We start from the raw sequence: 220,529 nt of genomic DNA, 5'->3' as shown, positions 1-220,529 counted from the left end.
TTCTCCTTCGTTTCAAGAGTCTGCTCCGTCTCTCTCTGAAGGACAAGGCAAATACAGCTCATTGGCACCCATCTGATTCTTTCTCCATCTGTGGAGATACAAGCAAACCCTCTCCCCCAAGCAATTAACCTATCTGGTCCCTTCCATTCACCACTTTCTGGGTCTCTCCACATCACCTGACAATTATCTAAAGGTAGTGGAGCTGCTTGCACTGAACACTGCCCTTCTAATGGGTTATAAAATCTGTCTGCCAGAGCCAGTGCATCTTTGTTAAAAATCAAGAAGTTAATAGTATAAAGAGCTAGATTTAAAAGTTCTCTAGGGTTACCTGTGGCTCCCCCTTTCTTTTGTTTTTGGAGGAGCATCTTAATGTTTCTATTTCTCCTCTCTACTATTGCCTGTCCTTGAGGATTAAAGGGTGTGCCAGTGATGTGTAAAATCTTATATTGTACACAAAAGTGTGTGAAATGTTTAGAAGTATATGCAAGTTTATTGTCTGTTTTTATTGCTTGTGGCACACCCATAATTGCAAATGCTTGTATAAGGAATTCAGTGACCACTTGGGCTGTCTCTTTTGCTGCTGGTATTGCAAAAGTGAATCCTGAAAAGGTATCTACCACAACATGGATAAAAGACAGATGACCAAAAAATTTATAATGGGTCACATCCATTTGCCAAATTTCATTAGGTCTCAAACCATGAAGGTTCTTCCCTGGAGGGAGGATAGGAGCATGGAAAGGAATGCAAGCTGGACAGGTTTTTACTATACTCCAAGCTTCCTCTCTTGTTATTCCAAATTGTAAATGTAAAGCTCAAGCAACCTGATGATATTTAAAATGGGATTCTTGAGCTTCCTGAAATAAAGGAGCATTGGCCAACATGATTAGAAGGCTATCTGCCTTTGAATTACCATCAAAAATAGGACCTGGAAGTCCACTATGAAAGTGGACATGCAAAATATAAATCTTACCTGGATGCTTTCTTACTTGCTCTTGAAGTTCCTTAAAGAGCTAATATATATTAGAGGCTACAAATTTTATTTGGCCTGTGGCAATTCTTTGTGCCACACCTACTGAATAGACCAAATCAGATATATTTTATATCTCCTGGATAATAAGTACAAGCTAGATTGATTGCATAAAATTCATTCTGTTGAGTGGACTGAAAAGGAGTTCTGATTACTCTCTTTATAGTTAGGTCACAAGAGTATATAGCACAAATATTATTTTTGGATGCATCTATAAAGATATTTGGTTTTTTAAGAGGAACTTTAGAAATCTTTCCTTCAAGAATCCATCACCAATCATGTAGTAGTTGGGTTATCTTTAATGGAGATCCATATGTAAAATTTGGAGATATGGCTAATAAAATTTGCCACTCTGGGATGGCTTCACAGCATACATTAATTTGTGCATTAGTATAAAAGGCGTATATCTTGTCATAGCTTATCCCAGATAATTGTATTGCTCGCTTAATGGCCTTTAATAAAATTCTACCAAGGTAAGGAGCTTAAAGCACATCTCCCCTTAGAATGTCATATAATAGTTGTCATTGATAGGTAGTCAAGCCTAACATTGGACACATCCATTGGATATCTCCTATCAATTTCTGAAAGTCATTTAGCTTCTCTGTTCTTAAGGAAAGTTTTTGTACTGTAAGCACCTTAGGGTATACTTCATATCCTAAATATTGAAAAGGAGCATGTCTTTGAATTTTTTCTGGAACTATGTGCAATTTGTAGTTCCTTAGCATTTCTATGGTCTTTCGTAGACATGCTTCTAACATTTGTTCCTCAGGTGCACATCACAATATATCATCCAAGTAATGTCATAACATTAATTTTGGAAAAGCTTTTCTTATTGGAGTAAGAGCAGTAGCAACAAACATTTGACACATAGTAGAGCCGTTTTTCAATCCCTGTGGCAAAACTATTCATTCACATCTTTTATGAGACTCAGCTAAGTTAATGCTGGGCACTGAAAAGGTAAATCTTTTCATATCTTCCTTATCTAGAGGGATAGAATAGAAAAAAAATCTTTAATGTCTATAACCCACAAAGGCCATTCTCTAAGCAATTGAATAGGAGATGGAAGTCCAGGCTGAAGAGTTCCCATAGTTTCCATCTGTTCATTTACCTTTATTAAATAAGTCAACATTCTCCAATTTCCAGATTTCTTTCTTACAATAAATACTGGGGAATTCCAAGGACTTAGAGAAGGTTGTAAGTGTCCTTGGTCAAGTTGCTCCTGTACTATATCTAATAAGGCCTGAATTTTATCACTGTCTAAGGGCCACAGTTCTATCCACACTGGTATATCAGTTTTCCATTGGATAGGAAGAGGTGAAAGTGGTGGCAGGCCTTCAACAGCAGCCCTGCCTAAAAAACCGAAGTACTCATTTTTAACCCTAACTGTTGTAAAATGTCTCTTCCCCACAGATTGATAGGGATTTTTTCAACTATAAAAGGAGTAAAAACTTCTCTTTCGCCTTCAAATGTCTATCTCAAAGGGGTAGCAGTAACTTCAGCTGCTATTGATCCTCCCAAGCCAGACATGTAGGTGTCTGCCTTAATCTTTGGCCAGTGACTGGGCCAGTTGGCACCTTTAATGACTGTGTGATCTGCACCAGTGTCTACCAATCCTTCTAACGGTATGCCATTTATATAGATAGTGAGCATAGATCGGTCAGCTGTCACAGCTGCTGTCCAGTATATTCCCGGATTTTGCTCCTTGGAGTCAGAATCTGGGCGACTATCACCAGATTGCCCATTATTTTTAAGGTCCTGGAGAAAAAGATATGATTGTAAATGAGAGACAATTTTAGAATACGACATCCTTCTGGTCATTTAGAACACAAAACTATTGATCTTGTGGTATATGGTGAGGTCAGTAGATTTTCGGCTATGGTTAAGACTGTTGGTTTGCCAGCAGCCAGGGCTGCCAAGATGACCTTGAATGGTGAGCAGAATTCATTGTATGATTGAATCAGATGTGACATATTTTTTCTTTTCTTTTTCTTTCTTTTCTTTTCTTTCTTTCTTTTTTTTCTTTTTACAGCTACTTTCTGTTACTCATTTCTTGAGCACATATCCATTATTTACCAGATAGAACACCAAACATTCAAATCACTGAGAAGTTTCAGGGCAGCCAAGAATTATAAGCTATTAGATGATTTTTTTTGTCATAGTTGCCTGCTTTATCAACTCTGGGGATTAGTGAATGAAAAAATCATAGCCATAGATATTAATATTTCATTTCCTTTCATTATGTTGGTTAGTTTTGCTGAACAGTTCCTTCCCTTTTTATTCCTTATTATAATGCATATTTTCATTTATTTTGATTTTAGAGAGAAGAGAAAATATGGTAGATAATAGAAAAACAAAAGATACTAATAACCACAAGATTCTAATTACCTTTTTACCCCACTCCCGTATAAGAGCATTCAACTAACTAAGCAATTGTGAATCAAATATCTATTGTATAATAAAAATGACTCATTTATATAATGCTTTAAGGTTTACAAAGAATTTTCTTCATGAACTACTTATAGATTAGACATCATATTGTTTATCTGGATTTGTTGTGAATTATTTTTTTGTAGATAAGGAAACTGAATCTTCAAACGTTTGAGTTATTTGCTCATGGATCTATAGCTAAGTAATATCAGAACCAAGCACAGGCCTTCTGATTCTGTGTTCTATGTTCATCCCACTATACCATACACCAAGAAAATTCTCTAAGTGGAGACCCAAGAAATTGAGTATATGTTCTTTCTCTCCCTTCAGGTTATGTCAGACTCCAGAAAAAATTATAAAGGAACACATCAACAAGTACATCACAGGATCATACCAGTTGTATAGATGACTGCTAACTGAATTGGGTAAAAATGTAATCAGGAATAGAGTCATCAAAGAAGTATTTATTAAGCTTAGCTAAAATAAAGTAAAAGTGATTGTTTTTTTTCCTCCAAGCTGAGTAGAGAATTACTTAATGATATATGGAGTCATTGAAAATTATTCTGAAAGGAACCAAAAGAATCAGACTGATTAACATAGTGCCTAACACATAGATACTTAATAAATGCTGTTTCCTTTTATCTCTCTCTCTCTCTTTTTTTTTTTTTTTTTCCTTTTTCTGTATGGATTATCCTAAGGAGTACTTGTGGTTGATCAAAGAGTGAGTGATACTTTCACTTGCTAACTTATCACTGCTCTGCCTAGTCATATGATTAGGTTCAGCCAAAAGTTCTATTGCCTGAAACAAATTTCCTGAAAGTCTTAGTATTTAATTTGCTACTATGGAATTTTCTTTAATCATCAGACATCCAATAGTTCAATTTAAGTTTTAGTAGAAATGTGCTTTGCTTATACAGTTTCTTGCCCTTGTTTTATTATTAATTATTACACATTTATTTTTTTCTTTCAGGTGAAATTAAAGCAAAAGGCTTGATAGGGCCTTTTATTAAAAGAGATCTATGGATCAATACTGGAGGGTATTAAAGCAGAAGGCATTATCTATACAACTCTAAAGCACCATTAAGCAGTAATTGGGAATAACCATGTAATTATATCTACCACACACCAAAATTTGCCAAAGGGCTCCAAACTTTTTTCTCTTTTAAATAGTATTTTTTCTCAATTAAATATCAAGACAATTTTTAGCATGTTCCTTTTATAAGATTTTAAGTTCCAAATTTTTGTCCTTTTCTTTGCTCCCCTCTTCCTAAAATGGTAGGCAATTTGATATAGATTATGCATGTGCTATCATGTAAAACATATTTCCATATTAGTCATAGTTGTAAAAGAAGAAATAGATCAAAAGGACAAAAAACACACAAAAATAATGTAAGAGAAAAAAAAGTATGCTTCTATCTGCATTCAGAGATCATCAATTCTTTATCTGGATGTAGATAGCATTTTCAAAGGATCCCAAACTTTTGAGCCATAATCACACTCCCTAATGTATTATTTTTTGATATAATGCACCATCACATATTTTTGATTGAGTGAAATGAATAATATTTGTGAAAATGTAATTCTATTTTTCATAATAATTCTTTGGTACATAAGTCTATTAATTGAAAAAGAATTTAATTTTTTAACCACATATTATTCCTGTGCATATATCAAAGTGAAGATAAATGGACTCTGTTAATTTATTGTACATTTTTTCTTAATATCTTAGGAATTCATTTCTCTAAGTATATGAACATAGATTTTTCCACTAGAATTTTTAGCCTGTTTGAAAGCATATTTATATATATATATATTTTTTTTTTCAAGTCTACAGAGTCGGTTTTAGATTGCTTTACATGTACCTATCAATGCAACTTTATCTATTAGATAATAGAAGTTAATCTTTCTTTTAACATTTTATATTCTCAATATGAAAAGAAAGGTACAGAGAAAGGTCAGGAGATTTCTCAAAGTCAAACAACCATTTAGTGGCAGAGTCATGCTACAATTCATGTTTTATAACTTCTAGTCCCTACTTTTTCCTTTCCTCCATTATGCCCACTTCTGAAATGTTTCACTTTGGGCAATTCTCTGTTCTAATGCAACTCTGAATATTTGCATGTTATTATTTGGCCATGGTACAGTAAAGACACAGTAAAGAGGGCATTCTAGGGCACAATTTCAGCCATCCAATAAACTGAAGTTTTCATTTTGTGGCTTTTCATCTCTCCATCCTTCTCAGTAATGGGACATCCTATTTTAATTGCTATTAACATACTTTTTTCCTTCTCTTAATGCTTTGCATTAATTTTAAGAAGAGGCTTTGGCCTAATTTTAAGCTCTGGATCAGGCTTATTTTTGTGGAGGGTGTGTAATTAGTTGCCAATTGGTTGTAACTTTCTTTACTTTTTTATCCTGTGGTGGAAGATTTCTTTGGACCTCTTATGTGATTTCATTCCTCATTAAAAAAGATTAGCACCTAAGTTTGCTTGGATGGAAAGCCAAAGATAAACATGGAGAAATAAATTAAATATAAGATAATTGAAAAAAGAATTATATGTTTAATAGGTATGTTTCTTATTTATGTACTTATCTGATTTAGATTTTAAAAGTAAAGTTATACTTTTGGATCATTAATTTTAATTTTCAGAATTTCTATGTTCATTTTAGTATTTAGTATAATTGCATTTTCAGTTTTTTTCTAGCTATATTTAGGTTAATAAGATATCATTATTGCTAAGGGAAATCATATCTTTCATTTTTTGGAATATTTAAAACCATATCCATCAATGAAACATATTTTTAAAATGAAGTTCAGTTCCTTTATTCTCAAATTCAAATACCTTATAAAGGATAGGATAGGGTGTGTGATGGCTTATTTTTTTCTTTTCCCCATAGGTAAAAATGTTAGTTTTCTCTTCTAAACTATAGGCATAAACACAACTTTATATCTGCTCACTCAAAACCCAACAAAAGTACTGATTTTAAAAAACTTTTTAGTTGATTATTTGAATTTGTTCCAGATAGAAAATGCTCTTTTAAAACAAAGTACTATTTGTTGATTTTGTCCAGCATTTGTTTTAAGAGACAATCTGCATGAATGAAACATGTAAAGATAATGATGAGACTGCTTTGCATGGAAAATAAATGTCTTTAAAATTTAATACATGCTTGATATCTCTTTTGTTTCTCAAAATTATTGATTGTTTGAGTAAAAGTTTCTAGGAGAGTTTTGATGGAAAATATTTGTTTGAATTATGATTGTTAAAGTATATACTAAGTGAAATAGCACAAAAAAGAAAAATTATTCATAAATGCAGCTCTTCATGTGAGCTGTGGAATACAGACATTTTAGTGGTTTGACAGCCTTAGTTGCTAATCCACTAAAACTTGCTGATTTCAAAAATTCTTCAGAATACTATTTTTCCAACCCAAGTTACATTGAGCAATGGTAAAATATGTTTATATCAGATTGATAAGAATTAAGAACCAGGGGGAACCATAATTATAAGGGAGGTGACTTAGTATATAGGTTTTAAAGAGAGAGGCCCTTAGGAAGTAAAATTTTACCATTGAGGTAGTTGGAAAACTGTTCTAGAACTAATTTGATCTTTCAAACTGTAAAAGAACTGCACTGAAAGCATACATAGTTTTAAAATTCTTGGGGAAAGATGATGTTACCTGTGTATTTGCACAGTGTTAAACACATTGCAGTGTTTAATAAAATTCAGCATTCCCTTTATAGCAAAGTCTTTGGGCCTTCCAAACTCTTTTAATATAATGCAATTTTGTTTTAATAAATACATTGCCAGAAACAGAGTGCCTAATCTAGCACATAACAGACAATTGAATACTTGTTAATTGATTGAAATGACATTTCTTAGTTTCATGACAGAATACTGCTGACTCCCAGCTGATGTAGAGCAAATTAGCAAGGGAAAAGAAAAGCTGTCATAGACACACTTTCACTACCACACTTGCTCTCTCCTAAGTATTTGTGTTATTATTTTATAAGCTCTCTTCTCTAGAACAAAATGAAGTAAATTTTCGTAGTTCCTTTAAAAGTTTTGTATGTCTTAGGCTCAATGAACCTTGTACCCCCTCTCAATATTTTTGCCACCATCACAGATGAAGTTAAAGTTCTGCAGAACTATTTTATATACATTCATTTCAGAGACTATTTGTGAGTGATTTGCAGCATATGTGGAGTTTTCTGTAGAGCAGATAAGAATGGCTATGATCTTGGAGGAAAGAGATAAATTGAAGGGTAAATTCTTAATATTAAGTCATGTCATATCTTGATGACTTTCATTTGCCTTAAAAGGCTTTATTATTGCTATTCTTGTTTTTAAACCTGAATTATCTATTTCCAAGATTGTTTTGGAGGAAATCTCTTTTTGTCTTTGTAGACCTTAAAGTACTATATAAATATACAATTTTAAATTTTAAGTCCTTAAACTTTATCCCCAACCTCTATTCTTTACCACCCAGATATTCTATAATGCCCTCCTAACTGTTCTACTGAAGTTTTTTTTGGGTTGCAATCATGTAATTGACAAATCTGCACCATCCCTTTCATACCCCCAGTTTTTATCCCTTTAGATCCCTGCATCATTCAACTTTTTGTCAACTATTTTGACATTTTCTCCTGTGCCTTCTATTATGTTAAACTATCCTCATTTTTACCCCAAACCCCTATCCTGAATTATTCTTCCTCCTTTGGAAGCTTTTATTCAGTCTGCCTACCTAGCCACTCACTCTTGATGTCCCCCAAAATTCTTTCCTTGAGTTTTTGCTTTTTTTCCCCATTTACTCTCAGTTGTCATTTCTGTGATCTGGCTTTGATGTTATGTGTATCTCTGGTATTAACCCCTCTTCCAAACTCCAGTCATACTTGTCAAACTTCTTCTAAGTTTATTTTTTTATTTTCTTTAACCATGCCTTTTTAAAATTATAGCTTTTTTATTTACAAGACATATGTGAAATACAAACATTTTAGTAGTTTGACAAATCTCAGTATGGAAATGATTATAATCTCAGATTGAAAAGCATAAAATCTTCACTTTCTTTATCTTAAAGCAATGTAGAAGTGACAAAATATAGCATTGATAAGATATAGTGTTTCACATCATATCTACAAGTTACAGTGTATCATCATATCAACTTTACCTTAGGAAAAGATATTTGTATGAATAAAAAGAACAGACATAATTATAACAACATCAATATTAGTCCACTAGTCCTAAGTCCAAGGAGCCAAAATGATTTAGCATATGTGTAAATAGATAAAGCACCTCAGATCCAAATGATTTAAAATGAGGTTAGAAAAAGCAGCCAAGTATATGACAGGATACCTCATCCAGACTCAATTATAACCAGGTGAAAAAATTCTTGGGTGGGGAGGGAACTAAGTCAGGAGATATTAATTTGGCCTTCTCCAATTCTCCCTTCCAACCATTTTCATGTGGACAGAGATCCACTGGCCTCACTCCCATTAAGCTGGACATTTTTCTTGAACCCATGAAACATTAGTTCAAGGACACACAAAAAAAATCTGAAAACAAAAATCAGACAACTTGATTATATTCCCCTGAGTTTATTTTGTCACATAGCAAATCTAACTCTTCATGGGTAGACTTGGATATAGTTATTATCAATTCTCTCATATCATTACAACAAATTAGCTAGCAAGTAAAAGTCATCAGACAAAAATTGCACAAAAGTCTTAACATACTTTTCTTCCTGTTTTGCCATTCTCACATTTCTGAAATCTCTTTGATTGCAATTAAAAGCAACATTGACAAAATGTGTGTGAAGCCACTTTTATGCTTCTTACCATTGCAACAGTTGAATGTATGTACTTTTCCCTACTTATGTTATATTCTGGTCCTTTAGCTCAAAGAAATCCAGAAGAACTATAGCCTAGGTTGTATCAAGTTTGGAGTAAGCTAATCTTTGAATATGAGAAAAAAATACAAGCAAAGGAAAGCAAAACAAAACAAAACAAAATACTTTCAGTCTTCTTTTATTGTTAGCTGATAATACTACTTTTCTGTAGATTTACAACAGAACATTTTATGGAGAAAAGCATGCTTAAAAGTGTTAAAATAGTTGAAGAAGGAAAATTGCATCTTAAGACTTGTATATTATTCCTTATTGAGGATCCAACCAGCTTCTTGTTACCTCAGACTCCCAAAACATCCTGAATCCAAAATGATTATGTTGAACTTTCACCGGTTCATCCATTCTTTTTAAGATTCCGCCTCATTCTTGTGCCTGTGAATCCACCAGCCTCTTATGTCAGCTATAAAGATAGAAACTGAGCTTTGGGTTCTCAATCTAGGTTTGCATTCTTGCAGAAGCCCACCCCATTATGTGTGCTTGTTCACTGAAAGACTACAGGGACTCACACTTGAGTATCCATTAGTGATAAACTGCCTTGACTTGTAATTCATTGAAGGCTTGTTTTCCTTTTCAGTACATTATTCACAACCTCCTCAGTTCAGTCTTCTTAAGGTTATGATGATCCATGGGTATTCATGAAGAAATTTATGAACACATTTTAACAGGATTAAAACACCCATAATTAAATAGACAAAAGTCAGGGCCAGAACAAAGGCTGCCCATTCTTCTTGTCTTTTTTTTTTTTTTTTTTTTCATGTTTCTACTACAAGCATATACATCTAGAATTCATAATTTAGGAGTCATAACTCATGGTCTTGAAGACAGAAACTATAGATGTTTCAGACACTGCCTGATAGTTAACCTGTTGCCTGCCGCCTGTCCCTTTTTTTCTTTATTTTCTCTGGAGAGTTCCTCAAAAATCAACTGCCTTATAAAAAACAGGCAAGACTTCAGTTTCCCCATCTGAGTACTTTTCTAACAACCACAAAAGAGTAAGAACAGTAATAATAATTGTATTTTATGTAGCATTAAGTATATGGCAAGCATTATTCTAAGTACTTTGCAAATATTTTCTCATTTGATGTGGTGTTAGTTTCTTTTATTTCCAAATTGGGAAGATGTTCTGAGGATCATATGACCAAAGCCCTGTCTGAGGTTTTTATATAAACCTCATCAAGGCAATTTCTGGCCTCAGATAACTACATTCTAATAAGGAATTCAAAACATAAAAAAAGGCCCTAGAAGAAGGAGTGGAGAGGGTGACCAATGTGAGCCAAACAGTTATGGAGAAAGTGAAAAAATCTAGAGAGTTAGGTTTGTTGATGAAGAAACTTGACTTCTATAGAAATGGTCACACAGGTCACAAATAACAGAAGAATTTGAACCTAGGTATTCTCATTGTAACAACACCTTAAACCTTCTCATCATGCTTTTATTATGAGATATCTCAGACAACCTTCTTTTAATAATTTTATAAAAAAGAAAAATGATATTCATATTTGTTGCCTCAGACAGGATCATGAAACTACTAAATTTCAGAGTTGGAATTAGTGCATAATGGTTCTAATTTCAAGAATCTTTGCATTGAAGATTTCTTCATAAAAAAAATTTGTCATTGTTGGATTGGATCTATTCTTCCCTTCTGCAACTACAATTCATCCCCTTAATTTTTTGTAGGTATTCAATAGTTTGTGTGTGTGTGTGTGTGTGTGTGTGTGTGTGTGTGCGCGCGCGCACATGTGTGTGTGAGAGAGAAAGAGATAGAGACAGAGAGAAACAGAGAAAAAGAGAGAGAGAAATAGAGAGAGAGAAAGAAGAGAGATAGAAATTGGAAGAGCTTTGAAAACATAAATTTGATAAGTTGTATGGACAGATGAGAATATAAAATATTTTAACAATGTTGTCTTTATGCAGGAAGTCATAATCAGTGACTAAACTAAAGAAATGGATACGAGAAAAGATGCTTTTTAGTTAAAATCCAGAACAAAGCTTCAAAATCCAGGCCAGATTAAACAAACAAAACAAAACAAAACAACACTCAGGGTGTCCTCAGCTGTTCTTCCTTATCTCCCTCCTCCAAGGATATTGTTTAAATTTCACATCCCTCTATTCTTGGTAACCCCGGAAAAGTTTCTCAAGTAGCTCTCAACTGTATTTTTAAAAATTATTTTAATTCATAGTCATTATTAATGAGTAATTTTTGATAGGTGTATCATCACCAATCAATAAAAATAGTAGCTGATATTTTCTACATGGAACAAATTTCAAGCCTTTGATGACACTCTTGAGATTCCATGAAGTGAACACTACTTGTCTTATTACTGAAAGTATAATCACATCTCTAAGGGAAGAGAGAATCTTGAATGTATAACTAATTTATGTCTTCCTCTTCTCATATCCATTCTCTGAGTAGCAAATCCCAGCTTTACAGCACAGCAGCAGAGTCCAGACTGGCGAGGGTTTTCCTCCTTATGATTCTTAATCAGGTCTTTAGGTAGAACTTCATCTCACTTCTTGGAAGTAAAAAGGGAGGCACAGAGAGATCAAAATCCTCTTTTTTGCTGCAAATAGGGAAGGCCGGCTGGTATTTTCCATCAGAATCCTAGCTAGGTAATGTCTGTGATCTGCTATTAGACCAAGTCCCCTTTGCTGCACATACGGGCTAGTGCAGTGTCCCCAGATTTAATCTTTTTGATTTAAGTAATCCTTATAGCCTTTGTGTGCATTTTTGTCAAACATCTTCCAAATCCCAGTCACCATTTTCATCACAAAATTTTTGTTTCATAAATTCATAGACTATAGGGTGAGGAAGGAATGTTTCTTGTATTTGTAATTCTTGTTGATTGATAGATATGAGAGATGTAAGTGACCTGAGGAGTCATCTGACTGAATCCTCAGAAGGAGGAAAGAAAAGCAATACAGGTGGTCTCAATCACTTCAGCAAAATGAAATGTAAAATCCTTTCTACTTTGCAGTTCTTGAGTAGATAGCACCTGCAACAAGTATGAAACTTTCTAAATGTTCAATTTTCCTTTTCTTTCCTTAAACAAAGATTATTGTATTTCTTGGAGTATTATTTTGCTTTCTGAGTACCAGATGGCTGTCTAAAACCTTTCCCCTGCTTTGGTTTTCTCTACTTTAAAAGATATTACTATTGGAATAGAATCTTTATATAATACTGCTCATTGGCTATGTATCCTTCTCTGAAAGGGCTGATTATTGGGGCCCAATTTCTACTTAAAGAAAGACACATTCTTCGATTGGAAAGTTGCCAAGGGACAGGTCAATTCTCTGAGAGCCTCCACTGCTGTGGATCATAGCATCTGAAGGAGTTGCAGGACAGCCTTTTCTGACACAGGTGCTGCAGATTGGGAACGAGATAAACTGGAGGCAGAGGGAGGAGGGGAGAGGTCCGACAAGGCAATGACCTCTCAGGAGAGAGGTCAGAGAACGGCAACTGCCTGTCAACCTCCTCGTATCATCCTCTCACAAGAGGAGATCCATTCTGGGTCGGATGTCCAGTAGCCACTATCGGGTGACTCCCGTGTATTCCAGAAGCTCTTCCGTGTAGTCCAACATATGGCATCTGAACGTGGGGCAAGAATTACAAGAAGAACCAGAGCTGTTCGTGAGAAGGACCCTTCCAGAGTCCCGGTAAGAATTTTTTATTTGGGGTAATTAAATGGGCCAACACATCAAAAGGCCGAGCCAGGAGACCGACGAGACACTTAAATGCTTGTTCTGACCACAGTTCTCTTCTCAGTTTGAAAATTTGCCTTCATGACATTTCACAAGATCAACACCTGCTACAACCATCCAGAAGTGATAGTGCCGCTTGCATTCTTCAGCGTGCAGACCATGCTGTGTGTGTTGGTGGGAGAACAACAGCAAAAAACCAAAAACCAGGGAATTGTTAAGGGACAGGTCAATTCCCCAAGAGCCTCCCCAGCTGTGGCTCATAGCATCTGAAGGAATTGCAGGGCAGCCTTTGCTGACACAGATGTTGGGGACTTCTAAAGAGATAAGTTGGAGGCAGAGGGGAGAGGAGGGAGGCGAGACAATGCAAGGGCCTCAGAGATGTCAGAGAACAGCAACTGTCTCGGTCTCCTTGTTTCATCCCTTCACAAGAGGAGATGCATTCTGGGTCGGATCTTCAACAGCCACTGTCCGGTGGCTCCCGTGTATTCCAACAGAAAGTCACTTCTTAGTGAGGGACACCCAAAGTAGTTTCAAATAAACGTGTGGTTTTCTTTTCAGTTACTTCTGAAATTATTCACTTCCAGTTAGGAGATTGAATTAATGGATGAGATTCTACCTTGTTTCTCCTGGAAATTAAAATTTCTCCAAAAATTAAGAAATGTGATGATGCAACTTTTCCCGAGGTCACAGAACAATGGAAACGAAACCAGCACATTGGAGTGGAATCACAAAGGTAAGGGTTTTTTTTTAATTCCTATCAGACTTCCCTGCTTTGGTCTGTGTGGAATAGAGAGGTAAGGTGTGTCTTTAAGATTTGGGATGGAAATTGTTAAATTGTGCAATTATTGCTGTTATGGATGTATGGGAACTTTATATGTGGGATGATTATTTGATGCTTTAGCTTAGAAATCCCTTATTCTGTTGGAATTGCTCTGGCAGACTGTTCTGTCTGTTTTTAGGAGATCTCCGAGATATAGACACCTGTCTGGGGACTGGCAGTCTCCAGCCCTGTAACCCCAGTTTCTTACTTGGTATCTCGGCCTTTTCAGAGGACACTGCAGTTTTGAGATGAAGCCTCTAAAGTTTGGGGTTTGCCTGTCTTCATGGTCTAACAGTGCATATTCTGCTCAGAAATCCTTTCTGGATCCTGGAAGCAGTTGCTGTCCTATCAGAGGGGACAGGTGGAACTACTCCAGGCTCCACTCTTTCCCTCCTTTGGCATCCCTGACAGACTTGCGGTGCTGTTCCTAGCATGGGGCTGTCTTGAGCACTGCTATACCCTATATAAGCAGAAGCTGAGTTAAGAGCACAAATGATTGCAGACCACCTAACACAGTGAACCGTCCATCTCAAACTGGATTCTCTGGCTGAGATGAGGGCCTTTGTACCGCTGATAACTCTGGGGTTGTCGGGAAGAGCATTCTCTTGCCAGAAGTTCTTGCATTTTCTAGTTTTATTTTTGATTTATTTGCTTCACGTTGGGTTGGCCAAAATTATAGTGCTGAGACCTCCCAGGTATCCAGGGGGAGGTAATTCAATAATTCAAATATTCAGCAGGAGAGTATTAATGTTGTGCCTCGGTTTCCCTAGATTGTTATCTTTGTATTTTTATGTCTGCCAAATGCCAATCTGTTCTGGGATAACTGTTTCCAAGACAGTTGGTGGAAGCAATGTTTATGGTATGGACTGATTGCAATCAGTGGTATTATGTTTACCCTATATAATTACATTAGTAACCGGAATAGTTCAATGGTCCCTATCAAAATACTGCATACAGAAGATGCTATTAAAATGATGATTTTTCAGAGAAAAGGCTGGAATGTATTAGAGGGGTATGATCTTGATGAACTTGATAAACAATGTATAGATATGTTAACTGATTTTTTTGAACAGTGTGTAAGTTCATAGAAATATTATAGATGAAATCATTTATATATTTCAGGGGGAAACTGTAGATAGAGACAAGGTGAAGAACTTAAAGGAATCTATGAATTCCTTTTCTGTATCTTGTTTTCATTATTTCTGTGTTTCCCCTATGACCTGTATAATATGTGCAGGCTCATATTTACTTGAGCTTTGGCCAACTATAACCATGTTTACTTAGCCTGAGCTGATGACATTTATGACTATTTGCCATTTATCAATATTTCGTCTATTAGCTTGACCACTATCTGAAGCCTGAAGGCCTGATTTTCTGTTTCCTAGAAATCAGGTGTTTTGGTTTTTTTTTTTTTTGTTTTTTGTTTTTTTGGTTTTTTTGTTTTTTGTTTTTTGTTTTTTGTTTTTTGTTTTTTGTTTTTTGTTTTTTGTTTTTTGTTTTTTGTTTTTTGTTTTTTGTTTTTTGTTTTTTGTTTTTTGTTTTTTGTTTTTTGTTTTTTGTTTTTTGTTTTTTGTTTTTTGTTTTTTGTTTTTTGTTTTTTGTTTTTTGTTTTTTGTTTTTTGTTTTTTGTTTTTTGTTTTTTGTTTTTTGTTTTTTGTTTTTTTTTTCGAAAACCTTCCATTCCAATCTCTCCAGATAGCAATAACCAATTAGATGCCTCCCCACCCCTTCTCAATGCTCTCTTCCTTGTGATGTAATCTCTTGTATAAGAGCTGTGTATCTTTACTACTTTTTTAGCTCTTCTACCACGAGCTTTCTCTTTCCCCTATCTTGTGATAGAAGCGCTCATTCTCTGGAGGGTTTTTATGATTTTTTTTATTATAGTTTTTATTTATCAGATATATGCATGGATAACTTTATAGCATTGACAATTGCCAAACCTTTTGTTCAATTTTTCCTCTCCCTTCTCCCCCCCCCCCCTCACAGATGGCAGGTTGACCAATACATGTTAAATATGTTAAAGTATAAGTTAAATACAATATATTTATACATCTCCAGTTGTTTTGCTGTACAAAAAGAATAGGACTTTGAGATAATGTACAATTGGACTGTGAAGGAAATAAAAAATGCAGGTGGACAAAAAATAGAGGGATTGGGAATTCTATGTGGCGGTTCATAGTCATCCCCCAGAGTTTTCACTGGGTGTAGCTGGTTCAGTTCATTACTGCTTTTTTGGAACTGATTTGGTTCCTCTCATTGAAGAGGGCCTTGTCCATCAGAATTGATATTCATATAGTATTGTTATTGAAGTATATAATGATCTCCTGGTCCTGCTCATTTCACTCAGCATCAGTTCATGTAAGTCTCTCCAGGCCTTTCTGAAATCATCCTGTTGGCCATTTCTTTCTTTCTTTTTTTTTTTTTTTAATTCATTTTTCCAAATTATCCCCTCTCTCCCTTCACTCCCTCCCCCTGATGACAGGTAATCCCATACATTTTACATGTGTTACAGTATAACCTAGATACAATATATGTGTGTAAATACCATTTTCTTGTTGCACATTAATTATTAGCTTCCGAAGGTATAAGTAACCTGGGTAGATAGACAGTAGTGCTAACAATTTACATTCACTTCCCAGTGTTCCTTCTCTGGGTGTAGTAATTTCTGTCCATCATTGATCAGCTGGAAGTGAGTTGGATCTTCTTTATGTTGAAGATTTCCACTTCCATCAGAATACATCCTCATACAGTATTGTTGAAGTGTACAGCGATCTTCTAGTTCTGCTCATTTCACTCGGCAACAGTTGATGTAAGTCTCTCCAAGCCTCTCTGTATTCCTCCTGCTGGTCATTTCTTACAGAGCAATAATATTCCATAACCTTCATATACCATAATTTACCCAACCATTCTCCAATTGATGGACATCCATTCAACTTCCAGTTTCGAGCTGCCACAAACATTTTGGCACATACAGGTCCCTTTCCGCTCTTTAGTATTTCTTTGGGATATAATCCCAATAACAGCAATGCTGGGTCAAAGGGTATGCACAGTTTGATAACTTTTTGGGTATAGTTCCAAATTGCTCTCCAGAATGGCTGGATTCTTTCACAACTCCTGTTGGCCATTTCTTATAGAACAATAATATTCCATAACATTCATATACCACAATTTATTCAGCCATTCTCCAATTGATGGGACATCCGCTCAGTTTCCAGTTTCTGGCCACTACAAAGAGGGCTGTCACAAACATTCTTGCACTTGGTCCCTTTCCCTTCTTTAAGATCTCTTTGGGATATAAGCCCAGTAGTAACACTGCTGGGTCAGAAGATATGCAGTTTGATAACTTTTTGAGCATAGTCTCTGGAGGTTTTAATAAACAGTCTTTCTGCTTTCTACTGAGTGATCTGAGTAGTCATTTTGGGTAAAGGTCTTGTACATCCCTCACAGGTTGATGCCTTATAGTCTTCTGGGGTAGTGTTATTTTCCTGTAAAATCTCTTGTGTGATGCTACTTTAAATTTTACAAACTCAAATTGTATCAAAAGTAAATGAGACAGAATTATAGAAATCTGCCCGTGTCATATAAGCAGTGATTATTGACTCATAAAATGACTTCCAGATTCCTGGGAGAAAGCTTGGTGATAAATTTTATTTTGAACTTTATTTATTAATGCTTTAAGGGAGTCCTATTTTGGTGGCTCCAGTCTATATCAAAGATAGATTAAATTAAGGTGAAAGTAACCATTGCAAAGAGACTCCGGTACAGTCTGAGGTTACATTAAGCCATGAGCAAGTAAAAGAGTAAGCTTATCCCTGAAAGTGCATTGACATTTTTACTGAAAAATTTTGTGGCCAGGAGTGCCATCTATAAATTAGTAATCTTTCATCCATTGCTTATAGTTTAACAATACTATGGATAACTTAATTTGATATTAGAACGGTGTGGGGTTATTGCAATGGGATAAATTGATCTATTTACAGGTTTATTTTTAAAAGAAAGACAGCTCCCAATCTGGAATTATGCCCAAAAAGTTATCAAACTGTGCATACCCTTTGACCCAGCAGCGCTACTACTGGGATTATATCCCAAAGAAATACTAAAGAGCGGAAAGAGACATATATGTGCCAAAATGTTTGTGGCAGCTCTTTTTGTTGTAGCTAGAAACTGGAAGATGAATGGATGTCCATCAGTTGGAGAATGGTTGGGTAAATTATGGTATATGAAGGTTATGGAATATTATTGCTCGGTAAGAAATGACCAGCAGGAGGAATACAGAGAGGCCTGGAGAGACTTAAATCAACTGATGCTGAGTGAAATGAGCAGAACCAGAAGATCACTGTACACTTCAACAACAATACTGTATGAGGATGTATTCTGATGGAAGTGGAAATCTTCAACATCAAGAAGATCCAACTCACTTCCAGTTGATCAATGATGGACAGGGGTAGCTGCACCCAGAGAAGAAACACTGGGAGGGGAATGAAAATTGTTAGCACTAATATCTGTCTGCCCAGGTTGCATGTACCTTCGGATTCTAATGTTTATTGTGCAACAAGAAAATGATATTCGCACACATGTATTGTACCTAGACTATATTGTAACACACGTAAAATGTATGGTATTGCCTATCGTCGGGGGGAGGGAATAGAGGGAGGGGGGGTAATTTGGAAAAATGAATACAAGGGATAATATTATAAAATATATATATATATATATATATATATAATAAAAAAAATTTAAATTAATAAAAAAAAAAAAAAAAAAAGACAGCTCCCTAAGGGAATTAGATGGTTCATTTAGAGACATCATTTATTTGAAGAAGCTTTGTTTGCTAAGTTCTCTTGGAAAGAAAGAGAATTCATCAGATGAAGGGTTGGAATATTTCAAGATATCTCTGAGTAAGTAGACTGTGATACACAAGAAGGATGTGATCCCATTTTTGTGAACCACCACCACCACCACCAAATGTAGACACTGTGTCCCAGGCCGGCAGCAGCGGCCTCGTTCGAGGCGGGGCTAGGCTGCCTGGGCCGTGGGCCCACCGCGTCCCAAAATTCCAGCTTTGGAAAATAATTTCTTGAGAGTTTGAGATGACGCAGTTTTGTTTCCCGTTATTTGTTATTATAAAAAATGCTTTTACAAATATTTTTCTGTGTATGTGGAACCTCTTTTTTTGTTATTGATCTCTTTCGGGTTAATCTACTTATTCAGCGTCATCCCAATCAAACTCTCAAGAAATTATTTTCCAGAGCTAGAAAACATAATAACACTGTTCATCTGGAAAAAGAAAAGGCCAAGAATTTCAAAGGAATTAATGGAAAAAAAGTGCAAATGAAGGTAGCCTAGCTGTCCCAGACCTAAAACTATATTATAAAGCATGACCATCAAAACCATTTGGTACTGGCTAAGAAATAGAGTGGTTGATCAATAGAATAGGTTGTGTTTCCAAGACACAATAGTTAATGACTATAGTAATCTAGTGTCTGATAAACCCAAAGATCCTATCTTCTGAGATAAGAACTCATTATTTGACAAAAATTGCTGGGAAAATTGGAAATTAATATGGCAGAAACTAAATATTGACCCATACATAACACCCTATACCAAGATAGGTTCATGATATAGACATTAGAGTGATACTATAAGCAAATTAAAAGAACAAAGGATAGTCTATCTCTTAAATCTGTGGAGAAGGAAGGAATTTGTGACCAAAGAGGAATTAGAGTACATGATTACAAAATGGGTAATTTTGATTACATTAAATTAAAAAGTTTTTGTACAAACTAAAACCAATGCACAAAAAATTAAAAGAGAAGCAGAAAACTGGGAAAAAAGTTTTACATCCAAGGGTTCTGACAAAGGCCACATTTCTAAAATAGCTAGAAAATTGACTCAAATTCATAAGAATACAGTCCATTCAGATGAAGAAATTAAAATCATTTCTAGTCATATGATAAGGTGCTCTAAATCACTACTGTTCAGAGAAATGCAAATTAAGACAGCTCTAAGATATCTCTCCAATTAACTAGATGAGAGGAAAAAAATAATAAGGAATGTTGGAGGGGATGTAGAAAAACTGGGACACTAATGCATTGTTGGTGGAACTGTGAAAGGATCCGACCATTCTGGAGAACAATTTGGAACTATGCCCAATAGTTATCAAACTGTGCATACCCTTTGATCCAGCAGTGTTTCTATTGGACCTGTATCCCAGAGATCTTAAAAGAGGGAAAGGAATCCACAGTGCAAAAAATGTGGCAGCCCTTTTTGTAGTGGCAAGAAACTGGAAACTGAGTGGATGCCCATTAATTGGAGAATGGCTGAATAAAATTGTAATATATGAATGTTATGGAATATTATTGTTTTGTAAGGAATGACCACAGGACGATTTCAGAGAGGCCTGGAGAGACTTACATGAACTGATGCTGAGTGAAATGAGCAGGACCAGAAGATCATTATATACTTCAACAACAATACTATATGATGATCAATTCTGATGGATGTGGCCATTTTCAATAATGAGATGAACCAAATCAGTTCCAAAAAAGCAGTAATGAACTCAACCAGCTACATCCAGCAAAAGAACTCTGGGAAATTATTATGAACCACTACATAAAATTCCCAATCCCTCTCTTTTTCTCTGCCTGCATTTCTGATTTCCTTCACAGGCTAATTGTACACTATTTCAAAGTCTGATTCTTTTTTCTACAGCAAAACAACTGTTTGGAAATGTGTACAATATTGTATTTAATTTATACTTTAACATATTTAACATGTATTGGTCAACCTGCTATCTGGGGGGGGGGGCGGAGAAGGGGAAAAATTAGAACAAAAGGTTTGGCAATAGTCAATGTTGTAAAAATTACCCATGCATATATCTGGTAAATAAAAACTATTAATAATAATAATAATAATAATAATAATTTTTAAAAAGAGCCATGTCCATCACAGTTGATCATCACATAATCTTGTTGCTGTGCACTGAAATCTCCCTTAATTAGAGTAAAGGTAGTACTCTTCCCTTTCCTATCTTTTGCATATTCTTTGAGTATCTTAGAGGTTGAGTCTTATCTATTTGCTTTTCCAACTTCCTTATATTAATTTCAGGTTTTTGCAAATGGCCTTAATGCTCAGATGAGTATCAAGAAAACTTTAAGAACACTTCAGAACTAGGGGCAAGAACGGTATCCCCCGAAAATATTTCTGCTGCCACAGCAAAGGTTTATGTTAGAATTCTGCATGTAAAATTTGCACATACAAAATGTTCACACATCAGTGAAAAGTCCCTATGGTAGTTATTTGGCCTAGATGACAAGTGCCATTGTCTACTACTGGCCCAAGAATTCCATATCTTGGAGCATTTTAGATAGCTAGGTGACACAACAGTAAGACCACTGATTTGGAGGCAAGGAGACTTGAGTTCAAATCTTGCTCCAGACACTTATTAGCTTGCCTGACCCTAAGCAAGATATAACCTCTCTTAATTAAAAACTGTAAAATGGGAATAATAATTGGACTGTCCTAGCCCTGTGATACTTTTCAAACCTTAAAGTGATATATCCAAATGAAATATACTTTGCAAATCTCAAAGTGCTATATAAATGCTAGCGACTATTATTCATAGTGTAAAATTTTATTGGACTGCCCATTGGGTCTTTGCTTCTGCTCTGAGGTCACCTTTCATTTTCAACTAATTTTTACTATTTAAAGAGGCTATTAAACCCCCCCCCCCACTGTTTTCCCAAAGAGTTAATAAAAAAAAACAGAAAAGGAGCCACATGTGCAAAAATATTAAAAAATAAGTTATGGTATATGAAGTTAATGGAATATTATTGTTCTATAAGAAATGATGAGTAGGCTGATTTGAACTGATGCTGAATGAAGTAGCCAGAATCAAGAGAACACTGTATACAATAATAACAAGATTATGTTATGATCAATGTGATGGGTTTAGCCCTTCTCAACAATGTGATGTTTCAAAACAATTCTGAGACATGGGATGAAAAATGTCATCTGTATGCAGAGAGAGAACTATGGAGACTGAAAGTGTATCAAAGCACAGTATTTTCATCTTTTTGTCTGTTTTCTTTTCTTTCTCATGGTTTTTTCCCCCCCTTTTGGTTTGATTTTTTTTCTTACATAGCATGACAAATATATAAATATGTTTAAAAGAATTGATATTTAACGTCATATTGTTTGCTGTCTTGGGGAGGGGGAGATGAGGGAGGGAGAAAAATTTAGAATACAAAGCTTTATAAAAACAAAGTTGAAAACTCCATGTATTTGGAAAAGCAAAATACTATTATAATTTTTAAAAATTGTGTTACAGAAGGAGGAAGTGGACTGGTCACATGGCAAAAGCAAGAGATGATTGACAGGTAAAGGACCAGACTGTTCCTTTGGTTTCTTAGATAGAGTGGTGGTGGAGAGGCTGATGGGCCTAGAGTAGGCAAGATCCGAGTTCAAATTTAACCTCAGATACATCCCAGCTGTATGACCCTGATCAAATCATTTAACTTCTGTTGGGGATCATAATAGTACTGACTTCACTGTGTTGTTGTGAGCATCAAGTGAGATATTTGTAAAGCTCTCAAGGTGCTGGGTCCACAGTAAGTGCTAGATACTTTTCCTTTCCTCTCCCTTCCCTTTGTGATTCATGAGAAAGCAAGGAAACTCTAGTACATTGTGTTTCCCTGGGTCCCTGCCCTTGACTAGGTGAGAACAGGAATAGAGATACAGGATGGGCAAGCATAGATACGGTGGTAACCTGCATCACTCAAGGGACCCCCTAAATCTATGAGACCACATGTCCATTTGAGCATCGGAGAGCAGAAATAATTGACAAATCCTAAACTTGATAATAAGGAAAGTCAGGTTTATAAGAGAAAAAACATTTGATACATGGAGTACTAGTGAACAATAATTTCCACCAACATTCTTTCACACCCAGTTTCTAGTGCCTTTCATTTCTAGTAAGCTGGGTCCCACCCATCTTCTTTATTTCTTTTCTGCCCCCCATTTCCCCTTCTGCTCCACCTCTACAGGCTTATAAATTAATATGGAAACAGAATCTTTTCTGGCTTGAAAACAATCAACTCTTCCTCTGAGGACTCTTAACCAAAATCTAGATTGGTTCTTCTTGCTTCCAACAATTGGTTGGTTTTTGGACCCTACCTGATTATCTGATTTTAGCTCAAGACAGTTTGACAGAAACATCCTTGCCAACTTAACCCAAATTAGACTCATATTAGTAAAATTAAGGCACTAGACCAATGGTACCAAATTCAAGTAGAAATGAATCCTCAGAGGCCTTTTATTGTCTTAGAAAACCACAAATTATATTATATTTTATTAAATATTTCTTAATTGTATATTTTTTCCTGGTAAATAATATTTTTTATTTCCCCAGTTGCATGTCAAGGACATTTTTAGCATTCATTTTTGTAAGATTTTGAATTACAACTTTTTCTCCTTCCTTCCTCCTCTCTCTTCTTCTGAAGATAGCAGTTTGATATAGTTTATAGATGTGCTATCATATAAAACATTTCCATATTAGTCACAGTCACAAGAAGAAATATTAAAAGGGAAAAAAATTGAGAGAATAAAGTAAGTGAAAAAACCCACAAAACTTGGGTGTGCATTCAGAATCCATCAGTTCTTTATCTGGATATGGATAAAATTTTCCTTCATGAATTCTTTGTACTTATTTTGGATTATTGTGTTGCTGAGACCAACCCAGTCATTCACAGTTGATCATTACACAATATTGCTACAATGATTTCTTGGTTTTGCTCATTTCACATTGCATCAGTTTATACAAATTTTTCCACATTTTTCTGAAATCTACCTGTTCATAATTTCTTATTGCTCAATAGTATTCCATTATATTCATACCCCATTGCTTGTTCAGCCATTCCCTATTTGATGGGCATCCTCTTAATTTCCAGTTTTTTGGCAATTTTTTTCTCTAGCTCATTTTGCAAATGAGGAAACAGTGGCAAACAGAGTTAAGTGACTTGCCTATGGTCATACCTCTATATCTGAGGTTAAATGAGCCTTCCTGATTCCCTGTAGGCACTCTATCAACTGTGCTGCCCCTTTCTGGAGTAGTGTAGCCCTAATATAGGTATTCAACGAATGGTTTTGTTGGATTGTACTAGATTTTGTGTGTGTCTCACATCTGCCATGGTGTTACGTGCAAGATACACATTTGCCGTAAACGATTTAATCTCAACTGATAAGCACAGCCATATGTTTCTCTACTCCTTCCTTCCAAGGAATAAATTCCACTGCAATAAACCCGGCTGCTAACAAAGTGGAAGAGGGGTGGGAAAAGGTAATGTATTCATTTCACAAGTCTGTGAGTGTCACCTAGTGGTAGAATAGCTTAATAACTTTCAAAAGACATTGGTTTTCCCCAAAGTGGAAAGAAATATGTCCATTGAAGAACAATAAATTTTTAAAAGTCTATTAATAAAGAATTTCAAAGGAGTTAAAAGTTTTAGATATTGCCACAAGCCTAGATATAATACAAGATTATAGTCAATCAATATTTGTGGTTCAAAAGGATAATCAAATTTCTTTGAGCCATAAACAGGTTTTTGCTATCCTTAAATCAATCTCCCCAAATGATCATGGCAACATTCACTTTAGTTCTATTTCTTCTTCTAACAGACATGATTGGCTATGCCATATTAGTAACTAGTTGTAAATGAGTTAAAATCAGACCACATGGTAAAAAAGTGCTGAACATGGATGTGAGTCTGAATTATACTTTTATGCTTACTGTCTGACCTGCAGCAGTCTGTGACATCTAAAGTCCTGTGTATCCTCAAAACCTAGTTCAACACCTTCTCCTTTATGAAGCCTTCCTTCACTGGGGGATTTTTGATGACAAATTCTTGGGGAGGGTATGGACAGCCCACCTCCAGAAGAATGGATGTCACAGATGGGGCTGCCCTTGGATGAGTTGATTGGCTTGCACTCTTGTGGATTATAAAAGGCAGCTGGCCCTTCATTCTGCCCGGTGGTCTTTTGGAGTTAGGAGAATTTGTGGGTGCTGAGGTGAGGGTAGGGACAGTCTTTAGTGACCCTCTTGGGGCATTTGGAGAGGGAGACCCTCTCAGCAAGTGCCTCTGAGTCTAAGACATGGCAGTGGGTAGGACAATGGTGCTTTCCTTACTAATACTCTCCACTAATCCAATAAATATTTATTAAGTCCCTACTATGTGCCGGACCCTGGGCTAAGCATGAGGGATACAATGAATAAAAAGAAAGACAACACTTGCCTTCAAGGAGCTTGCAATCTAATGGGAAGAAGGGGGAAGGCGGGAAAGAGAGGGAGAGGGAGGACTTGTGAAAATCACCAAGAAGGGAACAATTCCTGAACCCCAGTTTCTGGGAAGAGCTCCTCTCCTAGGACTGCCCCTCTAGCCATTCTAAGTTCAAGGGTTCCAGAATCTAGCTTTCTATTAGAGAAAGGTAAGTTCTCACTAGTGCCTGGGCAAGCCCAATCCTGCAGTCTAGCCTTCTTCTACGAGAAGGGTGATTTTTTTTTTTTTTTTTCAGGGCAATACCCACCTCAGGGGTTGCTCTCAGTAATATAAAACTTCTCCATTACATGAAGATGAGTTCTTGAAAGTGGGGGGAAAAAGAAAAAGCCTATTGTTGAGAGAGAGGAGCATTATACCTTTCTCTAAAACTGAAAAATTGCAAGAAGTCACTAATGTGGAAGCAAGGGACCCAGACTTCAGCACTTTACTTTTACTAAGAGTTTTTTGGATGGTGTATAGACACTAAGAACCAGGGTTGTCATTTAACCCCTTCTGTGGGGTGAGAATGGAACTCATCAAAATCGCCTTTTAGAAGATCCAAATTAATTTCCCTTTAAATTTTTAAAAAATGTAATCGTATTTTAATTTTTCCAATTACATGTCAAGATAATTTTTGATGTTGATTTTTAACAAGATTTTGAATTCCAAATTTGTTCCCTCTCCTTTTCCTTCCTTCTTCCTAAAACATTAAACAAATTGTGACATTATAATATATGTATCATGTAAAATATTCCCATAATAGTCATGTTGTGAAAAAAGAAACAGAACAAAAAGGGGAAAAAACTATGAAAAAAATAAAGTAAAAGTAGTATGCTTTGATCTGCAATCACACTCCATCAATTCTTTCTCAGGATGTGAATAATATTTGCTAATCATGAGTCTTTTGGATTTGTCTTGGATCATTTCCCTTTTAAACAAAATCCAACTTGCAGGGTTCATTTCTCAGTGTAGAAAGGGGGAATCCACTAGAACAGAATACAACTTTACTGGCAGCCCAAATTTATTTACTTCTTGAGAGGAGTCTGTACCCCAGAATGATGCTTTGAGTCCTTTGTGGAAAAATGGGACTTAAAGGAAAGGGAAGAATAATATGTTTGTTTTTTATTAATGAAATCTCCAAATTTTGATGCTTTTGTGATAGGTCATTAAGAACCCTTTTATGTTTAGCTTAAGTGCTTCTATGAGGGAAACCTTTTTTTTTTTTTTTTTTTTTTTTTTTTTTTTTTTTTGTCCATCCATAAGCTATATTTGAAGATTTTCCCAGAATAAATTCTAGATAGGAGCATAATTAGATAAACAGAACATGATATTCTTTAAGCATCTTCCAAGGTTGGATATGGTTCACATATGGTGGAGCTTTAGGGTGCTGACCCATGCATTAAATTGAGAAAAATCAATATTGAAATCAACAATCAAGACCACCAAGAACTGATAGCTTAGGGGTTGGCAAACTATGTATGCCATATGTAGTACATAGGATGATTTTGAACGGTGCTCAAAAAGTGGTAGAGAACCTTTTTTCTCTTTCTTTCAACTCCAATTTTTTTTTTTTTTTTTTGACAGAACCCTGAAGCTATTTCCCAGATACATGGTAGGAGGCAAAAATCATGGTATGATCAGGATCCAAAACTGTACAATCTTCTTGCACAATGGACAAGTGAGAAAATGCAGGAGAAAAAAGCTAAGTTTTGGATACGTGTATAACAAAGCAGTGGAGAGGAACAAGTTAAGTGAAAGAGAGCTCAGAACCTGGCTTTGCTGGCTACAGATAGGGCTACCCCTCTATAATTAAGGCAAGATTGTGGTTGGGCTGGTGGAGAATGGCAGGCTTTACATCAATCACTTTCCTGTCCTGTTTGCTTGCTGTTGTTGGTACCCTGTAAGTAGAACCTCCAGAGTCAATGCCCTAGAGGACCTAAACCACTTAGCCTTGGAACTCCAAGCTGTCTTGACTGATGAGATCCCATTATATGTAGCCAGAATCTCTTCTCCTATCCCCATTTTCCACTTCTTGATCAATGAGCAGTAATCAAATTAGCACTGCCGTTGTTTTTGGAAATATTGTGTCAAATGACTCCCCCATAGCTATATTCATCATCTCTGTAACTTCTCAGATCATAATACCCTTTTCTATAAAGGGAGAGATAATATCCGCTCATATTAGAACATTACCTCTTTGGAGGCAAAGATTACTCTCTTTTGTAATTGTATCTCCAGCATTTAACACTTTGTCTGAAACACAGCAAATATTTAATAAATTACTTTTCATGTATCATCTCACCCATTCATGTATTTCATTCATTCAAGATAGACTTTAATCCCTAGGCTCTTCCTTCCTTTCATCTCTCTCTCTCTCTCTCTCTCTCTCTCTCTCTCTCTCTCTCTCTCTCTCTCTATATATATATATATATATAGATATATATATATATATCTATATATAGATAGATATAGATAGATATAGATAGATATAGATAGATATAGATATAGATCTATAGATAGATATAGATATATATAGATAGATATAGATAGATATAGATATAGATCTATAGATAGATATAGATCTAGATCTATATCTATATCTATATCTCTCTCTCTCTCTCTCTCTTTTTCTTCCTCCCTTTCTCCCTTCCTCCTTCTCCTCCTTCTTCCTCCTTCTCTTCTTCTTCCTCCTCCTCCTCCTCTTCTTCTTCTGATGTGAGTTGTAGAGATGTTTGGATTGGTTGAGGAACTTGTTCTTGGCCTAAAGGGCTTATATAAAACCTACAATAGGTGGAATAAGGTACTTGAGCATCTGCCATTGGAGTGACCTTCATCTGTTGGGAATGGGAATGGGAATGGTACCTTGGCCTTGGTCTCAACCTCTAAGTCCTACATTGTCATCCTGGGGCTGAGGATAGTAACAGCTGCTATCACCTATCTATAGTAGGAGTTGAGGGTAAACTGGACTGGATGCAACGAGGAGGGACAAATCACAGGAACCTACAAGGAGCCCAGCAGACTTTTGGGAGGAATATTTTGTATTAACTTTGTCCCATAGACACTAATGTACTTTTGATTGTTTCAATCCCTTTGCTTGAATGATGTCCTAGGGCTAATAAAACTTTAGAGTAGAGGGTCTTGGGTTTGGGTTTGGAATGGATTGGGGTACTCCGAATTTGCGGTAGCCTCCTTTGAAGGAGCCCCCACGAAAGTTGGGGCGCAATGACGTAGTGGTCCGCGGTGCTCTAAAACCCCTCTCCACTTGTGCCTGGGAACCCAATCCAACGACTTCTGATGTTCCTGGAGCGCCGGGCCCGCAGAAGAAACAATTCATGTCTGTAGTCAATTGTGTATTCCCGTAGTCTCGGCATTGAGAGCGTGGTGACTTTTGCTCGCCTCGCATATGGGGAGTCTTGTAACAGTTGACAGGAGCCGGCTGCTGGGTTTAGATCCGAAATTAAATGACCGCGTGCAATCCTGGCAAGTCCGCAGACCGCAGACGTGAGCCCGCCAAGGCCGGGGCTGCTCGGGAATCCGCGAAGTCCGCTCCTACGCGGGAGGAGGAGGTACAAATGGAAGGCTCCGCCTCCCGGGTTCCTGCCCCTGCAGGGCTCCCGTCTGTTCCCGGAAGTCCTTTCACTACTTGCACGGTTTCAGTCGGTTTCCCGGCCTTTGATCTCCGAAGCCTTGCCGCCCCTGAGGGGTCCCGAGTAGCCCCGGCCGTGGGACACCGCCGGGGTCGGCACAGCCTCCCCGGGAGGCGCGCTTGCCCTTGGGACTGAGCCCCATTTTAACTCCGGAGCCTAGGAAGCATGCGGCCGGGGGCCGGCTGTCAGCCGGGCGAGAGGCACCCGCGTGGGAGGGAGAGCCCCGCGCCAGGCCCGGCACAGTCGTTCACAGAGTGAAGCGCTGGGGCGGCCGCCGACTGCCGGGCGGGTCTGGGGGAAGGGTAGGCTCCTGGATCTCCCGGCTGGGAGTCTACACCTGCTGGCCGCCCACGGGGTAGGGGAGGACGGACTCTGTGCGCTTGGCGCGGCCCCCGGGGAGGGGAGCAAGCAGGAATCCGTGCTTTTGCTGGGCGGGCGGGTGAACCGGCTTGCACAGCTGCAGGGAGAGCCGGCTCACTCTGACCTTTTTGTTCTGGTCCCCCAGACAGGAGACCCATGGCCAGTGGCTGTTCCTCGTAGCCCGAGGGAGTTGGCTGTCCGTGGCTTTTAGGAAGGAAAAGAACTGATGCGCTCACCTTTGCCTGCAGGGTCACCATGGCTTCCTGGCGACTCCCTGTCGCGGCCTACCTGGGCCACCGAGGGTGCTTCGAGGTGGGACGGAGAGCTTGTTTGCTTAGATGGAGCCCGAGGCAGGTCTTGTGCCCGCCCAAATCTGGGATCGGTTGGCTTCTCCTGGGCGCCATACCCAAACTCATTCTGACTTCGGGAGGGAGCGGGATGGTGTCCCCGGGGCACCTCGGAGCCTGTCTGAGCGCCTCGGAGGAGGTCAGGCTGGCGGGAGACATTTCCCAAACTGGGAACCGTGTTTGGCTGAACTTGGCCTTTGGCCTCCGAACAGGGTTCCGGGCCTGTGTCCTGCTGGTGAAGTTCACCCCTCTTCTTCTGCTCTACCCTTTCACCTACCTGGTTCCCAGCTTCTACCGGCTCTGGCTGAGGGGGCTCCTGCTGGCCATCGAGTCCTCGGGCCCCACCTACATCAAACTGGGCCAGTGGGCCAGCACCAGGCGCGATCTCTTCTCGGAGGAGTTCTGCACGCAGTTCTCGCGGCTGCACGTCCAGGTGGCCCCCCACACGTGGGCTCACACCCGGAGCCTGCTCCAAAAGGTCTTCGGGAAGGAGTGGGGGCAAGCCCTTATCTTTGAGAGTCGGGAGCCAGTGGGCTCAGGTTGTGTGGCCCAAGTGTATAAGGCCTATGTTGACACTGCCTTCCTTGACCATGCCTGCTTCCAGAAACTGGTGGAGGCTTCCAGGGGGACCTCCTCTTTTGAAGGCTGGGAGGCAGCAGGACTTGGGAGGCTCTTGGGGTATTTCTGGAAGGGGGAGAAGCCTAAAGCAGAACCTCCGGATCAGGCTTTTCCAGATCTGCTCCTGCCCATGGCCTACCTGACTGCTTCAAGACTGGCCACGCCCCTTCCTCCACCTGCTGACTGTACTCGGCCAAAACACCTCATCCCAGCAGCTATCAAAGTGAGTTCATAGTTCTGGTGTGTCAGATCCCCTGCCCAACTAGGGGCTTTCCTCCTCCAAAACTACTAGTTGCCCTCTCTGAAAAATTCCCAGATTAGCCCTACTTCCCAGGCAGTCTGACTCCTCCAATCCCCTCCACTCAACCATTTGTGTCAAGTGCCTTTGGCACCATAATGTATGCATTTAGTTTGGTTACTTAAACTTGTGGGACATTAGTGGTATAAGGGCCCACAGAAATCATCCATTCGAATCCTAATTTGAAACTGAAATTACTTGTCTAATAGGTCTCTCTCAGGTCTCTAGAGAAGACTGCACTGAAAATACTAGCTGAAGCTCCGGGGGTCTGGAACCCCCAGCCCTGCTCCAGTGTAGGCTGCAGGGTGAAGAACTGAGAGCAGGGAGATCCTCCTGTCAGAATGGCCTTGGTCTGATGCCAGTCCGGTTATATGACCCTTGGAAGCACACCATGTACCTGGGCTGGGGCGGCCTGCCCTGCGTCACTGATACCCCTTTTCCTTTGTAGGTGCTACATCCTGGGCTACTGGCTCAAGTTCAGGTGGATTTGGTCCTGATGAAGTTAGGCAGTCGGATCCTCGGGCTTATTCCGGGAGTCAAGTGGCTCAGCTTGACTGAGATTGTGGAAGAATTTGAGAAGCTCATGGTCCAACAGGTGAGCACATCTGGGGCCTCCCCTACTGTAGGACAATTATGAAAAGTGAAGTAGGATGGATGTCCCCTAGAGAATAATTAATGACTAGCATGTATAAGGACAGTAAAGGTCCACTATAGAATGGCTTCAAGACCAAACTCGGACCTGTGTGTAGCTCTTAAGCTTCCTCCAAGCTTTGGAGAACCTCTGGACAAGGTTGTCTGCTGCCCTTCTCTGTGTTTCATAGATCTCTTAGCTTCTGTCAGGGCAACTCTCAGGTTCAGTCTCTCATGAGGTCATTCCCAGTTTTTCTCTGAGTGGTCTTTCTTGTCTGGCACTTACAAGATAGTTAATAAATCTTTATTCATATGCTAATTTTTTGTTTTACTTACTGCCACCAGAGCTTATAATTTGAGTAGTAAAATGCAGGATAGCTAGATGGCTCATTGGATAGAGTGCTTGTCCTGGAATCAGACCTGAGTTCAAATCTGGCCTCAGATACTTAACTAGTAAGGGATGTCACATTGTCTCATCGGTAACATGAGCTGGAGAGAGACATGGCAAGCCATCCCTGTATCAAATGGGTATGAAGAGACAGACATGACTGAAATGCCCAAAGGTAGGTTGAAGGAATCAGGAAAGGCTTCTTGTAGGAAACAGTGCTTAAACAGCATCTTGGAGAGATGAGAGGGATGATGTGACGTAGAAAGGAGTGTCCATGGGGTACAGCTAGTGTAGAGAGACAGAGAAGGCCAATTTGGCTGCATGTGTATGTGTCTATGGGGGGAGTAATGGCTAATGAGATTAGAAGGGCAGATTCTAAATGGCTTCAGAAGCTAAACAAAGTACACCTTCTTCTGTTGTCTTTTCTTTTTGTACAGATTGACTTGCGTTATGAAGCCCGGAACCTAGAGTGTTTCCAACACAATTTCATGGATGTGAATTTTGTCAGGTTCCCAACACCTCTGCAGCCTTTTGTCACCAGAGATGTTCTAGTGGAAACATTTGAAGTAAGAATGAAAGGAAGTAATTATAGATATAAAATCCAAAGTGTGTGTGTATGTATGTGTGTGTGTGTGTCTATACACTAAGTGCTATAACTTACTTAGGATAGCTCTCTGTTCATCTCTTAAGAAATAAAGGCAATATATTGGATTTATATATATATTTACATATTTAACTTATATTGGATTAGTTGGCATCTAGGGGAGGGTGTGGGGGGAAGGAAGAGAAATTGGAATACAAGGTTTTGCAACATTCAATGGTGAGAAACTATCCTTGCATATGTTTTGAAAATAAAAAGTTTCAGTAAAAAAGAAAGAGAAATGACAAATAAGGAATTCAAGGAAGGAAGGAAGGAAGGAAGGAGGGAAGGAGGAAAGGAAGGAAGGAAGATAGGAAGATCCAGGAAAAAAAAAAAGACTACCCTTGTCAGTTTGAGTCCAGGCTATGACATTTATTATCTTGGTGATCATCAGCAAATAAAGCTTCAAAGATCCTTCTCTCTTACTTTCATATTAAAAAAAAAAAAGCCTTTCTAGTAATTGGAGCTATTCAGAAGTTGAATAGAATGCTTCAGAAGGTAGTAGATTTCCCTTTGTCAAAGCTCTTTAAGCAAAATCTGGATGGCTACACATTGGGAAGATATATGTCACTGAGAGTGTTCTTATTTGGATGTTAGACTTGTGCTAAGTGTTAGGTCTGTGATTCCTGTGGGGAATATCTAACTTGGGAGTGTGATGTAATTGGAGAGGGACAAGGAGGCCATAGAGACCAAGGTTTAACTTAAATCCCTAATACTAGCTGTCTGAAACAGACAAATCACTTGCTGAGCCTCAGTTTTGTTACCTGTAAAACTGGCATAATACCCATAGTATCTGCTTTGCAGGCTCATAGTTTTTTGTCATTATAAAAAATCAATGGCTATCATAATGTTTAGTGCTATCATTGGAAATGAGATGCCCAACATATGCCCTATGATGCCCCATAGAATGTAAACTGGACTGGATAGATCCAGGATTATTAATTCTAGCCCACTGTGACATAAGAGCATTATATCCCATGGTCTCTCTTTTCACACCTTCTTTGTAAATATAAGGACTGACCTAGCTGAGTGATTAATCCTTGATTAAGGATCTGCTGGGAAAGCAACCTTAATGTGTTAACAGAGAAGGAGAAGACCCTAAAAGGATCCCTCTCTCCCCCTCTGGGTGGGGAGTAGGCTTATCAAACTGACATGTTTCCTCTCTTTGCTTTAAGGAGAGTGTGCCTGTGTCCTGGTATCAGAAGTCAGAAATTCCTACGAAGTTGAAGGGGAAAATAGCAAAGCTGGGAATAGACATGCTTCTGAAGATGGTAAGAACTGGGATGCTGTAAAGTCCCTAAACTCTGCTGCCTATTGACTGCCTGCTGGGAGAATGGACTAGGAAATGTGCCCTGGGCTGAGATGAAAAAAGTCATCTACAGATGTAGCCCCTCACTAAGAAACCCTGATACACCAATGTCAGAATCCAAGTTTGAGGGGGCGATCATTCATATTACAAAAGAATCCCTTTATGGAAAGTTTCACTCCTTGGCTTGTGGTGATTTCTGCTGCCACTCTTTGTGGGAAAGAGGGCTCCACACCTTTGTGGCCCCCTTGTGCTCTCAGGAGACCTCCCTATTACATAGCTAGTGCCTGATTGTTTGCTTGCCCCCTCTGCTAGGTTTCCATTGACTTCCTCTGCATGCTTGAGGGCTCAGAATAATATCCCTCTTTGCCCACTAGGAGACTGGTCCTGGTGCCCTCAGCATCATTTCTGTCACTCCCCACACATGCAAATGAAGGGGAATGTTCCCAGTGTCATTTTTAAGATTATAGTTGGTTGAGCCTCACTAATTGGAATATTTGAAAGAATTTTTAAATACAAATTATGAGATGTTTTAAAGAAATTTTGTTATTTTTAAACACATAATTATAAGAATAAGGTTAAAAAAGTGAGAATAATACTGTCATCAAATTTTGTTGAGGTCATAGGTGACCTAAGATTTGTGTTTTAATGAATAAGAATCATTTGTTATTGGTAAATTACTAGTTCAACTCAATAAGTCCAAATAGATGTTGATAATGCATTTTAACATAGTTATTGGTTAAATAATCTTACTTTAATTAGGCGACACCTTTACCCCATTTTTTAGATAAAAATCAAAGTTTCCATCCCACCACTTCTTATTGGCATTGTGGATTTTTTAATGATGAGGTCCTGATCTCTCAATGCTCTAGAGAATGCTCTTGGGCCACAAGGTGCAGACAACATGCTAATCTCTGTTAACAGAGTTCTATCATTAAGAGTTGCTTTATATATTGAAATTAAGAAAAATTATATATATATATATATATATATATATATATATATATATATATATATATATATATATATATATATATATATATATATATATATATATATATATATATATATATATGTGTGTGTGTGTGTGTGTATATGCCCTCCCAGCCCCCCCATTCATATAGATAACTGAGAACTGAATACAAGTCTAGAAGAAATTTCCCCTTCACAATGAGAAGGTATTGGGCTTCATCTATTGATAAGGTGGATCCCTTTCCAGGTATTTGTTGACAATTTTGTTCATGCCGACCTACACCCTGGGAACATCCTGGTGCAGGGAGCAGACTTTCCTAAGGAGAGCCTGGGAGATGTACTCGGTACCCCGGTGTTGGAAAGCAGACCTGCTTCTTCCCCACTGAAGCTGGTCCTGCTGGACGCGGGCATCGTGGCGGGACTGCAGGCCGCTGACCTGGAGAATTTTCGGGCAGTCTTCACCGCAGTGGCCATGGGGCAGGTAAGACCTGTGATTCAGGGAGAGGCCAGGCAGTGGCTCTGAGCAGTGTTTTTATTCCGAGAGTTGAGGATTCTCAAGCTTTGCCATTCAGCTTATGAATGTCTAATTTTACCTGGAGGCCATGGGCTTAAAAACATCTGAGAAGCATGAAGGCATTGGTAAAAATTGACTTGGGTGGGTGGTGTACACATGGGAAATAGGCCTGGAAAAATATGTGTTTGGCTATAGAGAAAATACCATGGGATGGAGGGGAGGGAAAAGGGCTGCCACAGTGAGAAGCTCAAGTGATCTCCATGCTTAGGACTGGTTCTGAGCTGTTAAATTTCTTGTGGAGAAATTCCACCTTGGATTCTAAAGACAAAGGCCAAGAGGCTACTTAGTCCCCTCCTTGTCAGTACAGGAATCCTCTCTACAACATTCCTGACAGCTGTCAACTGGGAGTAAAGTGCTGATCATTTTCTTAGGCAAATTCAGCTAGTTTAAATATTGGTACCCTTGATCTATAGAATGCATCTAACATAATATCATAGATGTGGAGCTAGAGGGCCCTTGGAGGCTTCTTTATAAGCAAGGTAGTACATGGCTTGGTCTCACAGGTAGTAAAGCCAGGGGCAGGATTTGACTCGGGGCCTCCTGAATCTAAGCCTGACTCTATCCATGCACCTTCTAACCACACACACTGCACACATACATATGTATATGGGTATATATTATCTATCTATATGTGTGTATGAACATTTGCTCATGGGCTGCCAGGTGGTACTGGGCTTGAATTAGGAGGGCCCACCTTCCTGAGTTTGGCCTCTAACACTTACTAGTTAGTGACCTTCCCTGTTTACCTCATTTTCTTTATCTGTGAAGTGAGGTGGAGAAGGAAATGACAACCTACCCCAGTATTTCTGCCAAGAAATCCCCCAGTGGGTCATGAAGAGTCGGACACAACTGGAAAGTAACAATAAAGTGTGTGTGTGTGTGTGTGTGTGTGTGTGTGTGTGTGTGTGTGTGTGTGTGTGTTCATCTGCATGAATCCTTAGATTTCCCTCCCCTCCAATAGAATTGCTTTGCTCCCAAAGTGGCTGGTAGTATATACTACGTTGAAAACTCCCCATGGAGGGGAAGGCTGTATATTTACAAAAGGAAAAAGTCTGTGATCCCCGAGACACCATGTCAAATTTTAGTTGCTAGGTGCTGCAGTGGCTGGAGCTCCTGGAGTCAGGAGGCAGGGAATCCTGGCCTCAGACACTTAACCAGTGGTGTGAGCCTCTGTCGTCCTCCGTTTCCTTGTCTGAAGAGTGGTCATGATCCTTCCCTTCCAAGGGGTCTCAGAGAACCAGAGCAGATGCCCTTCCTGACTCCAGATAAATCATCTGCTTTCTCTCCAATATTATCCAGCCTCTCGAGTCAGGCCATACACAAAGTGCTCATGACTGTTTTTTCCTAGCGGCAAATGTCTTCCCAGCTAGGAAGTAGAACAGGGAAATCGCTCTTCCCTCTGAGGACATGGATGACAAGCGTGTGGTGTCCTGCCTGCGTTCGCTGGCTGCTTGAGCTTTTGGTAACAAGGCTATGATGGCTGGTGGGTGATCTAAAAGTCAAATTGTGTTCGGAGAGAGGAGAGAGAGCTGGACTGTGCAGGAAACTGAAGCAGGTCTGTCTCTGCCAGCTTATGGTTTAAGAAAGCTTTTAAGTAGCACAAGTGCCCCGGGGATTGTACCCAGGATGTGGGAATTATTGTTGTCATTCACACATTCCAATTGTGTCTGACTCTTCCTGGCCCCATTTGGGATTTTCTTGGCAGATACTGGAGTGGTTTGTCATTTCCCTCTCCAGCTCATTTTAGATGAGGAAACTGAGGCAGCCAGGTGCAATGACTGACCTAGATCACTGTCTGAGGCCCTGTTTGAACTCACAAAGATGCGTCCTCCTGCCTCCAGGCCCACTGCAGGAACAAGGTTATCTCACTTATGTACTGGGTTCCTACAATGTATCTGAGGGGGCATAGGGGAAAGGGGAAGTACACGTGGGTTAGATGCAGCGTGACGTAGTAGAGTACTGGATGTAAAAGTCAGGAAGACCTGGATTTGAATCTAACCCCAGATAGTTATGAGCTCATCGGACTTTGGAAAGCCCTCTAAAATCTCCTCTGTTAGCTAGGCTAGACTGCATGGCTAAGCGGCTGCTCCAAATCTATGAGCCTGCAGTTGTGCGCCCAGGGTCTCCCGTTATCCATGTGGGAGATGGGAACCCAAAGTGGTCCTCCTCCTTGGGCCGGCGCCTTTGATGGGCCCTTTCAGCCTTCTCTCACTCTGGTGTTTAGGGAGAAAGGGTGGCTGAGCTCATCCTGCAGCACGCACGGGCCAGCGAGTGCCGGGATGTGAAGAAGTTCAAAGCCGAGATGGCGGTCCTGGTGAGCCAGGCCAGGAAGAACACCATCACCCTGGAAAAGGTGGGTGTCCCACAGTGAGGAAGCCTCTCCGTGGGCTGCTTCCTGTCTCCTCCTCTGCCCCTGTGAATCCCAGCTGGGGAGCTGTGGTTTCTGGTTTAAGGCAGATCACGCCAATCTAATCCAACAAGCACTTACTAAGCACCTGCTATTTGTCAGGCCCTCTGCTAGGATGAAACAGAAGATGTTCCCTCAGGAGGCCTGCAGTCGTCATGCTTTTCTCCTTTAACCATTTCAGCCACAGGCTCTCCCAAGTGTGATATTTTCCCTCAGTGCTCTTGGTTAAGCTGCTTGGAGGTAGAATATTATAATAGAAAGAAATCTGCCATCAGAGGACCTTGTTCAAATCCCACTTCTGAAGCTTACCATAAGCAAAGACTTTCCTGAGTCTTAATTGGACTTTTAAACTCTTTTATAAGCATTTCCAAGAAACCTCTTTGGGCTTGAGACCAGTTTATCACGCTTTGAGATTTCTTCTGTGGACACTCAGTCCTCTGAGTTTGTATTTTGTTCTGTCCTGTCACTGTAGGACCTTTCTATGGTCAAGGTTCTTTTTTGATTCTTCCTCATTTTCTTTCCTTTTCTTTTGGAATTTCCTCTTTTTTTACTTTTAAGGTGGAGCTCTGCTCCTGGGGTAAAGGGGTACTGTCCCAAGCCTCCTGTGCAGCTCCGAGCCTTGGCTTTGAGCCCGGGAGCCCCTTGTGTCTGCAGGTCTTGGGCTTTGCCTGCTCTGTTCAGGAAACTGGTTTCCCAGAGTTTGCCTTCTGAACTGGGACTGGAAGCTGCCCCACTGCTGTGCTACTCTGCTGAGCCAGGACTGAGGGTATGAGTTGCTGATTTGCTGTGATCAAGACTCTTAATTGGAGTAGATGGCTTCTGGATCCATGAGCCTACATTGATAATAAGTAAATTAAAAGTTCACTTAAATTATTTAAGAAAATCACCACCGGTCAACTCTGGAGACCCAGTTGAAAGTAGGAGCAGTCTTCTCATTCATTCTAGTGATTTTTCATTTATTTATTTATTTTGTGTGTGATGGAAAATGGATGGAAGTGATCTATGGGATTTTTTGTTCTGAAGAAAGGATCCTTAGATTGAATAGTTTTAAGACCTCCCACCTCTACCCCTTTCCTCTCTTTTTAAAACAGTCCTCCTGAATAAAGCAGGCATGGATTTGGGGGTTTGAAGAGTCCCTGTATCCTTCTAGAGCAGTCAATGAGCCTTCTCCCCCACTTTTGGGGTGGGAAGTGGTACCCTCAAGCTCTGGATTAACATTTGCTTTTCCTTACAGCTTCAAGTAGCAAACCTGCTCTCCAGTGTTTTTAAGCTGCTGATGACCCATAAGGTGAGCCTGCACCCTAACTGGAACTTCTGCTCAAAAAATTGGGCAGGGGTGGGATAACCTGGATCTGGGCAGGGTGGTAGTGGTTGCATCCTGATGGTACAAGCAGGATCTGGGGAAGGAGTGGTGAGTACAGTTTAATTTAGGTGAGAAAATAAACTATTTTTAAAGCACTTTAGTTGCAGTAATTCATTTATAAACTGCTGAAAGTTATAAAAGACACTTGACTACCTACCCATTAGATCAGGTACCAAGAGCCTCTGTATTCAGTCATTAGCCTGCTTCTTGTTTTGATACAGAATTAGAAGTAGTAAAGTATTTAATGTATGTATGCATGTACATATATGTACACCATGTACATATGCATAATACATACATATAAAGGTACAAGCTATGTAACTTTGTGTATATACACAGGTGCATGCACACACATATACCTGCATGTGCACACACGCAAATAGATGCATGTCCACATACATGTCCCCTCCTGGATTATTGCCTTGTAGTGGAAGGGTTTGCATGGCTCAAAGAAACTATGAGCTGTTCTGTTCAGTTTCCTAAGATGGACAGGTCATAGTAGAGTTCTGACAAAAAGTGATCCACTGGAGAAGAAAATGACAAGCCATTCCAGGAGCTTTGCTGAGAAAACCCCACAGACAGCATTAAAAGGCTAAAAGATAATGATAGCTGAATATAATCCCTTGGGTCAGAAGGGCCTGGAGTGCTATAGTCTGACTATGATGAGTCTGACACAATCAAACTATTGAGTAACAATATACGTGTGTGTGTGTGTGTGTGTGTGTGAATAATAGGAATATGTGCATACAGACCTATACACAATGTATTTCAATCCTTTTTCAGTAGCATCCAATTCTTCATCGGATTTTCTTTACAAAGATAATGGTCTGCCATTTCCTTCTCCAGTTCATTTTATAGATGAAGAAACTGAGGCAGACAGGATGACGTGACTTGTCCAGGGTCACAGGCCAGTACATGGCTGAGGCTGGATCTGAATTCTAGGTCTAGTGCTTTATCACCTAGCTGCTCATGTACATGTGTATATGTATACACATGAGCACACATACATACACAGTGCATATGTGTGTGTTCCCCGCATATATACATAGGTGAATGTGTGTGTGTGTGTGTGTGTGTGTGTGTGTGTGTGTGTGTGTATACATATATACATAAACACATATATATGAACTTCCTTAGAGGAAGTCATCTAGCCTATGGCTTCTTAAACTGTAACTGAATGTAGAAGTCTTGAAATTATGGTTTATTATTGGCAAATGTTTGATTTGTACCTAATTTGTAGACCCCAGGTAGGGGTTGTATTAAAAACTAATTAGGTAAAAAGGGATTACAAGTAGAAGAAGTTTAAGAAGCCCTTATCTAGACTCTAGTTGTTAACCGTTTCTTTGCTGGCCAGATCTTTACTCTGAGAATTTTTGTGAGTTTTGATATAGTGTTCTGGACCCAGACCTGGCAAGATTTCAAACCTAGATCTCTTGCCTTGATGCCCAATAGTCTTATAGTTGGGATGTGTCATGAAGCAGCAAGGAGGTTATATTAGTATACTGGGCTACACAAGAGTCACTCCTACTATTGGCTTTGGCCTATGTATTCCCAGTTCCTGACTGATCTGCAAAGGTAACTGGGAGAGAAGGTCTGAAATCCAGAACAGTGCTTTATGGCTAGGGGGTAACTCCCTGCCCCTGTGTTTTCCTTTTGTGATGAATCAGAGTCCTGGGCAGCACTCATTGGGTTAATTTCAACCTAAATTTCCTAGGGCAAAAACTATGTTGTTGACTCCATAACTTTTGCCATTCACCAAGGGAGTATTCCCATCCAGTAATGTGCAATCAATTCTTTTTCTTCCAACCCTTTGCCATATGTATATATCCCAATGTTGCACTATATAGCTTTGCTATTTTTTTAAAAATGTATTTTATTCTAAACTTAACATCAAGTAAAATAATGACTTACACACAGGAGAATGTAAAAAGGAGGATTATGTATGAAAGTGTTGATTGCTATTAAATGGCATTCATCTTTCTTTTCACATACATAATAAATTCAACATGTAACTGTCAAAGCTATCCTGCTTGTCTCAGTTCTTGTGAAGTTCCTTTTGTTCTGTACTGAATATTTCTTTTAAAAATGCTTCAATTAGTGTTCTTTTCTTTCTGGGATTTTTTTTTTGGGGGGGAGGATCATATTCCTTCTTTCCCTCTCCTTTTTATCTCCCTCTTCCCCCCTGCCATTTGAAAAAAAAAAAAAGAGGGAAAAACAAAACCTTTGCAAGAAGTAGCTACATTTTTCCTTTTATTTTCTACATTTATGGTTTTGTAGGCAGATAGGAGGCGGGTTGAATGTACAATTGGGTTTTTTTTGCTCTCAAAGAGGACCATGATATCAGGAAGGTGATGCCATGACTTGCATGTAACTGGATTTAAGTGAGGGAGGTTGTGCAAAGGCCCCAGCTTCTTTTCTCCTTTGGAATCATCTGGATCCAGTGGGAAGATATAGCTCAGGATGACTGGAGATGGTGAAAGGTGCAGTGGGAGGCTGTGGCTAAGGTCTTTCCCAGGTCTCAGTTTGACTGAGGGTGCTCCCATTCAGTGATTAAGGCTGGCTAAGAGAAATGTCCGGTTAGATTGAGTGCAGCTGGGCTTGGTGGGGGCAGAGAAGGGATTGGTAAGGCCGTGCTTGGAGGCCTTGAAGCGTATGTGACAAGCTCTGCCTCTGTTCTTGCTATTTCAGGTCAAGCTTGAGAGTAACTTTGCCTCGATTGTCTTCGCGATCATGGTGTTGGAAGGGCTCGGCCGCTCACTGGATCCCAAAATGGACATCCTGGAGGCCGCCAAACCATATCTTATAAAAAGTTCGACCTTTCCCCCCTGGCTGCAATGGTGAAGTCAGAGGGCTTCCCAGCTAACTCCTGAGGCCTTCCAGGACAGCTGGGGACCACCTTCCTTTCGGCTTGGCCTGGTTCCAAGAAGGCCCAATGCTACATTCTGAGATAGCGTGACTGGCTGAAGAAGCTGTGGAGAGGAACGGATCCCACTCTTGGTCAGTGTCGCCCCTGCTGCTGTGACTGTGGACTGTATAAGAGAATGCTTTCCTTTACCATCCCACCCGACGTACACATTCTCATTGTCTGTCTGTTTCTCTCTTTCCTTCCTTCTGTTTTTCTTTCTCTTTCTTCCTTTGTCTCTTTCTTTAAAGGTTCATGGTGAACCTTTGGAATGGAAAAGTGAATAGAGTTCTAGATATGGCCTCAGGAGGGATGAGTTCAAATCCTGCCTCAGACCTGTGCGACTCTGTGCAATTTATTTGTCCTCCCTCAGCCTCAGTTCCCTCATCTGTAAGATGGGGATAATGACTATACCTACCTCACAGGGGTGTTGTGGGGAACAAATGAGTTGAAATAGCGAAAAAGCTTCTCAGACCTTAAAATTTTTGCATTCATGAAGGCTATGATAATTCTGATGATAGTGACAGAAACGGGCACCGTTACAAGAGCCTTAGAGTTTGGAAAGAAGCACGCTCTGCACACAACATGTCTAGGGCGTTATAGCTGAGGGTGGGGCCCACTTCCTCTGAAGGTACCACGTGCTGCCTACGCCATACAAAGAGACTCCGAGGCTGTCACCTTTCTGCTTTTCCCCAATCTCAGGGTTATCGCTGCAAGCAGCAATAGAGGTTTTGGTTGGTGTCTGTTTCTGTGGGAGCAGCATGGTTTAGTGGTTAGAACGCCGGCAGGGAAGTCCTGGGTTCAAGTCTCGCCTCTGACGCACAAAAGCCATTTAACTGGCTAAGTTGTTAATCTCTCAGTGCTCTGAGGCAGCTGGGGGCGCCATAGTGCACAGAGTGCTGGGACTTCTGAGCTGTGACCCTTCCTGCTTGCTTCAGCAATTAAGAGCACCTACCTCACGGGCTGGTTGGTTAGATCAGATCAAATGTTTGTCAAATGCATAGCACAATGCCTGGCAATATAATAAGTTAATAACAAGAAATGCTTTTATTATTAGGTGGGGAAGTTGCAGGTATTATTTAGGCTGACATTCTGTGTCAGGGCAGTACCGTTATTAAGGTATTCTCACTTCCAATGATCCCATCTTCTGACTGCTCTTCAAGAAGATGCCGGGGGTGTGAAGAAGCGGAGCCTGTTGGGCTCCTGGAGATGCACCTTTGGCCTCTAGGAGACTGTAAGCTCTAGGAGAGCAGGACGAGTTTTTGTGTTACTTAAGTGCAATGACTAGTTTGGCTCCAGAGAACGGATTGTGAAACATGCTTCTCTTTGAGAAGAGAGTTGGGAGATTATGATTGCATTATATTAATGTTTGTAGAGTTAGACAAATGTTGTCATTCCGAATAGTAGGACTTAATAAGGGTTTTTTTTTTTTTTTAATTTGACTTTACTAGCTGGGCCTGCTGAAAGGTCAGAAAATACCATATTAGTTCAAATACAAGCCACACTCCACCTCCCTCACGCCTCTCCTTAATGCTCTTCTTAAGAGAATAATTAACCGGACAAAGGTAAAATTTACAGTGCCGATGACGCATGAAACATCTTTATCTGAATTAAAAAGAAATTCAAGTGGAATATTCATAGTAAATATATATGGTCATTGAAGATAATTTTTCATTGACAAATCGGTGCATGTTGGGAAATAAAATAAAACGAAAACTTTTTCAGGTCTCTCAGATGTCAGTCACACTGAACGCCCCTAGCTTTGTTTTGGTTCTAGGTGTAAAGTCTCCCTCCACGTGGGTCCTAGGGAGGGGGTGGAGCAGCGTGTGGGCGTGGCTAAGGGATTCACCACTCCCAGGCCACGGATGGCGTCAACGTTGCTAGGAGATTGCCTAAGCCCGCCCAGGGCTAAACCATTGTGGAGAGCTCAGGGACTAGTACCTACCCAGAAGAGCCGCGATCGGAAGTCTCCTGGAGGAAAGACGTTCTCTCCGCCTCCAGACCGACAAGAACCCTGCTGCTCTCCGCGATCACATCCGAAGCCCCCTCCCCACGCGAATCGGGAGATGCAATTGGGTCTGAAACTGGGAGAATCCATGCGTTTTTCTAGGGGGGGAGGGTGTCAGTCCTGATCCGCTTCGATTCCGGGAGGCGAAGAAGGGATTCATTACCACCGCAGGCACCGGGAGGGAAGGGACAATCCTAGCCTCAACCCAACGTGGGTAGAACTATACGCCAAAGCGTAACTCAATGCACTCGCACAGAGGAAGCTCACTTATACCGTTAGCACAGTACATCACTGTGCGTATACGTAGCCGGCTGCAGACCCGGATCTTTGGGGTCTGTGTCCCCACAGGGCTTCTTTCCCACGTAGGCTGAGGTAAGGCACCTGAAGACCAGCTCGGTCCCCAGGGCCGCGAAACACTTCAGCGAAGACGGTCTCGCAAGCCACTCCTCCCGCCGGAGGGGCGGGGCTCGTGGTCGAACGGGGAAGTGACGTCTAAGGAAGGGGCTGGGCTATGTCGGAAAGACTCCGCTGTGTTCAGTCCCTTCTCTGCGGACTCCCGCGGTCATGTCGGCGTTGAGGCGGCTGGGGCCTTTCCTTCGCGAGGGGGGCCGGCGCTACCTGGAGGGTCCCAGTGAGCGGACTACTGGTTGCGCCATCGGAGCAGTCCGGCAGTAAGTGTTGACTGATGCATGGAGAGGATTTCAGTCGCATTATTCTGTTCCCCACCCTCCCTGACCTGTAGTCACCTTGAAGGGAGCTTGCAGGGGACTACAAGTCCCAGAATGCTGAGCTTGGTGACGGCCTCCGTCCCGGGGCATTGTGGGGCTCGGCGATCCGGTAGAGAGGCGATGATTTTTTTTTTTTTAGGCTTATTGCACATGACTCCCCTTTAGAAACACTTAAGTTCCACCATGGAACTTACTTTCATTCCTCACAAATCTCCGGTCTTCATTCTCTCCTCCCCTCTGTTTTAGAATCCCTAGTTTCCGTCGAGACTAAGTCCATCCACCACTTTTTCTGTTAAGCCTCCTTTACTATTATATTAGTATCTTTCCCCACAAGTTACTTTGTATCTATTTTGTATCACAGTACACAGTAAGTAAACAATAAGTTTTTGTTGAAGTCCTACAGAACCAGGCCATCCTACCTCTCCTCTCTTTTGCAGAGTATTTGTTTCAGCCGTGTCTTGTGGTCAAGAAAAAGTAATTTCACACCAAAGAAGAGTTGTTTTTCTTAAATATTTTGAAATGTACATAAACTTTTAGTAGGAGGGGACTAGAGAGATGAAGTATATTCACATGGATCTGGGATCTGTCATAGCAGTTCGCAACTTACACATCCTGCGTGACTCATGTCCCGGTTTCATAAGTAGACTAGAGGAAGTGCACCCATCTTTCTGCAGGCCTTCCTCAGTTTGCCAAGTACTTTAGAATCTATAGGACACTTTTACATCCCATCTGCACCTCACCACAAGGAGTTGTAATTAGGACAAGCGCATTTGTGATTTGAAATAATAGCCGGAGATTATAATTCTGACGTCAAAGGCTTTGCTAATGTAACAAGCATTTTTTAAAAAGTTCTTTTTTGAATTATAGTGCTGGACGTGGTCTACACATTAAGCCCCAATACCGGCAGTATCCCCAACTGAAAAAATCTCAAGTGTTCCAGGCTAATCTGTTAAGTGCTACAATGTGGTTTTGGATTCTCTGGCGATTTTGGCATGACTCAGATGCTGTATTGGTAAGCTTTGGAATATAATTTTTTTATTTGCAAATATTGACAAATACTCAAAAATTTTGTTCTGTAATCCTTCATTATGGATCATGATTTGTAGATACCATTTCTTAAATGTCGGACTAGTTCAATCTGGAACTGTCTGATAGGGGTACCGAGGGACACTTTGTGTGAGATCATGATTGCATTCTAGGACATCAATTTTAAAAGTTAGGGATGATCTACTAATATCTTAGTTATGAGCCAGAGATCCATGACTTTATCCAATCTTAAGCTGTGGTTTGTGGAATTTCAAGGAAATCTTAAACTTGGATGGGAAAGGAAAACTTATTTTTACTAACCTGTAACTGAAATTTAGCATTTCCTTCGGTTAGAGAATAGCAGAGGGATTGTCAACACAAACAAGATTAAGAGCTGACCTAGATCTTTCTTAAAACAAATTTATATTTTCAGCGTCCTGTTCCTTTTTGGGGGGATGGCTTGAGGCTGAGATTAAAACTTCTATAAATTTGCTGTTTTCTTTGTATTTCAAATAGTAGGATCTTAGAGTCATAGATTTAGAATTAGAACTTTAGAAGTCAAGTAGACCAGCCCTTTCATTTTACAGGTGAGGATACTGGTCAGGATCACCCAGAATGTAAGAGACAAAGCTGGGATTTGTTTTCTCTAGTTGAATGAATGCTTGATTTTCTTTTTTTAATTGTCCCCCCCAGGGTCATTTCCCATATCCAGATCCTTCTCAATGGACAGATGAAGAATTGGGTATTCCTCCTGATGAGAAATAAAGCAGTGTCATGACCACTACAAGTAGGTGCTACCAAGCACCTTGTTTCTCAGCAATTACAACTATCATTTAAATTTTTAAAAATGTTTAATTAATGTTTAATGTTTGTTGTTCACAATAAACAATCCGCCTTCCTCCCAATGGACTTTTTTTTTTTTTTTTTTAAACAACAAATGAGTGCAGTAAAGAAAAACCCTTGGCCACATTTTAAAACATGCCTCATTTTACACCTATAGAAAACCACCTTTATTTAGAGAGGGTTTTCCCATCAGTCCTCCACAACCAGGATTATGTAGTGCATTAATCAGGATTTTGATAACTTTTAATGTTATTTTCTCTTATATTATTATGGTCATTTTGGAAATTGTCTTCCTGGTTCTGCTTTTTTGGTTCTCAATTAGTTCATACAATTTTTTCTTTGAATTCTTTTTTTTTTTTTTCCCCATTCTTTGAATTCTTTATAGTCTTTCTGATGTTATAATATTCCATTAGTCATAATTTGTTCTGCCATAAACCAGTCAGGATACTCATTTTTCTAGTTCTTTATTATTACAAAAAGTGCTCCTTATAAATATTTTTCTATATATGAGACCTTTTCCTCTTTTGTTTTCTTTGGGATATCTGTTTGGCTTTACTGGATTAAAGAGTATGTACAGTTTAGTGACTTTTTGGAAAATTGTTTTTAAGAATGAACTAATGCACAACTCCACTAGTGCTGTATTAGCATGTTAGTTTTCCTGCAGTCCTTCTATTACCACTTTTATTTTTGCCAAGTTGCCAGGTGAATCTTCAGTTATTTTAACTTGCATGCCTTTTAGTAACTTGGAATGTTCTCTCATGTTTGTTAGCATTTCTTTTTTTGAAAACCACTTGGCTCTTGTTTTATATACTTGTCCCTAAATATCTTGATTATCAAACCTTTTTAGGTGTTTGTTATAAAAACCTTTCCCCCAATTAATTGTTTCCCTTCTAAGTGTAGCTGTGTTGATTTTGTTCTTGTAAAAACCTGTTGGTTCTGTTGTCAGAATTGTCTATTTTGTCTACTGTAATGCTCTATTTCTTGTTTAAGGATTCTCTCCCTGGCCATAATTATGGCAGGCATCTCCTTCCATTTTCCTCTAATTTTTCTATGACCATTGTATATTTAGATGATGTGTCCATTGAGAACTTCATTCGATGATAGACACAATTCACTTTGGAGGGACATGCCCTCCTCAATTCTGGAGATGATCCCTCAAAAGCAAGCTATGTACTATGTAAGACATGAAGCAGAATGAACCATATCACTTTATTTCTGCTTCTGTTCCCATTTTTTCCCTCCAACTATTTTTAATTGATTATTTCCTTATTTTGGTTCTGTTCTTTTTCTGAAACACTGATTTATTAAAATTCGGTCCTTCTCTATTTGTACTTAAGAGTTGCAGATCTCCAGTGTTCTGCCACGTGTCTTTGCTGACAAAAACTTAAGAGTTACAACTCCATAGGAAGCAACTTATTAGGTCAAGCTTCACTTAAGGGTACAGAAAAACAGGGGTTTTTTCCCCTCCTTTTTAAAATGAGGCTACTGAAAAGATTCTGTCCTCTACCCTTGCCTCCCCAAAACAACAATCTCAAACTGTATTTATTGGATTTAATTGAGAAATCTTATTCAAAACTTATGGAACATTTGCTTTGTAGTGGCTAATTACTATAAAAATTTAAACTTGTTAAAAATTTAGATGCCCCAAACCAAAATATTTCAAAGGCAATGATTTAGTAAATTAGATGTTTGCCTCTTCAGGATTTTGAAGGAAGAAATAGCTAAAATTTATTTAGTGCTTTGAGGTTTGCATAGTACTAGGCATGTTTCTTTTGATCCTCACAAGCCAGTGAAATAGATGCTGTTATCCCTATTTGATAGATGAGGAAACTGAGGTGAGATAGGTCAAGGGACTTGCACGGAATCACACAATTAATAAATGTCTGAGACAGGATCTGAAGTCAAGCTTTCCTCAATCCAAGTCCAGTGTTTTTATCTCTAGGCACAGAGGAGTTATTTTTCACTGCATTAAATGGACCACTTAAATGGAAGTAATTGCTTTTTGAGGGGGGCCTGAAGAGCAAGTTTCTCTGGTTCCCTTGGGATGTCTCAGAAAGATGCTGAACTTCTTTCACAACTTGCCTCATAGAAGGTACAAGATAGATGCTCACTTCTGGCTATGTGTGATAAATAGCTATAATTCTCCATAACATTTCAGAACTATTCCTCCAGAAAGGCTTTTGTTTGAAACCCATTTTCAGTGTTCCTAGGTTTAAGCCAGCTTAAGCTTTTGTGCTAAGGGGATATGCTTCCTAGAGTTCTCCAGAACTGTAATATATATAAAATTTTTTTCAGGTTGTAAACTTGTTTTTTACACAATAGATTAAAATAAACTTTATGATTAAAAACTGGATTGTTCAAATGATCATCAAACTATTTTCTTTCATTTTTGGTGAATGTAGGAATCCTTAGGGGGCATAGTATTCACTCTTAACCAAAAGTTACAATTTTTCTAGTTTTCCATTTGAATGAAGGGGTTTGGAGTGAGTAACCTTTGAGCAAGACATTGTGGCAAAATAAGCATTTGAGAAATTTGGGGTGGTTGAACTCTTGAGCCCTTTGGGTAGGGACAGTCTCAAGGCAGCATAAATATGGTTCAAAATCTATGGTGCAGACATCTTTATAAAAATTCAGGTCAAGGTGGGATTGGGGCAAATTTCATTTCTACCAGGCCATTTTAGATGAAAGGACTTCTAGAAAAGAGGCTGGTTCCAAAAGTCAGCTACTTTTTACAGCCTCCAGAGAGAGTAGGATGCAAAGTTGCCATAGCAACAGCTTATGTGTATAATCACAAATTAATTGCACATAAATCAATGTGTGGAAAATCAGGGCCAGTCAATAAGAAGACTTTTCCAGATCTCTTAGACATTTTGGTCATCTTATATTAGGATATCTGTAGTCACAACTGATTCCCCCCTCCCTTACTTTCAATTAATTCTTATGGTTTCTATACTTGCCATTTTGGAACTTGATCATATTCTCTTGAATTGTCTTTTTCTTTACATAGATACAAACCTTTTCATCCAAATTGTGAGCTCAGTGAATTTTTTTTTAAATTATGAACTAAATACCAACAAATATATGTTCATATTGTTAAAAATAAAGAGAATTATATTTGAAACCATGAATCTATTCTATGCAGCTTGATTTTTAGTTTAAACATTATATTGGGAGGCAGGTTGGTATGCTGGGTAGAGGTAGCCTCAGAACCACAACGATCTGGGTTCAGGTCTCATCTCTGATGTATACTTGATGTGTAACTGGCCACACAGCACTTAGCACTCTGGGCAGCTTTCTAAGATTATAAATTGCAGAGAAGATACCAAACTGCAGTTAGGAATTCTCTATATCAATAAGTCCATTCCTTTTCCCAGTGGAATAGCACCAACTACGTTACTTGTGTCGCTTCTGAACTGCCTTCTGTGTATTTTTTACTGTTTTATTTTCACTTTTTTGAGGGGGCATCTCACTGGCTAACACATTTCCCTTGCTCCACTTTCCTTCCCACCTCTTGGAACAAAGGAGTCAAGCAAAGCCAAGTCCTACATGACTATATCTGAACCGTGTCTCATCCTGGGCCTGTTGCCTGTAGTTTCTCTGCTAAGACATGGGAAGCCTGTTTTCTCTTCAGTTTTGTGGAGTCATGGTTACCCCCCCCCCTTTGGCAAACAATTCACTTCTACAAGTTTCTAAGTAACTAATAAAGAGCCATGGGTTTTAATGATTGGATTTGAATAAATATTTTAAATACCCCTCACTTATTTACTGGAAGGGGCCAGCCAGGATCTTCAAGAGAAGTTGTTTTGTTGATACACCTGGGACGGTGCTAATTAACGTTATGTTCACATGAATGATGGTCTACCTTTTTCCTTTGATAAGGGGTGAGCTTTGTATATGGTGACTAAGCCTTGGCTCACCTGGGTTATAATTGTTCAGTGAGTACATCGGGCTCCTCATCTTCTTGGAGTCATGTATTATCGTGACATATTCAACAACTTAGTGTTTATGTAGAAATAAGCCACAGACTTTATTCCCGGTTTGATTTAGGTATGAGACTTCAGTGTCCAACAGGTGTGCAGACTAGCAGCTTTTAACAATAAAACAAACCAAATGGGGGGTTTGGAGAGACGTCATTTTTATCTTTTCTATGTCCCCCAAAGTAGAAGAGCCCCACCCCCCCTTATGCCAGGGGAAGAGGGGTGCATGCAGGAAGAGTCCTTTGGTGCCTGAGAAGAGGCGGCAGGAGCGGCTGAGGGGTGAAGGGGCTACTGGGAAGGAGTGAGGGGGGAGAAAAGGCAAGGAGGTCTGATTAGGAGCCTGTGTCAGATGCTAAGTGCTCAGCAGACACCCTCACAACAAGGCTGAGAGGGAAGGGACTACAAACACACATTTTACAGCTGGGCAAACTGAGGCAACCCGGTTATGGGAGTGTCCCAGGTCTCTCAATGAGTGTGTCTTGGATTCACGTTTGAACCTGTAGATCTTCCATGCCTCCTATTGGGTCTCTGTCAATAGTGAACCTCTCTGACTCTGTTTCCTCTACTATAAAATGGGGATAATAACCACAGTCTTGTGAGGTCCCGAGGAGATGACACACGTAAATGGATTTACAGATCTTAAAATACTGTGACTGCCATCCCAGAACAGGGTGGTGGAGGGAAGGAGCCTCTGCCACTGTTAAGTCCAAGGCTACACAGGAGCTGGTTTTAGAAAGGGGGGGAGGGGCTGACATTTCTTTTCCAGAGAGCAGGTGGCTAATGGTTCACCAGTACCCCTTCTTCCTCTGGGCTTCCACATCCCAGCTGTAAGCTAGGGATCCTCCAGAGGTACCCCTAATCTAAAGGCGGGTCTAGTCTGGTTCTAGATGTGGAATTGGGCCTTCTGTGAACATCAAGCCTTTGCTGGTCACGGGCCCTGTGCTCACCTGCTCTCAGTTTCTTCAGCTGTAAAATCAATACCTGATTGGTCGATCTAAATTCGGTGCCCCCTCCTCATGCTCTCTGGTCCCCTGACTGTGAGGGAGAGGTTTACTAATCACTAAAAAGAAGCTATCTTCCGGGGCCAGAGTTGGGGAAAATGAAGTCAGATTGTGGAAAGCATTGAAGGCCAGGTAAAGAGCTTCTATTCTGTTTCCTTGGCAACATAAAACCACTTAACGGTGTAAGAGTCAGGAAGTAAATGCTGAGAAAGCCTTGGAGGCGGCATCTGATCAGCCCTGATTTATCTTGTCTCCCTCAAAGTCCCACTCAGTCCCTCCAACTGGAGCCACCAGAGCACTGTTGGGACCACAAGCTCAAGCAAAGTCATCCTATTAGGTGATAGAAGCCAGCCTTTCTTGAGCTGACTTGATAGCCCTGTTGGAGCTTGCCTGCTTAGCTTTCTCCCTGCCAGGAGAGCCTTCCTTCCTCCCAGAGGGTTTGGGAACCACACTAAGCATTTACTCTGCAGTTTCTAGTGAGAAAGTTTTGCTTTGCAAGAAGCTCTTATCGAGGAAAGGCCTGTCAGGAGTGGCCACAAAAAGGCTTTAAGAGGGGAAACTGGGGGCTCCTTTTAGTGTGTTCCTTCACCAGTGGGGCTGTGGGAATCTGCTTCAGTGGGAACCCATTCTACAGTTACTCGGATTTCATCCTCAGCTACTTATTTTTGCTGAGGCAGTTGAGGTTAAGTGACTTGCCCAGGGTCACACAGCTAGAAAGTGTTCAGTGTCTGAGGCCAGATTTGAACCCGGGTTCTGCCACCTAGCTGCCCCTCTGCTTCTTACTTAAATGAGCCTGATTGCATCTGAGAAATGCCAGGCTCACCACTAAGTGCTGCAGATAAAAAGCCTGAGGGTACAAAGAAGAAATGAATAGTCTTGGACCTGGGGGGAATAAGGAGGACATGTCCACAAATTTTAGTATGAGGAGAATGGGAGCCAGAGTAAGAAGAACTGGAGATGAGGGGAAAGCTTCAGAAGAGACTAAAAGGTTCTAAGAGGAGGAAGGAGAGCATTCTAGGAATGGTTAAGACCTTGTAAAATGTATCAAAAAGGGGAATCGAGTATTGAAGTTGTTGAATGACATGGATGTACAGTATGGCTAGAAAGTAAGAGTTTGTGAGGAACCTAATATGAAATACATCTGGAAAAATGAAGGGAAATCAGATTTTCCAAAGCCTTGAAGGCCAGGTAAGGAGTTTCTATTCTGTTTCATTGGCAACAGAAAACCACTTAACATGTTAAGAGTCAGAAGTAATGTAAAATTATTACAATTATCTTCGGATGTATGGAAGTTACCTTAAAGAGGGGAGACACTGACGGCAGGAAAACCAGTTAGGAGGCTGTTCTAGCAGTGTTGGTGAAGAGGTAAAGAGGCCCTGACCTAAGGTGAAGTGGAGATAAAGGGATTTAAGGTGAAAGATGAGGAGGAGGAAGAACCACACAACTTTGTAGCTGACTGTCGGATAGGGGCAAGAGAAAGTCAAGGCTATGGGCAGGGAGATGAGAAGATGGTGCTTTCAAAAGCTTGGAGCAGGGCTAGGTGGGAAAGGTGAATTTTGCTTTGGACAGATAGCAGTTTTCTCTTGTACCTGGACTTGATGTATAGAGTTACCCACAGAGATGAAACCACAGGAAATACTGAGTGTGTACAGGAGGGGAAAAAAAAGGCCATGTCTAGGCCCTGGAGAACATCTGCATCAAGAAGGATGGATGATTTAAGAGGACACTGAGAAAGTCTGAACTCAGCAGTCTCTGAAACCAAGGGAAGTGTCCACAATAGGGGTCCTTACCATTTTTTGGCTGTGGACCACTTTGTCAGCATCGTGTTTTTAAATGTCGGAAATAAAATGCATAGCATTACACAAGAAACCAATTCTATATTGAGCTAGTTATTGAAATACATTTTTTTTTAAATTTTTACAAGTCTTAGGTTAATAGAAGCCCTGATCTAGGAGAAAGGAGGAGGAATTAACTGCATCAAAAGCTTGACCACAAGATATAGGAGAATAAAGCCACAGAATTACTGGTAACTAACTTCAGTGAACTGAGAGGGAAAGGTGAGTTGGAAACCAGATTGGCAGGGGTTCCTAGGCAATCAATATACAGAAGGAGTACACAAAAATAAGTTAGTTATAGGAAGATGGCTTGAGGGAATAACAGGATCTACTTAAGCAGGGGTCCTCAAACTACAGCCTGCAGGCCAGATGCTCGCTGAGGATGTTTATGCACCTGCCTATGGCAAAATCAAACCCGAAGTGATGTTCGATCTAACCTCGGTTAGCAACACACACTTCTGGCACTGGGCTGAAGTGGGGGAGAAAGAGTGTGAGGCACTCCAACGTCTGAGAGAGAGTGAACTGGCCCCCTATTTAAAAAGTTTGAGGACCACTGTACTTAAGCCTTCAGAATGGGTTATTCCTGAGCATTCTGTATACAAGCAAGTTAGTATACACAGATTAAAGATTTAATACAGATATCAAAGATGAGAGAGGGCAAATATCAGTGGAGCAAACTCGGGAAAGTGATGAGAACAGTGGTGGAGTTAGTTAACCTTAGCATGAAGAAACATTAGAGAGGGAAGCTTGGGAGCACTGATGATATACCCCAAAGGGACGTCAGCTAAGCAGGTTCCTTTTCTACTCCTCCACAGTTCCATCTACAGTTAAAGAATTATGGAATTTAAAACTACAAATAAAAGAGGTGCAGAGGGTGGAGTTTGACAGAAGTCATTAATAGGTGAACAGAGATTAGGCAGAAGTGTTCACAAAGTCACTGGGGATGTAGATCAAGATAATAGTTTCATGATGAGAATGAGTACCTTTGTTTCTAGAGTAAAAATACATAGAAACAAGAAACTCACTCAAATGTTTAATAAAAATGGGTTAGTCAAGGTATATTACTAAAAACTATTAATTTTTGTAGTTTTCTAGTTGGATAGTGATGAAGTTGGAGCATAAATCATCTGGAAGAAACAGCAGCAAAAATTTTATGTATCTATTTAGGAATACTAACCAACAATATGGGAAATGGGAGAAATATAAGGATTTCTTGAAAGTCTCAGTGCAGGTTTAAAGCTTTAGTGACTTCATATTAATGAACTATCATATCTCTAAGTTACTAAAGCTTAAAACGGCACCCAAATTTTTGGGACATAGTCTATATTACCTGAAACCCTTAGGGAGGGGTATCCCTGAGCAAACATCCATGAATGGACTGGCGAACCAACAAATTGGGAGATAGCTGGTCTGTGTTTAGATGTTCTGCTACTTCTGGGTGACTCTGTGGGATGGGGTCATAGTAAACTCCTCTTAATTTGACTACTTGGAGGCATCTCTAGGTGCAATACAAAGTTTTCATTCAGTTCTTGCAAGAAGAGGGTCAACATACTGCCTGAGCAGTTCAGAATAGAGTGGGCCGTGCAAAGGGCAGATGGGTGCCTATGTAGCACCAAGGTGGAAGTACACTCCCCCCTTCCTGTTGGCTTTAAATTCATTGAATGAACTAGAAGGGAAGTAGCTATTGACCAGTGGTCAGCAATGCTGTCTGCTCCTGCAGGACACGGGACTCCCTGAGACTCAGGCCTGGGGTTTGACCCTTCCTGTCCTACGGCCTTCTGAGAAGAGGGCTCATATGTTTTCCTGAAACTTGGGCTAGGGTCTGATCTACTTCCTTGGATCCTTGAAAAATCCTCCCTCTGCTATTAATTAGCACACATTAACGTAGAACTGACCATTATTTGATATTCACAAGCATTCTGTGAGATAGCCGGTAAGGAGCCCTGTTTTATATTTAAAGAGGTTAAATGACTTGCTCAGGATGTTCCTGACAGCCCATGATGCCTCATGGATGCCCATACCAGCCTGTAATGATCCACTGCTACCAAGAATGCTGACTCAGGAATCAGAACATCAGCGCAGGGGGCACCCACACTGCCGAGGCAAGCCACGGGGCAACCAGCACAGGATGTCATAAACCCGCTCGGCTCCGGAGCCCGCTAGGGAGATGAATGTGTCTGGCCACCCACAAACGCACCAGCATGTGCAGGAGCAGGAAGCCAGACCCCTTTGTAGCCATTCGCCTTTGATTTTGGGATATAACTCTCTCTCTCTCTCTCTCTCTGAGATTCATTTGTCTTTTACTCTCTTAGATTCTGGGGAGGATCCTAAAAACCTGAGGAACATTTAGGGGGAAGGCCTGGCCGAGACAAGATAGCCAGCTCCGGGAGAGAACATAACAATGTGCGTTATTTCTGGCCTATTCAAATATAGTGTACGTGTAAAGACAATTACAAAAACCTTGAGATTTGTCATCAGAAGACTTGATACCATTGGTTTGTCTACAAGGTCACTCAAATTTCTCATAACTAAAGAAACCTCCTCTGAGGAGCACTCGGAGAGGTCAGAGTTTTACTTAAAGGGCCTGCTATTATTATCATGGTTTACCTCTTAGGGTAGCATTTAAAACAAAAGAGATTCATCATTTTGGCACTGACCATTTTTTTTTTTTTTTTAGCTGAGGCAACTGGGGTTAAGTGACTTGCCCAGAGTCACACAGTTAGGAAGTGCTAAGTGACTCAGGATCTCCTGAGTCCAGGACTGGTGCTTTGTCCACTGCACCACCTAATGGCCCCGGCACTGGCCATTCTTAAGGAAAAAAGGTTAATTCCGTGAATTTGTATAATGTGCTGCTCCTACAAAAGATCGCACTTCCAGCAGCATATTGCTACTTAACAAGTAACTATTAAAAAAAAAATCATAGAGGTAATTTTACTTGTGGATCATGCATTTCTCTAATCATCTTTGAAAATGACATATTTAATTAGGCATATTTGACAGGCAATAGTAAAATGATTATTTGTGTGGCTTGGTGTGTTCAGTTAAAAATGGCTGTTCCCTTAGAAAGTTAGTTATACCTGGATTCAAGTTTCATTACCACTTCTCTGCCTTTCTTCCTGAAATTTTGCATAACACACTAATATACTGAATCGAAAATATTCTTTCAACAAATTTCAACAATCTGGCAATGAATGAACCAATTTACACAACAAAACTGTTTTCCACAAAGGAGATAATATATGGAAAACATTTAGCAAAGTGCCCAGCACACAGTATGTTCTATATGCTGCCTATTATCATTATCATTATTTAGAAACAATCACAGGGTGTACTTTTGGAGACAAAAAGCATATAATTTTAAGAGCAGCCACTTTACATGAAGGGTACATCCAAGTTGCAAAATTACAACTGGTTCAAAATACGGCATTGCCTTTTACAAAATATTACATCACCAATAACATTATCATTCCATGCACAACATTTCAATGATTAGCCCAGAAAATTTATTTTAGCAAAAATAATATAAATCAGGCAGCAGTTAATATGTATGACATAATGATCAAAATTTCTTAGTTGTCAGGTTTAGCATCTCGCTCATTAAAGCTGTTTAAAACCACACAGGACAATATGCTGTTTTGCTGTTACTGAAAGACAACACTCATAAAAATGGCCTTGACAAAGACTTCTCCATGCAGTCAATCTTTATTATAGCAGTATTCTCATATTCACATCAAGTACATAGAACTTTTTGCCTTTTATATAATACAGAGTTCTTTAAATAACTTTACACAGAAATAATTTTCCTCAATCTGAATTTGTTTTGTTGTTTTAAATCTCCATGCTCTCTAGCCAACTGAACAGTATTTCCCATTGTTTAAATTTACATGAGAAAAAACTCCAACGTACAAATGAAAGGACCTGAGTAGGAAAGGAACTAGATATGAAGAAAAGGAGTGGGAATCAAAGAAAATTAATTTGAACAAGCAGTCACTCCGTGGACAAGAGGATAGGAGGGGGAATGTCACCGATTTGAATTTTTTATGACTTGAAAAAAGTTAAATAAAATTACTCATCATTTTTGCAAAAGCAGATATAGATACCTATGAACAATTATGAAAAGACCCAAACTTTTCACTGCCTATACATCACAAACTCTATGGGATCCTCTCCAAACTTTGGCAGTAACATAGTAGAGAGGAAGGCTTGCATATTGTACTACATAATTTAGAGTGATAGGGTGGGAAGGTCATTTAAAATGAAAACTTTTCCCTTCTCCCTATTGGGGCTGTCCTCAACCCAGGATATACAAAGAAAGGACAAAGGAAGATTTCTCTTGCACGCTGTTCAAACCAAATAGTAACCACAACTATCTTTTTAGCTAAACTAGTGAATGTGACACACCCAGGGAAATATGCCAACCAACAGTAGAACTGAATTCCCCCCATATGGGGAAAAAGATCAGTTGTACCATTCTAGGAGAATCAGCTCAGTTCCAACAAGGGGGGACAGTGAGGAGGGGGAGGCAAGACAAAGTGTGCAAACTGACACATGAGATCACCACATACACACATCGCTGAGATTTAATCCTTCAAATCTAGATGGTGTTAATGGAGACCAAATCTGACCATCAGGTCGTATGTTACATGGTAGAACAAAGGGATACACTGAGGACCTAATAATTTTTCAAATAATGTAAAAACATAGCTTATATATGTACAAGCATATAAACTAATGATAGAACATGAAAACAAAAGACATATTTGTTAGAAATGAACAAGAACAAAAAGGCTTAAGTTTAAATAACTGGTTTCAATCAGGTAAGGAGCACACAAAAGGATTAGAAAGGAATGATGTGTTTTGTAGGATTTTTTAACTTCACAGCTTTGAAAAGCACATTTATTGCACTCTTACATTTTATTTTCAGATAATTATAATTTATTTCCTACCCTCATCATCTCCCTTATTCTTGTAACTATTCCTGCTCCATCTCCCCTAAATACTCACCACCCAAGTTTGGTCCATTTTCTATCTATTTGTGCCCAGATTGAATTTCAATGCTTAAGCTATCCTGAAATTTCCTCCTAAGTCTCGTGCATACATATGTGCACACACACACACACACACACACACACACACACACACACACACACGGTATTCAACCAGGGTTTAACAGATACAAATGCAACATAGAATATTAGTCAAAACACCCTCACTTCTGACTTGGCCTCTCCCTCAATAAAAAAGGAAAGATGCTCATTCCTTTGCTTTCCTCTATTTCAGATGCAAATTTCATGCCTGATTCTCTTAAAACTCTGGTTGAAAGGGTAGACAGGCAATGGGAGCTAGACAAGGTGTGGATAGCCTGCTAAGATGATCAGATGGTTGGAACAAATCTCTCTCTTGACAGTAATACAAATATTTTATTCTTTATTGGCAAAGAATACTTCTACTACAAAAAGTTATTTCTTTAAAAGAAATAAAACACACATAAAACAAAAAAGATCACATCCAACATCACAAAAAAAAAAGGTGTGGGGGGAAGGAAACACTTGGATGTATCTACAGGCACAACTGGTTTGACCATTATGATAGTCAAGAGTTTAAAAAAAAACCACCCCACAAACCATTTAGTTTACCCAACAATTAAAAACAATACAAAACGTAGACCTGAACTGATCATTGTTAACAGCTGTGCATTCAGAAGAAGACTCTGCTTTAATCATGTCTTTTCTGAGGTGGGGACTAACTCAAAGACGTGACTTACTCATGACTAAAAAAACCCAACAAAATACTGCAATCCTGATTTAAGAACTCAAAGCTAAATCTCTATCCTATTTACCTTCTTCAGTATTCTTTTTGGGAACCATTATTGCTTTTTACCGTGTCATTCAAGACTTAAATTTGTCTTTGTCAAAATTGTGTAAGTGTACACCCGTGCACATCTGTGCACACATGGCTGGAATCTGGTAGGAACATACATCTGAAGAGGGAATGAATAAAGATTACGTTCTTAGGTGCTGATATATCACAAACTATATCAGTATTTAAAATTCTACTGAAGCTCAAAATGAGAAAATGAACACAATGGACGTTCCATTATACTCTAATCAAGACATACCACCATTGCTGACAAAGTCAGATAGGCTACCTTATATATAACATGTGTTAAGAGGGGTTTCTAATGAAGAACCCAATAACTAAAGAGTATGCTTGTGGACTTTCTGGGAGGTAGGACAAAGGACAAAGAGTTTGGGCACAGAGGAGGAAGAAAGATCTAAGAAGCTAAACCATGTTGCCCAATCTTATTTACCTATCAAAGACGACCGTTGCCTTTTCCATATACTGTCAACATTCTTCTGGGAAAGCAGGATCTTGCCCACACTGGACAGGCCCTTCCCATCTGGCTCTCTCAGATCACACAAAAACAGTATTAGTAATATAATGCTATCTAGTTTGCAAAGTGCAAAGGAGGCTGAATCCCAAGATGGAGTTCCTCACTTGGTGGTGTAGACAAGGTGGTTTTACAAAATTTAGACATTGGGTGGAATAATTCTACCAACTGCAGCAGTAATCTAGAAAGTTGGTATTAAAATGCTGTCCCATAGTATATTTTTTTCATTTCTGACTATCTGCAGAAAGTTCAAACATATGGTCAGCAAGTATAGAGAATCTTAATTTCACTTCTCAAACATCCACCCAACAACATTTCTACTGTGCAAAACATTCATGCTTTAGTGGCTGAAAGGGAATAGAAATAATTTCTCCAAAAATGCTGCAATTCTACTTTTAATCTAATGGCTCCATTTAAAAAAGAAAAACAGCTTTTTTCTTTTTTCTGTATGCAAAGATTCATTAGTGGGTTTTACTCTCTAGTTTAGGTTACAAAATTTAAAGAAGATACTTTTTTTTTTTTTTTTTGAGGGGAATGGGGGATGATGTCTATGTTGCTTTACCCAAATAACAAACAACAGCAATTAATACCAGTCGCTGCTCTCATGTCTACATTGCTATATTTTAGCTTTTATTGCATCACAAAGGCACAGTGAGATCATTTGGCAAATTGTAAAGGTAACTACTGGAGTCTCACATGCACAATGTCATCTTAGGGCCTTAAATGGAAGTTTTCATTAAACATCAAGGAGCATGTTGTTTATCATTGGCTAGTTTGCTTTTGTCCCTTTAGCATCTTTATCTAGTTTTTACAAAAAGTCTTCCACTGCCATACATTTATGCCTATTTGTCATTCTCAAATGCTGATTTGATAGCTGCTAAAATGGCAACTTGGAAAAAAATCAGGATGTTTTAAAAAATATCTACAAAATCCATGCTCCTGGCTCAGTGGGCTTGCGTAGGTAAAAAGTGAAATGTGATAAAAATTTATTTAAATTTGTTTTTTCTGCATTTCCGACAGTTTAAAGAAACCTGAAACTAGCTTAGAATATGTGCTTTTTAGCAAGCCATCTTCCTGAAATCAGAGCAGTCAAATGAAGAAATGCCACATCATTTATTTTATATTTGTAAAAAGCTCATTATTAGTACAGTGCCTCACATAGTAGGTGCTTAAAAAATGTTTCTTCCCTTACCTTTTTCCTTTCCCTTCATTCAACAGACTGAAGGGTAAGAGTATCAAAATGCAGCACCCAAACAGATCAGGCTTTCCTTCGTGCCATTCTTGTACCTTTTTCAATGGATATGACATTACTAAATCTTTTCAACAGTTAGTGCTAAAGTGTGTACTGTCTGTCCTTTGGGATATACATCTTCACTTTATTCATTTAAGTCCTAGTCTGATATATTTACTTCACCCTACTTCATAAGGGGGATCACAAATGTACATACACATCAATGAATTTATTGAGAATATCAACATATTCCAAACTAGAGACACTATCTTTTATTCATTTTAGCCATTTGTAGAATATCCTGTCAGCATCAAGCACTGATATGAAAATATACATATGAAAAAAGGATGAGATCTGTAGAGGGACCCACAACAGTACTTTTTTGAACCGTGTTCAAAATATAAAGTGCTGTGTCCTACTCGTGGGTGTCCAGATTGAGTTAGGGGGAATATTTTTGTATTATTTTTAAAGTTACATGGCACTATGATTTTCTTCCAAAATCTCAATGTAAATATTTTTAAAAAAATATCATTGCTATGAGTTCCTGTGCTCTAAGTCACTCTAACATTTGCTGATAGGTTCCTGATAGAAGCAGTAATAGAACTTTTAGGAAACGGTATTTAACAGCTAATGTGCCTACCTGTTTCACACTTTTAAAGAGTCTACATCAGTGGTCCTCAAACTTTTTAAATAGGGGGCCAGTTCACTGTCCCTCAGACTGTTGGAGGGCCGGACTATAGAAAAAACAAAAACTCACACTCTGTCTCTGCCTCTCAGCCCATTTGCCATAACCCGCGGGCTGTATAAACGTTCTCAGCGGCCTGCAGGCCATAGTTTGAGAACCCCTGCTCTATACATAAGGGGATGCAGTACAGATGATCACCTTGGGCTTTCTCCCCCCCCCCCCCCATATAAAACTTCATGACATGAATATTCTGATTAATTTTATTTCCATGGTAAATGTTCAGGAAACTAAAGAATCAATGAATCAGAACATCAAACCTAAAACAATCCTTGCAGTTGTTCCCAGTTTTTCAAAAGGTTTTAACTTTTTTCACCTATCATTACCAAAAATAAAATGAAGGCACTGCAGCCACCATAAGAAAAGCAAACTAATAAGGCAGCAGAATCACAACCTTAAAAGATTAATAAAGCAGCTACATAATGTGCATATTACATTGCATTATTTATAAAGTGCTTTGCACAAACAAGGACTGTTTCCTTGTATTTTTCTTAGGAACTTATGGGTTCTAGTCTATATAGAGTCTGAAACACCAAATAATAAAACAAAAGAAAAGCAAAGGAAACCCTTTGTAAGGTTGAGTGAAAGAATTTGAAAAAGATCATTTGTATTAAAAAAAAAAAAAAAAAAAGAAGTGAAAAAGGGATTAAAAAAAAAAAAAAAAAAAGTGACCCGAAATCACTCAACAATACCCTGAGCTTGGACTCTGGACTCATCTTCATTTTAAAGCCAGTCTATACAAGTCAAGTTTGCTTTGTTGTTGTTGGTTTTTTTTTTTTTTTTCCTTTTCAAATAAGATGGCAACCCAATGGAAGGGAGGTAAAAAGCAGCATCTCTGAAGTGTGTAAAATCTCAGACAGGACCTTCTAAGTTTCTTCCATAGGCAGTTCCTTTCCCTACATGGATTTGCTGAGGTAGTCCTTGATTCAGCAAGACTCCAGCAGATTCTATTTATTTCAAAGGAGCACTGAATAAATTTACTATTGCTCACTTTCACCCTGGGAAAGAGACTGTATGATAATCTAAGAGGAAAATAAAACACATATAACATCTGGAGGGACAAAGCTTATATATTAAAAATAAAAAACAAAGCAAACACATCTTTTGAAGAGGCTGAACCACACACACACAGGAAACATGCCAGTTAGAATCATTCTCAGACTCAGCCATTTCTATATCATATATCTCTGTCCATATGTGTAAGAATAATTACAAACATATTTCATTTCAAATGGGATTATTCATTCCTGAACATCTGGAATTTCACATACTTATTAGTGGCAAATTTGACCACTCCACATTAACTTCCAGCTGCTATCCTATATTTACAAATATTTAAAGAAAAATGTATCAGATGGCAGTGAGTTGTAAGTAGCTAGAAGTATAGGAGCAGTGCAATAAGCCATACTTTGAAATAAAAGTATTGTTTTCTTGTTCCCTGATTTATTTTAGGCTTTGCCCAATTTCATGCAAGTTCTTAGCCTCTCGTGTTTTGCTGGTTAAACCTACTGCACAAGTAATTTTCTCTTCTCCACCCAAGTGAATGATTCTATTATTGTCATTAGGGAGAAATTTAACCTGACCATTAATACACATTCATATTCTTTACTATTATGATTCGTGTCCACTTTCAGTAAAAGAATGAAAGATGCTCTGAGCGGATAACATTTCTGCTTTATGCTGAGAGAGGGCAATGATCTCTCTAAGCTAATCAGCATCTATCCCGAATAAATCACTGATGTCTAGCATCAAAATTCTGCAAACTGAGCACATCAAAACATCCTCCTACAATTCCTCTCATCTTCATTTGTGACTTTATATGCTCCCTGAGAAACTTAGTTCCAAAGTTACCAACCTTTTGAAGACCAGGCTTGAGAAGAAAGGAAGAAGGAAAATTAATGCACACACCACCATTTTTATTTTAGGTTGCAAACTAGATAAAGGAGAAAACTGGGCAGAGTAAAAGAAAGTCAAGTGGGAAAGAAATGAAACAAGGTATTAGTGCAGATCCAGCCAGAATCATTAATAAAAATGATATAAATTTTACTTGTCATTATGACAAGTTTCCCCATATGTATACAAACTTTTTAGAGGACATATAAAGTGATAAAAATCCTCACCCCTTTTTTCCTTCTTAAAAAAAGTCATTCCATACTCCAAATACCACTTTCAGAATGCCGAATTCAGGGGAGGGTGTTATATTTTATTGTGACTCAATCTAACCTGAGAATTATTTCCCATTATTTAACAATCCATATTGGGAAGGTACTCAGTGTTAAATATGTACCTTAATTTTCAATTTATAAAATAATTTACCAATCAAGTCCTTTATCAAATAATTTTTATCAATTATAGTCAGATACCCTTGTGCTTTGCACACAATAGGAACTCAATAAATATTTGTTGATTGCCTGATTTTAAAAATAAAGTTGTTTTATTATTTCAGTGGGAGTACACTGAGGACCTGGTACATTAAACAACAAACAAGCTAACCTGAGAATTATTTCCCATTATTTAACAATCCATATTGGGAAGGTATTCAGTGTTAAATATGTACCTTGATTTTCAATTTATAAAATAATTTACCAATCAAGTAGTCCTTTATCAAATAATTTTTATCAATTATAGTCAGATACCCTTGTGCCTTGCACACAATAGGCACTCAATAAATACGTGTTGATTGCTTGATTTTAAAAATAAATTTGTTGTATTATCTCAATGGGAGTACACTGAGGACCTGGTATATTAAACAACAAGCAAGCATTTCTAGATTGCTGGACCAATGAGAAAAACCCAATGTGTATGGACACATCCCAGCCTGCTTTGAAGGCACCCTCAATGAACCACACACCATAGCTTGGAAAGGAAATGAAAGAAGAGATACCAGAGTAGACCTGGAAAAAATATGCTGTATTCCCTTTTTCTCCTGTCCCAGCTGCACAGTGTTCCTGTATCCCTTCCCAACTAAAGTGATCTTTTTTGGAGGATAAATCTGAAAATCTGGATGAATATTGGACACACACATAACATTGAAAGGGCTATACTGCATTTTTGTTCCAGCTCTTACATCAGGAAAGGAGAAGGAAAAAAACACCATAACAAAATCCCAGAACAGAAAGAGGAATGATTCTTGTGATTGGAATTGCCCCATCAGATGATCTGCCATTTGCTGGCTGGGTGGTTAGAAGGAGAAAAGTTGATCTGCAGACTTTCCACAGCCAATCTCCCAAGCCGTAGCAGCAGTTCCTTCCCATCCTGCCTGAACCCCCAAAGGTCAGAATGCTCGGTCTCTCCTCTCTCCTCCAGGGAGTGGGCAGGCGTGGTTAGTGCACGTGGTGTCTGTGTTGAAGAAGAAACATTGGCAGCACAGAGTTCTGGTTCCTAAAATAGTCTTCCCTCTTTTGCTGGAGGGGAAATTTCATTCTGTTCCACTCTAGCTTATGCACTGAAATTTCTGTATCTTTAAAAAAAGTTTTTGAGGAACAGAACTGAGTTTTGATGTTAAGAAACTGTAGGAACACAAGACTTAAGAAATAATAAGAGTAGATGCTGCCATGATGGTGTGGCTACTTGAAGGCGGCAAATTCTCCTGTAGAGGGAGGACAAGAGCTAATTTTACAAAAGTGTTCTGAAATAGCCAGGAGACACAGAGAATCTCACTAGTAGGCTAGGGTTGTACTACGTAGGTATGAAGCAGTAGCATGATGCATTTAAAACTAAAAGCAGATCACATTCATTATAAGTTACACAACTTATACCATGAATATATAATATGGTAAAACCCACTTTCAATAATCCACACAGACAAAGGGGGAAAAATAAGTATAAATAATTGAAAATCAGAGGAAAATTTGCTCAGCTACACTCTTTGTTGATGAATGCCTACAGTAATGGAATAGCTAACATGCAAATGATGATTTTAGAATAACAATTAGCTTAATAAAACAACTCTTTCTAAGAACTCAATGTACTTTCACTTAATTCATTTTATTTTCATAATCTTATAACACAGGACAGGGGAGGAGTTAGTGTGTAAAAGAAGAATTCATGTATAGATAAAAAGCTTAAATGATGAACCCATGGCCACACTGTGGCAACCATAGGATCTCAACTCAGACTTTTTGATTCTCAGCTAGGAATTAATTAATTGCTTGATAAATTAATGCAAGGAATACATGAATTAAATCACATATAAACTTAGTCTAAGGGATGACACTCTTAGCTCAATGGATTTTGTACTTTCCAGGCTACCATACTGTATTCATTATCTTGTCCTTTTCTCCTCTAGAGCTAAAGGGAGTTAGCTTCTCCTATCCTATAGATTATAGCAAACTCTGGGAATTGTTAATATCTGACAATTAGTAACACTCTGCTCAGTTGAACAAAAATAACTTTGTTATATTAGGATCCGTAATGAAGACAGCAATCAACACTTATATGAACACTCTTACATAGCTTGGGACAGAATCATCAACAGAGTCATAAATCAATAACTCAATGCACTAAATATTTATTAAGTTCTTGGTATGTACAAGTCACTGTTTTAATTAACTGGGACATAAAGATGAAAAATAATTTCCCCTAGAGCTGTTTATAGTTTAATAAGGGGCACACTAATCAATGTATAATATAATAAAAGCAAGTAAGGCACATTAGACAAATTTGAGTAAAGCCACTCTTTTTGGAAAGAAAGGCTTCTTAGAGGAAGTGACACCTGAATTCCTTGGTACTCCTTGGTACTGAAGGAAGAAAATATACATGAAAATGTTCAAAAGAAATGAAAATGAACAGTCCTAAGTGAGGAAGAAGTCTATTTTTAGGCAAGAAGGGTGGTCTGAATATGTGCAGAGACAAAAAAGAGAAATATCAGGGAACAATTAAGATAATCTCATTAGAATGGCGAACAGAGGAGAAGAGGAAAGACTGGAAGGTTAGGCTGGAACCAGAGCAGGAGCAGTCTTGTACTTTATCTTATAGGCAAAGGGCAGGGGGAAAACATGCTCAGACCTGAGTCTTGGGAAGAGGATTTTGTTGGATGCATTAGGGGCAGATCAGAGGAGCCATGAAAGACAGAGGGAGGGGAGATATGACAAGGCACAACTGACAGGGCTGGGGCCAATGGGGGGAAGGGGGGGAGGGGAATGGTTAAGGGAAAGGGAAAAGAAAAGATACCTCAGATGTTTCATGTCTCAATGGCAAAATTGGGGGTTGGTGGGAGTACATATTTAGCGTAGAAATGATTTCAGTTTTGAATAGAAATTTGAAGTGCCACTGGAGCATCTGGATAGAAATGTCTAATCGGCAACTGTAGAAGCAAGACTACAGCTCAGGGAATAGATGGAGACCGGATATACAGAATTGGGATTCATGTTCACAGAGGTCATAATCAAAGTCAAAGGAGTAGATAAGATTTACTGAGAGAGAAGGGCGAGGACAGAGCCATGAGGGACAGAAATCCTTACTCAGATGGTAGAAGGAATGAAAACAAACATATTTATGGCACTTTTTATGATTTGCAAAACACATTACAGGTGTTATCTCTTATTAGATCCTCACAGCAACTCTGGGAGGTAGATATTAATACCCCTCTCCCCCCATTCTACAGAGGAGAAAACTGAGGTTGAGGGCATGGCTAGCAGGCATTTGAGGCAGGATTTGAAATAAACCTTCGTGACTTCAAGTCCAATATTCTATCTAGTATAAGTATCTACATGACCCATCGAAGGAGACAAAAAAGAAACAACCAGACAAAAAGAAGGAGAACTAGATGAATCCAATGTCAGAGAAATGGAAGGAAGGAGTTTCTTGACAAAAGGGGGTGGCCAAATGTCACAAGGTACAGAAAACTCAAGAAGGATGAAAAAAGGAAAAAGTTACCAGGTGTTAATAATTAGTAAGTATGACCTACTGATTTCCACATGTTGATGGAGACCAGCTGATGTCTGGTTACTAACCATCTGCCCAGCAGACATCACGGTGCCTAGGACAGGCTATTTCATTGCTTTATATGCTACTATCTCATCCTTCAGAAGAATATGTTTAATCAACCATTAGATCAGGAAAATGTAACTGAAGTGAGGCAAGTTGAAATTATGGTAAAAGTACAAAAATTAAAAGCAAGACGGCAATCTGGGGGTACTGAAAATCTGGAAATTTGCCAAGTCTTTAACAACTGCTACCTATAGAGCAGGAACATCAGAGGAGACAGGGTGAAGGCATCCATTACATTGATAAAGACAGTGTTACCACATTTCACTTCCAATATTTTTAGTTTGAAAATAATTCTGGATTTCAGTATTACTATTATTTTGAGCATTTCTTTCAAATGTGTAATTTTAAAAGGTTGGCTATATTGTCAAATGCAACTTTGTTCAGTGCCCAACATTTTTTCAAACATAATATTCTGGTAGTTACATTTATTCCATTAAGTGATTAATATATGTAAAACGATTATTTCTAAGCTAGCTCTCACTTCATTACCTTGTTTAGAAAAGTAAATAAGTACTATTATAATGAATATTTCTTACACTTTGAATTTTGCTGAAAAACAGCTCAAACTCTAAACCTGAACAAACACAATTTCTAATTTTTTTTAAACAAAGATTTTAAAAAGTTTTCTGTCATATGACCACTAGGTAAGAGAACTTGTAGTTCTGTTTTGGGGTAACACTAACATGAAATCAAATATATTACACACACACACACACACACACACACACACACACATTTTAAAAGTAAATCCAGAATTTCTAATAATTTTATAACCAAACTTCCCCCCAATAAATCAGAGCTAGGAAGTAAGTCATTGGTCAAGGGATGGGAAGAATAGAATCACACTCCATTCTTTTTATGTTACAGGCTCCACGAAAAATGATATGGATGATAAACTAAAGATCAGCTATTAAAACCAATTTAATTCAATAAACATTTATTGTTTATTTAAAAGATTATTCCTTCCTTCTAATCCATATACTTGGATGCTTATCATATAGCTTTTCAACGTAACAATGTCCATTATCAAGTAGGAAAAGAACCAAGAATGTCTGGGCTAAACTAGTTTAGCTTAATTTAAAAAATCTATATATTCCTTGTGAATTCCAGACAATCTCTGTAGAGCTTATGCAGACTCTGGTATTTTTGAAAAATCAAAACATCAAGAATTTAAATGAATGTTTCATTTTGAACTGATCTTATATAAGATCAGTATGACACTGATCTTATGTTACCAATAATGGGAAAAGAGAAGATTGAACTTCTTCCGACTCCTAAGACCACTGAAAATATCTATCTGTCTCTCATTTAATTTTATTTAGGATTTTAGGGGAAAAGACATTTTTAAACCAAATTCCTTTTTTCTGGTCGAGAAGGGAAAGTCCATGTTGTCCAAAATACATACTTGCACACATAACCTTATAAGTTTTTTAATTCATCCATGTCTATTTCCTGCATACTAACAACTATTCTCCATTACAATTCAACTCAAATATTAAGGAACATTTCAGGGATGAATCTCAGATATATATATTTTGTTTTAAGAGTTCCAAAAAAATTGTGTAAGGAAATATCCAACTGTTCACAAATAAAATCTACTTTTGGAAGCAATGATTCTAAATATGATGGTTTCATTTTATACATTACTTTTTAGATTATGAGGAAAATAATTCTTCAAGGGATTTTAGAAGTGCTTAGGGGAATTTTGGCCACAGTTACCTCCGTTTCTTTCTTTCTTTCTTTTTTTTTTTTTTTAAGAGGGTCTCTGAGAAAGGGCCATACAAAAATGATGAAATCTTTCAAAATGAGAAATACCATTAAAATGCTGAATAACTGGAATATGATTTTACCAGTTAGTTCTACAATTCTAAGACTATAATCGATAAAGTAATTCAATAAGATGGTTCCCTTTACATGTGGAAGTTCAAACATATGCTATTCAAAGAGTTCGTATATATTTTGTTTTTAGGCATGCTATTTAAAATCCCATTGTCATTAAATAGGCACTGTTTTAAATGAGTCCTTTTAAACACTACTAGTTTTTAAATGGCATTTTTATTTGGACATTATCCCCTGAAAAGAAAATTTAACATATTTCCTCAAAAATTTCCTAAAAAATTCTACTAGTTATAAATCACTGAAAAATTAATTACACACTATTAATTGGAAAAAACTTTTTAAAATGTGAATTTCAGAAAGGAAGTTTTTTTTTTTTTAATGAATGTGAAGTGAAATGAAAAAATGTCAAAGAAGTAAACCATGACAAAAATGAGATATTTTATATGTATGTAACATACATATGAGATTTCTCAATGTGTAATATATTAAGATACACTATATCAAAATACATACGTATATATACACACACATATATACATATATATATATATATATATATATATATATCTCAAATATATATGTAATAAAAGCTTTTGTTTTGAAGAAAGGAACATATTTGAAGAATGTAACTGTTTCAACCAGGAAATCAGATCCCACAGAATGACTTTTCTTTTGTTATCTTCACTTTCCCTTCTCCAAACTATCTAAACATACTGTCACATTTTCAATGTTAACAAGCCAAGATGACTTCAACTAAGTTTTCAGCCTGCCAGAGAAGAGATAAATGTGAAGTGCCCTGGGGACTTCATAAGCCCACTGGAAAGTTCTGTTTGATGCCCCAGTAGGCTGTAGAGAAATCAGAAATTCCTTAGCTTGGAACACTAAGAGCTAAACTGCATTCACTGATACAAAAAAGGGAGGAAGAAAAGAAAATGGAATAGGCTAAGAAAGAGCGAAAGAAGGAAGTTGTGAAGAATAAACCCCACAATAAACAGAGACACAATTTAATGACAACTGTTGTCACCAAATGCTCTCCCCCTTGTTTTTGAGTGTTCCATAAACTGATGCCACTTTGTAAAAAACATTATTTAAGCATCTACTATTATAACAGCCTATACAAACTAATAAAACCATACTTAGCAAATACTGGGAAAAATTTGGAATATCTTTAATTTTACTGGAGAGTTTAGAAATTTTATAATATTTTATTGCTTAATAGAAAGTATTTTCCTGCTTTTTTGTCCTTTTTCCTAAATTAGTTACCACAAATTTCTTAAAAAAATTTTTTTTAAAAATATAAGACTCTACAACATAAGGTAGACAAAAGGTAAAGACTAATTTTCAATGAATAGAATCTAACATTCATATAAAGGCAGCTAAATATGACTTAGAAAGTGCTTTAATGTTTTCTTGTGCAACCAAAAAACTAAAAGAAATGACATTATTCTAAGTTTTTTTCAGCTCTTATACTGAATTGTAAAGGATAGAAGATGGCACTTATGATGAGATTGTCATCCTTAATTTTTAGCTATCAGTTAGATTCTAAATTGAAGGAGTGACAATGTAGTTAAAGTTAACAGATTGGTTCTCGTTCTTGGGCTAGCACTGAAGTAGTGATGATAATTTATTTTGCTAAGACTATCTCAGAACTATCTTTTCCACCTTTGGTTCTCTCTGAATGCCAGTAAAAAAAATGTACTTGATTGCTAAAGACATTTTCCATATTAGAAAAGGAGCATCACCAAACTTTATTAGCAAGTAGGAAATACTCCTAACCCTGGAACATCATAAATAGAATAGTTCTCATAGTAAGAAGATTCTGTTGGGGTAAAGAATTTAACTTTAAACTCCTACAAAGAATATGAGAAGATACACGAACAAGGAAAGAAATTACACTGGACACAATGACAAAGTCCTTCTTGAAACATGTTGTTAGAGGTTAAGTGTAATTTGAAAAAATAAAGTGTATGTAATTTCTGAAAAAAAAATTCTAAAAGTCTTCATATAATTTGTGAGGACTTCTTTTGAGGTGAATTTGCAACTGAATTGAACGTCATATAACAAAGATATTCTCTCTATACAAAGAAATTTAATAATATAAACATATTTCATCAAAAAAAGAGGACCACTATGTATCCTTTTCCTGTCCCACACCCTCCTTCCCCCCATGTATATTCCATGGGAAACCAAAATGAAACGTTTTACTAATGAAATAAAAAATTTCCCTTTCCCAATATATTTCTCAACATTCCCCTGTACATACATTATATAGGAATCCCTTCATCATCCCTATTATTTGCAGAAAGCAGTTAAGTCTACTGCTTAGGGAACTAAAGGCAATCCAGAACTTTCCATCTTATAATAAAAAGAAACTTCTATAGAAATTTGACATGGAGTATAAAAATAGGACTATTCAATTCCAGTGTCTTCCCAATTTGCAAAAGCTCAGTTTGATTCAATTACATCAAGGTAACTATGGGAATGTCTTTCACTTTCAAAAAGGTGTACTATTAACCTTATCCCATAATGGACATGTTATGGCTAATAAAAGTTGTATGAGAAACATTTACTATATAAAAACATTCAGATTGAGCAAATTTGTAAACTATGCAAACATAGGACAAGATAAAGTCTTTGGAAAATTGGATACACATTATTAAATTATTTCATCACAATCTTTTGTCCTATGTGTGTTAAAACTGTTTTTCATATTGACAAATTCAATGGTAGCCATGATTTTTTACACCAGGAAACTGATTCCCATTCTTTTAAAAAATGAATCTGTTCTTTGGCGCACCTTCTAAAAAAGATTCCATTGAGTTTAAAATACTCAAACTTTGTAAGTTCATCTTACTTTTGTGTGTCCTGCCCTGTACACTTCCCTTTCCCACTCAATTTTTTTCAGTGAACAGGAAACGCACCATATCCCCCTGCCTGGATGGGTGTTTTTGGAGAAGCACAAGCATACAGACTAAAATCCTCCGTTTGGAAGCCAGCCCGATTCAATGAGGGTTCAGATGCACTGCGGTGAATTTTTGGCAATGAGCGGGCCAGAAGTTCAATGGAAGCAAGAATCTGAAAAAACAAGCAATTAAGGACTAAAAACCTCTAAAGATACTGTCAAAAAATATAACATTTAACAGAGAATACAGAATTCTTCTAGGAATAAGTGAATCATTTTAATAAGCAATTTCTAAAATTTGCTGCAGTACTTATTTAATTTCTTTAAAATAATTTGAGAAAGTGCCATTTTTCCTTATCTTCCTGCCTCCCTGCCTCCCTACCTGTAACAATATAAATTGAATCTAGAACTGTTCAACAAGGCTATTTTCAGCTGACTTCTACAAGTCTGCTGAAAGGGATTAGCAGATCTTAGAAATGTTTCTTTAGCACAGAACCATAAAGAAATCACATGATAAAAAAAATTTAGTAATGATGGATTTTGTGTACAATTATAAGTAATAATAATTGAAATTTACATAACATTTAAAAATACATAACTTTCAGACAATTGTCTTAACAATCATGTGATGCACCAGAGCCCTTGAAGTCAGGAGGACCTGAGTTCAAATCTGACCTTAGACATTTAACACTTCCTAGCTGTGTGACCCTGGGCAAGTCACTTAACTCCAATTGCCTCAGGAAATAAAAAATAAAAAACAAAAAACAAAACCATCCTGGAATGCAGACACTGTGGAACCAGTACTGCCCAAGCCATTTTTGTTGATCAGTGAGTCTCAGAGAGGTTAAGTGATTTGTCTAGTCACACAGCTATTAAGTATCTGCAGTTAGAAATAAGCCTAGGTTGTCCTTAGTCCAATCCAGCATCCTCTTCATGCCCTACACTTTTCAGATGGCCAAACTTTCAGCAGAAGAGGAATTCTGAAGTCAGTAACCTCTCTAAGCAGCTAAATAAAAAATGTTCTAAAGTCTCTATTGCAAAAGTCTGTACAGTTTAATCACTCTTGGAATCAATGGGCTCTTATTTTGCACACAGTTTTAAGAAGCCTAATTATGGAGTCTCCTAGCTCTGAGCCATTTAGGAGAGGAAAAGGGGAAGGAGTGAGCTGCTAGAGGAAGCATAATAAGAGCAATGAGACATAAGCAACAAATAATATGACAATAAAGACAGATACAGAAGCTTGCCCCCAAAGCCAGCAACACAAAAGTCTCAATTAGCCTGTTACATTATCATAGGACAGTATAGTAGCAGATTGTTTATAACAAAGGGAAGGAAACAAGCATTTATATAGGGCCTACTCTATGCCAGGTTCTGTGCCCAATATTTTACAAATGTTATCTCATTTGATCCTCTTAACAGCTCTTTGAGGTAGACATTACTGTTCCTATTTTACAAGTGAAGAAACAGAAGCAGACACAAGGTAAGTGGCCTGCCCACAGTCAAACTGCTAGTATGTGTCTGAAGGAAAACTGGAACCCAGATCTTCCTAACTCTAGCTTCCTGACAGTGTTAATTCACTATAAATGATATTTATAGTAAAATCTGTTTCAGAAAATGAGTAAGTATGTAATAGACTTTTCTTTTTAACTGAAAATTTAATTGCCATATATTTTAAAATATCAAGAATAACAGTATCTGAACCCCTGAGCTTAGTTTCTCTCTTAAGTACATATTAAATTGAACAATGTCGTAACAAAACATCCTATTTGTGTCCCCTTCTGAACTTTTGGTTTTTTTCTGTGTATTTCTGTGTTTCATCGATGTTCTTATTTGTGTGATGCATTTTATGAAAGTTTCCTAAGAAGGTTTTTAAGAAGTTCAATAAAGTGAAGGAGAAAGATTCACTTAGATGAAAAATGTCCTCAAGTAGTTATTTCAGATCCAGTAACATATCATTAGATATTACCAGATATTAAGTCTTGTTAAAAAATGGGTCCAGGAACCAGTTGATTCATGACTTTGTCTCTCTATTAACAGGGCTCAAATAAACACCTCACACATAGTAAGTTTTTAATAAATGCTTGCTCACTGAATGGAAATCACAAATTATATGCTTTAGTGCACAAAGGAACATACAGCAGAGGATGGCAGTCAAATTGTTTAGCAGTGATCTTTCACTTTGGCTATTATAAACTTAATGAATCTATACACATACATAGATACACACATACATATCAAACCCATCCATCCATCACATGCACATACATACATTACACACAAATATACGAACTCTAGTATCACCTGCCTTCTAGATGTCTTGAACTAGAAGTCCCATAGCCATTTCAAACTAACATGTCCAAAACAAAATTTATTAACCCCCTCCCCTTCCTGAAACCCAGTTCTCTTCCCATTTTCTCTATTACTGTTGAGGGCAGGTACCCAGTGCTCTGAAATGGGCCATCTTATGCCTCACCTGAGCTTGCCCCAATGTCCAATCATGTGTTCTTGTTTCTACCTTCACAACATCTTTTGTAGTCTCCACTCATGCAGCTGCCCCCAGGGCACTCCCTCATCACCTCACACTTTGTAGAGGTGTTTGCCAGCTGTCTCCCTCATTAAACTAAGCTCCTTCAAGGTTGGCACTTTGTTTATCTTTCTTGGATCCCCAGGGCTTAGTGCGGTGCCCGTAGCAAAGCAGGCACTAAATTGCTTGAGTGACTACAGAAAGAGTTTTCTGGTTGCCATCTATCTTCACTACAGACCTTCTTTCTCTTATGCAGATCTGATTGCCCTTCTTTCAGTCACTTTGCACAATTCCAGTGACTTCCTATCCCTCCCAGCATAAAATATAAAATCCCATAACTGCCTTTTAAACTCTTTTACATCTTTCCAGTGTTCTTAGTTTATTACTCTTCACACTTAAGTATTTTATGTTTTTGTTGGCCAACTGCCTGCATTTCTATTGGCTGCCCCATGTGTGGATTATTCCTTCTCCTGATCTTTACCCTCTTAATTACTTGCTTTGCTCATAGTTGATCTTTTGCAGGAGGACTTTCTTGATGCCTTCAATTACCAGTGTCTTCCCTTTGAGATTACCCTTCATTTATACTGTATATATAAAGTAATCATGTCCATAGTTATTTGCATGCTGTCTCCTTCATTAAAATGCTGAGTTCTTTGAAATCAGGGACTGTGTTTTTGTCTCATTGGATTTGATTTGAGGTATCCCCAGAATTTAGCACATTGCTTGGTCAGTGTAAGTGCTAAATAAATATTGCTCAACCAACTAACTGGTTGCAAAAACCAAGGGAAAACAATTTAGAATTTTAAAAAAAGGAGACTCTTCTTGGACAACTGCTTCCTTTTTTCCCCTCGTCATTTAAGCAAATGGACTCTGAATTACAAAAAAAGTTGATTTAAATAAATAAATCAGCCTTTATATAATAAAAATACATATACATGTTATGTATGTCTACACATACACACACACACATACACACACACACACACACACACACACACACACACAGTGAAAGATAAAACTAAACCTTTCAGATAATTTTGTATGAGAACCCCAAATGGCTAAGGATATTACCTTGAGAAAAATCTTAATGTTTAACACTACTAAAAACTGAGGAGGAACACAGAAATGTTAATCATAATATAGCAGATTGCTTCACTCAACACAAAGTCTTTCTTACCTGGGGAAAAAGTGGCCTCTCATCTCTCTTCTTCTTCAGGCACTCTGCCATTAGCCTCTTCATGGCTTTTGGACAATTACTCCGCACCTTACTGAGATCTGGCGACAAGTATCCTCGCCCCACCATAAAAATTATCTGGGATAGGAGGGGAAATTCACAAAATCATAATGCTCATCAACAAAAGTTTAAGCAAACTCGAATACTGACAGGTAAGGAAAGTCCAGTTACCTACCAGTTTTATTTCTCCAAAGATGTGCATTATCTCTGGCAGCTATTATAGTAGGTGATGCTGTTTCAAGATCTTGAAGCTTTTAAAAAAGACTTTTTAATCAAACAATTATCTGAGTACCAAAGGCACTGAAAGGGCTTTCTCTCATTCATTGTAACCTGTAGTTTTTAACCTCAAAAGGTTTATAATGTAGCTGCCCTGTGAGTTACCATTATATATGATTTGAGGTAGATATGGGAGGAGTCTCTTTTCTGGTTCCTGAGCTCTAGATCTTATTTGAAGATCAAGATGTCAAAAAGGTCTTAGATACTCACTCTATTCCAATGGGACAAAGGAAGAAAATTTGCAGCCATTCCTAGGATGGATCATCTTAAGAGAAACTATTGGGCAGTAATCCATAGTTCTCTAAAGACTGGAGATATAGTCCCTATCAGCTACTACAATGATTAAGAGACTAATGAAAGGTTTCATAAGGTCAAGAGAAAAATAGCCATGGAGAACTATGAGAACAAACTGAGATTCTCAGGGAGAGGCAAGGGCCAAGCAATATTGATTTATATAAGTCTATATATAAGTTTAGATAACTCTATATGTTTAAATAGGGGAACAGCCCTAAAAATTGTTACCATAGTTTTGCTACTGAATTTTGGAAAACAGGTTTAAAAAGGCCAGTGTTTTCAACAAAGAAGCAATACAATCTATTAATTAAACAGAACAATTTCTTTAAATGTGGACAGCCCAATAGATTATATCAAAGACAAAAATCTACTGGTAAATCTTTACCACTTTATGTTTAAACTTTACCAGTTTAATGTTTGTCTCTCTACAACCTCCCCATATGTATATGTGTATGTATATGTGCAAGTATGGACCACCTTACTTCCACAGCATGGAAATTAAACTTTCAATATCAAGGAAAGAATGATATTCAGGATGACAAAAAAAAAGATTATGCTACTTGACATAAAAGTTAGATATCAATTTGAAGAGGAACTTAAGGTAGGAATTGAGAAAACCTTTGTTTTCCAAAATTCTTAATGAAATTAAAATCAAATATAAGACTACCTGAATGTCTCATTTGGGAAAATCTTTACACAAGGGAGAAATTAACCATAATCAATCAGTGGGCTCCTTTTCCACTAAGGAATGATAAAATGGCAGTGACACACACTTTGATAGACTGAACCTTGAATTCAGACCCAAGTTTGGAAGTCTACAGAGCACTGCATGTAAACATTATCAAAGGAAGAGAGGGAAATACTTGAATACCTTGAAATATGATTAGGTCCTGGGCAATCATCAATTCCAATGGGCTTAAAAATAGTGTTCAATTCAGGGGGAAAGTGGCTTGCTCTTTGGATGCCCTGCCTTTGTTGCTGCCATCTTCTATTTTTTCATTCAGGTATGATTTGTGGCTCATTACATTAAAAACTTCTGCTACATCTCTCAGATACACAGCTAGATCTTGAAAGCCTCTATTAAGAGGGAAAATAAGTGGTACCTTTCTTTTAAGTTATCTTCTAGCCCTTGATTTGCCAGGGCTACTTAGCTAGGGTTACTAGATTAAAAAGGGGAAGGAAATTAATGGAATAAGCATTTGTCTATAGTGCTAAGATGTGCCTTCCAGGCATGGTGCGGAGAGCTTTTTTACAAACATTATCTCATTTGCCTCACAGGAACCCTGGGAGGTGCTATTATCTAGTTTGTACAGTTGTGGAAACTGAGACAGGCAGAAGTTAGGTGACTTACCCAAGATCACACATTCAGTCACTTCTCCACAGCTGCCCAGATTAAAAAGACCAACTTCTGTCCTGGTTGGATGGTGCCTCCTAATGGAGGAGAGAGTCATCTACAGAGAGCTCTCTATTTATGACTCTCTGGGAAAATGATTACCCTGGGAGCCTAACTTCGGTCTCCACAATAAATCAACACTCTGACTGTAGGCATAATCCTCAGAACTATGTGTTCATTTTTCTAAAACTTCATTTTTTCAAATGTAAACTGGATATGATAGTTCATGTACTAACAAACATCAAAGGGTTGTGCGGACTACATAAGAAAATAGATATGAAAAGCTTTATAATTATAAAAACATGTAACTGGCTGAAACTATTAGGAAATATCTGTTTCCTGTCTGATTAACTGGTAATAGAACAGAGCAAAAGAAGAAGGAAGGCTTCTGCCTTTATTGTATCTAGATAGCTCATGGACCTATCAGCTTACATTTGGCAAATTCTACTTTTCAAGGAATTTTTCTTTTTGGTTAGGTTTTGTATCTTCTTTTCTTTCAAGCAGCTAATTCTCTTTTCATTTTTCTTCTGTAACTTGTTTGTTCCCTCCATTTGTTTTTCTGTCCCACTCTCATTTTTTAAAAAAACATACACACTTGCTTTTAACTCTTTTAGGAATTCTTGTTGAATTTCTGCCCAGGCTGTACTTTTTATTAGGCTTTGCTTATAAATGTTTTTGAATCATTCTCTTTTGTGTTTATTTCTTGAACTTTCCTGTCACTATAGTAACTCTTTATGGTCAGGTGTTTTTGTTGTTGTTGTTTACTCATTTTCCCTGCCTACTTCTTGATTCTGGATATGTTAATACTGGACTCTACCCACTTCTGGGAGATATGTTTGGCCTGAACTTTGGTCCTTTTATGTCCTTCTACAACTTTCATAGCTCAATCCAGGGTCCTTTAAGTATTTAATGTTCTCCAAATGTGAGAGAGGGGGAGGCCTATTCACTGCCTTCTTTGTCTAACAAATTCCTTAATCAGGTTTGGGCCTTTTGGTTTTATGTGTGACAGGCAGCTTACTGCAAGGCTCTGCAGAGTTCTGGGTGATTGAACTGACTCCCCTGGGTACAGGATGCCCAACCAGATGTTCCACTGTGCATTGATGTCTTGGCTTCAAAGCTAGAGCAGAGCTACTGCTGCTTGGGGGACAGGCCCACACAACAATATTCCCAGAACTTGCTCTGCGAGGGCCCTCTGCTCCAGATCTATGTGACTCAGAACCAGGGAGTGAGTGGCCTGAGCTGCCAGAGAGCTCTCATTCTGGGGTGCTAGTTCAGGGGTCACCCAGGATCTTTTTCTGCCCTGTCTTGGCCCTCCTCTACATCCCAAGAGTTGGAATACTCTGTGCTTGTCCTCAGTGTTTATAGACTTCTTTCTTTCTTTTGTTTCTCTTTCTTTCTCTCTCATTTCTCTCTTCTTAAGTTGGAACAATGATTCACTGACCTTTTCTTGGCTTTTCTGATCCAGATTTGGTCTAGTATATTTCCTAGATTGTTGTGGAGAAGAGATAGTGAGGAAGTAAGACTCAACTGCTTCTTCTTCCTCCACCATCTTGACTCAAATCTCAGGAAAAGAAGAAAGTAAAACAAGCATTTATTAAGCACTGACTATGTGCCAGGCACTGGGCTAATGCTTCACAAATATCTCATTTGAGCTTCATAACAACCCCATATGGCAGGTATCATGACCTCCACTCTGCAATGAAGGAAACTGAGGCAGAAAGAAGTAAAATGACTTGTTTGGGGTGATGCAGCTGGCGCTGAACTCTGGGCCACCTGACTTGAAGCAGCTGAGTTGCCTCACGGCCCTGGGAAAAGCAGCTCCCTAAAAAAAACTTCCCTGAGACCTCCCTAAGATATGTGAGGATAGAGAGAGAAAAGGAAGAGGGAGCTGGGTTTAAAGCCCATGGGCCCAATGAATTGAACACAGTGGCCACCTGAATACAGATATATAAGAAAGGGGAGAGGTCAATGTAATATGGACAGCAGAAGTTTTCAGGGGATTTTAGGAGTGCATAACTGTGGAATTGTCAAATGAATTCTTTAAAACAAAAATTGCAGGGTTAGAATATCTGGTAGGTATTATTCACCAAACTAATACTTATCTCTCAGTAATCATCTGGTTAAAAAAAATACTTTCCACCAAAAGTAAAAACCAGAGAATAAGTCTTGTTATATGGCACTGCAGATTTCCTTGCAGGAAATCACTTTCCAAGTGGATGGGATACTTTAGCATCTGTGACATCTTCTTTTGGAATAGAAATTTAAAAACTAATTAAAGACGAGGGGAGTATAGAAAAAAAAGATAAAACAATGAGGGGGGCATATAGTCAGTGTATCTGGATTGTAAATAAAACATACTGTCGTGTCATGGCCTATTTTAATAGATTGCATTATTACTTAAAAGAAAATGATAAGAGGACATATGCACACAATAAAGAAAGAGAAAACCCCTAAAGTAAGCTTGGAAGGAATGAGGTTCAGGTTAGAAAAGATGGTTTCCTTTTTATAATTAATGGAGAAACTATAACTTGGATGTGGGGAAAGAATACAAAATGAATGCTGACTTCCCTTGGAGAGACCCATTTGCTATCTTGCCAAGAGGAAGAGGGCTAGTCCTAAGAGCAAGAGAAGAATGACCAATTAGAATGGGGCTGTAAAGGTTTTCCCCTTACAGAATTTAGGGTGGGCAGTAAGGGAAAGATGTCTCCTCTCATTCCCATCTGTTAATCTCAGCTTCAAATGAAAAAAAAAATTGGCCTCTGGATTGAAGCCTAATAGCCCTTCATATTAAATCTCATATGCTCATGGGGGTAAATTTTTTTCCCAAATTCCAAAATAGTGTGAGAACACCACTTACAGCAAGATTACTCAGAGATCTGTTTTCCATACTATAGTCCTCCTCAAGTGATAACCATGAGTCTTGGGCTAAATCAATAAAATTTACACTGGAAGTCCCAGCAATTTCTCCAGATATGCAACAGGAAGATGAAAAGAGAATGTGGTGCAGGATACATCTAAGGATGCACACCAGGAACTTTGTTTTTGGGCCTCACTCTTTATTTAAATTCACAAGCTAACAAAATGACAGCATGCTTACAATGGCCTAAATCTGTATTAAATATGTAATAAATGACAATTCATTCTTTTTTTTAATTCTTTTTGGATATACCTCACATAAAACATTAAATCAGTACCCAGGTCATCTGAATTAAAACCCAAAATCAAGACAGATGTTTGAGAGCTTTGAATATAGTAAAATAGGCTAACAGTTTAAAATTAATACTGCACTATTAATTAATACTAGACAGGAATAAACTCATTTTAAAATTTAAATTACTGACTGAAAATGCTCATCAAACTAACTGTTGATTCAACAAGAAACTTCATGGGAAGCAAATCAATAAATACAGGAGTGAAAACTTAATAATAATACATTTCTGTCATATATGGCACAGCGTGTTATACTTCACAGTTTCTCAGATCTTACAAATTAAAACACTGAGAAAAAAAACCATGAACAGTCTAAAAAAGACAGCCAACATCATATATGACTTAAACAGCTACCATTAAAATGCCTTGACAGACATTTATATGATAAGCTATAATAGAAAACGCAATAAACAAGCCTAGGATGTTAGATGAACACAAACTTAAAAAGATCAAAACATGTGCTTTTCTATTCTGAGTATAAGATGAAGTTGAGGGATTATTCCCCTGTGGTAGGCTTACATATCTAAAGATTTTTCTTTGTAATTAAATAGGTAAGGGAAAATTGCTGAAATTTTGAATTATGGTGCTGTACTGAATGTGAGGCAGTTTTTATTAATGTTAATTTATTTTCTCTGGAATATTATCCTGTAAGTTTAATTCTATTTCAAGCTCCTGAAAAACAGATCTGTTAACAAATTAGTTTTTCTGAACTTTTTTAAGGGGAAGAAAAGGGAAAAATTAGGATAAGATGATTATAAACAGGAGGTAAGACAGAAACTGTGGTATAGGGAAATCTGGCATTTGCCTATTTCTAATTGGGGAAGAATGACATGTCTTTTTCCTATATTCTCAATTTTTTTTTCCTGTTCTCAACTTCTAAAGATGGGGAAAAAAAAGTCCAAGAAGCAGCATCAAGTCATTCAAGAAAATTTTGCTTTAAGGAATTACTACATAACAATCAATGTATTTATTCATTATAGAAGATATGCACCAAAGGGAAAGGTATTAAAACCTAGATGGAAGAGTAAACAGAACTGATTTTATTTTTAACATCTCAATAGACATGAGATCTCAAGAATGTCAAATGTATTTTTGGATTCTGTCTGACTTTAGTATTTCACTAGGGCAATCATGGGTGATTTTGAATATTAATTTAAATTAATCAATTATTTGTTAATTTGTCCAGTATTTCAATTTTGTTCAATGAAAGATAATGAGCAGTGATACTAATGTTCAGACTCCACATAACCTCCCAAAACAGATGGAAAAAGTGCTAGATCATTTCATGCAAGAACTTTTCATTATATAATCTATATGAATCTTTATATAAACAGTAAGACAACCCCCAAATTACACCAACTGTTTACCTGGTCCCTGTTGTTGATGTTTGAGTAAGGTAACTGTCCTGTCATCAACTCATACAGAACAATCCCAAATGCATATACATCTGATTGAAAGCTATATGGGTTTTTATCTTGCATTCTAATGACTTCTGGTGCCTGTTAGAACATAAAGAGAAAAAAAAAAAGTTTATTCATCACTTTACTGTCTCCTTCTTACAAGCAAGATTAAAACTTGTAAAAACAAAAAAGTATTTGAATTCCATTATATAATATCAAAATTCCTTAAAACAATCTCTTAGTGTCCTAAGCAATGAGAAAAATGAGTTGGAAAAGAAGAAAGAGAATTAAGAAATACTGGAAAGAGCTGCTCAAAACTTGACTCAGAGTTTACTGGTTTATTTTCACAATATGGCAAATTTACATTTTACATTTGGGAAATTATATAACTCTTCCCCCAATTTTAAATTGTTTCCAAAACCAAAACTTTTCTTTTAAAAGTTCCTCTTGTCCTGGTAACACTGTCCTACAGCAATTCAGTCTCCAAAGAATCAAAATTCTATGTGATCTAATAGAGAGCAATGGAGAGACCTAAGAGTAGGCTTCAATCAGTGCTAGTTTATGACTTGTGTACAACAATCACCCAAGTGAGGAGCTAGAAAAACACTGAAATCACTGAATTTAACACATAAGTGACCAAAGGTTCCTTCTACAAAATTGTCAATGTGCAATATAATTCAACCTTTGCTTGAAAAGCTCATACTTCCAAGGTAATTTCATTTTAGCAAAGTTTTAATTATTGGAAAGTTTTCCTTGTATCAAACTTGATTTCTGGCTTTCTGTTACTTTCCTTCATTGTTCCTAATTTTGTCCTTTAGGATCAACTAAAATAAGGGTAATCCCTCTTTCACAAAAGCACCCCTTTAAATTAGGGATTCTTAACCTTATTATGCATGTGCATGGACCTATCTCCTCTGCAGTCTGGTAAAGCCTACAGATCTTTCCAGAACAAGCTTTTAAATGCATACAATACAAAGATCATAACTATTTAAATTTTTTTTTATTGTTGTAAGTTTATTTTTAATAAATTGTGTTGGGAGAGAAAAACCATGAGAGAAGTATAAAAACAGAAAAAAGAAGAGAACATAGCATGTGTTGATTTACATTCTGTCACCTTAGTTCTCTTTCTGGATGCAGATGTCATTTTCTGTCCAAAGCCTTTTGGGATTGCTTTGGATCACTGAACCACTGAGAAGAACTAAGTCTTTCACACTTGATCATTGCATATTCTTGCTGTTACTGTAGTAAATGTATTCCTGGTTTTGCTTGTTTCACTCAGCACCAGTTCTTGTAAAGCTTTCCAGACTTTTCCAATGTCAGCTTGTTCATAATTTTTTACAGAACAATAATTAATATTCCATTACCTGCATATACCACAACTTCTTCATCTATTCTCTAACCGATGGGCATCCATTCAGTTTCTAGTTTTTGGCCACTACAAAAAGGGCTGCCAAAAACATTCTTGCACTTACAGGTCCCTTTCCCTTCTTTAAGATCTCTTTGGGATATAGACCAGTAGAAATACTGCTAGATCAAAGGGTATGCACAGTTAGAAGGCTCTTTGGGCATAGTTCCAAACTGCTCTCCAGAATGGTTGAATCAGTTCACAACTCCACCAACAATGTATCAGTGTCCCAGTTTTCCCACAGCCCCTCCAACATTCATCATTATCTTTTCCTGTCAAAAAATGATAACTACTGAAATAGTTCTAAAAATCTTTTAAAAGTTCACTCCAGGTTTTGGATCTCTACTTTAAACCTTGAAGATGATTGTTATGTTTCCCAAGTCATCTCTTCTCCAGGTTATACGCTGCCATTTGAGTCTTCCCTAAAATACAGTGCGTGATGTCTTGGATGTGTCCTAAGCAGGGTAAAATACAGGGACCTTCCCTCAGAGATGATGCCTGTGCCAGGGTAGCCTAAGGTTTCATTTCACTTCTCTGCTCATCCTCATGCTGCTGACTCACTGAGCTTGTAAGCTAGCCATGAAAACCAAGATCTTTCCACCAGAGACAATACTTCAGCTATGCCTCATCTTGTACTTGTAAATTTGGTTTTGGAAACAGAATTTTACATTGGTCCCTATCAAATCTAATCTTTAAAAATTTGGCTTATCATCGGTGCCTGTTAAGATCTTTCTGGATCTGGACCTGTCAAGCAATGTGTTGATTAGCCCTATAAGCTTCATGTAATTTATGAACTGAATAAGCATATGGCTTTATGGAAGTCAATGATAAGAATGATGAAACAGCAAGGAACCACAGACTGACCCTGGGGCACTCCACTAAAGACCTCCTCATAACGTGACAACTCTTTTAGTCCAGTCATTCAGCTAAAAAACCCACCTATCTATATTATTGCTCAGCCTTTTATGTCTCCATTTCTTCCATAAAAATAATATAAGAATCTATAAAATGTTTTGCTGAAGTCTAAGTATGTTACATGCCTTCTATATTTCCCTGAATTATTACTCTATTTACCTATCAAAAAATGAAATAAGGGTTGATTTGGCATGACTTATTCTTGATGAAGTCATATTGACTATTAGTGATCACTTCTTCCATATCTAAGTACATTTTTTTTTTTTAGTAAAATGTTTTAGCAATTTGTCTGAAATCTAGTGAAGCTCTTTGCCCTATGATTTATAGAGCACCCTCCTTCCCTTTTTTGAAAATCAGAATATTTGCCCTTTCCTCAATCTTGTGCCAACTCTCCTAAGATCTTCCAAAGACAGCACTGCAAATGGCTCTGTGATCCTAATGAAGTGGACCCCAAAGTCTGAAAAATCCTTAAAGGAGAAAACCTCCTTGGACTCTGCCTCAGGGAGGGGACTCCACCCCAAGCAAACAGCTTCATCTTTGTTAGATGGCTCAGTCCCAAAACCCATTGAATTCAATTCAAATTCTAATCCTGACATGTATTTTGGCATATTTGGCATGTATTGGACTACCTGCCAGGTGGAGGAGGGGAGGAAGAAGGGGAAAATTTGTGGTAGGGGGTCATGCAGGGGTCAATGTTGGAAAAATTACTCATGCATATACTTTGTGAATAAAAAGATTTAATTTAAAAAAAAAAAGAAATATTCATGCTGTGACTTAAAATAATATGAAAGGCTAGGGGGAAGAGAATATACCTGCTTTGTTTTTGCGTATTCATCCATTTTTATTATATATATATGTATGTATACAAAATTATATGTATGTATGCATATATATTCTTTCCCCCAGAAGGCCAGAAAGTACTATAAAATACAGAACAATGACTCTTAAAACTGTATGCATAGTTTTTTTTTTTTTTTTTAATTATACCTTTTTATTTACAAGATATATGCATGGGTAATTTTTCAGCACTGACAATTGCAAAACCTTTTATTCCAATTTTTCCCTTCCTTCTTCCCACCCCTCCCCCAGATGGTAGGAAGACCAATACATGCTAAATATGTTAAAGTGTATGTAAAACACAATATATGTATACATATTCAACTATATGCATAGTTTAAAACATGTATGGTGTGGATCTGCCTTGGATTACAAGGCATCTTTGCTATTTCAGGTTTTCTAAGGGACAGAAAGAAAGTAGATATCAGTCTCTCAATTTAGAAAGTTTTTGGTCAGGGAAGTAACTAGACTATGAAAATATACCTTTGATTTTCTCAGAGAGATCTAGGCTACTCACTGGTTTTGAGAGTTACTGAGAAATGAAGAAATAGCCCAAAGGTGATGACACAGATGATGAAAATAAAGAGAAATGAATAACTGCATATGCTACTAACTTATGCTCTTGTAGCTAGGGAGACCTATTGACATTTTAAGTAAGAGGTAAAAAAGAGAAAAATCCCTTTTTTGCTGTACAGTATTTCTTTTTATTGTTCAAGATCCAAGCACAGAATGACATAATCCACATATAGTTTTGATTCAACAGCAAGAGAAGAATATTCAATAGCTAATTGTGACATAAATGCATATTTTTTAACAAATATTTATTTTTTTGGCCAATTTTTCTTTTTAAAATTTTGAGTTCCAAATTCTCTCCCCTCCTATACTCCATCCACTGAAAAGGCAATCATTTTAGCTACTATGATTTGCAATTATATCAATTATATATGTGAAATCACATTAAACATATTTTCATATTTGGCATGTTGCAAAGAAGCAAGAAAACAATTTTAAAAGTGAGAAAGTTATACTTCAATTTGCACTTTCAATTCTATTGCATCATTTCTCTCGGAGGTGGAAAGCATTTTTTCGTCATGAATCCTCTAGAACTGTCTTAAATCATGGTTTTGAGAACAACTATGTCTTTCACACAGTTGATCATTTCATGTAGGTCTCATATGTATTTCTGAAACCCCTCTGCTAGTCATTTCTTATAGCAGAATACTAACTTCATCACAATCATGCACCACAACTTGTTCAGCCAAATGGATGAAATAAGCATTTCCTCAATTTCCAATTCTTTGTCAAAAAAAGCTACTATAAATAATTTATTTTACATTGGTCCTATTCCTTTAATCTCTTTCAGTTACTGATCTGACATTGGCATCATTCAGTAAAAGGTATGCAGTTTGACAACCCTTTGGACCTAATTCCAAATCGTTTTGCAGAATGATTGGACCTGTTCACAACTGTACCAAGAGTGCATTGATGCCTCTATTTTTCTCCATCCCCTTCAGGATTTGTCATTTCTGATGGGTCTGAGGTGGCATCTTAGAGTTTTAAAGTACATTTCTCTAATCAATAGTTTTTTAGAGCAACTTTGATGTCTTCTTCTGAACACTGCCTATTCATATCCTTTTTTTTTTTTTTTTTAAACCCAATTGGGGAATGGCTCTTATTTTTATATATTTGACTTAGTTCTCTGGAGAAATGAAGCCTTTTTTATTAAAGAAACCTGCTGTAAAATTTTTTTATATTACTTCACTGTACTTTATCAACATGTAATTTCCCTGCTTATCTCTTTGAATCAGGTTTATTTTTGATTTTGCTTTGTCTGAGATTGTGAATGCTATCCCCACTTTTTTTTTTTAACTTCAGTTGAAGCATATTAGATTCTGTACTTTTTTACGTGTGTGTGTCTCTTTCTGTTTTAAGTGTTTTTTGTAAACAAGACATTGCTGGATTCTAAGTTCTAATCCATTTTGCTATCTGCTTCTACTTTATGGATGAGCTTATCCAATTCATTTTCATAGTTATGATTACTCATTGTGTATTTTTCTCCATCGCATTTTCTATTTATTTTTTCTCTCTCGTTTTATCTTGTCCCTCCTCAAAAATGAGTTTTGCTTCTGACCACTGTTTTCCTTGATCTTCTTTTCCTTTTTTCATTTCCCCCTCTCCTTTTCTATTATTCCTTTGCCTTCTGCTAACCTATTAGGTAAGACAGATTTCTATACACATTTGTTTGTATGTATGGATATATGTATATATGTATGTTCATACATAAACACACATTCTTTGTACTTTGAGCCAATTCTGATGAAAGTAAAGTTGAAACATTGCCAATTATCCCCCTTATTTTTCCCCTCTACAGTAAATTTAAAAAAAAAAAAAAGGTGCTTCTTTGAATTCTTCCTTTATATTAAAAAATTTTCCCCATTATCTTTTCCTTCATCCTTTTCCTAAGGCATTCCTTTTTCTTAGTCCATTTTCTTTGGAGATCACCCCAACAACTGACTCACTCCCATGCCCTCTGTCCATGTAGATTCCTAATTGCCCTAATAACAATAAAAATTCTTAGAAATTAAAAGTATAATTTTTACACATAGGAATTTAAACCTTAGCCTTAGTTAATCCCTTAGAATCTTTTTAAAAAATGGTTATCTTTTAATGCTTTTTTTGAGTCTTGTGTTTCAATGTCACATTTTCTATTAGTTTTGGTCAGAAATGCTTGAAAGTCCTCTATTTTATTAAATATCCATTTTTCCCCCCTGAAAATTATCCCCCTCTGGTTCTAAATTTTATGTAATGCTGACTATGGCTTTATGATGTCTGAATTGTTTTTTGTTGTTGTTGTTGTTGTTGTTTTTGGCTTCTTACAATATTTTCTCCTTCACCTGGGAACTCTGGAATTTGGCTAATTCCTGGGACTTTTCCTTTTGGAATCTCTTTCAGGAAGTGGCTGGTGGATTCTTTATATTTTTACTTTATTCTCTAGATTTAAGATACCTGGGGTAGCTTATAAATTCTTGAAATATGATGTCTAAACTTTTTCTTGGATTATAGCTTTCAGGTAATCCAAAAATCCTTATAATTATCCTGCTTTGTTCTATTTTCTACGTCAGTTGTTTTTCTGATGAAGTAGTTCACATTTTCTTCTCCTTTTTCATTTTTTGACTTTGTTTCTTGATGCTTTGTGGAATCATTAGCTTTCCCTTGCCCAATTTTAATTTAAAAAAATTATTTTCTTTGGTGAGATTTTGTACATCTGGCTAATTCTACTTTTTAAGGAATTCTTTTCCTTTAGTGAATTTTTATGCCTCTTTTACCATTAGGCCAATTCTAGTTCTTAAGGTGTTATTTTCTTCAGTATTTTTCAATGCTTCTTTTATTTACCAATATATTCTTTTTTGTCCCCCATAAATTTCTTGCATCATTCTCAATTCTTTTTCTATTTTTTCTTCTACTCTTGGCTCTTCCAGAAATTCTTGCTGCCCTTTGGTCAAATAAACAGTTTTCTTTGAGGCTTTACTTGTAGCTCTTCTCTATTAGCTTCTTCTCAGTTTATATCTTGGTCTTCCCTGTCACCTTAGCAATTTTTTATGGTTAAGTTGTTTTTAGTTGTTGTCATAATTTGTTCATTTTTTCAAGTAATTTCTTGGTTTTGAACTTTATATTAAAATTGACTTCTCCCACTCTGGAAGTAGGGATATCCTGCCCCAAGCTTCAGGCTTTTTGTGTTGCTGTTTTTCAGAGGTAATTCTGGTGTCTGCAAGTTTTTGGTACTTCCAAGGTTTTGTAATTCAGAGAGGGGTGGTTATTGCTCTGGTTTTTCTCCAGGAAGGGTCCCTGCTTCTTTGCAACCACAAAGGCTAGAACTTTTCTTGGTCAAGGAACCATACCAGGTCTCTTGTTCTTCTGTTGCCACAAGTGCTAATACTGTCTTGAGCTGCAACCAGGCTCTTTTCCCTTTTGGGCAATCAAAAACTCTCCTTTCTATCCTGGAACTGCAACTCAGAACGTCTCTGAGCTGAGAGCTCCTGAAACTGCTGCTGTTACCACTTACAGACACATCCAAGACCTGCTGTTGTTGCTAGTACACACGCTCCACACTGGCTTCTACTCTGTTGTCATAGACTTCTGTCACCCTAATAAGTATTTTCAGGCTGGAAAAATGTCTCACACCTTGACTTTTTGTTGGCTCTACCACTCCAAAATTTGATTTGAGGCATTACTTTAAAGTTGTTTGCAGGAAAATGTTGAGAGCGTTCAGCTGGATTGTAGCCTCTAATCCTGAACTTTTCAATACTTGCTGATCATTAATTTTAGTTTTTTGATGGAAAGAATGGTAGATCAGATTAAGAATTCTGCCCTAAATGAAATAAAAATTGTTTTAATTGATTAAGAAAATCCTAAGGAAAGTTGGCTAACCTAGAGGTTGGAGAAAGAAGATTATAACAGAGTATCTCATCTGAAATTAAGTGTCCTATGAGAGAAGTTGGAATAAAGAAATGCTGAATTTTAAGAGAAAGAATAATTCCATTCTGAGTATGATTTGGATCTCTGCTGTAGCAAGAAAGGGCCTCTCATTGGAACTAATTTCATATATTAACAAGAAATAAAATATAAGGACATTTTAATTCAGGCAATTTTTTTCCTCCAGACGAAGAAATGTAATTTCCTTATTATAATTTTAAAAATGTTCTTTATAAGATCAAAGCTGAGGAATACAAAAATCTGTAGTACCCTAATTCTGGTCAAAATCCCTTTCTAGATTGTGACTGCTTTAGAATATTTAATACTGAAAGCTGTGTCAACAGGATAGTTCTAGGTACAAAAAGTTTACTATTGGATCTCTCTTTGATGATGGACAAAACTCTCATAATGATCCAAATGTAACATGGCATTCTTTTATTTTTGAGACAATCAGGGATTAAGTGACTTTCCTGGGGTCACATGACTAGTCAAATGGCAAATATCTGAGGCTGAATTTGAATTCAGGTCCTCCAGATTCTACAGTCAGTGCTCTATCTACTTTCACTACCTAGCAGCCCAAAAGCGAAAGAATGAATGAAAAGTAATGAGACCTTTTTACACACACTGTGACCATGGGCAAGTGATTGAACTTTTCAGTGAGTGCCCCTGAGAGAGCTCTCTAATATTTTAAGTTAGAAATGACTTGGTAATATTAGCAGGTACAAGTGCTGACTTTACTATGCTCAATCCTCTATCAAAAAAAATATGCAAAATAAACAAAGCCAAAAAACCCCCAAAACTTTTTATAGTAGATATATGATAATTTTAATTAATGATTTTCCATTGTATACCTATTTTTCTTCCCTGCCAAAGATCTCATTTTAGATATATGTGCTAATATTTGAACTAAGATATAAAAAATTGTATTTCTCATCTGAGATCCAGCTAACAATTGATGAATTTTTCTCTTATCTTTTACAAATTGTGTCTAAAGAGTAAAAACTTAAATATCTGATTGAGCCTGTGATCTCATCAGTATAACTACTCCCTCAGTTATACAGATTTCAACCTATCCATTCATACTAAACCATAATCCCAATATAAACTGGACTATATTGTCATACAAATTAATTACAACAGGGCAGCACCTCATAGCAGTCTGCTTAGACCTACATTATTCTCTTCATTACCCTCTGTGTCATTATTGAAAACTAAAAACAGTACTTTGTAGTAAGATATTTTCAAAGAGCAAAAGAATAATATTTTATAATTTTATAATGAAGAAACAAGTCTCAATTCTTACCATCCACAAGATGGATCCAGATAACTGTTCAAACTGATGGGAACCACTCCATCGTGACTTTACTGTAGCCAGACCAAAATCTCCTATTTTTACTGTGAGGTCTTCATGAAGAAATATATCTAAGGTGTAGTAAGTAAAAGAAGAACAACATCTAAATTTTTAACAGCAAAAATATCACAAGAAGTTATAGATGGAAGAGGTTTAATTTCTATAACTCTGTGAACATACTGGTGTCGTTTTAAAACAAGTATCACTTCTTATAACTTTTCCTTGTTACCCCGTTTGCTTTAAAAATCATGAATCCTTTTAAAAACTACACGACCCATTCCTAACTTCTATATTCTCAACATTAGGAATGAACTTTGAGTGGTGAGAAGCCTTTCTCATTTTCTTTTCTGGAAGACCTATAACCAGCCCAGAACAGCAAATTTAGCAGGATAAAATTTGGACCACTTTGGTCAGAAACATCTGCCCCTCAGGTAGCATCTCAGAGCAGCACAAGAAGTTAAGGCCACATACTCACAAGGGTTAGTGCCAAGGGAAGATAGAGTAAATATCTTTGCTTCCTTTTTAAAAACTTCATATATTATGTAATTTTATAATTGCAGGCTATCACTGAGCAGGCAAAAAAGAATTTACAAAAAAGTCCTATAAACTCTGACTTATCTTCATGTAATTTGCTGGCAAAACAAAAATAAAAAGCTGCTATTAGAGAACCCTGGCAGATATTACCTTTAGGTTTAGTCATTAGAAAAACCAAAATCTGGCAATGGTTCCTCAAAGTCAAAGTCATGAATAATTTCCAATCAATACCTTTCACATTAGTATTATGGAATTTAATTTGCAAACTTTAACACAACAGGAGGAAGTTCTGTGACAGAAAATGTAGTCACACTTCGGAAAGGATACTATTACTCTTGAGGTCTCTGTGGATGATGGACTTGGCATGTAAATAACTGTGGGGGAAAAAAAACAACAAACCAAAATTATTTTAGCTTGAGAAACATGACTAAAATCACTGACTTAAAAATTTGAAGTATACACTTAAATCATGAATCAACAATAAATGATTATAGATGGAAAGACTGGTGTGAAAGTTAAATTTTAGAGAACACTGCACTTTTACAGTAGAACCAATCTCATATGGTTTTCTATAAAAATAAACTCTTTCAACTTAATCTCCTATGATTGTCATATATGAATCCTCTAATCTAGCCACTTAAGTCTATTCCTTGCTTAGTGAATATACTTTGAGGTTGGTTTTGTTGTTATTTTTTCTTCTTTACTATTTAGTCCCTTTTCTAAGAATGTTCTTCTGGGTCTCTTTCTCTACCTAACTAAATAACCCATTCTTAAAAATCTCTCAATTTGGTTTCTCGGTTAAGACTTTCCATGGCCACAGCAGTTGGGAGGGATCTTTCTTTCTTTTCTTTTAAACTCCTAATAAGCTTGTTAAATCATTTATTTTTTACCATTTTTTTTTTTTTACCAATGGCAAAGGACAATAAGTTATCTTTTCAGCATATTTATTTTGTTTCCTCAATTAGATTACAAGTTTCAAAAGGGATAGCATTGAATGTTCTCACATAACTTCCATAATTGCAAGGATCAGATTTCACATACAAATAGTCAGTGTCTATTTTAAAGTCAAACGATGTATGTAGGTTTTAATGCTATCCAATAATCCATTTTCAGCTTTGCAGAAAAGAAGAAGAAGGTTTCATCCTAACTTTAATTGGAAGGAGTGCTCCAGATTGGAAAAAGCTGGCATAAGAGCCAGAAAGGTCAGATTTGAGTCCTGAGACATAATGGCCTGTGACCCTGGGGTAAAACACTTAAACTGTAGGGTCTAGGGCAACTCTTCAAGTCTTTTTAAATAGGTGATGTGCACGGGAGGTAGAGGGAATTTCTTCATTTGGAGGGCCCAGAGAACCAGTGAAATCCCATAAACACCAAATGTACACCCCCAGACCCCTTAACCCTTTCTATATATTACAATATTCTTCAGCAGACATTGTTTCAAGAATAGAAAGCTTACAATTCAACATTTAACTACTTCTCAGTCAAACATATTAAAGTTCTTAACTGAGAGATTTTTTAAAAATATTTTGTATACTGTTTAAAAGAAAATATAACTGTATCATGTTAACAATAAGAAACTCCAGCATTTTAAAGTTTACAAAGTTTTACATATGTTATCTCATTTGATCTGCACCACAATCTTATGAGGAAGATGTTATAAATGTTCATGTTACAGAAGAGGAAATTGATGCTAAGAGGTAAAAAACATTTATTAAGCATTCATTCTGTGCCTGGCATGGCATCAAGCACTTGACAAATATTTCATTTGACCCTCATAACGTGGGAGGGAGATGTTGTTATCTCCATTTTATAGTTGAAAACTGAGGCAGATGGCAGTTCATTGCCTGACCAGTGAATGGTCAGGATCACATAGCTAAGCAAGTGTCTGAGGCCATACCTCCATCCAGGTCTTCCTGACTCCAAGGCCAGGCTCTCTTCCCTCAAAACCAACAGACTCTGCTTGGCAGATCAGTCTTGGCGTTGCCTTGGATACTAAAAAGTGACTTACCAAGGACAGCACAGCCAGATGTATCAAAGATGCAGAATCTGGCCCCAAGTCTTTCTGAGAATGAGGCTCACTTTTTATCCACTCTGACTTCCAGCTACTATATATTACTATTTGTTTATGCACATTATCAATAGAAGGACACAAAGCTCATAATTTCAGTCAAAACCCTAGTAGTCATTCCTCAAATAGACATTTTAAGGACAGAGGGAAATGAGAAGGGAGAAGTGAGGAAGAAACTTCAGATACTGATTGTGGGTAAGGATTACATAAGTTTCTCGAGGGTGACAACAGCATCAATTATCCCAGTATCTTTCTCGGCCCCTAGTATATTGCTTTTTATATAGTACAATGATTTAAAGAATCAATGAATGGATGAAACTTGGATATAACAAATAAAAGCACTTGGTAGAGTGCCAGGAAGCTTTTGGAAGCCAAGGTAGGTCACTAGTTTTTAGTTCTACCCTATAGTGTCTTCTTAGCTGGTTCCAAAGCTGCAGCACTGTAACCAGATTTTATTATCTCATTCCAAAAAAAATGGTGTCTCTACTTTAAGCCCTTTATTTAGTCATTAGTCATGTTGGGATAGGAAATATGCCTATATCTAATATCTGGTAATAACTCAAAATGCCCACAAATTCATGTCACTTGTATTGAGGATGATTATGTTATATGCTAACATGAAATATGAATTGTGAGTCTAGCCCCTGGGAACCTGTTCATTACCTATTTAAATATCCAAATGCTGGACCCCATTTCTCTTATTATTTGGTGCTTAGGCGTAAACTGACATAGCCATCTTAATGGTTATCAAAAGGTATTACACATCTTTATCATATGACTGCTAAATACCTACACTCTCTTCTTATAACCTCTATGATTCAGAATTGCCAGATATCTAGATGAAAATTCAGACTTTCAATATTCCCTGATTCCTTCTCCTTCATTTACCTCAGCCTTACTCCTCCTGAGTCCTTATTCTGATCTTCCATGATGTTATCAACAAATTTCTCTTTATTTCAATTCTCTATTTCTCTGTTCTTCTTCTTTCATTCATAGAAGCCTGACTTCCCTTATCCTGCTACTTTCAGTATTTCTTTCAAACCTTCTGACACATTAGGCTAAAGGAACAACAGGCATACTCTTTTGTCCCCAGTATTCTCTCCATACCTAAAGTAGTTTCCTCAGCTGCTCTCTCTCTCTCAGCAATGTCTCTTCCACAGAGATTTGTTCCATCCATGTATATGAACCCCATCCAGGTCCTAGTTATAGTCATCTACTGGCCCCCAAGCCATGCTCTCTGTTTTCTTTTCCATACAAAAAACAATTCAACATTTTATTTTCTCTAATTACATGTAAAAATAATTTTGATATTCTTTTTATCAAATGTTCAATTCCAATCCCCTCCCCGACATTGAGAAGGCAAGCAATTTGACATAGATTGTATATATGTGTGGTCATGTAAAAAGTATTTCCACATAAGTCATGGTGTAAAAGAAAACACAAATCAAAAAAAAAAAAAAAAAAGTCAAGAAAAATTAAGAATCTTCTTTTAGTATTCAGGTTCCATCAGTTCTTTTTCTGGAGGAAGTTAGCACCTTTCATCCTAAGTCTTTCAGAACTTTCTTGGATCACTGTATTATTGAGAATGGCAAATTATTCACAATATTCACAATTTACGTCACATTATACTATATCACTGTTAGTGTGAACAATGTTTTCCTGTTTCTGCTCATTTCACTTTGCATCAGTTCATGTAAGTCTTTCCAGGGTTTTTTTTTTTTTTTTTCCTGAGAGCATCCTGCTTTTCATTTCTTATAGCATATCACACAACAACTTGTTTTGTCATTTCCCAAGTGATGGACATCCACTCAATTTACAATTCTTTGTCACCACTAAAAAAGCTGCTACAAATTTTTTTTAAACATATAGATCCTTTTCCCTTTGGGTTTTTTATCTCTTTGATTTTCCCCATTTTCTCAAAGAGCTTGGTATTTGGTTTGTAAGTTTTGTTCTCACCTGGAGATTTCAATAGATACATTTGATATCCATCAAACAACTGGGCTTCTTAATTTATTAGCTTTTTCAACTCCTACTACTCCTCTACTTCATAGGTTCCTTTCTTCTTCTATCTTTGGCCACACACAGGAATACCTCTAAGGGATTTATTTCCATTACCCAGGACTATGAAATTCCTCTCTTGGATCACAACTGTCCATCTTTTTGTCCTCTACTGGCTTCATTGCAGCTAATCCTATGCTTTACCTTCACAGAGAGCCTCCTGTGATGCTACTACCCCTTCTAGTCCAGCTACCCTGAACTGCCCTCAGTGTCCTCCTTTCTAACTTTACTCTCCAAAGTTGTCCATACTGAGCCAACCAATGTTGTACTTCGTAACCAACCCTAGAATTGCTCCTTTGTTCTACTGTCACTTATGTCTCGCTAGATTCAAACACTAGGTTATTATCCCCACTACCTGTCTTCTGTACTCCTATTCTTATATGCTGTTAAATACCACCAGAAGAAGTCACAAAATGACTTCAATTTAACTAGGTGTCACTGTTGCACAGTAATCTTTTTGTTATTCTCAGATTCATGCTCTAAAGAGCTCCTTTCAATAGATATTCCAAAATTTGTCCTCACTCCTCAAGCTTCCTTCACAATCCCTCATTCCCTCCCTTCTCAGAAGAGATTCTTTTCTCTGGCTTTACTAAAAAAAAAAAAAAGACATGTTAGTTGTAAGCTCTCTATTAAGATCTACCTTGAATTCTCTCAATAGCAATCCATATACTCTCCCTTCTTGGATCTAGTATTTGAAGAAGAGATAGCTCTTTTTGCCAATACCAATTGCTCTGCTATTCCATTTGACATCAATGCCTGAGCATCTCTGTTAGCTTAACCCTTCAATCATTCCTGCTCCAACTTTCAATCTCTCCTTATTTACTAGTTCTTTCCTTGCTATGTATGAACATGGCCAAATCTCTCTCCAAAAGTCTTCACTTGATCTTGATATCTCCCTCAAGATAATGCGCTATATTTTTCCTCCTTTAATAGCAAACTCCTAGAAAGAGCTCATTGCCTCTACATCCTTATCTCTTTCACCTCTTTGAAATTTGACTTCTAAATTGTCACTTGATTGTAACTGTTCTCCCCAAGGTTAGTAACTTCCAATTTGCTAAATCTTTTTTGAGTCCCCATTTTTCTCCCCTTTCTGCAGCTTTTACCCCTGCCAACAGCTATATCTTCTTCCTAAAGTTTCAATGATGTTGCTTTCTCTCACTTGAATGTGGGATACTCTACTTATGTTCTCCATTTTCTCAAAATGGTCACCTATTCCTTCAGGCCTCAGTTCTGTTAAGTGGGTAACTTATTTATAAATCTAAATCAAAAACAAACCTGGCAAACTTAAAAGTCATTTTTACTTGCTTTCTGAGATTTATGTTTGGCTGACAAACAGCATTGGAATACATGACAGAAGACATTTATGTTCCTTGTTTCACCTTTTGGTGAGTTCCTTGCTCCTTTCCATCCCTGCTTTAATACTTTTTTTTAAAGGTCAGATTATAAAATCTTCATTTTTGAATTGGCCTCTATCATTATAGTCTAATATTTATTTTATAAGTCCTCACTGACAGGTACAAATCAGAGTTGTTTTGAATCTCTATAGTTACAAAGCTTTAACCTTTGTTATTCACTTGAAGGCAAGGAGACTTCTTAAATATCCTCCTGAATCTATATCCCATTCTCTCTGTACTTTTGGTCAACTCTGACTTTCCACTACAAAAAAGAGAAAAAGAGGTTCATATGTGAAAAAATCATTATCTATTACATACACATTTTTAAAAAGTATAAAATGAAATCAAAACTAGCCTATTTGTGGGCTTCTTCTGAGTTTCCTACAATTCTCCTCTATGCATTTAAAAAATGCTTCAAAGATCCTCATGTTTCTTGCTTTTGTCAATGCTATTGGTAGTTCTTCTCTTATCTCTCTTTTCTTTACCCAAAATAATAATACCATTCTTGTAACAAATAAACCAGATTAAGAAAAACAAATCTATATATTTTCTATGGCCCAAAATATATGTTTAATTCTGTTCTTTAAAACCACAATTCTTGGTAAGAGATATATATAGCAAGATTCCTTATGAGTACTCTGAAGCGGTGATCAGTCATAGTATAGATCAGAATTCTTTATGAAGAATGATATTTTAATAAACTGGGAGGAAGACAGAAAGATTTCCAAGGCAGAACGGATATTAAGAGGAGGGAAGGGAATAATGGTGCTGCAGACTAATATTGTACAGATGTGAAGGTTAATGAAAAAGGGAACAAATAATTAAGGAACAGTTCAATTAGGATTATTTGGGAATAATACAGAGTTAGAAGATTGAAAAGATAGGTTAGAAAGTGAAGTTGGAAAAGGGGGTGCTAGATCAAGAGATCAGGGAGGAATGAAAGGACTACAAATGAAAAGGACAAATAATTTTCAGCAAAAGTAAGGCAGAAAGTTAGCATTAGAGAAGTGTATTTCAGAATTGAAGATCATGGAGATGTCACATAGAGGAGATCTTAGTAAGATTTAAATCTCAGGGCCATGAATTTCTGAGATAAAGATGAAGGTCATGGAAGTTGAAGAGGTTGGTGATCTGTTGCAGGAACATTAATGTGTAGACTGAAGTTCCTGAGTATGAGGGTAAGAATTGTAAAAGAGAAGTTGAATGAAAGAATCAACTTAAAAGACAAACAGATTTGAAAAACAAAGTTCTGGTGCAGATAATAAAACACATATAAGACCTTATCTTTGTTTAACAGCAAGTCTTGAATTACAAAAAAAATCTAGTGGAGCTGATTGGGGCATAATGCAAAGAAATAGCTCTGGGGACTAATGCTTTACCATATAACTAAGACCTAGTGTAATGAAGGTGTTATGCTGAAAACATAAAATCCCACCTTCCCAAAAGTCAAGACAAGTTATCTCACACTTAAATCTCATTAAAAAGAAGCTTAAGTAAATTCTTTATAATTCATAATTCACAAATACCATTGTATAGCTAATATATTTTAAGCCAACTGGAAATTGTTCTACATTGAAGTGTCAGTTCCGTAAAATATAGTCCCATGAGGCTTCAGTGGTGATTAACCCATATCCAAGTCAGACCTTGATGAGACTGGTATAAATATATTGTTATCCTAATTTAAAAACACACTGGTATACTTTTCCAATCACCTATCTGTAGCTTCTAAGACATTATAATTTGGTGTACTTAAATTAAAACTTCTTATTTAAGGTCTTGGGTTTTAAAATTTCCATTTAACTCAACTCTTTGATTTTAAATTGCCACTCTTTGTTTAATTTTAAAATTATAAATAATCTTTCATATTATTACAGCTTCCTATTTTATTTTCCCAATAGTTTCTTAAAAGAACTCATCCTTTCCAATTAGCTGGTAAGTGCAAAATAAAAATTATTAAAAAAAAAAAAAAAAAAAAAAAAAAAAAAAGAATCAATGGATATTTATGTGAAGAATAACAAATCAAAATGACAAAGTTTAACTCTGGAGCAGAGTGGAAAAAATGTACTTCCCTCTCTTCATTGTGGAAGTGGGGGACTACAGGCATGAATGTTGTATGTAATATCAAACAGATGAATATGTTGGTTGATTTTGCTCAACTTTTTTCTTTCTCCCCTTTTAAAATCTTTGCTAAGGTTAAGACATTCCTGGAAATAAACGCTATGTAAGAGCCAAAGTTTGGCATCAATAAAAATAAAGAAAAACTTATTTGGAAGAATAACATTATCAAAATAATTTAGAATACTTAAGAATTTTAAGTATTGTATACTTTCAAAGAAACCTGAGCTTATTTTTTTGAATTCTTAGCTTTAGAGTTAAAAACATTGCTTATTAAATATAATCCAAGCTATATTTTCAGTAACAGTTTGAATTGTTACTGTAAGAGATTATAAAAATTAATAAATATTATAGGGAACTATTGTTAATACTTTAAGAGCATATGAGATAAAATATTATAATAAGTGGACTCAACAACTCAAAAGTGTTGGTCAAATCACTTGGCTACTATCTAAAATATTCTTTCCGAGTTTTAACAAAGAAATACTTACTCCATGCCTTGTGCTGTTTGCCGTGCAATATCTATTAGCTTGATCATCTCAAATTTGGTCTCAATGATATGTAGATGGTGATATAAACTGGAGCCTTCACACCACTGTGTAACAATGGCCAACTGTGGTTTTGTTGAATAGCCCATAAAGAGTAGGATATTCACATGTCGTGTTTTCCTGCAAAAAAAATTTTTAATTCAATTCAATGAATATTTATTGAATCTCTACTATATATCAGGCTCTATGCTAGTACTACCAAGAGAAAAATGAAATAGTCCCTGGTCCTCACAGAGCTTACATTCATCAGGGGGCAGGGTAAAGGATAGGCATGAGGGAAAAACAACAGAGAAAGAAAGAAATACAAAACATACAAAATAAATACAAAATAATAGTTCTGAGGCGAAGAGCACTAACAGCTGTGGATATGAAGAAAGACCAGTGCTTCACAGCTCCAACCCGAACTTTTGGGGTATAAATAACATCAGAGGACTTGTTTTTTAGCTAGTTCAAGAAACCATTACACCTTTGCTTCTTTTTGCGGGGCTTAGTGCTCCTTGCTTTTCCTAATTAAGCACGTTCAACAGCAGCATCCTTTTCTAGGTGGTACTGAGCACACAAAGGCGATGTTACAAGGTTCTTATCTTTATGAAAGTGACATTCTATGGTAAGAGAGATGGTAAGATGAGGATACAGCATCAGCAGTGAGAAGTGTAACCATGGCAAAGGCAAAGAAAAGATCCAAAATCTCTGCTAATAGGGGAGGAGGGAGAAAATATTTGCAAAACTGAGGGTAATAAAGGATGGCTTCAAAAAAGCCATGCCCTAAAGATGAGGGTGCTGAAGGCCGTGTGGGGGAAGGAATTCCCCCCAAGCTCGGGGACAGCTCTGGTAAATGCAGGAAGGTAGATGCTGAGCTCTCAGACATGACTGGTCGCCCAGTTTGGCTAGAAGAATAGGAGCTCATGAGCTCCAGGGTCCAGGAGTTCCTGCCCTTCAGTACTAAGTTAAGTGACTTACTCAAGGCCACATACATGGTAAGAGGAGAAGATTCAAACCTACATTTGTGGACTCAGAATCCTATCCTCTTTCCCTGGGCTTCAGACAGTAGGATAAGTTTACATTTTATTCTAACAATGAGAGCAAACATTTACATGGCAATTTAAGATTTGCAAAGTCCTTTACAAATATCTCATTTTCTCTCCACAACCCTGTCACAGAGGCTCTTTGTACCCCCATTTTATGAGAGAAGGACATGGGGGCAAAGCTCATTCATTTTTTCATAACCAAATTCCTAAAAAAACATTGTTTAGTCTTGATTTTATTTTTAAAGGCTTTTATAATCCAGGTCCTTCCCCATCTATAGACACTATTTTCTTTGCAGCTCCTCAAAAACGACACTCTACCTCACGATTATGAATTTTCACAAGCTGTCCTCCACACCTGGCCTGCTGCCCTTCTTGTCTTCTGTCAAGACTCTGCTCAAATCCATCTTCTATATAAAGGCTCTTCCTAGGTCTCTCAGGTGCTGGGCTGCTCTCTGGTGATAGCTTCTCTTCTGTACATGTTTGGTTTTTTACCTCACTCCACAAATAATGTTCTTCATTAAGATGTAAGCTTTTATAGGGCAGTGACCACTGCATTTCTTTACTCAAACTTCTCTCACATCCTAGACATGCAGATCTGACAACATTATCAACTTGCTCAAGAGGTTTAACTACTTAATATTGCCTCTAGGATAAAGCACAAACATCTCTGGTTCTTAAAGGCCCTTCACAATCTTGCTCCAATCCGTTTTTTCATGCTGATCAAACATGACTTTGTCTCATATATTCTATATTCTGGCCAAACCAGTCTGTCTGCTGTTGCTTGTCCACATCTTTCCACCTTCTAAGACCTCAGCACTATTCTACAAACTGGAATTATCTTTCCTTTCCTCTCCACTTTTTGAGTCCCTAACTCCCTTTATGGCTTGGTTCAAATGACCCTGATTTCAAGAGGTCTTTCCTAATTCCCCAAGTTGTTAGTTTTCCCCTGCTTCCACTTCAGTTTTTTGATAATTTTCCCCAATACCTTGTGATTACTTTTCTGTGTGCATGCTGCAGACCTGTGGTAAAATGTTAGTTCCTTGAGAACAACTATCTCATTCTCAATGTATTTAAGCCTCATGATTGGCATACATACACTAGACATTTAATTAGTACTTTTAAAAGCAGAATGAAATGAAGTGAAAAAAATGAAGTGAAGTGAATTTGCATAGTCAGACCTGGCTTCAAAAAGATTATTTTGGTGTTGAAGAATGGACTGCAGAATGGAAAGACTAGTGGCAAGGTGAACAATGAAGGAAGACAGAGGAGGCTGAGAGACATCTGGACTAGAATGAAGAATTATCTGAATGGAACCAGGGATGAATGTGAGGTGCTAAGGAGCAGACTTGACAAAACCAACTGAAAAGAGTGGAATATAGGAGGGGCAAAAAAGTCTGAGTGTTTGCATGTCAATGACTAGGAGGATGGTGTTGTCTTCAAGAGAACTAGTTAAAGGTGGAAGAAGGATCAGTAGGGTTAGAGAAGTAGGGGAGAAGGAGGATGCATTGAGTTGGGGACACCCTGTGTCTGATGTGATAACCGCGTTAGCACCCTGGATACCTTAGAATCAGCCGGAGTAAGGATAAACAAAAGTCCTTGGTCTTTATTCTTGGTCTTTAGCGGTAGAAGTGAAGGGAATGGATGCTCAGGATCTCTGCGACCTCTCCTCTTTGTCTCCCGCCCAGAAGTGACTTTGGCAAGTCTTACTCCACCCCTCCTACAATTCTCTGTATATACCAAATAATTGGGCCAGCACAGAATAGTAAGAAGAGCCATTTTCCAAGCATATTCTAATAGAATATTGTCTAATTGGTAATTAGCCTTAAGTGCTCCGTTGTCTGACCTCAGTGCATTAACTGTTTTAGCCCTTTACAATCTGAGATACCTATAGAACATCCAACTAGATGCAAACACCCAGAAAACAGATGGAGGGCTCTGGAAAACTGGGGTGCAGAAGAGAACTTATTAGGGCTGAACATAAAGGATTGAGAGGAGTCATTTATGTCAAGATGTGAAGTGAATCTTAAGCAAATGATTAAGATCCAAAGAAGAAAGTACACTGAGAAAAGAGAAGAAGACTTAGTAGAGAGGGGACTCCTATGCTTAGGGAGGAGGGAGGAAAAACTGCAAAGCCAATAAATCAATAGGAAACACATCATGGCAAGCATCTTAATTCCTTGGAAAATAATTTACATAATGCTCACCTGAGCACTCCTACTTCATTTTTGAAGGCCTGTAACTGCTGAGGTGTGGGTGCTGTCACATTCAACATTTTCACAGCTACATCACCTAGAAATAATTGTCATCCCAAAAGAAAAGTATTTTTAAAAAGAGAAGAATAGTTGGATATATTCACCAGTCACCATAGACCTGCTAAAATCCACATCACTGGGAAATGCGGTTATGAATTACACCTTCTTTTTGTTCCATTGGTTGTTTTATAGGAGGTAATCGAGGTTAAGTGACTTGCCAAGAGTCACACAGCTAGGAAGTATCTGAGACCAGATTTAAATCTGGGTCCTCCTGAGTCCAGGGCCAGTGCTCTATCCACTGTGTCCACTCTGCCACCCATCTGCTCTGCACTCTAATAGCTTAAATTTTCTTATTTCCTGGGGGAGGTGGGAAGGAAGGGAGAGAAACCCAACCAATGAGAGATATGAATGCCAGACAATTTTAAATTGTTTAAGTTATTGGGAATTCAGTTTTGTCAGTTGCATTCCAAGCAATTTTCAAGAGTGACTAACTTCCTAAAGATAAAAAGAAATACAGTTAACACTGGATTATGCTGAAGCAAAAAATGTCAGATTTATCCATGTTGACTGAAAAACAAGGAAATTGAAACCAACCTTTTAGCATTGCAATTTTTAAGGCTTTTGCAATTTATGAATTACTTTAAGTTCAAGTAACAATCTATCTCATCTGTTACTTTAATATATTTTTTTTTTACCTAGAAAATTGTTTTTACCTAGGAAAATTTGATTTTACCTAGGAAAGGAATCATTTATATAGATTTAGATGTGCAATTCTGGTTTTTAATGTGGTTTAACATCTCCATTAGAGTGACCATGTATATTGAAAACAAAACAATTTGTTATGAATTTGTATTTGAGACCAGCTTGAGGTTTTTTATATATGAATCAACTTTTGAAAATCACTTTGAATCATGCTTTAATAAAAGGTAGGAAAGTATATTCATATCATGAATCTATAATTTATCTTTATTCCTTGTAGTTTAAAAAAAAAACAAATCTTTGGAGAATTCCATTGAATGATATGCCAAAAGATAAAATAAATAATACTCACATTCGTACTTTTCACAAAAGATTTCAAAACCATGCAATCTTAAAAACTTGAAAGCTAAATTTTATTTTAATGCTCACATACCATGCCATTTCCCCTTGTAGACCGTTCCAAATGATCCAGATCCTATCCTTTGTCCAACTGTAATCTGCCCATCTGGAATTTCCCAATCATCGCTTGAGTCCCGTCGACCAAGCGTTTTCTAAATAAAATTCAATAAAAATAATATGAAATCAGATTCATTCATTATAAAGGAAATGAATCTTCAGACCTGCCTGTCTGGTAATGATATGATATGTAAAGGGATTTAAATTATAAATTTTTTTTTACCATCAGAATTAGCAATATCTGATTTATAATTTCATATTAGGACATTCAAAAAACATTAATCAAATCAATGTTGGGATATACAAAATGAACTGTTAATTAATTAGGCTAAATTAAGTCGAACATATCAAGATCATTTTTACCACATAATCCTATACTCTCCTTCCCCATTACAATGTGTCTTAAGCAGGTTTTTTTATCTACCTTGTCTTATCCATCTTTTCCCCAAGTAAAACAGGCCATACAAGCTCTTAAGTAAACAACGGCACAATATTATTCCCTTTTCCCTCTTCCTACTATTAAATTACCAGAAACAAGAGGTCTCCTTTCTCAGCTATCAACGCCTTTACCTCAGCTATGATAAAGGTAGGAACAGCAACCAGATGTTTAGAAATAATTTCTTTAGCAAAAGATCATCAGTTCAAAGACAATTTTTGGTAAAATAGAAATTGGGTATCACAGAAGACCAAATCAGTACATTTGGATAATGTATTAAATGACTACAATTAATTTATTTTGGTTATTGCTTGAAGCAAAACCAGTGACATCTACAGAAGATAATTTCTCTCAGATGTTACTTGGATGCTAATAATGCCAACAAGATTAATAGCAAATGTTTATCCTTCTTTTAAGCTGTCACTACATGGCTTCCAAAAAAAGAAAAACTTGGGAGAAAAGTAGGAAGATGACTTTTTGTCCTACCATTCTATTCCTGTCTTCAGAAGATGATGAAGATTTTCTTTCACGCTGAGGTCCTGGAGATTTTTGTAATGCTTTCACATTAGTTAGAGATCCAGGCAAGGAAGCAGGAGGGGTGGCAGACAACCCTGTAGTAGATCCTGAATCATTTTTTAAAAAATACATCCATTAAAGGCACATCAAACATATTGTTTTTAAAAAATATTAAGAAATGTAGTATCTCCAAATGTCTTAGAGGAATATTCATGTTTTAATGTATTTATATAATTCTTACCAAATAAACTCCATGATGAGTCTGGGGTAAAAATTTTTCTTTAAATTAAAAAAAAAAAAAAAAAAAAAAAAAGGGGCAGCTAGGTGGCGTAGTGGATAGAGCACCAGCCTTGAATTCAGGAGGACCCAAGTTCAAATCTGGTCTCAGACACTTAACACTTCCTAGCTGTGTGACCCTGGGCAAGTCACTTAACCCCAGCCTCAGAAAAAAAATAAATAAATAAATAAATAAAAATAAAAAATAAAAAAAAAAAGCAACCAATACTAATGAAAATGACAAATTGTATGTCTATTTCTCTGGCAAGAGAAAACTAGTTGCAATAAAGAAAAAATCTGTTTTGTTCCAAATATTTGGGATATCCAATCTGATTTAAAAGGCACAGATCACAAAAGATGGGACAATGTGCTTGTGATAGCTTTAATTTAAAAAACATCATTTGTTTCTTTATGCTATTTAGAAATACAAAATATTTAATCCAAAGAAATACACTATACTCAAACAAGCTACTAGCTCCCTGGGTTTGTTAAACACTGAGAGGGATTCTTTATATATTTGTAAAGTTAATGATATACACAAAGTCAAGTAGGTTTTGTTGGTCAAAAAACCCCAAAAAACCCAAAAATCCTTTATAAATGATTAAAACTTAATGCAAATTGTCTCTCAGTGAAGGGAATCCTAGCTACACACTCTTTCTGAAAAATGATTCATATGATTCACTAGTAGAAGATCAAAGATCCATTAGGTTCTGGCAGCAGCACCTTTGGAACATATCCAAGAGCCTGTCAAACTTATTCAAGAGAAAACCATTAAAATAATTCCTGTTTTTTTTTTTTTTTTTTAAAGGGGCATGGGAAGCTATGAGAAAAAGAAGTAGGAAAGTGGTTCTGAGGTCATGTCAATAAGCCAAATCGACTTAGACTTTTTGAATCTGGCTCAAGGTACTCTAGTCTCCTATTTTAAAAGTGGAGTAGTACTGATATTTTCTCACAACATTCTCCTTAGTTTAAAGTTGGAGATTAAACATCTTAAAAGGTCTTCCTGAGGTCTTGTCATATGGAAAATTACTTGGTAACACAGTTCAAGTTAATCCCTCTTTATAGCTCTCCTCCCCTCAAAAAAAAAAAAAAAAAAAAAAAAAAAAAAAAAGGCTTGAGGGAGATACTGCTTCTTAAGATGTTTACTGTCATTAGTAGAAGTTATACTTCAATCTAGTACAAAAGGCAAAAATAACAGTAACTTTAGTCAGAGATTAAAGTCTAGAATTTGGTCATCTCATCTCATATTCAATTCTCTGAAAGAACAAAAAAAACCCGATTGAAATTGACTTGTCCAGTCTATCTAAATATAACTTCTGCAACAAACAGGCTCAACTGCTTGAGGATGTTCAACTGATTTAAACTCCTCTAAGCAACTACATTAATTAACTAATTTTCTCAGTAAATTCTGCATACTTTCCAAGAAGTAGGAAAATGATTATAAAGTCTAAAAGCTTAAACTTAATGTTGAAGCACAAAAAGTCCCAAGTAAGCAATACCTTTTAGCAAAATCTTTGAAAACAACACACAATTATGTAATATTTTACATTTACAGAGAGCTTTCCTGGGAACAATTCTGACAAAGGCAGAACAAGTATTATACCTATTTTATAGATTGGGAAAGCAAGATTAAGTGAATTGTAGTACCAGAGCTGGGACTTGAACTCAATTGGTCTTTTGATTCTTACTGTACTAAGCTGTATGTCCTCCCATGAAATCATTAGTATAGGGCACTCCCAGTAAGGAAATTCCCTCTACCAATATACATGAGCAAAAGTTCTGTTTGTTACAGTCTAAGAGTTGCTTGGGGCAATCAGTTTAGTAACTTGCTCAAGCCACATAGTCAGCATATGTCTGAGGTGGAATGTGAAACCAGGTATTCCTGGACTTTATAGAAGTGTTCTCTCTATCTACTATACTATAGTAAGCCTCACTATTTTATCTTTTAGATTAAATACAGTAATATATTTATACCAATTTTGAACCATTAAATGCATTAAAATAAATGTAACCACAGTGCTTGAAATATGGAGGAATGACATGAGATGTCATCTCACTTTTTGTAGTGTAAAAGCATGCTGCTCCTCTCTCTCTCTCAAGAGTAAATGCTGAATCTAACATTACATAGCATTACCGAAGAACAGAAACTTAAGTTTTCTTAAGCATATTAAGAATAATCAGGTACAAAAACTTCTGCTCAGTACCTTGCTTTTAAGAGCTTTATACAAGTCTATTTCCCATAGCAGAGTATTAATATTGTTGATCAAAGAATCACTCAAAAAAATCAAAGTGCTAATAATGTATTCCTGAATAATTTACTTCATTTACATTTTCATAGGATATTACTGCTAAAATACAAATAAAAACATTAATCACCACAAAGATGTCACTTAAATGAATTAAAATCAAAGAAATTCAGACTGAAGGCCTCTACCATACAGGAACCTTAGTTCCTGCCCAGAAAAATTTGCAATAAATGTGACCAATAGTTAGAAGGTAAAAACAACATGGATACTTCAGCTCAGAATTTCCTTGCTTTTAAAAGTTTATGTCAGACAACATACAGAAAGCTAGTGGTAGTGAATATGTATAAGAAGCACATTCAGAGCATTCCAGCCAGGCCAAGCAGAAAATTGAGTTTTTTTTATTTCTCTGAAAACTCTCACACTTACAAACACACGCTGTGAGGGTGAGGCACAAACAGCATTTGTGGTTTTTATTTATTTATTTTGGGGGGTTTGGGGTGGTGTGAAAACAAGAAAGAAGAGCCCAACTACCTCTGAACACTGGGCCAGGCTCAAAATCAAACACTATTTCACTGGGGACAGAATGTAGGAGGGGACTGGGAGTCCGGGATTGGTATTTCCGAAGACAGCGCATCAGTTGGTTCAAGGGGGCTGTTAGAGAGAGAAAGAAAGGAGCAGGCAGAGACAGGAAGACAGACACACAGAAGAAATGAAAGAAGTCATGGGGAATAAATAAGATGACTCGAAGCCTGCTTAACAAAATAATTTTGGTCATTAAAAAAAATAATAATAAATTTATTTTTATAAAATCCCAATAGCTAAAACAAATAAACCAAAAAGTCCTCCCCAAACCCAAAGCAACTTAATATAAAGGGTAAAAGTTACCATTTAATTTTAGGTACTAAGCAGGCACTTTTTAATGACTAGGTTAATAGCTTTGTGATGCCAACATGATCGCAACATTTAAATGCTGGATGTATTTGGGAAAATTCTCAAAAGCCACAGTTATCAAGACATATGAAAGTCAAACTGGCAACAACATTATCTGGTGGGTTCACAGAATAACAAACAAACAAAAAAAAAAAAATTCTCTATCTAAGCCACTTTAAAATCTACAAGGCAAGGGGACCCAGCACTTTAGAAGTTTTAAAGGTGAAGAAGCAGTACAACAAAATACAATTATACAGTGGATTTGGGTAGAAAAAGACTTTAGATATTCTGCTGAAAGTATATAGCAAATCAAAATAAAGAGGCCATGTTAAGAGATATTTCTGTATAGCTTTAAAAGCATTCAATTAACTATGCTCATTTAGAAACTAAAACCAGATCTTGATAGGTAACAAGATGATCCTTTGGGCAATATTTTATGAGAAATATTATTATAATGAATATTTTCATTAGCCTCCAAATTTATAGGTGGATACTATAATCAGTGCCAGGTTGCAAAGGGTTTGAATTCAGCTTGTCTGCTTGATTTTAGACAGAAGTGAATTACTCCAAGGGATACCTGAACATCTGTCCAGTTACCTATGCTATGACATATATAGACTTTATGCTTTTTTTCAGGAAGACATAAATACTATTCTACTTCTCCTTATCACCTGGCATTCTACAAATTGACTAGAATATTGGGGGAGGTTAGAAAATTTCCAGGATATATTAATATGAAGATAGCAGTTATTAGGAGAAATTCTGATTATCAGAAAGTCTTATAATCAAGTTTAAAAAAGAAGTAAATATTCCAAAGGTAAGTCTTACACTTTGAGGATGATTACAGATCAATAAAGCAAGCAGAATTCTCCACGTGAAAATATTTCAAAATAACTGATGGGAGATTTAAATTTCTTTCTTTTATGTGCTTACTTTACCCAGATGAATTAATACATATTTTAGCAGAATAAATGCTAGATATTATAGAAAAGTAAAGCTGACAAATTTGGTTTTCTCTACACATTTCTCTCTGTGTCTGTGTTTCATGAAACGAGCCAGTAAAAAAGGATAGAGGCAGCAAAGCAATCGCATTTTTTTTTCCAAGTTCTCTTGCAAAATTAAAATGACTACTTACCTCCATCACCCCGTAACCCTTGGTCTCTAATCAAGTCCTATAAATAAATAATAATGTGTATTTATTTTGATTGTACTGCTAAAGATAAAAAAATATAAAAAATTACATTTCCCTCTAAATATCACTAGTAGCTGGACTTATTAAAATTAGGCCAGTTTGATTTCATAAACTTAAAAACCAAAGACTGATTGATCTCTTAGAAGATGTCACCCAATAGAAAAAACAATCCCTAACATGAACCTACTGATAAGAGATCAGGTTAATATATTAGATTTAGTATTTCAGATGTTCAAAATCAATTGAAAGTATCAATTTGCTTTAGATAAAAGGCTCTTGTAACATGAGATATAACTAAAGAGTTAAGCTGAGGCTAGAATATCGGATTGCCCTGAAAGTCAAGCTACCGAGCTTAAATCTTATCCTACAGATAAATAACCATTAAACTGATTCTGGGAAAGAGAGAGTACAGCACAGTAAAAAAAATTCAAGTTTTCCCTTTAATGCATAATGGTTGCAGGCCAGTGGCCACTCTCTGTACTATCAACTTGCAGACAAGGCACAAACAAGGTCCAGGAAACTCCTCCTCATGTTTCCTTAGACACCAATGAAATTCCAGGTTTGATAAAAGAAAAATGTTGTGACTAAACAGGTGGATAAGTACAGTTAGAGAGAAGAGAACTTACTCTTCATTCTGCAGACTCAATAGCAGTCTTGGAGAACAGAGATGGGGAGGGAGAGGATAAAAGATAGAGACATCCACTACAGATTCTAAACTAAAAACACTTGGCAAATGTGTTTTACATTATACAACTTGGAATGAGAGGGTGTTTTTTAGGAAAAAAAAAAAAAATGAAATCACACAGATGGTATGCTCATCAAGTTATGTGGATGGCAAAAGGTTGGATAAAGCAATTGATTCATTGGTTAAAAGAATTCAGATCTAAAAAATATCTTGAAAAATCTGAATAGTAGGCTGATATTAGCAAGAGTAAATTTAAGAGAGATTACTTTAATCTTACTCTTGGGTTCCACAAATCAATCACGCAAATAAGCAGACTGGGGGAAGACAAGAATAAAGCATGGCTATAAAGAAGTTCACCTGAAAATATGGATTTTACTGGACTACAAGATCAATCAATAAGCCACAATTTTAATTCAATTTTTAGCTATGTTAATAGAAATATAGCATCTATAGCAAGAGACTCAATAATTCTGCTACATGTGATCCTGATCTGGAGTACATCTGGAGTACTGTGCTGACTTCTGGGTTCCATGATATAGAAAGGCATTGAATCAGAGCTTATCAAAAATAGGATTACCAAGATAAGAAGAGGATTAGAAAGTTCATCAAATGAAGATCTATGGAAGAAAATTGGTATATTTAACTTGAAAAAGAGATGACTTAGGGGAGAAGGTAAAATGCAGCTTTTCAATATTTAAAGGATTAATAATTTTGCATAAGAATTAGATTTATTTTCATTGGTTTCAAAGAACAGAACCGGGACCAATGGGAAGAAATGGGCAAACTTTGGGTGAACATAAGGAAAAAGTCTTTGCAATAGAAGAAGTCTAAAACCTAGAGTGGAACAAAGATGTATTGGGGAATAATGGGTTTTTCAACCCTGGATATGCTTAAGTAAAAGCTGGATGAATCTACAGGGACAGTGCAGAAAAAAATCCATGCTTCAGGGTGGGGTTGGCTTAGATGACCTCTGAGTTGCCTTCCAACTTGATTCTTAGATGAGATATTGATCTATCTTTTTAATCCTATCTAGCAGCTAAAAGTTGAAAGTAAAAAGACCAGGCTGAAGGACATCTAAGAAAAGGGCAAGGTTGAATTTCCAATAGTAAAAAGAACCAAAATTACCACAGCAGAAAAAACCTCATAACTCACATACTTCCAGCCACATTTCCGATTTCTGGCCTCACCCTATATGTTTTTAATTAAATTCCTTTTAAATAAATTACCTATGGTAGTAGTGAGCTGTTTTGGGTTTGTCTGTTTGTTTTTTTTTTTTTGGGGGGGGGCAGATAAATACAGTATGGATAGCTAGTGAGGAAAGAAAAGTGGGGAGCTGGAAGGAATGAGACAAAGTAAAGAAACTATATTCTTTTCTGACAAAGGAGACAAACACTAGGGAACCTAGGAAAAAGATGGCAAGTGACAGAAATGAGAAAAAAACATCAGGCTTGAGCATGCCAGATCTGAGACTAGTTGTTATAAGTGGATGCCAAACCAGGTGGTAAACAGGATCTCCCTCGGATCTTTCTTTTCTAGATGCTTGGCTCCCATCATTATAATTTGGCGAAGCATGTCATAAAGAGAAGATATTTGTTTGAATGGATTAAGATGAATTATTGAAGAAAGAAGGTATCCATGGCTATACAGGAGCTAAATCAATAATTACCTCCTGGGGATATATTTGTCTGTACAAAAATGTACTTTGAGAACACCACCACAAGGGTGTGCTCATGTAAAAGATGAAAGATAAAAACAATTAAATGAAACAATTTAAAATTACTTTTTAAAGCATATTAGTTATAGTGATGTTTGTTTCATAATGACCACAAAGTAAAAAAAGCTTCTTGAGTAGAGAGTACAGGGAATGGCTTATAAGAATAAAGAGCATTATAACTAGTTGAAAGCATTAATCAGTAATGGACACATACTTCATAAATGTCAAAATTTTTCTGATCTATGATTATTGAAAAATGTTCTCTCCCACAATTAATACAATGCATTAAAGAAGATAATTCAATTTGTTGTAACTCTAAAAATACTGAATACTTACATCAATATTGACAGGCTCTATTGTGTTTATATGCACATTGGGAGCTGATGAGGACCTGTCACGTTGCCCAAACTGGTTCCGATGATCCTCATCTGCTGGTCGAAAGGGCTGTGGAATTGGAATGGATTTTGAAGGCGACGGAGTAGTAAGAAGTGGGGGCCTGGAAAATCAAGTTTAGAAAAGAAGAGTCAAAACTACTATGCATGCTAACTCAGATTCTAAAATGGAAGTGGACACTTCTTTGTCCTTATATTCTCAAATATAATCAAAGTTGAGAGAACATTTTAAAATCATCAGCATTAAGTAACAGTTTAATGAAATTTTTCACAACCACAATTAAGTTTGAGAAGGAAACTTTGCTCAGTACCTTAAGGAGAAGCTTGATTACATTAGTAGATTACTAGGCTAGCAAGAAATCATCTATGGTCACCAGTTGGTATTTTTAATTCTGTACCCAGAGATAATGGCTAAATATATATACCATCTAGTTATCTACAATAATTTTTATAAGACTAGAAATCACTAATGTCAGGAAATATGTTATATTATGGGAGGTAGGAAAATAGAGGGTTAAGAAAATAGGAATTTTTAAGACAACTCTGAAATACCACTACACACCTGTCAGATTGGCTAAGATGACAGGAAAAGATAATGATGAATGTTGGAGGGGATGTGGGAAAACTGGGACACTGATACATTGTTGGTGGAGTTGTGAAAGAATCCAACCATTCTGGAGAGCAATCTGGAATTATGCCCAAAAAGTTATCAAAATGTGCATACCCTTTGATCCAGCAGTGCTACTCCTGGGCTTATATCCCAAGGAAATACTAAAGAGCGGAAAGAGACCTATATGTGCCAAAATGTTTGTGGCAGCCCTTTTTGTAGTGGCTAGAAACTGGAAGATGAATGGATGTCCATCAATTGGAGAATGGTTGGGTAAATTATAGTATATGAATGTTATGGAATAGTATTGCTCTATAAGAAATGACCAGTAGAAGGAATACAGAGAGGCTTGGAGAGACTTACATGAACTGATGCTGAGTGAAATGAGCAGAACCAGAAGATCACTATACACTTCAACAGAAGATGTATTCTGACGTAAGTGGATCTTCAACATAAAGAAGATCCAACTCACTTCCAGTTGATCAATGATGGACAGAAACAACTACACCCAGAGAAGGAACACTGGGAAGTGAATATAAACTGTTTGTTTGCACTACTGTCTTTCTACCCAGGTTACTTATACCTTCAGAATCCAATACTTAACGTGCAACAAGAAAATTGGATTTACACACATATATTGTATCTAGGTTATACTGTAACACATGACATTGCCTGTCATCTAGGGGAGGGAGGGGAAATTTTGGAAAAGTGAATACAAGGGATAATGTAAAAAAAAAAAAAAATTACTCATGCATATGTGCTGTCAAAAAATTATAATTATAAAATTAATTTAAAAAAAAAAAAAGAAAATAGGAATTTTTTTTAAAAGAACTTTGACCATATCCTGTAGAAGAATATAAATCTTAGGCTTGCAGGCTTGATGTTCTGAGGTTTTTGACATCCTTGATACCAGCATGTACTCCCTATTCCAGAAGGCACAGAAAAATTCACTCTTCATATGGCAAAATGAAAACAGGAATATAATAGCTTCTTCCTGATGATACCACATATGCTTGTAATAAAGGAGATGTTTGTAAAGCATTCAGCAGAGTGCCTGGGACATAACTGGCACTTAATAAACACTTGTTCTTTCCTTTCTTCCTTACTCTGACATTGTTTAGCGCTTTAAAGAAATACGTGAAGAATTTCTCTAATTTAATTCTTTTCCTAACTTGCCTTGCTATTTATTTAACCTCTCCCCACTTATAATCTGGGTTGGGGAAGAACAAGAGCTGGAAGAGATTCAGAGACAGGATTTGGGAAGAAGAAGAGACTGGCTAGAGAAGAAAACCAAGAAACCTGTTCACAGAGGAAAAGATTATACAGAAAAGAAACCTCCTCCCAGAGAAGGATTACAACTGAGAGACGATCAGGAACTTTGCAATTTATGATCTCCCTTGTTGTCTTCTCCCCCACTGTGCTTCCTCCTCTCTAAGGGAAAGAGGACACAAGGTCTGGAGAGAGAAGAGTACCTGAGTTTTCCTTACAATCCGTAAATCATTAAGAACCATGCTGAAGCACGTGAAACAAGGCAGACTATGCTTTACTTAAGAGACAGAGAAGAAAGTCTCAACAATAACAAAGCAGATCAATACGTGGATATTGTGCTCAACTGCTAATGATGAAATGAGGATTGTCGGGGAGGATTTTGGGAACACGGTGGAGTAGGCTGTTAAATTTCAAGCTCTCCAGATTTCCCCCACAAACGGCACAAATTTGAGCCTCAGGGTGAACACACACTGGTGAAAAATCCAGAAATCTTGGGGCAGATCAGGAGTTCTCCTGCTACAACCCAAGAAGATCTAAAGACAGACCCTAGGTTGGTGATTAAGCAGTGTGACGTGCAAACACCTCTGGGCTAGCTCCATAGAAATATCCAGTGGGAAACCTCAGCAAGACCCACAGAGACTTTACCTCCTAGACTATGTGGAATCAGGGTCTAGGTGTCTGGATCTGGGAAGATGGAAAAAGGCCCCACTGTGCTGCTGAGACTCAACCTTGGGTGAAAAGGAACCAGTCCACTGGATAAATACAGAGGCGGGGGGAGGGGGGGGCAAAAGAGCAGGGGAAGAGGACACAGAAACGTCAAGGGTACTTGCAGCAGGGGGACACCCTTGGTTTGGGTTTCCTGGTCAGAGGCGAGAACTTAAGTGAAGGCAAAGACACCATTCTTCACCCCAAAATTAGAAGGGCTTATACTAATACTTCTCCTTAAAAAAAAAAAAAAAATGACCGGGTAAAAAAGAAAGAACTCAACCCTAGAAACTTACAATGGAATAGGGAAGATCAGGGTTCATCATGAGGGGAGACTCAAGTGAAAAAAAAAAAGCTTCTTCTACCCCAAAGAGTAATATAAAATAGCTCTCTGCCCAGAGAGAATTTATAGAAGAACTCTAAAAAGAATTTAAAAATCAAATGAAAGGCATTGAGGAAAAACTAAAAATAAAAGCCATCCAAGAAAAATAAGATTATGAAAAAAAAATTTAACCAACTAGACAGATAAAAATAACTCTTTGAAAATTAGAATTGGGGAAAGGAAAGCCAATGAAGCTATAAGAGACCAAGAAATAACAAAACAGAATATAAAGAATGAAAAAAGAACAATATGTGAAAAACAACAGGTCTGGAGAATGAATCAAGAAGAGAAAATATAAGAATAATGGGACTACTTGAAAGTTTTGTCCAAAAAAAGAACCTTGACAAAATAATGTAAGAAATAATCCAAGAAAATTGTCCTGGAATGATAGAACATGAAGGGAAAGTAGAAATAGAAAAAATTCACCAGTCACCATCTCAAAGAGATCCTTTATGGAAAACACATAGAAATATTATTGCTAAATTTCAAAATCCCTAGAGTAGAGAGAAAATTTTGCAAAAAAAAAAAAAAAAAAAACCAAGAAAAAAACAATGCTAGAGCTGCAATTAGAATTGTACAGAACTTATCAGCAGCCACAATAAAAGACTGCAGGTCCTGGAAACATATGTAATCAAAATAATTAGGCCTGTGGCCAAAAATATATCCAGCAAAATTGTCCATAATATTGAATGGAAAAAAAAAAAAAAAAAAAGACATTCACTAACTTGCAGATTTTCATTCAACCAAACCCTAACTCAATAGAAAATTTAACATATAAGAACTAATTTCCAAGATCAATTTCAAGGAATTTAACATGGATAAATTGTTTTTTACATGGAAATGTATACCATATGTTTAAGACTGATATCATCAATTAAATAGTTCAAAAGATAGATTGCAGTAGAGTTAAGGTAAAAATAGTAATTATGTTATACAAATGAGATACAAAGTAAAAATACACATGATGGCATTAGAGGGAGTAGGAGGGTTCATAGTTCTGAAAACCTACTGACATTGGAAATGGGCTACATAGTCAACACTACATATATACCAGGGAGGGGATAGTACCCTCCAAAATCTATAATGAAATAAGTGGGGAGGGATGAGCAGGAGGAGCAGGAGGGAGAAGACAAGGGAGGGATGCATAGGTGGAGGGAAATTAAGTAATAACAAGGCAAGTTAAGGAACAGAATTAAAACAGAGTCAGCAGGGATAGGAAAGAGGTGTGTGTGTGTGGGGGGGATGACAAAGAGGTGTGTGTGTGTGTGTGTGTATGTATATGTCTCTATATAAAGATATCCTTGCTAAATTATAGCCGGCTTGAGAGAGATGGAGGGATGAAAGGGGAAAAGAGAATAAAGTTAAAAAGGATGTGACAGAAAACCACCTACAAGAAAGTAAAGACATTTTTGAATATAATTTCTTCTACTTCTTTTTTTTTTGAACTGCTAATTTATTGTTATATATTTTGAATCTACCCTGATGTTCTGTTGAGTATGTGACAATGTTCTGTTGTGTTTTCCTTTTCTGTTTTTCTTTTTATTTTTTTTAATTTAAAAAAATGAGGATTGTCCTCAAATAACTTTTAGGACCACCAAATGTCTCAGCTGAAATCATCAAAAGTTTTTTCCCCACTGATGGATACTTTCTCAGCAGCCTAGAAAGAGTGAGTATCACCTGCCAAAAATATTAAATGACAGGCAGAAAGAGCAAGTGAAGGTAAAGAGCAGAAAATCAATGTTATTTTTCACTAAAGTGAAAAATTCAGTCCAAAAGCTAGAGACAGACTGAAAATAAGAGAATGAAAATGAATGTGTCTTGGAAATGAAAAGAGAGCTTAACCAAGAATGAAGAATTGAGGCAAAAAGGGTAGTAGTCATAAAAAAGTTAGGCAGATAAAGATAACATGGATCTGCATGGAAATTATACAGAAGCCTGAAGGGATGCACAATATGGAAGAAAGTCATCAAAGAAAGTAAAATACATTATTAAGGAGAGAAAATTTAGATTTAGTCTGTATTCTCTACAGAAGAGATACAAACTCGTTTAGAATGAGACTAGAGATATGTTCAACTTCCTTATGTTTCGGTGTATTTCATACACAGAAAGTAGAGGGAAATCTGGAATTTTAGAGCAGAGGGGAAAGGAATCACCTGAAACATTTCTTAAGCCAATATTCATTGCAAAATAGGATAGAAAATGGAATAAAACTTGGGATAAACATTTATGTCCCTTCAATTTCTCATACTTCAAATTTCCAATATGCAAAATGATAACAGAAAATCATCTTTCCTTGCCAGTACCGAGATATGGAAGTAGATAATGCATTAACATATTGATTGACTTAACTTCAGGATTAGAAATGTAAAGGTAATCTTTAAAATATGTGATCTTTGTACAAGATTTGTTCAAGCTGGAAAATTATTTCATTTCATGAATGCTGTAAAGGCAATCCAAGTGTCTTAAAGATGAGTTAAAAGGGGGGAGAGGTTTGGAAGGAGGGAAGATTTTAGCAGAACTTAACACACGTTGAGGGGGGAGGAAGTAGCCAGTCAGTATTGCTTCTTCATAACATATTACTTGAGGGCAAAAAAGTACTACAGTTTATGAGGATAAAAATGAATATCTTATAATAGACAACGAATCCATTTAAGGCTGCCATTAAAACATCTAATAGACAACAATGCTTAAAACAAATTATTACTGCCCTAATGAGAATCATTAGAAAAGTTAATTCAAATTAAAGTTAGTCTAAAATCAGCCTTTATTCCACTTGAGCTTGTCATGGAAATTTCATTTCTAGGAGAACTCTTGAGGATAACTGTATGCTGTTAGCCAAATGAATAGATGGGGCAAGAATAATTATATTAATAAATTAGCAGAAAACAGGCCCACTGACTTTTAACAACATTTTGATATACAGAATTCTGAGTGGGGGGAAAAGTATGCTTTTAGGAAAGGACTCTTACAATATAGGGGGAAAATATCCTAAACAACTAACTTCAAGAATATTAGATCAATGTAATATTCTATAAATATAAGCCAAGTCACTAATACCAAATCAAAAGTAAAGAGGCTATTATTAAACTCTACCATCTTTAGAAAATTGTTATACAAGCTAATTTTGATGTATAACTAATTTTTAGTCTCAAACATCTATAAAAATTTTTTTGAAACAAAGTGGCTGCTTCTGCTGTTCAGTGATATGCAAAAAGAAAAAAAATGCTGACCTTTTTAAAGAGGGACAAATCTTTAACTTCTTCTTGGAAAAAAAAAGGCATTGATCTCTATTTTATCCAAAAAAAGGTACTACCTTGCTTCTCAGATAAATCTTGATTATATTCAACATGAGCTTATTTTTTTTTAATATAAATACAGACCTGTATTATAAAGCCTGAACTCAATAAGGGTTCTTTTTGGATTTGAAATGAGCCATCTTATTTGTTGTTCTCATTTGCTCAGAACCATAGTCAGTTAGCTAAGTTGCAAATAAAATATCCATGATTTAGAATAACAGTTTCTCATCCTTAGGTATAACTGAATGGAAGACATATGTATCACAATGAACAATGAGAGAGGTCAGAGTGAATTTTCCTTGTAGTTCACAAATTGTGCTAGTAAAGCAAGCAAGACTTACCGTTAGAAAGGCATCCATAGCTTGTTAGAATTGTGAGCAGTGCATGCCATAGTCAAAGAATTATTAAGTCCTCATTTTCACAATGATCTTCTGAGAAGTGGTATACAATTATTCTAGGCCAATGATGCCATGCATCATTAAATAGAGAGGCAACTAAGATAAAGGACTCCCTAGAGTGTGTAGTTACTTTTAATTAGCCAAATAAATTGGTATACAAACTTTTAACTAAAATTCCTACTAACCTAGCACTATAAATATAGAATTTATCGTAACACATAGTAAGTCTATGTAAATGTACTATTTTTTCCTTCTCTTTCAGAAAGTCACTCGACCTAATGATATAAGAGTTTTGAACATTGGATGCTGTAGGATGAAAAAACTGGGATTAAAACCGACAAGTCCCATGTTTCAAGATCCTTAATTCTACAGAAGAAATATTCTAAAGCATGGCTGCTCTAAAATTCTGTTTAATTAAACTTCCCTTGAGGGTGGGGGTATCAAAATAAATTCTGTTTCCTTGTGTAAAACAGGAAGAAATATGATAGAAGAGGCAGTGAACTCCACAGATTCAAGCTGCAGTTTCTGTGCTTACTATTTGTGTGACCTTGAGAAAGTTACTCACTAGTTTTGGGTATCAACTGCCTCATCTTGTGACTCCCAGCCAAGATGACTACTTGAACAAGAGGCAGATTGTCCAATCTAGAAAAACCCTGAATTTTGTACTTGACCAAATGATGATTAAGAAATATGATGAAAAACTATAAGTGACTTCTTCCATCCCAGAACAGTACAAGAGGCTAGCCAGAAGCTGGTGGGCATTAGGAAAGGAGACCTGTTACTCTCAGTGCATGGTAGTTTTCCTGGACTTTTAATTCTGGAGGACATTAAAGCATTCTGGATGAAAAGACAAGAGAACTAAGCCCAGAGAAAGATAAAAAAAGTAAGTTTATATGAGGAACTAGAAGAAGCTGTATAATGAAGTAATATAAACATTTTTAACAGGGGAAGAAGAAACAAGCATCTCTTCAGAAGTGTGATTTCTTCAAAGGAAAAAGATGTCAAGAAAACTTCCTAACAATTACAGCTATTTAAAAGTGGCAAGAATTACTTCTGGAGGTAATGGGTTCCCCTTCAGATAGGAGTAATTGTATGTGTGTGCACGTGTGTGTGTGTGTATGTGTGTGTATATTCTCTTTTAGGCATCAGCTGGACTTAGCTGGCCAGAAGGGTCTATTTCAATTCTGTAATAAGTTCTGTCTACAGTGAAAAGATATTTGTAACTAGTATTACAATGGCTTAGTTGTAAGAGGAAACTGAACACAAATGTTGGATCACATGAGGTGTAAAAATGCCTTTATAGCTGTTTTAGAAGGCAGCCCCCAAAAAGGATAACTTAAGAAAGAAATGATGAAAGATACTAGGAACTTGAAATGATGAAGAGAGAAGGGAGTATAACAAGATGAACAATTTACACAGCAATAACAATGTAAAGAAAAACAGCTTGGAAAAAAAATTAAAGTCTCCAATTGATGCAGATCCCTAACCATGTCTCTAAAGGAACTATAATGATAATTAAGCATATTGCCCACCTTCTGACAGTAAAGTGATGGACTCAAAGTGCAGAATAAGACATGTTTTTAGACACTGATACTATGTGGATTAATTTTACTTGATAGTTATTATTTGTATTTTTCTTTATAGTATGAGGGAGGAGAAGATTGAAGTTAGAACAATAGGATATTAAAAAACAGTCACTGAAGCATTTCTTAAGTATACAGAAGAAAACTGAAGAAAGTTCAGAAAGAAATATTAGCATCTATAGGCATCAGAAAGAAAATAAATAACTGGGGGAATGCATATGGAAACACAAAAATGAACCTCAATGGGAAGACACAGATGTATTATGGGATGTGAATGTAAATGTTCCTAAAAGGTGATGGTGCGAAACAAGGTACCAATGGTAATATTAGCAAATGGAACAGATATAAATGATTGTTCAAAGAGTGCATCACTGTATTTATACTGCACTGCTCACTAAGTGCAACTATTATTTAATTCATGTCATTTAATAGGATAATTAAAATTATCAAGGCTATTTTAAAACTGAAGTTCCTTACAACAAAAGATTACATCAAAGGGGAAATTGGTACAATATCAGTTTCCTGGACTTCCTTTTTGGGTTCTCAAGTCACAAGATACATGTATATATGTTTTATACAGGCAGAAGTTACATTCACAATGACTGATTGTCATGAACCTTAATACTAAGGTTTTAGTGTGATCAATGCCCAGCCACAAATTATCTAGTGAGGCTTAATTTTTGGCCACTAGCACATGGAAAATATTTTCAATAATGAAGTCATTTGAATCTGAGGGATGTGACATATATTACTCCATATTATTCTATAAGTCAATGCGGATTGGGAAAATAATTAAAAGTATATCCCCCAATAGAGGAACATAAAATTAATATAATAAATATTGGAAGTGCAAATAATGTATATTGGCTTAACTACTTCTTAAATTGGACACTGAAGAAATTATATTTATTCCCTTTGATTGTTCAAATCCCCTTGATTTTATTCACAAATGTATGATATAGTCAGTCAAGATAATTATTGGCAAAAGACTGCGATTTCTTAAACTGTGCAAAGGTGGCCAGAAAACAACTGTAAAAAGGAAAGATCACAGCATGTGTCAGATTTATTTCAGAAGAATCAGATCTGACAATTCATTTCTAGTATGGTATATTTCATAAATGTCAAAGAAAACTTTAAACATATTGAGGCATATTACTTCGGTCTCACCTTTTGGCATGCTACTATATATTAAATAGTCAATTGAGAAGAATGCTAAAAACTGTTAGAACTTTATGAAGAAGGATATTCCTCCAATGTTAAGCACAAAAAGTATTGTTTTATTATTAAAGGTATTAAAAGATAAGTTATGTCAAAAATATAAATTATAGAAAAGTAGCAGTAAGGAAAAGGCTGAGGATTACATTACCAACCCAGAAAGCAATTGTTAGTTGCTACTCTAATCCAAGCAATAGTGGAGAAAATAAGTGCAAAATTCAATTGTATTAGCTATTTAATAAATATTTAAAATTAATACCTGCTTATTTTTAAATCTAATTTATACAACCAGAAAAGACAAAGCAAAAAGTAGAGAATGAACGAAAATGTGTAATAAAGCTTGCATACATTGAGTTAATGTGGGAAGTCACTGAAAAATTATCATCTTTTCACCTAAATTTGCTTCTCTTTTTGATTTCTGAGATCTACTGTTTAAACTACCTCCTATACATATGACCTTAGAATTATGATAATTTCCTTTCCTTCACATGTAGCATCTAAATACCAAAGTCTATTTTTTATAACTTTGTAGTCCTACTTTTGAACCTGGATTTCTCCTTGCCTAGACTACTCTAATAAGTCTGTCCATATTATAGACTCTCAGAATTGCAAGGAACTTCAAGGACCCCTATTCCAATGGGCACCTGAACAAGAATTCTCCCCCCCCATATATGAGAAAAATTGTGAACTAGCCGTTTTTTTAAGATTTCTAGTGAGGGGTAACCTGATATCTCAAACATTATAGGCTAAATTAATGAAAATCAATAGTTGGTTAGGTGAAAGGCTTAGTCAAATGAGATGTCTTTAGCATGCAGTTAAATTTAGGAATATGACCTAAGAGCTAGTCTTAGATCATCCCAAGAAAGTAGCATATTCGACTTGTCTCTATGCTTAACAATGTTTCTCTTATCTGAAATTATCTAACAAACCCAGTTTCTATCTAGATTCTACACAGCCTTGTAGGCTCAACTCAAATCTTTCCTCCTAAGTGACTCTACCCTAACAACTCCCAATTATCTCCTTTTTTCTCTAAACTGTCACAAAATTCAATAATTTCAACCTTTATGTCAAGCATTTATTAACATATGATCTTTCATTATTTAATATTCTTTTATGTCTTAATGTTTCCTCCTTAAACAAACTATAACCTTCCCGAGGGCAAGGACCATATTAAACTTGCATGCACTCCTCATAGAAACTACCCTGGTACAAAGCACATAGTAAGTACTCAGTATATATTTTCTAGCTAACATATCAATGAGAAAAGGGTCCTGAAACATCATACAATGTCGGTTTTAATCTCATTCAACCTGATGCACATAAATACCTACTTTATTATAAAAATAAGAAATTAGCTTAAAAAATTCATTTTGTTAACAGTTCAAAATTAATTTTTAAAGAATTATTTAAAATCTGAACAAAGACCAATTTTAAAAAAGCATGTCACTGAACAGCAGTAGTCGAATCATACCCAATGGAATCTGAGGGGGGTGCTGAAGGGGATGATCCCGACGTAAGGGTGGTCTCTCCTAAGGAGGCCTCCTCCTGCGGTATTGGGTGGTGTTCAAAGAACTTGGAGACAAACAGCAAACTGTGAGGCAAAAACAAAAATAAAACAAAGCAAACCTAACTTGTGCAAAACCCAGAAGTTTTAAACACCACAATATATAAATGCATTAACAGGAAAATCACGGGCCAAATTCTACATTTAAAAATAAATGTTGAAAGAAATTCAACTGCTTGTCATTTTGCTTAATTAATGAAATTAATTGTTAACTTTAAAATTTTTAACTTTTTAATTTACAGCATAACCTAAAAATAAAGCTCAAAAACCTTCTGCCAATTTAGAAAAATTTCTGCATATTCTGAAAAAATATTCATGGCAATTAAAGAATTAGAATTAAAAACAAGGAAACCCTTAACAATTACTTCAAAGGTAAAATGTTAGCTATCAAATACATTTTAATTGGAAGTTTAACCTCACAAAAATATGAAGTTATTATTTTTAAAGTTAGAAATATTATAATTTAGTCAAAGTAAAGAGGTCTAACTTTATTGGTTCAAATGACATAATCCTAGGAGGAGGAAATAAAGCCATAATGGAAAATATAAATGTGCATGAATTATCTTAGGAAAGGAAATCAGGCAAAAGGAAAATGTAGTATATGGAATTTTCATGAGATACACTATGAAGCAAAGAATAGTCTTTTATAAATTTCTGTAAGCAAAATAAATGACCAATGAATTTAGCTTCCAAGTCAATTTGGAGGGGGGAAAAGTAATATCAAAAGGAGATAATAGAACCAGAGAAACATTTATCAAAAAGCTTACCATTGAAACTAGTCAAAAATAGTAGCTCAATGTGTTAATATATATTTTAGAAAAGAGCATTTAATCTTAAAACTCTTATCCTCTAGGAAAAAAAAATACTGAATAAAAGTGTTAACTGGATAGTTGGACTAGAATGAGGATGTGACAAGTATATCTGGATATACAATATTATGCCAATGGTACTTTTTCAAGGATGAAAACTCATTTGTTTAACTCTCAACAAGTATGCAGGAATCCAAAACTAAAAACAAAAAACACTTTGGATTACTTACTCAAGTTGGTCATAATTAACACACATCAGTGGCACCTCTGTACTACAGCGTTGGTGAAATTTATAACCACACGTCTGACAGCGGAAACCTTGAAAAAGCAGCTTTCGACAAAAGTCACAGAATGCTAAAGTGAAAAATGTCTTCCGTACCTAAAAAATAAGATACCAGTACTATTAAAAACAAGATTTTCGAAAAAACTGACAGATAACTTACAAATAATTAGATATATTTCTTTTTGCTTTCTTTGTCATTTTCAAAAGCAAATCTTTAATCAAAAAAATTCTATGAAAATTTTTACATAAAAAGGGATCATGTAACATTGAAACAGGTATTTAACATCAATCTACAAATACTTTTAAAAAATATTCACTTTTAAAGTGAAAATTTAAGACTGCTAACATATTTAGAAGTCAAAATAAAAGACAGGAATGTATTATTTATATAAAGTAATAAGGAGAACAATGATTAACAACACATGACTATATAGGCAAATTAGAGAAAAAGAATGTTCAGGACAATTAATTCAACTATTCCTACATATTTTAAATATCAAGGAGAATTTGCTTCTTCAACAAATTTAAACTTAGGCATAAATTTTCATTCATAAATTTAAGAGGGTTATACCTTAATATTCCTTAAAATGTTTTCTCCCCAAATTATTTTTAACAAATCACCTTTTTGAGGATATGTATGAATATGAACTATATAAATTTTAGCATTTTCCATAGGATAACAGAGTATTTTGTGGAATTTGATAGATGAGCCCATTTTAGATGACATCTAGAAAGTTGTGGGTTAGTGACTAAAAGAAAGTTGTAAGATAATATTTACATCTATAACATAGTCAGTAGAATTGACAGCATTACAATATATTTTTAATGAAGTCTAAAAGCATAGTGAGATCACCTCATCAGATTAAGGATACAATAACTAAGAACAGCTCTATCAGGAAGAACATTAATCCCAACCATAAGATTTTTGTGGGAAAGATATTCACAAAAAGAGGATATTTGCCTCCTTTTATTGAAGGGCTTATTGAATGCTCTAGTACAGGTTTCTGCTTAGCTTTTGGTATTTCTGATTGGAGATGTTTCACCATTAATGTGAAGAAGGATAATTTCAATTTATGTTTACATGAACAGCCTTTGATATTATATGCCATTATCTACCAAGAGAAAAAGGCACTGAAAAAGAAAAGTGCCTAGAGACTCAAAAGGGAAGTTGGGAGGATATATTACTATATGTCAGAATATGAATGTTTATGTACATAAAACTGAGGAGGAAGAAAAATATTACTGCAAGAAACAAAACCACCAGCTAGCATTTCACAAGCCTCAGTTCATGAAGCAACAAGTAGCAAAAATGTTATTAAAGATATACCAAGCACAAAATGCAAATGTAATAAATTATGCATTAAAGATGCCCATCTCAACTGAGCTTCCCTTCAAATATCAGTATTTTTCACAAAAGCAGCATGCTTTCTTTCTTCTTCCCTTCGCAACCTTTTGATCATTTTGGGATATAATGGTTTCTTCAACAATTCAGTAGGATAGAGTAAAAATCCATAAAGGAGGAATATAAAGGAATTCTAAGGCAGCAGTGAAAAAGTAATAGTTACAGAACCAAAATCAGACTTCAGGTGAGTGACTTACACCAAAGGTGATTCAGAATTTTATATGGCAACTTATGCCATCATAATGGAGTTTCCATCAAGCCTCAACTGTGAGCCCTATATGGTGAAGAATTGTGGGCCATGTTCTGGGGAAGTGACCTAGTCTTTTCTATTAATTTTAAAAAAAATGATTATATGCTTGAAATAAAAGCTTTTTCTCCTGAAACCTATCTTCTACATCATTACTTTCTTATTTTCTCCCCTCTCTCTCCTAAAAGTTCATTCATAGGAACCTGAAATATATGTTTGTGAACATCTGAACCATTTCAAAAATCAGAGGGTACATACAAAATTGTGTGTTGTTAGGGGAACATTCTCCAAAACTTCTACATGCAGTTCTTCTCCAGTAAGCCAGGAAATATCAGTGTCCCAGCCAATAGGCTTCTTCTCTCTGGAAAATGCAGACATGAGTCTTTCTTGGTTATCATACCTGAAAATCCTTTTAATACACCTCATGATGAAGATATGAAAAGTGGTTACTGAGGGCAGAGTGGTATAATTGAAGGAGCTTTGGCTCCCTACTCTTCCACTGTTAGAAATTTGAATGGCAATAAATTGATTTTTAAGTTTACCCCAAATACATGCATCACTCTTGGACAAACAGCAGGGTAGAGAGATGCATTCTGTTCTTCCAGTCAGCTCCAGCCAAGACCTACAACAGCAGAGAACGGCTTGTTCCTGGGATCCAAAAACCATTCACAGAAAAGGATACTCATATGATAAGATGTCCTCAAAAGGAAAATATTAGAGGATTTACTAATGTAAGGCCTTTACATATGGTAAGTACAAACCTTTTAGAAGAAAGGATGCTCAAATAAAAAAGAATTTAAACATTGGATAAAATTACTGATAGTTTGTGCAGAACTGAGGTCTTATTATTTTTTTTCTTTAAAGAACAATAAGTACTCACTTTTGTATGCTAGGATCTGTGACTTCCTCAATGCTGGTACTCCTTCACCAACAGAGATAACATTCATACTACCCATTACCTCTCTTTACCTCAGCAGTTAGTCTTCATGAGTTGCTGTGGCCAAAAAAATGTCACCAACTAGTGGCCAGCCTTCTGGTAATGAACCTCTCTGAATATAGAATCCCATCAACCAAAGACTCATATTCTATTGCTAGGTCTACATTCAGACTTTTTCTAGCATAGGAGGGAGGATTTGTCAGTGCCTACGATACAGTGGCACAGTTTTGTAGAACCCAAGGTCTCTTTTACACCATAATGAGGTAATGGAATAAAACTTTTTTTTTTTTTTTCCTTTTTTTCTGAGGCTGGGGTTAAGTGACTTGCCCAGGGTCACACATCTAGGAAGTGTTCAGTGTCTGAGACCAGATTAGAACTCGGGTCCTCCTGAATTCAGAGCTGGTACTCTATCCTGGAATAAAACTTTTAAAGGAACAAATTTGGAATTAAAAGTTCTATACTTCCAATTAGTCTAATAAGAAGCCATGAAATCGTTATAAGAAACTCCAGCTATAATTATACTTCTATGATTGTAGAGCAAAAAAGAATATATATTTTTCTAGTTCAGCAAGATTTCTTTGAAGCCATTTCAGAAAAAATTATATAATCTCTTCTAAAACTGAGTTTATTCCTTAAGAGAAACTAAGTTTCACAAAGTGTACAGAGTGTTACAAGTCATACCCATCCTGCCTTCTGTATACTGCACAGCATTCTGGGATCAGGCCTCTCATCATCAATGCCTTCTTTAGACTATCTCGAACAGTTACTCCACATCTTGCTGGTACCTGAAAGAGTAGAAATTATATGGCAGGGATCAGATAATATTTATTTTCATAAATACAAAAAGAAATTTCTCCATTTCCACATGACATTTAAAAGAAAGCAGTTTGCTTTTACAACATATATTCTATAACCAGAGCTACTCTGTGCATTTCTATTTGGATAGCACATACTTAAAATTACAATCATCAACAAAAGTTAATTTCAAAACTTAAAGAAAAAGCCTAAAGACATTGAAGAAAATTGCTGGTACTGGTAAAACAGGAACAGAAAATAGGAAGAAAATAATCAAAACAAAATCATCTGTATAGCTAGACCAGAATTATGATTTAGGTGATAAGACAGATCGGATGTCAACAACAAAAGACTGTGCTATAATACAAATAATTTTAAAAAATAATTTTCGATGTCTTTTGTTTTATGTCAAATGTTAACAACACTAAGTTATAGCTGAACTCAGAATAATGACAGTGACCAAGACTGGCTATACAGATACTGAAATATACCACTTTCTTCTTACTGGGGAAGGATTTTAAATATGGTTACTCTTTCAACTGGTATTGCTTAATTTTTCCTTCTGGGATAACAGGGTCTGTGGTGGGGGAGAGTACAATTTGTTCTGCAATTTCCCCAAATGACAGATATTGTTTCTCTAGTTTCTTGCTACCACAAAAAAAGCCGGTACAAACATCTTGGAATCTATGTGGCATCTATTTTTTACCTCCTTAAAGGTTTACGCTGAGGTACTGCTGAGTCAAAGAGTATATAGAATTTACAGATTTCTCATATAGTTCTATGTAGCTTTCTGAAACTGATGAACCAATTCACCCAAAGTGTGACTGTCTTTCCTTCGATTTTCTGCCACTTCTCACTTTTGTCTTTTTTCACCTTTACCAATCTAATGGGTATGAAGTGAAACTTGAGAGTTGTTTTAATTGACATTTCTCTTACTGTTAATGACTTGCAATGCTTTCATATAAAAATTGATCTGATGTTTTGCATTTATCTTTTGAAAACTTCCATTTCTATTATATGTTGAAGTTTATTTATTAGAAAATGGTTCTCAGTCTTATATGGTAATACCGATTCTATATATTTTACATAGTTATGTGCTGATATTTGATATGAAGTTTTTTTTTAAACTTGGCAGCTTCTCTTTTTATTTAGTTATATATTTTGTTCCAGCAAAAGCTTAATTTGATGAAATCAAAATTGTTTTCCTTTATGATCACTTGTAGCTCTTAAGTTCTAACCATTTTTATAAAATGTACTTTCTTCTATTATCCTCTAATTGTTTTTGATGCAAGCTTTTGTGTTCAAATTGCTTATCAGATTATACAAAAGAGGCAATTGATGTGGGTTGAGATCCCTTTAAGATTCCTTTCTGATTTGCAACCCCCCCCCCCCCCCCCCCATGGCTCAAGAAGCTAGCACCTTTGATTCACAAATCCTGGTCAAAAGCACTCTTTTGAATTCCAATGATATCCAAGCTTTCCCAGCCCTCACAGGATCTGAGCTAATTTGGGTTTTCCCAGCCCCCCCCATCTCCTCAGGTTTCCCTAACCCCCACAAACAGCTTCTTCCTTATCTAAAAACCCATTGAATTCTATTCAATGCTAACCCTGGCTGAAACCAGCCAGGAGCCTGGGACTCTACCCACCTCCTTACCTGGAGCCCATTCTTTGCAGGAGCACAAACATGGCATTCTTACATCAGCCATGCCAAGGGTTCCTGTCTGCCCAGCAACCAGCTCTGGCCCTGGCGTCTTTCTACCTTCACCCTTACTTCCAAACCCCTACAATAAACCTTTTTTTTTTAAATCAATCTAGGTTTTCGGACCTGTAAATTCCTTGACTCTGCACTGTCACTAGACTACACTTAACTATGTATCCTTGCGCCGAACCAAAAGGGGTGACCCTTTACCTAATTCTCATCATGTGGTGGCCTGTATGGGGAACCCCAAAAACTAACCTTAACCTTTTTAGAGCTCTCAGAACCAATCTGGGTTCTTAGATGTTCACGCAGCTTCCAGGAAGAATATCTGTGTTCCTACCAGGGAATCCGGAACTCTGGATAAGGTAAAAGACTTTTTTCTTTCCCTGTCTTGCAGTGGACATCCAAGCCACTTTAGGCGTGGGTCGTTGTTAGAGCTCTACCTCGCTCGGGCACAATTCCTTACAAATTGCTGTGGTTTTACAAAAGTCCTCCTTTTGTCTCACTCTCTGTCTCTAGAGATACTAGAGAAGCTGCGAGAATTTGGAAAACTAAAAGGTTTTACCTGTCCACAATCTAGACACACCTCTGCCTCTAAAAACAAAACAAAAAAAACAAACAAACAAAAAAACCCTTTCTTAGAAGATGCTTGCTTTGAAGAAACTTCCTCCAGAAGACAAAAGACCTTCTTTTGCAAGGCATTCCTAATCACTTTTCTCTCTCCAGAAAACCAGCTCCGAACTCCAAGACACATGGGAGTCTCTTCTTTACCCCTCCCCCCACCACATGGCCGTTCTGAGGACCCCCATTCCTCTCGAGGGTCCCAGGCCAGCAGTCTCTTTGATCTGTTCTGGGGGAGAAATCTGTGTTTGAGCCCCTCTCCCACTCCACTGTAGTGGTCAGGCTGTAGCCACGAGGAGAAAGGTCACTAGATTGGGGGTGAGCCTGGGGAGATGTCTCTACCTGGCTACTCCCTGAACAAAGGTACGAGCTACCCTGATCTCAAGTTCCACCATGAGCTCTCACCATCCGGGAAGCACTGGGTAAGATAACATCTCTTTCTTCTCCCATCCTCTCTCTCAAACCTCTCCCATGTGGCTTGGCAACCTGCCATTTAACTGTATAGTAGGAAAACTTTTAAAATAGGAGCTGAGGCTTTCAGCTGTCTCAGAAAGCAAGCTCGTCTCATACATTATAAAACTTTCTCCATACATTTTAAAACGGGACTCGGTTTCCCTGATTTGGTCATCCTGCTTTAGAGCAATGCCTCCCCTCACAACTTTTCACTGTAGTAGCCTTAAAATTAAGCTTTTCCATGCTCTCTAGGCTGTCTACAAAGACAGAGAATTTTAAAACACTAACTTTTTTTCTTAGCCTCGGGGCGCACTTGCCTGCTCATGGAGAGATAACGCCTCTCTTTATCTCACTTTCCTACCTAACCTTATAAGTAAGTCTTTGCTCCTAGCACACACTCCTATTTTTCTCGATTGGCATTCTATGTCCCCTGCCAACAATTAAAGCTTTCTTTTCTAAACTCAGCCCTGGCTAGGCTGGAGCTTCAAGAAAGACCTGTAGAATGATGGCTAGGGAGTAAAATTACAAATCAAGGCAAATTAAATTAATTGTTAAGAGAGTAAATATGACTTCTGTCTCCATCTTATTCCCTGAACTTCAGCAGTGAATGAGTTGGGAAGATACAGTATATTTGAAAACTCCTTAACTACTTTCAATTTGGCACCTCTCTAGAATCTTTCTCTGCTCTATTCTGCCACTGTTCTCCTTTACTGCCTCAGTTTCCCTAAACTGCTCTCTATCTTGCCTCAGCTTCTCTGGCATTTCAGTCCAAGAAGTCCAGGGAGTATAGAATATGAATAGATTCTCCTCTAAGCTGTCTCTTAATGCAGAGACAAATTCTGGGTTGAGAAATAGCTGACACCTGAACTCCAGGTAGAATTCCAATCTCTCTCTCTCTCTCTCTCACCCAATCCCCCACTTTCTTTTCAGGAGTCACGTATCTCCAATTAGGGTCTGAAACACTCCAATGCCCCCACACTCAACCCACTAAAGGTTGGGTGAGGCAGAATCTTTTGTCTTTCAACTGATCCACTGTTCTCTGCTAAGCACCTAGTTATCCTGGGGTGAAGGCTAGCTGCCTTCCCCTCCCCCCTGCCTCTTGAAAATGGAGTGGGGAAGGGGCCACATGGAATTCATCCACCTACCTTCAGAGAGGCTTGGCAAAAGATTCCAAGGTAGACCCACCTTTAAGCTAATTGATTTATTTTAAGACTTGTTAAAACTGGGGGACTTGTTACAACTGTTTAACTATTGCTGTATGTTTGAGGAATTTTAGGAAATTTACGAAGTCTGTTATGTATGATCTGATAATTTCTGTAAAGAGGGGGAAGAAGGAAATGGATTAAAGCTGGTCAGGAAATTGGGGAAAACTGATGTATTTTTCTTAGGCATTTCTGCCCTACTTCTTATTTCATTAAGTTCAGACTGAATTGGAAACTATTTTACTCTTTGCTTAAAATTTACTGGACTATGATTTGCTGGGTTATGTTTTAACTTTGAAATCCCTTATTCAGTCTTTGGGATTATTCTTTAGAAACAACCAAAAATCAGACACCTGTCCAAGGACTGGCAATTACCCCAATTCCTTAATTACTATTTCAGCATTTCGATTTCAGGACTCTAATAATTAGTTTCAGGTGGCCTGTCTTGGTCTAACTGCATAATTTGCTCAGAAATCTGTCTCCTAAGAGCAGCTCCTGTTCCAGAGAGAAGAGGACAGGTGGAATTACTCCAAGCCCCACTTTTTCCCTCTCTTGGAGCCCCTCTTAGGGTGGCAGGACTGCCTTGAGCACTGCTATTCAACAGAGGCTGAGTTTAATGCACAAATGACCACAGACCTAAAAACTGTCCATATCTGGCTGAGATGCCCCCCACCTGCAGAGATTCGAAAAGGGAGGCTTGTGTGTCTCCCTGAATGAGGAATGCTGTTTGATGCTAATAATTCTGGGGTTACCGGAGAGAAACTGGTTCTTGCCATAAATCCTTGTATTTTTATAGTCTTAGTCTGGTTTGTTTATTATTGTCCTAATTCAGTTTCCCTAATTGTCCCGACTCAGCCCCGCCTCAGTTTTCCTGCTTCTCTGTTCCGCAAAACCTCCCTGGCCTCCTTATCAGAATAACTGATAATAGTAAAAGAATTTAGGTTTAGAATATGAGAATGCCTCTCCCATCCCAAGATATCAGAATGTTTTATCAAAATGCTGTCTCCCCCTGATTGTCATCTCTATGACGACCTACTCCAATAATCTGACTGCTCTTGCCTCTATTTCAGTCTTTCTGATTTATTGTTCATGAGGTTTTGTTTTTCCTTTTCGAAAACCCCCACCCTTTTTCTATCATCGAGGTGAACAGCTCAATTTCCTGGGACTTGACTGACGCTGTTTGGAGCTCAAAATGCTCAGCTGGGTATTTACATTGAGACGACAATTGTAAAATACTTCTACGAAATTGATAAAAATTAAAGTTTTTGTCATTAAATCTCTCTCTTGGGGACTCCCAAAAGGGAATTAAAAGCTATAGAATTGAGGGGAGACTGAAGTTACACTCACTTGTCTTGAAAAACTCCACTGAACAGATTAGCTAATCTATCTCTATCCACCTTGAAAGTAACTTCCTTTGCTGCCATGGAGACACACCCACCAAAGCTAGCTCCTTTCAAAGCAAAAAAGGTTGGGAAAGAACAATAAAATTCAAACTTAGCTTGGGTTTCTGCTACTTTAAATGTGATGCATACTTTGGGAGGATTTATTTCTAAAAGTTTAACTGCTATTTTTAAGAACTTCTTGAAATCTTGGACATTCTGTATAAGTTTAAATTGATTGTATTGTATTGGATCAGAGCCTCTAAAATAATAATTTTTTTTTCTTTGTCCTTTTGAAAATGTTTCTGCTAAGGACAATATGCAATTTGGGATATTTTTTTATGTATTGGGTATTTTAAAGGCAAACTGATTTGCATGAATAATGTCCACTTATGAAACATCTACTTGGATATGATAATTGCTTAAGTTATGAACTTATTGGGACAAATTCCTTACTGCTATCAATATAAGGTTATGATTTCTTGGGCTTATAGGTAATGCTTTTTAGGAGTTTTAAAGCTCCACCCTCTGACAGTTACGGGGACAATTGATTGGAATAAAACTGGATTAAAACTATTTTTGTACTGAAAGTTGAGTTTTAGCTGCTTATGTTATGTTATAGTTATGTTCTTGCATTTTTTTTTTGCCTTCTCACCACCATGGCAAAACACCACAGGGGTTGACCTGGTCCCCCCAGCGTCCTGCTCCCTGGTAGGAATCTGGGGTCTGGCCCTGTTTCCCTTTATCCCAGGGGGCCGGTAAACTGGGTAGGCAATGCTGATGCTTGGCACCCCCTTCTGACTCCTTCCACCCCTGCCCATAAGAGTGGGGAAACTAGGAAGGAAAAGTTCAGGATCTTTGCTTACTTTTCTGATAAGATTGAGGAACCAACTCTATTATTTTAAAGAAAAGCACCACAGTTAAAATATTTCCAAGAGCTTAAACTGTATTCTTATCTTGATCTGCAGCCCTGACAATCAGGGATACACCCATCCCTAGACCCTGCCTCACAAAAGAGCAGTGGCTTATTAAATCTACTAGATATTAAGGCCTCTTGCCTCCCCAGATTTGAGTCCACATTCTTTAATTCCAACCCTGGAGGAAATTAGCTTTGGCTCTCTCAGCATTTTCTCCTACTTCTCTTCAATAGCTAGATGGGCCATCAGCATTCTCATTTCCCCATTCCCCTGAATGTCACCATCTCCACCCTGGATGACACCTCACTTTTAATCTGTTCCCGAGATCTATTTTCTCTAGGCTTCAAACTTTGGATTCTTAGCTGCTCTTCAGCCTGGAGAACATTGACTGGACAACTAACTGGGGACAACTGACCGGGACATCCCTTAGATGCCCTGCTGCCATCCCCCACACCTCACGCCTCACCTCCTGGCATGAAACACCAAATCTCTACGACCCTTGTCAGCTCAAAGCAGTTAAGAAGAAATCACCGCCCCTTTTCCCACATGCATCTAGAGGTGACTGTTTGAGGGGAGAACAAGAAGAAGGGACACCACTACTCTGAAGATCCTTGGAGAAAATCTTCAACCTTGCCTCAAATGAAGGACACTGCCCCAAATCATTTTTTTTTTTTTTTAATGAATTTAAGTTTTAACTGTTTGAGGGGGGAAATGATGCAAGTTGAGGTCCCTTTAAGATTCCTTTCTGATTCCCAACCTCCTCCCTCTCTCCCCTCCCCCATGGCTCAAGAAGCTAGCACCTTTGCGTCACAATTCCAATATCCAGGCTTTCCCAGCCTCCTGGCGTCTTTCTACCTTTACCCTTACTTCCAAACCCCTACAATAATCAATCTAGGTTTTCGGGCCTGTAAATTCCTTTACAGGGGACTCTGTGCCATCACTAGACTGCATTTAACTATGTATCCTTGCGCCAAACCAAAAGGGGTTACCCCTTACCTAATTCCCTCTAACATTTATTAAGGCACTACCATTTGAATGGACATGACAACTCCCCAAATCTGTATTCCTGCCTCCTCTCCCAGCAGCTTTTTCACCCTGAGGGAGCCTCTCTCCTGTGGTCCTTTTATCTGAACTTACGTGTGAGAGAAAGAGTGAGAGAGAATGTGAATTCTTCCATCTTTTGACTAGATCATATGAAACAGTTCTTCCTCCTTGTTTACCAAGGCTTCTATTTGTATACCCTGATTAAGTGAGATAACTTTCCCTATCCTTCTTCTTCTTCTCAGCTTAGGGAATGGTATCACTCCACTACCCATCTCCTTTAGAATGCAAATACTTCATCAGTAAAAAGTCTTTTCTAATGGTTCACATTTGTTTACACTTTTTATGTGTGAGTTTTCTTGACTTCTATGTTTGAATTTCACAATTCTTAGCTGTTCTGGTCTTTTCATTAAAAAAAGCCTAGGGGAAGCCCTCCATTTTATTAGAGATCCATTGTCCCCCCAGTAGAATTATACTCAGTTTTGCTGGGTGAGTTATTTTTGGCTGCCTTCTGGAATATTTTGTCCCAAGCTTTTTGTTCCTTTTTAGTGGTGGCTGCTAAATCATGTGTGAGCCTGACCTTGGCTTCCCAGTACTCGAATTCTTTTTTTCTGACTACTCTAGAATATGGGGTGGATCTTAATTGAAAGACATTTGGAAAGATATGAATAAGAAAGCTTAAAGTAATGTACTCAGACTACTTTAAACCCATTAAAGTATAAAATGGTGTATGGATATCAGTAATTGTTAATAATTATAGCAAATGAAGGAAGGTAGTCTTATTCCTGAATCTTTTTCTTTACTCTAGTGATATAACAAATATCTATTTTCTTTTAAGTTTCCCACAATATGGGGGGAGGAGAAGGTACAGAAGAGGGAACAATGATTATCAGAGTCTCAATCTAACAGTATGCTTAAAATACTGAGACTGAATTGTGCTATAATTAAAGGGGTATGGAAGTGGAACCAAAATAGCCAAGTGACCTTCCCCACTTCCTTACCTGCCCTAAATCTACCAATTTGTTAAGTGTCTTGACAACTAGGATGAAACTTTTATTTATTTATTTATTTTTTAAAATTAATTTTATTATTATAACTTTTTATTGATAGTACATATGCATGAGTAATTTTTTACAACATTATCCCTTGCACTCACATCTCTTCCGAATTTTCCCCTCCTTCCCTCCACCCTCTCCCCTAGATGGCAGGCAGTCCCATACATATTAAATGTGTTATTGTATATCCTAGATACAATATATGTGTGCAGAACCATACAGTTCTCTTGTTGCACAGGAAGAATTGGATTCAGAAGGTAAAAATAACCTGGGAAGAAAAACAAAAATGCAAACAGTTTATACTCATTTCCCAGTGTTCCTTTTCTGTATGTAGCTGATTCTGTCCATCATTGATCAGTTGGAACTGGATTAGCTCTTCTCTATGTTGAAGATATCCACTTCCATCAGAATACATCCTCATATAGTATCATCATTGAAGTGTATAATGATCTCCTCGTTCTGCTCGTTTCACTCAGCATCAGTTGATTTAAGTCTCTCTAAGCCTCTCTGTATTCCTCCTGCTGGTCATTTCTTACAGAGCAATAATATTCCATAACATTCATATACCATAATTTACCCAACCATTCTCTAATTGATGGACATCCATTCATCTTCCAGTTTCTAGCCACTACGGAAAGGGCTGCCACAAACATTTTGGCACATACAAGTCCCTTTCCGCTCTTTAGTATTTCTTTGGGATATAAGCCCAGTAGTAGCACTGCTGGATCAAAGGGTATGCACAGTTTGATAACTTTTTGGGCATAATTAGGATGTAACTTTTACATTAATCATGGTATTTTCATAAAAATATTTACTGAGAACAACTTTTAAGTTCTATTAACTCTATAATAATAGTGACATATGAAAATGATGCGGGTTGTGAACCCTTTAAGACTAGTCCTTTCAGATTGATTTACTCCTTTCTGATTCCCAGCCCCTCCTAGCTGATCAATTCAAGAAGCTAGGACTTTTGATTCACAAATCCTGGTCAAAAGCATCCTTTGAATTCTAATAGGAGATATCCCAACTCTCACAACCCCCATGGGATCTGAGCCAACTTGGGCTGTCCCAGCCCCTAATGATCTGCTGAGGTTTCCCAACCCCCAACCCAGGGAGGAACCAATTTGGGACACCACCCACAGGTCCCTTTAGCTAAATCTCTCATTATAAAAGAGCCAAACTGGAGTCCTCTCTTTGTAGTTTCCAAACATGGCAGCCTTATGCCTGGCCTGCCAAGGATCTCTGCCCACTGGAACTCTGGTTCCGGTGCCCTCTTATCTATATCTTCAACTTTACTAACTAGACTTTAACTTTACTTCCAAACTCTCTAACAAACCTCTTTTATTAATCTAGGTTTCAGGTCTGTAAATTCCTTTACAGGAGACTCTTGCACTTCTACTAGACCTCATTTAACTCCATATCCTTGCGCCAAATTCAAAGGGGTTGTAGGGTAACTCTAATTGACTCCCTGTACCCCGAACCTGCCACTAGACCTCAATTAAACCCTAATTTCATTTAAATACCCCACTCCTAGACCTCATCAAAATCAAATCTAATTTTTTTAAATTTTATTTGTAAATTTTTTGACATTATATATGCATGATTAATTTTTTTTTATAACATTATCCCTTGTATTCATTTTTCCAAATTATCCCCTCCCTCCCTCTACTCCCTCCCCTTGATGACAGGCAATCCCATACATTTTACATGTGTTACAATATAACCTAGATATAATACATGTGTGTAAATACTATTTTCTTGTTGCACATTAAGTATTAGATTCCAAAGGTATAAGTAACCTGGGTAGATAGACAGTAGTGCTAACAATTTACATTCACTTCTCAGTGTTCCTTCTCTGGGTGTAGTTATTTCTGTCCATCATTGATCAACTGGAAGTGAGTTGGATCTTCTTTATGTTGAAGATTTCCACTTCCATCAGAATACATCTTTATACAGCATTGAAGTGTACAGAGATCTTCTGATTCTGTTCATTTCACTCAGCATCAGTTGATTTAAGTCTCTCCAAGCCTCTCTGTATTCCTCCTGCTGGTCATTTCTTACAGAGCAATAATATTCCCAAATCTAATTTTTGTTGCAAAGTATCTTGAGCTTCTGATATAAGAATGCTTCTCACAATTGTTTCTCTTTTTACTTGTGATGCAAATCTGAGTTTACCCAAAGTAAAAATTGATTTAAGAGCATAATCTAAAGATCTAGAAATATTGATAGTATAGCAGCACACCACCAAATACAATTACAGCTTCCTTTATCATTAATTCAATTTTTAATAGAATCATCTTTCATAAGAAATTTCTTTAACACAGCACTAGAAGCTGGAGAGTTGATGGTAATTACACTTTTAAAAAAACTGAATATATAAAATGATGTTAGATTCCTGCTGTGAACATTATTTTCTTATTACATCTGGTATAAAATCTGGTGAATGGATTACAATTTTTAAAAAATTATGTTACTTTTGGACAGTTTCATTAAAACTATGCTTCCTTATCTTGTTCTTTATATACTCATTTTAAAAAATACTATTTTATTTTCCAAATATATGCAAAGAGAGTTTTCAATATTCACCTTTGCAAAATTTTTCTCCTGTATCTCCTCCCTCCTCTTCCCTCTCCAAGAGAGCATGCAAGTCTGATAAAGGTTAAATACTTATACTCATTTTGGACACAAACTTATGATTAAATAATTTTGAACATGCTTTGAGAAATTTGAACTATAGTTATAATAGAACCTGTAGATTTACTCAGTCATTATCATTAGCACCTTGTCCAATGGCTAATCTGCTTGGGTTTGCTGCTACAGTTACCCCTGATTTTAAAATAGCACCTTAGAATGGTACTTATAGCCAAATATGGCCCAAATATTATTAATGTGAGGTAGGAAAAAAGAACCAACTAAAACTGAAATACTTAATATAAATATAAATGAGGCCAGAACTCACAATGAAGTTGAAACTAACTGAAAAGATATGTAATAGATTTTCTTTTGAGGAGCAGGTTGCAACCAAGGCCCAGTGCCCCTAGTTTTTCCCTTGCAACATTCCTTGGGCTATAATTCAGATGCCACTCACAATACTACCTAATGGCTAAAAAATTCCCATTGATGTAATAGGATTCTATGTCCTCCTGAGCTTTTATTTGGGGGGGGGGGGGGGGGGGGCGGGGTGGACCTGGATTAGAAAAACCCTGAATCTCAACTCCTCCTGGCTCTGGGGAAACTAGCTGGTTCCCCTGGGGAAACTCCCACCTCCAATTGATCTGGGAATCACCACCCTTATTTATTTGAAAATTAGCCCTAGCCCCAAGTCATAGAAGGCCAAATAAAATCAAGACTCTGTATCTCAAATCTTTGCTAATGCCCTTACTGAGACTTCTCAGTGAAAATAAACCCATTTTGCCAAAAACCTTGCTTAGAGATTGGGATTGCTAATTCTTTCACAAAACCTGTGATACCAACCTGGAAACCCCATCACTTTTAGAGTATCCTCACCCCTCAACATTGGGTTGATCCCCAAAATTTTCATCCTCGCCAAAGTAAGCCTCTTCTTGCCTCTATTGTGTCTATTCTATAGCTGGGACACCTAAATACCTGGGAAGGTTTGGGTTGTCAGGACCTCTACACTCAGCAGACTTCCTCAACTAGTGATGCCTAGACTTGTAATTCCTTTATCTTTTAGCAGAAGTACCCTTAACTAGGGGACGTGTCACATGTCTTCCTTTCTGGGAATGTCTGAGAGGATGAGGCTTTATAGAATCCAAAAAAATCTAGGACTTGTACCAGGAAAAATGGCCCATCAATGGCTCAATTAACTATAAGTAGCTTGATTTGTTTTGCCAAAAGCAAGGCAAGGGGACTGAAGTTCTGTGTTCAAGCCTTCATGGCCTTGTCTCAAGATCTTAAATTAAGGCAGCACTGTAGGATGTTGCTGATAAAATTTACTGGAGGGGAATTGAAAATAGATACTGATCTTTTAAATAAATATCCCCTGTCAAGGGCTACAAATGAGCAGATGCAAGGTAACCTGGCATGTGAGGCTAATTACCAATTGGACTTATCTATTAACAAGTTTGGAAGATGACTCTACTTAACTATTCTGTGCTGGCTGGATAGGTGGGTATGGACAAAGAAGGGGAAGTGATATCAGTGGGTGGAGTAGTAGGGGGACGGTCATTCTTGGGCGGGAGTGGGAGAGAGGAAGTTGTGGAGATTCCTAGCTCTAATCCCCTGAGAGAGGCCCCAAAAGACCAAAAATTAAGACTTTTGCTTATCCTGATTGATGTCTGATTCTAAGATATCCACGGTCTCAGCAAACTCCCTACTTTCCACTCCTTTAGGGAAACAGGATCCCTTCTCTGCATGCAATTCTTATCAGGAGACTTGTGAATCCCTTCCAGAATCACCCTCTTATCAAAGTCAGGACCTCATGATTGACAATATTTCTTCAATTCTATCCCCCATACCTTCTGGACCAGATCCTGAGACTTCCCAGCCCCACTCTGCAGAGGGCCAGAACTCAGAACTTAAGACTCAGTATGACTGATGAGATAATGATTCTCTAACTAAGCACATACTTAGTGTGGTACTTAATGTAATGTAATGATATAATGTTCTAAAGTTGGTACATGGCAGTGTAGTGTAGCTTTATAATAGTACTGAAGTATTTAAGGGCTGGGACAACTGGGAACACTCTCTCTGCCATAGACACAAGAGAAGACCAGATTCCAGACTCCATCCTTGTGGCTTTCCTGCCTCCTTTACTCTTCCACTAAGACCAAAGACTTGGGCTGATCCCGAGGTCCTCCAGAGAGCTAATCCAGACTTTACACCCTCTGATACAAGGAGCGGGACCCTTTTCCTCCTCCTCAGGATCCTGATTCAGCCACCCCTTCTAACCTCTGCTCTCTGAGAGAAGCAGCAGACTCTCAAGGAGACACACTCAGGGGACAGGTGCCCTTTTCAATGTCAGACCTTTCCCAAATTAAGGAAAAACTTGGCTATTACTCTGAGAACCACACCAAGTTTATTGAGGAGTTTAAGGCCAATGCCCTCCAATTTGATCTTTCCTGGAGAGATGTTAATAATAAACAATCTGCCCCAGATATACGGAAGAAGCTGCAGAAGTCAGCCTTGGGGCTTCAAATTCCCCAGACCCAGCTGTTAGAAACAGCTTTCAGAGTCAAATAGGGACCAAATAGCAGCAAAAGGAGGAAGACTGCAGAATTAAATCAAGAAATGGAAAATAGTCCCACATTTTAGCTGCTGCCATATCTGGGAACCATAGTTCGTGCTTCAGGTGTAAGGGACGGGGCCATCAGGCCTGAAAACTGTTTTTGCCCTAAGTACAACCAGGAGGGCACTGGAAAAGAGACTACCCACAGGTGACAAGCTGCCCCAAATGCTCTGCCCTTCAGCAGGAGTTTGGGGCTTGGTCAAGCTCCCTCTCATTCCACCAGGACAGCCCAGGTATCCTAAGATGTGGCTGGTAAGACCACTGAATTTCTTTTGGCTATGGGGTCTCACTGTCTCACTTCAATACTCTGCTCTCATCTCTCTCTCCTCCATAAGGGAAACTTAATTGTTTGGAGACTTTCCCTTTCCCTTGACAGTTTGGTGACTTGTTTAAACACTCCTTTCTTATTATTCTCTCCTATCCTGCTTCCTTATTGGGGCATGATTTAATAGTGAAATTGGGGAACTATTTTTTCTAATTTTCTTAGATCTCCAGGTGATCTTTTTGTGTTGCTTTCAAAGTTCTCTCATATTCCCCCTGAAATCTGGGAGAAAATAGATTCCTCTCTCTCAGACCAAGGAATTCCTGGGTGAGATACTCAAGACACCCCAACCTTAATCAGGCTGCGGGATCCCAGTGTATTCCCCCATAATTGCCAATACCTAATAAAGCCAGAAGCTAGGAAGGGATTGCAACCCCTGACTGAGAAATTTCTTAAGCACAAGATTTTAGCATTGGCTAAAGATTTAAGGGATTTGGAGATGCTTAATAGCAGTCTCATTCAGTATATGGATGGTACCTTCATCCTCAGCCCCGCCCCAGAGGCTTCCTTATACGCAGTCATAAAAACTCTTAATTTTCTGACCTCTGGGGGCTACAGGGTCTCCTTATCCAAAGCCCACATTGCTTCCCAGTCTGTCAAATATTTGGGCCATAATCTAACCCCCATTCAAGGCCCTGATCAGGCCAAGGCTTTTAAGACCCTGAAAGCCAAACTGACCTGCACCCCTGCCCTGGCTTTACCTAATGTAGAAAAGCCTTTCCCTCAGTATATAGATGAAAGGCAGGGCCATGCCCTGAGGGTCTTAACTCAGTTTCTTGGACTTGATCCCAGCCTGAAAGGCTACTTCTCAAAGAAAATGGACTGCATTTCCCTAGGTTGGCCCTCATGCCTTAGAGCAGTGGCTGTTACAGCCCTTGGGACAAAAGAAGCCTCAAAACTCACCCTAGGGCAGCCATTGGAGGTTTTAAATCCTCACTGGGATCGGAACATTTTAGAAGCCAAAGGGCCTTAGTGGCTTGCTGGTGGGAGGCTCTCCTGCTAGACACCCCCTTCTTGACTCTCCGGGTGTGTCACACTCTTAACCCTGCCACCTCGCTCCCTGAAAACACTCAGTCGGGAGACATCATTCAAAATTGAGAGGAAGCTTTAGATTCTGCCTACTCCAGCCTATCTGACTTGAGGGACATTCCTCTTGACAAACCAGATGGTGAATGGTTTACAGATGGGTCCAGCTTTCTTGAAAATGGGGAAAGAAAGGCAGGATATTCTGTGGTGACTCTCAACAGCACCCTGGAGGCTAAACCCTCACTCCCTGGAACTTTTGCCCAGAAAGCTGAACTCATTGCCCTAACCAGAGCTGTGGAACTGGGAAAATGAAGGAGAGTGAACATCTATGCTGACTCCAAATATCCTTTTCATATTTTGCACGCTCAAAGGGCTATATGGAAAGAAAGGGACTTTTGACAGCAAAGAATTCTTCTTTTAAATATGTGGGGAAAATTTTACAATTATTCAAAGTTGTCCACAAATCCAGAGAGGTTTTGGTCATATTTTGTAAGGGACACCAGAAGGGGAACAGGTTTGCAGATTCAGCTACTGTGCTGCTGACCATTTACCTCTAACTATGGCACTTTTAATCTCCCAGCTTCCTGATTCTTATACCCATTCCTACAGTTCACAGGGACAAGCCCTTGTAGAAGAAAGGAGATACCATCCTTTCTCCTTCAGGCTGGTTTCAAACACCCTCAAGCCAATATTTAATCCTAGAAGCAAGTCAGTGGAAACTCATTTTTGATCTTCACCAAGCTACCCACCTGGAGAAAAATGCTCTTCAATCCCTTGTGAAACATTTTTATAGATCACAAGCTGGGAGAAATGATCAAGCAGGTCTGCCAGGCCTGTCCAGTTTGTGCCCAAATAAATCCTGAAGGAGCTGTTAAACCTCCCCGTCTCCTAAAGTCTGTTCAGAGAAGGGGCACATATCCAGGTGAAGATTGGCCCCCTTGCAGAGGTTTCAAATTGCTTTTGGTCTTTGTTGACACCTTTACTAATTGAGTAGAAACTTTTGGGATAAGAACTCAATGTTTAACAAAAACTGCTAGGAAAATTGGAAACCCGAGTATGGCAGAAACTAGGCATTGACCCACATTTAACACCATATACCAAGATAAGGTCAAAATGGGTTCATGATCTAGGCATAAAGAATGAGATTATAAATAAATTAGAAGAACATAGCATAGTTTACCTCTCAGACCTGTGGAGGAGGAAAGAATTTGACCAAAGAAGAACTAGAGATCATTATTGATCACAAAATAGAAAATTTTGATTATATTAAGTTAAATTTTTGTACAAACAAAACTAATGCAGACAAGATTAGAAGGTAAGCAATAAACTGGGAAACATTTTTACATTCAAAGGTTCTAATAAAGGCCTCATTCCCAAAATATATAGAGAATTGACTCAAATTTAAAAGAAATCAAGCCATTCTCCAATTGATAAATGGTCAAAAGATATGAACAGACAATTTTTGGATGAAGAAATTGAAACTATTTCTAATTATATGAAAAAGTTCTCCAAATCAATATTGATCAGAGAAATGCAAATACAACTCTGAGAAACCACTATACACCTGTCAGATTGGCTAAAATGACAGGAAAAGATAATGATGAACATTGGAGGGGCTGTGGGAAAACTGGGATACTGATGCATTGTTGGAGGAGTTGTGAACCAATCCAAACATTCTGGAGAGCAATTTGGAACTATGTTTAAAAAATTATTAAACTGTGCATACCCTTTGACCCAACAGTGTTTATATTGTGATTATATCCCAATGAGATCTTAAAGGAGGAAAAGGGATCCACATGTGCAAAAAAGTTTGTGGCAGCCCTTTTTGTAGTGGCCAGAAACTGGAAACTGAGTGGATGCCCATCAATTGGAGAATGGCTGACTAAATTGTGGTATATGAATGTAATGAAATATTATTGTTCTATAGGAAACTATCAGCAGGATGATTTCAGAGAGACTTGGGAGAGACTTACATGAACTGATGCTGAGTGAAATGAGCAGGACCATGAGATCATTATACATGACAACAAGATTATACAATGATCAATTCTGATGGACATAGTTGTTTTCAACAATGAAACAATTCAAACCAATTCTAATTGTCCTGAAATGAAGAGAGAGAACTATGGGAACTGAGTGTGGACCATGACATAGCATTTTTACCCTTTCTGTTAATGTTTGCTTGCATTTTTGTTTTCCTTCTCAGATTTTTTTCTTTCTTTCTAGATCTAATTTTTTTGGTGCAGTAAGATAACTGTATAAATATATATACAATTATTGGGTTTAACATATTTAACATGTATTGGACTACCTACCATCTAGGGGAAGAGGGGAGTAAAGAAAGGGAAAATTTGGAACAGATTTTGCAAGGGTCAATGTTGAAAAATTGCCCATGCATATGTTTTGTAAATAAAAAGCTATAATAATAATAATAAAATTAAATTTTATTTTCAATTCCAAATTCATTCCCACCAACTCCTCCAATTATTGAGAAGGCAAGAAAAACAAAACTTGTAACAACTATGTATAGTTAAGTAAAACATATTAGCTATGTCCTAAAAGCCAGAAAGAATAAAAAGAAAAGATGTTTAAATTTGCATTCTGAGTACATCAGCCATCTATGTGGAAGTGGACAGTATCTTTTATCGAGAGTCCTTTGGAATTAAAGTTGATAATTATGTTAATCAGAATTCCTAAGTCTTTCAAAATCATTTATCTTTATAATATTGTTTGTTTTTGCATAAAATGTTCTCCTGATTTTGCACACTTCACTCTGCATGCATTATTTCATTAAAGTTCTCTCAGATTTTTGTGAAATTCCTTTCATTTTTTAACAGAATGACAGTATTTCACCACCTTCATATACCTTATCTTATTAAGGCATTCCTCTACTCCTAACTTTCAAATTAAATTAGTAATTCTTTGTGTAGAATTTGGCTTTAGACTGAGTTATAAAAAGAGGATATTGAATAAAAGGTTTTGATATCACCTTTACTGTAATTAGATTAATAGTATCAGAGGTAATATTGAAGATGACAACACAAAAATGTTGTACCTAATGAAACACCAAAGAATTATATTTATATTATCACTAACTGGCACAATCTTTTTGCAAATTATCATACTGGTTCAAATATAGATCAGAATCACTTAAAATGAGTCCTTTTTAAAAAGGAAAAACAGGTTTGCACTGAAAAATAACACTGATTATTTGGCTGCATTTAGGTTTTATACAATACTGGTTTGGTAAAAATATGCAGTTTACATTCAGATTAATACAATATAATATAGTATTCTATATCTTTTCTGTCTAAAATGTACAAAGAAGATAGAGCAGGCATGATGAAGATATATAAAAGTTACTTACCACAGTCCTCTGTTTGTTGGGCAGGAAGACTCTAACAATTGGTTTTTGTGGTGACTTGGGATTGCTTCTTGACACATCTGTGGGATTCTGAAAAACTGCAAGAGATGAAGGTGCCACTGACAGGCTAGAAGAGGAAGAAGATGTAACTGTGTCTGTTGAGGCTGAGCTAGAAACAGAAAAATCAGTTCCATTTCCCATGGACTCTAATAATTGTTGTTCCCGTTGTTGAAGTGCATCTAGCTTGCTGGTGTATTCTTCATAGGCCTATAAAGAAAAGTAAAATTAAATATTTTATCTTGAATTTGCAATCTGAGTTCAAAGGAGGTCTTAAATTTAAGGTTCTGATAAAGCAATTTTAATAGAATTAGGTCAATAAAATTAGATTAGTAATTAGGATGAAAAAATATCACAGTAATCCTCAGAATATAAAGAATTAGGAAATAGGTTCATGATATATTTTTACTTTGAATCAATAATCTTATTCTTATAGGGTATACAGTGATCATGAAAAGACACATCTTTTACATACACTCTAAGGTCAGTTAGTCTGTGGATATTAACCTCCAAAAAAAGTGCATTTCTCTTCTTATAGATCCAACCTGCTCTTCCTATTGTACCCTGAGTCCAGGTCATTGTCCATTTGTACTGTTGTCAAAGATTGATAGTCTCTAAAGATGCCTGTTTCAATTAAGTTAACAGGCATTCTTCATGAATTTACTTTTTCCACTCAGGTTAGTTAGGTCAACTGAAACAATTATTTTCAAAGATACTTAAAGTCGATTAACTGCTAAACTGGTAGGCTCTTCTCAGGCCTTCTCCTTGATCTGTTTACACTATTGAATGACACTTTTCTTGTCAGTTTTTCTTGATACTGCTCCTTCCTTCCTGGTTATCTTCCCACCTGTTGAGCCACTCAGTTGCTTTTACTGACTCCCTAAGCTATATCATTCCTTTCTATATATGGAAAGTCCTATGTACACAGGCTTTATGATAGGTTCTCTTTATCTTTCTCTGAATTTTCTTGAATTAAACAATCATCAACAGTCTGCAGACATTTCCACCTAGATATTCTGCAGATTTTAAATATGTCTAAAAAAAACCCCTCAGCATTCATACTCCCCCACAACCTTCATCTGAATTTCTTTTTTGTGTTGTGAAGAAGACTTTCCTTCTAATCAATTACGTTTAAAACCTTCAAGTTTGGAGGGGAAGCCAAGACGGTGAAGAGAAGCCTGAGTTCTCCCCAGTTTCCCTTGGAAATAATATTAAAATCAAGCCTCTGAATGGATTCTGGAATGACACAGCAAGACAGTGAAACAAATTTCCAGTTTAAGATAATTTAGAAGGACTTCAGAAAATGTCTGCCTCAATTCGGGAAAAGGGGAATGCAGCCCAGAGTAGATGGTATCCAGGCAAGCCAGGCAGCACAGCACTGATGAGCAACCAAGATCCATCGACCCTGGTTCAGAAGGAGAGCTGTGAGGTTCCCAGCCCCAGTGCAAATTGTCAGCCCTAGAAGTTCAACATAATAGGCACAACTAGACCCTGCTGTCCCAGGACGGCAAGCTAAAAGCACCTAAGACCCTGGCATAGAAAACCAGTGACTAGACCCTCTGACTTTCAGCACAAAAAGCTTGGGGCATACAAACAAAACTAATGCAGACAAGATTAAAAGGGAAGCAATAGGGGGCAGCTAGGTGGCGCAGTGGATAGAGCACCTGCCTTGAATTCAGGAGGACCCAAGTTCAAATCTGGTCTCAGAAAAAAAAAAAAAAAAAAAAAAAAAAAAAAAAAAAAAGGGAAACAATAAACTGGGAAAACATTTTTACAGGGAAAGGTTTTGATAAAGGCCTCATTTTCAAAATATATAGAGAATTGACTCTAACTTATAAAAAATCAAGCCATTTTCCAATTGAAAAATGGTTAAAGGATATGAAAAGACAGTTCTCAGACAAAGAAATTGAAACTATTTCTAGTCATATGAAAAGATGCTCCAATTTATTATTAATCAGAGAAATGCAAATTAAGACAACTCTGAGATACCACTCACTACATACCTCTCAGATTGGCTAGAATGACAGGGAAAGGTAATGCACAATGTTGGAGGGGATGTGGGAAAACTGTGATACTGATACATTATTAGTGGAACTGTGAATACATCCAGCCATTCTGGAGAGAGATTTGGAACTATGCTCAAAAAGTTATTAAACTGTGCATACCCTTTGATCCAGCAGTGTTACTACTGGGTTTATATCCCAAAAAGATATTAAAGGAGGGAAAGGGACTTGTACGTGCCAAAATGTTTGTGGCAGCCCTCTTTGTAGTGGCCAGAAACTGGAAACTGATTGGATACCCATCAGTTGGAAAATGGCTGAATAAATTGTGGTATATAAATATTATGGAATATTATTGTTCTGTAAGAAATGACCAACAGGATGATTTCAGAAAGGCCTGGAGAGACTTGCATGAACTGATGCTGAGTGAAATGAGCAGGACCAGGAAATCGTTGTATATTTCAACAACAATACTGTATGATGAACAATTCTGATGAACATGGCCCTCTCCAACAATGAGATGAACCAAATCAGTTCCAATAGAGCAGTAATGAATTGAACCAGTTACACCCAGCGAAAGAACTCTGGGAGATGACTATGAACCACTACATAGAATTCCCAATTACTCTATTTTTGTTTGCCTACATTTTTAATTTCCTTCACAGGCTAATTGTACACTGTTTCAAAGTCTGATTCTTTTTGTACAGCAAAATAACTGTATGGACATGTATACATATATTGTACTTAAACTTATACTTTAACATATTTAACATGTATTGGTCTACCTGCCATCTGGGGGAAGGGGTCGGGGGAAGGAGGGGAAAAATTGGAACACAAGGTTTTGCAATTGTCAATGCTGAAAAACTGCCCATGCACATATCTTGTAAATAAAAAGCTATTAAAAAAAAAAAAAAAAAAAAAAAAAAAAAAAAAAAAAGGTTGGGGCAGTGTTCAAGTGTGCTGCAGGAGCAGAGCTCAATTTTAAAAGAAATAAGCAAAAAGAATCCTGACCACAGAAAGCTATTGTAGTGACAGGGAATATCAAAACACAAATTCAGAAGAGGACAACAATCTCTAAATGTTTATATGTGAAGCTTCAAAAGAGAATATGAATTGATACTGAGCCCCAAAAGTCCTCTTGGAAGAGCTCAAAAATTTTTTAAAAACTCAAAGAAAAATTGGGGAAATAAATGAGAATGATACAGCAGAATTATGAAAAAAGACTCAATCTCTTGGAAAAGGAAGCACAAAAATTGAAGAAAACAGTGATTTAAAAAAGAGAATTGGCCAGATGGAAAAGGAGGTGCAAAAGTTAACTGAAGAAAATAATTCCTTAAAAATTAGAATTGGGCAAGTAGAAACTAGTGAAGAGACATCAAGAATCAGTCCAACAAAATCAAAAGAACAAAAAAATTGAAGAAAATAGAAAATAGCTCATTGGAAAAACAAATGGCCTGGAAAATAGATCCAGGATTTAAAATGAGTCTCAACAGCATCTTTCAAGAAATTATCAAGAAAAACTGCTCTGATAGAACCAGAAGGTAAAATAGTCATTGAAAGAATCCACTGAGAAATAGGTTAGTTACACACACAAAACAATTAGCAAGAAACCAGAAATTGAATGGCTGAATATATTATGGTATATGAAGGTAATAGAATATTATTGTTCTATAAGAAATGATAAGCAGGCTGATTTCAGAAAAGCCTGGAAAGACTTACATAAACTGATGCTGAGTAAAGTGAGCACAACCAAGAAGAGAACATTGTAGAAAGAAAACAATATTATGTGATTAAATGTGATGGATTTGGATCTTACTAACAATGCAGTGATTCAAAGCAATTTCAATAGACTTGGGATGGAAAATGCCAATTATATTTTGGAAAGAGAGAACTACAGAGACTGAATGTGGGTCAAAACACAGTATTGTCACCTTTTTTGTTTGTTTTTATTTCTTGCATTTCTTTTTTTCCCCTTTTAGTCTGATTTTTTTCTTGCACAACATGACAAATATGGAAATATGTTTAAAAGATTGCACATATTTAACCTATATCAAATTGCTTGCTGTCTTGGGTGAGGCGGAGGGAAGAGAGGGAGGGAGAAAAATTTAGAACATAGTTTTACAAAAATGAATGTTGAAAACTATATTTACATGTATTTGGGGGAAAAATACTATTGGAGGGGGAAAAAAGAAGTCATTGATCACCTCCTGAAAAAGATCCCAAAATGAAAACTTCAAAGAATATTGTAGCCAAATTCCAGAATTAATAGGTCAAGGAGAAAATTCCACAAGCAGTCAGAAAGAAACAATTCAAATATGGAGGAGTGACAGGATTCCACAGGATTTAGCAGTTTCTCCATTAAAGGATTGGAAGAATTGGAATATGATATTCCAGAAGTCAAAGTAACTTGGATTACAACCAAAAATCAACTACCAAGCAAAACTGAGCATAATCTTCCAGGGGAAAAGTTAGCCATTCAATAAAACAGGCAACTTTCAAACTTTCCTGATAAAAATACCAGAGCTGAACAGAAAATTCAGTTTTCAAGTACAAGGCTCAAGAGAAGCATAAAAAGATAAACAGGAAAGGAAAAAATACAAACAACCACACATGTTATTCAATAAGATTAAAATGTTTACATTCCTACATGGGAAGATGCTATTTCTAACTCTTAAGAAGTGTATCTCTACTAGGGCAGTTAGAAAGTATATACACAGGCAGAAGGTATGGTTATAAGATGAGTTTGATGTGATGACATAAAACAAAGTTAAGGAATGAAAAAACAAAGGATTGTATGGGGAGAAGAGGAAAGGAGGACGCAGAATAAGTAAAATTAACATCACAAGAAAAGGTACAAAAACCAATTTAAATACAGGGAAAGAAGGGAAAGGGGAGCACTGTTTGCACTCTTATCAGATTTGGCTCAAAGAGGAAATAACATACACATTCAGTTGGGCATAAAAATTTATCTTACTCTTTAAGGAATTAGAAGGGGAAAGGAGGAGGAGGAAAGAAAAAGGAAAGGAAATCCTGATAGAAGGGAGGGCAGAGTGAGGGAGGTGGAGGTCAGAAGCAAAACATTGGTGAAGAGGAACAGAGTGAAGGGAGAGATAAAAGTATAAATGGAGGAAAATAGAATGGAAGAAAATACACAATTAGTAATCATAACTGTGTATGAATGAGATGAACGCTCCTATAAAATGGAAGTGGATAGCAGAATAAATTAAACAGAATCCTACAATATGTTATTACAACATATACATTTGAAACAGAGAGATACATACAAAGTAAAAGTAAAATGCTGGAGCAGAATTACATTATGTTTTACCTGAAGTAAAAAAAAGCAGAGGTGGCAATTCTAATCTCAGACAAAGCAGAAACAAAACTGATCTAATTAAAAGAGATAAGGAAGTAAACTACATTTGCTAAAAGAGACAATGAAGTAATAACACTATACATATATACCAAGTAAAATAGCATCCAAATTTTTAGAGAAGTTAACTGAGTTCCAGGAAGAAATAGACAACAAAACTATACTATGGGGGACCTCAACCTCCCTCTCTCAGAACTAAATAAATTTAGCCACAAAATAAACAAGATATTAAGGAGGTGAATTTTTAAGAAATTAGATTACGGTATCTCTGGAGAAAACTGCATGGGGACAGAAAGGAATATAAACTTTCCTTGTGGTACATGGCACCAAAACAAAAACTGACCATGGATTATGGCATAAAAAGCTCACAATCAAATCAGAAAGGCAGAAATATTAAATGAATCCTTTTCAGGTCATGATGCAATAAACATTATGTGTAATAACATAGTGAATAGAGAGCTGATCTTAAAGTCAGAAAAGACTGAGATTCAAATCCACATGGAACACAAACTAGCTTTGTGACCAAGGGTAAGTCACCTAACTTCAGGGCCTCAAATAACTACTTAATGCAAACAAAGTATTTATTAAATCTCCATGGACAAAAATCTATTATTATAAATTACCAATGTCTTATCAGTACAAGGTTTCCCTATATTGGATCTCCCAAACTGATTAAATCCTAGGTCTTGATTTCCTTCCCTCCTGCCTCTCATATCAAAACAATAACTGACTTAAGTGATTTGTCAATTTCAGGGCAGCAAGGTGATACAGTGGATAGAATATGTTGGAACCGGAATCAGGAAGATCTGTGTTCAAACCTCAGACGCTTACTAACTGTATGATCCTGAATAAGTCACTTCACTTTGCCTCAATTTCCTCATCCGTAAAATAAAATAGAGAAGGCAATGGCAAATCACACTAGTATCTTTGCTATGTAAAGCCAAAATGGGTTCATAAAGTGTCAAACATGACACAAAAACAACTGAACAATAATAAATCTGCCAGTTTATTATATAAATCTCCACATATATGCCCTTCAAAATTGTCACATTTGGTTTTTTTTTTTTTAATGTTCTACCTCAATAGTATGTAAAGTTTGCATTTTTTAAAACTTGCAATTTTTTTCTCAATAAAAGTCAATTTAACAAAATCTTACTGTGATAAAAGTGAAAGTTGTATGCACTGGAAAAATTTTTAAAAACTATTTGGAATTATTTTTTCTTCTTTTTAAATCTTTGTTACAAAGGAAGGTTTACTGTAAAAGATATATTCAGAAATTAATGGGATGGAAAAACAAAAGTATCAATAACAAGTAAGATCGATAAAAATTAGCAACAATTTAAGTAACTTTATTTTCTCATTGGCCTCTTTGAGACTCTACTTTGAATAGGACAGCCACAACAGTTAAAAAAACATGTTTAGTTTTATAATCTGACTGCCAAAACAACACAATTTCCTAAATCTACCAAGTATTAGCTCAATGACCTTGGGCAATTCATCGAAGCTCTCTAGGAATTAATTTCCTAAAATATACAACAATGACACCCAAGATTCATGCTGGCCTTGAAATCAGTATAGTAAACTATGTTATTTGCTGAGGTTAGACAAGGCTGAGCACCAAATTATGGAAAGAACTGGGAGTTGTACTTCATCTATGGATGGATCTATATTATGGGTAAAATATTCAATGGATATGGGACAGCAACCCCATTCATTCCTGTTAGGATTACTAAGTGAGAACTGAGGTTGTCTGGACAGTGACAAGGTGAGAATTCAGGTTTTCTGGACAATTACAAGGTGAGAACTCAGGTTGACTTGATAGAGGGGGCAAGCTCATTGGCTGGGGTGGTTCTTCCCAGAAGCCCTTGCATTATCCCACGCCCATTCTCTGGGAGAATAAAAGAGAGGACTCTCAGAGAAAGAAGAAGACTCTCTGCATTACATCAGGCCTGACGGGGCTCTCTGCAGGAAGGGAAGTCACTTCTAAGGACAAGAGTTAACAACAACTGCCTGGAGACAACGGTTCACTACAGGAAGAAGAATCTGTCTTAAAGATTTGAGTAGACACAGCAGATCTCTTCCCAGAGAGCGATCCGGCAGCTTCTAGAGACGACAGAACGCAACAATTTGGCGTCCACACGTGGGGCAAGGACATTTGCTTATCCTGACAATAAGAGCTAGACCAGACCTTCGCAATCTGGCGCCCGAACAGGGACAGACACGGTCCTGATTCCAGTGGAAAAGCTTCCGATCTAGATCTCAGTCTCTCTGACCCAGAACCGTGAGTAACGAGGAAACTTTGTTAAAGATTAAGTGAGCGTGCTAATAGATAAATAAGGAACTTAACTTGTTAAGGGCTAAACCAGGAATCTCTTATAGCTGAAATGGGGCAGATGTTAGCTATATTCAATCCCTGGACCTCAGCCGACTCATCCCCAGCCCCAGAAGAAACCTCAGCTCCACCCCCATTCAGGAGTGGTACTATAGAGAGTATAATCAACATAATTGAGGAGCAGAGTTTACTTGTAACCTGGGTACAGATTGCTAAACTCTTGGCTGCATTAAGACGCACATCCCCTTGGTTCTTAGAGGAAGAAAAGATAGATGTAGATAAATGGAAGCTAGTGGGATATGAAATGAAAGAATTTCAAGCAAAAAATGGGCCTCGTTCAATTTCTGCAGAAGTATTTTATATCTACAACATAGTTCAATTAGCCTTAAACTATCAAGCAAGTTGTAGGAGAAGGAAAAGTTCTAAAAATGAACAGAGGAGGAAGTGTGAGGAAAAAAGGAAAGATCAAGATCTTTCCCCAGAGCAAGAGGATTTAAATGAGGAATTATGGTATGATTCTCTTGAAGAAGCTTCAACCCTGCCTAGAGAACAGATTATTGACAGGCCCACATCAACCCCACCTTCAGAGATGGAGGAAGAAAGAGGGGAAGAGGCAGAAACACAAACAGAATTGCCTGTGAAGCAGCCTAAGCCTATGACAAGATTAGAAAAAGCATTGGTTAAAGCTAAGAGAGAAGGACAGGATATAAGTGATTTTATACATGCATATCCTGTGATTGAAAATACTGACTCTGTAGGTAAAAAAAGGAGAAGATATGCACCTTTAGATTTGAATAAAATTAAGGATTTGAAAAAAGGTTGTACCCTTTATGGGGCTACATCAGCTTATGTCAAAATGTTACTAGATGGTTTGTCTTATGAAGTCCTAACCCCGAATGATTGGAAATCCATAGCAAGGACATGTCTGGAACCTGGAGAAAATTTATTATGGCTTGCGGAATTTCATGAATTATGTAAAATTCAAGTCAGATGCAATTTGGAAATAGGAGTTAACACACAATTCACTTTTGAGCACTTAGCTGGTGAAGGTCAGTATGGAGAGAATTCGGAACAGATTCATTATACCATGACAATATATGAACAAATTGCTAAGGCTGCAATAAAAGCTTGGGGTGTCCTTCCTGGACAGAAAGATCGTGGAGAGGCTTTCACTAAAATACAGCAAGGTCCCAATGAACCTTTTGCAGATTTTGTGGGACGTTTGCAAACTGCTGTCAAAAGAACTATTGGAGAAAATTCAGCTACAGAAATAATGACCAGACATCTGGCTAAGGAAAATGCCAATGAGATTTGCAAAAGAATTATATGGGGATTAGACAAAGATGCTCCTTTAGAGGAGATCATAAGACGTTGTGCTACAGTGGGAACAAATGCTTTTTACACCCGGACAATGATGAATGTGGAAAGACAGGGTCCCTCCTGGCAAAGGCCTTCTAGAGAAACTCGGCGATGTTTTCAATGTGGAAAAATTGGGCATCTAAGAGCTCAGTGTAGATTTGGAGATACAGTGAAAAGACAGGGTGAGAGAAGACCTAAAACCCCATGTCCAAAATGCAACAGAGGATTCCATTGGGCATCAGAGTGTAGAATAATTCAGGGAAATGGGATGAGGGGCCCAGGTTCAGGGCCCCAGGCAAAAAAGACTTGGGGCATGATGGCAGCTGATGTTACACCCAAAGAACCTTTAGAAGGCCAGGACTCTGATTTAATCAACCAGCAGAAAAGCAATCACATGGCAGAAAGGGATTACCTGATAAGTGAGCCAAAAGGCAATCAGATTGTAAAAATGGATTACACTTGGGGAGAATACAGGCCTTTTAAACCAACAGGGCTGTGTCCAGTGCAAACAACTCCAATGTAATTGCCAGATGATGAGAAGAGATTTAGAAAGTGGTAAATAGAAGAAAATTAGATAGGTTAACTGCCTGGGGGAGAGGGTTTGCTTGTATTTCTTCAGCAGGAGAAGGAATCAGATGGGTGCCAACGAGTCATATTCGCCTTGTCCATCAGAGAGAGACAGAAAAAGAGAAAGACCTCAAAATAAAGGAGAAGATCTAAGAAACATCTGACACTGAAAGAGCATGGATAATAAGAAGACTGTTAAAGAACTTTAAAAACCAGCAGGAATCATTGGACTTCCTCACACAAGATGAGACTAATGGACAATGGACTTATGGACATTTATAAATTTTCAATTTATGATTATGTTATATACTTCTAGCATGTGTTATGTTACTATGTTACTATATGCTTATGTAATTTATGTAATTATCTGTAATACTTCCCATATTGATGGATTTATGTTTCAAGGTCATTTATGTAATTATCTGTAATACTTCCCATATTGATGGATTTATGTTTCAAGGTCATGACTGTCCTATGTTCTAAATCAAAAGAAAGGGGGAGATGTTAGGATTACTAAGTGAGAACTGAGGTTGTCTGGACAGTGACAAGGTGAGAATTCAGGTTTTCTGGACAATTACAAGGTGAGAACTCAGGTTGACTTGATAGAGGGGGCAAGCTCATTGGCTGGGGTGGTTCTTCCCAGAAGCCCTTGCATTATCCCACGCCCATTCTCTGGGAGAATAAAAGAGAGGACTCTCAGAGAAAGAAGAAGACTCTCTGCATTACATCAGGCCTGACGGGGCTCTCTGCAGGAAGGGAAGTCACTTCTAAGGACAAGAGTTAACAACAACTGCCTGGAGACAACGGTTCACTACAGGAAGAAGAATCTGTCTTAAAGATTTGAGTAGACACAGCAGATCTCTTCCCAGAGAGCGATCCGGCAGCTTCTAGAGACGACAGAACGCAACACATTCCTTCATATCATCATAAAAACCTGACCTTTTCTCAGAATCCCCTAAAGAGTTATTTATTCTGGAAATGTTTTCTCACCTTGTGCTCTGGAAGCTCATCCTCTCCCTAAAACTATTAAGTTCAATGGTAGAATATTAGAGATGAAAGGGACCATAGAGGTCATATAATACAACTTGATTCATTTCATAGACAAAGAAACTGGTGCATAGAAATTAAGTTGCCTTGTCTACAAAGATCCCACAACTAGTTTAGTGAGAGAGCTGAGTTAGGAACATAGGGCTCCTGATGGCCACTCCTGTTGGCCTCTGAACTTCAGTCATTGGGTCAGCCTACCAATCATGTTCCCTTTGTCAATTTTCATGTGGAGCATTTGAACCTCCATAATCTATGTTTCCCAAATTCCTAATCATTTTCTAATCTCTTTCTTTCCTTTTTGAACAGGTTCAGCATAGTAGATACTCCAAAAAACTCTTAGAGATTTTTTCTTGTGAAATTCCTCCCACCCCCCAAACCAATTATATTTTATCAAGAGAAGGATACCTATAACAAAGTACTAGATCTCAGGATCACTAAAAGAATTTAAACTGTCGAAAAGACCTAGAAAATAAGTATCTTTTCATATCTGAAGCTTTTTAGTGAATTGTAAAATTGGTTTAAATCAATACTGTGACACAGCAGCCAAAAGAGCTAATAAAATTGCAGGCTTCACTGAGAAAGGCAGAAGCACAAGGGCATTATGAAAGAAATGATATTTATTATGCTCATTACTGGTTAGACTTCACCTAAATTATTTTTCTCAGTTTGGGATGTCACATATTACAAAGTATCTAACAAAGATAAACTTGTTGGTGAAGAGACTCAAGATGCCAACAAACAGCAAAATTTAATGAAATGAAAATGTTTGGCATGGAGAGCAGAAGGCTTGGGGAGGGTTGGGGCTAGGGGTAGAGTAGGGAGACAAGTTATCAGAGAGAAGAGCTAAAGATCTGTGCTCTTCTTCCCCTCAGATCGCAGAATGAATAACTGGGTTCTTAACTTGGACAGAAGTTCTTAAACTTTTTTTGTGTTCTAGACCCTAAATATTAAACAGTCTTTGCTGAAGGAAGTATATAGAATAAAATATATGAGATGACAACGGAAACTTATTATTTTGGAATTTACTCCAGAAAGATTGGGTTTTTGTTTTTTTAAAAGTAAATGGGTTCCATTTTAAGAATTCCTGGGTAAAAAATTGAATAAGGCAAATTTTTGGTTCTATCTAAAGAAATAATTTCTAAAAATAAGATATCCAAAAAGGAAAATAGACTACTTCAAGAAATAGTAAACATTAAAAAAGAAAAGAAAGAAAAAAGGAAGAAAGAAAGAAAGAAAAGGATGACTATTTTGGGGAATTATAGTTAGTAGAGAGGATTGTTACTTAGACAAAGACTGAAATCTGCTCATGACTCTCCCAAATTCCCAAAATGATATGCAACACCTTACCTCGAGATAGATTGATGGTGGGTTATGTTCTCCTCCAAATTTGTCCAATAGGGCCTCTATGTGTTCCTGTGTCAATTTTATCATTTGCTTGATATTCCATACCTAAAACCACACAAAATAACATACAAAATTCCTTTAGGATATGAACTAATCAATAATAATAAAAAAATTAACTTCTTAGATTACAAAAGAATAATTAACTCCCCCAATAAGTTGCCCATCATTACTGTAATCTCCAATTTGTTACCTATATTGGATTGAAATACTTTTATTTTTGGGGGGGGGTAGAGATTTGGGATTAAATGACTTGCTCAGGGTCACACAGCTAGGAAGTGTTAAAGTGTTTGAAGCTGGAGTTGAATGCAGGTTCTCCTGACTTTAGGGCCAGTGCTCTATCCATGCACCATCTAGCTGCCCCAAAATACATCTTTAAAACCAGTAACTCAGAACAGATCTAGACCATTATATACACATGCTTCAGGAGAGAGAATTTTTTAAATTACGGAGAATAAATTAGAAAGAATTCCCTAAATGGGGTAGGAAAAGATGTGTAGACAGGAAGAACAAAACTTAAACGGAACAGATTCACAAACAGAATGGTTTGAATAATCAATGTATCAATCCACAACCACCTACTCTTACTTTAATTGAATTATGGGATCCCCAAAATGGTTTAATGGGAAAGCAGTATAGATTTAGAAACATGATGCTAAGTGAAAAATACAGAAAATTCCTGCTTTTTTACTGACTTATTTATTAGTCTGGAATGTATCATAGAAGGTGTCTGAAGTTGACAAGAAGTTCCAGAAAGCTACTCAAAAGCATATTTCCCCTAAATGCTTGGCTTAAGTGGTTTATAAAATCATCCTGAAATCAAAACTTTTAGAAAGAATATGCCTATGAGTTAATCACAAGTTAATAACAAGTGATATTAAAAAGAAAACAGAGATGGCTTAGGTCTAAGGGGGTTTTGATAAAGAAATGAGGTTAATTGTGAAACATGTGAAACATGAGACATTTTCACAGAAGGCATGTCTTACTGTAATGTTAGTCATGAACAAAGGGAATTATATCAGAGCCTTAGATTCCTGAGAGATGGATGGGACCCAGGAAGAACCTGCTTTAAAAAAAGAAATAACAACAACAAGAACAAAAACCTACCACCAGGCAGACTCCAATAGAATTCTAGTGCAAACTTCATGAACTAAATATTTTCTAATCACATCTTGCCCCCTCTACCATCTTCGGATAAAGCTGATTATTTGAAAGATTTAAGTTTAGTCCTAGAACCAAACACTGATTCAGATGCTACGCCTAAATTCTATATCAACAGGAAGATACCCATAATAAATCAAGAAGGACCACCAATCAACAAACATTTATTAAGAACCTATTTTGTAAGACAGTCTTTTTCTTCCAAGGGATTAGATTTTACAAGGGAACACAGATTGTGATCCTTCAAAGAGCAAAAAGGATTGATCAGAGTGGTAGAAAGAGTATCATGAAATTCCAGGGAAGAGAGAGTATCCAGGAAAAGAGAGTAGTCAAAAGTGTCAAATGCTGAAAGGTAACAAACTTCCATCTCCTAGCATTCCTTTTTTCTTTTATTAAAATATTTATTTACTAACTGCTACTATGAGGCAACACACTGTGCCAGAAACTGGGAATACTAAGACAAAACAAATCCTTATCATTTAGAATTAATGGTTGACAGGAAAACAATGCTAGCCCAGTTACCTTATCTGTACTTTCATCCTTCATGATCATTTAACCTATTTCAGAATTAAAAAACACTTAAAAAGACCCCGAAGCTAACCCACAAATGAAGAACTCCCTTTTCATTTGTAGTATATGCTCATCCAAACGTGGCCTAAATATAAAAGATTCAGCTATTAAACTGAGCTTGAGGACTGGAAGTGTATTTTACATATCCAGTCCTGATCCCAGGCAGAGGGTTTAGTGGCTGACAAACATCTACAGACCAACTACCCTACTGGAAGTGTATTTTACATATCCAGTCCTGATCCCAGGCAGAGGGTTTAGTGGCTGACAAACATCTACAGACCAACTACCCTAGCTAAAAAGCCACAATGCATTTTCACAAAGAGAAGGAAACAAGTGCCAAGCAAGTCAAACTATCACGGTCACCAGATCTCAATAGGAAACATCAGAAACCTTGGAAACAACAATATGTACCCAGTCCAAGTCCAGGAGTCATCAATGGGGACAGAAATCATTGCCCACCAACTCACAACTACTAGTAACAATTGCAGACCAAATGCCACCAACAGACAAGTAATAAGAAGAGCCATGGGAGTGGCAAAGACCATCACAAAGTCTCCCCAGCAGTTACCTGGAAAGCAATCCCTTTGGACAAGAGCCAGGCACTGCATCAACTGCTAACTAGCCACTGCTCCAGGCAGAAAAGCCAGCCTCATTGACAAAGCAAGGCACCCAGAGATACAATAGGCAGGGTGCACCAAGCAGATCAAACAAACCATTGCTATCAGCCCGATCATAATCCTTCCTCAGACCCTGTTGCAGAAAACTCAGACTCTTGAATCCAAGAATCTTTGGAAGAGCAAGACTTCCAGCCCAGGGCTTGCAGCTATCACGCTTGTAGAGATGTAGCTTGGCAGCTGCTCTTCTCAGTGCTGCAAGAATAGCTGCAATTCAAGGCTACTGGAAACCAAGAAAGTTTTTTTCACCAAAGTCTTTGGCACTGCCAAACAGTTAATGAACAGTTTTATTCTAAGGGCCACCACCATTCCATCTAACTTGTAGCACACCTTTCAAATTGATTCCCCCAATCCTACATGAACTTCTTGAGAGCAGCCACTCTATATCCTCAGAGCTTAGCACAGAGTTCTAACATCCTATACAAAGATAAGATCAAACTGGAAAATTATTTAGACAGAAAGGATGATTATTATAAGTAAATTAAGAGAGCATGGAAAAGAGTATTTGTTAGTGACATTTATAGATAATGGAAGACTTTATGACCAAATCTCAATAGATTATTATTATTTTTTTATTATTTTTTTCCCCCTGAGGCTGGGGTTAAGTGACTTGCCCAGGGTGCTAGGAAGTGTTAAGTGTCTGAGACCAGATTTGAACTCAGGTCCTCCTGAATTCAGGGCTGGTGCTCTATCCACTGCGCCACCTAGCTGACCCTAGATAGATTATTATAGGGGAAAAAAAATGGATAATTTTGACTATATGAAATTTTAAAATTTGCATAAACAAAACTAATTTAGCCAAAGTTAGAAGAAAAATAGTTAACTGGGAAAAATTTTATATCCAGATTTTTAGATTAAAGGCTTCATTTTTCAAATATATACAGAAGTGAGCCAAATTTATAAAAATGTGACAACTAATAAATTAAGTCCTAATTATTATATAAGTCCTAATTATTAAATGATCAAAGGACATGAGCTGGCAGTTTTCAGAAGATATCAAAACTATCAATAGTGACATAAAAATGCTCTAAATCACTACCAGTTAGAGGAATGCAAATGAAAATAACTCTGAAATACCATTTCATACCTCTCAGATTGGCTAATATTAAAGGAAAATGATAAATGCTTGAGAGGGTATATAACAATTGTGTAAATTTCAGCTCAATAAATAAATTACATATGACAACTGATATTCATGTGGTACTTGAAGGCTTGCTAAGTGCTTTATATATATTATCTTGTTTGATTGTAATAAAAATCCTCTAAAGTAGGTCCCTGATGTATATGATTGCTATTTTAAATAGGAGCAAGGAGCTTAGATAACTTTTCCGGGTTAGACAATTTTGTTATTGTTGAATTCATTTGAATTTAAAATTTAATTTTAAAATTAAGAGATGTACATACATATGCATAAGTATGTGTGTGTGTATATATATATATATATATATACATATATATATATATATATATATATGCATTCCCATACGTACATACATGTGTGAAAATAAATAGATAGGCTGGTTCTCCAAATGCAAAAGTCCATTTTCAAAGGAAAAAAATGCAAGCAACTAACCACCAAAAAAAAATTTGTTTTGAATCTCTAATAACTGGAAAAATGAATATTAAAACCATTCTGAAGTTCCAATTCACCCAGAAGTTGAAAAAGATGACAGAAAAGACAGAAGACAATCATTGAAGGAACTAAGGAAAAATAGGCATACCAATGCAGTGTTGGTGAAGCTGTGAAGCTGTTGAGTCATTTTAAAAAATTTATTTCTTATTTTATTTCTCCCAGTTACATGTAAAAATCAATTTTTAACATTTGTTTTCAGAATGTTTGAGTTCCAAATTCTCTCCCTTTGTCCCTCTCCACCCTCTCTCATCGAAAAGGTAAGCAATTTGATATAGATAACATATGTGACAGTCATGCAAAACATTTCCATATTAGCTATGTTAGGAAGAAAAAAAATAGCTGCTCACAATTATTATGTAAGGAAAATGGAATGTTAGCAAGAAGAAATCAGCACTCACTGATAAATCTCTTTATATATTAAAAAAATCCTATATAACAAAAATATTATAACTAGGATTTAAAGAAGTGATAGACCATGAAAAAGTTTTCATATCAGATGCTTTTTTCTTAGAGGAAGAATTATTTTTAAAAATTTTAATCAGTTTTCACCTTTTTTCCCTAGCTGCCTCCACCCCAAAGCAATTTGAAATGAAGAGAAAAATAGTATTGTACTTATAGATAAAACACATTTCCAAACTGCCCCCCCGCCGAATTTGTCTCATTCTGAATTGAGTCTTTCATCTCTTTTTCATGAGGAGGGCAGCAGTTTCCATGATTAATCCTCTGTAATCTAAGTTATTGTGCTGATAAGGGTTTAGTACATCAGTATTCCAAAACATCAATATACCAAAACTAATTCACCCATTCCCCAAATTATGAATAAACATTCTCTCAGATTTCCATTCTTTGCCACCTCAAAAAAAGCTTAAGTATTTTTGTATATTTTTAGTTTTGTTGTGCCACAGTCTCCTTGAGCTGTTCTACCTCAGTTTCCCTGCACTAGTTTCCCTCATTGTCCTGACTGAGTTTCCATGAATTGTTCTATCTCAGTTTCCTTAACTGTTCTGCCTCAGTCCCTTAAGTTGTAAACCCCCCCCCCCCCCTTCATTAAAGACAGAGCACCATTTGCTCTAAGGTTATAAATTGTCAATGGGAGATGAGGAGCAGATCAGACTTTCTGGCTCCTAGCTCCTGCCCCCAAGAATTTATGACACTGCCCCTCTAAAATATTCCAAAAGATAAGACTATCTCAGATACTTCACTGACATCTTTACTTCTATTTATTCGAACTTCCTGACTCTAGCTTTTAGTAAGAATTTATTACTTTCCCCATCCTGACAAAAAAAAAAAGTTCTAACTTTTCCCGCTCTTCTTCCTTCCTTTGTCTGAAAAGCTATAAAAGTGTTTATCATTCCTCCATTCATTACTGGACACTTTGAGACGAGAGTCCTGTCCAATCAATTATTGTAAGGGCCCTTTAAATGGGCGGCGCCACAGCACAACGGGAGATTGAGTGCCCCAGGAAGGATTCTCTGTGGGTATTAGGACTGCCCTGTGGGTGGGATCCTGTCTACATTGAGATAGCTTTGTAATGGGTGACTCTCTCACTGGTTAGCTGTGTGTATGACCTCACAGGCCCTTTATAAGCCCACTGCAGACAGCAGTCGCTCTCTATAACCTGGCTCCCTGAGCCAAGCGGGTAGATTGCCGAGAGGTAAGGAGTTTGGTAGTGAACACGTGGGTCTTCTGACCAGGTGTTCACTAGGGAACCAACAAGTCAGGGCATCAAGTCAGGGTATTATGTGAGTAGGTATAATAAAGGCTTTTAAGATTACACATGGCTGTTCTTGAGTGCACTACCGGTTATTAAACTATAAATTCAAGGGATTGTGGCCAGAGACCTTTGAAGGCCTCAGAGGAGGCGAGCCAGGTAGAGTTGACACTGCAAAGGTCAGTGGTCAAAGGTACTCTGTTGGGCCTAAGACAGACTAGTAATTGTAACTGCCAGGAGGGCATGTTACAAATTATAACTCTCCAATTAATAAAATATTAAAAAAAACTCTCTAATCTCTATCTTGCCTCAGTTTCTCCAGCATTACAGTTTTGCTGAGAAATAACTCTTCCCTTAATATTTCCTCTACCACCTCTCTATTTTCTTCTTTTTTTCCTTATTCCCCTGTTAAATAAAAGGATTTCTGTACTCAATTTTGTGCATGTATGTTCATATTCTTCCTTCTTTTAATCAGTTTAGATGAAACAAAAGTTCAATTTAGCTACATACAAAGAAACTTATTACCAAAGGGATGGCCAATAGCTTGTGAATTCTTTGGCTACTGTGATGCGTAAAGTAAATAAAAAACTTTTTATTCTTATTTAATCATCTTATACTTTGCAAAATAGTAGAAGGAGAAAAGGCTGAGATTCATAGTTTTCAATTATAAATATTAAACTATTGATTCTCATAATATGAGATGTTTGAACAAGGAACAAAGAGTAGATATGCTATTCTAGAGGAATTCAAAACACATTTATATTGATATTCTCTCATTGTGGAAAAAAAACAAAAAACAAACCCAAACCCAAACCTAGAAGACAAGTACACAGTTAAGTGTAATAGCAACCCCCAAGGTTCTTCTAAGAGGAATGTAAAGTAGCTGATGGACTTGGAATTATTATACTCAAAAAAGCAACTAGAAGCATTTCCTGGAACACCTTCTTGCTAAGTATGAAATAATAGAAACATTCTAGGAAGAATTTGACAAGATGCTCCAAACCAAGTCATCAGATACTTTGGTATTTGAGTTGTGACTTCAAAACAAAGAAAACATGGAAATAGGGACTTGAGATTAGTGAATGAAAGAGATTTAAGGCTTATAGATTACTTCATAATTACACTCTTTAAAAAGAGATTCATAAAGCTGTGGACATGGCAAATACTGAAAAATGTCACAAAAAATGAAAGAAACAAAGAGAGCAATTATGTTTCTGTATGCGATTTCTGAAAGGGTTAGGGTTAGGGTTAGGAAAGGAAGGGATAGAAGGAGAAAAGAAGAAAAAGTTGGGAAAAAAAGATATATGAACCACTATCTGAAAAAAATGTTCCGGATCACTTAATAATGAGAGAAATATATATTACAACTTTGAGATGTCATCTCAAAAACACAAGACTAGGAACAACAGATAAGAGAGAATGTTGGAGAAACTATGGGAAAATGGTCATACTATAATATATACACTATGGGTAAAATTGGGAATAAGTACAACTATTCTGGAAAACAATATGGATCCATACCAGAAAAGCCAATAAATTATAGCCCCCGAAAGAACAACAGCACTACCAGGCATAAACCCCAAGAAGATTTAAAAAAAAAAAAAAAAAAAAAAAAAAGAGGAAAAGGTGCCAGACATATGAAAATTTTTATTATAGGATTTTCTGCAAAGACAAAAATCTTGAAACTAAATGGTGCACCATTATTAATATATCAAAATGACAAGAAAAACAGACATTCAGGCGTATTTCTACAAACTGATGTAGACTGAAATAAGCATGGAACAATTCAATATAATAACCACAACAATATATTAAAAAAAAAAACCTTGAAAAATGAGCAATGTTATAATGAAATAACCATATTTGAATTATATTGCATTTATCTGGCCAAATCATAAGACCAACAGCACCATGCCTTTTCTCAGTGTTATAATGAGATATGTTGTCAGAACTAATATATGTTAGTTTATTTGCTTATTTCCTCATTACAAGAGTATCACATTGGAAAGGAAACTTGTCAAGAAGTATTTGCAATGTAAAGGTTACAATTCAATAAAGACAACCCTTTTGATCAAACTATTTTCCAGCCTAATTAATACCTTCTTGGCCTTCAGAAAAGGACTGGAAAAACTACTAGTTTACCTTTTTTTTTTTTTTTTGGTCTTTAACTATTATATTTCACACCTCTAGATCATTTCAACAATTCTTTTTACTTTGACCTAAATTCTTCACTTTTACTGTCTCCATTCTTCTCAATTTTTTTGCTGAATATAGAATTCAGTTAAAATGATAACAAATCTTCCAACATATACAAAGAAGTTGAAATGATAGATTCAAACTCTAATAATTATAATCCTTAAAATATGACATATCCAAGCACATATGTATCTTTGAAGATTTTTCTGGCATTTATTATTTTAGCTAGCTCTTGTGATTTATGCATAGATGGTTCTGAATATATCTTAAACATTTCAGAAAGGGACCATCTCTTCTATTAATTAGATTTCTTTAACTTACCTAACTTCTGTGTTCCACACTCAATTATATTTTTTAAAAATTGGAATTTGGGTAAAGTAACTTCCAAGTTTTATAATGTATTATTTTATATCTTTTATGATTAAAAGTTCTGTACTTGCAAAAAAAATTATAATTTCTAGATTTATTCAATCTCATTCCATCAGTAACATTTCTATCACCAAAACACAGATCTAACCACAAAGCTTCTAGAATAGGAGAACAGAGTGGCTCCCTATTACCACTAGGATAAAATATAAATTCCTCGGTTTGGCATTTACAACACTTTACAATTTTGCCTTAGCTATATTTCCAGACTGATTTCACATCATTGCCCACATATATGCTATGATACAGCCATTCTAGGCCAAGGGCTATTCCTATTCACTCCATCCATAAATGCCTTTATATATACATCCTCTTTCTTATGTAACTTCAAGGTTCAATTTAAAGTTCATTTTTTTTCAATGGGTCTTTTCTCATCTCTTCAAATTATTAACATTCTCTCCATCTCTACTCATTTCCTCTCCCCTTTTCTCCCCAATCCAATCCCCCAGCAAAATCACTTGATATTTTGAATATATCTGCACATTTACTTATGTGTATACATGTACTTTATTGGGCAACATTTTTGTTTTTGTAGTTCTGTGTGTACGTGCACTGTGTGGGTCGATTTTTTTGTTTTTATAGTCCCAGCCTAAAATGAAGCAATAGTATACGCATAATAAGTGTTTATTTAACTGAACTGAATGATAATACACTAGGACATTAGATTTTTAAAATTAAGACCAAGATACCATGAGTTTAAACAAAAATCTTTGACACTATCTCTTTCTCATCCCTATAAAATCTATCATTTCATAAGTTTGAAGATTATGGCAAACTAAGAACTATAACAAAAATAGAAATACACTATCTAAATCTATAACTTGAATGGAAAATCAACAGTAACACCTCCCTACCTCCAACACCTGCCTCATTTTCTGCAATTACTATTTTTGGTCACTAGATGGCAACAGTGCATGAAGTTAAGAAAATCCCAGTTTTTAAATTAAAACACTTCAAGATTTGTAAAACCTTGCTCTAGAGAAAGGCTTCTTAAACTTTTTCCACTTGTGCCTTCTTTTTGCCTGAGAAATTTTTATATGACCCTGGAAATATAAAATAGGTATACAAATCAGAACAATTACTACTAATAAATCATAATTTTGTAACTTGCATTCAGTTACAAAACCACCATGGAGTCATAAATCACAGATTAAGAAGCTGAGGTCTTGATAAAAATAGCAAAAAACAACTAATTTGAACAATAGTGTATATTTTATCTAAAAAAATTCCATCTTCTACAAATTTGATCCTGCCTCATTGATGGTTTGTTTGTCATCATTTGTTTTGTGATAAGTGCTATTCTGCTTTTCAAACAGGTATTCTATTTTTTCTATTATCATCTACAAAGTTTATAGTCAAAAATTTATGAAAACTACTTATAAAATATTTGGTTATATTATGCCTCAGGTTTGTTAACATTCCTATGCTGATTTTTGAGTAAGATCAGATAGTGTCTACCATAATACACCTAAGATTTAAGTTGTCACACATTTAAAAATAAATATGACTATCATCAATGAAGGAGAATTAATAGTTAAGAATAAGAGCTATCAATGGTTAGTGTACTCTCCTATTCCTATGGAGTAGTATTCCCCATCCACTGAAGAACAAGTCCTCCTTTTATTCTTGCTGTCCACTTTTTCATTTCCATCCATCTCAACTCTACTCCAACGTCCTAATTCAAACTTGTCCTTCCCATTTTAATTTGCCTTCTAGAATTCCTACTTCATATTTAATGAACCTCCCTTTTAGACCTTTCCATCTCATGCTCTTCATATTATTTTGCATCTCCTTAAACTTAGCTCCCTTTGATAACACTGCATCTGTGGCCAGTTTTTCCAATATTAGCTGTACTTTTCTATCATGGTCCAAGTGGGAGAGTCAGAATAGGATATTCCTAGCTCCCAATTGGTTCCTCCAAACTCTCCTACTTCCACTACTCAGGAAACTCTTTTCTTAAGGCTTACACTATTCAAATGATCATCCAATCTAGATTCTGGAAGCCATCACATACAGACTGGTGGGGCATAATCCCCATTCTTTCTGAATGACTTCAGTGTCTGGCTCACAGTCTACACTCCAAATCCTATTAAGGCATTTCAATGTACCTGTCTCTTAAATGCCCTAATTTCCCAGTTCCTCAATTTATTCAATTTCCATGATCTGCTATTTTTCCACTGCAGCTGAACTGATGGTCGTATGATGAGGTTTAGAGTGGTCTAGAGGTTAGTGGCTATAAGAGAGTTATTAAGAATCCCCTTTAAATAGGCTGCAGGTTAGGAGTTAAAGAATTCATTCATTCCCAAATATTAGTTGCAAAATGAAAATTTATTGTAAGATAGAAATCAGTTTACCCAGAGACTGACTTCTATAGTGGCAGATCTATGGAAAATGGAGTTTTGCACTGAGAATGCAGATATCAGTAGACAGAAAGTCTTGGCAGCTGAGTGAGCTAGCTACTGAGGTCCATCTACAAAGACTTTAGTTGATGGAAGTTTATTATATTGGGTGTCTTAGTGGGGGTTGGGAAGCCCAAGCAAGTCAGAATGGGGGCTGGGGCAAACCTGGATCTCCTATTGGAATTTAAAGGAATGCTTTTTGACCAGGACCTTGAATCAAAGGTTCTGGCATCCTGGAAAGACAACTTGTCTGGGGAGGATATGCCTCAGCCAGGAGGGGCTAGGAATCTGAAAGGAATCACAGATCAATAGAAAATACAGTTTCTTAAAGGGACCACAACCCGATTTAATACCTTTGATTTAGCCATCATGTACAAGTATTCCATTTAAATTTTCAAGATCTCTGAAATTCCTTTAATTATAGTAAATTATAATTCTATCTCAAAGCCTTACTATTCCAACACTATTCTTTTTTCCCTTTCTTCAAGTGGTTAGTTATCAACTGACCAATTTTGTTTTTAAATTTATAAGCATTTCTTTTCTCTATCCAGTGTCCCCCCTCCCAAAGAAAAGAAAAACAAAACTCTTGTAAGAAATAAGAAAAACAACTTCCTGCACTAGTCACATAGAAATATATATCTTATTCTGTATCTTGAGATCACATCCTCTGTTGAGTATGGGAAGATAGCATTTTCAAGATCAAACTTCTGGAATGACATTGCTGGTCAATATATCAATAAAAATTCTTAAGTCTTTCAAAGTTGTCCATCTTTATAGTTTTGTTAACATTATATAAATGGTTCTCCTATGGTATCTCTTCATACAAGTCTTTCTGGGTTGCTCTGAGTCTATCCCTTGTAATTTCTTATGGCATTTGGTTACATTCATACATAATTTGTTATTCATTCCCTAAAGGGTGAACATCCTCCTTAGTTTCTGGCTCTTTGTCACAGCAAAAGGAACTGTGTCATAAACATTTTTGTATATAATAGCATTTTTTCTGTTTCAAATTTTAAGATATAGTTTCAAACAGCTTTCCAGAATGGCTGGACCAATTCTATCAAAAATGAATTAAAGTGTCTCAGTTCCTTTGACACTTAACATTTTACTTTCCTAATATAAACTTTCCTAATCTGAGAGGCGTAAGTTAGAACTCAGAATTACTTTAAAATGTATTTCTCTATTATTGATTTAGAACATCTTTTCATTTGGTTTTGATAAGCTTTGAAAATGGCCTATTCAAATTCTTTGACCATTTATCAATTGGGGAATGGCTCATGTTCTTATAAATTTGGATTACTTCTTTATGTATCCAGAAAATGAATCTTTTAGAAAAGGAGAAACACATTGTGTATTTATGGTACTAGAAATTAAGACATCTTTTTATTATTATAAAAATACTTTTGATCTTGCAGACATTGTCTCATACTTTGAAAACAGCTGAATTAGAGCACCAGATCTGTACTCAGGATTCTTCTGGGATTCAAATTGGGACTCAGCTATTACTGGCTGTGTGACCCTGGGCAAGTCACTTAATCCTGTTTGCTTCAGTTTCCTCACCTTTAAAATGAGATGGAGAAGGAACTCCAAATGGAGTCATAAAGAATCAGACATGATTAAAAAACTGAATTTTATAAATAAAGAGGAGATTGGTGAGAGAAAAGTAAGCTCACCACAGATGCAATCTATTTCTGCTCTTCTGCCCCTTCTCTTCCTCACACCAAATGATAAGTTTTTAATCCTTTTTTTCTTTCAAGTAATTTTCTTAGATAGCTCCCCCAATGGGTTGCTGGTTTTGCACTGGGTTAATCTCTCCTTTAATCTATTATGCCTTCTGAGTAAAACATCTCCACCCTAGTGAATGTTAGCCTGTACAGGTAATCCTCTTTAACCAGTTCAGATGAAAATGACTCAAAAGTCACTTTCCTCCCCTATTTCAGTTATAGAAGATAATTTCTCCAGTTCTTTTTTTTCTCTCCTAGTGAATGTATTGCTTCCCCCTCTTTCAAAATTCTTTCTTCTAGATCATCAAATCATTAAAAACTAAAACAACAAAACAACACTTTCCAGGTTTCTAATGTTTCATCTAAGACTTCTGATGATGTGTCAAAGGCAATACAAGTATACTCTTCCCCAGGTTAGAAAGTAAACTTATTTTTTAGGTCCCTTCAGATTCCTTGATCATATTTTATTTTTTATGTTTCAAAGTGTCAATGAAGCATAGTTTTTTGTTTTTCCATCAGGAATGTTTAGAAGTTCTCTATTTGATTAAAAATCCATTTTCTCCCCTCTGTCAAGACTAAATTCATTTTGGAGAGTTGGGGGATTGCAAATAGAATTTTAAGTAACTTCCCCAAGTAACAAACAGCTAATAACTTTCAGATGTCTGAGGCCAAATTTGAATTCAGGTCCTCCAGACTCGTAGGCCAGTGCTCTATCCCCACACTGCGCCATCTAGTTGCCCTAAAACATTATTGCTTTACTGATCAATTTATTTTTCCACCTTTTAGAATGCCATATTCCAACTTTTCTGCTCTTATAGAGTAGGAGCTGTTAAATAGTATGTGATCCTGAACATGGTTCCTTAGTTCCTGAATTCTTTCTTTCTGGCAACTTAGAAGTATTTTTTTCCTATGACATGATAAATTTGGATTTTGACTATAACGTTCCTCAGATATTTATTTTATTTTGAAATTTCTTTCTGTATGTGATCAGTGGATACTTTCTATTCTTATTCTGCCTTCTGTTCTAAGAGATAATGAAGATGATAAAAACATTTATATAACACTTTACTATAAGTCAGCACTATGCTGCTAAGCATTTTACAAGAGATCTGGGCAGTTTTCTTTCTTTCATAACTTTTTGAAATATGATGTCTAGGCTTTTTGGAGATATCATGGTTTTTAGAGAATACTATGATTTTTAAATAATCCTTCTTCATCTGTTTTCTAAGTCAGCTACTTTCTATAGGAGATAATGATTGTAAAGCACTTAGCATTAGCAAGTTCCATGTAAATATTAGTTGTTATTATAGATATCTTACGTTTTCTTAAATTTTTTCATCCGGTGTTTTGACTTTGGACATTTCTTGATTCCTGGAGTCAATAATGTCTTCTCTTTCAAAAATTTTATTTGAACATATTGTCCAAGTTGTATATTCCAAGGCTTTGTGGGTAGAAGTTTTGGCGTCATTCTATCACTCTTCTGAATTTGTCTTGGATATCCCTGTTACAGTGATAGCTCTTTATGGTGGGATTTTTTGTTATTTATTTGTTCATTCTTCCAACCTCCATCCTGTCTTTGGGAATTAATAATGGACCACATTCTACACACTTCTAGAAACAACTAGTGAACCTTTCTTAGTTTTGCTTTGTGCCTTCATAGTTACTGATGCTGTTTTGTTAAGGGTACTGAATGCTGTGATATTCAAGGATCTCAGGGTAAGCTGAGGCTGGGAATCTACAAACTTTCAATCTGTCTAAATGTTTTGATCTATGATAAAGTCAGAATGCTGCCCTCCCAGTCTGAGACCCAGGGAAGTCAAGTGATTTGCTGAAAGTCACTCAGTTAGATCTCAGAGGTGGGATTTGAACCTTCTGACTCTCTGAGTCAGTACTCTTCTTTCTGTACCCAAACTATCTATACCTCATAATTTTATATAACTTTACAACAGTACATGTATAAGAATATGATTTTGCTTCTTAGAATTTATCCTGACCTTGAACAATGTCATTTGTTCATGAATCAATATTGCTTGCTAAAGAAAATAATTATGTATGTACACATTTATACATAGATAATAAGATCTTTATATAATAATTAGGGCATTTATTTTAAAAATTTGAAAATTTATTATTTCTAGCATTTCACAGGGAAAAAAAAATTTTCTATGAAGTCTTTGATTTCCCTCAAATGAACAACCTAAGGTCATTCTCCTAACACTAATCCATGTGATTCCATGTTTTTTGATTTTACCTCTAGTTTACGTCTCTTTTTTCTCAATGCAGCTTTAGTAAGACAAATTGGCAAGTGGGAAAAAAACAATCTTTGCATCAAATATCTAATAAGGACAGGTATCTAAGACATAAAATTAACAAAAATATTTAACATTAAAAGTTGTTTCTCAATGAACAGTAATTAAAGGAAATAAACAAAGTTCTCCAAAGATGAAGTACAAATTTAATAATCTATAAAAGAATGCTCCAGATCACTCAAGATAAAAATAACTCTTCATACTCAGAATACTGGAGAAGATGACAAAATATGTGAACAATCAATGTTGGTGGGGTAATGGAAAGATAGACACACATATATAGATTGTCGGTAGAGTTGGGAACCACTTTAGAAAGCAATTTATAATTATGCTAAGGTATTTAAAATCTCCCTACTATTAAAGGTTCTGACAAAGGTCTCATTTCCAAAATATATAGAGAACAGACCCTAATTTATAAGAAATCAAACCATTCTCCAATTGATAAATGGTCAAAGGATATGAACAGACAATTCTCAGATGAAGAAATTGAAACTATATCCACTCATATGAAAGAGTGTTCCAAATCACTACTGATCAGAGAAATGCAAATTAAGACAACTTTGAGATACCTGTCAGATTGGCTAAGATGACAGGTGCAAATAACGATGAATGTTGGAGGAGATGTGGGAAAACTGGGACACTGATACATTGTTGGTGGAGTTGTGAAAGAATCCAGCCATTCTGGAGAGCAATTTGGAACTATGCTCAAAAAGTTATCAAACTGTGCATACCCTTTGACCCAGCCGTACTACTACTGGGCTTATATCCCAAAGAAATACTAAAGAAGGGAAAGGGACCTGTATGTGCCAAAATGTTTGTGGCAGTCCTTTTCAAAGTGGCTAGAAACTGGAAGTTGAATGGATGTCCATCAATTGGAGAATGGCTGAATAAATTGTGGTATATGAATGTTATGGAATATTATTGTTCTGTAAGAAATGACCAGCAGGAGGAATACAGAGAGGCTTGGAGAGACTTACATCAACTGATGCTGAGTGAAATGAACAGAACCAGAAGATCACTGTACACTTCAATGCTGTATGAAGATGTATTCTGATAGAAGTGGAAATCTTCAACATAAAGAAGATCCAACTCACTTCCAGTTGATCAATGATGGACAGAAATAACTACACCCAGAGAAGGAACACTGGGAAGTGAATGTAAAGTGTTAGCACTACTGTCTATCTACCCAGGTTACTTACACCTTCGGAATCTAATACTTAATGTGCAACAAGAAAATGGTATTTACACACATATATTGTATCTAGGTTTTATTGTAACACATGTAAAATGTATGGGATTGCCTGTCATCGGGGGGGGAGGGAAGGGAAGGAGGGGGGGATAATTTGGAAAAATGAATACAAGGGATAATATTATAAAAAAAATTACTCATGCATATATACTGTGAAAAAAAATTCTAAATAAAATAAAAATAAAAATAAAAATCTCCCTACTATTACATCCAGAGATCTCATTGCTAAGTATATCCCTTAAGGAAGTCAAAGACAAAAATAAGTCTTACATACCTGAATAACTCATAGAAGTACTTTTTTGTGGTAGCAAAGAAATGGAAACCAAAACTTATGCACAATGACTAGGAAAGTATAGTAAAGGATAATTACTATACTATGAGAAACCATGAATATTGCAAATTCAGAAAAACATGGCAAAACTTCAGTGAACTGATGAATGAAATAAGGAGAACCAGGAAAACAATATACACACATACAATGATGTAAAACAAACCCCAAACAAAACAAAAAACCACTCCAAATTGAATGCTAATTGTAATGATCATTCTTGGCCATAAAGAAAAGATGAAAAAATGCACCCCTTCCTCCATTCTTTGCAGAGGGCTAGAAATTTCCTGTATAATCAAACTCTACTGATCAATCCCACTACTTTTTACTGTTTCACTTAGCACAATGCTTTGTACACAATATGTATCTATTAAATAAATGCTTTTTCATTAATTCATTCACCCTAACAGAATATCTAAGTTCCTTAGTCAATTGAAAGTAAGGCATTTTTGTTCTACTTTTATTTTTCTCTCCCTCCCTCATCCCTGTACACAACAGAGTTCAATGACAGTTAGACTAAATGACACTTATATTGTAATTTTTCTTAGATGTTTGTTTCCATACAAAATAGCAAAGCAAAACTGGCACTTTCTCAAGAGTTGACTTTGCTTCATTAAAGGTTCTTTATTAAGTCCTACAATGATATTTTGTAATGGCAAAGAAGCAGTGACCCTTGGTTCTTAGTCTATTATCGATGGCATAGAGAAGAACTTCTGGAAATTAGGTGGTGAAATGGATAGAGTACTAAACTCTGAAATAGGAATACTTGAGTTCCAATTTTGCTTCATAGGTTTACTAGTTGTGAGACCTTCGGCAAATAAATCTCCTAGTTTCAGTTTCCTCATTTGTAAAATAGTAATAATGAAAGTCTTTATCTAATATGGTTTTTGTGAGAATAAGATTTTATGCATACATACACACATATACCAAATAAATATTAACACTTAAAATTATCTTTATTGCTCTACAAGAAAGGGTTTAAGTGCAATCCTAGCTGAAGACTTCCTGTATTCCTCGTCAGACTCCACAGATAAGGAGGAACTAATCACCAATAAGTTGGTCAATTGGTGATGAATTTTTTGAAACCTGTCAAAACAAATAGGAAATGGCCCTCAGCCATGTATAGGGCTCTTTCATTCTTGCACAGAGACTGACAGAGTAAAAGTCAATTACAGCAGGTTGTGCTAAACACTATGTAATTTTCAGTGCATCTTAAGACAAGCTTAGTTGTTGATACCCTATCTATTAAGATTCTTATCCAGTGACCAGAATAGACACAGCACTAAAACTGAATTATGTTACTCATGACATCTTTGGTATAAATTATACAAATCAAAAGGAAGTGAAAACTAAACAGAAAATTAAATCATTCAGCAAGGATTTATTAACCACCTACCTATTTCTATCTCAGGCACTATAATATCTCTTGGAGATATGAACAGTCCTTGCCCTCGTGGAGGTTGCATTCTATTAGGGAAGAGATGACAGTTCAAGAGAGGCAAAGAAAGGAGTTTTTAATCTATCATCTAAAGGCAATTAAAAAAGAATTCATAGGCTAATTGGGTTACCTCACACTGAAGTGGTCTTAAATGTATTTATAAAATAAAGATAACCATTAAGATAAGTCTGTTCGGTAACATTTGCTGCAGAGGAGGAAATAGAAAAATTCTATGGAGGATTCATTGAGGCCCTGCAAAGTAAATCAACTCATCCAAGACATTTCCACAGTTCAGCCCTTTCACACTTTGCATCTAGACTATTGAAATAACCTCTAGTTTTCCTGACTTAAGTTCTTTCCCCTCTCTTACCTTAATCTATTCTCCACACACCTGCCAAATGATATCCCTAAAACACAGTGTGCTGATGTCACACTGACCTACTCATTTTATTCCACCAGCTTCCTATTACTTCTGGGATCCAACACAAACTTCTGTTTGGCCTTTAAAGGCCCTCACAGCCTAGCCTCAATCTGCCTTCTTGGCTTTATTCCACATTATTCCCCTTTTTATATTCTAAAGTTCAGCCACATAGAAGTATTTTTCCCTATATATGCCACTTCATCTCCCATTTTCATGTTTTTACACTTGTTATATCCTATGCCTGGAATTTACTCATTCCTCAAAAACTCGTCTCCTTCAGGATATGGCTCAAGTACCAACTTCTCCATGGAGCCTTTCCTGAATCTCCTAACTGCTAGAACCTTCCTCTCTTCCCTAATAACTGAACTAGTTTGGGGCCAAAAAAAGGGATGTAGATAATTTATCAGGTGTAATCAGAAATTATTTGCACTGCCTGAGAAAGTTTAAATCATCAGCCAGTTAATGAATACTGTGTGTAAGACACTGTACTTAGTACTAGGGATACAAAAATAGGCCAAATACAAAGCTCAAAGAGCTCACAATCTAATGGAATTAATTAAATTAATTTCTACAAGACCAGAAAAGGGCACAGAACCTACATAAACTAGGAAACATTTGGTCCCCTTATCACTTACAAAGATATAGCAGCCAGATTAGAATACAAACCCATTCTTAAAATCTTATAGAAAAGGAGGGCAGATTGATGGGTACACTTCTGTGGAGAGCAAACCTGCAAGCTATTGAAATAATCCAGATAAGTGGCAATAAGGACCTGTACCAAGGTGCTGTCAGTATTAAAATAAAGGGACATAAACAAGAGATGTTGCAAAATAAAAATTGATAAGCATTGGCTACAGAATAGACACAGAAGTAAAAGAAATCAGGATAACATCTGCCTTGGTGACTGACTGGGGAGGAGAGTGGTAATCTTGACAGTACTAAGAAGTTAGGAAGAGGGAATGGTTTTCAGGGGAAAATGATGTTTTGTTTTGGACTGGCAGAGTCTCTTTTGAGTTCTACTTCTTAGAAATCCTAGTCTCTTTCATGATTCAGCTCTAATACCACTTTTTGCATTGACCCCATACAGAAACTAGTACTTTCCCAATAGTCTTGTATTAATTTTGTGCATATTTACATACATAGAAATTGTCTCTCTAGTCTAGAGTGTGAACTCTTTGAAGGCAGTGACTATTTCACTTCAGTCATTGTACTGATTATATAAGCAATATCACTACGAAAACAGAAGCAGTGGAAAGAAACCAAATTTAAAGAAAGCCTGGCAAGAGACCCAAATCAGCCAACTCTTCCTGAAAGCATCTAAAGAGGGGCAACAATAAAGATTAAAAATGGAAAATATTTGTAATGATTTTTATTACAATTTTTCATCATCAAAAATAATGTACTACATCTGAACCTTTAATATCACAGTCCTAGATGTTCTGCCCAAGGAACTGGAAATGACACTAAAGAAGACTGGACTAGAAAAAATACACAGAAGAGATCTATGTTGAAAATGACAAGGTAATCCAAAGTAATCAAATCAATCAATCAATAAGTGTCTGCTAAATTCCTTCTCTGTATCAGTTATTTGCTGGATGATGAGGAGAGAAATACAAAGAATGAAAATCTCTTGTCACAAGGAATTTATACACTAATGAAGAAAACAAATACATTTAATTATATATTTACATATATATATACACACATATATGTAGCATAAAATTAATAAATATAGACATATACAAATTAGTTAAATACAGAATGAAAAGGCTTAGAAAAAACTCTTTATAAAAAAAGAAAAGTGACTGAGAAAATATAAGTACCTGCCCATATGTGTTACTTTGTCTTTTTTTGTAAAATCAATGACAGCAATGTAGCTAGATATCAAAGGCAGCCTTCATAAGGATATGAAAATGGAATAGGAAAACTTTTGTGAAAGCTATTCTATCTCCAATATTATCTTGTCTTATGACACTAAAGGCCACAGAAATTCAGCAATTCTACTGGCCTAATAAACTATTAAAAAATCACCTTAAATGCTTTTCTTCAAGAGGGTACTTCTTGTGTACCTCAAAATCATAAAAGATTCCTTGAAAAATATAAAAGGCAATTATGTTCGACAATTATCTGACTAATATCAGGCAAGGCATAAAGCAGAAAGGCATATGCTTGGGCAAAGGTTATTTGTCATTGTCACAGAAAATATCTAGGGCAATGTCCAAATGGAAAGGGAATTTCCTACAGACAGTGAAATAGTCCAGATGAACTAATTTTTGGTTAGTATGCCAATTCCATTGAGCTACAGGACTGCAAAGCCTTTTTAAAAAAAGATCTATTATCATGCAAAAGAATTTGGTTTTAACTATACACACAGAATAAAATAGATAAGTAGATAAAGGATATCTATTTCAAGATCATGATATGCAGTCTGGGGGCAATCCAGAGTTGGTCTGTCAGGACAGATTCCCTATACAATTCAGATGGACAATGAGCTTGGTCTAGAACTGCCCTGAGAGTTTTTTTTTTTAAAAGGAAACCTCAAGATTCCCCCTAAAATAAATAGCAAATCTTGTTGATGACTCCATAACTAAGTCAAGGAACATAATGTCCAAAGAATTAAAATTGAGGGTCTCCTAAAGGAGAATATATAGTGGCCATGAGTAGGTTGAAACATATCATTAAAGAAGAACTGCCCAGAAACAGTATAAAGGTCATGATTAGAAAAATGCAAAATCTAAAAGGAAAGGGGGGCCCCCAAAAACATGGTGCAGAGGCTGCTCCATTGGTTAAGATCAATAAACTTAATCTGCAAATTCTCATATGGGGGTTTTAAAGAAGTACATGGAAAAAAGAATCATAGAATGATTCTTAGGGATAGCACCCCCATTTAGACCCCTAAATCTGTTGAAGTATCAAAATATGCTAGGTTTTATCTACAAAATATCAAAATATCTTCATGTAGTCTAAATTTACCACTCCATCATCACATAGCTATATCATGCAAATTCATGCAAATTTCCGAGTCTCTTCCTTCTTTTTGCCTAACAATATTTGTATAATACTTTTGTCTATTCTCTAATCATTATTCCAAAAGTTTCTTTACTCACTTCAAATTGTCAGTCACAGACACAATTCATTTCTCTAAATTTGACCTTGTTCATCAAGTTCTATTGATTCTTCTTTCTTTATGTTAAAGATGTGGAATCTTAAGAACATTTTTATTTTTCCAAATACATGAAAAGGCAGTTTTCAATATTCATCTTTGCAAAAACCTTGTGGTCCAAATTTTTCTCCCTCCTTCCCCCCTCCCCTAGATAGCAAGCAATCCACTATGAGTTAAATCCGTGCAATTCTCCTGAACAGTTTGTCATATTATTCAAGAAAAAGCAGATCAAAGAGGTAAAAGAAAATGCAGAAAAAAAAAACCCAAGCAAACAAACAAACAACAATAAAAAGTGAAAATAATATGCTTTGATCCACATTCAATCTTTATAGTTCTCTCTCTGGATGTAGATGACTCTTTTCATCATAAGTCTATTGGTATTGTCTTAAATCACCCCATTGTTGAAAAGAGCCAAGTCTATTACAGTTGATAATCATTTAATTTTGTTGTTGCTATGTACAATGTTCTCTTGGTTCTGCACACTTCACTTAGCATCAGTGTAAGTCTTTCCAGGTTTTTCTGAAATCAATCTGCTCATCATTTCTTACAGAACAATAATATTCCATAACATAAATATACCATCATTTATTCAGCCACTTCCCAATTGAGGGGCATCCACTCACTTTCCAGTTTCTTGCCATTACAAAAAGAGCTGCTAGAGACGTTTTTTGCACATGTGGGTCCCTTTCCCTCCTTTAAAGATCTCTTTGGGACACAAGCCCAGTAAACACTGCTGGGTTAAAGTGTATGCACAGTTTTAAAGCCCTTTGGGCATAGTTCCAAATTGCTCTCCAGAATGGTTGGATCAGTTCACAACTCTACCAACAATGTATTGGTGTCCCAGTTTTTCCACATTTCTTCCCACATTTATCATTATCTTTTCCTGTCATCTTAGCCAATCTGAGAAGTGTGAAGTGAATCCTAAAAGTATTAAAGAACTTCAAAGTCATGTTTAATTTCCAGAAAAGTAGCTCTCTGGCCATGGTTGAAAACTTCCACTAATGGGAAACTGATTAACTTATGAGGCATAGTAACTTCTTTTTAACAATTCTAATTGTAAAGTAATTATAATTACTGAGGAATTCCTTACAGCAAGTCAAAATCTGTCTCCTTGTAATTATCACTTACTGATATATGTTTTATTCTCTAAAGTTATACAGTCTTCTGCCTAATCTTATTGTTTTGCATATATTAGGTATTCAAATAAATGCTTAAGTTAAAATTTATGCTGTTTATTTCCCCACCCCCAGCCTTTTCTTTTATAGATTTCAACAACTATTTTCCTTATACCAAATTCTCCATTTCCATTTCCACTGCTACTTGCTATTAACTTTATCAACTCTCAGCAGAATACTTTGTTTACTGGCCTTTCTACTTCCAGGCTTTCTATACCCTCTCCATTATCTTCTAACAATCCCACTTTGATGACCTTACATGTGATCTAGAGCCAAAAATCTTAAAGATGAACTTTCTAGTCCTTCCTTATCCCATTTTACAGAGGAAGAAAATGAAGTTATGAAAAATTAAATCCAAAGCTGCAATTCTGAGGCTTCAAAAGTTTCAATAATTTTGCATTGCCAAAAATCTGAAGTCAATCTCTCTTATCAAGCCTTCTTTTGAATTAGTTTCCTTTATTCTTTTCTATCAATAATCTATTCCAACTAAATCAAGCCATTCAGGAGAGGCAGTGTCCCATAATGAAAAAGACATTGAAATTAGTCAGGAGACAGGAGTTTCAAATTTCTCCTGAGAAACTTAGATGTGATTCTACACAAATGTAAAAGCCCCTTCCTCACACCCAAAGTGAGCAGTACCATCCTTAAAAAGCTGGGACCCCTACTTTTTAAGTGTCCCCCCTGCTGGGTCACTCAGGGAGCTGGGTCACCCTGGGCTGCCAATCTGCCGTACTGTAACAAGGTTCCCAGCATAAAAGTAGTAGAAGCAGCTGCTGCTTCATCGCTGGTCCATCACCACAGGACTCAGAGATGGGTCGAAACAGTCAAACAATGTAGGTGAAGTCTCTGGATTCCTTAGTAAATTCGATTTATCTAAATCCTCCCTATCTAGTGACAGCTGCGATGCCTGGGGGAGGGGGGGGATGGTGGCCTGGGATGCAGAGGACAACCCTGTCCCTAACCAAGCTCTAAGCACTTCATAGCCACGACTCTGGGCAAATCTAACTCTAGGGCTCTGTTTCTTACTATCAAACCAAGATCAAGTACTTGCCCTCATTTACTTTCCAAGATTACTCTGAAGAAATAGTTCTTTTCGTAGCCCATCATCTACTTTGGTGTTGCCCTGGTTCACCTAACTTTCACCTGTGGCTCCAAGAAGTTGCAGCCTACACAGTTTCTTGTCTTGACAGACAGGTTAAACTAGGTTGAGAGTAAATGATGGGCCTCAAACCCATCAGTGAGGTAGGGGGATGTGCCTGCCTCAAGCACATTGACAAGTGGATAAGAACAATTTGTTCCAATAGCTCTGAAGGTGGCTAAAGCAGGTGCTGTGAGGTGCTAAGAGCTTGGTCAAAACATCAAAGATATCAAAGTAACCCCTGCATCCCAGGCCCCCAGCTCATCCTGGCTTCTGCCTTGCTACTGATTTCAATGATTCTGGAAAAGAAACTGAGGCTGACAACTTGATGCCACCCTGCCTCATTTAAATCTAATTCACACTCTAGTCAAAAGACTGCACCCCACGATGTTAGTGGTCTTTGTAAAAGGGCAAACAACAGTAATTATGAAGGAACAACACAATTGTATATATTGTTTTAAATTTTATAAAGTACTTTTTTCATTCTAAAATTTACTTTGATAGACATGTAATCTCATTTCCTATAATGGTATAGATTACAAACCTCTGACACCCCATCTTGTGCGATCAAAACTTTCAGTCCATATTTTTCTATAAATTCTCCTCAAGGTATTATATATGGTAGGAATAAGAGCCAGAGAACATGATGTATACAGCATCAAAGTTACTGTAAACAGTAAAATAGCTCTCAAGAGAATATTTACCGGTAACTTCCCAGGAAACCATGGGTTATCTTTAGGAAAGCCTTCTTTGTTCTGTTTCTATAAGATATCTGGCTTTGCCTGAAGTCCTACGGAGATCTGTCATCTGTCACTGTTCTGTCTCTGACCCCGACTGGTCTTGTGAGCAAACTCCCTCCAATAAAACCCACTTACACCTAGCATGGACTGCTCCTCTTCTTTTGGGATCTCAATAGCTTCTTAGAGGTCATTTCTTTAGATCCTTCTAATTGAACCAATGGATATGGAGGCTATCAGTTCCCTTTTAATCCTCCTGGCATGAATAGCTCTACTATCTTCTCCTGTCATACATCTTTCCATTGATATCCAATCCTGCCTTCTCATTGCTTTATGAGGTGATTTTCTGGTTGTTCAGTCATTTTTCAGCTGTGTCCCATCCTTCAACATCCCATTTAGGGTTTTCTTGGCAAAGATATAGGGGTAGTTTGCCATTTCCCTCTCCAGCTCATTTTACAACTGAGCAAACTGATACAAATAGGGCTAAGTGATGTGCTCAAAGTCACACTGCTAGTGATTTGAGGCTAGATTTGAACTCAGGAAGACAATTCTTTCAAACCCCAGGACAAGCACTCTATACCCTCTGTTACCTAGCTGCCTATTTTGATATTGATCAAAATATTTCACCATACTTTTCCATAAGATTTTACAAATAAATTTTTATTCTAAGTCAGGAGTATCTGTTATATCACTTCTAATAGCAAAGAGATTAACAATTTTTTATGACTGAAGTTATTTCTATTTCTTTTGGTTCCCTTGAAGTAAATCGATAAGACTTTTTTGCAGAGACTGTATGGCTTAGACCAATGGTTCTTAACATGGGTGAGTCATGAATCCTTTGGCAAGCTATTGAATCCTAGAGATTCTTTCTGAGGACAATGTTTATCACAGGCTTACCTATGTTTGACAGAAGCAATGTTGGATCTTTATGACCACACTTCTTTTTGTAGATATTCACTAACCATTATAAATAACACATTTATAAATTTTCCCCAGGAATTGAAATCAAGTTCAATAGCCAGATTCCATTAAAAAGAAGGAGGAGGAGAAGGAGGAGGAGAAGGAAGAGGAGGAGGAGGAGGAGGAGGAGGAGGAGGAGGAGGAGGAGGAGGAGGAGGAGGAGGAGGAGGAGGAGGAGGAGGAGGAGGAGGAGGAGGAGGAGGAGGAGGAGGAGGAGGAGGAGGAGTGGAGGAAGAGGTCTGCAATAGCTTTTTAGAATTCTGCTCATGGATGGTGGTTCAACAATCACTTCAGTACCTGAGGCTATATAGTTCATTTAGGATAAGTGAAAAACTCATTAAGGACAACTAGCAGCTCTCTTTACCATCTCCTTACTCACCATCTCCTTACTCATACTGTATCAGAGCCATGCATGACATTCTGGGATAAGATACTGGACTCACTAGTGTCTGGCTCAAATCTTACTTCAAACACTTTTGAGCACAGATCACTTAATTATTTCATAGCTCAGTTTTATCATCTGTAAAATGAGGTGGTTGGATTCAATTCCTCTAAGAGTCCTTAAAACTCTAAATCTATGATTTACTTATCACATTTGTTTCATCTTCCTTTAGTCAAAAATCATTCTCCTTGGACTTACATCAACTGATGCTGAGTGAAACGAGCAGAACCAGAAGATCATTATACACTTCAGAATTCTATTATATGAGCAGATCTTGGCTGGAATAGGGAGGGGGGGCACCCTGGGGCAGTTTGAGCTGATCAGACCAAGATCTCCCAAAGCAAAGGTTTTTTTCAGACTAAATTTGAATGGAGATCTGGCTATCAATAGAGGTGATTTGCCTTAGAAATGGACTAGCCAGGAGGACATGCTTTCATAGACTCTTTGGAGTCCAGGGAAAGGGGGTGTCAGGAATCAAAGGGGACATAATTTCAGAGTGTTAATCTTACAGATTAAAAGGAAACACAGTTTCACATCCTCAGCATTATTACTCTCATTCTGCCCTATGGGGGCAAGTAGAAAACAAAGGTAAAATATAATAGATTATTTTGTAAAAGTATCAAGCTGAACATAGAACTATGAGATAAAGTACATAGCAAACTAAATGCATACACTGGCCTACTAAAGCTGATGTATTATAAAGACAGAAAGGAAAAGAACAGAAAAAGTGCTACCCATACCTTTTAGGTCTTTCATTGCATTCCCTATCTCTAATCAGAACTAAAGTATAATAATATATAATAATAAATTATAATAAATCAGAAATAAAGTATAATATATACTTAGTATATCTAGCATTAACTAGTAAATAAATCATTTACTATGATAGACCACCCAACTACAGAACAATTTTTTTACAACTTTTCAGTCCAACAAGCTTTTGTTCGAGCACTCTCTAGAAAGTGACAACTCAAGCATGAGGAGGCATTCAGTTTCACGAAAAAAGATCTCTAGTTTTTATAAAGTGTTTCCTTTCCTTTAACTAAAGCATCTACCTAGAACTTACAAAGAACCTCTCTAGCTGTCTTGTAGAGTAACATATTCTCTTTCACAAGATAGATGTTCAAATATTTTAAAGATGGCCAATTTATCTCATTTAAAATGTGGTACTCACAATATTCAAGATCAACAGAGAATTTAAGTTCTGTTATTTCTTAGGTGTTCTTCTACTCTTAATGTAGCTTAATATGACACTGGCTATTTTGGTAACATGACACTACTGCCTCAAAATAAACTTGTGCTCACCTAAAACCTTCAGATAAATTTCACATTAACTACTGTCAAGGTAGATCTGCCCATCTTTTACTTGGGCAGTTTATTTATTAACAAAAAAATGCAGGATGTTATAGTAACCTTATTAAAGTTCATCTTGTTGCTTTCAATACAGTGTTCTGAGCTAATTTTTTTGAACATTTATCCTACAATATAATAAGAAACGAGTAACCAGGGCAAAACAAAGAAAAGTGCTCTAATACAATCAGATAAGAGAGAGAATACAAAGAGAAGACAAAAGGAGAAATTCAGTTCATTTCAACAAGCAACTGCCTACTGTATACAAGGTAATGAGCTAGTTTCTTCCAATATAAATAAGATAACTCTTGCCCAAATTGCTCTAGGAGTTTATGTTCTCCTAGCTCTATACAGAGCTGGAAGATAAAAGATCATTTGAAGAGGGAGAGAACTTAATAATCTGCAACTTGGAGTGAGAGGAACAAGGTACCTAGGAAGGGTCATGACAACTGGGTTGAGCCTTAAAGGAAGCTAAGGCTTCAAAAGAGGCAGAGAGGAAAAAGTGTACTCCAAGCCCGTGGGGCAGCCTGTGCAAAGACAAAGATGCTCATGATATAAAATCAAGGTAATTTTAAGTAAGCCAGTTTGGCTAAAATGTGGTGTTATATAAAGAAGAATAATATAAAATAAATCTAGAAGGAGGAATGACTACAGCATGTGAGAATACAGAGGATTCAGTAAATAATGCCACTAATGTGTGATGTCATTGGTATTAATATATGATATTTATCATTACACTAATATGCCAGATATTATTCCCATTTTATAGAATAGGAAACTAAAGATATGAAAAGTTAAATAATATGTCCAGGTCATAGAACTATTAAACATTAGACTTTTTCAGTCAAGTGTGTCTGGAATTGATAGCAAGAAAAATGGAGTACACTGAAACCAGTTAATAATGGAGGTCTTAAATAACAGGCAAAAAAATCTGCACTCTTTTCTAGAAATAATGGTGAGTCACTGAAAAGTTTTCAGCAACAAAGTACTGAAGATTTTGGCAGCTATAAAAAACAAATTGGAGAATTTTCTTTTATATTTGAACATCTTTCTCCTGATCACTTGCAGAATTTTTTTATCATTGGAATTGACCACTTTTACTACTTTATGTCTTGGCATTTGCAGCATAGGACATTGTAGTTGGTTTTTCCTGGAGATAATCTGTGGATTCTTTTTATTATTACCATGTTTACTATGCTCAGAATTTTTTTTCTTGCATTTCTTTCAGGTGGAGCCCCCATACATGAAGGCATTCTCTAATCTTCTGGTATCTAGGTATCAATTAATTCATGAGAGTTCAGAAAAATCACCACTTTCATTTCTAATTATAAAAAAAAAGTCATTCATTTAATAATTTAAAATTTTGTAGAATATCACAACCAATCAAGAGTTTATAGAATCTACTTTCATCCCTTTCCCCCTTTTAATAATTGGAACGGTACTCATTTTCGCTTCTGAAATTGTTCTCTAAAATTCCTCCAAAAAAATTTTGGAACTATGCTCAAAGAGTTATCAAACTGTTCATACCCCTTGATCCAGCAGTGTTACTACTGGGCCTATATCCCAAAGAGATATTGAAGAAGGGAAAGTGACCTGTATGTGCAAGAATGTTTGTGGCAGCCCTCTTTGTAATGGCCAGAAACTGGAAACTGAGTGGATGCCCATCAATTGGAGAATGGCTGAATAAATTGTGGATATGAATGTTATGGAATATTATTGTTCTATAAGAAATGACCAACAGGATGATTTCAGAAAGGCCTGGGGAGACTTACATGAACTGATGCTGAGTGAAATGAGCAGGGCCAGGAGATCATTGTATACTTCAACAAAATAATCTATAATGACCAATTCTGATGGACGTGGACATCTTCAACAATGAAATGGACCAAATCAGTTCCAATAGAGCAGTAATGAACTGACCAGCTATACCCAGTGAAAGAACTCTGGGAGTTGACTATGAACCACTACATAGAATTCCCAATCCCTCGAATTTTGTCAGGCTACATTTTTTATTTCCTTCACAGGCTAATTGCACACTATTTCAAAGTCCAATTCTTTTTGTATAGCAAAATAACTGTTTGGACATGTATACATATAGTGTATTTAACTTATACTTTAACATTTTTAACATGTATTGGTCAACCTGCCATCTGGAGGAAGAGGTGGGGGCGGAGGGGAAAAGTTAAAACAAAAGGTTTTGCAAGTGTCAATGCTGGAAAACTACCTACATATAAAATTTTTATAAAAATTAAATAAATAAATAAATTATTAAAAAAAAAAAAAAAGAATAACTCTCATACTCAAAGAATAAACATCATCCTGCAGAATTGGTCCCACACCAAAGCTCTGTTTCAGAAACCATAGAAAGGTAAGTAAATGAAAAAAAAAAAAATACTAACTAGCATCAAATACTACAGGTCTAGAAGTCTCCTAAAGAATGAACAGAATTCTGTAACAAATGGAAGAGACCAAAGGAAAAAATGCATTTTCCACATGTAGAACATAAACTACCTAAAGAAATAAATAACATTTAAAAAAAGGGAAGAAAAGAAAAGAAAGATAAGAAAAAAGGTTCCAGGAAAAAGAACTAGAAATGGAATAAATAGCTTCTAAAGGGAAAATGGTAAATCTTACCTAAGTCATAGACTCTGTGAAACATATTAGAAATTAAACCAAAACCAGTAACTTCATGAATCAGCAATATTAGAAATCAAAAGACTGGAAAAAAATAGAAGAACATTTAAGTTTATCTGATTCTAAACTGACCCAGAAAACAAATCAGATAATTTAAGAATCATTGTACTCCTTGAAAATTATAATTTTTTTAGAAAGACCTGAACAGTATTATTATCACATCTATTAGAGCCAGAAGGCAAAGTGAAGACAGACAGAATATGATAGCCAAAATCCAGAACTCCTATTTCAAAGAAAAAATATCTTAAGCATCCAGAAAGATCATGTTTTAATACCAAGGAACCAAAGAAGGGAATAATATAATAAGATCTTGTAACTTGTACTAAAAATAAGAGATCTAAGAAAACAATATTCTGGAAGGCAAAAAAAGAGAAAGTTACAATCAAGATTAATTTACCTGGCAAAGGTAAAAATGATCATTGGGGAAAGAAAGAAGGGGGAGAGGGGAATTGAATCTTAAATGAAAAGGAAGACTTTTAAATATTCCTGATGAAAAGGCTATAGTTGGGTAGGAACTCTAAAATATAAACACAAGACTCAAACAAACAAAAGTCTTAACATCAAAAAACATTAAATAATAAATTTATTGGAGCATGGCAAATGGCTATCTGATGATGCAGTAAGGAATAGAGAGAAAAGGAAAAAGAATCCCTTCAGAACTTCACTATCTTCAAAAGGTATTTCAGACATTAAGGAGAATAGATAACCTGAAGATAGATACACCAGTGTAGAAAAAAGGAAGGAAGAACCTGCTATTCCTCACAACTGGGTGACAAGAAAGATACACAAACATGAAAGAAGGGATGATGAAACAGAAATGAGATGAAACTCATTCTTATCTTTTAAAAAGGAGGTTCTAACTCAAGTGATCAACAAGATAGAGGGCTAGACACTTTCTATTATCCCCATGACTTTCCAAAACAGAAATTATCCACCAGAGATAAAACAGCTTCAGCTGTCTCTATGGTCTGGGCCACTGGATCCAAAACCCCCCAAGCAGAGCTAGCTCAGCATTCTCTCTCCCATCCCCTACCACACCATCAATAGTGAGGCTGCACTAAAGATCCAAGGATATGACACCTTCCCTCCCTCCCACCCTTCCCCCACAGGCCTGCAATTAATTCCATTCCAAACTCCTGGTTGTGGAGAGTTAGACTCCAGGCTGCAGAAGTTTGTTTGGGTCCTAGCACCTTAGCAACAGAGTTCTGTACCACAAAAGATCTTTACGGAAGTAGAAAAACAAAGGAAAAGATGCAAGACACATGTTCCGACTTGAAACAAGATCTTAATCCCACAACCCAACCATTCTCTCCTCCCAGAGCCAAAAAGATTCAAACTACAGAAATCAATCCTGTAGCACAGTAATTCTCTAAGCTGCCAATGCAAGGAAGAGAACAGAGGAATACAGCAAGTGGGACAGGTCACAGTGAAAAACTGCCATTGGAGGGAATGGCTGGAAGGAGCCATGCAGCACTCCATTAAACCTGAAGAAAAAAACATGACTCAGCTAAGGCCAGTTTTTCTCCCCCAAAATAACTTGGGGGCAAGCTTAAGACTGGTGAACATGAACTGCCCAAGCAAAGAAGGAGGCAGAGATGTTTTAATGTCTGTGCCCCAAGGAAACCACTATCAGAGGGGAGGGAGTCAGAAAATGAACAACAGGGATAAATAAGTGGGGGGAAGAGAGGGGATGGACTAGAAATTACTAAAGATTCCAGAAAGAAAAAAATTCAAAGAAATTTGGACTTGATATTTAACAAACTAATTTAGGCATCTATGATAAAAAAAAAAAAAAAAAAAAAAAAACCCAAAACAATTCATATTTGATGAGACTGAGAATCCTATGGAATTTGAGAACATGGAACTGGACCACTGTTCCCAAAAGTTTTAAATGAGAGCAGAATTTATGGACTGTACAATCAAAATGATGGGCAGAATAGAAACACTTAGATATCTGATAGGAAGTCTCACCAGAGAAAGAGACAGAGAGAAAAATCTATTGGGTATGCAAGTACATAGAAGTAAAGGACAATCTAGAAGAGAAACAATATCCTCCCTAACATTAAAAGAAAATAAGCACACTATGCAAGCAAAACAAAATATCTTAAAGACAGGATGTATAGAGACAACTTAAAGATGCCAGAAAGACTTCCCAAAAGCATATTACAAGGCTTTTAAAAATCCTGATCATAATGCAGAAAATAATAGAAAAAAACTTCCTGGAACTTCTGAATGCAAAAAAAAAAAAAAAATTAAAAAAAAATTAAATACTCATTGAAAAAAAATTCTTAAATCACCTGCAGAAATAAACAAAAACAAACAACCCCCCCCCAAAAAAAGGCTGCAATTTCCAAGATACATACTGGCTAAATTTAACAATTCAATTCAGAAATAAATTTTCCCAAGAGATCTGGAAAAAGGACTTTAAATACAAAAGAAAAGGAAATTCAAATAGCCCAAAACTATTCTGCACCCACTACAAAATGCAGGAGGAAATGAAATAATGCACAATGAATGGGGTCTAGGAATGCAGCAACCTACCTTGAAAATCTGAACTTAACCATACGGGAAAAAATATGAATATTCAACAATAAAGAAATATTTGAAAGTAGTTAGAAAGAAAACTACACCTGAGAATATTATTTCCAAGACACCAGAAATACAGAAGAGGTGAAAGGATGTAATAGAAGAACAGCAACAGAATGATAAGAGAAAGAACAGATTTCATTCTAAATGTATACAGAGAGAGAGAGAGATGAGATAAGTCAGGTGGTGGTAATCATGAAAATGTGGGACGGGGGCATTATTGTCAGAAGATGTCAACAACCTGCCTATAATGTTTTGGGGAACTACTTTGAAATGGAAAGGTGCAGGACAGGGAGGTAGGGTAGCAGGATGATAGGAAAGAGTAAATAAGCCTGGCTGAGAGATACTAATAAAAGGAAGGTGACTCCTGTGTCAGGAGCTCAGGAACTAAAGAGCCTAAAAGAGAGCAGGTGAACAAGAAGGGAGAAGGACGTATACTTGCTTGGAGGTGAAAGGGAGTTCCACTGATAAATGCTCCTAGAGGTAAAAAGAGATGTTCTGTGGGAGGAGGCGGGAGGTTGGTGGGGAGTGTGGTCCAGGGAATTTGGTGTTTGGCCCTAATTTGGGACTGGAAGAAAGGCAACTGGACCCTAGTGGGACGGGAGGGCTTGCACCCAGGGAGGAGATTTTTCAAGGCAATGAAAGATAACCAGTAGCAGGCTGCATAATCAGGGATGGGGTGATATGTGACACTTGCAATAATTGGCACTGTTCTTAGAGTAAAATGCAATAGAAAATGGGAATTGTAGGACAGGCTTTTAAATAAGACAATGGTAGAAGTTTTATAGAGGAGATAATTAAGAATGTCTAAGTTTTGATTCCATAAGAAATTAAAGAATAAAGACCAGATAATTAAAGAAGTCATGAATCAGAGAATGAAGATCTGAGTAAACAGAAAGAGAAGACAGAAAATGAAGAAAGTGAAAGAAATCTTCTCTGGAAAGGGACACAAAAATGAAATCTAAAAAAAAAAACACAAAACCAGGACTAGTTGAAGAGAAGGAAACGGAGAACTTTACTTGATTAATTGCACTGAAAGGAAAAAATTAAATAATCAGATAAAAACAAGAGAAAAAAAAGGCACTGATAAAATCCCCAAAGGAAAGAAGTAACAAATGGAAAGGGGGAGGGGAAAAATCAAGATAAAAGAAGAAAATTAGGGGGAAATAATCATTTTAAAAAGATTAACTGAAGAAATATGTTTACATATTGTATTTAGAATATAGGAGGATTACAACTTGAAAAAACACCACAATTAAAATAAAAAAAGGAATAAACAGACAGTTTGACATCAAACTAAATATATAAAATTCAGAAAGAAATCGAGATATAGGGATAAGATACTATCTCCCTTAACCAAAACAAATAGTTATCCTTTCCATATTGCAGCTTTTCTCAAAATGCTTTCAATATACTGGAGGTGAGCATAAGAAATTAAACAAGGAATTAATGGGAAGTTTTATGGAAGCCTCAGATGATACACAAAAGCCAGCAGACTACACAAAATTTAGAAACTCATAAAATATGTATATTATTATATAATACCATATTTTATATTTTATTATCACATGCTAATATATCTTTTAAAACTATAATTCAAACTTCATAGTTAAAGAGGGCCAAAAATTTTTATGCACATTTTCCAGATCTGGGTGGGGCAGAATACTCTTACCCCTTCACAATGTGGAAAGGATAGCTGTATGCTTTTCATGAAAAGAGGATTTTTAAAAAGAGGGGAGGATCAATAGAATCTCAGAAGGTGAATGGCTCAATAAACTGATATATGAATGTAATAGAATATTATTTTGCCAAGAAATGGCAAAAAACAAACAAAAAAAAACCCTTTTAAACAATCTTGCGAAGTAGCAACTATTGCAAAGTAAAATAAGCAGAATCAGTAGAATATTATTTATGAAATCAATAGCATTGTAAAGAAAAATCCTTAAAACTGATAAAAGCAATGAACATTCACATTGCAGAGTATCTATGAAGAATGTTACACCTCCTGAGAGAGTGATGATAAATTTAAGGTGCAGAAAGACACCATTTTTGAACATGATTATTTTGTGGATTCATTTTGTTTCAGGGTTTTGTTTTGTTTTTTGGTTTGTTGTCCTCTTTGTTTTTTCATTGGAAGGTGAGACAAGAGTTGGGAGTTATCAATGGTTAACTAACTGCCCCTGCCCATATCCCACCTCATTAAGAGTTTACAAGTATGGTGGAAGATGCTTGTAATCCCGGATATATCAAGGTGGTCAAAGATGTTCAAACACTTGAGCTTGGGAGTTCTGAAATGCAGTAGGGCTAAAACTAAGGCTGATTAGATGTCTATATGAAATCTGGCACCAATATGAGGAGCCCTCAGGAGTGTGTGCATTGGGGGAGGAAAGGGAGGCTGCCTAAGGAGGGTAAGGCGAGCCAAAGTTGGCTTCCATATTGGGGCCAGGTCACTTTCAACCTGGGCAAGATTCAGAGACCCAGGTTTGCCCCCTCCACCACTACTGCTCCGAAAAGCCACTGAAACATTTTTTTTTAAATGCACAGAAAAGAAAGGAAGTGCAGAAGAAGAAAAATACAATACAGCCAATTTTCAAAGTAAATGTAGAAATCACCTTTTAAAAAATCAACATATAAATTGAGAGGCATTTCATACAATCCTCCTTTTGTGTTCTGTGTATATAGAAGTTCACTATTTTGGTGCTTAAATTCAGAAATTAAATAAAAACAACTAAGAAAAAATAGAAACAAAGTAGTTTGGAATTTTGTTTTTGTACAGTAATCTAATAACTGCCTATATCCACACCAAGCAGCACATGATGTTTTTCTGCCATTCTTACCTCCAACATAGTTTTCTTAGCATTTTTTGGGGGGTAAATCTCAGATTATTTTGGATATTAATCTTCCTGACATTCTTATAGAATTATGACATTCACTGGCATCACTTACATAAATTTCTAATCATTTTCTGTTGGAATTTTTCTGTCAATGCTGGGATTCAACCAGCAAGAAGCTTTATGGCTAGCATTCAGGAGAAAAAAATAAGCCACAATAGAAAAACTACAAAGTAACCTAGCAAAAGTAAGAAGGGCAGATCCTGACAATTACACCAATACTCTCACCCATCAGCTAATTTCAGTCCTCTGAGGTCAATGTACAATAACTTGCTCTGTTAGTTTTCACTATACCATGGATATTTAACTTAGGGTCCACCGAAAAGGATCTGAGATTAGATTTCAAGAACTTTAAGAAACTGGATGGGATGAATAGAACCAGAAGATCGCTGTACACTTCAATGTTGTATGAAGATGTATTCTCATGGAAGTGGATTATCTTCAACATAAAGAAGATCCAACTCACTTCCAGTTGATCAATGATGGACAGAAACAACTATACCCAGAGAAGGAACACTGGGAAGTGAATGTAAAATATTAGCACTACTGTCTATCTACCCAGGTTACTTATACCTTCGGAATCCAATACTTAATGTGCAACAAGAAAATGGTATTTACACACATATATTGTATCTAGGTTATACTGTAACACATGTAAAATGTATGGGATTGCCTGTCATCGGGGGGAGGGAGTGGAGGGAGGGAGGGGATAATTTGGAGGAATGAATACAAGGGATAATGTTATAAAAAAAATTACTGATGCATATATACTGTCAAAAAATTTATAATTATAAAATTAAAAAAAGAATAATTAACATAAAAAAAAGAAAAAAGAAACTGGATGGGAAAATTTACATGTTTATATTTTCTAACTTCTAATTGAAATTGTGTTCCTTTTGATGATGAATGTAGAATAACCATATTAGAATTAGCTATCACCAGACTGCCTGTAGTATACTATTCTAGAAGAAAAAGGGTTGCATTTAGAGGGTTGACTGTGCATCTGTGGAAGGACTGGAGAGTTAAAACCGGAACACCAAAGTGCATCTCTGTATAGGTATGCATGTCTATGGATGTGGATGTACACATACATATATAAGTAAAACTTCAGTAATGTTCATCACCTTTCTATAAGTTTGAAGATGGATTTTTAAAATTACTTGCATATATTAAATTTTTAGTTTTGCATGTGCTGCTTATACAGAATAGCATATACAATACATCATGAGTTTCAGATGTTAAAAAGAAAAGAACCCAAGAAAATTTGGCTTCAACCTATATTTCCAATTTTATTTTCCACTATTATTCTAAAGAAACATTTCCTCGGGCTCTAATCAAGGAAACTACTTTTTGGTACCCAAACTGAACATATTGGCAACTACATTAATCTGTATTCATACTCTTTTCCCTGTTTTCAATGTCGACTCCATCCATCCAAATCCTTTTCTACCTTTAAGACCCAGATTAAGACTCATTTCTTCCATAAGGCCTTGCCTGAACACTTCAGCTTTTACTAATTTCTCCCCAGTGTGAATTTGTCACCTACACCACTTATTTTGTACTTACTTAATCATAAACTACCTTAAGATAGTCACATATTTTCACAGCTACTTCACTATATTGCAAATTCTGCCACAGCATAGTGCTATGTGGTATAGTATGCCAAGTACTCTACTTTCAAATTTCTCTAAAATCTGCTCCAACTTAATTTCTCACTTGTAAAACTCTGCTACACCCTAAACTCTGCAACAAAACCCTAGTTTTATGCAGCAGAAATATAAGCAACTCTCTGAATTTACTAGATTAATAGAGAAGCCATCTTGACTCTAATTCTACAATGTCTGCTTAGGTTCCTTACCTCTGGATCTCAAATCACTTAGTTCACGAAATACCAACACCAGCTATATGAATTGCACAACTGTTTAAATCTCTATCACTACCAGCAATTTAGGCTTTCAAGGATCACTGGACCCACCCTTGTTTAGTTTTGAAACCGTAGATAATAGACTGTTTAGACTAAAGCTAACAGCACTTGCTATATAACCTGTCTATTTCTTCACAGATTAATTAATCTCTTCAATTCAGTATCCATTTTTTGGAATCATTACTGCATTTTCATTCTGTCAATACCTGATCTATCTGTCCTTCCACAATTCCAGTTTTAACCTTCATCTGAATATATACAGTTCTGACTCTTGATTCTTGGCCTTCTCTTGGTGCACAGGAAATAAACAACAAATATCTGTTGAAACAATGAAAATCATCAGGACAGTTTTTTCTGACCTTTTCACATTTCATAAATGACTAGGTTATGATAGAAAATCTGAACAGATCAAAAGTAATTCAGAAAAAAGAAGAAAATTAAGAAGGAATATAACAGTGATCTTCAGGATTTAAAAAGCTGACATGGAGAATAGGAAGTAGCCGCCTTGCTGGCCCTAAAAGGCAGAATAAGTAGGAGCTGCAAAGACACAAATTTAAACTTGATATGTCTTGCCATATTTTAAAACTTCCTGATATTTAAAAAATGAATAAGTGCAACAGGATCCTTCAAAAGATAGTTGGTTCTCCCTCACATGAAGACATTAAATAAAAACTAAATGATCACTAAATAAAAACTAAATGCAGAGGGGATTTTCCCCCAAAATTTAGTATATTTTTTTCAAATTACATTTTTAAAATACTTTTTCATTTTTCCCCAATTAACATATAAAACAATTTTTTTAACATTTAAAAATATTTGACTAGAGGGGCAGCTAGGTGGCGCAGTGGATAGAGCACCAGCCTTGAATTCAGGAGGACCTGAGTTCAAATCTGGTCTCAGACACTTAACACTTCCTGGCTGTGTGACCCTGAGCAAGTCACTTAACCCCAGCCTCAGGGGGGGGAAAAATATATATTTGACTAGAAAATCTAAAAAGGAGTGTAGCTTATGTAAACTTTGCTAGATTATAGTTGAATCAGAAAAAAAAAATTTGAGTTTCAAATTCTTTTTATCCCTATACTTTCCTTTAGACGTAAGCAATTTGATATGTTATACATGTGCCATCATGCAAAAAAAATTTTGAGTCATGTTGCAAAAAAAAAACCCCAGAATCTCCCCCCGCACACACACACACACACACACAAGAGAAAACTGTATTCTTTGATCTCCATTCAGCCTCCATCAGTTCTTTTTCTCGAGATACATAGTATTTTTTATTGTGAGTCCTTTGGAAATGTCATAGATCATTGTATTGCAGAGAATAACCAAGTCATACATCATCATATTGTATTACTGTTACTATGTTCTCCTGTTCTATGCACTTCACTTTACATCAGTTCATGAAGTCTTTCCAGGTTTTTCTGAAGAGATCCTGTGCACATTTTTTCTTTTATCATCTTTTGTAGCACAATAGTATTCCATCACAACCATACACTACAAATAACAAGTCATTCTCCAACTGATAGTAATACCCTCGACTTCAAATTCTTTACAAGCCCAAAAAGAGCTGTGATAGACATTTTTCTACAAATAGTTCAATCCCCTCCCCTTACCTTATAAAAAAATCTCTTTGGGGAAATAGACCTCATAGTTGTATAGCCAGATCAAAGGATACCTTTGGGCAGAGTTCCAAATTGTTCTCCAGAAAGACTGGATCAGTTCACAGCTCTGCCAACAATGTATTGATATCTCAATTTTCCCATATTCCCTCCAACATTTGTTATTTTCTGTCATATTAGCCAATCTGACATTATGAGAATGGTACTTCAGAGCTGTTTTTAATGTATATCTTTCATCAATAATGATTTAGAGCATTTTTCCGTGACTATAGATTACTCTGATTTCTTCAACTGAAAACTGTCTGTCCATATTCTTTGACCACTTAGCAATTGAGTAATGAGCTGTATTCTTATAAATTTGACTTGATTCCCTATATATTTCATACATGAGGCCTTTAACATAGAAAGTTACTGTAAAATCTACTTCTAGTTTTCTGCTTTTAATCTTGACTGCATTGTTTTTGACTGGGAAAAAAAAAGTTAACATAATCAAAATTAGTCATTATTTACCTTGGAAGCTGTTTATCTCTTTTGCGGTCATAAATTTTTCCCTTATCCTTAGATCTGACCAGTAAACTACTCTAAGCTCCCCTAGATTGCTTATGGTATCACTGTTTATATCTACACTTCTGTTTTATGCACGAGTTCAACCCATTCACATTCACAGTTATGATTACTGTTGCATTTCCTTCCATTCTACTTTTTTCCTCCATTCTTCTTCTCTCTTCTTTTGCTCTCTTTCCTCAAGTTTTTGCTTTTGACTGATTAGTGCTCCCCCAATCCACCATCCCATCTATCAGTGCTTCCTCTCTCCTTGCTTCCTCATTATTTCCTTTCTTTACTATTTCTCTTCAAGTTAGATAAATTTTGCATCAGCTGATTTTTGTATGCTATTTTTTCTGAGCCAATTTTGATGAGAGTAAAGTTCTAGCATTGCCCACAGCTCCTTCCATCTTCCCTATACTGTAAAAGATCTCTTTTCTGTGAGATAGTTTGCTCCATTCCTCTTCTCTCTTCTTCCAGTGCAGCTGTCTTCTTAATTTTTGGGGGGAGGGTTATCATTCCAGCATAATTAACTCTGTCAAGGATATTCCTACTAACTGCCTTAATAAATCACCTTGTAATCCTAACACAAATATTATCTGTTGATATGGGAAGATAAACAATTTAGCTTTATTGAATCCTTTATGATTCTCTTTCCTGTTTACACCTTTTTATTCTTGAGTCTTCTGTTTGAATATCAAATTTCTACTTAGCTCTGATCTTTTCATCAGGGATGCTTGAAAGTCTTCTATTTCATTAAATATCCATCCCCCCCCCCCCAAGATTGTACTTGGTTTTGTTGGGTAAATAATTCTTAGTTGTAATTCTAGCTCCTTTGCCCTGCAGAATATCATACTCTAAAGCTCTCCAATTCTTTGATGTACAAGTTAAGTCTTGTGCTATCCTGACAATGACTTCACAATATCTGGATTTTTTTTCAGACTGTTTGCAATATTTTCTCCTTACCTGAGAGCTCCAGAATTTGGCTACCATATTATTGGATGGTTTCGTTTTAGGACGTCTTTCAAGAAGTGATCAGTGGATTCTTTCAATTTCTATTATATCCTCTGGTTTAAGGATATCAGGGCAGTTTTCCTTGATAATTTTTTGAAAAAAAAAAAAAAAAAATGACAGCTAGTGTTTTTGTTGTTGTTTCGGGTAGTTCATGAATTTTTTAATTCTCTCCTTGATCTATTTCCTAAGTCAGCTGTTTTTCCAATTAAATATTTCTTCTATTTCTCAATGTCTCATGTAATTATTAACTTCTACCTGCCCAATTCTAATTTTTAAGGAATATTTGTACTTTCTTTTCTATTTGGTCAATTCTACTATTTAAAGAGTTCTTTTCTTCAGTGACTTTTTGGGAATCTTTTTCCATTTCTGTTCTGCTAAGGAATTCTCTCTTCAGTATATTTTTGTCCCTATTTATCATTTGGCCTATTCTCTTTTTTAAGGTGTTATTTTCTTCTTTTGACTCTTTTTGCATGGGTTTGTTGTTGTTATTTTTTTACATCACTCTTATTCTTTCCCCATTTTTTCCTCTACCTCTCTGATTTGAATTTTAAAATCCTTTTTGAGCTCTTCTAAGAACTACTGATTTTTCAAGGGGAAAGGAAGAGGTACTGAGATTAATTCACATTTTTCTTTGAGGCTTTGAATGTGGTCTTTTTGAGTCTGTTTTGATCTTCCCCGTCATTCACAGTAATTTCCCTCAGTTCTTTCATTTGCTAATTTTTTCCAGCTTTTTGATTTTTAAGTTTAAAGCTGGGCTCTCCCCAAGCTTCAGGTTTTTTGAACTGCTGTTTTCAGAGTTAGTTTGGAAGGGGGGAAGAAATGAACAGAAGTAGTTTATAAGTTTTCAGTTCTTCTAAGATAGTACAATCTAAGGAGAGGTATAGTCAATGCTCTCCTGGCCTGTGCGCTAGCCTCTCTCTGACTGATCACAAGTACTCTTTTCTATCCTAGCACTATGTCTGCAGTCCCTGCTCTTGCTAATGCTTCTCCATGCTCTGATTACTATGACCAAGAACTGTTTATGGGCAATGCAACAGTGTTGATCCCATTGTCAGCAAAATTATCTCCATGACCAGTGGACCCCTTTACTATCCATGGGCTGAGAGCTCTGGAAGACACTGTGGACTCTGCTCCATTTTCACCCTAATGAGACAGACCTTTCCTACCAACTTTCTAAATGATCTTGGACTACAAAATTGTTTCATACCATTCTGAGGCATTTTAATATTGTGTGGATGGGAATTTGGGAGAACTCAGATAAGTCCTGGCCTTTATTCCACCATTTTGACTCTGCTCCAAATTAGTTCAGGGATTCATTTCTAGGAATAGATTAAACTAGAGAGTCTTGAAGATGGTCTTCCACTCATGTTATGCAATAGCACAATCTATGGGCCTGTCAACTTTTCTATTAGAAAGTTAAGTCTCCCTGCTTAGAATCTCTCTTCTCTAATCCATCCTCTACACAGGTACTAAAGCCCAGGTAAGTATGAGCATATCAATTTCTTGTTCAAGAAATGTTAGTGCTAATCTAGTAGCTCTAGGATAAAGCAAAAACTACTCAACCTGGAATTGAAAAGGCTCCATAACCTGGCCCCAATTTATCTTTCTAGCCTGGTCACTGATACTCACATACAAGGGTTCAGATAAACAAGCTTACTTGTTATTCCCTATAACATTCCATGTATACCTTCTCTAATATTTTCAAAGAGATAAATTTAGAATCACACTAAATTTCCTTACTTGAGATGTCTGGAATATAGTCCCTTCCCTACTCACTACAACTTCTAAAAATCTCTCAGCTTCCTTTGAAGTTCTGATGAGGGTCCACCTCATACAGGAGGCCCTTCCTGAACCTCTCCAATGGTTTCTTTTCTCCTTCCCTGGTTACTTTGTATTTATTTGGCATATATTTTTTTATTTACAGATCTGCTAAGAAGCACTAACCAGTGGATGCAAGCTCCTTGGGGGCAGGATCTCTTGTTTCTGTACTGTCTCCAGAGCCTGGCATAGTACTTTTCATGTTGTCGCTGTTTAATAAATATTTATGCAATTAAAATAAATTCAACTAATACAAACTAAAAAATTTTAGTGATGAGACTGCTAAAATATATATATATACATATATATATATAATCTTAGACTACAATAATACAAAGATAGTGCCAAGCTTTTGTCAAATAACAGTCCTACAATTCCCTGAGCTGATGAGATGACAACCAGTAATTGTGGACATCATATTTTAAAAGGGACACTGACAAATGACAGCACATTCAGACACCAAAAACCGAAATAGTGATGGGCTGGAAACCAGCATCATCTGATGAATTATTTTAAAAACTATTGGTACTTTATTTCCTGAAGAGAAAATTGGAGAAGAGAATATTATCTGATAAATATCTTTAAATAGCTAAAGAGCTTTTACGAACAAAAGGGAGAAAAAATTTCCCATGTTGACCCAGATCATGAAAATTACAAGAGGAGGGAACTCACAAAGCTAACATTTAATATTAATTATGCTGTGTCAGGAGATAGTAAGATTCCTGTTGTTTCAAGTATTAAAAAATTGGATCTGTCAAGTATAAAACAGAACAGGCTTAGATCCACACTTGCAATTTTCTAATTCACCAATAATCATAAATTATTCTGAATATCTATGTGCCATATTTCTCTATTGTTCACATAAGTTCATAAATGAGCCCATATCTGACTTAAATTTTTTTATCTCACTCAGCATCTAGGACAGTGTTTCATATAAAGAAAAAAATAAATACTTGCTTTCTGAATTGCAAAAAAATTTATTCTCAAAAACATGACATGCCACAATAGTCTGATTTCCTGATGAATGTGTAATATGGGAGAAAAAGTGATCTTGAGATACCAGAGAAAAGCATTAAGTGTTTCAACAGTGGGATTTTGCTATTAAATCTTTTATTTATTTATTTATTTATTTGTTTGTTTGTTTGTTTATTTATTTATTTGTTTGTTTTTTGCTGAGGCAATTGGGGTTAAGGGACTTGCCCAGGGTCACACAGCTAGGAAGTAATAAGTGTCTAAGGCCAGATTTGAACTCAGATCTGGCACTCTATCCCCTGTACCACCTAGCTGCCCCTTTGCTATTAAATCCTAAGTTACACTGAGATTCCAAGATTTAGTTGTTTTTACATCCAAACAAAGGGTAAATTCAAGAACAAATAGATTTATATATCATCTGGAATATAAATAATTAACTCTAAAGCAGATCACCAATAAGTGATTAAGTATGTGCTTAGCAATGTGATTCATACTAGGATACAAATATAAAAATGCAATAGTCTCTGCCTTACATTCTTACTGAGGAGATACAACATATTCACTTAGAAATAAATGCAGGATATTACGCAAAACAATGAACAGTGATTCAAGTGAGGAGGCACTAACAACTGGGAGGAATCAGAGAGAGCTTTTAAATGGTTTCAAGAGGAAGAAATGAGGAAGGAAAGACTTCGTGGTCAACCTGTGTAAAGGTATGGAGAAAGAAGATGGATGCCATATATGGGAATAGCCACTGGGTCAGTTTGAGTGTGGAATGTGCGAGGGTGACTATTGGGTAACTGCCCTGGAAAGCAGGCTGGAAGCAAGACCACAGAAGGTTTTAAAATGCCAGAATTAATTCAGATTTGATCCTAGAGGCAAAGGAGAGTCACTGAAGCTTTTAAAGTGCATCAGAAGCATAATTAGTTTGGGTTCCAATACATGAACCCTCTATATTTCTTCTCACCAGAGGACTTGGTTTTACTTAACAAGAGAATCCATCCTGAACTGTTCTTAATCCCAACTCCACACTTAAAAATCCATCTTTTCTTTTGCTCATATCTGCCTTGATTGATTGAAGGGATGATCTTTCTCCCTGTCAAAGGCAAGTCTCTACTCATGCCCTTCTCTTGATTCTTCACTCATCTCTTTAATAGTATGTAACCTGTCACTTCAAGTCTCCCTTTACCTAATGTTCCAGACTATAAACATTGTAATATCTATCTTAAAACAAAATTAAAAAAAAAAAAAACTTCATTTATGGTTGTCATTCTCTAAAACTATCATCCTTTAATTTCTTCCTTTCAAAACCAAAAAAGTTCACTTTATTCATGATCTTTACTTCATTATCTCCTTAAAAGTTGAATTCCAAATCTAACATGTTTAAAATGGTTCTTTCCAATGTTACCTGGGATCTCTTAAAAGTTGGATTAAATGACTTTAAGTAAGCACTCTTTCCTTTGTAGCTCTCAGTAGTTTATGCATTGTCTACTGCCTCTTCTTCCTAAATACTTTCTCCTCCTTAGTGATGTTGCTCTCCCTCAGTGTTTTCTATGTCTTAATAAGATGTCCATAAAACTCTATTCTAGTACCTAGTCCAGTCATAGTTGGATTACTATGCAGTCACTATAGACAAAGATATGTTATGTGTAAAGTCTAGGGGAAGCTGAGGAAATCATGGTGAATGAGAACACAAATATCTTCACTGTGCCTAAAAACAGCTTCCCTATCCTTTCAAAAACTCTCACTTGACTTACTGATCTCCACTAGTTATCACTCCATGTCTTTTCTCTCATTTGTGGCTAAAATCCTTGAGAAAGACATCTATAATTGATGCCTCCACTTCCTTTCTTCTCACTCTTTTTAGCTTTCTACAGTCTGGTTTCCAATTTCATCATTTAACCAAACTGATCTTTCCTGTTACTAATGATCTGTTAATTGCCCAATCTAATGGCCTTTTTTCAATCCTCTTCCTTCCTGAATGCTCTGCAGCCTTTAACCTTTTTCTCTCTAGGTTTCTAAGACATTTCTCTATCCTGGTTCTTCCACCTGTCTGACCACTCTTCATTCCTCTTTACTAGATCTCATCCCAGTCATGTCCATTAAACATGGATATTTCTTAGGGATCTATTTTCAGCTCTCTTCTCTTCTACCAGAAACCTCATCAGTTTCTATAGTTTCAATTATCATCTCTATGTTATTGATACTCTTCTCCCCCCCCCAATAGCATTTTATTTTTCTAAATACATGTAAAAGTAGTTTTCAACATTCATTTTTGTAAGTCTTTGTGTTCCAAATTTTTCTCTCTTCTTCCCTTCCTAGCCTCTCCCCTCCCCAAGTCAGCAAGCAATCTTATATAGATTAAATCTGTATAATCATATACACATTTCCATGTCTGTCATGTTGTGCAAGAAAAAAAATCACGAGAAACAAACAACAAAAAAAAAAAGGTGAAAATACTATACTTCTATTCACATTCAGTTTCCATAGTTTTCTCTCTGGATGTGATTGGTATTTTCCATCCCAAGTCTATTGGAATTGTCTTGAATCACCTCATTGTTGAAAAGAGCCAAGTCCATCAAGCTGATCATCCCATAATTTTGTAATTACTTTACTAAAATAACCTTGTAGTTACTGTGTACCATATTATCCTTGTTCTGCTCAATTCACTCAGCCTAAATTCATTTAAGTCCTTCTAGGCTTTTCTGAAATCAGCCTGCTCATCATTTCTTATAGAATAATATTCCATCACATTCATATACTCATAACTTATTCAGCCATTCTCCCAACTGCGTGGCATATGCTCAATTTCCAATTCCTTGCCACTACAAAGAGAATTTATGCTATTGATTCTCATATCTACTTTTCCAGATCTAACATGTTCCCCAATTTTCCAGATTCTCAAACTGGGTATGCCATATCCTAAATTCAACTCATTAATTTTACCTCAAAATCCTGAATCCTTTTGAGCTCCCTTTTTCTTAACTTCCACATTACTGTTCTCCCAGTTGCCCAGGCTCTCCTTCTCTCTTAGGACACTGTCATCACCCTTGTGTAGAGCCTGCTCACCTCCCACCTGGACTACTGCCACAAGCTATTGGGTTGGTCCTTCTCTACTCCAACCAATCTTTCACTCAGATGTCAAGTTAATCTTCCTAAAGCAGAGATCTGACCATGTGTCTGTCTATCTGTATCACAAACACATTCTCTCTCTCTCTCTCTCTCTCTCTCTCTCTCTCTCTCTCTCTCTCTCTCTCTCTCTCTCTCTCTCTCTCTCCATTGATTTTTTTTTTTTTTTTTTTATCAAGTCCAGGACCAAATACAAAATCCTCTGGCATTTTAACCTTTCACAATCTGGTCCTACTTTCCAATTTTCTTAAATCGTAGTTCCAAATATTCTATGATCCAGTGACATTGGCCTCCTTGCTGACATTTCCAGGACACTCCAACTCCAGACTAGCTATTTTCACTGGTTGTTCCCTATGACTAGAATACTCCTTCCTTTCTCTGGCTTCTATCCAGTTTCAACTAATAGTCTATTCTTCTACAAGGAGTCCTTCCTAACTTTCCTGAATGCTTACCTACTCTTATTTACAACTTATATAGCTTATATACAAGCTTATATAGCTTGTTTGTCCACAGTTGTCTGTGTTTTGTCTCCCCCCCCCTTAGACTATAAGCTGCTTGAAAGAAGAGACTCCCTTACTTTTTGTTTTGTTTTGTTTTGTTTGGGCTAGGTAAAAAAGCAGATTTTTTGCCTCAATTGCTACTTAGCATAATTCACTAAATTGGTGCTGCCTGTTGAAGACCTTATTTAAAAAAGCCAAGATTTCTTATTGCATCCAAGGCCCTCTCCATTCGTCCTGATCTATATCCAGCCACTGGATAGTTTTGGAGGGGAAAGGGAGGTAGGTGATCTTGCAGAGCCCTCACTCACTTCAATCCAATTCATTTGCATGTCAGGGCATGACCTCTTTGATGTCACAGTACTCTTCCAGAATGAAGGACAAACAGTCCCAATGATTAACAATGTGCCTGGCACATGGTAGATGCTTAAATGCTTACTGAGCCGCTCTCTTCCCCATTCAAAGCTAAAGTTATCAAAATCTAAGTTACATAGCAATGTGGAAATAAAAATAAATTTTTTGCCCTCACCCAGTCTAAGATAAATTGATTTGAAATCTTGCCATCATGAACAATGAATTAGGCTTGGATACTCTACACTTTTTCTCATTTACATCTCCCTTTGGATAGGAAGGCTGGATGATGGTGTACAAAACTCCTCCCAAAACCTTTCTCTAAAGAAGGCTCACAACTTTCCTAGTTACTCCTTTCTCCATCAGTAGCTCTGTTTAGTTTTCACTACATAGAATGACACTTTCCTTTTCCCTTCTCACAACAATTCCCCCCTCTTCTTTCAGCTTCTGTTTATGTGCTCTTTTCTCTCATTAGGAAGGGCAGGGACCATCTCTTTTTCTTATTATACCCTCAATGATTAAAACAATGGTTAACATTTAGTAAATAGATGTTTAATAAATATTTATTGAACTGAAAGATGTTTGTGGAATCATTAACAAACTGAACTTGAAAATATTATCCTTTAACTTCAATACATCCATGAATAGTACTCACTGAACAGCAAAAAAAAAAAAAAAAAAAAAGTGCTTTCATAATGAGTGGCTATAAACTTACTATTAATACTTCAAATTAAGAGAAATTACAGTAATGAATTCTCAAAAAACTCTTATTATACTCACTTATCTAAGACATTTTAAACATTGTATTTAATTTTTCAAGCTGGACATAACAGATTTCACGATTGGTTTCAAAATGCAATAGATTTTAAAAGCACAGAATTCAAGTATTAAAATCCATCATCTGGCAGTATTAAAAATATAAGTTTTAATAGCATTAAAGCATTTCTGGTGAAATATACTAAATTACATTCAAAGAAGAATAAATGCTTAGATTATGAATATTTGCCAAAGGAATTTATGATTAGGAGAGAGCCTATTTTATAAATTCTTGAACTCAAAACAATAACCACTTATTTTAAAGTTAACTACTTTAAAGCTGATTTTAAAAACTCCATTAAAATGTTTTCTTTAAAACAAGTATGTTTACACCATTAAACTATTTTTTAAAGTAAGACAACTTATGGAGTGACACACAAAAGGTAGATAGTAAGACAACTTACTATGGAAATTAAAAAAAAAAACTTTCAAAAAGACATATTTCTGGGAAATCAAAGAAAGAATTATCAAACATAGGAATTTCAGTTATATGTGGGATATATTCATGTTTCCATACTTCTTCCTTTTTTTCCAAACACAAATATTTAAAATATCTCTAGTGGATTGTTATACTAGCAAGGCTTTTTCCAGACCAATAACTTTTTCTAAAACAATCTTTCCTCAAAATACTGTAAGGATTTGACAGAACATTACAAGCAAATTTAGTCAGTTTCACCTCTACTTTTGTAAGGCTTCCAGAATATATACAGCTAATTATGTTCAAAGTAGTTTACACACATGTATAGAGGGCATCCCCAGGGCCTACCAAGATGGAATGTGAAACCGACTAAGCATCAATTTCACTCTGTAGGCATAATCTTGTTGTGGGGGAGGAATAATAATAATAATAATGATGATGATGATGATGATGATGATGATGATGATGATAAATCTTAGAATAGGAGGTGGTGACCAAAAATAATCTCAGAGGGTAGGGGGAGAAAAATAATTGCTTAATTTCAGGGTGGAGACTGTACTATGAGCTTCTTTTGGCGACCAAGCTAATTAAGGATGATAGTAAATTAGGTTGGTAGCAAAACAAAACAAAGAGACCTTGGAAATAAAGCTACCTCCCAGAAAACTTAATCCAGCCACCCAAAATCTAAAGGAGACTACTTTTAGTTCCTATACTAATATTAAACTATCTAAAACATTATTACTATGCAAATAACTACTTAATCTTAATACACAGGGATTTAAAACTCCTAAAACATGTTCATCTATTTTGAACTGAAGTTTCCCCCTAACAGATTCTAACTGAGCAAAACAAACCAATGGTAGGCAAGACAGGGAGAGAGGCTGAAATAACTCATTTAAAACTACTGACATTCAGATAGATGGCATTTATATGATAATAGTCCTATCAAAGAAGTTATAAGCAAACAACTCACTTTATGTCATCACTTTTCTCAAAGGTAAGACAACATAAGGTCTTTAAATACATATTAGGCTATCAGAGAAGCAGTCCATTCACACCAAAAATATAGAAATTCACTTCTCAAACAGTAATACATAATAACAAAAACAATAACCACTCTATCATAGGCTAGGAAAAAACAATTTATGGAAAATGTTATATTTTTACTATTATCACAATTTATAGAATACGAAAACATTAAATGTCACCTTAAACATCATTAAATGTTTCAGAAGACAAAAATTCATATCTGAAAGACTTAGGACAAGGAAGAAAGGGTTGAGTTTAGGGAAGGTAGGAAAGGATTCAATTAGCACTCAAGTAATAAAATATATTCCAAGACAGAGAACAGGCTATGTTCCTCCCACAACCAGAAAATCCTAACAATAGATGTCAAGCAAGAAAAAGCATCTAGCTATCACCTTCTAGTTTTAGGAAAGGGAGACAGAATCCCATCTCTCCAAAACAGCAACCTCTTCCCCTGAGATCCTAAAGAAGTAGGCTCCCTTTGAGGCCAAACAAGTAGAATGTTTATTTCAGGGCCCATTCTTTCTTCACAAGTTCTCTTCAGATGTTCATGTTTTGATATGCACTCATCACCAAAATAAAAATAAATAAATACAGAGCCAGAATTGAGAATCTTTAGGGAACTACTGTTCCTAGTGAATAGAGGGAATGGTCATAAAAAAAGAATTCTGAAAACTCTGAAGAAAACAAATGTAGTAAGTTTGATGTCAGTCCCTTTAATATTGTGATACAGAAAAGGGAAGTAGAGAAAGGTAAGGTGATTAATATAGAATAGGGGAGAAAGCATAAAAAGGGGAGTTTTAGGATACAAAATTCAAAAGCTTTATGCAAATATCTGGTCAAAAAGTAATTTTTTTTTTCTTGTATAAATACAAGGCATAAAAGGAACAATGCCATTCAGTCATTTTATTTATGAAGATTTGTGTTCATTTGTTTTAATAGAAGTCTCTTCCCCTACAAAAAGAATTCATACCCAAAGAATTTATTAACTGAAGTTACTTCACTGCCTAAGTATATCTGCTCTTTTGGTGTCTTCAACTCAACATGCCCACAGCAGAACTCATTTCTTATACCCTAAATTTACCCTTCTCCCATATAGGCCAGATTTCCAATCTTGGAATTATGCATGACTCTTCTTTCCTACAATCCCTACTCTAGTTCAAACTCTAATCACCTCACACCTAGACCACTGCAACTCCCTCCTTACTGGCTTTCCCATCTTTTACATAGCTACCATCTAACACTGACAACTTTGCACATACCTATTTAAAAACTTCATTTGACTCCACATCAGTGAGCATAAAATACAAATTCACCTGTGTGGCATTTAAAATCTGTCACTGCTGGATCTAAGAAATCTTTTTTCCCCAGACTGATTTGACATCACTCCCTCTTGAACACTCTTATGTTCTAGCCAAAACTCATATTTCTGTTGCTGAAAACAACATCCCCTGTCTCCTTCCCCATGTCTTAGAAACCCTCATTGTGGTCAGGCTCAGCTCAACTGCCACTTCCTACAAGAGGTCTTTCCTGATTTTCTCCAGAAGTCAATGCTCTACCTCCCTTGTATTTACTTGTATATATATATTTTATAGACTTTACTATTTACATATTCCCCCTCCCTCATGGAAGAGGACATAAGCTTTTTAGGGTAGAATCTATTTTGTTTTGGGCTTCTTATCCTTCAACACATGGTAAGCACTATTTTAATAAGTGCTTATTGAAGATGAAAGATGATTTAGAAGAACAATAAAAATAACATGTATACACTGATATTACACAACAGGTAATCTCAATACCAAGAGAGGTGGGGTGAAATTAACTTTGGGACTAAACAAGAGGAAGGTTCAAAAGTAAATATCTCATATCAAGAACCAACTGCATTGCTAACATAAGCTAAAAAAGCACATTGGTCCAGTAGTTCTTCTTAAAAAAGATATACTCTGGATACCATCTATAAATCTGAATTACTTTTTGTTCAAAACTCAAAATGTCAAATTATATTTACAAAGAAAATACTTGAAATTTGTCTATTATTTATTTCTCCTCAATATAAAAAAAACTTCATTACATACAAGCGACATTTTTCTTTGCTGAATCTGTTCTGATTATAATTCATAAAATAATAGGCTAGCCAGGTTCTCAACTGGACCCCAGTGCATTTCAGTTTTCATTATTTACTAATATTAATTTTGACAGAAAAGGCATTTACTTTAGGGGAAATTATCTTTTTCAATGCTGACAACTACTGTATATTCAAAAGTTATAGTATTCAGAACATTTATAATAAAGGGAACAAATTCCACATCATTTCCAATCGATAACAACTGAATCCCAAGGTCCAAAAACACAGAAAAACTACTTCTCCATGAGTGATTCTACAATAGAAAAAGAAAAACAAAACAAACAAACAAAAAAAAAACACATAAATTTTTCAGGGATTTGGAGAATGAACTCAATCATAAAAATTAGGACTTAAAATCAGATAGTCTATTAAGGTAACACCCTGAAAAGTTAATTGAACTGATATTAGTAAAAATTTAAGAGACTGCTGATAACAATATTGTGATCAAATGTTTGGGGCTCCTTAATTTCATAAGAAGTCTTTGTTTATTTGTATAATCTATCTTTCTAGCTTAATAACTTTGAAGTAATGGTACCATACAACCACAAGGAATGTTAACCTGGAAACACCTGTGCCAACAGACAAAGACATCCAACTTAGGGGAAAAAAATAGACTGCTAGCCTCTAGTATTAAACCACTAAAAACAATGTCTCCTAAAAATACATTTCCATGTCAACAGAACAAAGATGTTTATAAATAAGAAGGAATGTGGAGGTGCGAGGAAGATAAGAGGAAGCTTCACCAAGGAGCAAAAGCAGGAAACCAAACAGAATGAATGAAAAGTGGGACAAGTGCAACATGAAAGTAGAAGCTGAAATGAGGAATGGGTAAAGGTTTTATAGATGAAAAAGAAAGTAGAAGAAATTAAAAGGAATATCACAAGAAATTAAGTTGAAAAGAAATGGGGACCTCAATAGAAGTGGTTACTGAAAATGGGTGTAATATTTCCAGGAGAGATTTAGACTGGGATAGGAATGGTAATATTTTGGGCAACAACAAGATCAACTTCAAGATAGGAAAGTTCGAAAAAAGAATGGTCGGTTATCAATCAGATAAAGAAGAAAACAGATCATATGAATTTCAAGGTAAAGCGATAGAGCATTAAACACAGCCTTGAAAAGAAGTTTTGAGGAAGGAAAGGCAAGAAGTTATTAAATTAAGGAGATGAACAAAATCAACAGCCTAAACTTACTGCCAATTAAGCACTGTAAAGCAAGTTACTTATCAGGGATTACTTTATCGATAACATATAATAAATTACAACAATAAGATAATTATAATTTGAGAATACGACGAGATTAATTCTAATTTAAAAAGCCAAGAGTGAGAAATTAGGAGAGAGAAAACAAATGAAAACAGAAAGAAAAAATGTTAAGGATGGGATGGGGAGATGTGAAATAATAGACAGGATTCAATTGTGGAAAATCGTTCAACATGGGGATACAGAGGGTTAGGACTGCGGAAACTTTGTGGGATCTCGATAACTTTAGAGACAATAGTCAGAGCTGTCCAAAGACATTTGAGAAAATAAAGGAGGTAGCCTAGAATGTGAGAGAGGCAAAGAACGAAGTACGAAGCCTCAGTGGGGATTGGGCAAAAGAAAAAGCCCAGAGTGCCATCGGAGCACAACAGGAGGAGGTGGAAGGGGGACAGGTCATGACCCCGGGGGAGGAAGGGGAGGACGGAGTAAGGATGTCAGGGACAAGGTGTTTACAAAAATAAGAGACGGGGGTCTGACATGGGAGGACAGAAGGATCCTCGGGCTTCAGGGACTGTCAGCAAAAGGGGGAAAGAGAAAGCTCGGTCTTCCTTGGCCGGGAAACAATCTCCAAACACTCTGGGAGGCAGGGGGAAGAGAGAAGAGGGCAGCCTGGGCTGCAGAAGGCCCCCATCCTCCTCTCATCACCCCCACCCACGTCCACATGCCCTAGCAGACACAGGCCACTTGGGCAGGAGGAGGGGGGGGGGTCTCCCCCTTCGCAACATCCCCGACCCGACACATCCCGGGTGGAGGGGAAGGAAAACGTAGGTCTGGGGATCGCGACGGGTCGTGACCTTCTAGGGCTAGATCTGGGCTCTATCCCTCCTCAACTTCAGCTGCCCCCCACATACCCCTTCCCGAGCTGGGGCCAAGAGGAGCGCTGTCCCCGGGGGTGGGGGTGGGGGGTGTTTACGTGTTGGAGGGCTGCGCGTGCGCGTCCAAGGGGGGGGTCTCCCATCATCTCTGAAGGGGGGAGCAGATGAGGGGCTGCCTTCATTAGCGCCCCTTCCCCCCAAAATCTGCGGTCGAAGTGGGGGGGAGGCCGGCACCCGCCCGCCCGGCAGCCCGGCAGTTCTCTTACTCACCTCCTCCGGGATGGCCGGCTCGGCGGAGGATGCCGAGCCAGCGCCACTCTCAGGATCCATGTCCCCGTTGAACAGAGCGGGGCCCTGCTCCGCGCCGCCGCCGCCGCCGCCGCCGCCGCCGCCGCCGCCGCCGCTCAGCGCCGCCATCTTGTAACCAAGAGCTGGAGCCCGAGCGACCGCGGCTGGGCGGGGAGGAGGAGGGGTAACAGTGAAGTAGGGGGAGGAGAGCGGGGGCGTGGCCTGAGGGGGAGCGAATGTGTGTGACTCGTGTGTGTGTGTGTGTGTGTGTGTGTGTGTGTGTGTGTGTGTGTGTGTGTGTGTGTTGGAGCGCGCGCCCGCGCGCGCGCGCGTCCTTAAAGGCGGGAGAGGGAAGCCCAGATGGCAAAGGGAAGGGAATGTGAGAAGGAAGGGAGCCCGGAGTGGGGCGAGGGAGGAGGTGAGAGCGCCGACCGTGGCGTCACCGGCGTGACGTCACCGGCGGGGAGCTGCGTGGCGTCACTCGGGAACCCCTCCCAATGTCGTCACGGGAGGCCTCGGCCACGCCCACCTCGCCCGGGCGCCGCCTCCCCCAGCTCCAAGCAAAGGGTCGACCTGCTGTGGGAGGCTGCGGCATCCCTGCCGCCCCGCATCCCCTTTCGGCGGCTCCCCTTTTTCTGTCTCCTCCCCTCCTGGGGAGCGTAAGAATGCGGTTCTGATGGACGGATGTGGTTTTGGGGGGTGAGGAGAGGGGCAAGAGCAGGGACGTCTACTGGGGTCACTGGGCTAATCGGCTTGGAATTTAGAAGCCGGAATAGTAAGAATGTGCCAAACATTTGCCAAAAAAAAAAAAAAAAAAAATTCCCCATCCCCACTTTGTAAGTCTTTTTATTTCTAGCTGTATCGCATACAAACAAATCCTCGACCAACCAAAGAACTGGAGTGTTATTTTGTAGTTCTCCGTAAAGAGATTTGACCTGTTAAGTAGGTCACAGGCCTGGTTTGAGAAGACTTTATCACCCAGATTTTGTTACATAGTCCAGGGTCACCTATCCGGCAGCCAGAGGGGAGGATGTGCTCCAAACGGGAGAGTTTTACAGATAACCGGCACTACAAACAACTGAAAATACTTCTGATGGAAGTGTCTTATAATGCATCTCTTTTCCTTCATTGAATATAGATATGAAGAAGCCGCTGTAGTTTTAAATTACTCTTAGAGTCAAAATACATTCAAAAAAGTCAATTTAGAAAGCATTTATTGATAACTATGTACAAAATATCATGCTAGGCTCTCGAAATAAAGACCAAAATGTAATAGTCCTGCATATAAATTCTCTGGAAGAGTCCTTAAATAAATGTGTTAAGATAATTTGAGGAGGTAGGTAGTACTTAGAAATAGGATGATCTAATCCCTAACTGGACAAGTTAAAATTTTGGACTAAATGAATAAAATCAAAGAAATCGGCTAGAGATTATTAGAAGTCGTGGTGAAGGAGTGCATTCCAGATATAGACAGGCTATTTACCAAGACAGGTGGGGAGACAGAATTCTGAATTTGACCATTTGTGTGTGAAGGGGAGCCTGAAGAAAGCCTGAAAAGTTAAGCTGGAATCAGATTGTAACGAGTGCTAATCACCAAATATAGGAATTTGCAGACAGTAATAATAAGCATTTACATTGCATTAGTATTTCATTGGTGAGAAGTAGGTGCTATTATTGTCTCCATTTGAAACTGATGGAGAGGGAAATTAAGCAACTTGCCCAATGTCATACAGTCAATGAAGAGGGGTCAGCTTGAAGGAGGACAAGAAATAATGAATTATGTTCTGGACATGATAATTTTCCAGGGATGTCATACAGACATCAGCTGTAGAACTGGAAGAAAGCTTAGGCCAGCTAGTCCAATTTGTTTATTTTACAGATGGGCCAGGCAGTTTAATTACTTGATGAAGGTCACAGTGTATCAGAGGCAGGATATTCAGCAATTGGCAATGCAGGACTTGAGAGAGAGAGAAACTGACTTAACAGGTCAAATCTCTTTACAGAGAACTACAAAATAGCACTCCAGTTCTTTGGTTGGTGGAGGATTTGTTTTTATGCGATACTGTTTGAAATAAAAAGACTTGTAAACTGGGGATGGGTAAGAATGTGGTTCTGATGGATGGATGGGGTTTTGGGGGGTGTGAGGGGCAAGAGGAGGGACGTTTGTTTTATATATATATATATATATATATATATATATATATATATTTATTTATTTATAAAACACTTTCCCTTGTAAGATAAATAGGAGAAAGATTAACTCAACTTCCAGAAACAGTCTAAGTGACTTAGGGTCACACAGCTAGTGACTCTCAATCACAATATGATTGAAAAATGCAATCATCTCACACTTTTGATACAAATATCTTGACTTGGCTTTCAATAATGCTGACCTATGTACCTCTCAGAGAATCATAGAACAGCAAAAGATTTCAAAGGCCATCTAGTCCAGGTCATTCATTTTACACATAAGGACGAGGCTGCCCAGGATCAAGTTGTTAGCATGTGGGCTAAATCAGTGGTCTTCAAACTTTTTACATAGAGGGCCAATTCACTGTCCCTCAGACTATGGGAGGGCCGGATTATAGTAAAAACAAAAGCTCACACTCTGTCTCCGCCCCTCAGCCCATTTGCCATAACCTGGTGGGCCACACAATCTCCTCAGCGGGCCACATCTGGCCCGAGACCGTAGTTTGAAAACAGGTAGGTAAACTCAAGATTAGTGGAATGGTCATACCCAAAGAACAGGCTGCAGTGAAGCAGCACTGGAATTTGTGGTTGGCTGTATTAACATTTTTGTTAATGACTTGATTAAAGATATGCTTATCAAATTTGCAGATATCAAAAAGCTTGACAAGATAACTAACACATTATGTGGCAGACCAAAAGCTGACAGAATTCTTTATCAAATGAAATAAGATAACAATTAATCAGGATAAATGCCAAGTTTTATACTTGAGATCAGAAAATCAACTTCACATTTACAAACTGGAAAAGCTATATTGTTAGAGAGCAATCTGAAAAAGATCTGAGGGTTGCAGTAGACTGCAAGCTCAATATAAAGTGTGATATAATAGCATAAATAGGTAATTTAATTAATAGCCAACATTTATATATTGCCTACTATATGACCTATACTACACTGAGTGCTTTCCAATTCATTTTATCCTTACAAAATCCTGGGAGGTGTTGCTCTTGTTCCTATTTTACATTTAGGAAACTGAGGCAAACAGGTTAAGTGAAGCCAGATTTCAGCTTGGGTCTTCCTGATTTCAGCTCCAGCATAGCAATCATAGAAAAGAGGTGATAGTCTCACTATATACTCTGCCCTATTTAAACCACATCTAGAATATTATATTCCATTCTAGGCATTTTAAGAAATACACTGATAATTTCCAGAAAAAGCACCTCAAAGATGGCAGCTGTAATGGTAAAGAGTCTTGAGTCCATGGGACTCAATTTGAAAAGCTAGGGCTACTTCTAACAAAGAAGAGAAAATTCCTGAGAAACAGGAGAACTGACTATAGGCATTTGAAAGGCCATTTTGCATGAGAGAGATTAAATTTGTTTTACTTGGCAAAGAAGCCAAAATTAGAAGCAATGCCTGAAAGTAGCAAAGAGATGAATTTTGGCTTAATATAAGGAAGAAGTCCTTAAAAGTTGTAGCTATTCAGAAATGAGTAGGTTGGCCCCTGGAGGTAAGGGCTCCCCTTCAGTGGAGATCTTCAAGTCTGTGATCTTTCCTTTTCAAAGATTTTGTAGAGGGGTTTCATATTCCTGTATGGGGTGTGCTAAATGGCTTCTGAGGTCCCTTCTAACTCTGGAAGTGTCTACCTCATTAGGAGGAGTTTCAAAAAATGTATATTTCCTAGTAAGATGAGCTTGTGTGTCCTTTCCCTTACTTTACCTCTGTTGTTCTTATAATAGTATAGAGTATTCGAATTTTGTTAATTGCTTTTAGTTAAGTTTAGCTATTCAATAGCTGGGGCAGATGGCTGGTGCAGTAGTTAGAGTGCAGGGTCTGAAGTCAAGAAGACCAAAATTCAAACATGGCCTCAGATATTACTAGCTATGTGACACTGGGCAAATCACTTACTATTTGCCTTCATTTGTAAAATGAGCTAGAAAAGGAAAAATTCCAGTATTTTTGCCAAGAAAACTCCAAATTGGGTCAAATAGGACTGAAAAATGACTAAACAAGTATAGAAACAATAACTATTTCAAACATAATTATGTGGCTATAGGCAAATTATATATATATATATATATATATATATATATATCCCTGACTTGCTATAATAATGAGAGAAAAAGATTAATTAAATAAGTGTGTTTGTATGAATAGAATAATAACTTAAAGAAGTGGAAATGATTGTTAGAATAAGAGCATAAATTATTAAAATATGAGGTTAAAAAGTTATGTTTATGAATAAAACCAAGAGCAGGTGAAAGCCAACAATCATAACATTTCTAGTTAACAAGAAATTGATCCATAAAATAAGTTGGCAAAAACAAATTATTAATGTTAGAAATAAGAAAAGGAAAATCATAATTTATGAAAAAAATTAAGAAAACTTAAAAATTATTCTGTATAGTTCCATGCCAATGAAATTTTTTAAAGAAATGGATGAAAACCTACAAAGTATTTAACATTCAAAATCAAAAAGACAAGAAATAGCCTATTAACCTCCAAAGAAGGAATTGTGCAGAAAATGAATGAACTGTTCCATTAAAAAGGCATTGGGACCATATTAATTTATATTTTAATCCTTCCCAATTATTAAAGAACATTTTTTCTATAAACCCTCTTTAAAGTATCTACCTGGTATTGCAGAGCCTTTTTTTTTTTTTTAAATAGTTGGTGATTATGGTCTTTAACAGATAAGTTTTTGACTTATATTGCCATAACTAGGCTTTGACACTTCTCTTCATCCCACTTTTATAGTGTGTGTGTGTGTGTGTGTGTGTGTGTGTGTGTGTGTGTGTGTGTGTGTGTTATAATGTAAACTCCTAGAGGGCAAGAATTGCTTTACTTATTTGCATTTGTATCTCTCTAGCACTTGGTACACAGTGCCTGACACATAGCACTATAAATACTCATATTCTCTCTCTCTCCTTCTCCCCTACACCTCCCTCCACCTCTCATCACACCATTTTAATAATTGAAAAGGCCATCTGTTTTCCTTGCTCTCACTACATCATCAATCCACTCTTTTCTTGTTCTTGATATCATTGTTTCCTATGAGATATCTTTTATACCATTTCTTGTATGTAAGCCACCATTGGTAATATGTTTTGATTCTACCTGCTCTGTATCTTTTCTATTATCTTTTGGGTCTTTAAATTATTGATTCATTTTTCCACTTACTTAATTGGAATCTAAAGATTTTTCCAGAGATGATAGGTTGATCTTTTGAAAAAGATTATGTCACTGAGAAATTCTTGTAGTGTTCCCTATAGGGCTCAGTGCACTTAGCACAATATTATCTGTAGATTGGATTATTAAGATAATCTTGTCATTAACAAGGATTCCCTCTTTTATTCATAATTTGCATAAGACATCCCTCATTACATTATTGAACACCTTAGATAAAGATATATTTTTATGTTAAATTCCTCATATAAGGCAGAATAGTTTTTCCAAGTTTACTTAAGATCTCTTGTGATATATATATATATATATATATATATATATATATATATATATATCACAAGAGATCTTATGTAAATATATATATATATATATATATATATATATATCACAAGAGATCTTATGTAAATATATATATATATATATATATATATGAGAGGTATCTTTGAAAAGAGTCTTTAAAACAACATTTTATTCTACAAATATGTTATTAAAGTCAACAATAATATGATTTTATGTTCTTTAAACCTCAAAGTCAGGTATCTAACTGTGTAGAAAATCATATGCAAAAATATTTATTTTTCTTTCTCACATTATAATCAAAGATATCCTTGCTATTTGCTGACAATTCTTATAAAAACTGAAAAAGGATTAGGAAGACATATTGATAGATATTTTATAATATCTTCTCAGTCCTCCTTTTTTGGAGTAAAGGCACTGTGTATAATCTTTTCCTTTTGGAGAGAATCTTCTCTAATTTGAATTATTTTACAAATTGATTTTCAATTGCTTTTAAAATTGTATCATCTCCAACATGGATTTCACCTCTGTCTATTTGTTAAGCTTCTTTTCTGAACTTCATTTTCCTAAGTACTACTGCCATTTTCTCACATAATTAATTGAGATAATAAATTTTCCCCTAAATACTGCTTTGACTGAACTTCCAAAATTTTTGTGTCTCATTGTTATCAGCTTTAATAAAATTATTGTTTATGTGATTTGTTCTTTTTTTAAATAAGTAATTTAGTCTCCAATTACCTTTTAACCTTTGTTTCAGAGTCCCTTTATGGAATATAATTTTTATTGAATTGTGTTTTGTAAAAGGTATGTTTAATTTTTCTGCTTTTCTTTTTTATCTGTAAGATAGTTGATTTGTATCTAGTTGATTTGTATGTATATTCCTTTTTATTACCATTCAACAATCTCCAAAATGTCAATCAAATTCAAGTTCTAAAATTCTAGTCAGGGTCTTTATTTTTTTATTTTAATTTTTTAGATTTATCTAGGTCTGAGAGGAGTAAATTGAAGTTCTCCACTATTATAATTTTACTGTTTTGCTTTTTTTTTCTCTATAACTCCTTTAATTTTTCCTTAAAGAATTAAGTTGTTGTGCTATTTGGTGCATATATATTAGTATTGATATTCATTTTATACAGTGCCTTTCAACAAAATGCAGCTTCCCTGTTTATCTCCTTTAACTGGGTCTGTTTTCACTCTTGTGTTGTCTGAGATCATAATTGTTACCCCTACCTTTGTATTTTAATTGACGCATAATAGACTTTTCTACAACTCTTTATTTTATCTTTATGTGTATCTTTCTGTTTCAAATGTGTTTCTTGCAAACAACATATTGTTGGATTTTGTTTTCTAATTCATTCGGTTATCCTCTTTCATTTTATGAGTGACTCCATACTATTCACTTTCACAATTGTATTTCTCTCCATCCTATTCTTTTATATTTTTCCTTCTCTTTGATTCCCATCACCTTTTTAAAGAGTTTGTTTTGCTTAAAAGTAATCCCTTCTATAACTTACCATTCCTCTTATTCATTACTTTCCCTTTCCCAATTTCCCTCCTATTTCCCATGAATGAAATGTATTTCTTTAGCCAGCTCTGTGTGTATACTTTCCTCTTTTGACCTGTTTGTAAGAGAGTGAGACTCAAGTGTTGATTGTTCTTCCTCCTCCATTCCTTCTTCCTTGTTTGTATAGACTTTTACTTGCACACCTCAATTATGTGATATAATCTTCCATGTCCTTCCCTTGTCTTACTCTTTCCCCTAATGTATTCCTCTTCTCCTCCCTTCCCCTTTTATTTTTCTTTAAGGTAATAAAAACATAATAAAGCTATTTCCTGGCTCTCTGTCTAATTGGACCGTCTCTATTATCTCTGATGATTGAGCTCTCTCATGTTAGAATATAAATGA

At 36.7% G+C, this 220,529-nt stretch overlaps 3 protein-coding genes across 13 annotated transcripts; 2 read left to right on the top strand and 1 right to left on the bottom strand.

The window, feature by feature from the left end:
* The first annotated feature begins 28,795 nt into the window (after positions 1–28,795).
* Positions 28,796–42,132, top strand: ADCK2 (aarF domain containing kinase 2). Of its 9 annotated transcripts, XM_074267736.1 has the most exons (10): positions 28,797–29,138; positions 29,342–29,546; positions 29,756–30,384; positions 30,908–31,054; positions 31,915–32,043; positions 33,293–33,388; positions 34,643–34,876; positions 37,194–37,322; positions 38,611–38,664; positions 41,428–42,132. In XM_074267736.1, exons 2-10 carry the CDS (start codon positions 29,423–29,425, stop codon positions 41,578–41,580), a joined length of 1,695 nt encoding a protein of 564 aa, XP_074123837.1. In that variant the 5' UTR covers positions 28,797–29,138; positions 29,342–29,422; the 3' UTR covers positions 41,581–42,132. The 9 variants fall into 9 exon arrangements, 7 of the variants coding, with proteins under 7 accessions (XP_074123837.1, XP_074123832.1, XP_074123833.1 ...); XR_012482288.1 differs by adding an exon at positions 37,935–38,142 and having other exon boundaries at positions 28,796–30,384; positions 41,428–41,443; XM_074267731.1 differs by having other exon boundaries at positions 29,445–30,384.
* Positions 42,133–43,276: 1,144 nt separating this feature from the next.
* On the top strand, positions 43,277–49,374 carry NDUFB2 (NADH:ubiquinone oxidoreductase subunit B2). Its single transcript, XM_074267739.1, has 3 exons — positions 43,277–44,320; positions 45,245–45,389; positions 46,097–49,374. Exons 1-3 carry the CDS (start codon positions 44,214–44,216, stop codon positions 46,166–46,168), a joined length of 324 nt encoding a protein of 107 aa, XP_074123840.1. The 5' UTR covers positions 43,277–44,213; the 3' UTR covers positions 46,169–49,374.
* A 10,558-nt stretch (positions 49,375–59,932) lies between these two features.
* On the bottom strand, positions 59,933–213,087 carry BRAF (B-Raf proto-oncogene, serine/threonine kinase). 3 transcript variants are annotated; one of them, XM_074267728.1, is made up of 20 exons: positions 212,935–213,087; positions 158,907–159,008; positions 146,828–147,091; positions 128,385–128,488; positions 127,025–127,127; positions 125,065–125,213; positions 123,933–124,052; positions 112,951–113,110; positions 110,159–110,195; positions 108,625–108,744; positions 105,542–105,678; positions 104,597–104,714; positions 103,417–103,501; positions 100,128–100,304; positions 92,329–92,375; positions 91,420–91,538; positions 82,454–82,585; positions 75,857–75,991; positions 72,175–72,328; positions 59,933–65,012 (listed from the first exon to the last, which is right to left on the bottom strand). In XM_074267728.1, exons 1-20 carry the CDS (start codon positions 213,079–213,081, stop codon positions 64,990–64,992), a joined length of 2,433 nt encoding a protein of 810 aa, XP_074123829.1. In that variant the 5' UTR covers positions 213,082–213,087; the 3' UTR covers positions 59,933–64,989. The 3 variants fall into 3 exon arrangements, with proteins under 3 accessions (XP_074123829.1, XP_074123830.1, XP_074123831.1); XM_074267729.1 differs by lacking the exon at positions 108,625–108,744 and having other exon boundaries at positions 212,935–213,085; XM_074267730.1 differs by lacking the exons at positions 59,933–65,012; positions 108,625–108,744 and having other exon boundaries at positions 71,323–72,328; positions 212,935–213,085.
* Positions 213,088–220,529: the final 7,442 nt, after the last annotated feature.

The sequence above is a fragment of the Sminthopsis crassicaudata genome, chromosome 5 (genome assembly GCF_048593235.1).
Source record: "Sminthopsis crassicaudata isolate SCR6 chromosome 5, ASM4859323v1, whole genome shotgun sequence".
Taxonomy (NCBI): Eukaryota; Metazoa; Chordata; class Mammalia; order Dasyuromorphia; family Dasyuridae; genus Sminthopsis; species Sminthopsis crassicaudata.
Note: the sequence above shows the minus strand (reverse complement) of the source record. Positions and strands in the feature narration are given on the sequence as shown.

Coding starts and splice junctions, on each gene's coding strand:
- ADCK2 (XM_074267731.1), top strand. CDS start 29,452: ATGGCTTCCTGGCGACTCCCTGTCGCGGCCTACCTGGGCCACCGAGGG. Junction 31,055..31,914: donor AGAAGCTCATGGTCCAACAG/GTGAGCACATCT, acceptor CTTTTTGTACAG/ATTGACTTGCGTTATGAAGC. Junction 33,389..34,642: donor TAGACATGCTTCTGAAGATG/GTAAGAACTGGG, acceptor ATCCCTTTCCAG/GTATTTGTTGACAATTTTGT.
- NDUFB2 (XM_074267739.1), top strand. CDS start 44,214: ATGTCGGCGTTGAGGCGGCTGGGGCCTTTCCTTCGCGAGGGGGGCCGG. Junction 44,321..45,244: donor GCCATCGGAGCAGTCCGGCA/GTAAGTGTTGAC, acceptor TTTGAATTATAG/TGCTGGACGTGGTCTACACA. Junction 45,390..46,096: donor ATGACTCAGATGCTGTATTG/GTAAGCTTTGGA, acceptor TGTCCCCCCCAG/GGTCATTTCCCATATCCAGA.
- BRAF (XM_074267728.1), bottom strand. CDS start 213,081: ATGGCGGCGCTGAGCGGCGGCGGCGGCGGCGGCGGCGGCGGCGGCGGC. Junction 128,489..146,827: donor CCAACAAACAGAGGACTGTG/GTAAGTAACTTT, acceptor CTACTCTTTCAG/GTACCAGCAAGATGTGGAGT. Junction 104,715..105,541: donor CTGAAGACAGGAATAGAATG/GTAGGACAAAAA, acceptor AATTTTATTTAG/AAAACGCTTGGTCGACGGGA.